We start from the raw sequence: 288358 nt of genomic DNA on the forward strand, positions 1-288358 counted from the left end.
TACGCCAAAAACTTTTCAAGTTATCGTAAAAATTCGTAAACTTTCCCCATAGAGATTTATGTTAACAGCAGCTGTTTAAGCCTCTTTTTCTCAGATGCCGGTTTCTTCGGTTTTCTCGTTTTGCGCGCATGATATCTTAAAAAGTTTCTTATATATTTCCGTAAAACTTTTCATGCATGTTTGTTTAGTTTCTTTTTATGATGTAAACCTAAATTTTAACTAAAAATGAAAGTAAATAGTTAAAAAAAAATGTTTTTTTGCCCAAAATTTTGGAAATTTTCGATCTTAACTTATAAAATTTCCAAAATATAATAAAATATTTTTAAAAAAAAAAACTAAATTTAGGTTCAGGTCATAAATATAAACCAGATAAACGTACATTAAAAGTTTTACGGAAATATATAAGAAACTTTCTGAGATATCATGCGCGCAAAACGGGAAAACCGAAGAAACCGGCACCTGAGAAAAAGAGGCTTAAACAGCTGCTGTTAATATAAATCTCGATGGGGAAAGTTTACGCATTTTTACGATAACTTGAAAAGTTTTTGGCGTACGGTAATAAATAAGGTATCAAATTGTTCAGAATTAATATATGCATAACATATATTTTTTCCAGAAAGTCGAAAATTTTGAAGGTTAAAGGTCCTTAGACCCCTTAAACTTAATTTTTAAATCTGCCGCTTGCAATTCGGTTACATATTCTGCATATTTATGCTTAATTAACCATACTTCGCATTTTTTAATTATCTGTAAGAATTCCATGTTGCGATTTATTTATTCACACATAATAATTTTATCTGAAAATTAAGTGCATCATTTCTATCATCACAAACCTAACCGTTTTTTCTTTAGGCTGAATAATTTACCCCTAACTTATTTTATTTACATATAAAAATTTCATCTGCCACTTGCATTTCAATTAAATTCTGGATATTGGTAGTTGAGCATACTTTGAATTTAATAACCGTACGAATTCTCGGATGCGATTAATTTATTTACTTCATTAAATTTTATCTTTTAAAGCATATCATTTCTATCATTTCTATCAATCCACACCTAACCTTTTTTCCCCTATCCATTTAATGATTTTACCCTAACTTCTTTACTTTCACTTAAATCATTAGGTATTATCACCTAACTTCCTTTATTTCCGATTAATGATTTTATCTGCCGCTTGCATTTCCATTATGTTCTGCATATTCATACTCAGTCAACTACACGAATTCAAGGTTATGATTTACTTATTTACTCTTAATACTTTTATCTCATAATAATTAAGTGCATCATTTCTATCAACACACGCCCAACTTTTTAGAAGAAACCTCCACAAAGATAATGAATTTCATTCAGCACCAGATCCATTGATAAACTCTCACAGATATCTGGTACGCTTCTGATTCTTCATATTGAAGTTTGTTAACCTCAATCTCCACTACTTTTCCTCACTTATCAGTATCCAGACTCCATATTTCTTATCTGCAATACTTGACCCAGGATAACTGTATCTGTAGTGTTCGGTGATCTTTTCTTGCGATATAAAAAAAGCAGAAATATTTTTGATTATTTTTATCTTTTCAAGTCATTAAAATGTAGCAGTTATTTTATTTGCATAAGTACCTCATATTGCTGATAAAAAGTAGCTGAAACATTTTAACTTTGTTTTGGTGCTGAGATTATTTGGCCGAGTGCATAAGATTAGTTTTTGAGAGAGAAAAGTAAATACATTTTATTTATAAAGAAAGTAATAGAAGTTTAATGAAAATATGTTTATTTAGATTATTCTCTCATAATTCACATCACTGTTCAAAATCATTGTAAACACTACGTAAGTTTAATTTTTATGACGTGGTTTTTTTCATAAAGGTAAAACATATTAGAAAAAAAATAATAACCTTTATAATCATATTCATTGAGGAAAATTTAATTTTATTATTTAAATTAATAAAAGCCCTTAACAATAAATGCCTTTTCCCATTTTGAATCACTGTTAAAAAAAACATTTGCGCTATGAATTCATTTCTTTTTGATTCAGTCATAATTATATCCGACCTACGTCGATGTTTAAATTTTTATTGATAACATTTTTTTCTACTTCTTGAAGCTAAAAATTGACAACATTTTCAGAATTTACGAAAGTTTTGCAATTTTTTGTTCGTGTTGTCGTTAATATTTAAAATTTTTGAATTGTTAAAAAAATACATTTAAAATAGCTAAATTAAAAATTTTTGAAAAAAAAAAAATAGAACCGACTTCAAAAGTGCTCTAAAAAGTGAAAAATAATTTTATTCTTTAAACACCATCGATAATACTTTTAAACATAACTTTTGAAGTTGGCGCAAAAACAAAAAGTAAAATCCAGTGTAATATAATTCGTTCATATTTTTTTCAGAAAATCAAAAAATTAGGAACGAAACATTTATATCGTTACTCAATTATGCTGTCATCAATGCATAATGAAAGTGATAGTGAAGAAACTGGGCCTGGTTAATTTTTTATGGTTGTAGTTGAGTTATGGCTGTAAGTGATTTTATCTATCGTTTTTGCGCCAACTTCAAAAATTATGTTTAAAAGTATTATCGATGGTGTTTAAAGAATAAAATTATTTTTCACTTTTTAGAGCACTTTTGAAGTCGGTTCTATTTTTTTTTTTTTTTTCAAAATTTTTTTATTTCATTCTTTTTAGTGTAAATGTATTTCAGAAATAGTAAGAAGTTACCATCACGAAACTTCACCTTATTTTTTTTCATAAAAATGCTGCATACAAAAAAAAAACAATAAACACGCCTTAAACTTTAAAGGAGTGGCACTAAAAACTTATCTTTGCTCCTATCTGGAATTCATTTGCGTGTTAATTTAATTATATCCATTTAAATGTTACGTTTTCTCAAACTAATTTGCATTTCACAGCATACAAGATGCTTGTAATGCGATCCTGTATCTCCTTACTTAGCCCCCATCATTTGTTATTGGCATAGATGATAACGATAAAAATACTACTATAGTTGAGGCAAACGTAACCTGGTAGCATTGTGAAGGCTAAGCAGATCCTAATCACTTCCACGTTAATTTTACCCCCACTATTGAGCAATGACACTGAAGAAAGTTAATGTTTGCGTCAGAGAAGCCTTCACTCAAAATTATCATTACAATTACTATTAATATCACTGTTGTATGGCACTAAACTTTTGTAACAATGGGTTTTATATTTAATCATTTAATAGGGAAAATGAGTGAAATTTACTGTTTTTTGCTTATAATTTTTTTAAAGAACAAATATGGTCAAACGAAGTAATGGGACCCAAGTTGAGCCATCCCCTATCCATTAAAAAAGAATCATTAAAATCGGTTCACTAGGTAGGTTGCTGTGAGTGGCCAAAAAAAACATACATACGGTATAAACTGATAACCGCCTCCTTTTTGAAGTCGGTTAAAAAGAAATCCTCATTAAGAACTTTTTCCAGCTTAGTTTGTTTGAAAAATGAGTCTTTATATTTGCCTTAAATTTCCCCGTAGGTGCTAATGTCAAGTTTTCTTGAACTGTTCAATATTGAACGAAAAATTGTTCGAATCGAAAAGTGAAATGAGGTGCCTCGCCAAGATCTTTCGAACAAGAAAATAGTTTTTTTGAATGGGACTATTCACTCAATTTTTTTTTTTTGGGGGGGGGGGGAGGGGGGGGGCATACAGACAGACATTTTCCCCGTGTCAAAACCATAATACTACTTTTTTAATTCCTTTTTCTTTTCATCTATTTATTTATTTATTTATTTATTTTTTATTTATTTATTTTTTCTTTTGTCCCACCTAATTTAATTAGAACAATTGCTTCACAACAAAACAAATTGTGAAATTCTTAAACTTCAGCGGGCAAAATTATCTCTTCAAGTTTTCAAGTTTTTAAACCAATAAACCTTGAAGAAATTACTTGAATAAATTGCCAAAGAAAACAAACAACTTTTATATAAAAATAATTTTTCTTTGAAAATACTAATTAACTGTTTACATCATAAATTTAAAAATAAATACTTTTGAGGTTTAACAAGATAGTTTGAAACATTCAATAATTAGTATCGCCTCCGTATTTTCGAACTATAAACTCTACTTCGTCTAAAATTACGTCTGTTGTATGTCTAGACAGAGCAAATTTACTGACGCCTAGTTGGTTTGTGAATGAATAGCAAATGAAAGACAATATATGCATAATGTAGTTAATGAAACGACACGGATGTGAACGAAAAGTGCAGCAAAGTCATCAATGGCAGAACTGGGTATGTTTGTTTACCTGGTGCCTTTTAGAATAATTTAGGCTCTCAAGATTGGGGCACGCCCCATAAGTATGGTAACTTATGAAGTTTCTGGCAGTAAAATGTTTTGTTCAAAAAGTTTCTCATACATGCATAAAAAAAAATTTTTAATGAAGAAAAAAAGTCAATAAAAATGGTATCGATCATTGCTTTAGTACTCGATTTTGAGAAACAAAAGTGCATTTTAATTATATTTTGTCTTAATTGTACCGTATTTTATTGATAGTAGGGGAGTTTGGGGCGAAGTGAAATGGAGAAATATTTACTCAGCTTTTAGCGCTACCTATCTGGTAATATTTTAGCTATATTTGGATTAGTTGTGCTGTATTTTATTAAAAGTAGGGGAATGTGGGGCAAAGTGAAATGATGAAATATTTACTCTGCTTTTAGTGCCACCTATCTGGTAATATTTTAACTGTATTTGGATTAGTTGTGCTGTATTTTATTGAAAGTAGGGGAATGTGGGGCAAAGTGAAATAGGGAAATAGTTACTCTGTTTTTAGCGTCACCCATTTGATAATATTTTAAACATATAGGAACACATGTAGTTTATTCCAGTCAGGAAAAAATTACCTTAGAAGATCAAAGTAATTCATAATACAAGTCATATTCAAAAATAGATGCTCATATTGTAATATTTTCAATTCAAAAATATTTTCTGTTATTATCAAATGTTAAAGTTCTTTCATTAACATTTTAAACATTAATTGAGATTTTTTAATATCCAGTTCAGTATTTAATTAGTTGATATTAAGATTTTTCTCTATTTTAAGTAATTTACACAATTAATCAAGTGCACTTTTGTTTGAAAAAGTGAAATAGTTCATTACGCTAACTCATTCAATCATTTACTAAAAGACTCGCGCATTCATTTATTAATTAATTTATTTACCATCCCTTCACTTAATGATTCACTTATTTATTCATTCACTCACTTATTTTCTCTTATTCATTCACATTTTTATTCCCTCATTTCTTTTTTCTCATACATTAATTAATATATTTATTTGTTTATTAGTTGATTGTTTCATTACCTTTTTTTCATTTATTCATTTATCCGTTTATTTACTCATTCATTTGCTCAAAAATATTTTTGGACACTCGAATAAAAAGTATTTGATTACAAAAATATTTTATTTTTAACTGTGCCTCGTATAATATAAAAGTGAACATTCTCCACCATTTTTTGAATGCACAAATTCACGGCCAAAAATAAAAAAAATAATGTTTCACTGCCACTTTTGTTACAATTTACATTGCTCATTCTTTATGTACTGTAATTTTCAAAGCAAATTTTCTATTTTACTTTGAAAAAGCTAAGTCACCTTAACTATTTCACCTTGCCCCACATCACCTTTCTGGATCATGCAGAATAGTTTAGGGCAAAAGCAAAGAACATAGGGTGCTTTTTGTTTCCATCGAATACAACTAAGGTGGATGCGCCAAAAAAAGGCCATTGTGGAACAATAAGCCCACCCACCTTTTTTGACGTAGGATAGTAAAAAATCGCTAGAACGTGATTTTATCGTCATCAAAAAGTCTGACGATAAATCAACGGGCAAAAATTATCACGCAAGAGTCGTGTTAAAATTTCTTGTTCTTATTTCACAGAAAAATTTGTTTCTTCACGGTTAATACAGTTAAAAAGTATATAAAATTGTTCTTGAAGCCTAATTTATGTAGCTGTCGAATTCAGAAATGAAAATGACTATGTGTACCATCATTATTTCTTGTAATTTGATAACCTTAGAACAGTAGATTGTAGCTCAATAAGGTCATGATTGGCCTTATTAGAACTCCAGTGTCCTTATTAAGATGCTGAAGGATCGGGTGGAGGACATGATCCTGTGCAGCATGCGCTGCACATATGTACAATGACCTCCTTAGTTTATTTCAAGTGTAAATTGTTGCAACTTTTAAAATATATATTTTGCTTTCTTGCTAATTATTTTTTTAGTGTTAGTTTCGAAAAGAAATAAAATAGTGGGCCATTTGACAGACACTCGGAGATTTTGTTCTGCACGTTAAAGCTCTATATTTTCTTGTAGTTCAAAAATGATAACTTTAAAAATGTAATAAACTTTTTTCGTGTGTGTGTGTGTCTAAGAAATCACGCACACATATGAGGAAGCGAGAAGCAAAGGAATGTAAGTGGACACTTTCAAGTTTTGAGTAAAACGCGTTTGAAGATAATATCCTAGGTAGATTTTCATTGAATTTTTTTTCTAAATCATGCTATACAGCAGCACCTACCGGGGCTGATACTGCAGTGGGCAAGTAAAGGGCAGTAACTGCAAAATTTTTCATTTTTCATTTTATTTTTTGCAGTTTTGTCATCTATTGTACGTTATCTTTAATGTACAAGCTCGCTTATTTGGTTTCCGCTGAAAAAAAAAGGCACGAAAAAAAACGTCTTATTCCAACGTTTTCCTATATAGTTAGCATTGAATCCACCACACATTTCTTCAAATATCTCTAAAACTCATTTCTGCAGATACTGCCGTTTACCTGCACACAGCAGAATAGTAATATCTCTTGTCCCAAGACAGGGGAGAGGTTTCCCTACAGTTTGTACTGGTGATCTCCAAATTTTTAATTTTGCCACTTACATCCCTCTGCTTCTCACTGCCTCATATGTAGTCAAAAAAAAGAAAAAGAAAAAATTTTTTAAATGCAATTCGTGCTGCCACGTGCCGGACACAATGTCTGCTTGTCCGTGGAATGGTCCAGAGATTCATTTAATTATATACCCTTTTTTTAACTTTTATGTAGCATATTCATACTTCATTCAAAATGAATTCGCAACACGCTTTTCCTGCAAGACGATAAAGATAACGCTTCTCAGATTACAAGATAAGAGGGGGAGTTGGGTGGGGCGAATGTCTCAAGACATTTCTTCGGAAAGATGAAATTTAAGAAAGGTCGAACATGTAAATTCTCACAAAATATATTTGAAGCTGTATTTCTCGTATTCCTTTGCGGTGCCACCAGAGTTACATTTGGGTTAGAAGAACCTTTTGGCTTGAAAGAATTTGATACAGGAATATGATAGAAAGCAAATATTCTCCGTATTCCATAAACGTTTCAAGCTCTCAAATAAAAAGTTATATTTTAAAGAAGTTTAATACCTTTTTTTAATGTCTGGTTCACCAAGAAAAAAAACAAAGAAAAAAAAGAAAGAAAGGAAGAGGAGGGAAAAAAATGGTGCAGTTCCATTGTATACTTGTATTTTTTTTAATTCTATTTATATAAATTTTACTACTGCATAAATTGCACGAAATATTTCGAAATACATCTACAAATGTTATTACTCCGAGTTTTTATTTTTTAATCTCTTTCATTTCTGTAAGTACGTTGTGGCAACAGCTAAAATTTGCTTACGATCCTCCCATAGACTAATAATAAGAGTGGACCGAGCTATGGCAACCCTTTTGCTGCTCATAAACCAAATCATGTGACTGGTGGATATCCTAGCAACAGCGGGCGTTGATCGTAGCAGACGATCAACGCGAGCGAGAAATAAAATAAATAGAATTGATGGAACACGGAAGAATGATCTTTTATGGAGTCCGATTTGTAAATGTGTTATTCTAAGTTGTAAATATTTTGTTAATATAGCGAGTTTTTTGTTTCGATAGTATTGTGCATTTTCTTTATTCAATTTCAATAACTCGCTAAGCAATTAAAGATGCAAGCGACCAAAAACAATCGACAAACGGTAAGATTTTTACCTACAATATCAATTTAAGATACCGATTAGTACATTTTTGCGTTAACGCAAAACGTTACGCCATTGCGTTTACGCCAACGCTGACGTAGCAGTTCCGAATGAAGTAAAAGTTACTGAAAACTGAGATCAAAAACTAATTACTAATGTCAAAATAATGCATAACTAAAAGAAAAACAGTTCACTCATCTCTGCACCTGGAAAAAAAATTATAATAAAAACACATTACGTCTTAAAATACATGTCGAGTGCCAAACTATAGATAATCCTGCCATCTAGCAACCATGCTGCCAAGTTTTCGCCAAGCCTTCCACCAGTCACATGATGTATCCATGAACCAATTTTGTCATCAGCAAGTCCGGGAAAGCTCTGTCTACTCTTATTATTAGTCTATGGATCCTCCCATTCTAATTGAAACGTGTGTATCGCGTTTTTATTCATTGTAGTGAAGTGTGAAATTTATCTCGCGTCTTGTGTATTTTGAGCAAATTTTTATGAATTTCAACAAACAGCTCATTAAAATAAAGTCGATTTTTTCAAATCATAAACAAAGTTTTTGAACTATGTTTTAATGAAACTTTTACTTTCATTAATTTTTATTCATCAATTATTCTTATCGCTTCAACTGCAATGGGTTTTTTTGCATATAGAAGTTAAAAACTATGAAATTTCATTTTGTGCTTTTAGCCCCCGACACACAAAGGAAGGGGGTTATAAGTTTCACGTGTGTTTGTGTGTGTGTGTGTATTTGTTTGTGGCACTCAAGTGTCTAAACGGATGGACCGATTTTGAAAAAAAAAATTTTGTTCGAAAGGAGAGTTTATCGAGAGTGTTCTTAGTTAGCACTAAATACATGCAGCAGAGAGATTGGGAATAAAAACTGGAATGATGTATTTAGCATAACTAGATTAAAATGAGCAATCAACGTGCATGGGCAAAGTAAAACGGTTCATTTCAGTAACTTTATTTAGTCATTCATTAAATCACTTTCTACGTATTAGTTATTAAATAATTCATTTACATTCCTTCATGTACTTATTCACTTATTTTCTTACGCACTCACTATTTTATTCACTCATTTATTTATCTTATAATACTAACTACTCAATTTATTTATGTCTTTATTGTCTGATCATTTATTCATACTTGCGAGATTTTGTTTTTTTTTATTCATTCAATGAAAAATAGTTTACAAATCAAATAAAAATTCTTCCATTGGAAAGCTGTTTATTATTCATTTTGCCCCATACTCAGGACAAAGTGAATTTTTTCCAATTTTTTACTTGAAGGTACAAATTTACTGCTAATTTTTTTTTAATGTCTCATTGCAAGCTTTATTACAAAACACATTTATCTTCCTTTACGTACTGTAAATTTCAAAAAAAAGTTACAATTTGTTTATTTTGAAATAGGTAACTTACCCTAACTATTTCACTTTGCCCTACATTCCCCTGAATTTCTTCTTTACAATTCCAAAAGGAAAACATCTGGAAAGCGCTGTGCTTGTCCACTTGTTGGGTTGTTCAATCACAGAGTCAGTACACTTTTTCTTTTCATTTCAACGCCCCAAAGCACGTGACGCAAAACCGTAGAAGCTCTATCCCATTTTTTCAAAAAATCACTTAACATTCATCAATTAAAAAGTTTTTACTGTCATGCGTCGAATGCTAGTTTTTAACGATGCTTTGAATTTTTTAAAATGAAATTGAGCTTAAGTTTTACTGACTGGTCAGTGTGCCGTATAAAGAATGCACTAATAGTCAAATTAGAGCAAATAAACACTTCAAGGCGGCGTATAGGCTTTCATCAATCGAAAACTCTCAGAAGAAAATAGAAGTAGGGTAAAGTCATTGAGAAGAGATAAAATGGAGGGAGTGAAAAAATTTCATTCGAAAAGCAAAGATCTCAAGTCACGTGATTTATTTTAAAGCAAAGCATCGAAAGAAATAAGGTTTTTTTCGCTAGTTTCACGCAAAACGTGTCAACCATTCTCCGCTGTTGAGTCACGAGACTTGGGGTTTTTGTCTCAGCTTTTGCTAAGCAAATGATTGGATTTGTTCCTTCCATTTTATTAGCTCATGCTCTAAGTGTAAAATATTGAAGTAACATCATAGCACTGAAAGGACATGGTATTTATAATGAAAATATGGGGTGAGATTTAGCCAATGAGAACACGTGAAATGCAGGATGTCCTGATGGGAGGCCACTGTGACATTCCAAATTTCTTTATTCGGCAATTTTCTCTGGCGATTCAGCAAAATTATCATCATTCGACCAGATTCGGAGTTCCATTAATCAAAATGAGGATTTTTGCCCTCCCAAACATTTAAGTTTGAGCGTTCGGGGCGCTCCTGGTTAAAAGGTACAAAAACGATTTATAAGGAGTGATAGAACAAAGAGAGAGAAAGAAAAGAATAAAAGAAAGATTAAGGATGAAAAGCGAGAGGAGAGAGTGGAGGAAGCGATACCGATAAACAAGATTTAAAACATTTTTCAGACAAAAAGAAATAGATTACTATAAAAATAATTTATTAAAGAATGAAAAATTTTCTAAGTCTTCAAAAATCAAGGTTACAAATTGGAAGACTTGATTTAATAATGCTAAGTCTAGCAGAAAAATTATCAGGTGCAGTTTATTCTCCTTACTAAAACAGAAAATAGAATAAATATATAAGATCAAAGTTTGAGCTCCATTTTAATTTCCCGCTGATAATCTCCAAGGGCAACACGAAAAAGATTGCAGGGTTCAGAAGCGATCGCTTAAAAGAAAAAATCTTCAAAAAATTACACCACGCGAAACTTCCCCTATTTCTGACAGCAATTTATCACCCAAGAATCAACAATGGACTCAAATGAAAATGCTCCAAATCGCAGCGTTTCGGAGCTTTGATGAATGAAAAGAGAAAAAGATTCGGCAGGGAGATGGAATCCTCTCTGTAAAAAGCGCACTATTTACCGGCCGGCGGAGGTATACACCGAACTTTCCTCCAATGAAAGTTTTCTTTGACGGCTAGTTCCGATTATTGAGGGTCAGTAGAAGAGCGGTGCGGATGGAAAAGTTTTTTAAGTGAGCCGCGGATCAGGTCACGTGTGCGGATAGTTGGGGACTTTTGATCCCCTGATAAGGGGGAGATTGGAACATGATTTGGAGATGGATTATTGTCTTTTGTTTGTTGCAGTGGTTTTACCTGGAATGTTCCGAAGCTGCCGTAAGTAGCATTTTTCTTTTGAATCTCAGTTTTTTTTCTTCCCCCCTCCCGGTCATTCTAAGAATTCTGTAACAAAATATTAATATTTTCTAAATTATTTTCTTCAGTTATTAGTGTTCAAAAATATCACAGTTTTCAAAAAAAAAAAAAAACATTTGCCCAAATAAAATTTGAAAAAATAACTAATATATTTTTTTGATAGAAATTTATTGTTTTTTTTTTTTTTTTTTAAATCCAGTTATGTTTTTTTTTTACATAATAATTTAGAGTGAACCCATGAGTGATAAATTAATTTATAAAAAGTTTTTTCTTTAATATAGAAATAGTTTTGCACCATAAATGATGGTGAGGTTTAGAAAGAACCAGAAAATATTGGCAAGAAAACGATATTTTGTACAAATAACAACAATGTTTAGTGAGCTGCCGGTGGCAAAAGGCATCACCTAATAACTCTAATCTTATGCACTTTTAAAGCGGTAGAAAAGCTCTACCTTTTAGGACTTAGCTGTTCCGGCCCCTTGAACGAAATGTTATGTAAAGAGTCATTCCCCCTCTCCCTTTCGAAATTAAAATTTTGTTCGAGCTGTCTTCGAAGCCAAAATATATTACAGCAAAATCTAATTACAATAATAACCAATGCAAAATTTAATTAATAATGAAAGAAATGTTCAGTCCCGCTTTAAGTACAATCAAATTTATTGGTTTCCGGTACAACGAAATTCTCCTACATAGAACAGAACTTTCTGTCCCTAGAAGTTCGTTGTAATGAGATTTTTCTATATCTGATTGCGCCTAAATTTTACTTTCTAGCGATATGAGTACACACCTTTTCCGCATCCAGCTGATCCAGCTCTTTTGAACTTTGTGTTTTTCCCTCCACCCTAATAAGTATATCAGTTGTACCTTGGTTCCAGAGAACCGTTCCAGTAATGTTTTTCTGGGAAAATATTTTCTTTTCGCATAAGTAATGTTTTAATTTAACTTTTTCATGAATTTTGATTTTTCGTACAAAAATTCTTTGTGCTTTTTTTTCCTATGTATCACTTGTCTGCGATTTTCATTGAATTTTCTAACAAAAAGACATAGAATCTTCTATACTTATTTGCAAGGAGTGTCGAATTTCGGGAGAAGAAATCCTGGGCCCTTGCCCCGAGTGCCTGGATACAGGACTGCCGAGAGCCAGAGCGGGCCGCTTGTTAGTTTGGACACCGGGGCTCCCTCCACCAGAAAACTTATCAAACTTATACCACAACGGTTCTGATCTGGGCCCCCTCAAAGGACAGGCCCCTAATTGCCGACTAGTTTGATATAGCCTCTCGTCGGCCTTGGCAGGATATGCCACTGATTGTACGCAATGTTAAAACAAATCCGAGCCCCTGAATCGGAACTGAGCTTATAGTCGCCAAGCTGGGCGAAGAGGCGAAATCAAAACTTTTCTCCTGGATAAGATAGTTTATAACAGTTCTGACGTGTCTATGAGCTAAGATACCAAGACTGTCAACGTGGCTTAAAAGTCGGCAGTTCTCTGTGTCAATTTCTGAAATAGGCGATAATTTTTAAAAAATGTTCAAAAACATTCTTAAAATAAGGGAGGTGAGCCAAAAGTATTCATAGGAAAAAGCCTTGAAGATTTTTCATATTTTTCTGCCCAAGTGTGTAAGACTGACACAATTTCAAAATTATAACCTAGTTGATAGCACAAGAGCTACGGAAAAGTTACATACAGTGATGTGACTTCGATCACAACTGTCACAGTCAAAGTAACTGAATTGTGAGAAGTGGACCATTTCTCTTCTCTCACCTTAATACTAAGTTGACTTTGAAAATTAGTAGTCAATTAGTAGCATGATTGAAAAATTGTTGGTCACAGAAGAACGAATTGTTAAATGTAAAAATTTCACTGTCTCCCCCGAAGAGCACAGGGAGCAATCAGGTATGTCAGTTATGCCTATACGATGGAGATGACTCAGTAGTTAGCTAAGTCCATTAATTATTGTAAAGTTAGCAGAAGAAACTTGTCATGAAAATCTAGTCATAGAAGTGGAAAACAGGGGTTTCCCAATGAAATCATGGGAAGTCACTGTGACCTCCCCAAAATTTCCTTATTCGGCAAATTTGGAGAAAAAATTGCAGCATTTATATTATTTTTTAAATTTTTTAATGATGCCTGATGTTTTATCTCATTCGATGTCATGATTGTATGATATGTGTGCAGATTCTTAGTTTATCATCCGGTAAAATTTGAATTTTACTCGGAAAATTAAGAATTTCTCCCCTCTCAAAAATTTTAGTCCAGGGCACCTCTGGTGGAGAAGGTTGGACCACACGTTCCCAAAGCATCCGAAGCCCATGAATTCCTTTTTTTAAATTATTTGACCCCTTAACAATGATGGGGGAAAATTTTGTCGCAAGGAAGAACAAGAGAGGGGGAGGGGGACTGTGTAAGTTTGCATCCTTGTTTCGCCAATTGATCATCCCTCTTGTTACCAGGTATACGCAATGACCTGAAATCCACTGGAAGTTAATCTAGAATCGTTACTGAAGAAATTCTCAATTTTTGATGTAGGATCTTCAACTTTCATATTAATTTGATTGTTTCCTTTTCACTTTACTAGTTACAAATCATTCTTTTAAAGTTTGAAACGATACATTTAAAATGATTTGGAGCAAGACAATCGAGAGAGAAAGAGGGAGAGAGATAGACCTGGCATTAGAAAATCAATGTTAACATACGGAAAAGTGGGCTCTTTTAGTTCCAGATGAACTTCTTGTATTCAGTTTTAAGTCTAGATGTCACTCCTATATTACTATGGGCAAAAAAATCATCTTAATGTTTGCAAACTTAGACTCTGACATATAAAGTCTTTTAAAAAAATTCTCACACAAATGCTATTAATATCAAGAGATTTTGAAAAAGTTTAACTGGATAAAGTAGTTCTAAAAATAGAATAAAAAATGGATTCTTAAGAAAAACATTTCCTTAAAGACTGCGCTAAGAACTTATTTACCCTATAAAATATACGAAGCGTACAACTCGGAAAAATATACAATTTGGAGTTTGTTTTAAAAATTGTATTAAGGAAGTTGTGAAATAGACGTAAAAATGGGTATCAATTCAAGAAAAGGACTTTTAACTTGACAAAATGTTATACGAATAAGCCGCGACTTTCTTCCATTGTGAAACTCAAACAAAAGCAAAAACAAAGGGGAAATTAACTGATTTTATACCAAGTCCAATACAATCAATAAAATCTATTCATTTTACCAATGCGACGCTAAATTCTATCTTAAAATATATTTAAAGAAGTAAATGCTTTTCCATTTGCGTGCATAATTAAAATTAGTATCCATTTTTTTCCGTAACTCTTATCATTTTTTGACTTTTGTTGTACACTTCAAAGGGTTGAATACGGCATAATCTCTTGTCAATTAATGCGTCCTCAACAAAATACATGATCAATCAAAAGTATTATCAAAAAACGTTTCAGTACAGTCAAGTGTCCATACTTGGAACAATTTTGAACTTTTACCTTTAGTAACATATTAATCATATGTTTTCCATTCGAACGAAGTATTCTATTTTTAGGATATGCTTTAGCACTTCTCCTCAGAACAAGGTATAAGAATGTGTAGATATGTCCCTTGAAAAATAAAACAAAAAAAAGTTAATTTTCCCAAGTTAACGATCCCTCTCCCTAACTTGGGACACTTAACATTTCGATATTTCTTTCGTGTATTCACCAATATATAATAGTTTGGAACAACAACTAATCATTTAAAGAAGTTTATTTTACAACCCAATAAATAAAAACATATCATTAGATAGAAATAATATAATCTTGTGAACTTTCAATGTTTTTAGAATGTACACTTGCCCCTGAAAACATTGAATGTCTCCCCAGCCTTCTTAATTCTTTTAAGTGTAATATTTCTGCTTTCCCCTTTATATTTGGAAGCATAAAAGCAATTGGTGAACCCAAACAATTATTTACATATTTTTAGCTCTCCATGATAATTGTTTTACATCTTTTCACATAGATTTTCATTCCATCATAATACGTGAAATTCACGACAAAAAAAAATAGCCTCATCTATACTTTGAGACTCATTTCTATTAGTAGAACTAATATATGTAATATTTTGGAAAAATGTCTTTTGCTGATCAATAGATTCAAATTTTTTAACAATAACAACTGTTCTGTTTTGGTACGGTATGACACATTTATTGTCATCAGAATAGCCCTCAATTTATAAAATTTTGTCTCTATACGTTTTTGTTATTACAATTATGCACTTTTTTTCCTCAATAATCCTTATAGACACTTTTTATGACTTACCATCCTAACTTGGAGCAGTGTCCCAAATTTGGAGCACATTTGCAATTTCTCAAATTTATGAATAAATACGTTCAACTGAATTTCTTGGAATCAACTTGGAAATGAATTCGTCTATATAAGGCTCAGGTAAATAGCCGAGGTGAATTGCAAAACAAATTCAAACTATAATGCTGCTCAGTTAGCGTAGGTAATCAAAATTATTTCCATACTTAAAAATCGCTTATGTTTTCGAAATTTTCAAAATAATAAAAATAACCCATAAAGCAGATATATCAAAGGTCAACTCACATAGCATCATAAGATAACTATTCATTTATTCTGTAACATCATTTTTTTTCTGGCAAAATACTAACAGGTGTACCAGTCCTCGAAACTAAATTTGGAAAAATATCCCATGTTAGGATACTGTCCCAAGTATGAACACTTGACTGTACCAAATTCAAAAAAAAGACCACCCAGTGGGAATAGATAATAATGCTTGATCATTAAATTTGAAATGCTACTAATGCATCTTGCAATACGTTATTCATTATTGAGAATAAACTATTTAAGTTAATTTAATAATGTATTTTACTGAGCATAGACTTATTGGTTGTATTATGCTGAAAACAAAATACAGTCAAAACTTTTAGATAAAATGCTAATTTATTTATTTGGTGAAAGTATCTGCATTTGAGTAAAACACCCATTAAGAAATATCACATAAAAGTATTTCATGCGCATGCACAACTTTTTATAGTATTTTAATTTTCATGTAAATTCATGTTATTTTAAAAATGTATAAAACAACAAAAACATTGTAAAACTTATGCTATACTTTTCTGATAGATCTTGTTTCAGAAATAACAACATTTTTATTTTAAAAACTAAGCTGTTTTTATTAAACACTTTTGTTATACTTGGTTTGATTGTCACGAAAAAATCTGAAGCCTGCTTTTGCTTATATCTCAGCAACTAGACCACTTAGAGACTTCGGGATTTCATTAAACGATTTACTTAATCTTAAGGTACTTAACACTAAAAAATTCAATTCTAAAATAAAATTATTATTTCGGTTAGGATGGAAAACAGCAAATTTCATGTAATTTCCCCTTAAATGTTTGACTATAAAACCCATTGTTGCAAATTTTGTTGCCTTACAACAGCAATATATTAATAATATTCATAGTAAAAATTTTGAATCAAGTCTTCTCTGGAGCAAGCAGGAAATTTATCCACTATAATTGCTTTCTTAGGATTTTTATCCTCGTCTATGCCAATAATCGAAAACGGGGCTAAGTAAAGACATATATTAGGATCTTTATCACGAGTAACTTGTATGTAATAAAATATGAATTAGTTTCGCAAACTTTTAATATTTAAATGGTTCTAATTAATTTAGCACACAAACAAATCCCAGAGGGAAACAAGAATTAATTTTTAGTGCCAAATGCTTAAAGTTGCACGCATGTAGTTTTTATTCCCTTTAGTATGAAGCATTTAAATGAAAAAAAGAGGCGGAATTTCATGATGGTAACGTTATTCTATTTCTGATATACATTAACACTAAAAAGAATAAAATAACAGAATTTCTTTTTAAATACTACGCACTTTTCATAATGCACTCAAAAGAACAAAAGAACCCTTTTGGGTCAGGAAGGACATTATTTTAGTCTTCCTGTAGTTTTCAATTATTCCAAGAAAATGACACCACAAACGAGGAAAAGTGCGGCTCAAGTCATTTCAAACTTAATTTTACCAAAAAAAATTTCATGTTTCCACACTCAAATTTATGACATAAAGTTAAACGATGATAAGAAAATTCTTAACCTGACTTGAGTCTCACTTTTCCTCGTTTGTGGAGTCATTTTCTTGAAATGGTTGAAAACTACAGAAATACTTAAATAATGTGCTTGGACCCAGAAAAGTTATTTTGTCCTTTTGAGTGCATTATGAAAAGTAAGTAGTATTTTTTAAAAAAAATCTGTTATTATACTCAAATGAAAATTAAAGTGTTTTTAATATTTGGAAGGTTTTTCACTTTCACATTTTTGGTCATTATCTTCTACATCTATTAAAATTAAATTTAAGTACTGCGCAAAAGTAGAAATGTAAAGAAATATAAAACTAAAATTAAGGCAGTGATAAGAAAGGTGATGAAAATGAACTCATCTAAATTTTGAGTAAAACGCGTGCAAGCTTCAAACACTAGGCAGGCTTTCACTATTTTATTTTCTACTAGTGACACCCGCACGGCTTCGCCCGTAATAGAAAAATTAAAGCTATTTTGGTTCGCTTGTATATTTACAAATAATGTATGGTGAATGTTCTCGCCAATTGGCTTGTACCGACGTTACAGTTCCACGTTATGATAATTTCGTAATTTATGATATTTTTTTTTCTTAAAATTGGAATAGAAAAAGAACCACATCGAATTTTTGAAAAATCGCTTCGAGGTGCACACCCCCATGCTACATACTAACTTTGTGCCAAATTTCATGAAAATCGGCCGAGCGGTTTAGGCGATATGCGCGTCACAGACATCCTACAGACATCCTACAGATATCCTACAGACATCCTACAGACATCCAGACATCCAGACATCCTCCGGACAGAGAGACTTTCAGCTTTATTATTAGTAAAGACTAGTGGTACCCGCACGGCTTCGCCCGTAATAGCAAATTAAAAGGTCTTTTGGTTCGCCTGTATATTTACAAATGATGTGTAGTGAATTTTCTCGCCAATTGGCTTGTGCCCACGTTAAGGTTCCACGTTATGATAATTTCGTATCTCGCCAATTGGCTTGTGCCCATGTTACGGTTCCACGTTATGATAATTTCGTAATTTATTCGTCCATCTTATGTTATTTTTTTCTTAAAATTGGAATAGAAAAAGAACAAAATCGAATTTTCGAAAAATCGCTTCGAGGTGCACACCCCCATGCTACATACTAACTTTGTGCCAAATTTCATGAAAATCGACCGAACGGTCTAGGCGCTATGCGCGTCACAGACATCCTACAGACATCCTACAGATATCCTACAGACATCCAGACATCCTCCGGACAGAGAGACTTTCAGCTTTATTATTAGTAAAGAAGACTAGCACACAGTTCCCATACGGCCTTGCCCGTGGTAGAAAATTAAAAAGTAATTTGGTTCGCTTGCAAGGTAACTACTGTTTTATGCGTTCTCTAATATTATTTTTCCAGATCTCAACATGTATTTGGCAACATTGAAAATTCGTCACTTACGAACTGTTGCTAAGTCTCTATTTCGTCACAAACTATTTTTTGCGAGAAAAATTCAAAAGAAAGCAAAATCATGATTGCATATAATCATGTACGCTTGATATTGAGTTTAAAGCATTATTTTCGGCTTCAAATTTTTCGAGAAATTTCTAAACTGTCGTCCAATGCTCTCCACTCACGACGTCACTCCCGTCTCATTACTTCCACGATTTTACTACCAATGAAAGTAGAAATTTTACCTCTGGCTAAAATTAGTAAGGTAGATCGGGGCACGTTTACGCGGATTTTTCAATGAATTTTCTACTTTTTTATGCAAGGCATGAAGACAGCACTATATGATTGTAAGCTCTGAAATATGAATGTGTAACTTAATTAAAAATTAAATGATAATTTTCAAATCTAAATAGCTGGAAAATACTAAAAATGTTTGAGACAGTTTGGAGCGAAAAAAGTGTCAGGGGCACATTTAAGTAAGACTCAGTAAGAGCGGTCATAAAGGTCAAAAAAATTTAATAACATTTCAGTTCATACAAATACAATTCTCAAAAAAGGATAAAATTCTGCTAATTTTTATATACTTGTTTTTTTTTCTAACTAAGTATAATTTGTTCATAATAAGCTTCAAAACGTTCCACACAAAATTTACTCAACTTGGTAAAAAACAAATTATTCTTTTTGCAAGCTGGACTGAAGCTCAACTAAAGCTCAAAATCTTTTGAAAATATTTGCTAGGGAGTAGCAGCAATCTGTTATGACTGTTGGCTCTCCAGTTATAATTCGTTTTGAAAAAAAGGCACTGCGTAAACATGCCCCATGCGTAAACATGCACCGGTGTACCTATAACTTTTAGGTTTGGGAATATCAAAAAAAAATTATTTTTTTCGAATTTATATTCATTAGAACAATTCGATCATAAGAAAATATAATGTTTGAAATTAGTACATTCAATTAATAATAAATCATGCCCCAAACCGTAAACTATATAAACTTTAAACGAAGGATAAAGTGAACATTTGTTCCTGGAATTAAATTAAAAATGATTTTAATATTTGAAGAAAAAAGTATTAACATTATAAATTAGAAACAGCAGTAATAAAACGATACCACAGAATTAAAGAACGTCTTAATTTAGGAATATTTCAACTATATTTTATTAAATGTATAAAAGTAAGATAATAGAAAAGAAAAAAGGAACAAATTCTGTTGCTTACAGAGATAAGTGGAAGTCTTGCAAAAGTTTTAATCATTTTTTAGCTTAAAAAGCAAAATGGTAAATTTTTCCGGAATTTAACATTTTATAAAAAAACATTGCTAATGCGTTTGTTAGGCATGCTTTATTTTAATGCTGTACATAAAGAAACCATCAAAACTGAAAAAATAAAAAAAGATGACTTTTATTCTGCAGCGAAAATACTTCATTTTTTTTCAAATTTATTAATACAGAAGGGCTTGTATCACAGTGGAATAAAGTACTTTTTTAACTTTAAGCGAAAATGAATTTCATTCATCTTTGATTTTTAATTTTATTCTTGAGCTCAATCTTTTAAAATCACTTGACTTGCTTGAAGTAAACCTCGAACTCCGGATTTCTCGTAGCGCTCCTATTGCTCGTAGAAACTTCAGACAAACTTCATTTTATTCAAAAAATTTCAAGCTTTCGAATGATTTAAAATTTAAAAATGCGATGAAGTATTATTCCCCTGTAATATCGAATTTATTTGAAAAATGAGCTCAAAACTGAATTAGAAAAAGAACAAAATCGAACTTTCGAAAAAACGCATCGAGGTGCTCCCCCCCCCGCCCCCTAATTATTTATTTAGATGTAGTGTATTTATTTTGAAGTATAATTAACGCATGTTTTTAAGAATGAAAATCAGGTTGGAAAAGCACACATTATGGGATAGAGCACAATATTGAGCAAAATACCGTAAAAACTTATTTTCGCAACATCTTAATTTTCGCGATCCCATCATAATCGAAGAGACATAAGCCTCGCGAAATATTGTGACAATATAAACATAATCAACTTTCGGTTATATTCATATAAAAATCGTGAAATCACTTATACCTTTATTTTGGCTAAATTACGGCCCTGACTAAAACTGAGTTTCAAGACTTCAATTTCTAAAATTTTCGAGGGAGAACGAATGACCTCTCTGTCCCATTGCTTACGGTACCAAAGACAGTTTAAAATTTCGTTTTCTGTCTTGTAGCACTGGGTATATAACTTTTTTTGTCAAAGCACTAAATTGCGTATCAAAAATTTTTCAGTGTTAACCTTGCCTGACGTTTTTTAAGTTCATTCCTCATTCTTTCTCTGTGTTTCAAATTAAATCATTCTGTAAAGGGCTCCGCCAGAATTCTCTAATCGGGACCCGCATTTGTTAAGGATGGCTCTGCTTTTATAGTACGCAATATGAGGCAAAGCAAATTTATTTTTCTTCAAAAAAGAGAATGAAGAAGGTAAGGTTAAGATGAAAGCGATACTGTATAGGTTCAGTAGCTCAAGGTCATCTTCAAATGATCAGGTGATTTGGTGTCAAAAATGCCTCAAACAGAGTCATATAGACTCGTTGGTGAACGAAAAATTAATTATTCTTTTAAAGCGCATAGAGTTGCTTTATGAAATGCAAATACGTGTTTTTAACGTTATTTTGTGATACCTCACAATATGAGGCGTCCCGTGTAAACAAATCTTTTCCAGATCTTTTTCAAAATTAAAGTTCAGAGCTCAAATTCTTATTTCAAGCTTTTAAACTGATACTAGCAGCGTCACCCGGCTTTGCATGGTCCACCCCGAAAATAAAAGTTATGTCAAGTGACGCGTGTTCTACAATCAGGCTTGAACAAAAAGAAAAAATAATAATCAGTAAAATTTTGCGACAGATTGCGGAAAAATAACCAAAAAGGAAACGTTTTAAATCACGCAACTACAGGAAAAGCCTCAAAACAAAACGCATAATTTTATTTGTTCATATTCGAGAAAAAAAATGGCAACAGATCTTTTTCTCAATAATTTTCTTCACGCTACAAATTTTAATAAAAGCATTGTTACGGAAAGTTGAGACGAAGCACTGAATAATAATTTGAATGGAGGAAAGCCTTCAAAAAATAGGGATTTTATGTCGAAATCTAAGTATCCTAATTAATCTCGTTTTTAATTGATATCTCCGCTAATTATTACCGGGGGATTATGTTAAATAGCCAAAGATAAAAGTGGAAAAATTACGAATCTATCGATACCTGGTTCGATAATCAGTTCACTGGCGTTCGGGAGCAGTAACTTGGACATATATATACATACATACATACATTGATACCTACGCTTAGTTTTTAATTATATAAGATGCTCCTGACCTCAGAGGCTCGATTTATTTTTCGCTTAAATCTTTTTATTTTTTCAAGCATTTCAGTTACAGGTGACGAAAACAAAAGATACGACATACGAGTATTATTATTGTTAACGAAATGTAAGAGTAAAAAATTAGTGCTTTTAAAGCAGCGTTTCTAAACCTTTTTTGACTCGAGCACCTGTAAAAACTTTTTAAAACAATTCGCAGACCAGAAATGTTTCTTTTCTTTTCTTTTCCCCAAGAACCGTTACATGAATATTGCAATGTTTAGATAACTAATTATTGCAAAAAATATGCATAAATAAAAAGCACAGCTGAAAAATCATAGAAAATTAAGAAAATGTATCTCAAAATTCGCGTAAAAGGATGTCGCGTAAGATATTATCATCATTATGTTTTTTTTCAAACGCCCCCCCCCACACACACTTTTTTTTTTTTTTTTAGCGTAGACCGCTAAATCTCTGAGGACCGGTCAAATTTTTCTGCGAACTGGTGCCGATCTGTCGGACCACCGATTGAAAATCGCTGTTCTGAAGGTTCTATTGAGGTTAGATTTAAACGTTTAATTTTTCTTGCTAAGCATTTATGTAATACGTAGTGAAAGAAGGGGCCTCGATTTTTCTTGTCCTGGGACCCCTTGCAATCGTAATCGGGTCTTTTTGCTTTAATGTAAAATGTTTTAGTGCATGACATCTTCACGATTGTCCATGTCAGTCTTCTTTGTAATTAAATATCCCTACATTTCTCATTTCTTTTTGATAGGATAGTTTCTCCGAAGTACTTGTGTTACTTATGTTTGAGATAAGGACTAAGGACAAAGCTTTTGTTTCGTTCACTACTTCGCTCTTTAATGTAATTTTATTACATTAAATTTAAATTAATTTTAGATTTGTTTTTCTCTTTCGCCCATGTTGTGGCAATCGACATTTTCCTTTTTGAAAAAATTAGTTAATCGATTATTAGGCAGCATAGTTCTTTTCCTATGAATTTATTTTTAATTCCCATGAAAATGTTTGCTATTAAATCTCTACTAACTGTTTGTCACAAACCTGGTTAAGATTTTATACATTACTCTTTACAAAATAAATAAAACATTATCTCAGTCAATGAAGCCAAAAACGACTTAGTCTGCTTCAGGAATCTCCGATTTTAAAATACGCGGTGCTCGACACTTGCTCATATAGTACATCAGCTCAAAAGGATTAATATTCAATATTTTACTTGAAGTTGGTTAGATTCAAATTCTAGAAAATCCTCAGCGATAATGAGATAATGCCGCGGACACTCTTTTTCCTTTTCCTGAATTCTTAGTCGGGTATAGATAAGGTTTATGATGTCACTAACTTTAAAACAATTTTTTTTCGTACTTTTGTTTCTTTAAATCACATTAAAACGACTCTTATAAAATAAAGTTTAATGTTTCGATAATTTTGGGGAGGGAATTTTTTTGATTAAGGTATTTTATTTTATTTTTTTAGTTTGAGTGTATCCTAAAATGAAGTTATTAAGCGTTTTCAAAAGCTCTTTAACTGCAGTAGAAAATGTAGAATCTTGTATTTATTTGCAAAATGTCTCTTTGTACCTTGATATGTTACCACAGTTCTTCCTTTGATATTTTACCATATACCGATATGTTTTATCAGCTCCTGTTATATTTTATAAACACATTCATAATGTTTACAGCAATTAATAAAATATTTGTTTACGAAAAAAGAAATGACGACAAAAAGTAACAGTATTTTCTGTAAACAATGGACAATAATTCAATGCGAGTGCAATTATTACTAATGACATCATTGCTTTCATGCAACTTTAATTACTTCGAATTTATGAAATTTAATCCATAAAAACAACCTGATACAAGTGATAAAAAATAACTTTCTTAAGAGAAAAAAAAATCTTGCGTTAAACATCTAAGACGCTTTTGAGTCTAGTAGCTACTGTTGCCGTCCACATAGAAGTAAAACATAAATCAACAGAGATCACGGATTCATTGAACTGAACTTTCTAACCATTTATTAAAAACATCTGGCTTCCTTCAAAATGTTAAAAAAAGCTATTTGGCTCTCCGAACAACTTTTACCTTTAGTTGCAACAAAAGAGCTCGTTGTTCTTTGGAGTAAGTCAGCTGTTTTTTTTTCTGTTTTTTTCCTCTCTTAGAAAACTACAAAACATTGTTTGAGCTGCATAGAAAGCTTTGATCTAAAACTTGATAGACACCTGTGAAATTTCCTCCTTAAAAGTAAAATGCAAATAGCAAGAGCTGTATAAGTTCGAACAACATGATTTCGTTTGAAAACAAAAAAATGACAGTGTCTCAGTACTTTCTAATATACCACTTTCAAACCGCACTATAGTGTTGAAGATAAACTCTAGCTTAGTGCAGCGGGTAATAAACGTTTACTATTCTGCAGTAACTAAATACCACAAGAATTAAATGAATATTTATTTTTCCAAACGTAACAGTATTCTGCCCAAAATTCTTTTTTTTTTTTTTTTTTGCTATTGCAATGTTTGTTCAAAAGGTGCTTAAGAGCACATTTCGTCTGACTCAGGGGCGTGCGCAGTGAGGGGGAGGTACACTTGTTGGGCCATGCCTGATCCTGAAGGGGGCCCGAGATTTTTGAAATGAATGGTGAAAAACATGTAGGTGCGTAGGGGTAAACAACATGGTGGAGGGTCCGTAAAAGTCATTTGTGATGGACCCCAAAATTTCTGTGCACGTCCCTGGTCTGACTTACATACGAAAAATTGCATTTGTAAGAAATAGTTTGAATGCACCAGCTGCTGCAGAAAATAATGGCACACTTTAAATTATTAAATTTTAATACAGAGTGGGAAAATAGATTTTAAATATATTAGCATTGGTGTAAAAGGGGAAACAATAAATTTGCAGGCTGTGGAGCATTAAAAATGACAGAGAGGGCCTACTGCTAGAATTATTAGTATGCATTTTTCGGTAACTGATTTTTATGTTGCTTTCTATATTACGAAAAACTCTCATTCTAGACATTGTCTTTTCAGAACTTTTGTTTAACGTTTAGAATCACTTTTTAACTCATGCTTTTGCATTAATGAAATGAACCAGAGCTTAGCTAATCGCGAAATTATTGCTAAAAATGAAAAAGAAAGTCAAAAATGAATTAAATTATTAACTAAATATATAAATGAAAAATCCACCCTTAACCGTTTAGTGAATAATCCAGTTTGAACGAAACTTGATTTTACTTATTTGTTTGTTTATTTTACATATTTTTATTTATTTAACTATTTTGACTCGAGTGATATTTTTATTTATTTAACTATTTTGACTCGAGTGTTTGTCTGCATTACTCCCATGTTTCATTTCTTGATTTGAATAATATTTTGTTCAAGTTGGAACGGTTCAAGGATTAACATTTGTAGAGTCTATTAAGTAAATTCTAATCCAACAAGCAGATTTGCTTTGAATGAACTTTTGAAAAAAAGAAAGGTGTGGAGGAGGGGAGCGGGGTACATGCACAAAAGCAGAATTTTTATTCTGTTATTTAAATGTATTTCTTGAATAACTAGAATTTCTTTAATGTTTTAGCACCCTCGACGCTATTTTAAGTTTTTTTTCCTTTAAAAGAACCCTGTAATTATTATTTTATTTTATTGTACTCTTTTTTTTTTCATCAAAAAATATAGAAATTTTCTGTAGCTCCGAACATAGTTTTAGATTTGTTTTAAAAGAAATAGCAAAAAAAATTGATAAAAACTAAAATTAATTTTATGTAGACTTAACATTGACCAGGGTAAGGCATTTATTGATAGATTTTGTTCCGTAAGTTCATGACATTTTAAGTTTTATAGAAAAGAAGTAGTTGCAAACGGCTATAATTTTTACATAAATGATTACAAGACTTAAACTTAATTTTCAATCTAAATTTTTATTATTATTTCTTGGCAACAATTCAAAAATGAAATAATTTCTTTACAAAATAAAGTAGTGTGGTTTCAATACTATCAGCACAAACTAAAGTTCATCAATATACGGTAATGTACAAATTCATTTGTACATTCCCGTTCATTTGTACATTACCGGTAATGTACAAATTCATTTGTACATTGTTTTCAGATTACTAATACTATGTTCATTTACTGGGATTGATACTTTTATTTTGTAAGAATTTCATTGCAAAATTCAGTTCCATGATAAGTTTTTCCTACGTCATACGCTTACATATATGGAGAAAAGAGTAGCGTTTAAATTTAAATTTTTCTGCTAAAACATTTAAAACTTACTGAAACTTTTTTTTCCATCTGTTTGAGAGAATGAATTTGTCTGTCTGCGGATGTCTGTAGCGGACATGCGTCCAGGAGACCCCATAGCACCTACAATCTTGAAATTTTGTACAAAATTACTTTGAGCCCCGGGAGTGTGCACCTGGGGTTTTATTTTTTTAAATTCGAATTAGATTTTTGTAATTAATTTTTTTATGCTCAAATTTCGCGTAAATTGCTTATTATTGCCTATTAAAGGGGTGAAAAAATTACTTGCACTCATTAATATTATATACCGTTGGAAAGGGTAGATTTTTTTCCGCATTCTACACAATTTATTTCAATGCTCTAACTTAAATACGGCGGGAGTTATTTGCGTTTTTAGCTCGAACTTTTTTAGGCTTTGCTAAAATTTAGACACTACTTCCTTCATTAAATCTATCAGTAAAAAGCGAAGGAATCGCCCCACAGTTTTCTTTTTGACATCACTGGAAAGAGCAGCTTTTTTTACTCCAGATCTAACTCGACCTATGGTCGAAAAAATAAGCTATCTCCAAAGGAAAAAAAGTTACAAGCCATTAAAAATCAAGTTCCAATAATCTCATCTTCATTAAAATTGTTGATGTTTTATTTGGCGTTTCCATAGTTACGTCTTTTCGATTCGCATATTTCTTCTTTCTTATTCACAAATTTTAAGGGTATCGATTTTAACGGAAAATCTTATGCTCAACTCAATTCAAGCCCCGAGCTAAAGAGCAAAATATATAACTACAGACCACGAATATGAAAGCGACTTTTCAAACGTACAAAACTGCAGTTTTCCAATGCTCAGGAGCCCCTTAGCCCTTACGGCTCTGCAAGTTGGCACAAGTTATTTTGAAACCCGGGGAAGGGGTGCTTTTTGATCTAACTCATAATGGGTGTTTAATCTGTTTCTTTCTAATTGACGATTTAAATCTGCGAATCAAATAAGATTGCGAAGCAACCTTCGGGGGTTGGTGAGCGATAGCGAGCAGAGGGCAGAGCCCCTAGTGAAGTAAAAAGAAATAACTCCTTCCATCTAACATAATTTCGGTAATGGTAGATTCGTCAGTTTGGGGTGGGGGATTCGAAACTACGGAATCCGAATGAAATTCGCTAATTTGTCAAGAGTTTTAATAACATCACACTAGGAAATGCGAAAAAACTGTATGCTTTCAGTGAGATGTGCCCTGGTCAAACTAAGAACAACACTGCATGAGAATTTTTCTAGAAATAACACTGAAGAAATTTAACAAGATTGCTGATGACTTTCCTCTGAGAAGACATTCGTTTATCCTTTGCGACCAGGATCTTGGGACAGTAAAACGAATGTTCAATAGATATGACAGATTATAACCATGTGAAATCCAATTGCTTATAAGTGAAATCCTGAAATTTCATCAAGATTCATCGTGCTGTAACTGCTTAAACAGATGCCCTTCATTCTTTAAGAGGACTTATCTCCCAAATTGCGATTTTAGAAAAAAATTCTACTGGGTGACAAATGTTTTCAATTATCAACATTAATGATGTGTAAATATTCGAAAGAACATCAAAGGAATGGTTTCAGGCTAGCTATTTTATTGACGGTTTTCAAAAGTATATTGCAAAGTAACGCTTGTCGGCTGAACTACCTTTGCCAATATTGAGTATAAAGGGAAAATTTTCATATTGTTGGAAGAAATAACAAATATCAAGATGATTATTAAGTGCAATTTTGAACATTGTCATACTAATATGTACATCGAACTTGGTACACAAAACTAGACAAGAGAAGGATAGAAAAAAAAAGATTTCCATGAAGGATGTATTTGATGAATGAATATGAATATAGTTTTATACACATGTAAAACCTTGCTTTTAATCTCAATTTGTTACTTTTCTTTTTTTACGCCAGACTTTATTATTTCACTAAAACAAGACGAGAGAAAAAGGAAAATACGCAATTTATTTTCTTAAGATAATGAATTTATGAATACGGACTTCACTAATTATTTTTATTACTTTAAAATATTATTTTTTATTTTCATAAATCAGTTTGAAACAAATCTGTCTCTCTTGATTTACATTTTCATCACTGTAAGCTAGTCTTTCAGATATTTGTTGCAGAAAGGACATAAGTTCAAATTATAAAAAAAAAAAATTTAATTAATTTCAGTGACGAAACGAAACGTAATTTAAGGCGAGGTAATGATCCTACTTGTGACTAGATTAGTCAAAAAAAATTTCGTAGAATTTAGTTCATTTCTGAATGAAATAATCACTTGTTATTGATTCCTGAAAAGTTGCATTAGTTAGACTTATGCCCTTTCTGAAATAATCGATTCAATTATCCTTGAAACTTTCTCAAAAGTTGGGAAATCTCCCCTGATAAAGGAAGTCAAGTCTCGGGGCCTTCAAGAAAATTAGGTAGATTTAATGTAATTGACTAGAACCTACTTGATTTACCAAGAAATCATTTAAGCAACCATGACCAAAGCTAAGAGAGAACTGCAAGCAAGAATTATCCAGAGACTATCATCTATCCAGAGACTAATCGCTCTCATTTGGATCTTAGTCAATCTGGACGGGCACATACTCAAACTAAAGCCGATTCACTCAATAAATACGCTCTGTCGATCTAAACTGGTAGCTAAAACTAGTTTTCACAAGAGTCTGCATTCGTGCTACAGTCAAGCCCGCTTATTAGAATATCGTTTTAAAGAATATCCCGCTTAATGTAATACAATTTCAATGCACCAAACCTATGTAATGTGTTATTTAGATCCCGGTTATTGGAATATCCCGCTTATTAGAATATTTTTTCGTGGCAAAATGGCTATTCCATTAAGCGGGTTCGACTGTATTTGCAGAAATTCAGGAAACTTTTTTGCAAAAATACTTGATTTTACGGGGAAATGGATGAAAACTGTGAAATCGCGAAACGTTAATTGGGAATACCCAGTAACGTTTCGGAATTTTTTTACAGTGTAATGTTTTTCTTTTTGTATTAAACAGATACCTTTTTTTCCAAAAAAATTTTTTTTAATGTTCAAAAAGGTATATTTGAAACAATTTGGTGTTCCTAAGTCAATTGCAAGCACCTGATGCTAAAAAATCAGTGCTTGCATTGGGGAAAATAGTCTCACTTACGTCGGAAGAATTTCTCCCTATAATTGCCTTGCTGCGTTTAATCCCTGTCTCTGTGTGGTGTTTTTTTTTTTTTTTTTTTTTTTTTTTTTTTTTTTTTTTTTTTGTGCCTTGTCTTGTGTTTTTGTTGGTCAACTTTTAATTCTACAATAACGGTGCAAAATTTACTATATTTCTTGGTAACTATCGAAAAAACGTAAATTTTTTACTTTTGTGCTTTGAGTATCCTCACAATAAATGAGCTCAATCCTAGCTTTAAATTTCCCATTTACTGTATTTCGTTCTGAAAATTGGTGCTTCACTTTCGTTAATTTTTCATTTATTTCTTTTTGGAATATTTTTCAAACTATTAAAATACCACAAAGTAAGTTAAAAAAATTAATAAATATTCGTGTACGAACCATTTCCCATTTGTACAGACAACAACTCTGAATCATACACTGATCGACATCTAAAAATTATGTTGAAACAGTCTAAATTTAACCATGAATTAAAAGGACCAGAATAGTTTATTCGCCTTCCCCCCTCCCCCTCCCCCGATCAATTTAAAGTTAATCTTGAAAAAGAAAAGTTCAGAAGTGATTCCGTGAAATAAACTGAGAATAAACGGAGAATAAAAGTATCATCTATTGAGAGTTAAGTTAATCAGATATGAAAAGGAAAAACGGTAGGTTATCATTATCGATCAAAAAGTGAATGAAAATGAACCCGTGTGAAAGTTTTATCCTTTTATCAGCAATAAATAAATTTGTTAACGTACTTGAACTTATTCTGTCTTTGACGAAGGATTTGTTGAGAGTGAAAGCCTTCTGCAAGTTCTATAGGTCATTCCATATTAAATCAATAAATGAGAAGTGCCGCACTATTTTTGATTTTAGTGAAATTTGGAAGGTTGTACCGATCTTTTGTACAACGAAACTGTTTTATTTATTTACTAGCGGTACCCGCACGGCTTTGCCTGTAGTAGAAAATTAAAGAGTCATTTGGTTCGCCTGTATATTAACAAATAATGAATGATGAATTTCTCGTCAATTTGCTATGTTAATTCGCTCGCCCATGTTACGGTTCCTAGTTATGATAATTTGGTAATTTATTCGTACACGTTATGATAACTTGCTCGGTAAAATGTTCTTAATATTGGAATAGAAAAAGAACAAAATCGAATTTTCGAAAAATCGTTTCGAGTTGCACACCCCCATGCTACAAACTAATTCTGTACCAAATTTCGTCAAAATCGGCAGAACGGCTTAGGCGTTATGCGCGTCACAGAGAGACATCCGGACAGATATCCAGACACACTTTGAGCTTTATTATTAGAAAAGATTACATATTATTATTTTTATTATTTTGAAATTTTTTTATTCCTGATATCTGGTATATTTTTTGGCTCCGCGGATGAGTAAAATTTGTCATCGAATCCTTTGTCTAAAAGTTCCGGCATATTTATTTAAATGAATAGGAATATCAAACACGGCTCATTGTAAAGCTGAAAAAAATGAACTTTCATTTGTTCATTAAAAAAATAAACGATTTAAGTTAAGCCTAACTAGAAATTTTCCGGAATCAAATCGTGGTTCAAAAAGTGCCGTCTTCGCCATTTCGAACATGAAAAAGTCGATGAGAGACTTACTGTAGAGAGCTAATAACTGTTTTCCCCATCGAACTTAGTTATGCATACTAAAAGCACAGAAAAAATAAATAAATATGCTGATTGTTGTTGTCTTTAATTATGCAAAAATGCATAAACATAGGAAAAACTGAAAGAAGAGCTTTTTCATGTCCTGTGGTTACTTGAAAAAAAATTGAAAATGCTAGAGTAAGAAGCTGTTACATTGTCCTTTAAAACGAAACAAAAAATGTTTTGCTACACTTTAAGCGTAGAAGACATATAAGCATAAAAAGTAAAACAAAAATAACCTTTGCACAATCCTTAAAGGAACTAAAGTATACTGAATAATTACCTAATAAAGTTCCAGTTGATCAAACTTCATTGATATATATATATATATATATATATATATATATATATATATATATATATATATATATATATATATATATATATATATATATATATATATATATTTTATTTATTTATTTATTTATTTATTTATCTATTTACAAAACATAATTTTTCACCAAAAACAAATGTTTTTTTGACTTTGGACCCCAAATCGTCGCTGCTTCAAGGCTGAAAACAATCTGTGTTTGATCTTATTACTAATTTAAATAAATTGACTGGATCTTTTAGAAAAAGGGTTAAAAATGATACATATTTTACTCATCGATCCGCGGAGCAAAAAATGGAAAATGAAAGCCATGTCTCAGGAATGACTTCAAAATAAATAAATAAATAAAACCGTTTAGGAGTACAGAATATTGATACATATTATCTACTTAATTTCATCAAAACCAAAATTGGCACGTCACGAACATTTCTGAAAATTTGCCGATTTTTTATGAATATATCAAAGACCTGTAACACATTTTTCAAGATAAGAGCAATAATTATTAGTTTTCCTGTTATTTCAAAAACTATGAGAAGTTCAGAAAGGTATTAAAAACTGAAGCGAATGATAAACTATTAGCATACTTACATCATACCTACATCGTTAGGAGAACATGATTAGACTACATCAAGAGCCACATTCATCAAAAAAAAAAAAAAAAGAAGAAGAAGATATAATTTTGCAACCCTATCTCCAAATTTTCCGAATGGTCACGCAAAATTTCCCGAATAAGAAAGTTTTTGAAAAGTCACAGACCTTCCGTGATTTTTCATCGAGGAGGCACCCCTGTAAGCAATATGTTGTTTCAAACTCAGAAACGGTTTATGATTGATTAACAACTATAACGTAATTAAAGTAAGACAAAACAACGTTAGATGGGAAATTTTATGTTATGTTAGATGGTCTGGCTATGGGAAACCCACTTAGCCCCATTCTCAGTGATATTTACATGCATTATTTTGAGGTTAAGTTGTTCCAAAAACTGCAGTTTCAATTTTATGTTCGGTATGTTGATGATTGTTTTGTTCTAATGAACCAGAATCAGTTTGAGAGTGATGAGGTTTTATCTATTTGAAACTCCAATGATCCTCATATTCAGTTTTCTTGTGGGAAAGAACAGAATAATTGCATTTCATTTCTTGATGTACTTGTTTCTCGTACTGAAATTGGTTTTGAAACTACTGTTTATCGCAAACCTTTTGCTGTTTCTTTACCTCTTCATAGACTATCGTCTCATCCTCCAAATCAAAAATATTCTGCTTTCAATTCTTTTGTTTATCGCGCAATTAATATTTGTTCTTCGTCGGAACTTCTCAAAGTGGAACTTAATTATCTTAAAGCTGTGGCAATTGATAGAGACTATCCGCCAACTTTGATTGATTCCATTTATAAAAAACTTTCAAATAAATCCCAAACTAATGTTCTTAACCAAACCTTCATCAGAAAGAATTTGGTTGTTTTGCCATTCTTTCCATCTGTAAGCTATCAGGTTGCTAAGATTCTAAAACGTTTCCAATTCCAGGTGGTGTTCTCTCCTATTAATAAACTTTCATTCTCTTCTCTTAAAGATCCTATTCACCCTCTTAATTGTTGTGGAATTTATAGAATTAATTGTAGTTGTAAACTTGCCTATATTGGACAGACTCGGCGTGCTTTAAAAATTCGCTTGAAAGAGCATCAAAATTATGTGAAAAAACAACAATTAAATAAGTCTAGTATTGCTCAACACTGTTGGGATTCGAATCACTCTTTTGATTTTAATTCTTATCAGATTATCCAAAAATGCCCCAATTCATCAGATCTTGACTTTTGGGAATCCTTTCATATTTTGAGGAACAGTTCTAACTTAGTTAACGATCTTAGTGCAGTTCCATATTTTTCTAACATTTGGCTCCCATATCTTTAATACTGTCCTTTCCCCATTCCCACCCCCCCTTTTTCCCCATTCATTTTTATTGATCTTCCTTTGTTTATTTTTACCTTTTTGTCTTGATTGACACTCCCGCCCCCCCCCCCCCCCCCCAATTTTCTTCTATTTATCTTTATTTTTCCTTTTTTCGAATATATTTTGTTTCTGTTTATTTTATTTCATGGTTTTCCATTCAGCTTTTCCTTTCTTGCGGTTCACGGTTACTGACAATTTCTTTTCTTTTTGTTTAAGCATCGGCTTAATCTTTGTCCAATTGAAATCTTTCTTTCTGGGTTCGCACCTAAGAGAAAGCTCTTAGCCTTTGCTTGCATTCCTATTGGTTCCTGATCGGTCTATAACTTTGTCATTGGTGTTTGGCTAATCCGCTGTTTTTATCTTTTAAGCTGCATGCTTATCTGCTCTTGGCTTTTGTCGGATGTCTTTTCATCCATAAGCTCATTATTTTTTGCATTGAAAAAGGCGTTCCCTGTAACGCCGAAACACGTGTCTGCTGTAATTTACAAATTTGTGCTTCTTCTAACGCTGTTTTGTCTTACTTTACTGTTCTGCACAAAGGTATTTATTTATCTTATAACGTAATTGTTTTTTTTTTTTTTCGCTTATAAAACTATTTATTACAATGCAACTAAGAAACTTGTCCGATCCAAACTGACACCAGGAGAGAGCAAGTGAACTTTTTTTTTTTTAATGACAAGAAAACAGCAAATTGAAAATAACTGAAAACCGTTTTTACATTTCGACAAATTATAGATGCGAATGTCAAAGAAGGAAATGGAAAAGGTCTTTAAAAAAAAAAAGAACAATAGCTCACAAATTAGGGTTCTGTGGTCTTCATTTGCTCCATGCTGTGCTAAATCGCACGTTCAGTTTTTAATTTTCTCATTTTTGCACAAACTTGCGTGTTTTTGCTCGTTTAATCGTGAAAGAAATAAAGCAAAAAACATTAATTTCGTTATTCCTATTTTAAAATGTTTATCATTTGTTTTCTATATTGTCAATTATTTATCTTAACTCTCTGTTGCTCAAAAATAGGTAGGGAAATCTTCTTTCACAGAAATGCACCATCAAAAGCGTAATTGTGTTAAAAATAGTCACTGCTAAATGAGTTTGAGATAAAGATGTTTTTAAACTGTAAAATAACTTGGAAAGAGGAACGGCCTTTTAATGACGAAAACGAAAGCTAACAATGCTTCCTATTGTGTCTTCACTTTGACACCGCTGACTTTGATGCCTTGGAAGATCAATCATGTTACAGATTTTTAGTTAAGTTACTTTATGTTCGTATTGTTATTCTCATACTTCATTTTTGAATTCGAAAAACTTTTGCTCAATTTTGAGCAGTTCAAAAAAAAAAAAAAATAATAATAATAATAATAATAATAATAATCTTATGTTTTTAGCTACGTTATAGCGCGTAATTAATTAGAAGGTTGTTAGTCATTGATTGCAGATTTTCTTTCTATTCGCAACTCCAATTAACTATAGGGAACGCTGCAGCCACTTTCTAATGGCGGATGAAAAAGGTAAAACAAACAAATGCCGTAACTTATACCTTGTTTTGAAGCTTAGTGAATGACAGTAATTTTTTATCGTGTTTGTAGGAAGATTTCTTTTCTTTTCTTCTAAAATCATATTACACCACAAACTGTCTGAAGCCTGTAATTTACCCCAAAAAAACACGTGGAATGGAATTTTTTAAGTTTTTCTATAGTATTGTTAATCACCGCAAGGTAGCGTATTCGAGCTCTGGAATTGCGAATATTCAGAGGCTTAAGTTTACATTTCAGGCCCAAGCGATAGTTAATCAATTCTGTTTTGCAGAAAAAGTGTCTGAAAATATTATTTGTCAATTAAAAGTTAGGAATTAAAATTCTTTAATTACTCAATATTTTTTAATGAAACTAGATTGTGGTTTGGTATTACAGACTAATACAGATTTTCTTTGGATATACGATTGGCTCAGATTAAGATCCAAGAGATAATCCCATTTTGCATAAAAGGGGAAATGTTTCAGAATTTTATGTACGCGGTCCCTGTTAGGTTCATTCCTATATTTTTCTTCAGTTATGTGGCAACACTGGTGGTAAACAAAAATTTTGCGTTATGAAGGAACTCGGCAAAAAATGAGCGTTGCCCCATATGGTGCTCAGTCCATACGTTAAAGAAACCTTTGCAAACTGTGGTTGACAAACTTCCTGTGAGGGAACAAAGGCGACGTTGTGCGAGACAAGTTTAATTTACGGGCGTGAACTTGTCTAAGAACGTGCCTTTTTCAGAAATGAGATTCATTTCTTTGAGGAGTGGGGAGGGGGGAGAGAAAGAGAGAAAACTATTTCTTAAATTTTCATATTATAGCTCGCTCAGGGGCTGCTCAAAAATGACATTGCTGTTTTTTTTTTTTCAACATCTTTGATCTTTCCCACCCCATTGTCACAAAGTGTCACACTTCACCTTACAGCCTCCCCCTTTTGTCACAACTCACGCCATTTTTCATTAACATATTCCTGTAAAAAAATCCGTGATGTCACAACTTTAGTTACCCCTTCCTCCACCATAGGGGCTGTCTGCAAATGATGTCCCACTTTGACTGAAGAGGGAGGATTCGGGAAATTTTGGCAGTTTGGGATACGGGGGTAGGGTGTAACAAGAAATGTGACAATACGCATTGTTTATGAGAAAATGCTTATGAAAAACAATGTGATATGTTACAATACGAGGGGAGGGGATAAGGTGAAGGGTGACGCTTTTGTGAAAAAGGGGGCAGGGAGAGTTAAAATTGTTTTTAAAAAGTGATATCTTTCATGGCCATTTCTTACTTATAAACACACAACTTCATGAAACCTTGTTCCCCCTCAAAGTGTAACATTGTTAGTAAACAGTAGGGTGGGCCGAAAAAAATCGAATTTTCATAGCATTTGGGAAAATTTGTGATTCCCTAACACTAATTACTGTGAAAAATTTCATGACTCTAAGTTAATGTCTTCTACTCTGGCAAGAGATTTGAACTTTTGAAATTTTTCGAAAAACATCAAATAAAGAGAAAATTTACGAAACATTTTAAAATCCGCTGAACTTTAAGTCATAGCACAGTCATTTTTTAACTCTCTAAGACAAACTAATATGTAAAATCTTAAGCCTGTGAGTAAGTTTTTTTCTGCTCTGGTAAGAGGCCTGAGTTTAGAGAATTTTCTATAAAATTCCTTAAATACAAGTGACACATTGCAAAGTAGCTACATACCTAATACGCTGCAATACTTCAAATTTTTAATCAAATCAACGGCATAAGACCACCCCTTGAACCAGGTTCTTCCTTTAAAGGGATAGGGTGAAGGGGGTCAGTGGCCCCCTTACTTTAAAAATCTAACGTTTTTACATATAGGTGGGCGTGGTTTTGTAGTTTTTGATAAAATGTCATTGAGTTCACGCCCTCCCCCCCCCTGAAAAAATTCGAAATAACGGGCCTGTCTTGAACTGAAATAGGCTTTATTTCGTTGTTTATAAGGGGATAATGATAAGGAAGTCACGTGGTTTAAGTATTTGTTAGAAGTTGTCTGCTGTATCTGATGCATATTTCAAAATATTTTCAATTCTTTCGATTAAAAGCTGGAATCATTCGCCAGTTGGGGCAAACGCTTCGCAGCCCTCTTCAATGGGCTATTTTCCTTTTACATCTTAACGAACTCTCATTGCGGCATCTCCTCCAGTTTGTTGATGGTTCAATGTAAGTCAGGCTCCAAATCTTACTCCAGTAAAATTAGAAAAAGGCTGTGCGACTCTGAAAAGTGTCCCACAGTTGCAAATAGACCCGACTATATTGAGTGAAGACCAACAATATTTATTACTAATATTACATGCCGCAGAATAAGGCGTATGCTCTCCTTATCTTACTAACTGCGACCTGGATGCGCTAAATATGTGTCGATGTCTGAAAACAGATAATAGTATATTGAGATTGTACACTTCAACTATAAAACAACCGAGTTTCAAATCTTGGTCAAGTTATCAAAGTATATACTCCATCCACCTTAGTTTAGAATAAAAACTAACCATTCTATTAGAGACGGAGCTAAGCATACATGGGAATTATTTTTGCACCAAAATACTTGCCAAAAAGGTGTCAATGTAATTGATTCCGCCAATTGCTCGAGGTACATTTTGTAGTTATAATAACGTATAGTTTACAAGTTTTATAAGTAATTTTATAAATTTTCCTCAATGAATAGAAATCTATATCCTGAATGCAGATATAATTTTTTGCATATTTCCCAGAGTTTTTGTAATCGTATAAAAACATTGATTTTTAATCGAACTTGTTCTTACATGCAATTAGATTATGTAATTAAAGACCTTTAAACTCTACCCACTTCAACAGCCACAAGGTGAAAAAACATTTTTTTTTTTTTTTTTTTTTTGACGGACCTGGTTCAAAGGGTGGACTGATGCCAGAACAGAAAAAATAAACTCACAGGCTAGAAATTTTACGCAGTAATTCGTGTTAGGAAGTTAAAAAATTGCCGCACTAAGTCTTAAAGTTCAGCGAAATTTAAAATATTTTTAAAATTTTCTCTTTGTTTGAAGTTTTTCTAAAAGTCTCAAAAATTCAAGTCTCTTGCCAGAGCAGAAGACAATAACTCAGATTCACGAAATTTTGCACAGTATTCAGTGTTAGGGAGTCACAAGTTTTCTGCTCTAAAGCTAAGTGCTCTGCAGGAATTCAATTTTTTCGGCCCGCCCTAGTGAACAGCCTCTAATACCCATTTCCTGATGATTTGTCTTGTTTTTATATGAGAAGAAAATGTTTCATGTAGTCTGTGATAGCAATAGCGAGGAATAGCTGCTATTTTGCAATAGCTGCAGTATTTTGTTAATATTGAAGATTTGCATATACGCATTAAGCTAACCATGAACTTGCAAAGTACAGGGTGATCCAAAAGTCAGGACCAACTTTAAAAATCAATAATTCGAAAACGAATGAAGATAAAAAGATACGGTTTGGACTGAACGAATCGAAAAGAAGTCGGGTTTTGTGTGGCAACGAAACAAAAATAGTTCTATTTTTGACTTACAGTTGGTTCTATAGCTTTTTATTTCTTCTTAATTCTTATAATACAGTTTAAGTAAACGGTATTTCTCAACTATGGACAGCGTTTCGATGCGTATTAGATTCGACTGCTATTACCTGCTGTCGTTGCTCCTTTTTATATCATTTGTTGCTTTGCATGATTCTAGATCAGAAATCTTACAGCACCATCTGTTGGTCGCCAACAGAACTATTTTTGTTTCGCTGCCAGACAAAACACGGTAACTTTTCCATCCGTTTCATGCAAACCGCAGCTTTTTATCTTTATTCGTTTGAGAATTATTAATTTTTAAAGCTGGTCCTGACTTTTGGATCACCCGGTAGGTATGTCTCAATATCTTAATGTCTGCTGAAATCAATTCAAAATGTTGAAGTTAAAATTTGAAATAAATATAAAAAGAATAAAATGTATATGTTTGTGTGTGTTGCGTCATTGCTCTTATGCACACAAGCATTATGTTGTTGAGAGCGACAAAATATCAGCCACCGGGTTTTTTTTTTTTTTTTTTCCTCCAGAAGTTCATCGACTCCACGTAATTTAGTAAACAGTAACCCTCCTTTCGTTGCCGTTAAATCCATTATCAAAAACTACTCAACTTGTGTATTTGAATATTTCATGCATACATCCTTTATACAATTCTAAAATTTCCGACGAATCTTTACTAAAATTGGGATGTTGATTTTGTTTTACCCACAAATGGATGCAAGAGTGTTGCCAAATGTTAAATTATAAATTTTGTAAACAATTTTTCTGTATGGTCTGGTTATGTCTTTCGAGTTTCAAATTATTTTCCGTGTTATTAAAGTCATTGGAGATGACTTAAAATGAGAATTAGATGATAAGGTGATTGGCTGGCTTATAAATTATGTAAGTGAAAGGTTAATCGAAGTGCTAAAAATTTTTAGAGCATTAGCAAAAACAAAACAAAAAAATTGCTGCTCTCCCTACTATTTTGACCCACGGAACGCTAAATAGGTGCAAATATTTCTCACACTGTTTAAGAGTCAATCGAATTTTATTTTTAATTTTTATTATTCAAAGAATTTTTTAGCAAAAACTTTCTTAGATTTTAAAAAAACAATTACGCAAGTTAATCGCAAACGTTATGCTACAATAAGCTTAAAACAATATTTAAATCTTTAATAAATAGTTAATAAATATTCATAGAGGAAAGTGGGCCCATGTGAACATGGTATGTTTTACTTGGATAACTAAAAGCAAAGGGAATCTTGAAAAATTCTCAAGTAATGGCAGTACCACTCATACTTCTTGGCAAGGACATGCACAAGGGGGAGAAGAAACAGCAGTTGGCCCGGGTCCGAGCCTGAATGGGACCCAAAAATTTTAAAATATGGGGTGAAATACATGTATGGACGTGGTGATAAACAATATGCGGTCCCCCTCCCATAGAAGTCATTTGTTACGGGCCCCAAAATTTTTGTGCACGCCCCTGCCTTTTGGCCAAATTTTTAGAGCAATGTGCCAGTTTATCTGTTTGTGGTGACAATTTCTATGTTTAAGCAAGTGTTGTATGTAATTTTAACACAGACTTCTTCACATGGAAAAATATATTAAATTCACTAAAATGCTAAACTTAATTATTGCAAACTATTATATAAACATTCAAATAAATTTATATGACAATGTTCTTTTTTTTTATATATAAATTCAGAATTCTTTATTTTTGCAAGTTAGTTCTCAGATGGATATTCAAATGTTTATAACGATTATTTTTCTACAATCAGTTTGTAAATGTATTATTAATTATTATTCCTATAAAAAAATATTTATTTATTTATTTATTTATTTTGTTGTTGTTGTTGTAATATAACATTTTAGTCAAACTACTAATCCATCTAGTTTATATCTATAGCTTGAGAGTACAGCCATCTAATTTAAACACAATACAATGATCTAATAGGTGCTCCTGTCTAGCATTTGTCTGGGAATTAATTAAGAGCTTTTTGTTCGGCAGCTTGTTTAGTCTAGCTTTAAAAATAGATTGACTTCAGTTACTTTGTTAGTTTGAAATTCATCGACTTCCGTAGAAATTACTTGCACGTTTCGGGTTAAATAAAAATCGTATAATCTCCCTTTCGTGGGGAATTTTTTGACATTAAAATTATATGATCATTTAAAAAAAAATAATGAGTAAAATAATATCTATTGTTCTGTTAATGAATGATTCTATTTGCAATTTGTTAAGTTTTTTAATATTAGAATAAGGAAAATAATTTTAGAAAGATCCATTAAAAAATAACGTTTGCAAACAAAAATAATACCAGCTTTTGTTTACTTTCTATAAAGTTATTCTATAGAGGCGTTGTCCGTGGCAAAAAATGTAATGACCATTTTATTCGCCACTCTTTATACAGGGTCAGTTCGATCGAATCTGCCATACGAAAGGGGGTGATAGAAGAGCCCAAGCGGAGTATAGAACCCGCCATTATCGTGTCCAATCCTTAACCGTAACCAATTTGTGGTAGATATAAAAAAATGAGTAAAAAAAAAAAAATTCTGAGAAAACTACCGATTTCTGAGATTCCTGTAAGACCTACATACAAAATAAGTACATATTTAAAAAGAGCAGATTAAATCCTACAAAATGACACCTTCATCAATATAGTCGCATTTTACAGCGAGCTACAAGCTTTGAAACGTTGGACACACTCAGTATTGAAATAGTGCCCAAGTTTTCAATCGACATTTTCAAAAAAAACCGTTTGAGCTACAATCAGTAAAATCTACCAAAAACTGACCCATTTCACTAGCTTTTAGAAGATACAACAACAAATTATATTGGGCTTTAAGTTCAGCAGAGATTTAGGCTTTTGTTTGAAACAGTGTAAAAATCTGCTTTCGTTGAAAAAGGAAAACCAGCGAAGAGACGAACACATATTTTTCTGTTTTAAATTTTCACGTAAGCATGTTGATTTCCTTGTTTAAGAAAATGATATTTTTGTATCGAAATAATAATTTTTACATTTTATTAAGTGAGAAAACACAAGAAATAACATTAAACAGAAATAAAAAAGCATTACTTTCCAATGCTTTCAACAAAAAAAATCATTAATAAAAAAGTTACACTAACGTCAATGAGTACGCTTTATTAATCTTCAAAATTTACAATAGATGCTGAAATTGGTTGCCGCCATACCTGATGCATGCTTTCGCCTTTTTGCGAATTGAAACAACCGTAGTTCCAAGTTAAATTTCATTTTTTAGTTTCACTACTGCTCCATCAAACCGGCTACGCAATTTCTGCAAACTGGTTATTTCTGTTTTGTATACTTCTTATTAGAATCCCCAAAAGAAGTCCACTGGTGTCGGGTCTGGTGATATAGGTGGCTAAGGAATTGGGCCCGTAAGACCAATACATTAGAGATACTATTCAGTTAGAAAATTTTGAAAGGCATTTTAAAATTTAGTAGAGTTACCACCGTATTGAAAAATGATTTCCGCTCTCTCTGAATCAGGAATAGCGTCTAGTAAACCAGGCAAATGATGTTCCATGACCTCTAAATATGTGCTTCCCTGCATTAAAACACCTTAAAACACATGCAGACTCATCAAATGATCTCTGATTAAGATCAGCCAAACATTTAAACTAAATCGAGTTTGGAACTTGGGGTTAAAAATGGATTTTGTTCAGCAGATTGATGCCAGCTATGGAAAATTATCATGCCCCTTCGAGTGAATAACAAACCATATGTTCGCAGTATTGGTCTTTGGTATCACTGTTCTGCCAATGTTGAAAAGTATGTACTGGACCGAGTAGTGGAAAACCCAAGTGTGAGTTTACGCACGATTGCTAGAGAAGGTGGACTTTCACAACGTAAAGTGATGGAAACATTGAACCAAAACAAGTATCACCCTTATCATTTTACACTAGTACAACAATTGCGCAATGACACTGAAGAACACCATTCTCTAAGAAAGATATGTGGACATATGAGTCGTTGTTCACTAGAAGGGGCATCATAAATTTGCATAACTGGTATCATTATGCTGAACATAATCCTTTTTTAACCCGAAACTCATCGTTCCAAACTCGATTCAGCATAAATGTTTGGCTTGGCGTAATAGGAGATCATTTGATTGGTCCGTATGTGTTTCGAGGTAACCTAACAAAAAACACATATTTCGAGTTTACTGAATATCATTTGCCTGGCTTACTTGATACTATTCCTGTTCCATAGAGAGAGAAAATCATTTTCCAACATGATGGAACCCCAGCACATTCCTTAAATGCTGTTCGGGAATTTCTAACTGAACAATATCCCCAATAGATTGGTCGTACGGGCCCCATTTCTTGGCCACCTAGATCCCCAGACCTGACGTCAGTGGACTTCTTTGTTTGAGGATTCGTAAAACAAGAAGTTTACAAAACAAAAGTAGCCAGTTTGCATAGGAATTGAGCAACCGGCTTGATGAAGCAGTAGTGAAACTAAGAAATGAAATGTCTCTAAAAGCAACGGTTGTTTCCGTTCACGAAAGGGCAAGAGTGTGTATCATGTGTAACAGCGACCAATTTTAGCAGCTTTTGTAGATTTTGAAGATTGATTAAATGTGCTCATTAATGTTAGGGTAACATTTTTAATATTGTTTTTTCCATTGTGAAAAGCACGGGAGAGTAATTTCTACTTATTGTTATCTTTTGCTGTGTTTTTTCACTTAATAAAATGCTAAAATTATTATTTTCATATAAAACTATCATTTTTTTAAACAAAGGAAGCAGCAAGCTTTCGTGAAATAAAAAAATTTAAAACACAAAAGTGCGTCTCTTCTCTGGTTTTCCTTTTTCAACGAATGCAGATTTTTACACTGTTTGAAACAAAAGCCGGAATTTCGGCTGAACTTGAAGCCCAAAATGATTTGTTGTTATATCATATGAAAGCTAGTAAAATGGGTCAGGGTTTGGTAGATTTGACCGATTGTAACTCATACGGTTGTTTTTGAAAATGTCGCTTGAAAACTTTGACGCCATTTCAATTATGAGTGTGTCCAACGTTTCAAAGCTTGTAGCTCGCTGTAAAATGCTACATGCTACTATCTTGATGGGAAAGGGATCATTTTGTAGGATTTAATCTGCTCTTTCCAAATATGTGCTTATTTTCCGTGTAGATCTCAGAAATCGGTCGTTTTCTCAGGATTTTGTTTTTTACTCATTTTTCTTATGTCAACCATAACTCGGTTACGGTTAAAGATTGGACACGATAATGGGTGGTTCCATACTCCGCTTGGGCTCTTCTATCACCCCCTTTCGTATGGCAGATTCAATCGAACTCACCCTGTATATATATTTATATACAACGAACTTTTGTTATACGTGTAGCAGGCTTTGAGTAGTCGATGGTTGCGTAATCCAAATCGACCGTACTCGATTACATTTTGGTGCAATCGCAATCTAAAATCTGAAAATACCAATAATCGTAGCCGTTATAATTTTATGCAATAAAAATCGTAATCAGCGTATTTGTAATCGTAGTTTTATCCTGTAATCATATTTACAAAACCAACAAAAGTTGGTTGTGTAATCAAAATCGAATGTGAAAGGGCAGAAGATGAATGGACATTCATACAGACTTCAGGATTGACTCTGCGTCTACACCTAGTTCCTGAATAATTCCTTTCAAAAATATTGCTAGGACAACATAGAAGTTTTGAAAGACAACACATTTCCTTCGAGCTGTTGCAGACAAAATAAGCAACTTTAAATTTGATGTTGACTAGAACCTGGAACTGTCTGCTTGCATAACGGTTGTTTGCTTCCCTGCTACAGTGCTATTATTGGCTTCCATTACGAAGATCAAAGGTCATTTGAAAGCATGCATTGTAATCAGGTTTAAGGACTTAACCCCAAGAATTTTTCAGTTTTCAGAAAAATAAATGCAAAACTTTTCACTTGGATAAATGAAACTGACGTTATAAGATCTTACTGGAGTTTGTGTTGTAAGAGAATGTTCAGGAAATGAATACCTAAAGGTGAAGATATTTTTTTTTTTTACTTTTAGTTTGAATTGCTTCCAAAAAAACGCGATTACATGAGTTATTAATAACCTCCTCTTAATTTATCAACATTTTGTGAATTCTCAAGTTTTTATTCAGTGAATTATATTTATTGCAAAACTATAAGTTACAATAAATATAATTTACTAAAGAAAACTTCGATTAAGTCCTATAATACTGCTTATTCCGATATTGTAGGACTTAATCGATAAGTTTCACTGCAACTCACTCCAAGCCTCATGTACAATGTATGTGTTTGGGCCTGTATATGGAATCTGCGGACAAAATATTTGTCCCATATATGCACTTTAAAAACACAAATAAATGCAAGTGTGCATCACAGGTGTATCACTAGTATGTTGCAACGATGTCATAACTCAAAATTAGAGATTTCCTAGTTAATACTAAAGGATAATTGCAGAAATCAATGCGGTCACTGACACTGCATTAAATCAAAAATCCTTACATTGAATTCTGACGCTGTTACTTCAAAGAGAGATTGATATACAGTCAAATCCTGCTACAACGCGATCCGATTTACGCGAAATGGCTATAATGCGAGTTTTTCGTGAATAATATTTTTTTTTTTAATTGTTGACGCAAATTGCTCGCCTGCAATATGATTTTATTTGGAAAGGAGTCGCGAGACCTTAGAATGAGTTTCCTTGAAACTAAATATTGGCTTCGTTAATGGACTTCCATCCCTTTAGCATCACTGAAAACTAAAGTTAACGCACTGTACAAATCTAAACAACGTTTTGCTTTAAATTACTGTACTCTTACATATAATCACTCCGATTCTTTACTTTTTTTTTCATTCTACATATATGAACGTTGATAAGATAGAATGGCTCCCAAGCGTTATTAAGGCATTTAAAATACCTTATACAAGGGAGTGTCTCGAAAAGCTTGTGCAAGCAATCAACAGTTTAAAAAACCAACCTGAAAGAGCATTGAAAGCAATACGCAATTGTCTCTGCACTGCAAAATATCGACACATCATTAGAAGCCATAAAAACACACATTGCAAATTGAAAGAAACGTTGATCGGATATCGTGCATGATTGTGAAGGGTTTGCTCCTGAAGAGTATTCACTGTGAAGCAGTTCAAAAGGCAGTAGCGTTGGCGAAGCACCTCAGTGGAGAAGGTGTCTCCGATATGAAGGAAGTGGACATAAGCGAGCTCATCGACTCCCATGACCAAACTCCGTCAGATACTGCCCTAGTAGAATTTTTTAAAACTGTAAGTGAGGAATAAAACGAAGATGAGGAGTTTGAAAGAGAGCAGCCAGAATTGGATTTTTAAATTTTTAACAAAATGAGATGTACGTAAGAGAAATGCAAAAAATGTCAGAGACGCAAGATTATTTACCTTCGCTAATCACCTTGCGTCTGCTAGAACTCCTTACGGCAGTTTATTTGTTTTAGAGAAGAAAAAACTAAGGCAACCAAAGATAACATCCTTTCAAATAAAGTTAACTGATCCACCGAAAAAAACCCGTAATGATACTAAAAATGCCGAAGATGAACCACCACTCTTTCTTCTTCTTCCTCTTCTTCTGACGAGTTTCTTGACGTGCATGTGCTGTCAGAGTACTGATAACAGTATGATCACATTGCATGAACTATCACCTTCTTCATTTTTAAAAACTATTATAATACTGTAATGTACATAACAAGTACCGTACTGTTTTTTTTTTTTCATGTCTCTCTCTGCTATTGATCATTGACTTCGTGCTTCATAACCATAATTTATGTTAAATAATAACTCTTTTTCTAAAATACAGTAAAAAGGCAGTTCTTTATAACAGATACAGTAATGTATGGTTAAGAAATGGTTTGAAACAAAACAGGGGGTATTTACAAATGTCTAACATAAGTGGGTATGCTTATAAAAAAAAATTCTGAACATACGTTGTTCCACAACGAGAAATTTAGACTTACGCGAGGGGTCTTGAAACGCATCCCTGGCGTAAGTCGGGAATCCGTAAAAGGAAATTTTTAATGAATTCTGTAATGGTAATCAAAATCGTAATCGGCGTATCATAATCAAGATGAATTACATATTTTATTACATTAATTGTTACTGTAACTGTAATTACTTTTTGACTTTGGATTATAATCATAATCGTAATCGATTACATTTACTCGTAATTGACTCCAAGCCTGACGTATAGTAATATTAATTTTAAGCATTTACATAATTTCAGCAAAAATTGAAGATTTTCCACATACAATGGTGGGTATGCATAGCAAAAAGTGACGGAAATGTGATTTGAAAGAAAAAATTAAACATCGTCAATGTTTAGTGTTGCAAAGAAAGTTAATGCAAAAATCAAATTGGAGCAGATTTTATGTGAAGGAATAAAATATTCTTAGGAAAACATTACCGAATTGGCGAACACTTACGCACAGTAAAGAAAGAAACACGTATTAAGGAATTAAAAATGTAAAATTTGCATAAAAATTTCAATATATAGTTGTTCCTTTTTCCATTACTACTCAATATTTCAATTTCTCTTATTTTTTGTTTATTTATTTTCTTAATTTGTTTTTATCTATTTTGTACTTATTCCTGTAACTTTTATTTTTTAATGACTTTAATTAGCTGTCAAACATTCAAAACACCTGCATAAACACGTGATACATTCATTTGCAACTTTAACTTAAAAAAGATACTTTAAGCTAGCATAAAGGTCGTTCTTTTTCTGTCCTGAACTTCGGATCAAAGGTCAAATTGAAGTGGTTCAAGTAATTCTATCCCATTCCTAACAAAAGTTAGTGGCCGTTATTGAATGGCGTAGCTTTAGTTTCTCGTCATTGAAGATCTCTGTAACTTTCTTCCGCCACTTTTTTTCCCCGTCATGGTTTAGAGAGAAGGTGGATCGACTAAGTGATGGAAAGTGCTTCAGACAAAGCAGAAAACTACAGTGCAGACGAAACCGGAGTTGTTTTACATTATGTCACATTGGATAACAGCGCAATTACCCAAGGCGCGTTGGAGTAAAAGAATCGCAGAAGCATTTGACGCGACAGCATTTCCCACGCGGAGTTTTATTTCGAATGGATTTCTTTAAAGAAACTTGTTTCATCTTCAAATATATTCAAAAAGAAGATTTTTTGATAATGGCGAATATGCGCGTAGAGGAGACCCAGTACTGTTGGTACACTTTTTACATTTTAATTTTTCTAAACTTTGTTACTAATATTTTGCGTACCTAAGTACAAGTTCATGTAAAACTTACGAATTTTCTTCTCGAATAATGATTTCAAAACCTTTGTTGACGCATTCAACTTACCCAACATGGGTCAATTTGATACACGAATAAATAAACTGTTGTGCTAAATAATAAGCAACGAAATGAAGTTTTCAAAGGCTGTTTTCAAAAGAGAATACTCATAAGACGTTTAGCGCATTAATCCAAGTTAGATGATTATCGTAAATCTAATTTTTACAGCTAATACAAGAATAAGTATGAGTATCTTTCCCTAATTAGGCGTATTCTATTATTTCCAGAGGAGTTCCCTTCTTTTAAGGTTTTTTTGGGGGGAGGGGTTATTTTTAAGCATTTCCAGTGAAAGGAAAACGCTTTAAAATTTGGAGGTTAAATTATTACAAGTATCAACTTAGCCCGAGCGAGAATGTCAACTTAACCCAAACAACGCCATTATGTTAACTCAAAAACGGTGAAAAAGCAGCTGCGAATATAAGCAACTTCTCTTAGGTAAAATTATGCCTCCTAGTCAAGGAACACAGAAGTAACTTCTGTGTGTGTAAGTACACTGTGCGATTGTAACAACTTAACCCTGTATCAATTGAATCCGGTCTCTCCTATATACACAATTTCATTTGCATTTTTGGAACCCTTCTGCCGCCAATGTCATTGCGAAATTTCCGTCATTGTAAGTCCGCCGCTCTAACTATGTGATATATATAAAGACAAAAGTGATTTGGATTTATTTAAAAATATTTTATTAAGATAAAATTTTCGAGTTTATAGATCGTTAAAACGGGTTTCAGAATTCGCTCTAATAATTTCCTTCTTCAATCAAATTCAATTTCAGTCGTACAGGAAATGCAGTAACATTTCGTGATTCATTTTAAAGTAATTTTCGGTAATATTTGTTGATTTTACTTTACCAAATGTACATTGAACTCACACATAATTAAGCTGATGGAGATATTTTTTAACTCCTTTTACACAGTAAGGAAAGTACTTTTATCGTACAAAATATTTCACTCGCCGGCTAAAATTTCCATTTTACTCATTCCAGAATAAAAGTTAATTGGTTTTTTTCGGCTCATTCGCACGTGCATTTCTACCTAAGAACGTACGGACACCCTAAATATATATTTCAAAAGTTTTAAGAGGTTTAAGATTCAATTTATTGTCATTTATAGCCCTTCGCAACAGCTACTGGGAGTCCAACAACCCGTACATTCATTTTAACTGAAAAATATGTTCCTCATATGATTTACAAACCGAAAACGAAATTCCATTTTTATGACCCATGAAACAGAACGAGTTCTTTATATAGAATGCATGGTATGGTGTATGTCTATCTTCGAAACTTCTGTGTTTATGTTTCGCTTCTTTGCAGTCCAGACGTTCCGGCCCACATGCTTCCTTTTTGCCTCGGCCCTCCTCATCTTGGGACTTATTTTACTTATTCCAGCCATATTGATAATGTTGATGACGTAAATGATTTTGACAAGTACTCATTTAGGCTGTATTTTCTGCTGTAAATATCTTTGGATGAGATGAATCATTGGTTGCGGATATCAGATCCGGAATATTTCAACATTTATGTTATATTTAGATTTGATTCATCAAGATATGGTTGTCGAAGTGTTCTTAGTAGAAAATGGATTGGCTGAATTAGTGGTTTAAGTCAAGGATTCTGAATCTTTTCCGGGTCTTGGCATCTTGGCACACACATACTCACACATATGTATGTCAGGTGAGACAAAAAAACATAATGAGCGTTTAAAATATCAATCAGAATTTATACCAACCTAAAAAAAAAACATTTATTCTAAAAGCAATTATATAATCTCGGGAATTTCTTGAATTTTGGACATAAAAATTAAGAGTGATTACATTGTGATGGCTCTTATTCTGTTTCCTTCCAAGAGAATACAGTAAAGGTCTCTAGAACTCTTTACCGTTGGTGAAAAATTGGTAAATGTAGCCAAACTTGGCGACATACGGTGACTTCAACGATGTGTGTCGCATCTAAATGAATCAAATTTTGATGATTGTTGACACTATTCCTCTAATTAAATGTTTTTTTACCCTTTAATATTATCAAGGTACACTATTTTCACTGTATTCTTATTTAAAAAGCAATATTTGCTTAATTTTTGTTTGTTTGTTTTTTTTTTTTTTTTGTTTTTTGTTTTTTTTTTTTGTTTAAGTATACACTAACTTTTAAACTGTCTTAACTTTGCTCTCCCCTTCCCCCCTTGAGATAAAATGGAGGCATCAAATTATGCTCTTTTAACTGAGATTAACTTGTGTTTAATCTGTATGGGTTCAATGTTTACGAGTTGTATAAAAAGTTTCATTAACATAAATTTAATAATACAATTTTAGGATCTTTTCCTTAAAAAGAAGCTTGATTTTATCTCTACTTTCCTCCACTCGTGTGCATACACGTATACACGCTTATATGCTCGTGTATACAAGTACATATTCTTGAGTAGACACGTCCATACATGAATCTAATGTATACATTAACATTCTCGTGTACAGGTGTATATTCGTGCATACATGCATATACTCGTGTATATTCCAGCAACAACTGTTAATAACCATAAGATGTGAGTATTTCGGCAATTAATAGTTGTTTTACAACCTTCTTTATCTATGACCGCTTAATCCCATGCTTGACCCCCAAAAATGTTGATTAATTTCTCAAATGAAAGTCCAAATCACGCCAAAAGATAAATTACGAGTATGCTCATATAGGTGTGGTGTATCTAATGGAAAGGGACATTCGGACATTCAAAAATTCCTATACTGCAGTATCGTCAACTTCGCCGAATTGCCAGACAAAGTTTGCTGAATAAAGACATTTTTGGAAGGTTGCAGCAACCTCCCGTCGGGGAGCTCCTGCGTACAATACATGGTGCAGGAGATATAAGTAAATTGAAATTGTATTGAGCTTTTTGAATAATCTTGTATTTGAGAAATATCCTAATCAAATTTTAGATTTCAAATTTCACCGAGAAATATCGACATCCACTATACACTAATAGTAAATGTTGAATATATTCGAGATTTGCACTCCTCCTTCATCACAGCGTATCTATGCTTGTCGCAATGCACCGATGATAGTCAGAATGACCAGAAGTATTCTGTATTTTACCGATGTATTGTTATGTGCTGTCATTCACCGATGAAAGTCGACATTCTTCAACTTCGGTCTTTCACGGTAATCTATCGATAACAAGCAAGAAATATTTTGTAGTTCGATCGAATGTCTGTTAAGTTTTTGTGTGTAGGTCTACTAACTTTTAACTATATTGAAATAATTGGTTCCAGAATTAATTTCACCATGCCTTTGTGTTTCAGGCTTGTAAAGGGTGTGTAGTTCAACCATGCATCTGTGTAGGAGAAAAAGGACCTCCAGTAAGTAGCATTTCATTTGTTTAAAATCCTATTTTTCAAATTTCTCCTTGTGTAATGTTTATTTATTGAAACTTTAGTGAAAAGTGGAAAATTTTTCTTTTTGAAAAGAGAGAAAACAGTTTTGCAGAATCGTTTTCAATTAGTTATTAAAATGGAACTAACATTGAAATTTTACTTTAGACGCATCAAGTCGAATTCAAACGAAAGTTGAGTTATCTTTATGACGTGCATGTTTCAGAATATAATTTCATGGTTTTCTTTTTTTCCCATATTGTAAAAATGACGTAATGTAATATGTGAGTGGAATCAACTTTTCAATACTTTTCTTTAAATATTCTTCAAATTCGACAGTCAGCACAAATTCTGCATACTGTCCATGATAATATAACTGTAACAAAAGGTTCTCGTAATTGTACTATTGAGGTGGATATGTACAGTTTCAGTATAATAAGAGTTTCGTAACAACATCAATAAGAACCAATAAAATAGATTTTACTTTCTTAAGAAACTCAATTGCAAGCTTCAACAACTGCACAACTGCAATAAATTGCTTTTTTGGTATGCACTTGCAAGACATATCATTCACAGATAGTTGCAAGGAATGTATTCAAAAATATTTTTTACCACAAATGTTATTTATGACACAATTCATATCCTCTTCAAATCATGCGTGATAAAAAAAATAATAAATCTACATATTTTTCAGTTATAGAAGAATATTAAAAATACATTTTAGACACAAAAATATCTTATCTTAAGTTAAATTAGAAACACATTCTTCTGGTAACATTTTTACGAAAATTACAGCTAAAAAATGCACATTTTACGTATTATCAATCAAAAATAAAACAAAATAACCATGGACTTCCTTCTTTGCAGCGATAGAACTCATTTTTAGTTTTAATTCAGATATCCGCATTATTGAATAACACCTCTGCTTCTTACTGAAAAAATCCCCTTTTATCAACTCAGGTTTTCTACCGTAAAAATTGCTTGTCATGCTTTATTTATTTTTTATTAAAACAAAATGAAGCAAAATAAATCTTCATGCTTTTATCAATAATTATGTAAATATTTTGAAAGGTTAAATGATTTATGGGCCAGACACAATTTATTGAAGATGAAAAAGCATATAGGGGAGAGCGGGACACAGTGGGACAGTTTTCTTTTGATTTGTTGTAATTTCTTTGATTCTAGTTTTAAATAAATTTTTATTGAAGATCATGATTGAAGAACTTTTTAACTATCACTGTGATTTTCTTTCATGATTTATCCTCACTCGTTTCTATTTGAAAAAAAAACTTAGAAAGACTGTCAAAGTGTCCCACTTTGCCCCATGTGGGGACACAGTGGGACAAGGTTTGAGGTACAGTGGGACATCAAAAAATGCACAATTAGAATCCGCTATTTTCTGACAATATTTATTATTACTAAATTCAGATTGAAATGACATACAAAGATTGAAATGACAATACACAGAAAAAATTAAAGCAGTTTTTAAGCTACGGGATCTTTAAAAAAAAGTTAAAGCTGTAATTATAAACCGCATTTGAAATTTGAAATAGTTTTTCAAAATAATGTTTGCGGCAATGAAAATACCGAAAGAACATGAAACAAAATATTAAAGGAAAATAAAATTGGAAGGGTAGTATAATTCTTTATATAATTATATTCTTTTTTACAGTTTTTAAATTTTCTTATGGCTCAATTAAAAATAACAATTTTATTACTTGTTCGAACACAAAAAATGAATAAAGATTACAATTTATGTGGAACACTTAACAATATCAATAAAATAGTACCAGCAAAATATAGGCTGTTTAGAATCATTTTTTAAAAGAATGTTTAAATGTCATTAAAGCTATTTTTAGTATGATACCTCACTAAAACTAATGACCACAATTTATTTAATGTCAAATCTAGATGTTAAAAAATGCATTTTCTTTAAACATTTTTATTTTACAGTGAATCATGTTGATGAGGAAGCAGTGGAATGCTGTCCCACTGTACCCCATTGATATATCTCATTGTACCCCCAAAGCAGTATTTTTAAGACAAGACTCAAAAACTGAACAAATTTTATTTCTAGAAGAAAAATATATGACGCAATATAATTTAGAAACTTGTAGCTTTAAGTTAATTCATTGATATTCAACATTGAACGAAAATTTGCAACTGAAATTAAAAAATTAAAACTTACCTGAGCTACACGGCACTGATAGTAGAAATAAAGATGGCTGCAACTTCTTTCAAAAATGAATGTCGAAGTGGCCAGTTTCCACAATGTTGTGATACAAGTTAACTAAATTGTATATTTTTTCCAGATTTGTAAGAATTTGCATTGTAGGAAAATATCATTTTTCCCACTATGCTTCGTGTTCCACTGTATCCCGATCTCTCCAATGCATACAGATTAGGCTCAGTGAATAACAGAAAAGGAAATTTCTGTAAAAGTTTTGAGGGGCATTAAGATCCAGACCCGACCACACAGGAAAGAAAAAATGCACTTGATTACTTACCGGTGTGGACAAATTAAGTACACCAAATTTTATCAAAATGAAAGAAAAACCGAATTTTTTTGGGGGGGGGGATTTAAAATGGATTGACCCATGTGCTAAATTTTATACAAATGCAAAGGAGAGAGAGTTATAGAGATTTCGATAAGCTAGGAAATTTTTTTAGAAGGTGCAGATATTTCAGAAAATTTATTTTAAAAAACGTTGATGCAGGTGCAGATATGTAAAAAAAAATAGGATAATTGCAGCCTTGTAGCACTTATACTGCTATTTAGCTCGCAGACTTCGTTTATGTGACTAAACTGTTAAGCGCAGTTGTGTTAAATTTTTGATCTTTTTGCTTTCAGGATAGTTTTAACTGTTAAATGCCAACAATATTTATTCATTCGGTAATTTAATGTAATATTTGAAGCAAAAGAATATTAGCATTTTTATCTAACATTATAGTAAACAACTAACCTAATATTATAAATCTAAATTTTATATTACTCACACTTTTAATTTACAGAATAGCTTTATTTTTCTTTACTTATTTTTCATCTCTTAATACAGGGTCCTATAGGAATCACGGGTCTGCAAGGTCCACCAGGAACACCTGGACTTATGGGACCAGAAGGCCGGCCTGGAGTCAAAGGACTAAGAGGAGACCTAGGTTATCCTGGAGCTGACGGACCTAGAGGACTACGAGTGAGATTAACATATTAGAATTCCAGGGCTTTTTTCCAAAAATATTTTAGTTTCCATTTGCATGTTATTGTCCTCCTATTTGGTGTTAATTAGTACTATCTTCATTACAAAATTTCATTCCAGTCGTAATTGATATCATGTTGACAGTTAGTTGACTCACATTTTACAGCAAGTGACGTTTTTCCATCGCCCAAGCCTCAGGCTTGAAAGTTTGAGGAAAAGGCACTCACCCCGAAGGCACCATTCATCAGTCTAATTTACAGAAAATTCCAACTTTCCTTAATATCTCGCACCCCGACAGGGAAAGTGACGCAAATCAAAATTTGAAGAAAACGTACTAGCTACTGATTTAAAATCTAAATTTTATGATTTTTCTTGCCACAAAACTCGGACTGAGTTAGATTACATACCTGGTGCGTAGTGGCGTAAAAACGATGTTACCAATACTGAAACATCATAAAATTTTCGTAATTTAGAAGAAAACTTTTCAAACTTTAAGCCTACATTATTAATTTATATACGAAAAACTAAACAGTAAACATCACATCATAATATTTTTCGCGCATTGTAATACTTAAGAGAAAATCACTAAACTGTGCTACTTACGTAAAAACTTTATTAACCCCTTCAGTCAGAATTATGAAATACTTAGCAAAAATGTTTTTAGTTAGTTGTCAGTGTACTATGGTCAAGAGTATCTTATAGGCAAAATTTCAAGTTTTTAGGTGAAAAATAAAAGCGTTATGATGCGTTCAATATTCCGGACATACATTTTTGAAATAAATATTTCAGATGTAAAGAGTCTACTACAAAACAAAATTAAGCAATTTGATCAATTATTAAATGATTAGCAGCTGTTTAAAGATTATGTCCAATATTCCGGACACCGCAGCTCTGAAGGGGTGAGTTGTAATAAAATCTTAATAAATTAATTGTCACAATAGAAATATTATTGTTACTTTTATTATTGTTTTAATTTCAAATCAATATGATGAATTAAAAAGGATTTTGGTTACGTACTATGAACGTACTATACGATGCTCAACCTGCGACACATGGGCTGTACGCGACCCGCTATTTTCTTTCGATCTGGTCAAAAAAAGTTAACATTAGCTTGGAATTGCCCATAATATAAATAACATCATCATTTAAAAAAATAGGTTATAATCATAACTTAAAATAAGCTTTTATTATAATTAGAATTAGAATTATTATTTTAATACATAATATAAAATATTTAAATCAGAAAGAGTTCAACATCAGTTAAGGTGATGCAAAATGTTCAAGAAAATTAGTTGAAAAATATTTTTTTTAAAAATTAGAATTCTTCTTTCTTTTTCTAGGGACAAGATGGGATGCCTGGGTTTGAAGGTGCACCTGGTCTTCCGGTACGTTTCCAACTAATTTTAAAACCTTATATTCTTTGTAGATACTAAAGCTCAATCTAGTCTCATTTTTTAAAATTATTTATTAAATATGTATTGCATAAAGGCATGACTAAAAGAAAACATAGAAAGTGGTAAATATCATACTGATGCTTCCACAAGATTCCGAAATTTTCTTAACGGTAAAAATAGATTCTTACGTTCTTTGCAGAAGTTCAATCTTCAGTGACAGTGTAGACGTTCTCGATAGACTTTTTCCTGTATACCTTATTTGTTGTTAATTCTTAAATTATTTCCAAAGCGAAACTACTTACATGTTTTTATATACCTTATCTACTTTTTTCCGACAATGTTGATATTATTTTTGATCATTTTACACATTTTTTACACATCATATAGAGATTTTCGGAAGATAAATTTCATCCAAGCTTTACATAGACAATGGAGATATTATCTTTAGACTTTATGCTTATTTTCTTTGCATTAGTCATTGATCCCACTATAGACATACTTAATACAAAATTTCATCATACAGTAATTTTACTGTATGATGACTATTGACTACCTACTGTATGATGTATACCTATTTGTTATAGGTATAGTAGTTATAAGTACTCACATTAGGTATATTCGTAACAAATAACATCTATATACATAAATGGCTACTTCTGTATGTAAGTATGTCCGGGGTAAACTTCAAAACTACTGAACCGATTTTAACCATTTTTTCACCAAAGACAGCTACATTATCAGGAAGCAACATAGGCTATAATTTACTTCAAAAAAAAAAAAACTTATTTTAAACAAGTTATGATGGAAAACAGTAAATTTCATGTAACTTCCACATTAAATTATTTAATATAAAACCCATTGTTACAAAAATTCGTTGCCTTAAAATAGCAATATTAATAGTAATCATAATGAAAATTTTGAATCAAAGCTTCTCCTGAGCAAAGATGAATTTAAAGTCATTTATATATTTGGAAACTCTACTTAAATTAGTTTTTCATTAGGTCATCATATTTAATTAGATAGATCATAAAATATTGTGTTGCTTAATAAGTTTTAAAAATACATGTATTTTGTGTCAATTAAGCATTGTGTTCATTTAAGTTTTAACTAAAGCTATATAAATCAATTACAGGGTGCTCCAGGAGGAGATGGACCCATAGGAGAACCTGGTTACCCAGGATGCAATGGAACTGATGTAAGCAATTTGAATGCAATTGTTATTTGTGATGTCCCTATTTTAAATCTAATGCATAAAGTAAAATTTATCAATAATCCATAGTATACTTAAAATACTTAAAATACACCACCAGCTCAATTATTCCATCCGAGGACTGCAGTTTCGTGCTTTTTAGCACTAATCAGCCCGGAATAGGAATCACATGAGCCAGTGGCGAAAAACCTCTTAAGGGAGCCAAGAGAGCCAAACAACTTAGGGCGGTAACTTAGTACAAAATCCATAGTATAATTTTATTTTATTTATTTACTCGCTGTATTGCCCAGCTTTGCTCGGTCTACCTCGAAAACAAAAGTTGTGTCAAGTGACGCGTGTTCAACAATCAGGCTTCAATTAAAGAAAAAAAAAATACTGTAAAATTTTCCGTCAAAATAATCGTTCTTAAACAAAGAAAACGGCAAATCAGAAATTCCCAAGTAAATTAAACTTAACCCTCCATAAATGCAACTAAAATCCTTGATTATTTTCTGCTGGCAGAACAAAAAAAAAAAAAATAAATAAATAAATAAATCGCCAAGTAATAAATAAAAGTGAAATTTTTTTCCTCAAAACAAAAAAAAAAAATTATTTAGTAACAGTCGAGAAAAAAAAGTGACAATCTTCTGAATGGTTTTATTCACGCTATTTTAAAATGAGATCGCGCAAACAATAATTTTCCGACCTGAAACTCCGTTCCATTAGACTTAAAAATGCCTTTAATTTTTTCCCGGTGATTTTAGAGCCTTATTTTTTATTTTTTTTATTTGAAGGAATTAAATCAATTTCAGGGGTATTTTTTGCGGACTTTTGAATGGCGCTAAATTTGAACTGATCGGATATTTATTTCGTGTAGAAAGAGCCATTTAATGCCATTTTCGGGCCCTAAAATTAAATTCGAACCGTTAGGGGTTTTTTTTCGGCGTTCGAAAAAACCCCTACGTTCCTTCTTGGGTGCCCAAGTACCTCCCTGCCAAATTTGGTCGAGATCCGACATAAACTGTGGGTTTGTATGGAGAACATACCCACATGTAAATATATATATATATTCTTTGTTTTATTTATACAGATTCAATTTAATTTTATTTTATTTTATTTCATGGTTTAAAGACGTTAATTCAAAAAATACAGCCAAAACGAGAAAGTTACTCAAAATATTCCGTTTTATACTCAAAGTTTTCGTTTTTCTTTTTTTTGTGATTATAAAAAAAAACTTTGAAGATTTTTCCCCCCATTAAATTAATTACTTAACTGCAGGTTATTTGCTGAAAAGAATCAGTAACAGTTCTGATTGAGAGTTTTTTCTTTTCTTTTCTTTTTTTTTTATTACAGTGAAACCTGTGTAAGTTGACCACTTGCGGTGCACTACTTTAGTGGTCAACTTAAGCAGGTGGTCAACTTATAAAGGTTGAATTATATGATATAGATCGAATTCTGTGCCTGAAAATAGCGGTCAACTTAGACAGGTGGTCAACTTACAAGGGTGGTCAACTTTACAGGTTGCTGTTAGTTCGTTTCATTCGTTCCAGTATACTTACTTATTTAGTTATTTATTTCAATTCTTACTTCCTAATTTATTTACTCGAGATCGGTTACAAAAAAATTTCAAGAAAATTCGACTATAATAAACGAAATTTACCATTTTAAGGAACATGTTTCCTTTGTCGATGAGGAAAGTTATGTTAAACAAGAGAGAATATCTAATTTTTTGTTCGCAACTACTATAGGCCAACTTAACTATGTTTTGAAAAAAATTAGAAAATTTGATGAACACTAGCTGCGATGAGGTAATGAATCATAGTACATCTTCTTTAAAATGATCTGTATAGGGCACTATTTCTACACAACTTACACTAAAAATAGAGAAGCATAAAAGTATAAACCACATCATGACTCAAAAAATTGTTAAAAAGTGTGCAGGTTAGATTTTTATCTTTTAGAGCTTCAACGTTTTCTCTTTTGAAAAAAAATCTACCCTCAAAACCATTTTCCTTCAATAAAGATTTTTTTTAATGTTGGCAATCACATTTTTTACGCTCCCAAACACCAAATATTTTTCCGCAATCTTACCTGCTCATCACCTTTTCTCAGAAACTAAAAATCGTCCTTGCTTTCTATTTGTGATTTACTTTTAGGAATTAAAGCTTGCTCTTTGACTACTTGACTAAACTTGCACGCATTTTGAGACATTTTACTTCACAATCGTTTTATCCATTACTTAAATTACTATCCATTTTTAGAAAATAGGTTTACTTCAAAATCTTTGTCGATAACAAATTTGCTATAGGTTAGAAACTTAATTCATTCCGTATCCTATGTTTAATGCATTTTGTCTTTAGCTTTCACTGCAAATTCCCAGTACACATTGAAAACACATTTGGAGCACTTAAATTCAAAAAAAGTATTCTAGGTGCCTGAATGTGCACTAAAATGTGTTCCGAATGTGCTCAATTAAAAAGAAAGTGCAGTGTAATGTGCTCCAAACCTGTACGGAATGTATCAGGATTGTTGTTAAATTTAGAGTTAGAAACACATTTGAGAACAGATTAGGGGAACAGTTGAGAACAGACAAGGAACACAACTGTACCTCAGAGCCAGACTGACGTAAGTCACATAATCGTTACTTTACAGGAGAGAGGGAAAATGATTGTCTGGCGCACGAGAAAGATGGGACGCGCGCTCTTTTAACACTGGTAAATAATTACAAAGGATTTTTTTTCATAATTACGTTCACATGGATAGATGCGGAATAAGGTACTACATACACCAATAAACAAAACTTCTGTTTACACTAATAAGCAGAAAATCGCAATTTTTGGACTTACGTCTGTCTGGGTCTCAGGTACAGATATTTGGGCACGCATGTGAAATCATTGCTTTCTTTCGGAAAGTATAATTTCGGCAGCTTTCTTTAACTACCAGTCAATATAATCTTGCAATATGATAATACCAGAAATTTTGTCACAAATGCCGTCAAAAAGGTCTTCCCTAGTCGAAGACTGTCTACCGCCAAACCTGGACTGATAATTGCCCAGAGATATATATTTCTGTAAAGTTATCCTCCAGAACTACTGGTATGATCAAAGGAGTGCTCCATAAGTGCTGTAGAAAGTGTCAAAAAAAGTGAGCTACAAAGTGTTCTAAAAGAAGGAACAGGTGTCAGTGTTCAAAAAATGCTTTAAAAAGCGTTAAAAAGTACTGAATCAAATAAGTGTTCTCAGAAGTGTTTTGAAAACTGTTTCAAAATGTTTGCTTCAAAGCGCTATAAAAAAGAGGACAACCGTCCGGGTTTAAAACGTGTTCAAAAAGGGGCTGTTGTTGCCAAAACCTATTTATTCATTTCGTTTTCTTTTCCTTCAAGTTATAAACGTCATGAGAAAAAATGTTTGCATTTGAAACAGATGGTAGATAATTCTCTGAACTTTTGTATTGACAAACATTAAGATCTAGAAAAAAAATTATTCGTAGCAATAAGCACATTAAAGCTTTCCTTCCCATGTTTGCCAGAAAACATTTCCAATCTGTTCTTGCGATCAAACTAAATTCTATGACTTATTGATCTCAATTTCCCTTTTTGCTTTCAACCGGGCCTCTGGAAAGCAATAATGCTTCTTTTAAGATTTAGTGACATGAATAACGTTTTAGGAAAAAAGTAAATAGATAAATCCGAGCCGAAACGATTTTTTTTCAAACAGATATTCAAGGATCCTTTTCATAAGAATTATATACAATTGCTATATCAGAAACAAATTAACTAAATGTTAGAATATCAGCTGAAATATTTTCTTCTTAAACTAATAGTTTTTGTCTAAGTATTTTTCCCGCAAAAGTATTGGATTTCTTGAGAAAAAAAATGGACTTTTTTTAAATAAACTATTATCTGTCAATAAGCAAAAAAAGTACTATTACTGGTTTTATTCTAACTCATTAAGGGATTCCGTTCTTTTGCCAACTATCGGTTTGCTAAAAAGTAAAATTATATACATTTTTATAACCTAAGAGCGGATTTAAATAATCACACCTTAGTGTTTTACGCATCTCAGAAATAATTGTTAAATGATGCAGTAAAAAGTATTATTGGTTTTCTTCTTTTTACTCACTAATAGATCCCATTCTTTTGTTCCACTTCTTTCTCCACCTTTTATTTTGTACAAAAATAAAATTATTTGCATTTTTATAACCAGAAAAATCGATTTAAATAATCACACATTAATATTTCATGTAACTCAGAAATAAATGTTAAATGATGCAGTAAAAAGGAATTTTTTGCTTTTTAACAGTGTTCTTTTCTTCCAAAAAATTATTTTTAACTATCGTTTTTAAAAACAGGTGTTACATTTCATTTTTTACTTAGGGTAGACCAGGACCTCCAGGAATACCAGGTAGACAAGGACTTCCTGGTCGCGACGGCATTCCAGGACGAATTGGAGAAAAGGTGACATTTTAGAGTTTTCTGTTTGATATTAAAATATAAAAAATTTTACTATTTGCAACAATTACAGTAATAGGAAAAAATACTTGCTTTAATAACATTATTAAATAATTATTCACTTATATTTCTATTTTAATAAAATTAAGAAAATAATTTAACGATTCTATATTTATTTTATATGAAACATGTAATATAAGCAAGAATTTAATTTTTAGTATTAATCAATTTCATTGAAATCGGCAGTTGAAATTTCTAAGAAATGCAATTCTTAAATTTATTAAAAACAGGTTGTTTCCTGCTTTAAAAAAAATAGGGAATGTGCAGATATACTTCATTCAGAAATTTGTTAAGAACTGACTATCGCGAAAAGGCTATGAATATTCTGAATAATAAATGACAAAAAAATTATCTCTTTCCAATAATTATACCAAGCTGAGTGCGCCAATAAGGCCATTTTGATCAACAAGCACCCCCTCCCCTTTATGTAGGATAGCAAAAATCCGCTAGATCGTGATTTTATCGTCATTAGCAAGTCTAAATGATGGTAAGGCGCTATCACCAAGCAGTTTGTTATTACAAGGCATCAGTGAAGCAAAAGTCAAAACGGAAGAGTGTTTTCGAAACTAGCTGATCTTATTTTCCAGTAAGTTTTGTTTCTTCATTAGTTCACTGTATAAAACAGGAGGATTAAAACCTTCGTTGTGTACTTAATCAAGTAAAATTCTGATTTACGTAAATGTAAAGAGGTTCGGCTATATAATTTTCAAATACTAAAGAACTAGATCTTCAAAACTTCTTAATTTTCGGATTTTTAGCAGACTAATCAATTACGAACGCAAAGCAACTGATTAGTCTATTACTATGCAAAGGGGTTGTTTCTTTCAGTCAAAAGTAGTACTTTTTGTCACTGAAATTGATGGAATAAGCAAAAAAAAAAAAACATGGACCCAGAAAATACTTTCATTTTCCCAACAGTTATTTTAAATAAGGCGTCGTCTTGATGACGTCACAAATGATGCATTTTGGCGCATCTTTCTACCACGGTTCCACGTTATGGTAATCAAGATGCGAATTAAAATTGTACTCTACGCTTGCTATCAACCATATCGTTGCCAATACACGTGAGTAAAGATGCGAATTAAAAATTTTGCTCTGTGAATGGCAACACAAAATGGCATTTCATCATTTGTGATGTCATCAGACAGAAGCATAAACACTGAAAGCGCACCGATTAAAGTAATTTTTTAAAAATATTAAACTTAAACAAATTATTTAAAAAATAGTCAGATCCTATGCTTTTAAGCATGCTCTTTCAACAAAAAAAAATACTTTTAAAATTTTGGAAACGATCCCATTGCTAGCAATCGGATACTATAGTTGTACATCTGAGAAAGAGTTTTTCTTTGTTAAAATTATAAACATTAACATTCAGATTGGGGCCCGGGAGTATAGGGGAATAGGCGCTTGGAATTATAGTATGGGACCCTAAATATCAGGAATGCTCGGGACCGCGATCTCTCCGGATTTTAGATTCTGACTCAAAAGATAGTGAAAACTCCTGTCGTGCGGCATTTGTCACGTTTTTCCTAGTTTCGCTAATGTTGCGATAAATTTATTTTATTTTTTATCTATCTGAATGAATGTCTACTTCATAATGCTAAAACAAAAGTGGGAGATATTTTGCAGCGGCGTATAGTCCGCGGACGTTGCTTTTTATTATTATGCAATGTACCGATCGATACAATAAATAAGTCATATTTTTACTAAGAGCAATTTCGTACTTTTTGTTATAGGTTTTGTATTGAATACTTATAAAAAAAAAAAGAAAGAAGTACTTTTAACTAAAAGTGTACGTTAAAAGATTGCTGCACAATTACAGCAAAACGCTTATTTACGCATAACACATGGCAGCGAGAAAACGTTTAAAAAAAATAAAGTCTGAACTGAAAGTACTGTTTTTTCAACAATGGGGTCGTTTCCAAAATTTTAAAAGTATTTTTTTCTGAAGGAGCATGCTTAAAAATATAGGATCTGATTATTTTTTGATAAATTTGTTTACATTTAATATTTTAAAAAAATTACTTAAATCGGAGTGCTTTCATTGTTTACGGCTTCTGCCGATGACATCACAAATCATGAAATGCCATTCAGTGTTGCATTCACAGTGCAAAATATTTAATTCGCATCTTTACTCACGTGTATTGGCAACGATATGGTTGATAGCAAGCGTAGAGCGCAATATTTAATTCGCTGCTTGATTATCATAACGTGGAAACGTAGTAGAAAAATGCAGCAAAATGCATCATTTGTGACGTCATCAAGACCACGGCTTGTTTGAAAAATCGGACATTTTAAAAAATTAAAAAAAAAAATCTGTTGGGAAAATGAAAGTATTTTCTGGGTCCATGTTATTATTATTTTATTTATTTATTTATTTATTTATTTATTTATTTTTTGCTCATTCTATCCATTTTAATGACTAAAAGTAGTACTTTTGACTGAAGGAAACCACCCCATTGTCGAATGTTAACGATTTTGGACTTTCAAAACTGAAAAAAAAAGTGAACAAAAAAAATCCGATTTGTTTTTGTTTTTTTTTTAATATTTAAGGGAAAACGTTCCGATTTTCAGGTCTTCCTGATTTTGAGATGAAATTGGGGTCTCATGCTGTACTTTCTTAGAGCCAAGTGCGCCCCGAAATTCAATTTTTGGAAGGGCGGAAATTCTCAAATTGCTGAAATTAACTCCTAATTTCACCGAATGATGATAATTTGCCGGATAGAACTCCAAGTTTTGCCAAATAATGACAATTTTACCGAATCGTCCGACAAAATTTTCAGAATGAGAAAATTCTTAGAAGGTTGGAGTGCCCTACCGTGACCTCCCATCGGGGTACCCCTCCTTAGAGTCTTAGGAAGTGATGCAACGAAATAAATGCATTGAACGAAATAGAATGGCCACATGACAGTTATAGAGACTGACTACTTTTCAGTTAGTCTGATGTTTAGATTACTTTCCTTTTCTTTGCTAAAAAAGGCATTTATTTTATGATTTTTTTGAAAACCTTGCAATATTTTATCTAATTCTATGCCACAATAATTTCTTCTCAAAATTCAGTCCATAAAAAAAAAGAAAGAAAGAATGTCGGATAAGGCTCGCAAAAAGTGTTGTCATTCAAGTTCTTCTAAAGCTGAAGAATAATTCATTCCATTTCTACGTGCTCGATCATCGTTGCTCAACAAATTAAGTAACACGTACGCGACACATACATTATGTTATTCTTCCAAACTGTTACTTGATTTATTTTCGGAGACAAAAAGTGAATATTGACCACCGTTAGATTTTCAAAATTTTACTATTCATGAGCCTTGTGATTAAGAAAAACCAAGGTTTTCACACAAAAAAAGTGAACAGTAAAAAGGTTTTCTTTTCTTTTTTTTTTTTTTTTTGCACACGTATCAAGAAAGGCTGCTATAGACAATGAATTCGCGTGCGTTGGAATGTGATTTGAATTACTTGAAAGGAATATAACGCTACTTTTTCGCGAGTAACATATCTCAGAGCTAACGCGAACACCTCGCCACCCAACGCAAAAGTTGTGCACGAATACCCACTTCGTATTTTCCATTTATTTTTTTCATTCTAAATTCTCTCACAGTGATAGTTAATTATAATAGCAGGGCTGTTACTGGTGACTAAAAAAAACTAAAACTACTATTTTGAAGATAAGACGGCTATGGCGACTATTTTAGCCCAAATATGGACAAAAACGACTATTTTGCAATCATTTTTTTAAAACGGCGACTATTTTAGTGAAGAAACGAGAAATGTATACAAAAACTCTTTTTTTTTTCTTTTTATTCCCCTTTGGAGAGAAAATTGCTGAAAAAAATTAATTTTCCTCCTACTTTCCAGGGAAAAAATCGGGAAAGTTTTGCCGCGGTTTTTTTTTTTTTTTGAAATAAGCGTCTAAAAAAAGAAAAACTGAAATGCAATAAACATATCCACGATTACAGAAATATACAATGTTCATACTTTTATACGAAAAGTTGCGTTTTTGCAATCGTGATTTTCGTAAAGGGATAGTTTTTGAAGAAAAAGGTTTTTTTCCCCTAAGGGTTGCTTAGGGTAAGTCACCACTGTAATCGATTTTATGGACAGTACTATTTAGGAAGATTTAATTTAAGGGTAAGCAACCAAGTAAAACACAAAATATGCTTTGTACTACATACTATATACTATTTACGCCGTTTTTTTTTTTTTTTTGTTTATAACTTGAAATTTTATTGACGGCTAAGCTGCCAAAAAGGCAATTACTAACAAACAGAATATTATAGCAAATATTCAAAATATTCAACGAATTTAAAAAAAAGTCAAAATAATCAAATGATAAAAGTAGTATTATGAACGAAAGTTTAAGATTATCAAGTAAATAAGTACCATTAGTAAGTGTTCAAGATTTTCAAATAATGAAAAATATGAATGTATTTTATTATCAAATAATCAAATACTAGATTTCAAGAGAATCAAATACGAAAATTTTCTTTAAGAAACTTAAACTAATGGAAATATCATAAAATAAATCGTCGCTTCATAGCAACAGTAGGATATCTTACTGTTATTTGATGTCTTACTGTTGCTCTGAGGTGACGAAGCAGTCTAAACTAATTACTTATTTGAGTGCTTGTTTTTTAAGGGGGATCCAGGAGAAGGAGGCGTGAACTCTCTAGGAATTAGAGGAGATCCAGGAGAACCAGGGCGACCAGGATATCCGGTAAAACGTGCAAATTGAATTTTTTACCACTCATAAAAAATATCTAACATAGTATACATTTTCAATGCTTTTTTTAGGGTCCACCAGGCTATCGTGGAGTACCAGGAGAACGTGGAATGACGGGAGAACCAGGACTTCCGGTATGCTTTTTTTGTCCAGAAAAATACTGAGTGGCTTCATTAGAATTTGAAGGCCATTAGCAAATTATCTTATTTTATTGTGAAATAATTTTCCTTTTGCCCTGTACAAATAATAATGCTCAAATTGTAATTTAACCAAAATTACTTTTGTTTTATGCATTTGGAGTCATTCCATTTTGCTGTAGACAGCAATGAAAGTTTAAAATTAATGGATAATTTTTCTATCAATAATTCTTCCATGTTGTAAGTAACAAGTAATTGTCTCCTTATAGTTTCTCTTCGCACTGTAAAATGTTGAGTTTAAAGTCCATTATCAATCAGAAAATGCTTCTTTACAACTAAGCTACTTTTTCAAGCTTGCTTTGAGCAAGTCAGAAGCTATCAGCTTGATGTAATGGCATGAGAAGCACTTATTGATCACAATCTGATTTAGATGTCAAAAACTGTTTATAGGCTTTTGCAAGAACCAGCTTTTTTGAAAAATATCATGGCTTTATTTTTGCTGATTTGGTTTATCTACAGATTTATTATTGAATCTTTTGTTTTCAGGGTTACAGAGGCATACCAGGCGATGTCGGCCCCAAAGGTCCTGAAGGAGTTGGAATCCGTGGTCCACGAGGGCAAAAAGTATGTTTATCCCAAATAGCCTAAATGTGTTAACTATACAATCAGTATAATTTTTCAACAAAACTGATTCAATCATGTCTTCACTAGGGAGAAACAGGAAATATTGGGGAAAGGGGGAAACCAGGCGACGACGCTTCCGTGCAGCCACCACCGGAAGATGTAACTCCAGGACCACCAGGGCCACCTGGAAATCCAGTAAGTTAACCATCACGGCTTGTTTTTGCTGCTGAATTTTGCTTAATGTTGATCATGGACTAAACTGAAATCTTCTCTCACTCCTACGCAATCCAACTGACCGACTTTGAGAGCCCATCTAAAACTTCTAAAAGAAGTGTTAACAGCAATAAAATTATCAGCCTTTCAGAGAAAAGCCAACACATTTTATATTATTTTATTTACATTTATTTTTGGGGTGACAGATGTACAGGAAAGCATTGGTACAGGAGAGTTTATTAAGTGTATTAATGGATAGTTGCAATATGCATATTAAAATAGATAAATAAATAGGTTGTTATTTTTTCATTTCTTCGTGGGCTTACATTGAAATGAATCCTTGAGAAATTTGATTTCCCTTAACCATCTGAGTCCTAAACCGTTTCCTTATACAGGTACGACAGCAGAATGTATAGTTATGCAAAAATGTGTAAGAACATAAACTTGGTCTATGAGGAAAATATTAATTATGTAAACAGATAATATTAGTAGTGTTATGGTTTATTATATTACATTTAGTGTGAATGAGTATCATCTTAATTTTTGTATTTCTTATCTACCGCCTTCTCGGTACCTCCTCGTCATTTCTTTTGAGATGCCTCATTATTAAATTTAATACTATATTTAAAGAAAAAAAAGAAGTATTCAAAAATAAGAAAGAGATGTTACATAGAAAATGAATATTAAGTGACATTTTATTTTGAAGAATAATAAACAATTTCCTAAAAAGTAAAATTTACCACCTCTAAATTTTCGCAGACCTAGGTATTTACATACTCTGTCTTATTTGAAATTCAGAGTAGCTAGCAATCTATGAAAATTGCTTACGTAAAAGTATTTTGTAAACATTTGCTTTAATCTATTGAATGTTTCGACTGTTTCTTTTCTTTTAATTTGCAGCTATGTTCAGGAAAACTTTACTTTTTTGTATCATTTAATGTAGCTATTTTATTTTTAGGGTGATAGAGGTGAGGAAGGGCCACGCGGTGAAGATGGAAGAGACGGACTGGAAGTAAGTTGAAATAAAATATAGTACTCCAGCTTTTTTTTCTTCTGAAAATTACATCTATTGTATGTGGAATTGCAACTCCCCTCCCCCGTAAGAGGGGCTATGTATTAATTCCTCTCCATTTGCAGACCTTGTGCATTCCTTAAGCGCTGGCATCCATTCTTTTATGTATCACCACTTCGGTGGACGCCATGTCCACAAGAATTTTTACGTTAGAAGGAGGCACCTGGGCTCTCTTCGATACAAAAATACACTAGGAATTTTATTTTGCCTGGAGTATTCAAAGCCTAACGAATACTCAGGGAAAATTTTCACATGTCGCAAATCATACGGCTTGAGCAAGACTATTTTCTGAATGTCGAAAATCCACCGACCGAAGTCATTACCGTACTATTACGCCTCCCAAAGGACTGTCGTTATCATTTAACGTTTCCAAGTATTGTTTCGTTAATCTGTTTAAAATGTGCTCTTTCAAACTTTTATGCAGGTAAACCTGGAGCTCGTTAATTTTTTTCAGTCGTAACAAAACATAGAGATTTAAAAAATATATATTTTTTGTTTGAAATACATTGAAAATGACTCAATAAAATCTAATGCACTGAGAAAAAATCACAGAAAACAAATGACAAACTTTGTTTTAAAATGAGTTAGAGTGATTTGCAGGGGCATAACCCTTTGTTGCATTTAGTAGTCAAATCCACATTAAGTTTTGTGTTTTTTCTTCTAGGGTCCTAAAGGAGAAAAAGGACCTGACGGTGATAAAGGCGAAAGAGGTGACCCAGGACCAAGAGTAAGTTCTAAATTTATTCCTACTTATTAGTTTAAATACTAGTAAGTCTAAAGTTATTCCAACTTATTAGTTTAAATGCTAGTAAGTTCTAAAGTTGTTCCTACTTATTAATTTAAATGCTAATAAGTTCTAAAGTCGTTCCTACTTATAAGTTTAAATGCTAGTAAGTTCTAAAATTATTCCTACTTATTAGTTTAAATGCCAGTAAGTTCTAAAGTTATTCTTACTTGTTAATTTAAATGCTAGTAAATTCTGAAGTTATTCCTACTTATTGGTTTAAATGCTATTTGTTGAATTCAAAAAATAAAGTGCTAGCTTAAAGTATCTGCTTTAAACAAAAATGTTTCAAGTTAACAGATTCGCGGATAAACATTGAATACTTCAGAAAAAATCAACTGAAGTAACTTATACCTTTATTTGACTACGTTATAAACTGTGCACGATTAAAATTGATTAGTCTGACCAGTATTTGAAGACCTAAGCACAAATTCATTTTCAGAAGCTCATAATATGGTTCAAAAGTAGCATTTAGCAATCTTATTTTTAGAAGTTCATAATATCGTTGAAAGGTGTAGCTTTTGGCAGTTTTATTTTCAGTAGCTCAAAATATTATCGTTAAAAAACTTAGCATTTGGCAATTTCAGTTTTAGAAGTTCGTAATACAGATGAAAAGTGTAGCCTTTCTCAAGTTCATTTTCAAAAGTTTATAATATCATTGAAAATTGTAGCATTCGGTAATTTTAATTTCAGAATATGGTTATTAAGAATATGGTTGAAAGAGTTAGAGTTATGGTTGAAAGAGGTAGAAGTTAAGAAGAATATGGTTGAAAAGTGTAGCATTTGGCAATTTCATTTTCGGAAGCTCATAATATCGTTAAATTAAGAAAGGTTACTGACTTTTATCGGGAAACTTTCCTGTTTTTAGCCAGCTATGTTACTGGCAGAATTCAAGTAAACTAAGCTGCCCATTATTTTCCAGGAACGTCCCTGCTTCCCCCCCCCCCTCTCTCTCTTACAGTGTGTGCTCTGTTAAAGTTTGAAACAATGAAAATCCCTTCACGCTAAGTTTTACTGTTGTTTCACTTTTTTCCTGTTATTTCTAGTCTTGACATGTTTTACGTAGGGCAAAAGAGGCAAAACTGGATTGCATGGCGATGCAGGAGAAAAGGGGCAGAAGGGAAATCCAGGACTGACGGGTGTAGATGGAAGACCAGGACTTAAAGTATGTATATTTGCACTATTATTTTAAGAATATAAAAAGTGTTTTTTAGTTTACCAACTTCTGGGTCATGTTTCTAATATTAACAAGATAAAGAACAAATTTTATGAACAATGTATTATGGAACAATATATGGATGCCTCACTTGTCAAATCGATTAACTCAATAAAATAAAAAGTAGAGAAAAGTTATGAAGAAGATGGTGTTATCTATAGGCGTGAATAGGACCTCGTGTTAAATTTTCTGCCATCACATGGTCAGAAATGTACTGAACCAAAACTTTAATGTAAATTCACATGCTAAGCATTGATTAAGCACTATTAAAGCAGAAATGTTGTTTTTTTTTTTAAAGAGTGGAGTTAATCGATTTGGCAACTGAGGCATCCATATCATGATCATTAATAATAAATTAATAATGATCATGGTATATGAACTATGTAATCATGATCCTTATTTATCTTATTTTATTCATCTTTTTTTTACTGTATGAATATTACTTTTTCAGTCGACAATTAATGCACGTTTTAGCTCAGCACAAAATTCATAATTTATTACATTGCTTCACATTTGTCTGCATAAAATTTGCGGTCTGCTTACAAGTTGAGGTACTAGAACAATATAACATGAAATATTTTTATTACGAATATTAAACAATTTAACGAGAAATATACTTTTTAAAAATATGTTATGAGGCATTTCATTAAATTTTTCTTCCATAAATTATTTTTATTTTAACTTTTCTAAACATACTTCAATAATTGCACTTAATTTGTTATCATAGTTATATTTTGTTAAAACTTTGACAGTTTTACAACGACGCACAACCAAATGTAATACACATTATGAATGATCTCTCTCTCTCTTCCTCTCTCCCTCCCTCCCCCTCTCTCTCCCCCTCTCACTCTCTCTCTCTAAAATGATCACATATTTTATGCCATTTAAATAAAACGTACTTGCTACTCTCCGAAATAACTCTTTAGTAAAGCATGGAAAATAAAAAAAATGTGAAGAAATAACTACTTGTCCAAAATTACACAATTAAGGAGAATTTACTTGACTTGAAATAACCAACGATATAAAAAGTAAACTCCGATATCTAAAAGAAGGACAGAAAAACTTCGCACATGAATACCGAATATTTTCAAATTTAACAATGTGTTATCCCATCGTCGACGAACGTTAAAATATTGCACTGAAAATTTTATTTTCAAACTGAAAGCTAGTAATACTTTTTCTAAACCGACAGTACTAAACAAATTCAAAACTTTGAATAGAAAAAAATTAAAAACAAACTGGATTTGCTATTAAAATTTACTTTTTATTTTACTATTGTTGTTGAGGTAAATTATTCATAATGTTTCAAATTCAAGACAAAAATGAATTTCCTATACAGTATTTATTTTGAATAATTTTGAACTCATGTGTTCTAGGGCCCGCCCGGGGACAGAGGCTTAACCGGACCATCTGGCCCACAAGGAATAGAAGTAAGTAAAATGATAAAAATTTTGTATTGAGTTTAACTTTTTTTTCCAGTTGTTTAAAAGACAAGGGGATTTCATTTCACTGCTTAAATCATTTGACTGCATTCACTGAAAGTCGCAAAATAAAAATATCACCCTGATATAAATCTGCGTCATTATTATTTTAGCTCGACCACGGAGAGATGCAAAATGAAGTGTAATGTTTCCGCTTCCAGTTCGTACGCCATCTCTCCGTAGTCAAGCTATAACGTTTCATGAATTAGTTTACAAAATATTTAGCATGTTTTAGAAATGACCCTTCAACTTTGAAATTGCATAATTGTGAAACAGTACGAGCTATAACGGAAAAGTGAAACGATCTGTAATTAATTATACACTGCTTTTCTGAAGTTCTGAGTATGTGGAGTCTCTAGTCTTCTGCTGTATCTGAAGTAGTAGTATAAGGATATCAGAAGGAGTTGTAATCTTATATTAAAAAACTGAGCGTATGTACCTATGTAACTATATCCAAGTTTCTTTTCCCGAACGACAGTGAACTGACCATCGAATCAGGTATCGATGGATTTGTAATCTTCCCGTCTTTATGTTTGGCTATTTAACATAATCCTCCGATAATAATTAGCGGAGATATCAATTAAAAACTATTCATTTTGACACTTAGATTTCGACTTGAAATCCCTATTTTTCGAAGGCTTTCTTCCACTCAAATTATTATTCAGTGCTTCATCTCAACTTTCCGCAACAATGCTTTTATTAAAATTTATAGAAAATCATTGAGACGAAAGATGTGTTGCCATTTTTTGTCTCGAATATGAGCAAATAAAATTCTAGGTTTTGTTTTAAAGTCTTCTACTGTAATCGGGGAATTTAAAATGTTTACTTTTTGGCTATTTTTCCGCAGTCTGTGTCAAAATTTTACTGATTTTTTTTTTCGTTCAAGCATGAGTGTTGAACACGCGTCCCTTGACATAACTTTTATTTTCGAATTGGACCGTGCAAAGTCGAGCGACGCAGCTAGTAGTGTGTGAAAATGAGACAAACTGTGACTTCTGAGTTATTCCGAAATTAGAACGAAAATTATATCAATAGTATAATTAGCAATCATTTTAATTTAGTTCATCTTATTATACCCCACGACATACCTCCCTACGTTGGGGGTAAAAAGGCACAGGGAAACATAGACTCTCTAAAACATTTCAGGACATTAAGGCACCGGAATTGTTCCGAAATTGGAGCAAAAATCATTCAGACCTCAACGAAATCATTAAAGAAATTGTCTTGAGAATGCATTCCTCATCGCATACTTCAATACCATAAGTTTTAGCACAGAGGCGCTCGGTTAGTAACAAGTATTTATAAAATGACGTTTTATTTCTTTAGGGTCTTCCAGGTGAAATAATAGAGTATGGAAAACCTATCCCAGGTCCTGCTGGACCTCAGGGTCTATCAGGAGACAGAGGGCTTCCTGGAATTCCCGGTAAGTTTTCCTACAATTTTTATGAACTTGAACACATGAAGGGCAACGGGGAAGAATGATCATAGTCAACCATGCTCAAATTTCCCTCATTACGTTTTTGAGCTTGAAATCTCGAATCGTTTCCAAGTTGGCCTCATTCTTCCCTGTTAAAACTCACTCACTATGATAATTCTTGCCTGAATAGTATTTCTCTTGAATACTGTCTGTAATAATCTACGTGTTCCCATAGGTTAACCGGAGTTTTTTAGAAAAATGGACTTTGATCGTTCTTCCCCGTAGCCCTTCAAATGGTACAATCCTGATGGTGGATCCTGAAAAAAGCGCGCAGCTTTTAAAATATCCGGCATTTCTATTTTAATAACGATACACGCTTTTCATCTGCTGAAGTAGTTTGTAACTAGAAAACGTCGAATAGCGCATGATAATCATCTGTTTACTACACCCGTTTATGCGATAAAGCGGTTCTTGGATCTTCTAGCAAACGTAATGTGATTTGTCGGCTTATATTTTCTGACTTTATATCGTTCTAACTATTTGAAATGTTAAACTTGAGCAAAGATAGAAAAAGTAGCTAGTTATATTAGTAGTAAAAAATGTTTAAATAGCATAACAGAGAATTAAAGGAGAAAAGTCAAATCCTCAAAAGTTTCCCCAAAATTATTGCTTGTGATAGTAGCTTTAAAAATAATGTGTCTAAAATATTTCTTGCTGTTTTCTTTCAACAGGGAAACAAGGTATACCAGGGGCCGTTGGTTTTAGAGGACCGTCTGGTTTACCAGGAAAATCCGGAATACCAGGAGAACCAGGAGGATTAGGTGAAAGCTTTAAAGGGGAGCCAGGAGAAGATGGTAAGTTCTATTCGAGAAGCTTTTAAAACTATGCACCGAATGTATTAGACTGTCCCAAAAGTTCGTAAACACTTGCTAAAAATTTAATGTTAAGCATTTTTGAAACATTATGGAAGTTTTTGTTAGTACTTCGCAAGTAAAATTCTATTTTTTGCAACTGTTTACGTACTTTTTACATACCCTCAGTATTAAAAATCAATGCTTTAAAAAATTGCAATGCGTATGCAATTTACAGATATCGAAATTATATTGATATACAGTAGTACCCCCTTTAAAGGACACCTCTAATTTTTATGGTCCCAGTCCCTTTGAATAGGACCTCAGTGTATTTACCTCTGATTATAGGACAGTCACAGAGAAAAAGTGTAGCATTTATGCATAAATGCATAAATAAATAAATAAGCGCACATGAATTCAATATTAATTGAAATAAAGGTTATTTTCTTGCCGAAAAATTAACTGGTAAAACTATGATTTGACATTAACATCCAATATATGCAGCAAATATGTGTTTTAAAGTTCTTGCTGAAACTTACATTCATTCTTCTCCCTCTCACCAATTGATTCATATGGGCTCAGCTTCGACGGATGGTACACCGCCCATGACTAACTTTTTACAGAAAACTTGAATTGCGATCAAACTGTTATTTACTTCACATTGTATTGTAAATTACAGGGTGTCCTAAAAAAGACTGACTGTTTTCAAAAATTTATAACAGAACAGTTAATGATAAAAAAAATTAAAAAAAAATTCTTGCAGAAAATGCATGCGGTGGGTGGTGAATTTTTTCCCTCACAGTTCCAAATTTTATTTCAAAAATGTTTCAACAGATGGCGCGGCACATAGTAAGCCTGTAAATCGAAAAGGAAAAATTGAAATTCACTGATTTTTCCTCTGATTCCGATATGTGATTACAGGCGACGATTGCTATTTTGAAAATATTGTTTTGTACTTTTGTCCATTAAAAACATTTTTCGAAAAATTGAAATGTATTTTTTTAACGGGCTTACGATCTGCAGCGCCATCTATTGGAAAAATGACGACTAAAAGTTGGAACTCGGGGGGGGGGGGACAATTTACAGCTCATCACAGGAATTTTCTGCAAGAATTATTTTTTTTACATTAACCGTCTTCCTTTTATAAATTTTTGAAAGCAGTCAGTCCTTTTCAGGACACCCTGTATGCGACATGAAGCAAATCCATGAAATAAATTACTTCAAAATTATTTTTAGTAACTTCGATTCTACTAAATTTTTTGATTAAATTTTAATTTTTAAAGAATACATATATATATATATATATATATATATATATATATATATATATATATATATATATATATATATATATATATATATATATATATATATATATATATATATATATATATATATATATATATATATATATATATATATATATATTCTCAGTTTTGAATAAATCTGAATTTTATTTATCACCTATAAAACATTTTCAGTATTAAATCTTAAATGTTAATAGAGTTTATGTTTATTATAATATTAAACTAATTACTCATCGTTTATAATATTGCTGCGTTGCCCTGCTTTGCCCGGTCTATTTTGAAAACAAAAATTCTGTCAAGTGACGTATATTCAACAATCAGGCATAAGTAAAAGAAAAAAAAATCATCATGCAAAATTTCCCCTCCAAACAATGACGACAGATATTAAAATACTTTTAAGAAATTAAAATAAAATGAGAAAGATGGATTTAAAAAGCGTAACCATGGAAACACAAAACAAAACAAGTTTCAGAATTGAAAATGAGAAAGATGGAAATGATGGATTCAAAAAGCGTTACCGTGGAAACGCAAAATAAAATGGTTAAAACTTGAATAGAAAACAGATTTTTGAACTTCACTTAATTTGCTTGTAACTTTTTTTCTAATGGAGATAGAGGGTTAAACTTCCGACCATAGGTCGTGTTAGATCTGGAGTAAAAAAGGTAGCTCTTTTCAATGGTGTCAAATAGAAAACTGTAGGACAATTCCTTCACTTTTTATTGATAAATTTAATGGAGAAAGTAGTGCCTAAATTTCAGCTAAGCCTAAACAAATTCGAGCTAAAAACGTAAATAACTCCAGCCGCAATTAAGTTAGAGCGTTGGAAGAAATTGCGTAGAACGCGGAAAATTCTTCCCTTTCCAACGATATGTAATATTAATATACGCAAGTAATTTTTCACTCTCATATTTGATAATTTATGTGAAAATTGGACGTAAATTGGAATAAAAAAAGAACTATTCATTGAATTTTATTCGAACTGGTCTGCAAACCTTTTCAGGACTTAAAGGAACAAACTGTGAAAATTTCAGCGCAATCGACCGGGTAGTTCTCGAGTTTTGCGAGTTCAAACACACAGACGCTTTTTGGGAACTTCATATTATACTATGTAGAGATACTATTACATGCATCAATTAATACCTCCGAACAAGGGACACCTCCATTTAAGGGACAAAATGTTCAGTCCCCTTAGTGTCCCTTATTGAGAAGTTCTACTGTATTACTGAGAACCACAATAGTAAGATATTTTAAGACTAAAATGTTTGATTCTTTATCGAAATTTCTTACTCTCGAAGTTGAACTTTATGCAGTTGTATACAGCAAATAAAAGATGTATAGTGAGAAAAATTTTTGAATACTAATTGTTTTTGACAAAGTTATTTTATTATAATTGGCTTTAACAAAACTTCTAAGATAAATTGAAGCAATTCTTAAATTTCGTCTATCAGCCAAGCTTAAGAAGGAATTCCAAGTAAATGCAATACCATACATGGGCGCCCATTTGCAAAACTGTAAGGGGGGCTCAGATATTTTAACCATGGTTTAGCATGATATTTTCCGCATGAAAACCAATTTCAGGTCAGATTAGAGTCATTAAAATTTGACATTTTTAATAACTTATTCATTAATGGCTGGAGAAGAAATATTTTTACATTTTTGTAAAGAAAAAAGTACTAAAAGCAAGGAAGTTCTAATTTGTAAGGGGGGCTCGAGCCCCCCTTGCCCCCCTGTATGGGCGCCCTTGGTACCATAACAATTTAAAATGGAAACTTATTCTGAAATAACTATAAGATACGCACAGCCTTAGCAAAAAGGGACTGGATGTCAAATGGTTGGTCACTAGGGGCAACCAATTCTACTGCACCCATTAATGATCCATGCATTTCTATCACTTCTGTTCTTTGCTCAAGCCCAACAGTAAATTTTTGGAACACTAAATAATTCTATATTTTAGAATGCTAGTAAATTTGAAAACGTTGTTTATTATTATAGTAACAAAATTAAAAAAAAAAAACATGTGGGTATCATTTTGTCACTATAACAGTCAGAAGTATTTTTTGAAAATAATTATTCCATTTGTTTTCTGCTCAAAACAAATTTTTTGCTGTCATGCTTAGTTACTGCTACAACTTATACTGTTATCTGTAGTACTAGAAAATCGCCCGTCAAGGTATGACGGGTGAAAATCGCTTCTACATTTGAAAGAAGCAATTGCCTGTTTGGTGATATTTTGATAGTTGAAATTTTAACTCTAACTCCAGTGGATTAACCCTAAACTCCAGTAGATAGCGTTCAATGTTGACCACTTATTCGTTTCTTCATTCTCCTAAAATGACAGTCTTACCAGTAAAACAGTTTAAGTTACCGGATCCAGTTCAATCTTGTTAAAATAATGCATTTCCCTGTCAAACATTCCCAAAAAATATTATCAAATTATCATACCGTGTCGCTAGTTTCATTGTTGATGACATCAGGAGCGTTACTTGATCAGTGATTACATAAATCAGGACTTACTTATTTTAGAATCATTAATCATTTCGGTAACGTGTCAGTTTTTCTTTTTATAATAAGTAAATAATATATAAGAGAAAACCTAACCTCGCAGCGTCGTAAGGCTATTATTAGGTTTTGCGTAATCTTCACAATGCTGTTAGGTTTGTTTTGTCCCAGCTATAAAATATTTTTATATTGCGTATACATAATGTGCATATTTTTTATATACGAACAAAAAAAAAGTGCAAATGCTTCCAAACTCAACAACATATTAGTTAAGGTTAGTTAAGCTTATTGGGTTTATTTTGCTCCAGCTATAAAATAGTTTTATAAAGTGTATACATAATGTGTATAATTTTTATTTACGAACAAAAAAAAAGGCGCATGAAAATGCACCCAAACTCAACAAAGTGTTAGTTAATTCCACTAGAAAGGAGTCGGTTTAGAGCCCAACACGTAATCCTGGTGTAATTTTCTGAAATATTTTTTAGGTATAACTGGACGTCCTGGTAGGCCTGGATCTCCCGGATTTCCTGGATTGCAAGGAATACCTGGTGCTAAAGGAGAAGATGGACTTGTCGTTGTAGGACCACCAGGGCAGTCTGGAAGGCCTGGAAGTGATGGCAACCCCGGATTGCCTGGGTCTAGAGGAGATCCTGGAAGAGTTGGTGCGAAAATTTTTTGTTTTTATTCCTGTACTGCTTTACAAATTTTTTGTAAACTCGTGAATTCTGGGGGAACAAAAGGAAGGAGTACAATCATGTGAGGAAGCAATTATTAGTGCAATATTGACAAAAGTTGAACATAAAATTACGTTTTGATGTGTGATATCAATATCTGATGTTTACAAATTATCGAGTCAAACACTTGCTAAAGTTGAACAAATACCTTTGTGCTTTAAAAGTAAAATAAGAAGTAACAACGTTAAATTACACAAACTTGCAGAATATCTGAGCTTCTGGAGGAAAAGACATCCGATTTTTATTCATGAGCTCACAAGTTTATTATATGATAACAATTGCAAAGTTTATCTTCTACAGACGGGGAACGCTCATATGTGTTATTGCTACCGGTGGAAAAATTGAAGATTTTACCAAGTTTGAATTCTCTAATCGTCACAACATTTTACTTGTGTCAATACTGTCAACGGAAAAATAAATTAAATAATCTTTCTATCAAGTAATATTTGACAGCGAAATTTTAAATGTGTCAAACTCAGACTTTTATCTAACCTAACTTAATAGCACAATGACTAATGTAGAATAGCCTTTCTCAACCTCTTTTAATCCACGAACCGGAAAAAAAATTTGAAAAGAATTTTACAGACCGGTGATTTTTTTTTTTTTTTTAAATTTTCGAGTCTCGGATCTTTTAAAACAAAATGAAGAAAAATTGGGCCAGTGAGAGTCACGAACGTGAGAAGTCTGCATTAATGAAACTTATGGCGATTCAGGAAACGTTTTTGCAAAAATACGTGTTTTTTACAGGAAACTAATGTAAGCCCGTGAACGCCCAGATCTTCGCCTGAAACAAAACAGTGACGTTTCGGAATTTTTTTGCAGTGTATGATTACCACTGTTCAGCTAATTTTATCATGCCACACGATAAATAACCAAAAAAAAATTAGTTTTTTTATTTGATGTAATTACTTTTCAGTACGCGCATTGACGAATAAGTCTCATTGTAGGAGACAAGGGTATAGCTGGATATGGTCGCAGAATCAAGGGACCACCTGGGCCACCAGGAATACCAGGCGCAACTGGGCTGCCTGGAGATGTCGGATTACCTGGAAGAGAGGGTGCTATAGGGCCCAAAGGATTCCGAGGAGACGATTGTGGTTACTGCTCTCCAGGACTTCCAGGTCCTAGAGGTGACAGAGGCGACGAGGGCAGAAGAGGTAAACTTTTCTTTCAAGTAAAGTAAGTAAAAACAATTTTCAGCGTTATTTTTGAAGGGTGCTTTCAAAATACTCACATTAGTTCGGCTACTCATAATAGCTCAGTGAACCTTATGCAACCCGTAGACCGAATACTTTGTATCGCTGTTCTGTTGGATAAAAAGTAGAGCTGCCAACTACTACGGAAAAATCGTAGTTTCTACGAACTACAGCCTTGAATTACGAAATCGAGTCCAAAACTTACGATTTTTTTTTTCATTCCTCCCCCCCCCCCTCCCCCCAAAAAAAAGCATTTGCATTTCAGATAATATCCATATTAAAATAATTTACCAAAACATTGCTTTTGTGCTTAGTAATGTTCCAATTTTTTGTATCAGAATAAACAAATTCAATTGAAAATATAGTTTGCTTTTAGTAGTCTGTAATATGAAAAAATAATCTCTAAATAGTCGCCCAGATGCAGAAAAGAGTTTCCAGATTTGGTCAAATTCTTTTTAAAGAAACACTATCTGGTATGATTTCTCGATGTTTTTACTGTTAATTAAAAACATAAGACAGACAGATAAAAAGAAACAGAAATGCAGCCTTCGTAATATTTCCAATCGCGTGAAAATTAGCTCTCATTTTCAAAAAATTTTCCCTTACAAAAGGCTAACAAAAATTTAAAAACAAAATTTTACTGACATTCATTTAGAATGCAAATAATATTTAATAAAAAATAGTAGCAGCGGAAACAAACTTTTTAGAGAAATCACGACCGAAAAAATAAAACTTTTTGTTCAAAAATATGAAAATCACAAATTTCTGATCGTGAATATGTTTAGAAAATGCTTATTTTGAAAAAATAATAGCTTTTTCTTTTCTTTTTTCTCCTGGAAAGTAGGAGGTGAATTTGTCAACGAATTTTCAACTTTTTTGCTCTAAGGGAAAAAGAGAAGAGAGTTTTTATGTATTTTTAGTCGCTTTTTCACTAAAGAAGTCACCTCTTTTTGTAACTGATTGTAAAATAGTGGCTTTTGGCTAAAATAGTCACCATACTCACCTTAGCTTTAAAATAGTAGCTTTAGTCGCCAGTGGGAGACCTGTATTGCAAATTTAAACTTAAATTATTCATTGCGTCTGTACATTTGTTATTAAATATTCCGATTCCCCTCCCTCTCTCCCGGCAGGTGTGTAAAACTATGCTACTAATTTAGTTTTTTGAAAGTTGGCAGCTCTGGATAAAAGTAAGAATAATTAATTTTGTGGGATTGCAGTTCTTTTTTTTTTTTTTTTCGTTTTTAAATGATATAAAATATACTGTAGACGTAGTACAAAGACCTGCAGATTCTCTTGTATGGGAATCAACATTTATTACGGTGATAATACCACCTATAATTGAATAAATAAAATAAAGAAAAGAAAGAAAGCATTGTGTAACTAGTTTTGCATTGAAAATGTAAGTGATTGGTACCTTGGCAAAGAAAGGAACGAAACTAATTTTGAAATAAGCAGTAATTTTTAACCCATTTTAACTGAAATATTTGCCTTTTAAATCATAGAAAAATCCTAAATCAATTAAAAATACATGAAAAATTGATTATGCAAGGTTTATATATGTCTAACAGACAAATAAGTAAAACTTACACAATGTAAAATCTCTAATTAGATCGGCCTGAAAGTTGTATGCCAATGCTAATTGATAAAATGATACATGAAGACTTCAACTTATAAAGGACCAATTCTTCTACATTACAGCAGTTGAAAAATTTACTATGACATTCAGTAAAGCAAATTTCGAAAAAGCGATTTTTTTTTTTTTTTTAATATTCGTACTTTTTGTTTTGCTATAAGAAGAGAAAATAAATCCGGGCAATGATGAACTTGACAGCATTTTCTAATCTCTACAGGTATCAGAAAACTTTTTTCTTTTATTTTCTAAAGGTCAAACTGGACCAGATGGTTACCAAGGTTACCGTGGCTCACCTGGTAAGGCTGGGCCTCCAGGACTACCTGGTCTTCCTGGCTACAAAGGCGCTCCAGTAAGTGGAATACCTTAATTTTATTCCTTTACTAAGTTTCGGGTTTTCCAGAATCAGTATTACTTGCGCAGTAATTTTAATTTCTGAGGAATTTCCGAAAATAAGTGTTAATGTAGTTGAGGCAATGAGAAGCCTAGGGATGTAACGTTATGAGTAAAAAGCATGCTAAATTCAAACAGCAGACAAACTTTCAATGAAATGTTTTTCAAAGTAGGTTTCTGGTAGGTGCTGTTATTTACAGCACGTACCAGATTGAGTTATTGTTGTTTTGTTGTGTCGTGTGCCCGCTAGGTATGCAATTTCGGTTGCACTGCTTTCCCTTCCCAACTGCACCGTAATTTGGTGTGAAGTCCGACTCCCACAGTACACATGCCATAAGGGCTCGTTTATAGGGTAGACATCCATTCAAGGCATAACAACACATTCACACCAAGAAAGGACAAGGACAGGAGCGAGAAAGTACATCAATGCCCGATCCGGGCTTCGAACCCAGAACCTCGCAGACTATTTGAGTTCTGTTGTAGCTGTTTCATTTACCATATAATGATCCTAGGTCAGTGCTTCATTTTATTCATAATATGAAAGTGTGCAATCGTATTATTAAGACGAAATGATTTTTTGATTACTTGCTTTTAAGAAGGAAAAAAAAGTTTTTTGAACATTTTTTAAAAACATTTTTTAGGGTCTGAGAGGTGTGGATGGAGTCGATGGTTTGCCAGGACAACCTGGCGACGCTGGAGATTTAATTTTCCCGGATGGCAGAAAGGGAGTCAGAGGTCTTCCAGGCGATGCGGGCTATCCAGGAGTTCCAGGACTTGAAGGATTACCCGGTGCTCCAGGAGAGGACGGATTTCCAGGATTTCCAGGACGTAAAGGAGAACAGGTTAGTATTTGAAGTATGTTTTAAAAACATTATTAGTAGTTTTACTGAATCACTAAATTTATTTTTCTGCTTCCTTTTGAATAAATTCTTAAACTTCTTAGATCACGGTAACTGAGTTCGAAGTTGTTTATTTATTTTTGAAACTAAGGAAATAAAACACGAAGCATTTTTTACCTTTACCAGTCAACAGATTTTAAAATGCAAGTAAATCTCTGCTGGATTGTGAGGAATAAACTGTCTGCATCAGTTAATCTGCTAGTGTAGGAGCTCTAGAACTAAAATATTCGAGTGAAGATATCTTCATAATTTCGCTACGTTCTTTTTTAATTTGGAATGGTAATTACTTCTTATACCTACAAACTAAAATAAAAGTCTATAAAATATAGTAAATGCCGTAGCATATAAAAATTAGTTAATTCGTTTGAAAAAAAAGCATTTAAAAAAACATTAGGGAGGGGAGGGGAGAGGAATCCTTTCAACAGGAATAAAATGTACGATTTTATAAGAAGTTAATTTATGCGGTGGCTTACAATAAATACTTAAAGAATGTACGGCTTTAGTGTCTTCATTCAATGTGTTGCCTTCTTGAATAGATTACAGTAATCACGAATTGTACGCATGAAACCAATTCTATAGTTATTCAAAATTATATACCTGAAAACAACTGCATGAGCTGACTTGAAAAAGAAAACAAAAACTATGCGGATTCAATTCCAACAATCTGCACCAATATATTGTGATGTTCAAAATTTTTTCGATTTAAAAAAAAAATTATCAAACAAAATGTATCCCTTAATAATCAATGAACACAAAAAGTAAATTCATCTTCGATGCTTAAAAACAGTTAAGTTTTCAAATTATTGTAAATATGATGTTTGGAAGAAGCTTTTAAGCTGTCAATGCATTTGCAAATACATACCCATAAAGTACTGGGGGAGAATATACGAATATTTAAGGTAAATATAATACGATTATTGTTATATTCATCCGTTGAATCTGCTTAAAAAGAATATATATTCAATAAAATATTGAGCGTTCTCAATCCTTTTGGTGGCATTCAGGCTTGTCGTCAAGGGGGTTAAAAACATTTTTTGAATGCTTTACAACTAATATTCTAACTTAAATTTACTTCAAACAGAAATAATTATTTTTCTGATTTGTTGAGATATTCTTCTTTACTTACATATAGGGAGACGTGGGTGACCCAGGATATCCAGGACTCAACGGACCACCAGGACCTATCGGACCTCCTGGATTAAAAGGGATTCCAGGAGATACTTCGTACTCTTTTATAGGAAGGAAAGGAGAAAAGGGATTTGCTGGAAGACCTGGAACACCAGGACGTAAAGGATCTAGAGGTTTGAATAGTGCGGTGTTAAATACTGAAAGATCTTAATTTTTTGACTTAACCATAGACGTTTATTGCATCAAAGCTTCAAAATAAGTGGATTGCGCAGTAATAATTCTTTCATAGATACTCCACGTAATGTCATTGATGCGTAAAAAATTGGGAAAATTTCGTACTGCTTTTTTCAAAAGTTTTTTATAGTGTAGATGATGCATTCTAATCACCTGTCATACATTTTTATAGAACACCGAAATTAGATTAAATTTATTTATTAGTGAAAACAAGACCGTACTATGATTTGTTTTTCTTATTAACAGGTGTTCCCGGTGATGCGTTTAACTTAGGCAACTACACTCAAGCAAAAGGATACATTGGCCCACCTGGAGAAAGAGGAGATGATGGAATCCCTGGTTTGAGAGGAGCTCCAGGTAAAAATTTCATTTTTTTTCATAATATACTTATTCTTTGGTACAATTTTTCTGCTGTTCTCTCTTCTTTTTGGAAAGTAAATTAGTTTATCAAACGGACAATCAATTCTTGCTTCTGATCTTCTGAAACATACTGTCGAGATTTAGCTCATGTAAAAAATGATGACCAAGGCTTAATTTCTAACGAAAATGGGGGAGCTTTAGCCTTTACAATATATTTTAATGCTTATATAGCCTGAATTCTGTATAATATGTAAAAGCTTACATAAAACCGAAAAGAAGACAATCCCATAAGCTCTTATTCTGATGATGATGGAACTGAGTTATTCAAATTCGTTTCATTTGGAGCCATATACTATACTTAAACCACTAAATGCATACTTTTTACAAGTAAAGAAGCTCTAAACCCTTCTCATTAATACAACTCATGGCTCTGCTCTTCATTCATCCAAAGTCATCTCACTTACTTGAATACCTATTGTTCCTCTTCACTTTGTAAGAGACAATTGCATACATGTATTTTGGACTCTAACTTTTGTTGGTTAGCTTAAATGGACCCGTGTAAGGCATTAGAGGAGGACTTAACTCATCCCTTTTGTACATTGAAATCAAAAGCTTTTATTCAAATTACACAATTTTCTACATGGGAAAACATTTTGCCAAAATGTTAATTTTGAGCTGATTTGCGAATTTATCAAAGAAAGTTGAACAGCTGTAGTTTAAAACTTTTAAACGTTATGTTAACAATTTTCTAGAAAAGAGCCACGAATTCCCTTGATTTCTGCAGTATTTTTTATTATGTGCTTCGCCTTCAGCTCAGTTACAGTCCTTTCAGAATAGCTGATCCTAAAATACCTCCTCTAGATATTTCAGCTTTGCAAGAATTGTAGGCAAAAGAGCTGTGCGGCAATTACTTGCTATTTTGCCTTAGCTACGGCCGTATTTGCTTTAGGAGCGATCTTGATAAATCGGGAATGTATCAAAGTCTTATTATAAACATATCTGTTTCATCTAAAGTTTCCTGATTTATTTCAGAAACATGAATAGCTTTTATTGGAGGCGTTTCTGAATTTCTTAGAAAGCCTCCAGGTAAATTTCAAGAAGGTTACTTACTTTTAGCCGGAAACTTACCTTTTGGTGTTCAGATATGTTACTTGAGAGACTAGGCCCATTAGCTGCCCATTATTTTCCGGGAACGTTTCGGAATTTTTTCAGTCTATGCTTCCTGTTCACAGGGCGACAAGAGGCCATGTCAGTCTAGTTGAAATAGAGATGAAAACAATCGGAAAATAACTGGAAAATTTCCGAAAAAAACGGAAAAAAAACGTTTTTTCCGAAGGAGTAAATTTCCACTTCGGAAAAATTGAACAAAAAAATGAATGTTTTCAACTTTTCAGGGTTTTAATTGAAATTTTCAGTAAAAAGTGATTAGAAATTCCTCACGTTTAAATTCAGATTCCTCCCCCCTCCCGTTTTATGTTAAAATACTGTCTAACATTAATGCAAGTTGTTGTATGACAGTATAATTTGCATATAGATCAAAAAATGTTCAAAAATACTTTTTGAAAAAAAGCTTAAACCAATAACCTTAGAGAAGAATTTCTTTTCCTTCTTCATAAAACAAACCAGCATAACTTTAATCATAAAATTATGTTTCTGCTGACTGTGCGAACCAAATGTACAGGGTGCGGCAAAAAAAAAAAAAAAAAACCCGGTCAAGCAATTTTCCATGAAACTTTATTAAAAATAAATAAATTAACAAAACACTAAAAATAATAACATGAGAAGACCTTTAGCGATCAATAAATTTAATTGGTTTCAAACTGGCACCCTTTTGCAGTAATACAGAGATGCAACTGCTTGTTGAAATTTTCATTCAAGGGCTCTCCGCAAGTCCTTTAATCAATCCTATTCCCTATAAAGCAATTGGTTTAGAGAGTTAAATTTTATGTGTATTTAGGATAGACCTTTGACTCCAAAATAGGCTATACAGTGTAATAAATGGGATTGAAGTCGAGTGAGTAGAGCGTCCACTGTAAAGATATCACGTCAAAAACAATGCGTCTTGCACCACTCTTGTCTTTTTGGCCATATGAATCGGTGTGGAGTTAAAGGAAAATGTCCAGTCTCTACAATGCTGAAGGGCTCTTAGGCCCACAGAAGAACAATAACTTCTAAAATGTCTTTCTGGTTCACTTTTTGATTCATTTTACGATCCTCATTCACAAAAAATTAGAGATTTTTTTGTGTCGCTTGTGCTGATTCCATCTCAGACTAAGCCTGACTTCGGATTTTGGCGATATCTAACACTTTCTAAAGTGCTTGGAGTGTCTACAGACCAAATCCTATGGTTCTGGGGGATGTGAGCCGGTTGAACGGTAAATCAGTGAAAGGTATCTCTTCCTGCGTGGACTTAACGGCCCGTCTCAAACGCTTCTAGCATCTTTAGAGTCATACAGATGCCTGAACTTTTTGGAACTCGTAAAACTTCTGTTTGAGCTGTTTTTTCAATTAGTCCCACTTATCGGTCACAAATTTCCATCCTATGAACGACTTCTCTCGTGGAAACCCAAGGATTTCATTGAAGTCGCTTTTGAATGACCTGACGATTAACTGAAATGTTCACTGTTCGTTTTTGTACACATTCCCGACTATCATTTCCAAGCCACTTGAAACAACATGCCGTTTCAAATACTATTTTTCGAGGGACAACAAGCAAACGAAATGTCGTTCTACTTGGTTAAACAACTTAAAATAGCAGGTATTTTGCTTAAAATTGTAAGAAAACCGAAAAACAATACATAAACTAGGTAATATATTGTAAATTATTTTCTAATAAAGTGATAGACAAAAATAAATTAAGCACTCATTAAAATGAAATTACCTTTCTTCCATTCGAGGATACAGTTTTTGTCCGATATTTTTTTTTTTTTTTTTTTTTTTTTTTTGCCACACCCTGTATACTGCCGTGCTAAGCAAAAAGGGAAATTTGCAGTTGTGCTCAAACTGAGATATTGTATTTTAAAGTGGCTCTGCCATATATTTGATTCAGATGTCTTTTTTTTTTTTTAAGAATTTTTCAAAACAATAGTTCTTGATCAAATGACCCTAAAACATCTTATTTATTTTGTAAAATACCGAAACAGAGAACAACTTGGTTATAATGACTCAAATTTGTTCAAAAGTGCTTTTATGACTACTTTGATTACTGTGCTTAGCACGGCCGTCTGAATAAATTGAAACTAGTTTTGGTTCAGCTTAAGAAACACCAATTTAGTTTTGATTTGGTCTGAGACTGGATTGGAAAAAAACTCAATAGCTTTCATTTTCAGACAGTAAAGTAACATTGTATTATTTTTCTTTCAAAAAAAAAATCAATCATGTTCGAAAGTCGAAAATTTCAATTAATACTTCAAGTTTCAAAGGCAATCTAAAATAGAAAATGTAATTGTTACGATTAGACGCACATTACCCAATATTATTGGTTGAATGACGACTTGACTTATTTCTGGTGTTTGATCATGAAAGCTCTCAGTTATAAAACAAAAAGATTTTTTTTTTTTGTTCTAATTAATCTTACCTTTATGAGTCATTTCTGTCAAGCAGATGTGTGGATAGCATATATTTCTTAATTCTTAACCCTGTATATGTTCCAAGAAACACAGAGCTTTTAAGAAACCCTAATTTTATTCATAAAAAAGTCAAATTTTTCATCTTTTCCAATTTTTCCTGAAAAAAACCGGTAAAAAATCGGTTTTTTTCACCATTTTAAAATTTCCGGAAATTTTGCATCTCTAAGTTGAAAACTAGGGACCTGGTCCTTGAGGGGACCCGGTTAAAATCGGAGTACTATAAATGTTTCTAAGTTTTGTGCGTTGAGGATGACTGTGTGATTAACCTGAAGAAGGACCTACCGTGACTCTCGGCGGCCCTGCCTGTCCATACACATTTCAACATTATGCTTGAAGCTGAAGCTAGGTCACTTCTCCACTATTTTTGAGATAAAACATAAGGCATGCACTGAGATCAAAATTAATTCATTAGGAAGTCAGTCACTTTTTTATTAATGTAATCTAAATATTATTCCTACATCTGAATCCATATAAAAAAAGAAGCATTTTCAGGCCTCATATATTTCTTTGCATAGCGCTCTTCAGTCTATGATTTTAAAAAAATATTAACAAAATAAAAATAAGATTTAAAAAAAATGTCTTTATGCTCGCTGAAAATCTTTTTTTTTTTTTTTTTTTTTTTTGAATAATATAAAACTTTTGCACATTAAATAATTCTCTGCACCAAAAATTGCCCGCCATAGTGTTACCCCAGGCTATGATACTAGAAAAAAAAATCATTACGATTGATTTTTTTTGAGCAATCACAATTGCTTATTGTTCTCATTTGACCGTTTTTGGTGTCCGTGCCTTTTTCAACTTGGACCAGAAGCCTTTGCAGCACCACCGCCCACCGTCCTCTGCTGGCGGCGCGGTGCGGCTGCTCCGGTTTTGAGCTATCCGATCTCCTGGTCGGAGGCGTCCATGTCCTACACACACGCACGTTCACATACATACACACACACGACTTCACACACATACACTCACACACGCCTACGTGCATACACACAGGTCTACGCACACACACAACTATGTACACGTAACCGCCCAGGAGGAGAGGCAGGCTTGGGGGGACAGGAGCCGTTTCTAGAAACAATAACTCCAATGAGTAGGGTCCTGTCTCAGTTCGTGATTGCAAAAAACATAATTTGGATTCAAAATTTCAGAATTCAAATTAAATTTTTTTTTAAACTAATGTAAGATAATTTTTGTTATAACGGCATTTCCTCCCTCCGAAACGTTTAGGACGTAATATAACTTCGTGCTAGCAAACACACTGAATCTGTTTGTTTGACTTTAATGAGTTTTTTTTTTTTTTTTTTTTCAAATATTCACCAAAAAAAGCATTTCCTTGAGAATCATTGGCATGTATATACTATAAGGTTTATCCAAATGAAACTCGGTCAGTGCGTCTAACTTCGCATTAGACGTTATGTGTCACGTAACTGCATGTATGGAGGCACCATCTATCATAGAAAGAACGTTTGGTGTTGCACAGCAACGGTGTGGCTTACACCGAAGAGAAGGGGGCCACACAAGTTATAGTCCACACGAAACGTATCTATGTTTTTGACCACAACGGCCCACTGCTTGTCGAGTTCCTGGAACGAGGAATCACCATGACTACCCAGTGTTATCAAATCATTTTGCAGAACCTTAGACGAACCATTAAGTCGAAACTGCCAGGCATGTTGTTCAAATGTGCCCACGCAGGGCCAATGTGGTGAAGACGACATTGCAGCAGTTTCGGGGAGAAACGCTAGAACATCCACAGTACAGTCCAGACCTTTCACCGAGTGATTTTCATGAGTCAGATGTTTTTGGATCTCTGAAATTATCTATTCGCGGACATCGATTCACAACGGATGACGAAATGTGCGACTGGATCCAGGCCTGGATCCGACTGCAGCCTACTAGCTTCTTCAAAGATGGAATTGACCAACTAATATCGCAAAGGGATAAATGTGCCAATAGTTTTGGCAACTATTTTTAGGTTAATAAAATCGTAAATGTTATTTTACACTAGTGACCGGGTTTTATTTGAATGCCCCTTATAAATTAATCATTTCGATAATGACTTTTTTAACATAAAAGTAATTTTATGACGTAAAAAAGACCATGGTTTTACACCAAAATAATTTTTTATTAAAATAATTCAATCGCTTTAAGGATTTCCTGGGCGCAATGGTGAACCGGGTTATCCAGGTCCGGATGGAGTGAAGGGAGAACCTGGACATCCAGGTCCTACTGTTCGAGGAGAGACAGGATTGAAAGGCTATTTTGGAATACGCGGTGACCCAGGGTACAATGGACTTCCAGGACCAAAGGGATCACGAGGATTTGATGGTCTTCCAGGATTGCCCGGAAACAAAGTAAGAACTTACTGAAAGATGGAAATGAAATTCCGAAAAGCCATTCTAAGCTAGGTTGGTTGTGCAGATTTCTTTCTTTAATCGCTTCAGTCACGTTAACATGCACTATTTTTGAATGCTCGTGAAATATTTTTTCCCAAGTTGAAAAATTTAATCCCCAAAAATTTAAAAATAGTGGAACCCCGATTTAACGTTGTCCGTTTCATACGTTGTCTCGCTTCCGACGTCATATTCTGCTGATCCCTGAAAAAAGGCTCTTTACTGATATTGTTTAAATATTCCGTATTTTACGTTACCTTTTTTTCAAAAAGTCCGTTTAATACGCTTTTTTATAAACAGATCAAAATAATTTAACGTACTAGTCTTAACTTATTAGAGGCCATCCATTAATTACGTAAGGGTCCCAAGGGGAGAGAACGGTTGGAAAAATCTTTACATACACTTACTTGAGAGGGGGGGGGGATCAAACCCATTTTTATGTAATATTTTCCAAGTCGATATTTAACATTGGAAATCGCGCGGTTAAGCGGTTTGGCAAGGATCATATTTCATTTGCGTCTGGAAGGTAAAAAACGTTTTAGGATGAGCTGTTTTTTATTTGTTTTACAAAGAATGAATAGTGTAAAATATATTGAAAGAATCGCACTATGTATGGCATGTTTTATACAAAAATCATATACAAAAAAGAAGAAAAACATTCAGTCTAGATTCCAACTTTTTAGTAAATATTTCTGTACACAAAAATATTTAACGTAATAACGATTCCAGTGATGTCAGTTTCGTTATTTTATTATTTTGTAAAACGAAATGGAATCTTACGTAAGAATAGAGGGGAGTGGTTAGAAAAATCTAATGTACCCTTACATGGGGGAGGGGTGGGGGTCAAAATGGCCAAAATCATCCTTAAGTAATTAATGAATGGCCCTTAAATGGCTTAGACTGGTTTTTAGTGTGACTGGTCGAACCGAGTTTAAAAGGTAACCTTTGCAATAAAGAGGTAGATCTCGCACAACGTAGACAGATTGTGTGGAAGCAGATGTTAAGATATTAAAAAATTAATCGTTAGTGGACTGCAGCGTCGGATCGAGTCCGTTACAAGAGACTTTTGAAGACATCCTTGGTCTGCTGCAGGCTGTAGAGCAGTTTAAAAAGAAGATATTCTTAGATATTATATGATGCTTTGTGATGTGAAATTCATAACCATCAAGCGATATCTGAAACTCAAAGACGTTTTCCAATGTCAAGTAATTTTGAATGAAGTTCAAAATTGTTTTCAGACAATTAAAAATATTTGCTGAGAATGTCAAATGTCTTGTAATATTCCAAAATAGTTCTTAAAACTTGACGTCTAGTAAAGCCGTTACGAAATTTGCATTTTAAGTAATCAGAAAAGAGGAAAACAATCTAAATTCTTGGAATTCTGGAAGTTATGAATTTTAATGTAAAACCTCTTGATTTTAGGGTGAACCTGGAGACGTTGGATTGGATGGCTTTGGCGGACCTCCTGGATTTCCAGGACTGCCAGGTGCTAAGGGCGAAAGAGGAAGTTTTGGGTTTGCAGGAAGAAAAGGAGTTGAAGGGGAAATAGGTTCACCTGGAGGTCAAGGCATAAAAGGTATTGTTCACATAAAAATTTCTGTTTGCAGAGTTATATCATTTTGCTCATGCCAGTCCAGTAAATCTTTGGAAATCAAATCTGTTGGACCAAATTTTCTGATATTGAATCTTCTTTGACCAAACTTTTCTTTCAATCTTGTCTGTAACGAAAACTATTTCGATTACAAAAGTCATTATGTGCCATTACAGAAAATTTGCGAATAAAACACGCTGCTTGTTTTTGTCATCCTGACTTTAGGTTTGCCCGGTCTTCCTGGAGAATATGGTTTTCCTGGGCTTAAAGGAGAGCCGGGAGATGCTGGTCCAGGAACAATAGGATCTAAAGGATTTCGAGGACCATCTGGACTTCCAGGTAACGAGTTAAAATATTTTCAAAAGTGTAAAAAGTATTTAATTTTAGAAGAGAATTTTAATTTTTAGACGATATTTCAGGATTTCCCAACTCCGATGGGATTAAAAAGTTTTGCAGTTGGGGCAAAAGAAGATTTTTTTTTTTTGTCTAATAAATGCGGGCAAGTTGTTAAACTGCTTTCAAGTATTGAAGCCCACATCGCCGTGTTTGATAAGACTACAAAATTAAGAAAGGATCATTGAAATTAAGCATAATTAGAGTGCTGTACGTGTGCCCCATTACCCTACCTTTTGCCTTAAAGCCTTATACAAGGTATGGAAATCAAAGAATTATAGTTTAAACATGAGCGTAGGCACATGTCTCATCAAGTTGTGTCCTAAAAATTTGAGCGTGAATTTGAGTATGAAAAAGGAATTACGTTTGGCTATACCTGACTGCCGTGTAAGTTTAATTACACGTCAAAAATTCTGGATTTTTGGTGAAGATTGCCGTCAATGAACCACATAATACTTTTCATAATACTTTTTCATTTTGAATGTTCGTATGTCACTGCTGTGACGATTCATGATGAAACTTTAACTATGGGAAATTGTATACTTGAAAATACACTCTTTCAAGTCAATGTTGAAATTTAGCTGTTCAGTAATATTCAAAGCATGAAAAAAACAAAACAAAAAGTAACTGTCAATCATTAGTAAACGAACAGTAGAAATCTTATTTCGACGTTTAACAATATGATGTATTGATTCAAGCTCCTTGACGATTCTGCATTGAACTGTTTTGAGACAAAAGAAAACACTAAAACTGATTTCGTGCCTGAGAAAACTCTGGTGGGGAAAAATATTCTCGCGGTCTAATCATGCAACCGGTCCATTGACGCAACCTTCCCCTATATTAGCTGATGACAGTTTTGAATATGATTAATAAACATATTTTTCGGTCACCAATTTGTTCTCATTGAATATATTTTATTTATTTTTACTTGTTATTTCCTTCAATAATGTTTTTGTTTGCATTACAAAATTGATCTCTGTAAATTTTTTAATGTTGTATACGTTAAATAATGCTAATGTTTATCCTGCCTCACATTATTCACGGGTCGCGGTGACCTGATCGGTAAGGCGTCGAGCTCTTAATTGGAAGGTCCGGGTTCAATGCCAGCCTGTCGAAGATCCTCCGTGTTCACTGATGACGACTGAGGCACATTAAATATGTCGGGGTTGTAAAATCTTTCATGTGAGTCAATACCACTGAGGATGTTGAACCTGGAATTGTTCGACTTCTGGTTTGGTTCTAAATTACCAAACTGTTGGTCGATAGTGTTTCCGTCTATCGTTTGCTGCCTTAGCCAAAGCACACTTCCAGCCAAATGGTGCTCGGTAAAACGAAAGCTGTCCCTCACTGCCTTAAATCGAGTAGCAATTGCTACTCAGGCTCGGATATCCGAGTGGCATTAGAAACAACAACATGATTCACGTTTTCTCAACAAGTGCTTGGTCCGATTGTGAGTCTCCCCCCCCCCCTTTAAACTCTTACCAAATTAGGTACGGCAGTAAATTGGTGGGGTTTAAATTAATTAATGATTACAATGCGTGAAGGCTTTTCGCATCACAAATTGCAACCTGACGGGAAATGATGCCTCTGTGGATCTACATGTGTGGAAGAGATTTGCATCAATCTTTCGATACATAAGAAAAAAAATATTTTTTGTGTTTAGGTTTGCCAGGAGAGAAAGGAAATCAAGGAGTTGATGGTTTTCCCGGGATTCCTGGAGGTAAAGGTCAGAGGGGAGATGATGGCTTACCAGGACTTCGTGGGGAAACAGGTGCACCCGGCCTTCCAGGGTCACAAGGAAGACCTGGTAAAGATGGACAGTATGGACTACCAGGTAAGAAAGACATGAATTTATTTTGTGTACGTGACTTTTAAATATTTTGTAGCTCAAATATAACTTAAAATAATTTCTGAAGCAGGGTCATTCCATAGTGACTAACGTAACATTCGCAGCTGATTTTCAAAATCTTTCTACTTACACCGGGAGTAAAAATGAATGTATTTTGGTTTAATATGCAGATTTAAAATGTACAAGGTGACTATTTTTCATTTCCACCAAGAATTTGAAGCAAAATAAGCGCTGGCAGTTGTTTTTTCACCAAAAAAGGCATTGTGACTAACGTAACATTTTTGCAACCCTGAGAAACAATGCTTATGTTACGAGGCAAATTTTTCTGAAACTTACGCAGGCATTTAAAATTGGCCGATATGTTTGTAAGAGGTAAACAATCTATTTTTAAAAATGTATTACAGATTTGTTACAGATGAATCTTTTTTGGCCCTTAATGGTACTTTTACGAAAAACTGCGTGTGACTAACGTAACGTGACTAACGTAACCATCGAATAACAAACAATGAATGCATATAAAAAACTTTTGCTCTCAATTTGCTCTACTCACCTTTTTTCTTTTTTAATAATTCTTTAAATTGGAAGTATCTTTATAAAGACCTTTAAAAAAGTATTTTTTTTAAGTAAACAGAAGGTCTATACAATGTAATTTTACTGATATTTTTCACCCTTTATATTTTTAATCAATATAGAATGCATGTAATTCAAAATTGTCCATGAAAATGTACATTAAATTAAATAAGTTTAAATATTAGCAGTTATTTTAAAAATATTACGTTAGTCACATGCAAACTGTTACGTTAGTCACAGTTCAAATGTTACATTAGTCACACTAATTATTTATATTTACTGATACTGAAATAAATATTTTGCACTTTTTAAGAAGATATGATACAGATGTAAGAAAATAAAAAGTGCTGTTTGGTTCAATCATCTGGTTTAGTTTTTAAGCAGAAAATAGTACATTTTCGTGACTAACGTAACGTAAATATTTTCAGTGAAATAACCAAACTAATTAAAGTACTTATCTTATAATGTATGCAAAAATAACAGTCAATTTTATTATGTCAACATCTAATCATTTAGAATAAACATAGTTCTTTTAAAAATTTGCAAAAAAATTTACATTACAGAAGAAAACGTAGACGCATGTTTTTTGCACATGCTAAGCCTTTTCTACAACCTCGCACGTTTAAAGTCAGATGAAAAATACCGAATGAAATTTTTGTAAACTGTTACTGGATTTATGTACTAGAAAGTATGCTGAATGAAATGATAGGTCACAATTAAGGCTTTGGGGAAAAAAAATTCTGAGGTTGAGGTTGACATTTCTATGGAATGACCCAGCATCTTTATCCAGAAGTTTGTTGGAAACAGGTGGACGGATATATAATATGTTAAGGTTTTAAATACGAATGCAGTGGAGCAGCCACGGCAGGGGTTTTGGGGTTACAACCCCTCCCAGAACTCAAACACATTCATTTCCCCCCTTACAAATCAAGGGAAAAAGAGCACAGTATTTGAATTTTTCCAAGCAGCATAGGTTACAACAAAATATCTTATCGCTTTTAATGATCGGGAAACAACCACAAATTACTTTCCAATTCTTAAATATAAAAGTAATATTTCATGATTTGCACCCCATGAGTACAAGAGGGCTAAACTGTTCTCAATAAAGCGCGACAGGGTATCATGGCGCCTCAGCACTTCCAACACCACAGCATAAATCTTTTTTAGGGAAATCTGGAGAGAGGAAGCCTACCACATCGGATTTTCTGAGGATCTTTCCCAATTCTCATCGTAAGATCGAAACCATTATTAGCTGGCATTTGACATTCATAAACACATTGATGCATTTGAAGAGAAGGTTTTAAATCATCTCGTGAAAATAAACACTAAAAATGAATATAAGGTTAAATTAAAACTAATAATAAATGTAGTGTGCTTTTTCCCACTTTCATCGTTTCATGGTAATATAAATACGGATTATAAATTGTTTTTAAGCAAGCACTTTAATACTTTAAATGAAAAATTTTTAGTTCATAGAAACTCTTTGATTGAGTACATTGAATAATTTATCATTATAAATAAATTGGAAAGAAAGCAACAATTTTCGATTTCGAAAACCCCTCTCAGAAAATTTTTCTGGCTGTGCCGCTGTAAGATTGACCCGTAGAGTGTCAAAAAAAAGTGAAATATTTAATATACTTTCTCGTGGTGAAGATAATTTGTAAAATTTAAGTTTATGAGAAACGTTTAAATGGGTAAAAATGGGGTTTTTTCAGTAAGTCATATTTAAAATACGTTTTAAAATATTTTATACTGTTAATGAAAATTGAATATGCTTTGTGCTCATTAACTGTGGAAGATAAAATTTAGTTGATCACTCAAAGGCTCCGCCGACTGTGAAAGCACAAACCTTCTTATAAGTTTTCCTCATAAAGTCAAGATTAATTCAAAGGAAAATATCTAACTTCCTGTTTTAATTATTAAAAAAAGGTTTTGTTTTATCATCGTCATCATCGTAATTGGCTCGACAGTCCGTTGTCGGCCTTGGTCTTCTTTAGGAGATCCCCGCTAGGCTGTCCTCGTCCTCCCGTTTTGTTTCATATTTAAACAAAATCAGGAAACAACATATTCAATTTTGCATTCAAACAATTCTTACTCAAAGTTCGTAATTTTTTTATATATATTTGTTTCATCATCCGTGAAATTCAAAAGGAAATGCTTGTGTGCAATGGAACACTAACAAAACGAAAACTAAACTAATTACTAAACTAAATTTACTACTATTTGACTAAATTTCTCCATAAAAAGAGCGTCAACTTTAGTAAAATGTTTTATCAAATGCATTTAATTGAGATGTGATATACAACGTTTTTTTTTTTTTTTTTTTTTGAATAGGACCTAAGGGCGAAATCGGTGACGAAGGATTTCCTGGACTCAGTGGACTACCGGGATTACCAGGAAAACGAGGACTTCCAGGTTTGAAAGGTAAAGTTTCTCTTCTACTTCCTTCTTTTTACACCTTCTGTTCAGGGTTTTTTTTTTTTTTTTTTTTTTGGTAGAAATATTTTTTTGATTTTTTTTGTTAGCAAATAGCTAACGAAGAATGGATCAACCTTCTGCGTTAAATGCATGCAAAAGTAATTTGATTTTTGAGAGTCGAGTAAAATACGGACATTCAACAAAATTTAGAGTTTATTGCTACAGACATATAACTCGTAAGCATTTGAACTACAAATTGCATCCTTGAATTGAAAATAGAAACAAAAACAAATGCTTATAAACTTTTGTTGACGGCATTCATGTCACTACTAATTGAAGAAGAAATGAAATTTGTGTGACTCCAGTCACACAAATTTCATTTCTTTTGATTTGTAATACTTCCTTTTTGGCCCGGGGGCCCAGAAAACCACATTCAGAGAGAACATCAAGAACAAAATATTCGCTAACATTTTTGAATTTGCAATAAAAATGAGCAAAGTGTGTTTAAGTATTCTCCACTCGTTTTATTCATTTGCTATTGCTATTAGACATAAACACTCTTAAGGCGACACATAAACACTCTTAAGTCGAAACATAAACACTCTTAAGGCGAAAAGCCGACAAATAATCTGTCAATTGCCTTATACATTCTGTAGAATTAAAATCCATTGCGTTTGTTGGCTTTATCTAACGTTTACGCTCACAAGCTTTGAAAAATCTCTTTTATAACATCGTATTTTTATTCAAGATAAATATATTTTAGAGCAGAATATAGCTCTAAAATATATTTATCTGGAATAAATATTCATTATTTTACAAAAGGGAATGCCTAAGAATAAAATAGTTCCATTCACAACTATTTATACAAAAACTTAATTTATTAAAAATATCGTGCAAGATTTCATATTTTAAACGAAAAGGAAAATTGTATTTTCGAAGCTATTATACTAAGCTCTTTGTAAGATTTATGTAAAATGTGAATTAATGTTGAGGTAATTCATTTCACATTGCCATCAGGACTTGCTGGAGACGTTGGGAATCGAGGCTTACCCGGATTACCTGGACTTTCCGGATTTCCTGGTGAAAGAGGAGATCCTGGATATTCTGGTCTTCCAGGAGAAAAGGGAGAATCCGCAATCAGTGGTGAAAAAGGAGATCAAGGAGAACCAGGATTACCAGGTAAGTAAAACTGCATATCATTTTAAAATAACCTCAATGCGTTTGCAAAGGCTTCTAACATCAGAAGGCAACATTAATACATGTTTACTCACGTTTTATCATAAAATATACAGTATGCATTTCGAATCGTAAAAATATACATTTTCAGGAAGGAAAAACATAATGTTTCGCCAAATATAAGCCATCTCTCCTTGCTGGATGCTTTCAATAAAACGATGAAATATTGTGCTAACACAATTATTAATTTTTTTTAGAACAAGATTAAAGAGACCGCGATGCTTGAGCGTTATAACGGAGTGCTCGTAAAGAGGAGATCGTAAAAATAAATCATTAAAATTCCTGCATATTCGCTTTTTTTTATTTTAAATTTGATTACAGTACCAAGGAATTGGTTAAGTTGCTTTGAACTGTCTATTTTTTTTAATTTGTGTGCTATTTCTTTTCGAAGAATACTCATTGTTCAAAAAATATCTTTTTTGCACCCCTAACTTCGAAAAAGGTTTGAATCTTTTCTACACATCAAAAGACATTTACTATGATGAGGGGGATTCTGTTTAAAGTCAGTATTTGTCATTTAGCATCATTTTCCTTGGTTTTTTTTTTTTTTTTTTTTTTTTTTTCCAACTTAACGTGTAATATCCTGGGAAATTATAACATTGACGACAACAAGTATATAATTTTCAAGTGTTTCTTTAATCCACAAGTTTAAAAACAAGGACCGACATCCCTTGTTCTAAGCATGTATGTCTTATCAATCCCGTTCGGTGTACTTCGAAATGTTAAAGAATTTTTCGAAAAAAGGATAAGATGCGCTGCAAGTCGACAGACATTTTATGAATCACAAATACTATGTTTCTCTTCTGCGGGGTTTGCTCGCTAGACGCGAATTGTGTTTCCATAGACTAAAATATGCCTCGACCAAATATTTCTGATTTCCTCGTTTAATCAGGGTTTGTTATAAGAGTGTTCGACTGCTCTAACTATTTACAGATAACAAATAGTGATGACAAATGAATTTTCTGCAACTGTTTCAGATATCAGAAATGTTAGAAGCTCAAAGTACTCAATATAAAACTTCAAAATCTACACTGAGAAAAATAAACTTCCTATGATAAGCCTGCCGCAAAATGTGAATTCTTAGATGAATAATGAAACTATACTAGAAAATTGTTGAAATAGATGCTTAGTTATATACAGTATCAATTATAGTTATACAGAAGAATTTTCCCCTATTACCCAAGGGTTTCCTAAGATCTGAGGAAGAATTTATTACATCAACTTTAACATTGTACAGTAAGAACGTCAGAGATATTGTTGATATCATAGGGTTTTATTTCATTTAATTATTGAATGTTTGAAAATGTAGCACTTGATTTGTTAAAAATATGATACTAGTTTTCAAATCTAAAGATAAGTAATTCAAAATTTATGCTTTCAATGTTAAGTTTTCTTCAATCAAGGTGAAATTTCTTTCGGTAGAGCTTCAAAAACATAGTTCAATCTAAAAGTTTTTAAACTTTGAAAATTGTCGTTACTGTTCTGTTTGGCTAACTATCGCCACTAATTTATCATGAGTATCATTTTATAGGATTTACAAAAGGGCTTAGTAATACAAATTAAAATTAAAACTGCAAAACATAAAAAAAATCTCAGAATATGTACTATTGAAATTTTAGAGGAAATTATGCTTAAAACATGAGCAAAAACACTTCTAAACGTTCCAAGTTTAGAGAAATTGCTTCAGGGTACATCCTGCAAGTTTTAAATACTTTTTATATAAAATTAAGTGGTCGAATAAACGGAACTTACCCATTATTTGTACGGATTGAGAGACATACAGTCTGTCCTTCACGTGAAACACTCTTGCCTAAACATCTGTGCCAGTCAGTCGCTATGGCAATGAGTTGCATCTTAGTTTTCCAAGAATGTTTAAAAGAATGGAACTTGAAGCGCGCCATTTTTTCACGCTTTTTATCAACTTAGCTTCCACCCCCCCCCCCCCTCTCCCCCCCCCCCCCCGATCAAGACATATTTTTTTTTCTATCATATTTCATTTTCAAATTAACATTTTTGAAGATCAAAAGCAAAATATTGCTGCCTAAATGACCTGCTAGCCACTGTAGAGAATGAACGAGATCCATTTCCATAGCAATTAACATTGATCAGACATTGTGGCGGGAGCTTTTTCTCGTGAACGACAGACAGTGCATGGTATTTTTCCACAAAAGAAGAGAAAATTATTTTTCAAAGATTAATGTTATCGGTAATGATTTTTGTGCTATTGTTTCTTTAACCTTTTGGCACTTATCCAACATTTATAATCGTAAAGAAACTAAAAATCACTGATCACATTTTTTTTATTTCGAGTCTAAACCGAAACGATTGAAAATTGTTTTGAAAAAACTAGTAACTTAACGCTAAACAAGATTTTTTTCATTTACAGGCCCTAAAGGTTTTTCCGGATTGGCTGGTCAACCAGGCGTAGCTGGTCCTAAAGGACAACCAGGTAAACCAGGATTTGTATTCCCAGGTCCACCTGCGCCACCAGGACCTAAAGGAGCACAAGGATATCCTGGTCCTCGAGGTCCACCTGGAGCGAAAGGCAGCTCTGGAACTCCAGGACGACCTGGTAAGGTATTTTCTGTCGTATGTCAGACACATGACGATTATTGTCATCATAGATATTATTAGACCGGATTAAAAGGTTTTGTTATTAATGTGCTTCTTTTACAAAGATTTTATTGAAGTAGGTTAAGCATTACTCTCATTGATGTATTCCTAAATATAAAAAAAGGCAATCTACAAAGTTACTCCATCCCAGAAACATATTGATATCAAAAACGACGAGAGAAAATAAGAATAACTTACCTTGAGGAATATATATTCTATACTGCGTTCACGGGAAAAGATAGACTAGACGTAAGTAAAGAAAAACGCCATTTAGTGGCGTCAATCACGTGTTTGAAGTAGACAGATACAAATCAGCACCCATCAGGTGATGAATATTAGTTTACTTTTATATTGCATAGAAAACCCCGAAAAAGTGGCGAACCTTCTGGCAATTCTTTCGGTCTATCGTTTCGCTGATCAGAGTATAGTAAATTATTATAGTCTATCATATTAGTATTAACGTTGTTGTTATGACATGTAAAATCTATCATTTAATATTTTTCAAATAATGTCTTTGCACTAAAAGCAGCGATTGTACATATTGCAAAGAGTCATCTTAGATTCTAAAAAATACTCATGTACTCGTTTAGACATAATGGACCATCTTCTTATACATGTTATTAATGAGGGACACTGGTCGCCTTTGACTCGCCTTTTTTTGGAGGGGGGGAGACGGGAAATAGAATTTTTATGAGGTATTATATTGCGCTCCGTTTACCGATTTTTCAAAATTTCAAAATTATCATTAATGATTATTTTCTAGGTTTCCAGGGACTGAAAGGTGATTCTGGACTTCCCGGACCTCCTGGTGTCGCAGGTCCTAAAGGACTGCCGGGCGTTCCAGGTCCAAAAGGAGAACCTGGTGCAACAGGATTTATTGGATTCAAAGGACTTAAAGTATAGTTATTATTCAAATTTGCATGTGTTCAGTGTACATTTATTGATAACTGAAACGATTGCTTATACGATTGATGAATATCACAAGATGAGCTAGTTGTACGTTCATCACCAAAGATAATCCAGAAAAGCGGTTTCCTATCGAAGAAGGGCCAACTTCCTTTGTGAGGATAAAGGAAACGTTTTATGAGGTTATATACAGACCTAAGCATAGTCAAGCTCGCTTATAGCGAGCGCAAAGGGGCCGCGATATTTGTTCGTTATAACCGAATGCTCGTAAAAAGCGAGTTTGTGAAAAAAATCCTAAGAATTAATCAGAGTTGCTTCTTTTGCTTCTTCTTTTTTAATCTTTATATGTTTTTCTTCAAATTGCAATCAACCTTAATTATGTACACAAAATGTTGATTTTGATGGGATTACTGTATTTTGCCAAAATTTCAATCAAGTCAGCTGTTGTTCCGGGTTTCTTAGTCGGAAGGCGTTGGAAAGTCACTTTACAACTCCCGCCAAATCGAGAAGGTCTTGTTACCATTCGGGGGAGAAGTAAAGTAGTTGTCTTCTTTTTAATCACTGCACAATAGCAAATAGGTTGGTTACTTTGCTTTGAACAGTCTGAATGTCTCTTTCTTATGCCATTGTTTTTGAGGAATGCGCATGTACACACAAAATTTTTTTAAAATATTTCTATACTCCACAAATTGGAAAAAGTGCTGTCATCGCTTGTTCTCGGGATTTATGATTTATCACTAAACTTGGGTGAGTTTGGACTGCTAAAGAACATTTACCAAAAAAGATTAAGCTGAGCTGAAAATCAACAGAAGTTTTACGAATCACAAAAACATTGCTCGCTTTATGCGGAGATTGCTCGTTAAATGCGAGTTATTCTCCCATAGACTTCCTCGCTAAAATCGGGTTCTCGCTAAATCAAGGCTCGTTATAAGCAAGTTCGACTGTTTAAAATAATTGCATCCAAAAATGTTCTTTGCCAACACGTTTTCACAAGTTGAGATGCAATTATATCATTCCATTACATTAATACTTCCAAAATCACATTGATTAATGGTTATCTTCGTTTTAAAATAAAATTTTAAATACATTTGGGTCATTCCATACAGATTCAACGGATATGTTCGCTCGACCATTTTTAATTTTTTTGAAACTCATATCCCAAAAAGATGCATATGAATGATGTTTAAAACCACTTTTATTTTTTCTCTAACCTTAACCCTTGATTTTTTAGGGGTCATCAAAAGTGATTTTTGCAGTAAAAAATGGGACTTTTAGACCTTTGCACTTTGGCCAAAATCTATTTGAATTACATTTATGGCAGTTAATTTTACGTTTTGATGTTAAAGTGCATAAGATGATAGTCTCATATGCTGAGTTACGTGGCTGTAACTTAATAATTAAAATAATGGCAACAGGTTAAAGTTCAAGGTCAAATGTAAAATTTTTGCTCATTTCAAAGGGTCATAACTCGCTTAGGGGACGGAAACGGAAAATGAAATATGGCAAAAACTAATCACTGGAGTCACACTAATGAGAAAATATACTTGTAATTGTGTGTTTGTTTACCCTTTATAAATTACAGCCCCTCAAAGATCAGAAAATTGAGAAAAATGACATATTTAGATCCCTGTAAACCAAAAGGGGATGGAATTATAAATGAAATTTCTTGGCCAATTGAATATTCCATTCAAGTACTATACATTTTATATATATTTTTTTGTGTATTTGGTTTGTAAAAAAGATACAGGTCTTTGAAATTGAGCAATTTTGCTAGTTAATTTACGCACTAAAACAGAAATAAAAAGTGTGAAAACTTCATTGCACTTTCTTAAATGTCCTATATAATATATTATACTGAAAAAACATATTTTAAGTATAAAAAAAAACTATTTTAATTTGATAACTTAGAAATATTTGGACATAAATGACATGATTGACATCTTAAGTAGTTAATTTATAGACTATCTACACACACAAATTTTGAATACATACAAACATACGCTCTGTACATTAACTTATGTAACTTGCCTAAACACGTGCAAAAGCTTTATCTACATAGTTGAAAGGAAAAAAAAATGTGAGTTTTTCATTTCTTGCTTCAGTGTAGTTTTAAGAAAATGAACTCACACAGTAGTACTATAGTTCTGGTGTTGACACAGCATGTGGCGTACTGAAATACTTTACTCAAATACACAACAAAAATAGAAAGAACTTTCTTAGTTTATGTAATCACGAAACGGATGTCAACTTGAGAGCTGAATGGCATTTCTATGCAATATCACACGGTAGTGGACATTGTAACAGAATCAGAAGAACCGTAAAAAGAATTGATACTACTAAGACTAGCTTGCAAAGAACTACTAGAAGTCACATTTTAATTCCTACAGAAATGTATACCTTCTGCATTTTTGCTACTAACCATTGCATGTATCCTTGTGAGCATTTAGTATATTAAACTAGCTGAAAAAATGCTGCAAGAAAGGTTTGACTCTGCAAATAAAATTCCCAATACAACATTTAATCACTACTTTATGCCACCGTATTTAAATATTATCACTGTAAAATTATTGTCCCCTAGCAATAGGTATGAAGAATAGTGTGTTACTAAAAAGACTATTAAAGGAAAATGCCCATTATTGTCAAAAAAGTTTTTACATAGCTTGTGTTGATCACTAAATTTAGAACCCCTGTCATTGTCTTGCTCCTAGTACATTTTCGAAGTATCAAATTATGAATGTGCCATGGTAAAGCATTTTAAAACGCCATATACTTGAGTCACCATTACAACTATAGGACTACTAAGTGAGTTCATTTTTTCAATACTACACTCAAACAAGTTTGCATATGTTTAAGGCAATTTAGATATGTTAATGTACAGAGCATATAATTGTGTGTAATGAAAATTTGTGTGTGTAGATAGTCTATAAATTAACTACTTAAGCTGTCAATCAAGTATGAATTACTCATTCATGTCCAAATATTTCTAAGTTATCAAATTAAAATAGTTTTTTTTATACTTAAAATATGGTTTTTCAGTATAATATATTATATAGGCCATTTAAGAAAGTGCAATGAAGCTTTCACACTTTTTATTTCTGTTTTAGTGCGTAAATTAACTATCGAAATTGCTCAATTTCAAAGACCTGTGTCTTTTTTACAAACCAAATACACAAAACAATATATATATAATGTATAGTACTTGAATGGAATATTCAATTGGCCACGAAATTTCATTTTTAATTCCATCCCCATTTGGTTTACAGGGGTCTAAAAATGTCATTTTTCTCAATTTTCTGATCTTTGAGGGGCTGTAATTTGTAAAGGGTAAACAAACACACAATTACAGCTGTATTTTCTCATTAGTGTGACTCAAGTGATTAGTTTTTGCCATATTTCATTTTGTGTTTTCGTCCCCTAAGCGAGTTATGACCCTTTGAAATGAGCAAAAATTTTACATTTGACCTTGAACTTTAACCTGTTGCCATTATTTTAATTATTAAGTTACAGCCACGTAACTCAGCATATGAGACTATCATCTTATGCACTTTATCATCAAAACGTAAAATTAACTGCCATAAATGTAATTCAAATAGATTTTTGCCAAAATGCAAAGGTCTAAAAGTCCCATTTTTGACTGCAAAAATCACTTTTGATGACCCCTAAAAAATCAAGGGTTAAGGTTAGAGAAAAAATAAAAGTGGTTTTAAACATCATTCATATGCATCATTTTGGGAAATGAGTTTCAAAAAAATTAAAAATGGTAGAGCGAACTCATCCGTTGAATCTGTATGGAATGACCCATTTATTATTATTGTTATTATTATTATTAGCAATTGTTGCAAATTTATACAGAAGAAACTTAATAGCATTATAAGAAACAATCAGTCAAACTCTAAAATGAGTGCTTTTTTGAGATCCGATTCCAAATATGCAGCGTGAAACCGAGTGATCTATATAGTAATTTAACCTGAAATGAGATGAACTTGGGAAAATGTAGTCTTTAAACGATTTTTTGATTTCTTGTGTTTTATTATTGAACTGTAAAGTACGAAAGCGCTGGTAAAAAGTTTTCAAAAAGTAAACTTTGATGATACTTAATAAGAACTTCCTGCCCTACAGAAATTGCAAATCCAGAGCACAGGAACCGAGTGGACGAAAATCGTTTCAACGCCATTTGTGGTTTTTCAATACGCTGAACAACTGAGCAAGGAAAAAATGGATGTTGTTATTCAAAATTCTAAAATCCTCTTACTGTAGTCGTTACAGTAAGCTCTCCGTTTTTTAAAAATCTCCAGTTTTTCCAGTGCCAACCTTCAAGGAACCACGTCTGACATCTTTGCTCGTTTGTTGAGCGAATAGGCCGTTAGAGCATCATTTATCGAGGATGGGGGTTTTGGGAGGGAGTGGGCGGAGAAGGCACCTTGTAAATCCCCAAATCATCTGCAGGAAATGATACTATTTCCCACTATCCGAAATCAGTTTTGTCAGTTTATATCTGAATACCCCAAGCTGATTCTGCTTCAAGTCATAGGACCAAACTAGTCGGTAATACGTGAAATACACCGCCAGCTCAGTCATTTCCAGCCGAGGACTGCTGTTTCGTGCTTACTAGCACTCATCAGCTCGGCATAGGAAAGTGACTGAGCTGGAGATGGAAAACCTCTTAAGGAAGCCGAGAGTGCGAAACAAACTGGTAGCTAATATAGAATTAGCCCTGGCTAATGGGCGGTAATTTACTGAATAGTCGGTAATACTATAAAATACTTTCCCAAACATTGAACTTCCATTTAATATACGTTTGCTTACATTCGCTTCCTTAAAATCCATACAGGTTAAAACATGACAAAGTTATTTTAGATGTCAGTGTTTCACTTAGTTTAGAGACAGACATGAAACACAACAACGTCGGAATAAAATTTGCATGGTCGTCAAACAAAAGAATTTTCCAAATCGTTCCACGCGTCTCCGAGTAATCGGGGGACATACTGTTTGACCACAGATTGTATGGAATTGGCAAACATCCAGTTAAGGCGACTCCATCTGAATAAGAGGAAAAATAAAATTTTGATGCGCGTGTTCCTCTCATTTGAATAAGACTCTGCTTAATTTAGAGGCTAACATACATCTGTAAAATCTGTGACATCCCTGAAAACTAATAGATGCTTCCATTTCCGCATGTAAACCGGATGTTTGCCTTTCCATGCAATCCGTGGTTAGACAGTACCGTAAACGCGGGCCACTTTAGCCCGCAATTTGGAGCTTTTTTCACCTTTTCTCACAATAATTTTGTAACTACTCATATTTCCAAGCAGTGGAAACCTTTTTCACACATCTAGAGTTTTCCTAGTTTATTTTTTTGAATATTGATCACTTTGCTTTAAAGTATTATTGCCTTTTTAATTATTTTTTATTTTTGCCAATACTACCCTTATAGTAGGGGAGATAGCGACCGAAATTTTACGACAATATATATAAGGCCAGAATTTTTTTAAATATTAGATTAGTTTACTTAAAAGAAGAAAACGCGAGTCTACCAAAAAGTTATCGTTGCAATAATTAATAAAAAATTTTGCAATATGTTGCAAAAACTTGTGAAATTGTCTTATATATATAAGGCTGAAACTCGGTAATATTATTGATTACGTATAAACATAACGAAAAATATATGTCTACCGCTTCCGAAGCGTTGCCGTGCCGTGTCTACCACCCACGCAAGGTGCGAAAAAATCAGTCAATTTTGACTTAAATATATAAGCCTAAAATTTTATTTAATAATTGTTTATAATGTATCTTAATATATAAAAATCAATGTCCTGAGATAATATATATACATATATATATACATATATATATATATCAACGCACAGCCGAAACCGCTGAAGCTTCAGACTTGAAATTTGGCAGGCATGTCCGCATGATTACGAAAGTAACCACTAAGAAAGGATTTTTCGAAATCTGAATTAGTTCGGGAGAAATTAATTAAAACCTCTTAATTTCTGAGAAATTAAAACCTGTCATTGAATTCAAATCCCTTATTTTCGAAGGCTTTCCTCCATTCAAATCATTATTCAGTACTTCATCTCAACTTTTGGTCGATAGCGAACTATAAATTTGATATTGTTTTTGTTTCTCACGTGGTTCTTCGAGGCTTTTCTCAAGTCAAATCATAATGTTTCTGTCTATTGCTTTCATTTCTTCAAAACTAGAAACGAAGTTTTTAAGAACATCATCACAGGCGAACTATCCTTTTGAATTTAGAAGAGTACAGTTTCCTGTTAAAGTTTGCTTTGCAATAACCATTAATAAATCACAAGGACAGACATTAAAAGTAGCAGGGACCAATTTAAGAGAAGAATTTTTTAACATGGCCAATGTTATGTAGCTTTCTCCAAAGTCAGTTCATCAAGCAGCTTAATAATTTTAGCACCAGAAAAAAAAACTAAAAATGTTGTATACAAAGAAGTTCTTGCTTAAACATAGGTATATCAATAAAATGTGGATGGCCTGTGTTTGCAAAGATAATCAATACTTTAAAAGGATCGTTAATAACAGTCAAAGATCGGTTAAGGACAAAGGCATATATGTAAGGAGTTCAGGGGCCACGGGATCCTCCCCAAATTAGAAAAAGTTATAGGTAATAAGTAATTATTATAGGGGATTTTCAAAACTAGGTGCACCAAGCACTGTTAACCCCTGCTAATTCCATTACCCGAGCAATGCCGGGTACGGGAATGCTAGTAAAATATAAAAACAAAAGTCTACCAGTTGTGTTATGTTGCAAAGACATGATAGACGCCACGGAATGCCGACCTCGTACCTCTATGTGGCGTTTATCTGGCCGCTAGCGCTCGCTCAAAAAGTTTGCTTGTCGTCGCGAAATTTATATAAATAAAGCTGATTTATTTTTTAATAAATAGTTTAAATCCTGTTTTCATTAAAATTTTTAGTCCACCGTGACTAAGAGGTTGCTTAGTCTTTGGTAGACGTTGCTTAAATTATAAAGTAGTTGGAAAATATGAATGATTTAAGCATATTAAAAAAATAATTTTAACATTTAAGCAAAATTAAAAAATATTTCATTAAAATTGAAATTTTGTACAAAATTATAGTGAAATTTATTTTTCATTAATAATTTCTTGACCTTTTAAATTATGCCTCTTTTATTTATTTATTTTTTATGATCAAGTACTTATGAAATAAAATTTTTTGCATCGATCTTACATAACAATAAATAATTAAAAATAATCAAATAAACAGTACTTTACATATTAATTAATCTTTACTAATAATAAAGCTGAAGGTCTCTCTGTCTGGATATCCGGAGGATGTCTGTAGGATGTCTGGATCTCTGTGGCGCGTATAGTGCCTAGACCGTTCGGCTGATTTTCATGAAATTTGGCTCCAATTTTAAGAACAAAATTATCATAAGATGGACGAGTAAATTACAAAATTATCATAACGTGGAACCGTAACATGGGCACAAGTAAATTGGCGAGATACGAAATTATCATAACGTGGAACTGTAACATGGGTACAAGCCAATTGGCGAGAAAATTCACCATACATTCCTTGTAAATATACAGGCGAACCAAAAGACCTTTTAATTTTTCTATTACGGGCAAAGCCGTGCGGTTACCACTAGTAACCTATAAAACTGTAGCAAGGAACATAATTTTATTTAAACGAATTATTCATCAGGTGCATCGCCTCTCACGTCTGACTCGCCCAAATAATTTTCGTTTTCGCTTTCGTTGCTGAATTTATATTCAAAATGTCTTATGCTCAACTTAGCATCATTGTCAGTTCAATAATCATCATCACTGTGAATGTCGGTACTATTATTAGCTGTCTCGGTAAAATCATCAATATCTGTAATAGAAAACCATTGATAAAAAAAAAAGAAAGAATTTTATTAAAAGCCAAATCTGGTTGGAAAAAAAATGATTACCTGAGGCATAAGTCTGTGCTTCGAATGTAACATCTTTTATTGCTTGCGGTAATTGTTTTCAGTAAACCATTTAAAAACTTTTCAGTTGTCCTCAATTTTCCACCCACATTCAGGAGGTGATAAGCTTGTCAGATTTTTTAAATGAGAATTAGTCCAAATTTGCGAAATGCAAGCTGTTCTGAGGAAATGTTCACGAAGTTCAGACTAACATAGGGTTAAGGATGACGGATCAAAACTCTTCACGTTTTCGAGAATTACTTTATCTTTTTTCAAAATTTTTATAAACCTTTAAAAACGTAATGGCTCTTGCATCATTAATTTTTTTCATTTTATTTTGTCTGTACATTCGGCACACAAACTCTTCCGAAATTTCGAGTTGTATTCGAATTTGCGACATGCATTTTAAATTGTGCGATGGCTGATAATTACTCAAATTTGTTAACGCTCCTGTGTATTCTTCCGACTTTGTAAATAGAGCGTAAAGCCGGACTTTTCCTTTTCGGAAAAAAGCCGGATTTTGATCGCAACCAGTCATTGCGTGTAAAGCAACCAAGGCGGAACAAACGTTTTCTCCTAAATTCTTGTAAAGTTCAGAGACATTGATACATCTTAATGATTTTCCAACGCCAACTTTCATCCAGACCTTTATTTAAGAATTCAAAAACTTCATTATAACTAATACATCAGTATCTGAACATCGTAGGTGGACGTCATATGGAGGCTGCAGCTCTTCAAAAATTACAAAGATGGTAAATCATTTTTGTGTCGGATTCTTCGCGGTCTGGGGCACGATTGAATATGATCTACTATTTTTACAACTTTTCTGTTGATGGTTTCAAATCTATAACACTGTTTGTAGTTAATATGCACAAATTTATCTTCAAAATAAATCGCTTTGTTATCTCGTTCCCAGTTTTTTAGTAAAATTTTAGTATTCCTGTAGTTTTTAATTCTTTGAAGAAAAAGATTTCACAAATGAAGAAAAGTGCGCTCAAGTCATTTTAAAGCAGCCTTTCCCATTAAGGAAAAAAAATGCGTGTTTCAACACTCAAATTTATGATTGAAAGCTAGATAATGGTAAAACATTCTCTACATGACTAGAACCGCACTTTTCTTCATTTGTGGTGTCATTTTCTTGGAAATTTTTGAAAACTACAGGAATTCTTAAATTGTCCTTTCTGACCCAGAAAAGTTATTTTGTCCTTTTGAGTGCATTATGAAAAGTGCTTATTATTTTTTTTAAAATCTGTTATTTTCCAGTAAATGCAGTAAGACAGATTTCTTAGTTCTGCAGATGGCTATTATCTGTTGACCCAATTTAACATATGCTAAAGAAATATAAACATCAGCAGCAATGCTATCGCCGCGAAGCACTGGATCAAGTTTGCTCCAAAATGGCGGATGCGTCGGCTCCTCCACTATAGGGGCCTTACTCAGGCCCAGGCCCCAGACCCAAGGTTATTATAGGCGTGTCCTTCCCCTCTCCCCTCTTCTTTCTTCGCAGTAGATGAATAAACAGCTTTACTTCCCCATTTACGAAATGTATTTGAAAAGGTGGTGATTCAAAATATTTTTTAAAGTTAAAATATATATATATATATATATATAAAATGTAACAAAAGTATGAATATCAATTTAAATATGATTGAAAATTGTAATCATAAAAAAATAATAATAATTAAAAAAATTCCATTTATAAAGAATGAAAAGATAAAATAATCTTACTTTTTCAACTAGGTACCTTATATTTTAAGCAACGTCTACCAAAGACTATGCAACCTCTTAGTCACGGTAGACTAAAAATTTTAGTGAAAATAGGAAATAAACTATTTATTAAAAAAAAAATCAGCTTTATTTATTTAAATTTCGGGACAATAAGCAAACTTTTTTGAGCGAGTGCTAGCAGCCAGATAAACGCCACATAGAGGTACGAGGTCGGCATTCCGTGGCGTCTATCATGTCTTTGCAACATAACACAACTGGTAGACTTTTGTTTTTATATTTTATACATTATAAACAATTATTTAAAAAAAATTTTAGGCTTATATATTTAAGTCAAAATTGACTGATTTTTTCGCACCTTGCGTGGGTGGTAGACACGGCACGGCAACGCTTCGGACGCGGTAGACATATATTTTTCGTTATGTTTATACGTAATCAATAATATTACCGAGTTTTAGCCTTATATATATAAGACAATTTCACAAGTTTTTGCAACATATTGCAAAATTTTTTTATTAATTATTGCAATGATAACTTTTTGGTAGACTCGCGTTTTCTTCTTTTAAATAAACTAATCTAAGATTTAAAAAAATTCTGACTTTATATAAATAATGTATTAAAAACTGTCGCTATCCCCCCTACTATTACGTTTGGGTTACTTTGGCCCAAAGTAGTTTTCCCTATTTAAAACCATTGTTGAACTAACTTGAGCCAAGGAAAGACATGTGTTCATAGGTAAAATTATTTATTTGAAAAAAATATACATTTTACGAGAAGTTTGAGTCACACATGTTTGAATTAAGGAAAATTAAATAAATTTAAAAGTGTGTGTGCTTACCTTGTTACTGTTTCAGAAATTACCGATGGAGAACAGTCATCTTTTCATCAGTTTTTAAGGTTGAGTAATTTTATTAAGATTTCACCATTCTTAAAACAAAGGGTCCTAAATTTTGGGTCACTTCTAAAACTTTTTGGTGAGTTTCATGTTCTCAACTCTTTTTCTTTTCTCACATGAACAGCTATACCTGGAAACCTGAACTCATTCCATTCTAAAATGACAAAATTTCGTAAACTTTCCAACAAATTTAACAAAATTTGTAGGAAGTAGATGCAATTGGGTCAATGTTTTTTTAACCTCCTGAAAATTTTTGTTTCTCTTCATCTTCCCAGCCACGTAAATGAGCACTGAAGATTTGAGTCCGTAATGGATCTCTTAATCCGTTGCTGAGAACTCATGGTTTTTTCTTGTGTTTTTCGGTTTAGAGTTATACTTTTAGCTTTTCTTTTCTTTTCCAAATCTCTCTGACGGATATTTACAAAAGTTTTTATGCTGGACCAATGTAGGTCGTAATTTTTAGGTTAGAAGCTATGTTGTTACTGTGCAACTTTTAAATAAAAACCCTAACAGAAATGAGAAGTACAGCTATGCTGCTACATAAAGTATTGAATAGTGTTCATAAATAGGTACTTAACAAACTCTTAGCTGATATAGAGCTGCTTCTACATGTAAAAGCCTGAGAAGTTATAAAGACACGTATTAGCACAATTAACACAAAACCAGTAGTGTTGCTCCTTGTGGAGAGCTATCAAACTGCTTGGTATACATTACCGAGTCCTTGAGACTGCTCTCTAACGGATTCTGTCAAAATATGTTTAAAAGTTGCTTCCTGAAAGTTTACAGAGCACGTTGTGTCTTTTTCTCAATTTGGACCAAAGAAGGACCCTAGGACGAAAGTAGCTCGCGTTTACGGTACATAAAAAGATTCCGATGAGCTCTAAACCTGCTACTTTATTGAAGTCGGTTAAAAATAGAACAACTTCTATATGGCAACCCACGTTAATCCTAAGGTTCACACAAAAAATCATTTGATTCGTATAAGGTTTGCTAATATAGAGTAACTAGTGGCACCCGCACGGCTTCGCCCGTAATAGAAAAGTTAAAGGTCTTTTGGTTCGCTTGTATATTTACAAATAATGTATGGTGAATTTTCTCGCTAATTGGCTTGTACCGACGTTACAGTTCTACGTTATGATAATTTCGTATCTCGCCAATTGGCTTGTGCCCATTTACGGTTCCACGTTATGATAATTTCGTAATTTATGATAGTTTTTTTTTTCTTAAAATTGGAATAAAAAAGAACCACATCGAATTTTCGAAAAATCGCTTCGAGGTGCACACCCCCATGCTACATACTACCTTTGTGCCGAATTTCATGAAAATCAGCCGAACGGTTTAGGCGCTATACGCGTCACAGAGATCCTACAGATATCCTACAGACATCCTCCAGACATCCTCCGGACAGAGAGACTTTCTGCTTTATTATTAGTAAAGAAGATTTTCTCGCCAATTGGCTTGTACCGACGTTACGGTTCCACGCTATGATAATTTCGTATCTCGCCAATTGGCTTGTGCCCATGTTACGGTTCCACGTTATGATGATTTCGTAATTTATGATAGTTTTTTTCTTAAAATTGGAATAAAAAAAGAACCACATCGAATTTTCGAAAAATCGCTTCGAGGTGCACACCCCCATGCTACATACTACCTTTGTGCCGAATTTCATGAAAATCGGCCGAACGGTTTAGGCGCTATACGCGTCACAGAGATCCTACAGATATCCTACAGACATCCTCCAGACATCCTCCGGACAGAGAGACTTTCTGCTTTATTATTAGTAAAGAAGATTTTCTCGCCAATTGGCTTGTACCGACGTTACGGTTCCACGCTATGATAATTTCGTACCTCGCCAATTGGCTTGTGCCCATGTTACGGTTCCACGTTATGATGATTTCGTAATTTATGATAGTTTTTTTCTTAAAATTGGAATAAAAAAAGAACCACATCGAATTTTCGAAAAATCGCTTCGAGGTGCACACCCCCATGCTACATACTAACTTTGTGCCAAATTTCATGAAAATCGGCCGAACGGTTTAGGCGCTATGCGCGTCACAGACATCCTACAGACATCCTACAGACATCCTCCAGACATCCTCCGGACAGAGAGACTTTCTGCTTTATCTTCTTTACTAATAATAAAGCAGAAAGTCTCTCTGTCCGGAGGATGTCTGTAGGATGTCTGTAGGATATCTGTAGGATGTCTGTGACGCGCATAGCGCCTAAACCGTTCGGCCGATTTTCATGAAATTTGGCACAAAGTTAGTATGTAGCATGGAGATGTGCACCTCGAAGCGATTTTTCGAAAATTCGATGTGGTTTTTTTTATTCAAATTTTCTTTACTAATAATAAAGCAGAAAGTCTCTCTGTCCGGAGGATGTCTGTAGGATGTCTGTAGGATATCTGTAGGATGTCTGTGACGCGCATAGCGCCTAAACCGTTCGGCCGATTTTCATGAAATTTGGCACAAAGTTAGTATGTAGCATGGGGATGTGCACCTCGAAGCGATTTTTCAAAAATTCGATGTGGTTTTTTTTTATTCAAATTTTAAGAAAAAAAAACTATCATAAATTACGAAATTATCATAACGTGGAATCGTACCATGGGCGCAAGCCAATGGGTGAGATACAAAATTATCATAACGTGGAACTGTAACGTCGGTACAAGCCAATTGTCGAGAAAATTCACCATACATTATTTGTAAATATATACAAGCGAACCAAAAGACCTTTAATTTTTCTATTACGGGGCGAAGCCGTGCGGGTGCCACTAGTTACTAATAATAAAGCAGTAAGTCTCTCTGTCCGGAGGATGTCTGGAGGATGTCTGGAGGATGTCTGTAGGATGTCCGTAGGATGTCTGTGACGCGCATAGCGCTTAAACCGTTCGGCCGATTTTCATGAAATTTGGCACAAAGTTAGTATGTAGCATGGGGGTGTGCACCTCGAAGCGATTTTTCGAAAATTCGATGTGGTTCTTTTTTTATTCCAATTTTAAGAAAAAAAGTATCATAAATTACGAAATTATCGTAACGTGGAACCGTAACATGGGCACAAGCCAATTGGCGAGATACGAAATGATCATAACGTGGAACCGTAATGTCGGTACAAGCCAACTGGCGAGAAAATTCACTATACATCTTTACTATTACTAATAATAAAGCAGTAAGTCTCTCTGTCCGGAGGATGTCTGGAGGATGTCTGGAGGATGTCTGTAGGATGTCCGTAGGATGTCTGTGACGCGCATAGCGCTTAAACCGTTCGGCCGATTTTCATGAAATTTGGCACAAAGTTAGTATGTAGCATGGGGGTGTGCACCTCGAAGCGATTTTTCGAAAATTCGATGTGGTTCTTTTTTTATTCCAATTTTAAGAAAAAAAGTATCATAAATTACGAAATTATCGTAACGTGGAACCGTAACATGGGCACAAGCCAATTGGCGAGATACGAAATGATCATAACGTGGAACCGTAATGTCGGTACAAGCCAACTGGCGAGAAAATTCACTATACATTATTTGTAAATATACAGGCGAACCAAAAGACCTTTTGATTTTTCTATTGCGGGCGAAGCCGTGCGGGTATCACTAGTTATTAGTAAAGAAGATACTCGTACTTTGGAAGTTGTAACTTGCAAATGCAATGGATTGATACTCCGATGCAGCAAAAATCGAATAAAAATTCATGTTGCAAAATAAATATTAGTACATATTTATTTACTTTATTTATATTTTTCATAACAATGTTTAGGGCGAAAGAGGTCCAGAAGGTTTTGTCGGGTTGCCGGGTCCAAAAGGGGACATAGGATTTGCTGGTCTTACAGGAATTGCCGGATTGCCTGGCTTAAAAGGAACAAGAGGACTGCCAGGAGTGAAAGGTAAGTTTCAAAAATCGTAAAACACTGTAAACGAGTGAATTTTGGGCGCAAACTTTATGTTATTACTTCTGCTGGTACTCGAACCCACAAACAGTTTTTCTGAAATTATGAAATAAAATATCTCTCATTGATTCAAACACTATAAAAAAATTTCCGAAACGTCACTAATTGTTTTCATGGAACGTTTCGGGATTTCACAGGTTTTCGTCAATTTCCTGTGGATTTGTCAAAACGTTTTCTGAATTGCTAAAAGATGAACGAAGGCAGACATCTCTCAAATGGATAAATATTTTTAGCTTCCAGTTTATAGATTAATTGAACGTACTTTTTAAATGTTTCGACTGCATGACGTTTACGATCCGTCTAGATCAACAGAATAGGTCTCTGGATTCCACAGCTTTGCAAGAATTCCAGTTGCAAGCTAGATGCTTAGTACTAACTTGCAATTCCGTTTTATCATTAGCAATGGCTGCGATAATGCTTTTGGAGCTTTATTGGTAAATCAGGAAAGTGCAAAGCTATAATTTAAAACCTACATAATTTTCTTTGAAAGTTCCAAAGACATGACTGGTTTGAAACAGGGAGATTACTGATTTCTTCAGAAAGATTCCAGGATGAATTCAGGGAGATTACTGAATTTTAGAGGAAAACGTTCCTGGTTTTTTCAAGATATGTTACTGGCACAAATTGAGCATATTAGTTGCCCATTATTTTCCAGGAACGTTTCTGAATTGTTTTTGTAGTGAAGAACTGGAATCGCACAGTGAAAATAAATAAAAGTAGAACTTTGGTCACCATGGTTAAACATGATGGCTTCAGAAAAGTTTGTTGCATCTGTGTAGAATAATAGACGTTAAGAAAATTGGATCTAAAGTTACAAACCTTCTTTGGTAAAGGTTTCAGCTCAATTATTTCATTGTCGAAAATGTTGACCAAATTAATACCATGTTACTTCATTTACACCCGGTGTGCCAACGAGAAGGAGTCATGACTCAGACTAGGACACTGAATATTTAAAGGATGTTTTGAGGAGTCTTTAGCCTTTTTTTGGGGGGGGGGGAGCAATCCCATTTTGGGAAGGTTTTAATGCATAACTTTTAAGATGCTTTTTACGACAGAATAACTCCTCAGTATAAAAAGTATTTTTCTGTTAGATATTATAAATTTTAATATAGTTGATTTCATAATTACATCAAGTTTATGTATTATTTCTACACGGAACCCTAATTGCGTACATCTACTGCCACGCCACGGATCCATTTATAAAAGTGCGTCAGATTTACCATAGCCAATGTGCGTCACGTACAAGTTTCTTTCCAGTAGCAAGTAAAATGACCATTTTTTGTAAGATTCCAGGCTGTTGTGCCTTGGTCTGAGTGCTGTTACCCCCCAAACGTTTCGATCACATCTGCGGCGGTCATCTCCAGTGTTAAAGTGGTCGAAGCTTCGACAACAGCACTCATGGTAACAACACTCAGACCACAGCACAACAGCCTGGAATCTCACAACATTATGGACACCGGCCGAGAAAGCCTTCATTCTTACAAAATGAGCATTTGTTTAACTTTCAAAAAATTAAAAATTAATCAATATTATTTTGGTTGTTACATTGTTGCTGAATAACTGATCTTTAACAAACTTTATTAAATTTCTTTTTATGCTATAGGTCTCCCTTCCTTGGAAGTAAATAGAGGTATCCCTGGGGAGCCGGGTTTTTCGGGACTTCCCGGATTTCCTGGGCCCAAAGGAGACCGCGGCTTTAACGGTTTACCAGGACTGAAAGGCGAAAGAGGCGAACAAGGTTTCCCAGGAAGGATCGGACAGCCAGGATTATCTGGAATTAAAGGTATACGTCACATGCTTGAAGTTAACATTCCACAAAACACCTTTTCAAGTCCAAGTGTCGTGAATTAACTGTAGTACAACCCAAATTCAAAATAATAGAATATTTCTCACTTTTTGGAAGAAAAATTATTCTAACCAAATAGATGCGCAAATTAGGTATTTAAATGAACGTGCCACCATTCTTAGACCTTAAAGTGCGCATTTCATTCCAAATATACCAAATTAAAAATAATCTTCGACAGAATAATCCAAAAGTTTATTGTGATGAAGGTTTACATTGAGTCAACAAATTAGAATATTCGGGGAAAAAACAGTTTCAAAAAAAAAAACCAATATCAATACTAAAATGCGTCATTTTTTGTTAGATTCAATGCTTTAATCCTTTCCCACACAGATTCTATCACTTAATTTACATTCATTGCTTCTGACAGTTTCCATACCATGCGGCAACGAGCTCAATTTTGTTGGCGGGCACAAGTTTTGAACCGTTTACTTTAGGTTTGACAGTACCACGAATTCTTGATCATTTTAAAATAGGTGGAGTTCGTTGACCGGTTTAATACCGAAATTCCTCTTTCTGTTTAAAATCTATGAGTTGATTTAGAGACATGACACCGAGTAGAATCTTGCTGAAAAATAAAATGTGTCACTAAATGTATCACTGCTGTGCTTCAGATGAAGTATCATGCAGTATTACTGATAAACAGCGGAAGTCAAGTATTGTTTTATTTTAAGATGTATATTTTTCCCAATTCCAGCAGCCCTCATGCACCCACAAACCAAAAAAGATGTCTTAAATTGGAGAGAACGTCTTACACAAAATTTCTCATACGCTTTTCTTTTTAAACGTCAAACCCGAACACCTTTTTTTGTTCACACACATTTCAAAAAAGATTCATCACTGACTATAAAACTTTTCCAACCTTGTTGCCCCTGTATGAGCTTCTCTTAGCTCCAGGAGTATAGTGCACGTTTCTGCTTCATGTTTATCTTTGATCTTACTTCGTAGATCCGCAATTGCAACTGCAGTTTATGCAACCATCGAAGTCTAGTTGGCGTGGACATGATAACTATATATTCTTCCCAACACTTATGGACGTAAGAAGCATTATTCAATGATTATTTTGAACTATTCACTGTTATTTGTGTTCATCTTTGCCAGTTGTTACAATTTTTCTACCTCATTTACTTCGGTTACTTTTTAGTTGGTCAGTCCTGCTATATTCCTTTAAAATCTTACATACCGTAGATTGTAATTTCATTTGAATTGAGTTGGATAGTTTTTTTCTAATTTTAAGAAAATATACATTATGTAACTTCGTTTTTTTCCTATTCATCACCTTGACGAACCATTTTGAGCAATAAAAGGCTTTTAAAAGAGCGTAAAATTATCCGGGCGCAAAGCTCCATACTTGAGAAAAACTATCGGTTAACAGGTATGCAAATAATTTCGCTACTTTTTAAAATTCACATTGAATGAATAGATTATTGTGTTTTGACACATATAAAAAATCTATCTATTTTTCCAATGGATTAATGATCCATAAGTCGTTAAAATAATGTATCAGAAGTTGTTTAAATTGATTTACCCATTCATGAATAACGAGTTCTACTCTTTTTAGTTTGCATGCGTTAATTTTTCCCGACTCAGGGACAAGTTTTGTTCAAACAGTTCTGATATTCTATTATTTTGAACTTGGGTAGGATTAACTTCCCAATTTTCTACTTTTTCCATCGTTTTCCAATCTGTTTTCATGCGCGAACCAGCAAAAATTTGAAAAAAAAAAATCGCGGACCACATGGTGATATTTTTCTCCCCCCCCCCCCCCCTTTTTATACAAAAAAGAAAAAAAATCTAACTAGGTGTAAGGGAACTGCTACAAAAGTTGATCGTAAGATTTTACTCCTGCAGTGAAACCCGGATTTTACGTTTCTCATCAGACTGGGTTAAAAAAACGTTAAATACGGAAATACATTGAAAGAAAAAGTCAAATAGAAAAAACTCAAGGTGAGGTCATTCCATACAGATTCAACGGATGAGTGCGCTCGACCATTTTTAATTTTTTTGAAACTCATATTCCAAAATGATGCATATGAATGATGTTTAAAACCACTTTTATTTTTTCTCTAACCTTAATACTTGATTTTTTTAGGGGTCATCAAAAGTGATTTTCGCAGTCAAAAATGGGACTTTTAGACCTTTGCATTTTGGCCAAAATCTATTTGAATTACATTTATGGCAGTTACTTTTACGCTTTGATGTTAAAGTGCATAAGATGATAGTCTCACATGCTGAGTTACGTGACTGTAACTTAATAATTAAAATAATGGCAACAGGTTAAAGTTCAAGGTCAAATGTAAAATTTTTACTCCTTTCAAAGGGTCATAACTCGCTTAGAGGACGGAAACACAAAATGAAATATGGCAAAAACTAATCACTGAAGTCACTCTAATGAGAAAATATAGCTGTAATTGTGTGTTTGTTTACCCTTTACAAATTACAGCCCCTCAAATATCAGAAAATTGAGAAAAATGACATATTTAGATCCCTGTAAACCAAAAGGGGATGGAATTAAAAATGAAATTTCTTGGTCAATTGAATATTCCATTCAAGTACTATACATGTTATATATATTGTTTTGTGTATTTGGTTTGTAAAAAAGATACAGGCCTTTGAAATTGAGCAATTTTGCTAGTTAATTTACGCGCTAAAACAGAAATAAAAAGTGCGAAAACTTCATCGCACTTTCTCAAATGGCCTATATAATATATTATACCTAAAAAACATGTTTTAAGTATTAAAAAAAACTATTTTAATTTGATAACTTAGAAATATTTGGACATGAATGAGTAGTTCATACTTGATTGACAGCTTAAGTAGTTAATTTATAGACTATCTACACACACAAATTTTCAATAAACACAAACATATGCTCTGTACATTAACATATCTAAATTGCCTTAAACATATGCAAAAAAATTATATATACAAAATTTAAATTTTAAAAAGTGCGATTTTATTTCTTGTTTGAGTGTAGTTTTGAAAAAATGAACTCACCTAGTAGTCCTATAGTTGTAATGGCGTTTTAAAATGCTTTACCAAGGCACATTCATAATTTGATACTTCGAAAATGTACTAGGAGCAAGACAATGACAGGGGTTCTAAATTACACAAGCTATGTAATAACTTTTTTGACAATAATGGGCATTTTCCTTTAATAGTCTTTCTAGTAACACACTATTCTTCATACCTATTGCTAGGGGACAATAATTTTACAGTGATAATATTTAAATACGGTGGCATAAAGCAGTGATTAAATGTTGTATTGGGAATTTTATTTGCAGAGTCAAACCTTTCTTGCAGCATTTTTTCAGCTAGTTTAATATACTGAATGCTCACAAGGATACATGCAATGGTTAGTAGCAAAAATGCAGAAGGTATACATTTCTGTAGGAATTAAAATGTGACTTCTAGTAGTTCTTTGCAAGCTAGTCTTAGTAGTATCAATTCTTTTTACGGTTCTTCTGATTCTTTTACAATGTCCACTACCGTGTGATATTGCATAGAAATGCCATTCAGCTCTCAAGTTGACATCCGTTTCGTGATTACATAAACTAAGAAAGTTCTTTCTATTTTTGTTGTGTATTTGAGTAAAGTATTTCAGTACGCCACATGCTGTGTCACCACCAGAACTATAGTACTACTGTGTGAGTTCATTTTCTTAAAACTACACTGAAGCAAGAAATGAAAAACGCACCATTTCTTTCCCTTTCAACTATGTAGATAATGCTTTTGCACGTGTTTAGGCAAGTTACATAAGTTAATGCACAGAGCATATGTTTGTATGCATTGAAAATTTGTGTGTGTAGATAGTCTATAAATTAACTACTTAAGCTGTCAATCATGTATGAATTACTCATTTATGTAAAAATATTTCTAAGTTATCAAATTAAAATAATTATTTTTATACTTACAATATGTTTTTTCAGTATAATATATTACATAGAGCACAATATACGTAATTTAAGAAGGTGCAATGAAGTTTTCACACTTTTTATTTCTGTCTTAGTGCGTGGATTAACTAGCAAAATTGCTCAATTTCAAAGACCTGTATCATTTTTACAAACCAAATACACAAAACAATATATATATCATGTATAGTACTTGAATGGAATATTCAATTGGCCAAGAAGTTTTATTTTTAATTTCATCCCCTTTTGGTTTACAGGGGTCTAAAAATGTCATTTTTCTCAATTTTCTGATCTTTGAGGGTCTGTAATTTATAAAGGGTAAACAAACACACAATTACAGCTATATTTTCTCATTAGTGTGACTCCAGTGATTAGTTTTTGCCATATTTCATTTTGTGTTTCCGTCCCCTAAGCGAGTTATGACCCTTTGAAATGAGTAAAAATTTTACATTTGACCTTGAACTTTAACCTGTTGCCATCATTTTAATTATTAAGTTACAGCCACGTAACTCAGCATGTGAGACTATCATCTTATGCACTTTAACATCAAAGTGTAAAATTAACTGCCATAAATGTAATTCAAATAGATTTTGGCCAAAATGCAAAGGTCTAAAAGTCCCATTTTTGACAGCGAAAATCACTTTTGATGACCCCTAAAAAGTCAAGTGTTAAGGTTAGAGAAAAAATAAAAGTGGTTTTAAACATCATTCATATGCATCTTTTTGGGATATGAGTTTCAAAAAAATTTAAAATGGTCGAGCGCACTCATCCGTTGAATCTGTATGGAATGACCCGGTGGTAAAGAGGACTCTTTCAAAAAGTATTACAATCAATATTTTACGACAACAACATAATTGTAGATATCATTTTTGATTATTTTAATGCATTTAGTTGTGGATCCGGGCGTCTAAGTTGAAAACAGTCCGTAATAGTGGATTGCTTTTTAGTTATTGAGTTCAAAGTGAATGCAGCACCTTTTTCAGGATTGAAATACTTTGCAAATGTTTATTCCTAGCCTTTATGAGAAAGAAAATAGACTTTCACTGTTTGTAAGCTCTTCAATGCAATATTGAAAGAAGCAGTCCTTCTTGTTCATCTTCATTAGCCGACGAAAAGTTCAGTGGCATTTATGCTTTCATAGATCAACTTTCAACAACATTACCTTTAAAGAAGCACAAATTAAACAAATTGCTTATTTCAGAACATTTCTTTTCTTTTTTACTTCTCAGGGAAAACGTAAAATGCAGGAAATTCATAAATAACAAACTTGCAATCCGAGTTAAATTAGCATTATTAGTATACGGGAAGAATGGGACCTGATGAAAAAAAACGTAGTTTTAGGGGACGTAAAATCGGGGTTTCGCTGTATTTACTTTCAACAATGATATTGTAACTAGAATAAATAAACATTTTAGAAAATCACAGAAAGTAATTAAAAAATCATCACGAAATTAAAGTAAAATTTCTGGTGCAAAATTTTATTTTTGTTTAGTTTTGAGCAAAAAAAAATTTTAACACAAACACACAAATCTGCGACAGCCGGTCAAATTTTTCCACGAACCGGTGCCGGTTGTTTCAGAGAAAAGAGATTTTTTGTCCTCATTGAAATTATTTAAGCAACATACTGATAAATTTCGAAATAAGTAGCAACTACAAGACGAATTGACCAAAAACTACAAAAACTCTAATAAATAAATAAATAAAACTAATATTTTAACTCAATTGGTCATGAAAAGATTGATGAATAAAACTTCCTAAAATATCAAAGTAATGCTGAGCTATTGAATGTTTTATTAAATTTGTTCAACAATAACTTTTATTTAGTCTCAAGACTCGGTTCGACTGCTCATCGTCAAGTTCGCAGATGAACAAAAGAAATCGCTGTAGTACGATATTACACTTCCGCAACGTCAATGGAAATACAATACGCGTTATGGCAAGAGCATATAGTCCCTGTATTACAGTTGAACTCCAATTATATGAATCAATTGAGATCGAACCCCATTCAGATAATCAAACATTCGGATAATTGGATTTTAATTAATTAATCTTTTTTAACTAATGTTTCAATGAAAATGAGAGAACAAAAGCTATTTTTAAAGAAAAAGAGCTTTTAATTAATCAAATGAAAAGGCGACACTTTTACGTGTTGATCGTACTTACAAGTGCAGTACATTAGTACAGTACGTACGCACCGTCCTTTAAGCAAAAGTCATTGCTTGTTGATTAGCTTGGGCAATTAGTAAACTGTTTAAGTAGCATCACAGAAGGAATATCACGTAGACAGAATCATTATTTTGTGAATTGTGGTACGTTTCCGACTTTCCTAATTTGTTTTTTACGATATTTTGAAAACGATTTGGATAATCAGAGATTCGGATAGTAGGAATTCGGATAATTGGAGTTCCACTCTGTACATAATTATTGCAAATAATTAATTATTCAAATTTTCGAAATTGTTGTGAAAGCTAACTTAGCTAACCAGAAGTTATATTTAGTGTTTCCATACACAACAAATGTAGGGCCATGTTAGACAAATGCAATATTTTTAGCAAGATGTGTGTGTGTGTGCCTGTGTGTGAAAGATGGTTAGAGAGTATGTGTGTATGGTACGGTATGCTATTTTAATTTTTTTTTTAAGCTTAAAACCGGTTTATTTGCAGGTTTACCTGGTAGACCCGGTTCTCCGGGGCTTGAAGGCCTTCCTGGTGGTTCAGGTAAGACACCTTTTTTACATTTCCTCTTTAGGTATATGTTGGCTCTTTTTTCTCATCAATGTGCATCTTGTTTTCCCCATTGATTTGAATATTTATTTTTCTCCAAAAAAAACAAAAAACCTTAACATTGATGATACTTGCTGTTGTACTGTTCAAGTATCGATTAGAAGCAAGGTACAAAGAAAGCGTTTACATGCGGAAACAGACACGCCCATTTTTTCCACTTAACTTTCATTCGTCATCATGTTGAAAAAACAATATTGCATGCACATTAGATTTTACAGGTTCATTGCACAGTAATGTAATCAATTACCATTTTTGAGAAAATTCAGATGGATGAAGTTAATAATTTTTTTTTTCTTTTTTTTTTTTTTTTTTTGAAAAAGATGTTTGCGTTAATAAAAACTTTTAAAAGATGGCTGTGAGAAGATCAGGGGAAAAAAATAATGATTTTCAGTTTAAAACAGTGCAGTTGCCCTTCATGAAATTGCTTCTAGTTTTCTTATTAATTTAAAGACTAAAAGACATTTTGTAGCTTTTGAAAGCAGAATATTGAAGCTATTTAAATATCTCAAAAAATTTTTTTTCCTTTTACTTAATTATTTATTTTTCTTCCTTTATTTATTTATTTTTTAATTTATATATATATATATATATTTTTAATTAGGGTAATTGCCACTTTACGAGTAAAGGTTAAAGAAAATTTGTAACAAGTTAATCAGTGAATGAAACAAACAAAATGCTTTTACTTAGGTCCAAAGGGTGAAACTGGCGACGAGGGATTTCCAGGACTGTCCGGAAGATCAGGACCACCCGGAAAGAAAGGAGAACCAGGAATACCCGGAAATGATGGATATCCCGGAAGAAAAGGAGAACGAGGTAGTTCATTCCCTGGAAGAGCGGGAGAAAAAGGATTTCGAGGACCCCCAGGACCACCAGGTGAACAAAAGAAGGCTCCTTATAATTTATTATTAAAAGCACGTTACTCCGTTTTCTGCTTCATTTCCTCGATCTCATCAGGAAACCATACGATAGTGTAATAATGAAAAGCTAAATAAACAATTAGCAATCGAAAAAGCATAGTAAAAAATGTTTTGGGTGCATAAATCATTTGAACTCACGTCTGGTTACCGAAATATAATGTCTTAAGGTCTGCCAAAATTTTAAGAAAAGTCGCTAAACTTAGCGAGTTTTGGTCAGTAATGGAAAACATCTTATAATCCGACCGCGAACAAATGACTTGTGTCAATCATTTGAGAAAACGGGTCCATTCCTTAAAATAGGTAGCGAAAGAAGAAAGGACGCCTGCCATATTTTGGATTTTAACAACATTTTGGCGATATGAAAAAAAAAACTCCTAGTATATTTTCTTTATCTAATTATTTAGACCTGAAAGATTTAAGTTGCGGCAATAACTGCGTTGAGTTTGTGAAAAAGTAAAAATGACAAGCCTTGCATTCTTTATTGCAACCCTACTCGAGCCAATTTCCAATTGAAATTAATTATCGGGGGCGTTGCTATCTCTGACCAATGGCTGCTGAAAGAAATAAAGCCAAGACCCATCCACTTATGTAGGACATGAGTTGTCCAATGAGACAACTGCCTTGACCGCGCAAATTAAAAATGTTTTACCTTTTTGGCTATTTTCTTGAATTCCAAGGTGACGTATTCAATTCCAATGACGCACTTGCAAATTCCGTTGCAACTTTTCTCGCCACATCGCCCCGTCACGAAAATGGACAATTCTGAAACGAGGCAGAGCAAAAGTTCAACTTTTCGTGCTCGAACCATATAGCTTTAGTCTTTAAATTCGGCTCTTTTCTTAAAATTTCGGCAGACTTTAAGACCTTAAATCCCGTTAACGAGGACACAAGGGCAAACAATTTTTGCGTCAGAAGATGTCTCAATATGCTCTTTCAACAGCAAACTAGTTTAATTTTTTTCATTATTGCACAATTTACTCGTATGTGGTTCTCAAATCAGATTCTGAAATCTACTGACCTAGGCATAGTTTCAAAGTGGTTGTCACCGTTGTGACAACCATTTTAAGATGTTTATGAGACGTTTAAACACTGCATGTGCAACCGGATGCTTCACATACAATGCAAAATGATTTGTATCTGATCTTCATATAATAGTGGAGAAAAAATGCACAGAAAACTAATAGAGGGATATAACAAGTGTCATAAACAGGTCAACAAAAGAATTCTTTAAAAATAGGTCTATTGTCTTGTTTTATGCTCTTACATAACTTTCAGAGACACAAATATTTCAACAAAATTTTAAAATTTTCACGTTTGCTAATACTTTTTCAGATTTATTTGTAGCAGTTTTTGTATCTTTCAGTCATTCAAATAATATGACAACCACAAACTTTTTTTTAATATGCATTAAAAAAATATATAGTACTTTTTGTTTCTTTAGTTTTATTTTTATTATTTTTGTGTAATTTTATCCGCTACATTTTTGTGAGTAAATGTAGACATTTATATATATATATATATATATATATATATATATATATATATATATATATATATATATATATATATATATATATATATATATATATATATATATATATATATATATATATATATATATATATCGAATGTGAAATTCTGCTCATTTCTTTTGCACTGAGCTTTCCTTTATAACAAAAATTTTTAACATTTATTTTATCATATACAGGGTGTATCAGTACAGCGTTTACAAACTTTCAGGGCAGATAGAGTACACCTAGATTTGGGAAACCACATAGCAATGCATTGTCGGAAACGATTTCCTAGCGCGGTAGTGACGACACAAATCACCGAAAAGACAAGACAGGAATAAGAGAAGAAAACATGTTTAAAGAAAAAAGAACATGAAGGAGCCAACGATCATCATCAAAGTAGGTGTTCGAAATTACGACCTCGGTCCGTGATGTCCCTCACATCTCCGACGTATGCAAGTTTGAACGTCAAAGCGAGCGCGGCAATAAAAACCGTGTGTGAGAATGCACCGTCATCTGGTGCTTCGGTTTACGTAACGACATCTATCGTGTACACCAGACAAAAACTTACCAGCATTTTTGCTCTATTAAAAATAATAAACATGTTTTCTCCTCCTATATTTAACCAATTAAAAAACACTGCGGACAGTGCCTTTGGCGCTCTTTAGTGTTGAATTTATTATTAACTCATGTTGAACTATAGTCAAGATTGTCTTATTAATGTTTTGTTATGACGTTTGTTAATTCATGTTTTATAATTTGTAAGTTTTTTAACTTTACTTTATTTAATTTTGCTTACTGTTATGTACGTGTATTTTGTTTTGTTAATGAATCTTATCTTATCTTATCTTATCTTATTCATGTCTTGTCTTTCTTGTGATTTGTGTTGTCACTATTGCATCAGGAAAGCGTTTCCGACCATGCATTGCTATGCGATTTCCCATCTTCTAGGTGTATTCTACCTGCCCTGAAAGTCTGTAAACGTTGTACTGATACACCTTGTATAAAATATTCGAAACATAAAGTTAGAAAACGGAATCTTTTGGAATTCCTACGAAACCAGTGGAAACAGAGAAGAAATTTCTTGAAGAGGGTTAAATTTGGAATTAATTAGGATGCTTATCGTAAGGAATTCATTAAAAGAAGCGATTAAAACCTTAGCGAAGACCTGTGTACCCAGGGTCGCAGCTTTCATTTCACAAAATGTTCTATGTTCTGAATATAGAAAAAAGTAAAAATTGAACTTATTTCATGAATTTCACCGTCACTCCCTCTTAGAATCACACATTTAACTGCCTCTCACAGAAGAATAATTTTTCATGTCAAATTGTATTTTTGATAGATTTCTGTCGAAAGATTGCTTACATCCAAGTCAATGCACAAACAAAAAAAACTCTGGTTTATCTTGAAAAAATAACTATTACTTATGATTTATAACCTATTAATACTGCCTATCTATCAGGCATTGGAGGATTAGAAGGTGCAAAAGGATTTCAAGGAGAAGTTGGGTTCCCTGGATTGACTGGACTTCCTGGAGACAGAGGGTTGCCTGGTGTAGCAACTCCAGGACCAATTGGAGAAGAAGGGCCACCTGTAAGTATGATGAATAATCAAAAAAGGCTTTTGTCCCGTTTTCTTTTGTTGCAGTAGAAGTACTGAATTCTAAATAGAGAGATCTCTGAGAAAACATCGTAGTAAAAAAATCTTCGACAAAGTTAACTAAAAACTTCAAGGCGTGTGCAGGGGTTTTTCCAGTTATGCTCTCCACTAAAAAATAATCGTTTTATGATGGAACTATCCCTTTTATATGCTATCTCTCAAAAATGTAATGAAAGATAAGTGCATGCTCTCAAAAGTTTAATGCGAGGTTCTGCTGTACGAAAAGCGATTAGAAATGACATCACCTACGAGGATCCCCTGTGCTTGTCATGCTGTGACTTAACAGATGAGAGTCCTTCGGGAAAATTTGAAATGACAGAGAGTAAACCAGTTAAAGCTTGACCACACAAGGAGATGGCGGATGACCTTTAAGCGGAAACACCATTCGTATCATTTTCAATAGGTAGAATCAGCCATAAAACTCCGAGTAGTAGGAAGCGAGTTCTAGCAAATCCTATCTATATCAAAATAATAACTAAAAACCTATTACAAATGATACAAATTATGTTTCCGCTTCAAGGTCATCCGCCATCTCTCCGTGATCAAACTTTATCAATTATCCGGGACTGTTGTCGTCGTCGTGTGACAAGTGCAAGAGGTATGGGGGAAAATGTCAGATGGGGTGAAAAGCATCTTGGCGACATCATAGGCTTTCTTATTATAAAGGGTGTTTTTGCCCTTGCAGAATTGGAGTGGAAGAGGGTCGAACCAGGGTCTGTAGCACCACATATTTTTTAATGAGGCCCTCAAGAGTTTCTAAACGACTTCAAATTAGTCCAATTAAGTACTGTCAATAAACAAAAATGCTTTGCAACGTTTCCACTAACGACTAAAGAACTAGACAATAAAAAAATGAAACATTTCCGTTTTAGGAAAGAAGTGTCAACAAGTACTCAGGTTTGATTTTGTTTTTCTGTTTTCTAATCCAGGGTGTTGATGGAGCGCCGGGTGTACCAGGAGAGAAAGGTGACAGCGGATATCCAGGACGACCTGGATTCCCTGGGGCAAAAGGAGAAATCGGAAACAGGGGCTTTCCGGGACTTCCAGGTCCTATTGGACCTAAAGGGTTCGACGGTAAGCAACCATTACTCGGCAAATCATAACCAGATCATTACTAACCGCCTGATTCACCAGTCATTATCAACTTGACGCAACGCTATAGACAGCTAAAACGTCGGTAAAAATCTTCTTCAACTAATGATAAGGCTTCGATCTGCGTTTCAGGTGTCTGACCAATACACAACTGTTGTGAATCAGGATCGAAAGGCAAAAGTGCAGTGACACAGGCCCAAAAGACGTCATTATTTGCGATTCATTTTGAAAAATCACACGAAAAGGAAATCTCTCCAATTAAAATACAGCTTTATTGGAAAACTGACTGTATTTCTAGTTACATACTTAGTTTCACATGCATGAAACTTGAATGTCAAGAGAAGGAATACAACTGGATAGCGTGGTCTAACCACAATGTTCCAGACTTATTATACTATCACCAATTAATGCCATCTTGCGTTATTGTTAGAGTCATACTAACTACATGGATGCCCATTTACACTGACCAAAAAGCTGCTCACTTCAGGTACTTTAAAATCGCGTTAAGAAAATTCCCTAAATATAGGAAAATAGTGGATCTTTGCGGGTAGAATGTTGAACCTACTCTTCACCAGGGGCAAAGCGGCATAGTTCAGAGGAGATATTGGTCAGCTGCAAGTTGTAATATGTCAACATCCAAAATCGCTACTAGTCTAGTCATTGTATTTTATTTGTAAACGCTCCCTTCGGGGGAAAATTTTAATTAGTGCAATGTGCATGACAGGTTCATCTACTTTCCTTTTAATTTTAATAATGTACAGACGAACCGACTTTTCAAATTTAATACTTCACAGTGATCTCCTTCTTGCGAAAGATATTTCAACAATCGGTAGCCTTTATAATCTCGCAAACCTTTTTGTAAGAGTGAAATAATATGTTTTCTTCCTTAGGTTTAACGGGACTTCCCGGTGATTCATTTGGACCTCTTGAAGTAGTAAAACTTCCTGGATTTCCAGGAGATCCAGGCTTTCCCGGATTCGCAGGACTTCCTGGACTACCTGGGCCTGTAGGTGAACCAGGAATACCAGGTTTTCCTGGACCAAAAGGCGATCCCGGATATCCGGGATTAAACGGTTTTTCTGGACCTCAAGGTTTCAAGGGTGCTCTCGGAGATAAGGGCCTGAATGGTAACCTCTTACGCATTATTTTTTAATCTTTTTCTTTTTCAAACTAAGATATGTCTTGGTTTCGGTATTGATGCTTATAGAATTTTTCAAGTACAAACATAAAAATATAAAAGATAACTAGCCACCAAGGCGGCTAGAGATTAGCTGCCCACGGTGCCGGCCTCGGCTTCTCCACCTCCGGTGGGTTGGTGTACAGTTACACTCCTGTTTGTGAAAATTGACATACCATGAAGGAAGCATCATAGTTGAATGAAATTTAATATACAGTTGAGTGGTAATGGTACAAATAAATGATTACATTTTCAAACCAAACAAACTACAAAAAGAGATAGAAATTAGTATTTTGTGTGGCCATCACGCGCCGCAATGAGCTGCTGAACGACTCGGCATGGAGTGAAACAAAATTTGAATATCTGCCTGCGGAAGAGTATTCTATATTGTTTGTATGCGCAACAAAGTTCGTCTGTCGAAGCAACAGGACGAGGATCACGAACGAGACGCCGCCAACGAAATCCCACACATGTTCAATCGGTGATATATCCGAGGAATATGCAGGCCAAGGAAGAAGCTGTACCTGCTGCGAATCAAGGTAGAATTTGACAGTCCTGGCGACATGTGGACGGGCATTATCCTGCTGAAATACAGCCCTTGGCAATCCTTTCAGGAAAGGAATAGCTTGGAGCTGTAAACTTCGTTTATGTATCGGGTACTGTTCAAATTGCCCACAATTCGTAGCAATTGTGATCGTGCATGATATGCTATGGCTCCCCAGACCATAACTCCGGGTGTTCGTTCACTGTGACGTTCGATAATGCACTCCGGAATGTGCGGTTCACCGGCATAGCGCCTGACACGAATTCGGCCATCATGGTGCCACAAATTGAAGCGGGATTCGTCAGAAAAGACGACCTGCTGCCAATCAGCACGCCAGCTCCTATGCACATTGGCCAATTGTAGGCGCAGGGTGCGATGGTTTTGCGTGAGTGGAATCCTATATAAAGGAATCCTTGCTCGCAGCCCACACTGCAGCAGACGTCTCCGAATTGATGAAGCACACAATGAAACACCTGTAGCTGTTGACCACTGTGCTGCCAATTGTCTAGAAGAAGCTGTGCGGTCCGTCAGCGCCATACGCATCAGGTGTCTGTCATCGTGAGCTGACGTCACATTTCGGGGTCCACTCCCGTATTTCCGAGCTGTCCGACCCTCGTCCATCCACTGCTTCCAAACACGCATGGTTGTACTGCTGTTAGGCTGCACACGAGCGTCTACTGCACGATAAGACAATCCAGCTTCACGAAGGCCGATAATTCTGCCTTGTTCAAACTCTGAAATTTGCTCAAACTTCGCTTTCTTTCGTTGAAGAGGCATAATATTCAGTTAACGTTAACTCTAGCATGTAACCACCGATAATCATACACGCCTCGCTACAGCCGTCTATTCATATTCGGTTCGATCCGTCGTTCAGAAGGCGCTCATACGCATGCGCTACCGGTCTGCTATTCTAATCATTTGCATATCATGCCCTACTTTACATTTCCTGCAATTTTCAGCTCACTCGCGTAAGTCTTTCGTAGTGTTGCAATTTTCACAAACAGGAGTGTATGTTCTTCCGAAATACTAAAGTACAGTGCATTCAGCGCTGTACCTTCTTTGGCTTCGCTCAGCGAAAGAAATTCAATTGGCGTTTTCGATACGTTAATTACATTCCTTCGAAGGAAAAGACGATAAAAATGATCGCATTAAAAAACACATCGCTTAACACACTGTTTATTAATTAATGTACCGGCTTGCACTGGTACATTAATTAATAAACAGTGTGTTATTCTTCTGTGCTCGCAGCTCTAGAATCATTCGATTCCGTTCCGCGCACCTTGTAACTAAACCATTAGCTCAAACTATTCAAAAACTTCCATTTTATACAGAAAAAAGAGAGGAATTATGAACACAGGATCAACGTAGCCTTGAGAGAAAAAAATCTTCGGACTGCTAGTCACTTTCGTTTGGCCACTTGCCAGAATGATGGGGAACCAAGAGGAAAAAAAGTTACGTTTTTAATTAATATCTCCGCTAATTAAAGTCGCACAACTATGCCACATAGCTAAACATATAACCAAGAAAATCGAATCTATCGATACCTGGTTCGAAGCTCAGTTTTCTGTCGTTCACCAGGAGTTAGCGATGACATAGATACATACATACAAATATACTCTGTTTGTAATATATAAGATGATTTCGTTTTAAACAATGGCATAGCAGAAAATATCTCACGGAGGTTTTGAATTTAAGAATTATATGATCAGGTACTTGCAAGAAAAATCATGTTCTAGTTTAACTTAAATGTTCATCTAAGAAATTGATTTTATAATGATACATTTTTTTAAATAATACCTAGAATAGTATAAATATAACTTGTAATCTTTCAAAAATTCTCTAAACTCGTAGGGCTAACTATGAAAGTTTGAGCCACAACCAGTAACATCTACCTACAGCACCATTATCCTCTTCATCCCACCAAGCAATGCATATTATTTTTCGCTCATAGGAAATTCCTGAAAAATTGATGGGACATGTCAAATACGTAAATTCTTACGATGAAAAATGTAAAATTGTCATGTCAAAATTGATGGGACATGTCAAATACGTAAATTCTTACGATGAAAAATGTAAAATTGTCAAATTTATTGCCATTTTAACAGAAAGATTACCATAGACTTTATTCCGTAATTTAATCTCAAACTGCAGAAAAGCAACAAGGCCAAAACTTTCAAAATCATTCTTTAGAAAGAAAGATTATTTACGCCCAAGTGTATGATTACATCCAAATGAAAGCTCGTCTGGTCAATTTTACAGTAATGCAGCAACGTTTTTTCTACACTCCTGAAAAATTGTCTTTAATTATTTCTGTGAAATGGGCATTTCAGGAGATGTTTCTGTTCTACGGGACTTCCGAACATCTTTCTTTTAGCGATAATATATTTGAGCAAACTAAAAAAAAAAAAAAAAAATCATGAATACTTATGAGCTGCCGATTATATTTTTAAATAACGGCAAAGGCAGCTTTTAATCTTTTAGTGATCATAAGCTCTGATGTGGAAAGTTCGCGGTGTTTTAAACAAATAAAAATTACATTATATTTTTTAACGATATTTGTTGCAGATACTATGATTTTTATGTCCACATAGGCACAGGAAAAAAAATATAATTTACCAATTACAGTAAACTCCCGATTATCCGCGGAATAGGGTGACATGGTAACAGCGGATTAGCGAAAACCGCGGATAATCCGAATAATAGTTTAAAAAAAAAACAATACTACTGTATGGCATAGCTAAAAAATATGAATAACACTCACACACACCTTTAAATTGATGCTAAAAACATTGCTACATTCCATTTACTAACACTGGATGTAAAAAATATACATATGTAAACGCTAAAAACGAACAATAACACAATCATAAGTTTAAAAAACGTTTAATGACCGTTGAAAAAATAGTGAAAAGACCCGCGGATAATCCGAGCCGCGGATAAACCGACCGCCGATAATCGGGAGTTTACTGTATTTGTATTCGATAATTTGTAAAATAAACTTGGAATTAGGGGACCTATGTGTCTCATGCTGGTATTTGAAGGGTTAAAGTGAAAGATTAAACCGACCTGCAGAAAATAAATGGTTTTGAAAAATGCCACATTTTTCTTTAAAAAGCACCTAAAACATCGGATCTTATAGTGCAGCATTTTTTGCTTCTTTTTTTTAATGGCAAAAAATTTAATATGGAACAAAATTGTGCATTCTCAAGTTTAAATTACTTCAAATAAACTGTTAGTATTGCATTGAATTGGAAATTATTTTAAACATAATCAATAACAGAAAGGTCTCTCCACACTCAAAACCAATGATAATTATTGCTTTCAATACGGCGCCCCCAATCCTTCCGAACCAACATCAATTTAAATCCAACATAATATTAAGAAGTATTATGTAGTTGTGTATTCTAGGAACAGTAAAACTGAATTTGCTATGCTAAATAATAATTATTAATGATATTATAAGCTTTTCAATAACATTGACAAAACTGAGAACAGTGGTAGAATTTCAAAGTCAAACAATATAATTGAATCAATAAAATGATCAAATATTATTCACTTTAATCTATGCAGGTTTTGCCGGCTTTCCTGGACTCAAAGGCTCTCCCGGATCCCCCGGAGAACCTGGATATCCAGGATCCCCTGCTCCATCGAGAGGATTTTTCTACACTCGACATAGTCAAACTGAAGATATACCCCGATGCCCTGGTGGTACTGCCCTTATGTGGAGTGGATATTCCTTGCTCTATATCCAAGGAAACGAAAGAGCTCATGGGCAGGATTTGGGTACTTTTTCTTTTCTTTTTTTAAATAAGCCAAGGAATTTCGCTTATCATGTGACATTTTGTTGAATGAAGGTTATAAAATGTTGCAAGAAAAAGTTTTTTAAAAAAAAGCATATTTTCTAAAATGTGGCGAGAAAAAGCATTGGTCGGAAAATAATGCCATCGATCATTTTTATCATGTCTAGAAGTCACACTTATTTAACATTTCTTGATTTCAGAAATTTTTGCTTACTTTCAGTAAAAGCAAACTATTTCTATCCAGATATTCCGAAAGACAGGGCCTAGTTACTGAACAGACCAGCTAGGACCCACGATTTTTAGGGGCTTCTAAATAACTAAAATTGTTTAAGTTCTAGTCTTTTAATTGAGAAAAAGAAAGAAAATTAAGATTTTCTTCTTATTTGGAATTTGTTTGATATTCCTTCAGCTTACTTAAGGTGTGAGAATTTTTTCTCCCCAACAAATATGTTGAATGAGTGGTTGAGCACCACAGCAACATTGAAATTAGCCCTGCTGGTTCCATATGAATATTTGTTTGAGTGTTTACGTATTATCACGTCGACCAAGAACAAAAACTGTCATCAAATGAATACTGAGATAAATAATCTCGCCTAATGTCTACCTTCGAAGGTTTTCCAAAATCAGTAGAGCAAGTTAGGCGACTCCATCATTGGAAGTTAATCGCTCATTTTGCAGCTGTTTTCTTTTGGAAAACGGTAGAGGGATAATACTTAAGTATAATACCTTTGTCTGTTATGTCTCATTAAATTGGGCTTCAAAAAAGTTTTTTGGCCTGTGGTCCCCCAATTGGTTAGAAGTCGTTTTATGCAGTAGGTATATAAAGTAGTTTTAAATTCATAAGAACATGTTTCAGACATACAGTTGGTTTATGGTTCTTGATCGTCAAAAAATCAAAAGTCAGTGAATAAGGAATCAGCAATAAATGCCCAATTGTTACAATTGTCAAAATACAACAAAAGTAATCATACAGTCGCTTCATCTTATGACGATCGTGTGAAAACTGATCATTGTCATAACGAAACAATTCGTCATAAAGAAACATTGCATTTAATGATCGTGTTGAGTGTAATTGGACAATACGATAACTTTATCGAAAAATACGAAGTTTTCGAGTGTGTTCCAATGAGCATTTGTAGCTGTGTATTGTGTGTAATTAATGCGTAACACACGTTGAGCACAGCGATCGTTTAACAACCCCTTTGATACAATACAGTTAGATAAAATCGAGTAAATGTATAACTACGGCATAGTATATAATTTCATAAATTTCACTCTTAAGAACTCTTTTCCACTCAAATTTAATGGAACGATAGGAATCGTTAGATCAAAAAATAATTGTGAATTTAATTATCTCTTCTTCAAAGCCTATTATATAGTTTATCCTTCATTTTTTCCTTGTTTAATTTTACAAATTGGATTGATGCCAGAGGCGGATCCAAAGGGGGCGATCGTCCTCCCCCCCCCAAAAAAAATTGTAAATTCGAGAAATTTCCGGGAACAGGTCACCAACCTCTCTTTCCCCCCTCTCCCCCCCCCCAACGCTTTACAAAAAAATCACCTACAACTGTATTTTTATTACTTTAATTCCAAAATTTTTTCAGCGGAGAGTCCCTCAACCCCTCTTTCCAATGTCACTGAAGATCGCCAAAATTTTGAATTTTTAGAGCTTCAATTTCAAAAATATCGGCGGAATCGGGTAACTTTTTTGAAAATGTCGTTAATGAGGTCCTTCGATTACGTTTTTAGAACTTCAATTCTGAAAAAAAATTCCGGGGGAGAGCCCCAAATCCCGAGCTCTTCCCCTAACATCAATGAAGATCCAATGACATTACGTTTTTGAAGCTTCAATATCGAAAAGTTGAAGGATAGCTCCTGACCCCGTCTTTTCCCTTAACGCTACCAAAGATGGCCAACCATCACATTTCAAGGCTCCAATTTCGACCATTTTCCGATAGAAAGTTCCAAACCCCGTCCCTTCCCCCCTACGCCATAAAAGATGGCTTACGACTGCGTTTTCAGGACATCAATTTCGAAAAAATTTCGGAGAGGAGCCCCCATGTCCTTCTTTCCTCATCTTTCAACATCATTCAAAGATTGTCTAAAGCGTTTTTGGATCTCCTACATCGAAAAGTTTCAGGAGAAAAGTTCTGAACCTCATGTCTTTTGCTAAGTCATCAAAAGTGGCCTACAATTGCGTTTTTAGGACTTAAATTCCGAATTTTTTTCCGGAGGAAAACCCCCTGGTTTTTTGCATCACTAAAGATGTCTAAAATTGCGAACTGGAAGCAAACAACTGTGGGAGAATTATTGAATCTCATCCTTTCCGTTCAAGAAACCAAAGATAGCAAACAATTGTTTTTTCGAAAACATACCCCTAATTTCTAGAATTTTCCGGAATGGGACCTCCAAGCCTCCCTTTTTCTTATTAAACACCAAATAGTCTAAATCTTCTTCGAATGGGAATCAGATCTGGGATTTTGGGAGGTCCCTTTATTTTGTTGTCCAATAGAGAAAGATTATTAAATTAATATCTTAATAATGCAACATTTCTTTTACAAGGAAAAAAGTACAATTGTGAACCTAAATGGCTCTGAAAATTGTTCACGAGTCCTCAAACGAATCAAAAGTTGAAGGGTTTAATTTGGATAATGGATCCAGAACATTAGAAGAAATTCTTCTTTTTTTTTTTTTTTTTCAATTTTTTTATTTTTGTGTGTGTGTGGTACTTGAAACACTTATAACTTTCTTTCAAACTATTTGAATAATTTTCATTTTTTGAAAAAAAAAATAACATCAAGCTTTGTTTCTTAAACTTTTACTAAATTTTATTTTAATTCGTCAGCCCCCCCCCCCATAATGCATTACGGAATCGCCCCTCCCAACAGGAGCGTCTGGATCCGCCACTGATTGATGCATTACACATTCTTTTCTAATTTGCAACAGGAAGCCCAGGAAGTTGCCTGAGAAAGTTCAGCACTATGCCATTCATGTTCTGCAATCTGAACAATGTGTGCCATTTGGCATCTCGCAGTGATTTCAGCTACTGGCTCAGCACACCAGCGCAAATGCCAATGGATATGGCACCCATCACGGGTCGCAACATTAAGAGGTTTGTCAGCAGGTGTTCCGTATGTGAATCTTCTACACAGGTAAACATGAGGAATTAATTACGAGAATGTAATTATATGTTTTTTCATTGATGATGTTGAGCTTTTTTTTTCCCTTTTGCAGGTGATAGCTGTGCATAGTCAAAGTACAGAAATACCAGAATGTCCAGGAGGATGGGACGACTTATGGTCTGGATATAGCTTCTTTATGGTAACTTTTTTAGACTGCTAGTCAGAATTTGTCTTATGTAGCTGAAACACATTGAGATGTTTTTGTTTACTATTTCTGGCATTTTAATTGCAAAACCTACAAGACATAGTAAAAACTGCCACATTTCTTCAAATTTTATGTGCCGACTCCTTGAACTAAAATCATTATTCCATTTTTAGAACACAGATGCAGGCGCAGAAGGCAGTGGCCAGCCTCTTTCTTCACCTGGTTCTTGTCTGGAAGACTTTAGACCAAACCCCTTCATAGAATGTCAAGGTTTAGGTCGATGTAATTATTACACCACCGCATACAGCTTCTGGTTGGCAGTGATTCATCACGAAAAACAGTTCCTCATTCCAGAGCCTCAGACGCTAAAAGCTGGAGACTTGAAATCAAAGGTTTCGAGATGCAAAGTCTGCAGACGTATTCCTCCATATGGCTCTTAGAACTCCACAGAGCTTATAGGAAGGAACAAAGTGACATGGAAGCGTGCAATCCCAAAGAACATGTGATTTTTTAAATGCCAATGTTGACAGCTTATCATGAGGATTAGCAACCATTTTCAGAGGTTACAAGCCAGTAACGTCAAAGACAAGGCCTGCGCTATGATTACATGTGCAGATTTACCCAGCGCTATGATGATGGAACAAGCTCAAGTTCTGAAGCGGTTTTGAAAACATTTCAGATACAATTAGATTACAAGAACACTGCATGCAAATGACTCATTTTGACCTTTAAAGCGCTACAGGTCGAACTATGTGTTTTGTAGCAAAAAAAAAAAATATTTTGGATATTCCTCCAGTAATGCTAATGACAAGCTACAAGCCCCTCCGTAAGCCTTGTGCTATAGGTAATAGAAACCTTTGTTCTGAATTGGTTTTGAAATCACTTCAGATAAAATAGATGACTAGGGCACTGCATGTGAATGACTCACTATGACCTTTAAAGCACTATAGGTCAAACTATTCCTTTTTACAGCAAAAAATGTACATTTTGATACTTTTCTAGTAAAAACTAAAACAAGGTACCAGCCCGTCCAAAAGCCCTGTGCTAGTGGTAATAGAATACCTCGTTCTGAATCGATTTCAAAAACAGTTCAGATACAATAGATACGTAGAACATTACATGCGAAAAACTCATTATAATCTTCAAAGCACTTGCAGTTCAAACTATTCATTTTGGGCAGGAAATTCTTTTTATAATTTTCGTATACAATCACCATTATCTTCGTTAATGAACTTTACCCTCTCAAAAAAACATAAAGTTATGGAGATTATGATTCTTCATATAAAAGTTAAGAGACAGTTTATGTAATCAGTAATTTTATGAATTTTAAAGTGAGAATGAGTCCTGTTTTCTCACTTTTCACATTTCTATTACAATTGTAGATTGCAAAATATGCTTTTAAACAATTAACATTCTAAAGCATTTTCATCATTCCTTTTTAATTCTTTTATTTAATGACATTTCTCATAAAATTTTGATCTGCGGGACCGGCAAGAGCTTTTTTTTTTAATTTGCAGACCTGTGAAGGTTTTTTTTTTTTTTCATCTTCTTTTCTTTCTTCCTTCTTTTTTTTTTTTTTAGCAAAAAAAAAAAAAAAAAACCCTTGCATTTGGAAACCGTTAAGAGATTGATTTTGTTTAGGAATCGGTGAACGACTAAGGGTTTTTCTTTTTTACAAACTATAAAAAAATAATTAATCAAATAAGAAATTTATCAATAAAACTTTGGTGTTAAAGAACTGGTTACAAAAAATATTTCAATGTTAAAAATAAGAAAAGTAATAATTATAAAAAAGTAATAAACACTGCTGAAAAAACTTAGAAAAGTACGAAAATTGATCCCAAAACTCACGCAAAAGATATCGTCTAGGATATTATTTTTTTAATGATGTTTTCTTATCTTTGAGTAAAGAACAATTATTAAAAGTGAATAGCAAAAATCTGTGAGGACCAGTGGTTGAGAATTGCTGATCTAACTCATAACGGTTCATTTCTAATATATTTAAGACATTTTAAACAAGTTTTATGTATACCATGTTCTTTAGTTATTGCCATTTTCAATATTAGTTCATGTTGATCCTTTTTATATCATAAGTTTTTTTCATTTAATTTAATTCTTCTGGTTGCTTTATTAAAAAAAAAAACCTCATAAAACTTTCAGTTAAACTCCTTTATAGTATTAGAATCGTGTTTCAACAATCTGAGTATTAAAAAATAAAACCAGATCTCAGTACAGTCGGACCTCGATATAAGGTCACTCCACAAGACTTCACAAAACTGACCTTATAAGTGGGGTGACCTTATAACCGATTCATATATATATTTATTGATAAATAAGGATGTATTTACAAGGATGTATACACTAATTCTTTTCAAAACTTAATAAGTCCAAAAACATCAGTTAATTAAATTATAATAGAATCGATTTGAACCAATTGAAATTTTTGGAATTAATAAGAAATTTTGAAATGCTTTTTTAAAACTTCCATTTAGAATAAAACTGCATTCAAATGTGCCCAAGCAAAGAACTGATGTGCAACTTACCTTACTCAAAATTACATTAATACAGTACTGACGCGTTTTTTCTTTAGTTTAAGCACAACGGTTTCTAAGTATCTTCTGAAAATTTTCTTCGGCTTCTAATGACTAGTAAAAAATTGCGATATGTACGTACTGAGTGACCAGGTTACTGCTTCATATTTTAGTATCACCGTCGTAACTCACTTTCTACTGTTAATTTACTACGTTAAAAGGGAAAATAACTTTTCACTTTTTAAGGATCGTATATCGCAGAAAATTCTTGGAAGTGAATCTATTAGGCAATGAAATCATTTAAAGAAATCAGACAAAAGTGACCTTATAAGCGATTAATGTATTATGACCTGACCATATATCCGATAACACATACAGTAAAACCTGTAAAGTTGACTACCCTTGTAAGTTTATCACCTGTCTAAGTTGACTGCTTTTATCAGGCACGGAATTAGCCATTATCATATAAATCAACCTCTGTAAGTTGACCACCTGTTTAAGTTGACCACTAAAGTATTGCACCGCAAGTGGTCAACTTACACAGGTTTCACTGTAACATAGAATTCCTATTCAGCGAGTCGGGACTTTAGAAAAGTGACCTTATATGCAGGGTGACCTTCTAAGCATGTGACCATATATCAAGGTCTGACTGTATTTGGAAAAATGTGAAAGTTAATAAAGCAATATATTTCTTCATCATTCTCCATTTAAATGTATTTTCTGCACACTGAATTGCGGCAATCTGAGCTCAAAGTAGCAACACGAATAAAGATAATGGATAAATACAAGTTGTTTTCTTTAAAATGTATTAAATCAAGAAATGCATAGAAAATCGTTGTAAAATTTAAACTATTCAAGCTGCTGTCTGTTTTATTGAAGTACACTAAAATAATTACTCACATTAAATTTTTAATGATTGAATAAATGTTGAACCGAGGAAACTTGGGTATGGAGAAGAGCATGAATAGTTAATCAGTCAATAAAAACTTTGAGACTTACATATTTAATTGAACAGCCGCCCAAGAGTCACTTTTATATTTAATAGTTTTCATACTGAAATGTGAAACTGAAATATGAACATAAAATAAAACTAATTTTTAAGCAAGTGTTAAAGTATACAATAACATGTGTGGCAAAATTTTATCAAATTACCTTTTATTACATTTACAAATCCTGATAACAATCAGGAGTGTCCACCCTCAAAAGCGATGGCACATCCCAATAAAATCTATAGAGTATTCATACATAATTCGCCCCAACTAAGATTTAAAAAAAAACACATCAAAATCAACCCCAATAAAAATTTCAATGCTGAAAACTGCCCCATGATTCCCCCCCCCCCCTTGTATGCACCCGTTTAAAAAATGTGAAACAGATTCTTTGGAGAATTTTTCTGTAAGTAAGCTTATCTACAATGTTGCACTTAAACTATCTCATGAAATGTTTCAATGTATTTGTTTAAACTAATTTTGCATCACTGCCAAAGAGTAGTCTGAAGAGAAAAAAAACTGCCATGTTTTGTCAATAAAAAATAATTTATTTGATCTTTGTTTCAATTTTACCAATGTTCTGACTATTTAAAAAAGTTTTCTTCTGCTAGGCTATGCTTCCTTACAGACAGGGAAATAATCATATAGAAATTTAAACATGTTATTTTACACTATGATACTTCTCAAACTGAATTGTACAAAATTTCGTGAAGTGAGCTCATAGATGGCATTTTGAATCAAAGTGAAAACTTTATAATTAGAATACACACAGAAAAAAAAGTTTCGTAATTTTAAATGGGCCTTGATTCTGAAATTTTCTGTATTTCTCAAAAATGCAAGAAAAAAAAACAATTTACTTTAAAATTATTTATTTTCATAAATCAATAAATACAAAATTATTTGCAACAATACACTATTTTTACATAATTTCACTTCTCACTTTTTAAACAAGAAGTTAACAGTTAGATTTGTAATACTGACCGTCTTGAACAAGCATAAAAAAGATGCCATATTTTGTACATATTATTAAATTTTAAATAAATTTCATGAGAAAACTGCCAAGAGTTTGAAATAAAAATTTAGATAAAAGATTTCCCTCTGTTGATAAAATATAAATAAATAAGTAAACAAAATCTTAAAGAATTTAATTTGTATATGGAATCACATACAGCCATATAACAAAGATAAATTGCACAATAACTAAACGTTAAATGTTTTCAGTATTGATCATTACATGGAACCATTAAATTATTTTGTCTATAATTCACTCAGTTCAATGGCAAGAACATGTTTTAATTGTGTTTATCGAAGAGTATAAAAAGTTATTTAAAAATAATAAATAAAAATTGTTTTCCTCTTTGGCAACAATATTTTTTAATCAAAATATTATGTTCAAGTATGATATCTTTCTTGTTTTCTTCAGACATCATGATTTTAAAGCACTAGGTGACAGCATAATGCTTAACTAGAAAAACAAGAAGCATAAAATTAGGTTTATAAAAAGCTATAAAAGTTAAAAACAAAAGCTTTCTTTTTACATTAGGTGTTTTCAATAAGTTTACTGTCATGAGTAGAAGACCAAATTAAATTTTTGGCTGAACTTTACAAATTATGCTCTATATCAGCAAAAGACTAGTTTCAAAAGTACGGCATGTAATAGATACAATGCCAGTTTAATGTTAATAATAAAATTTGCTTTGAAAAGTTTAATTTTATTAGTAAAATCACATCAAGTAGGAGTAAAATTAACAAACAAGAAGCCCTATAATTAGCACACACAGAAAATAACTCAAAAACAGAATAAATAAATAAAGCAATTTTTTTTTAACTTGAAATATTCAGCTGCACTTACTTGTTCTAAAGAAGGGCATGCAATGATGACTTGTTCCTCCTCGGTATAATTTACTCGTATCAGCTGCAAGAGTTGTTCGAAACAACCTTGAATTTGTGTCTAAAAATAAATGAACAATTAAAACAAAAGAAAATGCTAATCCATTTAAAAAGCAAATTAAAATATGATAAATTACATTCTCATTTTTTGTACTGCAAAAATCACAAGGTGTCTGAAACGTCTTTGACACGGTTAAAAAATTCCCAGAAAAACAAGAAATTGTCGAATGAATATGATGTTTGCACAAGAATACTTCACAGGTTCATGAATTTTTTATGAGAGTGAAGAAAAAAGAAAGAACTTCCAAATTTTGCTAAAAGGTGGCACTGTACAGTCACGGTAAGAAAACCATATGTAATGTGAGGTGCTTAATCATTTTATTAAAAAGAAAGTAACATTTAAAACCATAGAACACATAAACTTCCTACGCAGGAAGAAAATATTTTGAGATTGTTCAGCTTCTGGTTTTGGAATAAATTATTGTTAAAAAACATGCACAAAAATCAGAGGAGAGGGGTTCATAAGTGTAATATTCAGGCACAACTAGGGGACTGGAGCTCTCCCTTAAAAACTTTCTTGAAACTGATAGTCTATCTTCATTCTCATGTGGATCACCCCCAAAATCTACACTTGATAATGGATAGTTGTAATCTTCATTCAAAAATTCAAAAAGCTGCTATAGTAAAAGTTTTACATGTTTAACTCATTTCCTTTTCCTATTTTAGAACCTGGCACACACACATGCAAACAAAAGAGAGAGAGAGAGAAAAGGTTCTAAACACTAGTTTACCTCACTGTATGTAAAATTTATTGATAAAGAAGTAAAGTTGCACAATAAATATTTTCCCGATGTAAAATACAAATTACAAATATGACAGGTGAGGATTGATTTATGCAAATTAATAGACACTGCATATGAAATATAAAGACCCCAGAAATCTAGATTTTTCTCTGCAGCGTATCACCACAGCATTTGAAGCTATCAATCTGCTTAAACATTTGGAATTGAGAAGGAAGGGGGGGGGGGGAATGCATTCAAGGTCCCTTTTCAAATTTTGAAAAAAAATATCCGCCTTTTCTCCCTGGTTTATTCTTGATATTACATAAGTGCTGCAGAGTAAATTTGGTTATTAATCAGCAAATTTTCAAAATTTAACGTTATGAAATGTATTTAAAGTTTGAAGAACATGGCTGACAAGTCAACATGTTTCCAAATGCAGGTCTGTAGTACAATTATTAACGACTCTTGTGTAAGAAGCACAGAAACTAATGTATCAATAAGTAAATCAGCCTTCATCCAAAACATTTTGATTGAGTACAAAGGTCAGGTTTTCAGCATATTTTTCCTGGGGTTTGTGTAAAAATTTGGTTTATCCAAGAGAATTCCTAAATATTTGAGGAAAATTTCAAATTTGCAGAGAATTCCAGAATTTTGAGACTTATGAACGCTGAATAATATACAACACACAATGTAATGTATTCATACATAAAAATAATTTACAGTATTCAACTACAAACCTTAACTGGGCGTAATAAAATGTATTCAGTGTCTGGATTAGCTAAATATAGTGACATGCTTCGATGTAATGGTGGTAACTTCGTTTTTAAAGAGCGAATATTATCAGCAATGAGTTGTGAGAGTTTCTCGGCTGCTGCAAATGGCTGCTGACTTAGATTTATTTCTCGAGCATCAGATGATTGCATTTCCATCACTGTTTTTGCCTAAAAATACAAAATATATAAATAAATAATTTATATAAAAATTAATTTTAAAAATATGGTTATATTACAATAATTTAATGTCAAAAATGTGGTATTTGAAACTTTTCTAGCAGTAATGTAATTTTTAAAGTAAAATTTTTGCAGAAGTATTTAATTACTTTTTTTTACAATCAACAAACGTGAAAATACTATTTTTAAAAAAAATTATCAAGAATAAAAAATCTTTATTAACTCAGCGGTGCACAACCTCTTTTAATCAGACGGATGCACCGCATGTTAAGATGAATCTTGCAGGCCAGAACACTTAAAATATAAATGCATCTAAATTTGTTCTAGCTGACATGAAAAACATAGAAAAAGAAAGAAAATTACAAACCAAGAATAGTTGTTATTATTACTACATATTTTATTAATATGAAGTTTTCATTGCTTTGGTGAAACCAATTTCTAACATTTGGCTTCAAATATGCAACGATCTTTCTTGATATCCATTGGAAATGGCCGGTTGTTTTAGAAGGTTCCAGAACTTAATTTTTGATTCAAAACAATGAACATAGCAATGGGCCACATAGATAAGCTTTGTGAGCCCAATACAACCTGCAAATATAAAGGTTGGGGATGATTGCATTAACTCATGAAAAGGGTGGAGTGAGGGGCAGATTTAGGGGTTAAAAATCCCTTAAAACTTTTGGTTTTAAGCCACACTAAAAATGTATTTTGTTACATAAACTATACATGTAAGCTGGGCTGAGGAGTTAGAAAGAAATATGACCGGCTCCAGCAATTTTAGAACCTTCAACTCCTACTCAGTTAACACAAAATCAGTCCGACTCTGCAAGCACTGGCAGAGTTGCGGACTTTGAGGCAAAATGGCATACTCCGAATCTTGGAGTTTTAAACCTTTGACTCCTGACTCCAACTCCTTTACCGAGCTCAGTCCGACTCTGACTCTGTATGTAAGTACCATATACCCAACCTCAGGAAAAAACTCTCGCTTGTTGAAACCAAATAACTCTGGCAAAAAATTCCAACTGTGCTAGTGAGTTATAAATATAAAAACTAATTTCATAAAAAAAAATTTAAAAATAGGGGAAGAAGGGTATTATAATGTTGTGGTCTTTTTTTTTTTTTTTTTTTTTAATTTATTCATTCAAGGAAGTTACTGAATGTGAGCTGCCCGTTTCTTATCAGATCAAAAACTTACTTTACTCAAAAAGTCTTGTAAAGAGCCTATGAGATGAGCCACTGTGTGCGAAATGAAATCTTCACATACAACTTTTAATTGCTTATCAACTGCTTTCTTGGAATCTATCAACTGTTCAATCACATGAGGAGTACCCTAAGTAATAAAAATATATATGATTCAAGTAAAGCATCAACAATTGATAAATATATAAACAATTCAATAATCAAGTTATTGAAGCTTTCATGCTTTATAACATGCATTATAATTTAAAATCTAGCGATAGCTCATCTTTTTTTCTCATATATTAACTCAAAATTATTAATATTTCAAAAGTACAAGTATGTACATTCCAGTACACAATTTTTTTGTTTAATGAAATACTTTTATAATAAAATGCATATGCAGACACATCAAATTATTTAAAACAAACCAGCTCATAAATCACACAAATGCAAAGCAACAACTTTCTCCCACTTTTCAAATCTTACAGCATTTAAATGATATTGAATAATTGAAGAGAAATTAAGAAAAACTAATAGAGCTACGAAACATTATGCAGATAAAACAAAACAGTTAAAACAAAACAGTTAAACAAAATTGCAAAATATTTAACAGTTTGCAACAAAACAGTTAAATAATTAATATTAAATATTAAGCATCTAGTTATAAATGCAATTTCCTGAACATTTGATCACAAAAATAACTTTTAAACACATAATTTAAATGAAAATGGAGATATGATGGGTAATATTTTATAAAAATTCAGTATAAAATAGTAGTTAACCTGTAGTAAAAATTCCAAAATGGCATTGCTTGAATTCAGTGAAAGCAAATGTGTTCTGTTTTGAAGCAAACCATAAGCAGCAACTGGAAATGAAAACAAACTAGTTGTTTACATAATGGTAAGCAATAAAATAAATACTTCAACAACAATTTCACTTTTTACAAAACTGGAAGTAATGCTGAATGCATTCAAATGTTACTTTTTTTTTTTTTTTTTTTTTTGTCATTTAAAACTAGAACTTAGTTTTTGTTCCTTTTCAACTTTAAATTTATACAAAAAAAAAAAAAAAATCTTGGATTTCTAGGTTTTATTTCTTTTAGAAATTGCATATCAATTTTGGAACAGCAGTTATTCAAAAATCTTATTGTTATTAAGAGTTTTTTATTTATTTATTTTTTTTTTCCCCGAAAAACAGCCAGAATGTTAAAGTTAATTTTGTCACCAAGGGCGGTGAAAAAGCTTTTAAAAAAATTGCCTTTTTTGTAGTTTCACTATGTATTAACCCTTCAAGCAGCCGTGACGTAAAATTCCTTCACCCAGCGATGTATCGAAGAGCGGCCGTGTCGAAAAATTTCGCCATGAATATTCTTCCATAGAATTTTACGCCGCAGCCGTTCTCGAAGAAGAATATTCAAGGCCAAAATTTTCGACACGGCCGCTCTTCAATACATCGCTGGGTGAAGGAATTTTACGTCACGGCCACTTGAAGGGTTAAGGAAGCACCCATACACACACGAAAAAAACACCCTAAAGAAATATTATTTATGATGCTGTGATTTAGCAATTAAAAAAAATGTTTTCTTTTCTGATTTTAATGCAACAACACAACTGTGATTCAGAATCTTGCAATGAGTTTAGATTATTTGTTCAGAAATTTTGATCGGAATTCACCCAAGGAAAAAGAAGTCATGCAAAAATGACACTTTCTGGGCTGTGGGGGAATAGAACACAAGACCTTTGAGCTATTTGATGTTACATGACGTTCTAACAACTAAGTAAATGGGCCTCATCTTGGGTTGCTATTCATTTATGCAATGCATGATAAAACAAAAAAATCATTTGACATAAATGCCATTATTTTTGTAAAAATATTTTTTAAGTTAAATTGTGATTTAGCATGCTAAAATCAATGTTTTCTGACATTAATTCTGCAACATAACCGTGGTCCAGAATCTTGAGAAGAGTTCACATTACACATTCATGAAAATTTGGGTCAAAATTCTGAGGGGAAATTAACTCATTCAAATGGCTTTTAATATGGATTATGGGGGATCAAACGTTTGACCCTCTTGATTCACAAGATGATCTAAACAACTGAGCTATTAAGGCCTACCTTGTAGAGATACTATACAAATATACATTAAACACTATACATTGTACTATACATTAAACAAATGCTTAGTTTGAAATATTTTTTTTTTTTCAAAAAAAAAAACCTTCTTAATAAATTGTAAATTTTTTGCAGAAAGCGGTGAAAAAAATTAAAATGGTATGTTACTTTTGAATTTTGATAAATTATTAAGTAAGATTAAAGAACTTATAAATTAATATTAATAGGTTGAATATTAACCATTGACTGTATTAGTATTTTCAGACTACATAGTAATTTAAATTAAAAAAAAGGAAAACATTTGTAAAACTAACAATGAATTTATATCCTGATTATGTTTACTGAAAATTATTAGTCAAACTGTGTTAAAACAAACTTAAAGGGACCTGTAACTGTCTTAACGGTAGATCCTCTTATCAAAAAAACAACAAATTGCGTCATTTATAAATACAGTAAGGTGGTGATCGGAAATATTGTTTGTCATAGTAGTAATTTGTTTTAAGCAGGTTCTAACAGGTTAACAAAGATACATAATAAAACAATATTTTTCACTTCAAACACTATACCTTTTATTTTGCTGAAATCTAGAGTTGTTTCTTTGATGGCAAAATCAATTTGAAAAGGAGCAATTTGTTCTCTCAGAATCAACAGATGTTTGATTTCAAAAAGCTGTCCATCCAACAACGTCTACAGAAATGTAAAGATAAAAGACGAATTTTGGTCAAAGAGAAAACATGTACATGTTGTGTATTAATTTAACCACAAAAAATACCTTATTTTTACTTATGGTAGAACTTGCTGCAGCCAATGATTGAATACACATTGTGAGAACTTCTTGAGACAGTCCTTGGAAAATTGTTTTCTGTAAAATAAAATTTAATTTCAGATATAAATACTAATGCAAATTTTATTCCAAAAGAAAAATGGAGCAAAAAAGGTAACAGCTCCATTAAAAAATTCAAAGATTTATCAAATTTTTCAATATGAATATACAAAGTAGGGATGCACAGATTTATCAGCAATAATCGGTAATCAGCCTTTTGCCGATTATTTAAAAACGGCTAAATTTAGCCGAATAATCAGGGATAAAATATTTTTAAAATAATTTTTGATTACTTGCAAAATACTGACAGACTGCATCGTCCAGGTTGTGGACTTATCAGTCCAGAATAGGGAATAACCAAGCCGAAGGCAGTTGACATCTCACTGAAGCTGAGAGAGCCAACAAACTCGTGGATAAAGTAAATTTATCAGCGAGAATCTGCAGACCTGGTGTGGTTCAACTCGAAAATTGAAGGCAAAGTTTGGATATTAAGCAGAAAGTAACTGCCCCTAAGCAACCGGGCTGTCAGTATTTTGCAAGTAGTTCTCTCTCTGGGGGGGGGGGGGCCAATAACTTACTGCTTAATACTTTTTAATTAATTTTAAATCTTTGAGTAGTTGAACAAGAAACTAATAGGAGTAAATTTATTAACCAATAAATGAATTTAATTTTTGGAAACATAAGTATATAACGTATAGCATGAAAGTAAGACAAATCAAACAAAATTTGCATAAAATTGATTGAAATATTGGAATTAATCCTCACCTGACGTTCATATCACACTATTATGAGAACAAAATCAAAATAAATGCGCACAATGAATTAGTAAGTCACTCTGGAGATAAGGAAATTTTAAAAAAAAACTCACATCTAAACAACGATATAATTTTGAGAGGCAAACTAATGTTCTTCGTACAGTTGGATACCACATCCCATGCAAATCTGCAGGAGAATCTTCAAAGAAAATTATTTTACATTACATTGATGCTGAAACAATTGATTACTAAAAAGAAAACTTTTTAAAAAATCTTACAAGTTATTGCTTTCTTTGGAGGTTCATATGGTTCAAGATCTTTAGTCGTGCTAGACGCATCACTGTCTCTTTCAGGAATCACTGCATTGTTTCCTGAAGATGTTATCACAGCATTGCTTGAGGAACTGATAGAGGTTAACGATGCTCGTGAGCTAGCTCGACTCAATCCGCCAGCAGAAAGGCTTTCAGCTATACTCTAAAAATAAATTTAAGTTATACAGGGTATATCAAAAAGAATCATCTGATTTGGCATGTCTATATTTCGAACAGTAATAAACATATGCAATTACAAATTTTTTTGGATGAAAGGAAAACTGAAAAAGTTTACATGTGTCCTTCCATTTTCAAAGGTGTTCCATATGTCCACCTTTAGATATACGGCATATGTCTAAACGGTATTGAAACTCGTCCCACACTGCAGCGAGCATGTCCTGAGTTACGGATTCCACTGCTGTTGTTATGCGCTTCCTTAGATCATCCATTGTTGTTGGTAGAGGAGGCACATATACAGAGTCCTTGATAAATCCCCACAAGAAAAAACCACGTAAAACTTGAGAGTTTCCTCTTTCCAACAGTACGTTGTTGGCGCCTTTAGCTCGAAAAACAGAATAGTTATGATTTTTTGAAATCGGATGATTCTTTTTGGTACACCCTGTATTATTAAACCATGCTAGTTAAATTGTTTGTAACAAATACAGTGAAACCTGTGTAAGCTGATCACTTGCGGTGCACTACTTTAGTGGTCAACTTACAAAGGTTGATTTATATGCTAAGGGCTAATTCTGTGCCGGAAAAAAGTGGTCAACTCAGACAGGTGGTCAACTTACAAAGGTTGATTTATATGATAAGGGCTAATTCTGTGCCGGAAAAAAGCCATCAACTCAGACAGGTGGTCAAACTTCACAGGTTTTACTGTATAACGATGAAAATGCTATGAGTTGCTTAAAAAACATAATTATATATTTAATTTGCCTAAGTAATTTACATATGAGGCAGTGACAAGCAAAGAGATGTACATGCCAAAATAAAAAATTTGGAGAAAATCAGTACAAATGGTAAGAGAGCCTCTTCTCTAATTTAGGATAAGAGATGGTACTAGTAACTCTGGTAAATGCTGCTATACAGCATGATTTAAAAAAAATCAATGAAAGCCTACAAAGGATCTGAACTTTAAACATGTTTCACTCAAAACTTTAAAAAGTTCACATATATCCTTTTGCTCCTCACTGTGACATTCATAAATTGAAATAATACCATTTATAACATGATGCAAACGGCAATTTTTCTTTTCTTTTTCATTGTATACTGAAAATTTAGACATAAGTATTCTAAATAACAACAAACCTGCATGGACATTAGCAATGAAATAAAGAAATAATTATTGAGTTAAATAATTATCAATGAGAATTAAATATATCTGTGTTAAAACTATACAATTGAAGAAGGCAGCGTTAAAATGTACAATAATGACTCTCTACATGATTGAAAAAAGTTAACACATTTCAAAATTGTATAAATGCTAACTGAAACTACTTCACGTGAAAGTTAAAGTCTTTTGCTAATTACATAGTTGCACATGGACTCTCAATAGAGCAGTCATTTAAGTATTTAAAATTTTATCTATGGATTTAAAATATAATTCAACATATACTGTTATATGACCACTTTTACATACAACAGAACCCTGAGCAAAGTTGGTTTTACTTACATATTAAATAATGGTGACAAAACATGCACTACCTACAAAACACATCTTCATATATATATAATAGCCAATGATCGAGTAACACTCCTGACGTCATCAACAATGAAACTCGCGCGATGGCATGATTTTTTGACAATACGTTTTGGTAATGTTTGACATGCAGGGAAAGGCTTTATTGTAACAAGGCTGAATTGGATCAAGCAACGTAACTGATTTGCTGGTAAGACTGTCATTTCAGGGGAATGAAGAAACAAAAAAAGTGGCCAACAGTGAACGCTATCTACTAGAGTTTAGGATTAATTCACTGGAGTTAGGTTTAAAATTTTAAATGTCAAAATATCACCAAACAGGCAGTGGCTTCGTTCAAATGTAGAAGCAATTTTCACTCGTCATTTCTTGCCGGGCGATTTTCAAGTGGATAAAGTAATTATGGAAACAGAATTTTTTAACTTATTTGGATGGGAAAAAAACAAAGATCAACGAACCAATTACCTCCATCATCTCTAACTTATCAGGATAGGCAAGGTCGCCAGGACCAGGATTATAGTTCAAAATGTCTGTTTTCATGTAAATATGTGTACGATACACCAAACGCTCTTGAACATCCTCCAGCATTTGACGAACTACAGCTTTTACAGCTTCCAATTCATTTGCTAAAAGAATTCAAGTACAATACTTACACTTATAACACATATTTGTCATGAGCTTCAAATTAAGTGTCAAAAATTTTTAAATAAACTGTGAATATTACCTCCATATTGCATGTGCTCTTCAAGCATTTCAACCTATAATTAGAGTAAATTAAATATTAATTCACGCATAAATTATGTAAATATACATGATTTTAAATTCATTAAAGAATAACAGCTATTATCCGCTGACTTTGATTATCTGAACCTCTTTAAACCATAACTCTTGGCCAACCAAAATTCAATTTTAAGCAAGCAATTTTTTTGCAATTTTTTTTTTTTTTTTTTTTTGGACATTTTTTCAACCGTATTTTTTAAGCAAAAACTTTTTTTTAACAAAATTCTTCTTAAAAGCATTTTCTCCATTTTCAGCCTGATCTGCACCTAATAAATTTAGTCAAATCAATGTTTGGTAAAACTCCTGGTTGTCATGGCTTTGATTTTATAGGATTAACTAACTGTTTAAATTGTGATTCTGATGATTATGGGTTTCATATTTTGATCAATGAAAAAGTCATTGATGATGTTATAGGAATATTTAGCAATGGTGAAAGTGAATAAAGCAATGACAAAAGAGGCGAGGAGGGGAATTAGAAGCTCTAAAAGTTTTGAGTAGATTGAAAAATACTTGGCATGGCCCAAGCAGCAAAACGACCACAACACTGCTGAACTAATATTGTTAATATCGTTCAAGAAACTCTGCATCAGAGTTGCGACACGAAAACAATCAAACTTGCAACAAACTACACTTGACTCCAATTGAATCGCAAAATTTCTACACGTATTATTTCTAATGATCTAGGAAACAGATATTGAGGTACAGATTACAATGAAGACAGATTAAGAGCTAAATCTAATCACTCCATTAACAACTGCTGGTAGCGAGACAAGAATAAGTATTCTAGAGCTGCAGCTTATTCTTTTTACGATCTTCTTTCAACTAAGTTTTTATCATTTTAATTAAAAACAAAACAATTAAAAGTGAAATCATGGACAAAATGCCATTAAAAGTGAAGTCTCTGCTTAACTCCGACATTAAATGCAAGATGACTGAACAATGTTTTCAACCAGGTTTTGTTAGAACCAGCAATTTCTGATGTTAAGACTGATGTATCATTATTAACAAGTCTGACAGAACTTTATTTTTTCTTTCTGTTCTTTTTTTTCTATTTATATATTTCATTTATTGTCATTATTTGAGTGCAATCCTGTTCTACCCACAGACAAATGTTCTACTTTTATGCAAGGCCAATTTTCGTGTATTAAGAATTTCAGCCATCATTCTTCTATTACAAAACTATAAGTTCACTTTCATTTATAACTAAACATTTCTTCTTCTTTATTTTTAATCTTTAACTTTTGTACAATAGTAAATGTATATCACATGATGAAAATTATTTGAAGACATAAAAAAGCTGCATAAGCATGCTTGTTAATTAAAAGAGAGAGAGAAAAAAATTTTCCTTAATGTTCTTATTAACATGATATGTCAATAGTAAAGACAAGATATGAAGCTAAAATGGAGTTAGTATCAAAATATGCATAACTTCAATAAATTTAGTCTCATAAAAGAACTGAGAAACTCCTTAAACATTTTTACTTAAATATGTTCCATTATTTATGGTGTCAGCACAGCATTGATTAATAAATTTGTTAGAAAAATAAAATCTCTTTGTGCAAAAACATTATTTTTTGCATTAATTTTTAAAACAAATTTATAAATATTTAAAAAGAAAACTTACTTTGAGAATTCCACAAAGTTCAGCTAAAGTCTCTAAATGGTTTATGTGAATAATAATAGGCCTTAGAACATCATATAGCCGCATGCACAAACCTTCTAAAAAATCTCTACAATTAAAAAACTACAGTTTAGAATTTTAAAAGAAAAATTTAAGCAATCGATTTTTTTAAATACATGATGTTTATACAAAAATATTATTCTTATAATAAATACGCTTTCGATCACAGCACAATAAAAAAGTCTATAGCATACATTTTTATTTATATGTATAAAATAAATAAATAATTTTAGACTTACTCTAAATGCTTCGAGTTTTGTGAAAAAAACTGTTGAAAAAGTTGATTTTCATCTTCACAAACATGAAGAAGAAAAGCACAGCCACTCCGAACAAGAGAGCAGTGATCTTTCTTATGCTTTTCGGCCAAATCAGTAATGGCTGCAGAAACACTTGGTCCCAGAAGAATTTCTCTTTGGTTAAAGTAACATTGATGACAATCTGACACAAGAACTTCATAACTTTAAATTAAAACAAAAAAAGAGAATAATTAATACATATTAGAAAGGAATTTAAAAAACAATATTAACGAAGTCAAATAGGTATAGTGTCAAAACAATACAGCTTGAAAATAACCAAATATCAGAGGTAAGTCAAAAAATGCTTCAAGAGGAGGGCGATTGATATTTAGTTCTTACTCCTTGGAACATATCCTGAATCCTAGTAAAAGTTGTGAACCCCATATCTTCCCTAACAGAAAACAAGATGGCCTGCAACTTTTGGAACTTTAATTTGGAAACTTTTTCAGGGAAGAAACCTGAACTTCTTTTCTTTTAACATCATTGAAGATCATGTATAATTATGTTTGAAACAGTTCAATATCAAAAATCTGCCAGAGGATAGCTCCTTTACTTAAGAATAGAAATAATTGTTTTGATATTTGTTAGAAGTCTAAATTCAATTTACCTCCACCTAATTAAAGTACAATTACATGACTGAAGTCAGATTCAACTGTTTACAAATCTGTGAATGTAATTAAAAAGAAAAAAACTACATCATTGCTAAGTCTTGCATATTTCCACCAAAGTTCAATTATTAAAAACTTATTACTATGTAACTGAAAACTAAAAAGATATTCTAACCAAAAATTGTATTTATTGTGTAACTATCAATAAATCAGTGATTGAATAGCATTGATATTCATGGCCCCTAAAAGATTCCCCAGGATGAATCAACACCGAATTATATTGTGTCATACTCCTGAAGTGGACATTGACCACTTTGATGATCCATGCAGTAAAAATTTTGTCCATTGAGAAACTTTTTGTCTAAATAATCAATTATGCTTTACAAAAGAACTTCAGAAAACATGAAAAAGCAACAATTCTCAACTAAATCAGACTTTTCAGACTGATTGTGGCAGAGTAAAATAATTGTGTAAGCTCTGCACACACAATTATTTTTTTCAAATATTTATTTTACTTCATCTCAATTGCACCAAATGAAATAGCGTTCTTTTCTTTTGAAGAGTAGTGGGATCTGTGGGTGAGAAATTGTCTATATTGCAAGAAGTAACATTTTATCTCTTTAAAAAATATTGCATAAACAAATTAAATTGTTTAAAATGGGAATTTTTATTTTAAATAATTTAAATTGTACACCCTTATTACATCAATAGTAAAAGTACATGTTACTTATCAAAACACAAACATGAAAGCACAATGGCTCATTCATCCAGATAAATAATGGTACTTTTCTGTTTAAGGTATGTATAGTACAACCACAGAAGACATGAAATCCGGCAAGCGTCCAAGTTGAGACGATTCCATCCGAATTAATCTAGCAGGGGAGAAGGGAAAAAAACTATGGGAGTTTGATGAACGTGCTTTACAAGGTCACTAGGGTCTTTTTTATTTACTGCATTCTCTAGGTTGAAAATTAGGGGAAACAAACATAATTTCTAAGGAAACAACAAAAAGAAAATAAAATATTTTCATTTTATTGAGAAATGTAAAACTAAAATGGTAAACTTAAAATAGTGTCGAAAAAATGTATCAATTTATTTATTTTTAGAGTGAGAATATAGATCGAATCTAGTTTAGATTTTAAAAAATATTGCCGTGAACAAATAGTCATTTTTGCAAAACTGCATCTAAATAATTAAGAGGCAAAAGAGCACATCTCTAACGAACAAAGTACCACATCTATACACTAATACTGCCGAGGGCAGATAAACGACAGTATCTGCGGAAAATAGTTTTTGAGATATTTGAAGAAATGTGTGTTGGATTCATTACTAACAATAGGGATATGTTGGAATTAGACGTTTTTTTTTTTCACGCCTTTTGTTCAGCGGAAGCCAAATAAGCAAGTTTGTACAACAAAGCTAAGGTACAATTAATGAGAAAAATGCAAAAAAAGGAAAGATGAAAAATTCGCAGTTACTGCCCTTTACCTGCCCATGTCAGAATCGATGTATCCATTTCTGCCTATAAATCTTTCCCTTTCCATATTGTTATATATGCACAATAAAATAACGTTGCTTATAAAAACTAAATGTTTATTAATGCTACTACTAATTTTGTTACAAGTCCAATTTCAAAATATCAATTAATGGAATGCAGCATTGTTGCCAATCGCCATAACAAAAAGTTCTGTTGCCAAAACATGCTAATATATTGCACACATCATCAGTGGTCAGACTGTACATCACTTAGCTTGGCGACTTGTTTACTATCTACTTTGGTGACAATTGAACATTGCTTAAAGTGATTGGCAACATCTATAAGAATATAGCCACCCTAGGCTTCGAAATTGAATTTGGTGAATATAGCCAACTACAAAATGTTTAGTTTGAAACTGCAAAAAATAAATTAAGATCTCCAAAAATAAAAAGTATGCCAAGTGAGATAGATACCTTTAACAGAAAAGTACCTTAACAGTAAAATAAAGGACAATTTAAAACATTTTCTTTTCATCACTTAGAGTGAAACTTACTCAGGATTTTTCTCCACTCTTTCTTCAATCTGTTTCATCAGTGCATGAATTCGAGGTGCATGAGAGCGAAACTTGCCATAATACAAGGTAAAAGCATTTTCAGAGGGAGACAGAGTGTCTCGTCGTGGAAGAACGTGTTGAGTGGCTTGCTGTAGGGTTGATATGACATATGATCGTATCATGCCTAACGCTTGGCTCTGCAGGTGCCGAAATCTCGATAAATAAACAGGAGATTCCTTATAATTTATCTGAAAGTTGCACAGAAATTTTTTTTAAAAACAACTGAAGAGAAATATTATAATAACATGAAAACTACTACAAATCTTTGAGTTTAAATTTCTCCTTCATTAAGTTACATTTGTAACACTTGAATCTCTTTCTCTCTTAATTCATTTTTTTTTAGATAATTTATAAGATTTTGAAATAAGAATCATTAATTCAGTTTTTAAAAAAATATCCTGGACATTTCTAGATTTTTTAATTGAACAACAGAGATTGAATCAACTCTACAGAAAAACATGAGCATTTAACCTGTAACTTTGATCACATCTAAAGTATGTTTGAGCTTGCTCACTTTCCAGTACAAAATCAATCAGGCACGGTTGATTTTTAAATTTGCGGCTTTTTTATGCATTTTTTAAGAACAGAAAAATATTGTTTGTTAATGAGATAAAATTTGCACACTTTGCCAATCTGTGCTAAAAGAAGCAATTAATCGATTAGAACAAGCAATTTAACTTTGAACCTGTAACAATATTTCATAGTTTGTAGGTTCCATGAATTAATTATATGAAGATTGCATGCTCTAATATTTAACAAACCCAATGCTCTGATTTCCTTTAGTTCTTCCCAAAGGTATTGCCAAAATTTAAGTTTACATACTGGGCCCATCATTTGAAACTTGCAAAAGATTTGTCACATTAAATTCTGTCAAGTCTTCACAAATTAGTAGCAGTCAAATGTAAAAAATGTAAAAGGAAAACTCCATCTGGCTTTTTCAGGTGCAGGGTTTAAGACTTACACAACAAAATAAAACATTTTTGTACCTTAGGTTTTGTGCCTTAGGTTATTTTTCTATCTAGGAGCATGGCTTTAGAAATATAATTATCATCTTTAGCATTTATTTGCTATAAGTTAAGTAAAACATTACCAACTCTTACATGCCCACAAAATTTTTTAGAACCGTAACTCGCCATTGATAAATTTGATTCCTCTAAATAAAGATGAAATGATGGTTCAATCTTCGAGTTGAACCGAACCATTGCTTCGGTCACTCGTCTGGTCTGCTAATTCTATATTAGCTACCAGTTTGTTTCGCACTCTTGGCTTCCTTAAGGTGTTTTCCATCTCCAGCTCAGTCACTTTCCTATGCCGGGCTGATGAGTGCTAATAAGCACGAAACTGCAGTCCTCGGCTGAAAATGATTAAGCTGGCGTTGTACTTCATGTATGAAATGATGGTTTTAAGGTGCAAATAATTCTAAACGATTATATTTAATAAAAATCATCATGCATCTGAAAATATAAAATGAAGTTCAAAAATATCTTCCAGCACCCAAAAAATGCTTTCCCGCCTTCAAATCTTCAAGGGTAACTTGTATAAAACTGAAATAAATCATGTGATATTTGAAATTAGTTAAGAATTGTAGTTTGAGTTGATTAGAAGAATGAAAATGAGTACCATCTCTTGACAGTGATACATTGTCTGTCAACATCAATTCAGATTGGATTTTTCTTTTCAATTGAAGCAAACAAGCTAACCAGAATTCAGGCCTGTCATTACAAAATTTTCCAAAGGAGTGAGGTGGAGGCAAGGGTACATTCTTAATACATATTATAGGGAAAAAACAACAAAAAAACATAGAAAAATGTACTTTTACATGATGTTTCTAAAACCCAGGAAATTGCCCCCCCCCCCCCTCTTACCAACCCTGACTGATCTTTAAATGATAGTACTGCTGGAATTTTAAGGGTAAATAAGAGTATAATAATAGTTCACACTTAACATTTTTAGATACATCATACATGAAATCACATCAGTAAAAAGGTGAATGTAATCAGTAAAAGTATGAATCAAGAAATACTTACATTTGCTTCAACATAAGCAATGCATTCGTCTAAACGAGATAGCAGAGGCATAAAGGTTTCACTGACTACTGATAATGTTGGGGAGGAAATTTTCTGGAAAGAAAATGCATAACAAAATAATCAATAAATTTAAATTAGATTTAAATTTTTGGAGTATCAAGACAAATCATAGACAAAACAAAAGGTTCACATGCATTTGAAACAATAGCAAATTTATTAAATAACTAAAAATTTTTGAAATCACTCATTTATTCTGAAACTAACGCAGCAATCGATTTAAACACAGTAGGTTAATGAATACATTTATTTGATGAGTCTTGCATTATTTTTTAAATTATTAGTACATAAAAGTTTTAGATAATCATAAGATATGTTCAATGATTACTTTCTCATTTTTTACCCTATTTACCAAGGAATTAGAGGAACCCTTTCATTTATAAATAATTAGGATGTAAAACTTAGTAGAATTTTAAAACATAAATTTTCAAAAAAAAGTTCATTTGAAAATTTTTGAAATTTAAGGCTTTTAAGAAACAGACACAAAAATTCCATAAGAATTATCATGCTTTTAAAAAATAAATAATAATAATTGCCATTAATTAAGAATATCATTATAAAATTACATGAACATTATAAAAGTAATGTTAAAATAATACAGAAAATCTTACCTGAGATAAAGTTTCTAACTCGTTGAAATAACTAAGTTTCTGAGAGATTGTTTCAGCAGAACTAACAAGTTTGGTCTGAAAGCATAAAAAGAGGAAAAGTAGATACATAATTCAAGATCTCAGACAAATGAGAAAAAAGTTTAAAATTACTGCTTATTCAATGAAAATGTATTGATATTTGGTATTCTGCCTATTCAGCCAAACAATCAAACATTTATTTTGGACTAAAAATAAAGTATTTGGCCAAAAGTTTCCGTCAAATACTAAACAAAATCATTAACATTTCCAATAACAATATCATATACCTTTTAAATAACACCATAATGTAATTTACGCATCCATATTTACATCCTGATTAGGGAAATTTAAATATTTAAATGTCCAATAAATGAAAAAAAATCCTGTTAAGGCAAAATGCAGTAACACTATGAACACAAGTAGTTTTTTCTTACCTGTTGCATTAAGAGATCTTCACAGGCTTCATGTAAAGAGTTAGTCTTATCTGATACAAATGTGTACTTTTCTTTCAATGTTTCCAGAGATTTTAAAGCACAATTAAGGTCATCAAAAATCAATGAATATTGCTCACAATGTTTGCTCAACTCATCCATATATGCTCTGTAATACAGAGGGAAAAAATTAAATGCAATAATAGTTCTTAAAGAAGTTCAACAAATAATGTTTCAGTACATCTAAGATTATATGATAAAAAAGTAAGGAAAAGTTTGCCCAAGATGAGAAAAATAGTCTATTTTATCATATTAAAGGAAAAACTACAGAAAAACTGACACTAAAGAGAAGTTGCAATAATGTGTGCCTGTTTTGTCACAACTAAATCAATCAATCAATCAAAGAAGAAAACCAGACATTAAATAAATCAATTGTAATGGAAGAGAATCTGTTTTATCATACACATAGCTAAACAAAGCAGGCTACAAGAGTACAGAATTAAGTTTGTGGATAATCCGCAAAGTAAGTAACAAATGATACTACTGTTTGCAGTAGATTTAAAAAGATCAAAAACACTGGCATACAATTAAACTATAGCTAAAATGATAAAAGTACAAAAAATTTATGTAAAAGCTAAAAAACGATCTCTCATTATTGCAAATGTATTACACACTTAGGCGAGTAACTTGTGCAAACAGATTTACTATTACAGATCAAACTAGGTAACATCAAAAATGCATAGAGGAGGGGGCTTTTTTTTTTTTTGGAACAAGACTGGTGCGGTCACTCGATGACGCGTGTTAGTCATGTAGATCTAAAAATCAGTAAGTATCGCAGATTGAAAGCAGTTAGTAGTGTAGATTGAAATATCAGGTTTCAAGTAGTCAGTTGTTTGAAAGTGTGATAATATTTGGAGGGAAGGAGAAGAAAGAAATAGAAATGTCTAGAAATAGATTTTGCACTTGCTAAGTTAAAATGTTTGCATTTATCTGTATTCAATTAATCATGGCGATTTTTTTTTCTTTTGAACGTGAGAAAGTTTGGATAATGCGCCCGCAGACAAGCCGCTCGCAGATAATTGAGAGTTTAACGCCGGCTCTACACTCTCCAACGAGAGCACAAGACAAGACAAGGGGTAGAGTGTGGATGGGGAACTCGGCGCCTCTTGGTGTCTCTCGCGAATGTCTCGCGTTGCCTCCAGTAAATGTCGGTAAATTGTTCCCGAGTCAAAGGAGCGCGAGAGGCTACTGCAGCGCCATCTGTAAGCCGCGCGGAATTTGCTTTGTTTTGGTTTTCTGAAAGCAAATCGCAGTTCACCATATCTAATAATTAGGTTTGGAACAACTCTTTGGAGTTGAAATTTTTGGAAATTTTTCAAACAGAGCCTATAATTTGGAACGCAAAGCACACAGATCATAAAAATAAGCAAAAGGTTTGATGCATGGAATCGTATTTCTTCTGGCTGCTTCTTATGTAAAATGACCCCTTGTTTCCAAATACGACCACCTTTCCCCCATCTCGGCCCCCTTTTAGATTTCCCCCACCCCTTCTTTAAATCAGAGCCATTTTTTTAAAACTTGGAGTGGGAAAAGAGCATTGCAATAACCGTAAACATTACCCTGAATGACTAGAGATGTGCAAAGCTCAAAATTTTGTGCATATGTAGCAACAAATAAAACTTGCCCCCCCCCCCCCCCCAAATTCAAAAATGGGGGATTTTCTACAAAAATCGGTACGTGTAGGAGGAAAACGGAGATCATATTTGGATTCAGGGGGTCAATTAGCAGAAGAATCAGGCGGAATAGCCTCAGAATCATTTGAAAGTTTTTTTTGCTGCGCAGTGTGTTTGGGGGGGGGAGTGCCCCCCATGTTTTCCTTTTTGCCACATATGCACAAGATTTTGAGCTTTGCACATCTCTTACGGTTAATGTTTACAGTTAATATAATGCTCTTTTCCCCTTCCAAATTAAAAAAAAAAAAGACTCTGAATCAGAGGAAGGGTATGGGAAGTTCTAAAAAGGGGGGCGAGATGGGGGGAAAGTGGTCGTATTTGGAAACAAGGGGTCATTTTACCTTAGAATCAGCCAGAAGAATGTCTTTTCGAATGAAAACCTGCGATTCAACTCGTATGCAACGTGGGACATGCACAAGACACTTTTTTTTTTTTAATTTCTTTTACATCGCGAAAATTTTTTTGGATATAGGAGTCATTCATGGAAGAGAGTCTTATACTCTCATTCTGCACTTAAATTTTTTTTCAAACATCTTTTTTAAAAAAGCAGAATAAAAAGATCGTTTTTCAATATTTTTCTAATATTTGGGGGGGGGTATACACCCCAAGTCCCCCTTTTTGCGATCGGTGTCCATAATCTTGAACTTTGAACTTCTCTTGCCCATCAAAACTATTATTAGCTGTTAATATAAAGCTCCTTTCACCTCCAAAAGAAAAAAAAAATACTTGCTCTAAAACTAAGGAAATTTTTTAAAAACTTGGGGGGGGGGGGGGGACTTTAATAAAATTGCGACGTATAGGAGGAAAACGGAGGTCATATTCGGATTCAGGGGGTCATTTTACATAAGAATCAGCCAACAAAATGTCAGAAGCATTTCGAAGGGTTTTTTTTTTTTTTTTTGCCGCACAGTGTAATTTAATGCTATGAAAATCATGAGTACAGGTCTTTATATTTTATTTTTATAACTAAATTGTATAATATTGTGGCCATTTTTGGTTATAATCTTAATTTTTAAATTCACATTTGTTGTCATAAAACAGTTTCATAAAAATAGCGGATAAACATATTTGTCAACCACCATCTCTTCTTCCTCGACTTCTTTTTTTGCCTTCTTGGTGTTGTAAATGTGTAGGTAGTTGTATGTAAAAAGAATACAGGCACATCGCAAAATCTGCATCTACTTCGTGGTCCATTTTGTAAACAAACAAGCGGATTGACAGTTGAAACGCGCGCGAATGCTCGTGACATCACCGGCTTCTGCTCGCGCAAACACCTCGCCCGAGAGTGTGAACGGCTCTCTCGTTCAACGCTTCCCTCGCCATGACGTCACAAATCTCTCGACAAAAAAAACCTCTCGTGCTTTTCAGGGAGAGTGTGGAGCCGGCATAATAATGTTGTGAGATTCCAGGCTGTTGTGCCATGGTCTGAGTGATGTTTCCCTGAACGTTTTGACCACATCTGCTGCAGTTATCTTCAGTGTTTACGTGGTTGAAGCTTCCAGAAAAGTTCTACTTCCTAGCAACTGATGCAGATTTCAAAGTGTTGTCGCTACTTATATGGGAAGAGCTCTCCTTCGTTTTGGGCTAGGATTGGCTGATGAATGCTCGCCCTTGTTTCTGATTAGCTTCGACCATGTAAGCACTGAAGATGACCGCTGCAGATGCGGTTGAAACAATTGGGGAAACAATACTCAGACAACAGCACAACAGTCCAGAATTTCACAACATTATTGACACTGGCCGTGAAAGTTCTTAAATTGAGAGTTTACTATCAAATTCTCTGAATTTTATGTTTCTTTAGATGATTTTTGCACTTCCTGTATTTTTCCTGTACCATGACAACCCAGATCAAGTACTTAACGGGTTAAATGCAATTTTAAGATTTATTTTAATGTGTCATTCAAGAAGAGGAAAAAAAGGTCAAAATAGGAGTAGGCTACAGAAAACAACTGATACAAAGACTTCAGTCAATAATTATCAAAATATATATATATTACTTATAGATAATATCTTCATCATCAACCAGCTGTTCCTCCACGGAAGTAAACCAAGACAGAAACTAAAATAAAAAGAAAGAAAAAAACTCTCAATAAATATTAATACAAAATGTGAAGACAAAGAAATATTAATCTTGTTTAAATGCCAGAATGTACATCAATAATGGGGACACCTACTGAAATAAATAGGGGCTAAAGGAGCACATCTGAACATGGGGTGGCATCGTAATACTTGAATTTTACACCAATTTAAATTAGAAAATATTTATCAATTTTAGGAACTGAGCATTTCAGTTTAAAATTGGAAATTTATCTATGTAAAATAAAATTATTTAAGACAAATTATTCCAAAAGCAAAAACAAGTTAATATAGTAAATGGCTAGGTTTATGTTTACCTGCAATTATGCATAAGTTGATCATTTCTTTCCTATTATCTGTACCTCACAGCCAGACTGAGGTAAGGTCAAAAATTTGCAATTTTAGGTTTATTAGTGCATTGTATGTAAAAGCCTATTTCATGTGAACGTAATTCTTTTAAAAAGAAATCCTTTTCAATTTTTTACCAGGGTTAAAAGAACACGTATTCCATCCTTTGCATGCGCCAGTAAAACCTCTCTCCTGTAAAATTATCATAATGTGACTTACACCCTTCTGGCTCTGAGGTAGTTATATGATTTGATAATTGATAATGATAATATGTTATGTAACAAATAACGAATAATCTTGTATTTACTTCACAAGCAAATAGAAAGCAAAGTTGCTTAAAATATTATTACAAATTGTAATTTATTCTAGTGATTTTCTGCTATCTTAGTCTCTTTAGCAACTGATAAATATTTTTATGATCATTAAAATTGAAGAATGAAATTTGAACATTGCCATTTTTATTTTTTGTTTTAGTGCAAAGGATTATTAAACTTTGATTGAATGATTAATTTTAATTAGGTTGTTTTAAAACTATACTAAGAATTTCATATAGTATAAAACTTTTGAAATTAAATTCTGAGTTTCATCCTTTTTTATAAGCTTCTGCAAAAAATTATCAGTTAACATTAAGTAGCAGTAAATTGCTTTTATATATTTTATTGCTACAAGTACTTAACTTAGTTTCTTTCTTTTTTCTTTTTTTTCTGGTTGCTGTGCTGATTTACTTCACATCATGGTGAAAGATAAATTTGATTACGAACAACCAAAAAAGGCTAAAAATAATTTACCAGTGTTAAGCGATTTCGGGTCTTTTTTTTTTTTTTTGCATGTGCCACACAAAGGCATTTCCTATCTCCTGTAAAGTAGCAATTATGTGACTTACATTAGACCGACTCTGAGGCACAAATTTATAACATTGACTTGTAAAATTAATATTTGATTAGCTTGTGAGGATTTTTACAACAAGATTAAAAACAAAAAGACTTTCTAAAAAAAGTCCTAGATAATGCAAAGAGCATGTAAATATTGCTAAAATTTTTATTTCTTATTCAAAGTTTTGCTTCTTACTAAAGTAACTTTAAAATATTAACTTGTAGGAAAATTTGTTTTAAATGTATCTGCTTGTTTCATGTAAAACTTATTACCCTTGGTTTTGGCTCATAATTAGTAACCATTTATTCATATAGAATTGAGAATGAGTTACCTTCTAAAAACCAACCAAGGGTGCGTACCCTTTTGAATACTCCATATGCTGGTGGGAAGGGAAGGGGGGAATAAAGTGTCCTGGTTGAATATTTCATAAATATGGCAAGCCTAAGAGTACCAAATACCAATTGAATATTCGGTGCATCTCTAGTTGACCGTATATGTACAAATGCTGCCCCAATAATGTCGACATAGTAACTCTATTGTTGGATGGCAGTTATGGTGGTTTTCTCGACTTCACTTTTTGAGGCAAACGCGGTAGGCCTGTGGTATCGTGGGGCAGCAATTTAACAAGCATTTTGCTATGTTCTACATTTTTAAATAATGCAGGGAATGTTGCATTTCTTTTTATCAGCAAAACTCACTGAGCAACAATGCTTTATGATGTTAAAATATTTCTTACCTGCTGTGCATTTTCAATTTTTGTATATTTCACATCAGCATTGGATGAAAAATTCAGCAAATCAGCAGCTTCTTCAACAGATGATTCTTGTTGATAAAATAAAACATCATCGTCTACAGGCAACTATACAAACAAGAAGTATCATAAAAACATTGAAAAAACAGCTACAGTGCAAAAAATTTTCATCAATATACTTTCCCATCTCAACAAGTGTGAAACTTTTCCGTAGCGTTACAGAAGCATTCTTAGGTGAATACATTTTTTTTACTGATTAGAGCTATACTGCTGTGGGCAGGTAAAGGGCAGTAAGTGCTAAGTTTTGAAGTTTTGGCATTTATTGTACATAATGCTTTATTAAACAAGCCTGATTATTTGGTTTCTGCTGAAAAAAAAGCACCAAAAAAATGTTGGATTCCAACATTTCCCTTTGTGAGTATGGAATCAGAAATACGTTTCTTCAAATGTCTCAAAACTCATTTCTGCAGATACTGCAGTTTACCTGCCCACGGTAGTTATATACTGCTTCTATCAAACATGAAACATACAATAGTTGAAGCAAGTTTAGAGCTAATGGTTATACAAGTTATGTGCAAACAGCTAATCCAGTTTTCTTGATCTGTATCAGAATTCAGCTATGAATATTATTGATGAAAGGGTAGAATTATCATAATGTGGAACATTTGGCATGTGTTAAAAATGTTCCCCCAAATTAATTAAATCAAAGTGCTTAGGTTGTTGTTTAAAAAACATTGTTCTAAAAAAACAGAGATTGATTAAACTAAATGACAGATGAATGACTTATAGTGCAAATTGAAGTATCCAATAAATTAAAATAATTAATCTTCACGGTATACTTTGAACATTAGCAGAGTTTTGTGATAAAAACAGAATTCAACCAATTCCACATGGACTGAAGCATGAAAGAGACGTGAGTTCTGCATATAATAAATGAATTAGATAAGGGTTAACTTGACCCAGTTGAGATCATGACTGGATCTACCTGTGGTGACTGGATCTACCTGTATTTCAGCCTTGTTTCATTTCGCATATCCGCTTTTGCAAATAATTTTAACAAAAAGGCCAGATTTATCGCCAATTCAGCTGGTCTCACGCTATGATAACTCCCATGAAAATAGATCATTGAGTTTTAATATCCAATATTATCTACAAGATAGCAAAAACTTTTGCAGTTTTAGTTTTGCTTCATTAAAAAATTAAAACCAGGATCGCTAGAGGGTTGAAATTTCTTCAAAGCAAGTCAAGCTCAGCAAAAAGCATCTTTTCCTCTTTTCGATACCTTTTATTCATCAATAATAATAACAATAACACGTTTATTAAAGCATACCAAAAGTGCTTTAGTTATTTTTATTTTAAGAAGAAAAGAAAACCTTCTGACAGACGACATTAATGGAATACGGATACCATGAAATTATAAGAAAATTTTAAAAGACACTTCCATATTTTTGTAAGCTAAAAATTCTTACTTCGGAAGGGAAAGGTCGCTCGTACGAGCTGTCTTGAAGAGCGGATATACTTTTCAACTGAAGATCTGAAAGCGGCGCCAGAGAATCAGATTCAGAATCCCAAGCCAGCAGCTTTTCTGCAATTAAATTTTCTTTATCCATCATTCATACTTTCAACTGAAATTTTCAAATTTCTACCCTTGGATGATTCATTTTATCAAACATTTTACAAGTCGAATTCAGCAAGCATGATTGTAAACAAAATTTGTAAACGCAATCCAAAACAAATACAGAGCGAGTTGAGTAAATAGCCTCCTACTTCACAACGAATCATGAGTCACAACTAACTGAAGTGCTATTTCAATGAAAAAGGGATTTTTTTTTATACTGAAAGAAGTAAATGAGATAGCATTCAACAACACAAGCCATTTTCAAAACAATTGGTTAATCTGAGTTCCCATCAGATAAAAACCAGCCATTTTGAAACTTTCTGGATGTCAGTTAAGTTGTTTACTGTTCAGTTACTAAGCACATAATGTCCCTTGATGAAGAAATATTATTTCCGGGCGTATTGGACGTGGTCGAAATGGAAAAGAAAATCCAGATGTTTCCTCAAGCTCTGCAGCTGACATCCTCAGTGGTTGAGTTCGATGCGACTGATGAGCTGCTCCGGTCGCTCTGGTACCCAAGTAGCATTTTATCTTGGCTCAATATTGGCGTGAGATTGTTCACGTTGGCAATGTCTTGGCCAATATTGGCACGATTTTTGCAATGTTAAGCCAATATTGGCTTCCCATTGCATTAACAATACTGTACTTAGATTGGCAGATAATCTTGTGCCAATATTGGCATCTCATTGCATTAGCAATATTGTACTTAGATTGACATACAATCTTGTCCCAATATTGGCTTAACAATGCGCAACCATTATTGTATTTAGACTGTGAGACAATATTGGCAAAAAATTGGTCAAACTCTGGAAAGCCAATATTGGGCGGAAGATGGCTCTTTGATGTTCAACCGATTTTGAAACAAATCTGAAAAATGATTCATTTTCCTAAGTGAGCAATTAAACACTGAGCCTGATTACCTGAAGCTCCACAAACTGTTTTAGAATGCTAAAACAAATTTTGAACGTAGAGAGAGTCCTCAAAAAATGGAGCTATTTGAGTTCACTTTAAACGCATTTGTATTTTTTTAAAAACCGGCGAAAAAGAAACTTCAACTTTGTCTGCACATTTTGTGTTTTGTTGCTCTTCCTCGCCGCTGCACATGGTAAATGCTTTTGTCCGAATATCGGAGATACTTTCCTTAAAATTTTATTGTTGCCTTCATTTCTTAAATGATATTTTATCATTCTCATCAGTGAATTTTTTTAACTATGTCTAATCCACTCTAAAATTTCAAAAAGCGAAAGAGAAAAGCGTTATTGGAGCAACTCAATGAGAAAGCTTTCCTTTGCAGTGATGAACTTTGTCTTCCAAAATAAAAGTAATGAAATAAGGCAAAAATTTTTTGAAGAAATATTAAATGCTGAATAAAATTCTGGGTAGATATCTAACATTGAAGAAATTGCTGAAACGATGTGAAACTGAAAATTTTGGATCGACATTGTGTTTTCAAAACTCGAAATCATAATCGAACAGTGACATTCTAAATTGCGTTGAACATTGAGAATTCTGAACTAACATTTGAAACTGGAGTAAATTCTGGATCGATATTTGACTTTGAAAACACTGGATCAATATATGATGAAGATTCCAGGAGTTTTATTTTCATGATTCTACATTGTGGATGTGGCAGGAACTCTAAAAAAAAAACTGGGAAAAAGTGAGAATGTATCATGAGAAAAACTTTCCGTGAAAATTCAAATTTCTACTGGAAAACTGCATTCCTTTTCACAATGCTCTATAACACCTAATTTTATTGAAAATAATCAAGTAAACTTTTAGAAATCTGAAAGAAGGTTTTACGGACTAGTTTTATGCTACCAAGTTCATTTCTCTACACGAGCTTGCGTTTTGATGATCATAAGACTTTTGACTCATTACAGAATGAGAATTAAGTTCCATGGTCTATTTTCAGCTGAGCATGTACGATTAAATGGCAGTAAAGGTAGTGTAAACTATTTAGCGTCAACCATTGTTACGGAAATAATTGAAGTTCTATCTGATAAAGTACAAGAAATGTATCCAAATTCGAATAAAACCAAGATGCTTTGATTAACTATGATTTTACACCAGTGTTGAATTTTTTGTGCCAAACCCTTATTTTTGACGTGACATGTGAAGAATATCTTGAATGTATGTTCAACACCATGACGTTTTTCATATTTCAAGTTAGAACTTTTTTCTAGAAATTTCGTAGATTTTTAATTGTTTCTACATGCATAAGTATTGAGCAAAAAAAAAAAAAAAATGACTCTGTTTATCTAGAAAATCTGAACTTTTATTGATAAATGTTGTGCAAATTCTAGGTCCAACACCATGGAATTGTCCATTTGCTTTACAAATAATTCTATTTATACCGTTGCCTGTATCAAACTGTTCTACTGAATGTTCCTTTTCAACCTTAAAACAAATTATAAATTGTTCCACATCATCTCTTTTGCACAAAAAAAATTAAGTGTTCATACTCTTTCGTCTATTAAAAGTGATATCAAATAGATTAAAATTTAATAATGTTGAAGAATTTGGAAATTTAAAGGTGAGGGGAAAAACATGTAAAGTAAGCCGTAAGTTCTTTTGCACTATGTTTGGAATATTTATTTGTTTATAAATAAAAATAAATGTTTTTATTTTTTATAAAAACTAAGACAACACAGAGCTAAAAAGTGATGTCAAAAGTTAAGCCAAAATGCAAAGGGTTTAATAATCATTTTCAACTTTTTAAATTTTCCTTTCATTATGGTAAGTGGAAGTATTTTTTTATGTGTTTTAGTTTTCAAACATATGTACTAGACAGCTAACTGCTTGTCCATTATTTCATTGCAATAAGTGCAACCTACATTTGCATCAATAATAAATGATTTTCAGATTATTCTTTGTTCATTGTCACCTACATTACATCCATTTTAAAAAAGAAAAACTTAACAACTTTATTTGCAGTACACTCAAACCTGTTTCTGTGGGATCCTTTTTCTTTGTGGTACATGAAAATTTCAATCAAATTGTGACTCAATTGACTAACTTGTCTATAAAACAAGTGCTCGGTAGTATTTTTAAGTGATGAATCGTTCTCTGATGTATATTTTAAAAGCGGATTTAAATGGTTGGCGAGATTCAAAGTAGTTGCAAAAGCAGAGCTGTCTTCAGGCTCCCATCTAACTGGTTAAGCCACAAAAAGTGGTAGGTACGGGGAACTCTGAAGTGAAAAGTGTCTTGAATTTGTTTAAAGAAGAAATTCCTACAGTTGTTTCGTAAGTTTTGGGTTATTTTCAAGTGAGACTGTGTTGCGAAAGCATTTTTTTGTAGCTAATAGTGAAGTTTTGAGTGAATTTTTTTATGCAGTCCCTATCTACCACACAAAACTAGGTTTGAGTGTAGTTTGTTTCCACATTTATTATAATGAATGCCAATTTTGTGAAATAGATCTTATTATTTTTCTTTGACAATAATTGTTAGTTCATTATTGAATACTTTTTGTTTATGTGAAAATATTAGACATGTGCTGGAGTATTTGATAAAGAAATTTTAAAGATCTACTTACTTTATTTACATAAACATGGTCAAACATTTTACTGAAGGAGTTAATTCTTGCAAAATTAAGTTGCTATTTCTGAACTATCCGGGTCAAAGAAAAAGGTACTTAAAAATGATATTCATATTTAATTTTTTTTAAATAGGAATAAAAATTCCTACCATTAATTGTTCAATATTACAAAATAACTTTACTAATCAGTTATTTCAAATTTAAAAGTTTATTATTAATTTGAATGACAATGAAAACGATCAAGCAATGATTTTGAGCAACTTTTGCACTGTACTTCAATTACATTTACTTTCTGTGCAACCGTAGAATTGCAATGAAACCAAATGTGTACAAATTTTCTATTTGTTCGTCGAGGGAGAATTAACTCTAATCTGAATTCTGCTCAGGAACTTTTGTAACTAATATTTAGCAATGTTAGTAAGTTTTGAGCAGAATTCGGAAATATCCGATATTTTCAATTAGCACAAATTAAAGTCTTTAAAATAGTAAATGCTTCCTCAAATCACTCTTTATTTTCTTATGTTATTATTACAATATGTAGAATTAAAATTAAGTTTTCTTTTTATTATATTTCATTTTACATTTTCATCAATTTTTATGGAGTTAGCATTGACTGTTTCATTTTTCTTCTGTTAGCTACTTTTACAGTTATATGAGTCAAAAATAAAATATACATTAATTGGTGCACAGTCATAAGAAATTCTCTTTTTTTCTGACCAACATTTAATAACTAGGCACTTTTAGTATGTATTAAATTGATGATGTTGTGAGATTTTGGGCTGTTCTGCTGTGGTCTGAGTGTTGTTACCACAAACGTTTCAACTGCATCTGCGGCAGTCATCTTCAGTGTTTACGTGGTCGAAGCTTCCAGGAAAGCGACTTTTAATTCCTTCTTCCCTTTCGTTGAAATTGTTGGAATCCTAACAATTTCAGTCCTGGTTAAACTGTAACAGCTAGCTACACTGCTGGCCACACGAAATGCAACACCAAGAAGGATAGTAGTCAGAGTGAAATGAAATTTTATACACGTGATGGCAACCTTACTATCAGAAAGTGATTACAAAATGAGAACAAATTGATCATTTATTACTGGAAAAATCCCAAATGAATGGAGGTTTAAGTCTCCTGTCGAGCTACCTATTGCGTGAATGTACGAGGTAATACAGTCAAACATTGAAGCATATCAGTCTTGTAGGATATCCTACTACACAGGTACTAGAAATGTGCACCTAATTCCATCAAGCTCATAGCCTACGCAATTTACCATCTCAAGTGATCCCAGATATGCTCAATTTGTGACAAAGCAGGGTGACGCACTGGACATAGAAAGTGGAAAAGGAAGTCCCCTCACACCCTTGCTGTGTGTGATCAAGCAGTGTCTTCCTGGGAGCCCCACCATGAGTGCCAACACATGTGACTGAATAATGATATTAATGCAGTTTGGTGTCATGGGGACCGCAGGGTGACCTGTCGTAGTGCTGTGGATCAATATTAGAAGTGACTATGTTTTGTACATGATTGCAACCCATAAAGGCATCCCAGCTGTGGGTGGGGTATGCCGCTGAAAAGCCAAAGCATTATTTGGTAGTTCACAACGTGTTCTCCATAACCTTAAAAAATTGTTATTTTTGCGAAATTCGATCTGGATTCATCGCTATGAGAGCAATCAGGAACCATTCGGTTGCTAGCAAATCGATTTGAACTCGAACCTACTCCAAGTGTATGCGACCCTAATAAAGCCTGCTTTTTAGGAGCACACCACATCGACAGCTGTAGTGATGCGAAGGGGTGCTATATTGTGTGTGGGACAGGATCACCTCTAACATTGACTTGCTGCACTATCACAACCTAATGGTATATTTTTGTCATGTGTTGAGACTCGTGTTCAATAAGGCAATGCACCGTCACACACGGGAGGGGGGGGGGGGGTTCCTCTCCCACATTATCACCTTTTCTGACCTGCGTGATGTCATGATTTGTCACAAATTGAGCATATCTGGAATGACTTGGCGGTAAATTGAACAATCTATGAGTTTGATTGAATTAGTAGTGATTTACATTAACTGATAGGAATTGACGTATTACATCATATGAGACTAGTATACCTCAATGTTCGACTGTATAGTGTTGTACATTCAAGCTAGAGTTGATTCAACAGGGTACTTAAACCTCCATTCATTTGGGATTTTTCAGTGATAAATGTTCATTTTATTTTTATTTTGTAATCAATGTTGCCATCAGGTGTAAAATTTTGTATCATTCTGACTGCACCTTCTTGATGTCGCATTTTGTGTAGACAGCAGTGTATATAGCAATAACAATAATGGAAGCCACTATTTAACCAATATTGGCTTAAAATCGGCATGCAATAATGGCTCAAGAGTGTGATTGCAATGTTGGCCAATATTGTCAAAATGTATCCCCTCCGTGCTTCAGCCAATATTGTGAGCCACTATTTAGCCAACGTAACGCCAATATTGGCCTTAGATCGGCATGCAATAATGGCTCAAGATTGCAAAAGCAATATTGGCCGATATTGTCAAAATGTATCCCCTCCGTGCTTCAGCCAATATTGTGAGCCACTATTTAGCCAACGTAACGCCAATATTGGCATTAGATCGGCATGCAATAATGGCTCAAGATTGCAATAGCAATATTGGCCGATATTGTTAAAATGTATCCCCTACGAGCTTCAGCCAATATTGGGTGTAAATCGTACGCCAACATTCAGCCAACCAAGTACAATATTGCGCCAAGATTCAATGCTACTTGGGTATCTGTAAGCAAACTGCGCGAGGGTGCCAGTTCCTGATCGTAGGCGTTACAACAAATAGAAAATAGAATTTAAGCAATGAACTCATATATATTAGAACACAATAACGCTCAGCGTCCCCACCGAAGAGAAACTTGAATTCGACAGAAATTTGCATAACCAAGATGTATATTTTTAAAAAACTCTCATATGAGCCCCCCCCCCCTTTCCCGGGTTCCAATCTAACTTTTGTACTAAATGGCTCCTGTGGGTGCTAAAGTCCTCAGCATTGCTAGATGGCAGTTGTATACATTTGAAAAGTCGCTTTAAAATTCCTGTTCTCGCGTAACATTTTGCTCTTTAACTCCGGGCTTTGAACTGAATTGAGCCTAAGGAGGTTCTTTAAATTATAGAAACATAGCTGCTGTTCTAATTACTCCTAAGTTACTCAATCTGATGCAGAAAAACGAGCTATTTCAAATGACATAGGACGTAGATCAAGTGACGAGAAAAAACGTTCTAGAGCTCAACCCCCGTTTCAGCTATTGACACCAGAATTGAATCGGTACCTGTGCACGCATATTAGTGGCAAACATATGGACCAAGTTTCGTTTGATTCCGTCTGTTACTTCCTGGGGAATATTAGGCACGCATATAACTCAAGAAATGTTCCATTGCTCCACCTCCCTTGGAGGCATTCGCGCCGAAAATCCAATGAGCACAAGTTTACATAGGAGCACATATATGTGAATCAAATTCCATTCGATTTCATGCGGTAGTTTTTGCTGTAGAGCGACCACAAAAAATCGTCACACACATAACGCACACAGACAGACATTTTCCAAAAATGGTCGAAATGGACTCAGCACACCTAAAAACGTTCGAATCCGTCAAAATCGAATCCGTTCGTTTTTCACAGCTTAGAAAATCAGTCTACCCAAGGAAAGCCATTTCGTCCAAATGAACACTGCCTTTCCTGGTAGAAATAAGAAAAGATTTCCTGGGGTGTGGGGGTCAGCAAATAACAAGTGATCCTGATTCGAAAAATTTTTTTATGATGCATTTCATAGGTTTAAGCAACTGAAATTTTTAAATCGTAAAACTATTAGCAATTCTACAATCAGAGGCGTAGCATGACCAAACATTCGGGGGAGAGGGCACCAGGGCCATCGCGAAAAGGTTGCTACCCCCCCCCCCCCCGTATTTCAGAAATGCGGCCAACAATTTCATTTTAGTGATGAAAAAAAAGCAGAAAGGAAACCTTTGCGATCTTAAGCACGTTGAACAGAAATACAAATACAAATACAAATACAAATGTGACGACCAGCAACAGGCACTGGGCCCAGCTAGGCTGATCCTAGTCAATTAATTAGTCCCCAATGAAGATCAATGGCCCTCTTAAAGCTATCCACTCCCTTGCTCATTACCGCCTCTTCCGGTAAGCTATTCCAAGTGCCCACGACCCTGCTAAAGTAGTAGTTTTTCCTGATTTCCAAGTTAGCCTGAGATTTAAATAGCTTAAAACAATGACCCCTTGTCCTGCTTTCCCCGCAAAAATTTAATCCATTTACATCTTTCATTTTGATAAATTTAAATAACTGAATCATGTCCCCTCTGACTCTCCTTTGCTCCAGGCTATACATGTTAAGCCTATTAAGTCTGGTATCATAATCTAAATCTGAGAGTCCCCTTACTAATTTAGTTACCCTTCTTTGAACCCTTTCCAATACAAAAATATCTTTCTTCAGATAAGGCGACCAAAACTGAACAGCACACTCCAAATGAGGTCTTACTAAACTCCTATATAAAGGCAGAAGAACTTTCTTAGATTTGTTTGAAATAGAGCTATTGATGAACCCAAGCATTTTGTTGGCTTTGTTACTAGCAATACTGCACTGTTGACTAAACTTGAAGTCCTGATTTATAAAGACACCCAGATCCATAACATTTTCTGCCTGATTTATGACTGAACCCTGTAAACGATATCTCATACGCTTATCTCCATGACCTAAGTGTAGCACTTGACATTTCCCTACATTAACTGCCATACCCCATTTATCTGCCCACTTAGTAATATGATCTAAATCCTCTTGCAGCTGTTTTACTTGTTCTTCATTTTCGACAATCCCCATAGCTTTTACATCGTCAGCAAAACAATTCATGCTTCCAGAAATATTTTCATTGATGTCATTCATAAATATAATAAACAAAAGAGGCCCTAAAACTGATCCCTGAGGAACCCCACTTAAAACATCACTCCAATTAGAATGATTTCCTCTCACAACTACTCTTTGCTTCCTACCAGTAAGCCAATTTCTAACCCAAAGTAAAGTTTTTCCTCCTATTCCAATGTCAGCTAACTTGCTGAGAAGAGCAATATGCGGTACCTTGTCAAAAGCTTTTTGAAAATCAATATAAACAACATCCACACATTTTTTGTTATCTAAAGCTGAGGTAACCTTGTCGTAGAAATGCAATAAATTAGTAGTACAGGATTTACCTTTCCTGAAACCATACTGCAAACTAGTCAACAGACTATTAGTCTCTAAGAACATCATGATCTTAATTTTGATCAAAGTTTCGAAAATCTTACAAATCACCGAAGTCAAACTTACAGGTCTATAATTCCCAGCAATACCTTTAGACCCCTTCTTGAAGAGTGGCGTTATGTTAGCCAGCTTCCAGTCCTCTGGCACCGTCCCCGAGTTATAAGAAGCATTGAAAATATTCAAAATAACATCCACTAATTCCTCTGCACATTCAACTAAAATTTTTGGATAAATATTATCTGGTCCCGGAGCTTTAGTTGCTTTAATCTTTTTCAAATGAAATAAAACCTCCTCCCTGGAAAACACAAAATCCTCAAGCTGTATAATAGCTTGTGTCTTGTTAGTGTCAACTGTTGAGATACAGTTATCGTTAAACACACTGGAAAAAAAGTTATTTAGAACATTTGCAATATCCCTATCGTTATGGATTAAATTTCCATGCTCATCAACCAAAGGCCCAATTTGACTGTTTCGAGCTTTCCCAGAATTAGCGTAAGCAAAAAACCTCTTAGGGTTCCCATCAATGTCATCTGCCAGCCTTTGCTCCAATTCCCTTTTCTGAATCCGTACCAAATACTTAAAATTTCGCCTTGCCTTACCATACTGGAGCCTCTCCGCACTCTGACCAGTTTCTTTAAACTTACGAAAAGTGGCTTGCTTATAATTAAGAGCTTCTTTAGTCTCCCTGGAGAACCACATGGGCCAAATTTTGGTACTAACACCTTTTCTCCTAAATGGAACATAGTCCCCAACGGTTTTAGCAAGTTTATCCTTAAATTCCGTCCACTGCTGATCTACGTCGTTATTTTCCAACCCTGACGAAAAACCTCTTTCAAGCTCTGCCTAAGTGCAACAAAATTGGTATTTCTGAAATTGGGCACAAACCTAAAATTATCATCTTTGCACACTTCAAATTTAACCCGGAACCTAATGCTGTTATGATCACTATCTCCAATATGCTCCCCTACACTCAACCCCTGAACAAAACTACCTATGTCACAAAAAACTAGATCCAAAATGGCCTCCTCTCGAGTTCCCTGAGTTACAACTTGATCTAAGAAACAGTCACCAATTACTTTTAAAAATTCCTCTTCTTTGCCATTACCAGGATAAAAATTATTCCAATCAATACCCGGAAAATTGAAATCCCCCATTATGATAACGGATCCCTTACTAGACATGTCACTAATAATACGGTACATCTGTTCATCTTGTCCCTGGTTTGAATTAGGTGGCCTATAAATGTTTCCAAAGCGTAGCTTTATGCCCTTACTGCTCATCAACTCCAGCCAAACCATATCAATATCAGTAGGCTTATCATTTATGACCAATTCATTGCAAATAAAATTGTCTCTAACATAAAATAAAACCCCACCACCTCTTTTACCTACTCTATCCTGTCTGAATAAATTATACCCAGCAATATGTAATAACTCTGCATCAGATTCGGTAGCCCATGTCTCTGTAATTCCGATAACATCCAACTTCTCATCCATAACTATGCTTTTCAATTCATCCATCTTGTTCCTAATACTGCGAGCATTGGTATAGAAAACTTTAAGCATGCCTAAGTTGCTTTTATTTAACACCCTGAAATTTCCTAAATTACAATTGTTAACATTACTACTCTTGTTTGTCACTTTATTTCCATTTCTAGCAATACCCAAAAACATTTCATTCTCTCGATACCTGGTGCTTGAACCATGCCCCCCATTCCAACTTAGTTTTTTGACTCCGAAGCCCTTAAAATTAATCCACTAACCATTTTGACCCCTGTAGAGCTCAGATGCAGGCCATCCCTAGCAATCCAATCCCGTTTACAGTGACTCCATACATCAATGAACCTGATACTGCGCTTTTCGCAAATTGACTTCAGTAGCAAGTTCATACACCTCGCACGTTGATTTAGCCAGCTCCTATGCACTCCATACCTGGGAAGCAAACCAACCACTTGGACATTCGTCGAAAAGCTGGTTGCTTTATCCAACAGGGATTCCCATTCCCTAGAAAACTCCTCATTTTTACTATGGCCTACATCATTTGTTCCCACCCACAAAGTAACCATGTCCTCCTTATTCAATACTCCCTTCTTTTCAGCAACCATATTAATGTCTTTTACCCGAGCCCCTGGTAAACAACACCTAGCCACCTTACGCTTTACTCTCCCAACTGTGTTACCCACCTCCCTTACCATAGAGTCCCCCAAAATTACACCCTTAGTTTCCCAATCTAACTCCTCATTTGAAACTTCCCCCTGAATAACAAGTAATAATAATAAGTAATAATAACAAGTTGAAATAATAAGTAAACAAATAGAATAAAGGTGTCAAAAAGGGTTCTTTTCGGCGAAATTTTGAAAGCAATTGCAATCTTTGAATAGCATTTAGGAACATACAAGGTTCTGCATTATGATTTACTTAACAATGAGGGACGCTGAAACAAGATAAGGGTCAGTCAAATAAAGAAGAATAGGTAAATGACCAAAACTTCGTAAGGGTTGCACGCATTTTTAAATTTCTATCTTTTTCTTTCTTTTGCTTTTTTTTTTTTTTTTTTTGTTTTTGTAAAAATACGATCATGAAAATCGGGGTAAAATAGAGAAAAATCTATGTGCCAACAAAATACGTTTTAAGTAGAGAAAAAGTTGAAACAGAATAAGACGAGATTTAAAAAATGTCATGGCTAGTCACACCACTAGTACTAAGTGTTCAGATATAAAAGGCGAAATTAAACAAAACTTTCAAGCGATATTCAGAAGACATTACATAAAAAAAAATAATAATAATAAAATGTAAAAAACTAAGATAAGTCTTAGTAGCATATAAGTTCAAAATGCTGAATTTTTTTTTTTTTTTTTTTTTTTTGACAGGGGTCGCAAACACTTATATTTCAAACAAATAAAAATATAAAGGATGGAAATTGAAAATTTCACTACACAGAAAAACCACAGCACTGAAATAATTTTGGAAAAGAAAAACTAGTGGAGGGTTTTTCAGAACATTTTTATCAATAATTTAATCAAATAAAAACGATAGTGACCTTGCCAAAGGAAATAGGCGAGGCAAAGAGATCCCAAACTGTATCCCTTTACTTTACGCCTTCAAACTTTGCCTATAGCAGAGCGATTTTTAAATCTTTGATTTTAAAAAAGTCTCCGAATCCCATCTCTTCTCTTATCGCCATTAAAGATGGCTTACAATTACTTAAGGACTTCGATTTCAAAAAACTTCTAGGATTGCGCCCCAGTCCAAACCCTCGAAAAACAGCCTGCCCCAATGTTAAAGATCGTCTAAAATTCCGTTTTTAGGACTTGGGGAAAATTTTGAAGGTCCGCCGAACCTTTCTTTTCTCTAATATAACCAAAGACTCTAAAATTTCGCATTTAGTGCTTAAATTCTGATAATATTTCCGGGAAGAATCCCCAAACACCCTGATAACATCATTGAACATTTTACATATTATTTCTCTAGCCCGTTTTTTTTTTTTTTTTTTGTCGTTACACGAGATTTAATTTATTCCTTTATCAAATTTCGTGATTTACCCTATCATTTTGAAGCTTATCGTATCTGCTAATGACGAAAAATCTTTCCACGGTCTAAAAATTACTTTTTTAATTCTGTCAAAAAACTGTTTTTTTTCCCACTCATTACTTCAATGATAATAGCAGCCGACAGCGAAGACACATTGGCTTGGTTGAATAAAACAGCGTGCTAATGAGGGAAAGGGTGTGGGTTCAAATCTGGGCCGAGAAATACCGTTTTCATGAGGTTTTTTCTACAGCAGAATGTTTATCCAAGTTTCCGTCAATATGCAAAATTATACTTATAGCAGAATTCTAAGCTGCATATCTATTGTTGTTCAAATCAGGAACCAAATCATTGATTTTAACAGGGGGCATTACATTTTAAATTTGAAAAAGCGTAATTTGAATTTATTTTGCTGCTTCACTACGCATTGCTTTGGTCTTTATTATAGCATCTCGAGGTTGCATTGAAATAAGAAAATTCTTCCTTTGATCGCGAATGCTTCGCGCGAGTCAACTAGTCCTTCCCCCCTCTCCTCAATGTAATTTAAAATAGTCTTAAATTTCGCTTAAGGCAATTTAATTTCGAATAATTACTGGGGTAAAGCTCCCCACACCGAACGTCATTAACAGTTGAATGAAATTGTTTTTGGAGCTCCAATTTCGAAAAATTTCCGGTCCTCATAACAATATAAAGATGGCCCGCAATTGCATTTTTTCAATTGTTCATTTTCGAAAAATTTCCGGGAGGATGCTCCCGGATTTCTCCTTTGCTTAACATCTCCGAACATCCTATAAAACTGCGTTTTTAGAACAACAATTTTGAAACAATTTCGAGAAAGAACCACAAAACCCCCAACCTCTTTAACGTTTAAGCGACTTTTATTATGCACTATTTCGAAGTAAAATTATTTGAAATTTTACACTTTCAATTTCAGATCTGGTATGTTGATGATATTTTTGTTCTTTTGGACTCTTCTTTCCGTGACCATGTAGCGGCGTAGCGTAGGTTTCTGCCGCCCGGGGCAGGCACCAAATTTGCCGCCCCTCTTACATTGTCGTGCTGTATGCCCCCTCTTACACACACACAACAAAAAACGACATGCTTAATATTTTACAGAACGCTAACAAGATTTCATTATATGAAACAATTTTTAAATTTTGATATAATCTTACTTCAACAGGAAATAATGCTGATCGAAAAATTCCAATAAATACTTTTCAAAAACTATTGCATTATGAGAAATAAGATATGAGTTTTCTCTAGATAAAAACATTTAAAACATGATCTAAAACTATGTATACTGGTTGTATTTCTTAAACCTTTTATTGAAAAGAAGAAAAAATCTGATTATAAATAACCTGATCGATATTTTGTTTATACTTGTTTATACTTGAAAAGTTTTTTTCTTCTTAACCTAAAATTTTAATTTTCTACTTTTCATCAATGGAAATTCTTTAACCAACACTATCAATATGGATTGTATCAGTCGTTTCTGTAAAACGTTGTATAAAATGACTCACTGAATCCAAATACGCAGTCCCGGATCTGCGTATCCGCAGATCGGGGGCGGGGGGGGAGCACGGCCTTAAGGGACCCGACGGCCCAAGAAACTGAAAAAAAAAAAAAAAGAGAGAAAAACTAGCACTAAGACTTATTAGCGTTGCAAATATACACTGCTGGCCTCTAGAGAGAGGCCCTGCAGATTTAGTTGCAGGGGTCCAAATTTTATAGATCCTTACCTGCAAATATGACCACTATTTCCCCCTATTATCCACCCCGGTTTGGAGTTCTGAAGATCAACCTCCTCCCCCTCCCAATTGTTTCTAAGTCAATATTTTTATTTGTAGTGAGAGGGAGCATTATATTAATTGTTAACATTCTTCTGGGTGATTAGAGAAAAGAAATGTTTAAAAAGATGAGCATTTGCAGCAAGGAGGGACCCTCAGAGTGGAACTCCCCCACCACTAAAATATTTAAAAAATCATCAAAAGGAACTTTTTTTTTCCGCAGTTTGTTTTCGATTGTACTTTTTGATGTACAATCATTTACTTTTCGATGTAAAAGCTAAGTATCGGCTTCACTTCTATAAGCCCCATGTCCTAAAAGAAGTTCAGGTTTTGAGAAAAAAAAAATAATAGTAAAAATAAATATAAATAAATAACTAAAATAAAATAAATATAAATTAAAAAAAATAATAAATCTTGAAGCACCGTATGTTGCATGTAAGTCGCATCACAGATCTTTGATTCACAAACCTTCTATTCCCGGATTATGTATATTTGTTGAAGTTACGGTCACACTGAAGATTACAAATGAAATTAAGTGTGCCTGTAATTTAGCAATTATATCTTCTTCATACAAATAAAACACAAAATCCAAACGTATATGTACGGTGTAAACTCAGAAACTACTGGACTGATTTCGTTAAAATTTTCAGTTTATCTAGGTTAGTGCTGGGAAGGTTTATGAACATTTTCGAAAATATTTCGATGAATAGTTCCTTTTTCCTTCGAACTTTACGTTTTGAAGCCAAAAATGAATCTTTCTACCTGGGCCAAACTAGGCCCCCTAAAAGGGTGCCAACCTTGATTCTCAAAGGGTGAAAAAAAAGGCACAAAGGCGCACAAGTTCAAAGAGCCAAATCTATATATATAAAAATCTCGTGTCACGATGTTTGTTCGGGGTAAACTCCAAAACTACTCAACCGATTTTTCTCAAATTTCATATCTACGTGTCATTTGGTCCAACTTAAAAGATAGGATAGTTTTTATAATTTTTTATTGCAAATTTCATATTAATTATGCAATAATAGTGTGAATTGATTGTTTAGTTTTAAAAATTCTTAATAGATGGCGGTGTAAGATCGATATAACTCTAACATCGTATGACTTACTGCTAAAAACACCATGATAAAAAAAAAATCAGAAATGTTATTTAGAATTTCCATATAACGTTTCGGGATATTACAGGTTATTATTCACTTCCTGAGAAAAACAACTATATTTTTCAAAACGTTTCCTTGAATTGCTACAAATTGCAGATTTCACACCGTTGTGAAAAATATTTTTCTCCACCAGTATCAGGATTAACTAAACGTATTTAATAGATGTATCGGTTTCGGAGCGATTTCGGTTCGTCAAGACTGACTCAACACCCAATGAGTGCGAAAACAGATCTGGATCACGAAGCTTTGCAAGAGTTGCAAAGGAGTTACATTCGAGCTACTTGCTTGAGAGTCTGTCTTCGCACTGGCAATGCGTGCATTAATGCTTTGAGAGCTTTCTTAGAAAAGCTGGAAGGTTCCAGGCTATTATATTAAACCTGCGTTAGGCTTCTCTGAAGGTGCCAGAATCATAACTGCCTTTAACCAAGAAGACTACTGAATTCTTCAAAAATTACTCCAGGTTAATTTCAGGAAGGTTATTGAATTTAAGCGGAAAACAGTTATTTTCTTTTTCTTTTTTCTTTTTTTTTTTTTGTTGTTGCCCAAGAGATTTTTAATATCATTAATTCTTGCAAAGATACGTTCGCAACAGAAAATTGCAGTGACAATTGCATAGTCAGGCATTGCTGCTCCTTTTTTTAGATGGTAGACGAACAGCACACTCAGCTTTAAAGTTGCCAAGATAGATATTCATAACAAACAAAACGCAATGTGTAACATTAAAGAAAAAAAAAAACGTGGTATGGCTGTAGTGTTGCAAGAGAGTGAAATTATAATTTGGGATAAGTGTACTATGGCTCATGAGTAAAAGCATTCATTCGAAGCACATCCTTGGATTGTGCAAGATTTGAACGGCAACGATAAACTTTTAGGCGAAATCATCTGAATACTGTCTGGGGACTTCCGGCAGACATTACCAGTTATTCCGATGAAATCAACGCATGTTTAAAAGAATCGTTTTTATAGCGTAATGTCGAGATAATGCGATTGGCCATGAACATGCGAGTATAAACGCAAAATAATCAAATCGCACAAGTGTTTTCTAAGCAACTGCTGAGTATTGGAAACGGTGAAATTGAACTGTATCAAAATAAACCGTACAACAAATAGCAAGACAATTTCTACACTGCCGTTGAGACGAAAAGTGAACGTATTGAGAGTCTATTCCCAGATAAATTTAATTTTTTTAAAATCATAATTGCCACTGTAATCGCACTGGTTTTGTAGCAGTGTTGTTTTCGGTAAACATTCCCGAACTGACAGGAATATTTGTGGATCGTCAATTGTTGACTGTCAAATACATATCCTGATGCATGTCGCAAATTGTATTTATTGGTCGCACAAAGTCATTGGGAGTTGACACTTTCTAATGCAGGTTTGACATAAGGAGAAACAGTATTCGTCAACTGTTTAAAACAATTTTGACGACATACTATCCAACACAATCATTATTTTTTAAGGAGAAACTATATAACTTTCACGTTTGAAGACGTATTTCATAAAGTTTAACAAACGCACAAATGTCCAAATCCAGATTTTACACCAGAGATGAATATGAAGCTTTAGCTTTAACTGAAGGTTTTTGCGTTTCAATTTCAAATTTGCTACTTAGTTATTATGATATGCCGTCACTTGATAGTTGGGCCACCGACTTAGTTAACACTGATTTGCAACGTATAACAACAGAGCAGTGACGCTGTCTTAGCTACAATTATGGCGGATAATGAGCCATTACTGACGGCTGGGAAAAAAAAGCTCCCCATTGATGCTGAACAAGCCTATACAGTTGTCGAGGAAAACAAAGCAGTAAACATTCCAACTGAATTTTTAAATTCCCTGGATACACAAGGAATGCGACTACACGATTTCCGGTTGAAAATTGGCTGAACAATTTATGCTTTTTCGATAGCCAGGGATATTACTGCACTCTTCAAGTGGATTCCAGGACAATTTCAGGAAGGAGAATGAATTTCAGTAATTAATTGACTTAACTACCTTTGTCGTGGCCCGTCTAGACCTGACGTAACTCCGAATGGGAGCAAGTGAGTCTCTGGATTTCGTAACTTTCCAAGATTAACGAGCAAGTAGAATTTTTTGTGCATGCTTGAAAGTCTTTCTTAGCAGTGGCTGCGGTTGCGATAATGCTTTTGGTACTTTCTTGGTAAGTCAAAAAATGTGCCAAGATATTACTTTTAATCTTACTTCGGTTCTCTCTAAAGCTTTCAGAGAAATGATTGTTTCGCATCGGAAAGGTTTCGGAATTCTTCAGAAAGACTTCAGGATAATTTTAGGAAGGTTTCTGAGTTTAAGTGGGATACGTTCCTACTTTTTTGCAAGATATGTTACGGCAGATATTGGGCCTGTTCGCTATCCATTATTTTTCAGGACGTTTCTTAATTGTTTTTACAGTGTTGAATAAAATCAAAAATATTATGGAAGTCACGCAAACAAAGAACGCAACATTCATCAATCTCGGGCATAATTAAAAATTACAGCCAAGACATTTGGACCAAAACTCCATCCAAAACAAAACTGTGCATCCAAAACAAAGTGAATGTTGTTTTTGCATTTGTTTTCGTTAAACATTCCCGAAAAGACGGGAATATTTGCGGACCGTTACTAATCGAGGATTTAATACATATCACGATGCATTTCGTGAACTGTAATTATTGGTAGCAGATAATCATTGGGAGTTGCATTTTCTAATGCAGTATTCGTCAACTGATTAAGATAATTTTGATGACATAATATCCAACACAATCATCATTTCTGTGGGGAAACTATATAAATTTTATGCTTGAAGATGTATTCCATAGAGTTAAACAAACACACCGATGTACAAATCTAGATTTTACACCAAATATATATATAATGAAGCTTTAGTGTTGATTTAAGATTTATGCATTCCAATTTCAATTTTGTTGTTTAGTCATTATGGTATGATATTTCCTGATCGATTGGTCACCGACTTAGTTAACACTGATTTACAATAAGAAAAAACAGTGCAATGACGTTGTCTTAGCTACAATTATTGTAAATAAGGAACCATTACTTACAGCTGCAAAAAATCAAAATTATATTGTGCTGAACATTGATCCTGAACAAGGCTGTATAGTTGTCGATGAAAACAAAGCCGTTAACATTCCAATTGAATTTTTAAATTCTCTGGATATACAAGGAATGCCACTTGACGATTTCCGGTTGAAAATTGGTTCACCAATTATTCTTTTTGACAGTTTAAACCCACCCAGATTATGCAACGGTACACGTTTTTTCATCAAAATTTAAAAGATTTTGACGGAAAGGTTTAAAGGAGAACTTTTGTGTTGCCACGCAATCCATTAATAGCGTCATAATTTTCAAACACATTTGGATGGCTTCAATTCCGATTTGTTTTGATTTTGAAAAGACCATAAATAGATCTTAAAACCAAACAATGTCTACTTTCGGTTTCACCGTAAAAAATTTCGAAACGCTACTGGTTAATTTCGTGGAACGTTTCGTGATTTCAGAGGTTTTCACCTATTTCCCCGCAAAATCAAGTATCTTCGCAAAAATGTTTTCTGAATTGCTAAAAGATGCACGAATGTAGAATTTTCACTGCTGTGAAAAATATTTTTTGCTACCAGTTTAAAGATTGACTGACGGTGTTTATTAAGTGTATCGGCTTCAATTGGATCACGGCCCGCCCAGGTTGCTAAAACTCCGAGTGGGAGCAAAAGAAAAAAAAATAGTCGCTGGATAGCTGCGGTTTTGCGACGCAGGAATTGCAGGCAAGGAAATGCTTGGTCTTTGCTTGCGATTTTCGCGTAGTTTCGGCGAGGATTGCTCGAAGGCTTCTCGAGCTTTCTTGAGAAATTATGAAGCCTCTAATCAAATACATAAAGCCTGTTTCATATAGCTAGAATGTTCACAACTGGCTTTATCAGGGGAGATTTCGCAATGTTTCAGAAAAATTACTGACTTTTATCGGAAAACGTTCCTGGTTTTTGTAAGATATGTTACTGGTTGAAATTGGGCACATTAGCTGCCTATTATTTTCCAGGAACGTTTCTGAATCGTTTTTACAGTGTTGGACTTGAAACACACATGTTTCTCTAATGGGCAACTATCTATCGCGTACTCAGAAGGGAGAAAGTTATCATACCTATTCGAGTTAGCAATAGACAAGTTAAGCAAGAATATCGTGCACAAATAAGTGCTTAGATAATATTCAGTTTTCAAATAATAGAAACAATAGATCGAAGTCAATGTTATCTACTTCATTTATAAAATTTAATGTTTATATGTTTTTAATTAAGTTAATGTATTTTGTAAAGAAGTTATTGATTACAAACTATAGAGAAATCTGAGATGAATAAAGTGTAGTGTACATTCAAAAGTTTATGTTGGTTTACGCTTAATTTCTACGTTCCGATATTTAACAATCAGTTTCGATATTTACTACCACTTTCAAGTTATTCTGCTTTTATTTTTGGCCGAAGTCGCACTTGCGAAATTTACTTACTAACTGTAAGTATAGTGCTTTTAGCATTGAAAATTTAGTTAGAATTTACTAATATCAATAAGTACTTAATTCAGTCTAACACGCCCATTATCAATCTCATATATTTTAAAATTTGCTAGACTATTTTAAGCTTTACTAAAAATATTAATTAGATTCTATCAAAATATAGAGCAAAAGAATATTTTAATCCATCTACTTCGCCACAGCAACGCGTGGCTGGGTCAGCTAGTAAAAATATAAAAAAGTCTCACAGGTTTGAGGAACCAAAAAGAAACATGCGCAAAGGTTCGAGGGGAGGGCACAAAGAAAGGAAAACAAAGGCGCACACGTTTGAGGGCACAAATAGAATATTTTTAAAAAAAATTTCCACGGCGCAACAAAAAAAGAGAGAGAGAGAGAGAGAGAGAGAGAGAGAAACCCCCGAAGACGTACAGGTTGAAGGGCGCAAAAAGAAACAGGCGCACAGGTTCGAGGAGAGGGCGCCAAAAAAAAAAAAAAAAAAAAAAAAAGAAAAAGAAAAAGAAAAAAAAAACGAAGGCGCACACGTTTAATGGCACAAATAAGATAAAATTAAAAAAAAAAAAAAAGTTCCCATAAGGTTTTTTTGTCCCGTCAAGGGAAACACGTGGAGGCGCAATCACGCTAGTTAAGGCAGCAAAAATTTCTTGAGACAAGATAGAACTGAAGAGTTAAAAAAAAAAATACATTTTGATGTATTGAGTGGGGCCATGGTTAGTGATACATCTCTAGAAAAGCGCAGTCTTAACTAAAAAAAAAAAAAAAGCCTTTTCGATGTTAATGTAGGGTTACAGAATTTGCCGCCCCTAACAAAGTGCCGCCTGGGGCGAGTGCACCCTTTGCCCCCCCCCCCCTACGCTACGCCACTGCGTCTTTTGTCGGTTTTAAACTGTATAAATCGATTCACATATTCAAAATTCCCCTTTAAAATGTAATCTAACAATCATCTTTCTTTCTTGGATGATTCCTCCACTAGTTCAGACAATACATTTATCACTACTGTTTTCGGTAAACCCTATGCGGTCACTCTTCCCCCACATAAATTATCTGTTCATCCCCTAAACAACAATTAGCTGCTTTCAGTCAGAACTTTTATTTTTTAGGCATTAACAATTTATTCTAATTCCAATTTACTTTCTTCGGAATTGAATTATTTGTAAAGTGTTGTATTGGATCGAGGGTTTACAATTGATATCATAGACACCATATACAGGAAACTTATCAATTCAATTAATAAAATTCAAGCACTGGTTCCGAGGAATTATTCTAATTCGGTTGTTTTACCCTTTTTTCCAAAAATCAGTCTTCAAATCGCAAAAATCTTTAAAAAGTTTAATTTTTCTGTTGCCTTTTCCCCTGTCAATAAACTTAAGTTTTCGCAACTAAAACGCCCGGTTCAGGAACTTGACAGATGGGGCATTTATAGTATTTCTTGTCAGTGTCAAATGACATACATAGGACAGACCCAAAGTTCTCTTAAATTCCGTATTATGGAACATGAAAATTATGCCGAGAAACGATTTAAAACGCTCCTCTATTGCGCAACACTGTCGGTCTTACAGTCATATTTTCGATTTTTCTGCCAAAATTATTCATGGGTGTTCTTTGATTTACGAGTTAGATTTTTGAAAACTTATTACATCTGGAAAAATTCTGCTTCACTAGTTAATGATTAGTCTAGTATGCCCCATTTCCTTTGTGTGTGGAAATCTCATCTTTAAAAACATTTTTTCCTCCGACGTTTTTCTTCACTATAGGTATCCTTGCTGTTCTGGTGACATAATAGTTTCTGGTTCCTTCTCTATTTACTTTGCTTCCTTTGATTTGTCGTCTGGTTTGCATTGGTGAACCATTCATTCTTCTTTTTATGCACTGATGAAGGGGCTTGCATTTGATAGCCCCAAAATGGCTGTTTGCCAAGTTTTTAAACTCTTTTTCAAATACTTTTATTTGTAATCTATACACGTGCCATTTTACTTGTTCCCACAGTACAAAGTTTTCGACTGTTTTTTTACAATGTACCTATAGGCTTTCAATAAATTTCACAGATGTAATTATTTTGTTTTTTGTTTGGAAATATTCTGTCAGGATTTAAAAGACAGTAAATATCTTGTAAATTGATGTGTTTGTAAAAAAAAAAAAAAAAAAAAAAAAAAATCATACTGAAAATTTACATACTTTGTCGAGTAAAACCTCCTTACCCCTTTTTAGCCTACTTTCCCAGTAAAAGTCAGAAAAAGAAGAAAAAAGCATGAAAGAAGGTTTAATGCATCTTAAAAATATAGCGAAAAACAAAAAAAAAAAGTCAAAAATAAACAAAATAATTAAATAAATATCGAAAAATTAGAAATTGGAAAGTAGGGTATTGAGATAGGGAAAAATGTCTGTCGGTCTGTCTGTCTGTCCCCCCCTAATAACTTTCGAATGAATAGTCCGATTCGAACAAACTTTTTTTTTGTTCGAAAGATCTCGGCGAGGACACCCCATTCCCATATTTCACTTTTTGATTTGAAGTATTTTTTGTTCAATTTTGAACAGTTCAAAAAAACTTAACATTAGCGCCTACGGGGAAATTCAAGGCAATTGCGAACTGTGAGGCGAATTTGCTTCAAACAAACTTTGTAGGAAAAAGCTTTTGATGAAAAACTTGTATATAAAATATCTTTTTGATTTGAACAATTTTCCGTTCAATTTTGAACAGTTCAAATCCTTTAACATTAGCGCTTACGGGGAAACTGAAAGTCAATGTAGATTCCGTACTTGAAGGCGGATTTACTTCAAATAAACTTTGTTGGAAATAGCTCTTGACGACCTACTCCCGACTCCGACTCCGATAATTTTGGCGCACCTGACTCCGACTCCTGTGCCCGAAAATTACTCGGACTCCGATTTCCCGACTTTGAATCTGACTTCGTAGCTTTGGCAAAAATTTATACACGAAGGACAAATGACTGACTCCGATTCTTAGATATTCGACTGCGACTTCTTTACCCCAAAATGAGATTGACTCCGACTCCGCAGTTATGGTTTTGACTGTGAAATAATTATTGTTGATCTGACTTGTTTTTATTTTTACGCTAAAGTTTTAATTCAAGTTTCGGCGAATAAACTCGAAGTCATTTATGTTTCTACAAAAAGATATGCGCAAACGATTTTTTTTTTTTGACAATGAAAATTATTTCTTTAAGTTGACATTTTATTGTTTTTATTTATTTTGCTAAGTGCATTAATTCATTTGAAAAACTGTTTTTGGCAACCGGGAAAAAGAAGCGATTTTTTTTTTTTTTTGATATGATGTATTTATTTTAATGAGCTTATTAATTTTAATTATATTTTTTCGTTTTGAAAGCTGTTAAAGATTTTTTTAATGGAAAAAAGTGTATTAGCTGCTTTGTTTAAAAGTTGCTGCTATTTTATTTGTTCAGTTTTTTTTTTTTTTTTTTTTTTTTTTTATGCATCTAATTTTTTAGATGAGTGAGGAATGTTTTACTCCTAGAAATCAGCTTAAAGTATTTTAAAAATATGTTTGAAAACATTTGCGATTGTAGCTATTTTTGAGAATGTTGATCAGGTACTAGAAAGTAGTATGGGTATACGGGAAAGTAGGCTCGTCTAGTTCTAGACAGAACTTCTTGTTCAGATATGCTTGATTTAAATTGAAATAAAGGGGGGGGGCTGACCCATTTACCCCTTGTTATGGGTTAAGTGGGACACCCATCTATTTTTTTTTTTGAATACAATCGTTAACAATATTTAAAGCATTATTTTAAAAAATAATGATAAACTTTAGTTCATTATAATAATGTCCAAGATAAAATAAGACTAAAAAAATTTTTTGTTTCAAAATTTTTGTATAAGTTTTCAAAAACGATCTGTTCTCAAAAGGGGTCAAACTTAACCCAACCAACCCTAAAGTATATATATCAATAATAGAAGGCTGTTTCTTAACTGTCCAATTGCGTTTGAATTTTTATTCTACTATGGCCGTAACTTACGGCCATTTGAAAAAAGACTTTTTTTTTCACACATTTTGAGTCTTTTACATGCTGCCTTTTTGAACAGTTTTCCAAAATAGAAATCTAAGAATTGACAGGATTACTTTCCTTCTCGTGTGTGTTCTTCATGCAAAATTTTATTAAAATCAGATATGATGATGTCAAAACTCATCAGGGGTGCCCATCCCCCAAAAGCTCAATGGCGCAAATTCCCCCCAAAAATTTACTCGCTTTTGAATCGGGATAAATATAACAGTTTTTAGAGTGTAATTTCCAATCAAATTCATGGAGGGGGGGGGGGGGCGTAGCGCTAGCACATGGCATTTGAAGTGAAATATTGTTGGATTGTTGATCTGCCTTGCCTACAGAAAATTTTACAACGTGCACCTTGAGTAAACAAGTTTTGGGTACCTCTGAATTTTGCTACACTTTTTTTTTCCCAAACGTATGAACAATTACAGGAAGAGTGGATTCAACTTTCTGGCTTGGGATGGAGTCATTACTAGATGTATACAATATGAATCTTATTATTATGAAATTATTGTCACTTGTATAGGGTGTTCTGGGGTTTCTAATCCGGAAACTTTTCGAAATTGTAGTTTTAAAACCAGTTTTACACGATCTCTGATGATGTTTGGGGGATAAATGATTTGGTGTGCCCATCCCGGTAATTTTTCAATATTGAAACTTTAAAAGCGCAATTGTAGATAGTTTAATAGATAGTTTAACGTTGTGTGAAAGAGGGCTTTCCTTTATTTTCAAAATTGTAGTTCTAAAAACGTAGTTTTAGACTGTTTGTGGTAATGCTAGGGAAAGAAGAGATCCTAGGACTTGCCCTAAGAAAATTTTCAAAATTAAAGTCCTAAAAACGCTATCTATGGTTGGGGGAAAAGCACTTTTCTGAAATTGAAGCTCTAAAATCGCAGTTGTAGCCAACCTTTGTGACGTTACGAAAACGAGTTTTCGGAAGCTCTCCCGGAATTTTCTTGAAATTGAAGCCCTAAAAGCCAAATTCAACACGATTTTTTAATAATGTTGGCAAAAGTAGGGGGGGGGGGAGGGGCGCTTCACTTAAATTGTTGAACTTGTAGCTTTTGATAGATCTGGATAATGTTCGTGGAAGGTGAATTTCGGTACCATTCCCCCGGCAATTATTTGAAATTGATATTCCAAAATGCAGTTCTAGGCTTTTCTTTGATCGTGTTAAGGAAAGAGGGGGGAATCAGGGGCTCTCTCCTATAAATTTTTCAAAATAGCAGTTCGACGAACGCAGTTTTAGATGATTCTTGATAAAGAGGGTGTTATTCTGGCGCTACAGTGGGGGGCAAAGTGAGATGAAAAATTTTTCACAAGCTTTTAAGATCGGTAATGAAGAAAATGTATTAAATGTCAATTGGAGGGATAAAAAAAATATGTTATTCGCAATCTTCAAAACTAGTTCTTAACTATTGTCGAGGTGCTAATGAATCAATGGAAGACTAGAGCATACTGGTCAGAATTATTACAAACAATAAAACATTTTTGAACTCTCTCGCTCTTATCATTTTTACACACGCATTCATCATGCAGAATTATGCTACTTCCAGAAAATTTATAAAAAATTTAAAAGAAATCAAATCGTCTGATCCAGCTTTGAAACGGACACCAACTTCAACTTTATGCCGTCCGTGATGTTCCCTTCATTGAAAAAGAGACACGGTCATTAGATTTTGGAAAGAGTACCAGAAGATTTGGCATCTGTTTTAGCAGGGATAGTCATATTACTAGACGTTAGTACTAGCACATAGGCGGATTTAGGACTACGTTCCTGGGGGGGAAGGATTTTTTTTTAAGCAACATTTTTATTGCCCCCCCCCCCACTCCCATGTTTTTGTCTTTTTCCTGTGATGCATAAGTCCATGCTTTACTTTTTTGTGTGTCGTTTTCATTAATGTGTGTTTTCATGCTGTCCTTTTTGAGTTGACCTTAAGAAAGGGAGCCGGTATCAAGAGAGTGATGCAGGGCTCCCTTTTAAGTGGGAAATAGAATATCTCCAATTTTAGGGGGCCGGGGGTTTCTCCTTCGCAGGAAATTTTGTAAAATGGATATAAAATTCTGCATTTTGAAGCCTTATAGAGGTTAATTGGATAGACATAGAAATTGATAACTAGATTATACAGTTGTACAGTATAGTTCAAACTTTGTAAGAAACAGTCATTTTAAGTTTGAAAAAAAAAATAAACTATAGATTTCTCATTACAAGAACCTTTTTTTAATTATAAGTAGAGTGCAGAAAACGAAAAGGAATAGAGGTAGTGTATCATTTTTTTTTTTCCTGGCTAAAAAGATTAACAATATGCAGTAGAAGTAATTGGAGCCCATTTTGCTTAGGATTTTCAAAGTCTTATCTAATTATTTTCAAGGACTCTAGAATAAATAAAATTATTTAACGCACTTCATTTGTACTTTCCAGTCTCTGATATTTTAGTACTTGATTGTAAATTTTTACAGTCCAGTTCGAACTTTGAGAAATGGCTATTTTAAATTTAAAAGAGAAAAGTAACCATAGATTTCTCATGACAGCAACTTTTCTTCAGTTGCAAGTGGGGCAGAAAAAGAAAAGAAATAGAAGTAGTGTATTGTGTATTTTTTTCCGTGCTAAACAGATAGACAATATGCAGAAGAAGTAAGATAAAAGCAATCAATACGAAAGAATTTCCAAATTACTGCATTCAGGATTGAATAACTAGCAAGATATGAAACATATGAGTCACAAAAATTTATTTCAAATAATGTTACAAATGTGAGAACCATGATTTTTACATTTTTAATACAGGATGTGGCAAAGAGCTGAATTTGACATATTTTGGCATTCCTCCCCCTCTACCATTTGTTAGACATTTTAAAATTTAAGGTTTGTAGTCACACGTTTTGAAATAATCGAAGTTTTAAAGCACTTAAAAATGAAATTAGTTTTTTCAAGCAATTTCTATTTTTTAAGGAACGAATCATGATTTTTTTTGGGAGTTTGGGACCCACTTCAAAAAAGGGACCCTAAGCAATAGCTTATTTATCTTATAGGCAAATTCGGCCCTGTTTGTAATTCACTCTTACCTGCAAATTTTTGCTTGATTTTTTGTAATTTTTACGAAAATTCGTCAGTTTTTATGGTTAAAGGATTTTTACGATTTTACCAATCTTTGTTACGTTTTTATAGACTTTTATAAAATTTCAGTAAAATTTTCTAAAACTTTTGATGACTCAATTATTTAGATTTCAATAATGGCAAAGGACTGACTCACTTAGACTTAGATGATTATGACTAACCTTACTTTTTAAACAGTATTTATAAAGTAAGTAAAATTGTACTCTCCCTCCAAGTAAAAAGATTCAGTTAAATTTATTCAGTTTGCGATAGTATTTATTCTCTCTCTCTTAAAAAAGAGAGAGAGAAGGAAAAAAACCATGCTTTTTAGAATTTCTTAAAGGGCCAATTAATCTACTAAGAACATAAATATTATGCACAAATATACTTGAAATGTGGACACAAATCATAACGAGTAGATCATTCTGTTAGCGAGAATGGGGACGGGGGGAGTTTTCCCCCCTTTGCTTTAGGTTTTAATTTGTCAAAATAATCGTCAATTATTATAAGTGTTGCAGCTTAATGTAAAGCTCGTTTAGCCTATATTTTCATTCATATACTTGCCCAAAAGGTTTTCAGTCCAAAATAGTGAATTTAGACACGTTTTTAGCACCCCAGTGACAGCTGTTTTATTTGTATTCAATGTTCGTTTTTTTTTCCTTTTCTTTTTTCCCATCAGAAAAGGACATTCGCTTTTCTCTTCATTTTCATTAAACTATTCAAAAGAGAAAAAGTGATGATTTTTTTGTTTTAAGATTTTGGAAGATATGTTGTTACTATATAAAATCTTCCCAAAACTGGGGGGCATTTCCCCCTATGCCCCCCCTTATAAATCTACCCATACCCTTCTGAAATATTCAAAAAAGAAATTTTTTTTTAATTTTTAGAAAATGTGTTGTTACTATATAAAGTCCTCCCAAAACTGGGGGGGGCATTGCCCCCTCTGCCCCCCATAAATCCGCCCATGTACTAGCAATATAAATTTAATCGTAAGGATAATATTCAATCAGAATTAGGGGGTGTCGGAGGGCTACCTTCTTGCATTATTTCGAAATTGAAGACATAAAAACGCAGTTTTAGACTATATTTTAAGTTTGGGAGGAAGGGGGAGAGGAGGCCCAGGATAGCCTCTCCCGATAATTTTTCCAAATTTAAGTTCTCAAACCAATTGTACGTTATATTTAATTATATTCAGAAGAGGGGGTTCGGGGCTCACCCCTGGGAATTTTCAAGACTGTTATTTGAAAAACACAGTTTTAGACGACCTATGGTGATATTAAGGGAGGAAGAGACACGGGGTCATCGTTCTATAATTTTTCAAAATACTTCAAGCACGCATTCCCAATTGTGAATAATTTGTGATTGTGACAAGTAAAGGTTGGTCTGGGGACTCTCCCCCGGGAAAAATCTGAAAATTGTAGTTTGAAAAATGCAGTGTTAGATGATCTATGGTGATATTAAGGGGGAAAAGAGATGCGCCCCCCCCATAATTTTTTTTAAAATTTGAAGTCTTAAAAAACGCGATTGTAGAATTGTTTTGTTAAAATTTAGTGCACCGCCAGTTTCTTGAAATTAAAGCTCCGAAAACGTAATTTAAGGCAACCTTCGATGAAAAGGGGAAGGGAGAGTTATGAAGGGGATCGAAGCCAGAAATGTTTCGTAATTGAAGCACTAAAAGCGAGATTTAAGACATTTTTCGATGATGTTGGCGAGAGAGAGAGAGGCATTTTCTCGAAAAAAATTTCGATCCGCAGAAACCGCAGTTTTAGATTTTTGTTAACGTTAAAGGGTGGAGAGATTCGGAGTCCTCTGCTGGCAAATTTTCAAAATTGAAATTCAATTAAAGTAATCGTAGACGATTTATTAATACTGCTAGAGGGGTAGAAGGTTTTGGAGATCTCTCCCCTGAAAAGTTTTCTAAATTGAAGCCTTAACAATGTTTTTTTTGAGGATCTCCGGTAATATTTGAAAGACGACAATTTCGGAACAACTCAGGGAGTTTTTTTTTTTTATTAAAGCCCAAAAGACGAAATTTATTCGACCTTGAATGAGGATGAATGATTGAGAGGGCATTTCTCGGAGGTTACGTTGGGAGTACTCTCACGGCTTTTCGAAATTGTAGTTCTTAATACTTAGGTGTAGGCCGCATCTTTAATGACATTAGGGTAAGGAATGGGGTTTGAGAACGTTTTCCCGGGATTTTTTCAAAACCTAAGTTTTAAAAACTCACTTCCAGGCCAGCTTTGGGGACGCAAAAAAAAAAAAAAGAAAAAAAGAAAAAAAAAAGGGTTTGGAATTCCCACTTTTCCTTTCAACTTGGCTACGTCCCTCCTATCTTCATTGCAAATTTCAATAATTGATAAACATATTGTGGTAATATTTTTTTAAAATTTTCCTTTGCCAAACACGATTATTCGCTTGGATTTTCCATAGTGAAGTTTTCAATTTCCCGCCTAATATTTTTGTTTTTTGCAATACAAGCGTTTGCGGCCTTAGGAAAAGGACTTTTAACATTTTGAATGGATGTACTAATTTTCTGCGATACCTTAGGTCTCTATTCCACTTCATTTTATTTTAAATATTCCAGCTGCATCTCTTGATCAAACTTTGATTTACTTACGATTTTTACATTCAAACATTTAGGACTTTTGGTGCAAGTATTCATTATAATACTTTGAATCTCTCTTTGCATTTAACTGTTTTTTTTTTCTCTCTCTCTTTATCTCTCTATTTCAAATTTATTTCGGCGACCAATACATTTTTCTCCACTTAGCAATGATTTTCAAGACAACATTTTCATCAAAAAAAAAAAAAAAGTATATACATATGGGAATGTTTCGGCGACCTCTATCGAATGGGCTGTCCTATTTATGTATTTTTATTTTAAATTTTTCTTTTTTAACTGCAGAACCATGAAGCATGGTTTTGTATAACCAGGGCCGCCGAGAGACAAGGCGTGCAACATGTCAGTTTGGTCGCTTGTCCTCCCTCCCATTATTCAAATTTTACTCTATGCGCAATATACTTTAATTCAAGCCGATCCCATAGTTTCCGACTTGGCACACATACGCACTCTGCGGCCTAGTGAAGAGTGCACTGTACTGAATACTTTTTTTGTGTTAGTAAAAATGTTTGAAGTGTACATTTCCCCAGCCTTTACTTAGATACTCTTGATAAAAGAGAATCATGGATGTTCCTAAATTGTATTTTAAGATTAAAATTTTCTATTCAAATTTGACAGAAAAAATACTTTTTGTCACTATTATTTCACTCGTTCATTTATAACTACTATTTTAAAATTTTAAAACAACGAAGAGTTTTCCTTTTCCTTCGTTAATTGCATCGCTAAAATGAAATTGACAGCCGCACTTAAGAAAAACAGGGAGAGGGGGGGGGGGGCTTGCTACGACGACGGCCCTGAAATGTACGCGGAAAAAGTATTATTAATGCATCTATTTCTTGTTGAATGAGTTTAAATATTCTTTTTTTCCAAAATTCAAAAATTTCATGTTCTAATAAAAAAACCTTCTGAAAAAAAAAATCCCTCCCCAAAAATTGTGATGGCGCAATTTGCGCCATAATACCCCTCTGTGGGCACCCCTGAAACTCACCTCTTCTGCTTGATAACATGGAATTTCTTATCAACGGAAAATATGTTGACATGCTTGTTTTTTTCTTCCTTAGTGCCTTGCCATTGTGGTGCCTGCCTAATTCTTGGTACAGTATAAGAATAGTGTTGGGGCAATATACTATTATTTTTTTAAATTCTAGTGGGGGGGGGGGAGGAGATATTCAAGATCAATGTCATGGTGAATGACCTTGTAGTCTAAATATATCTAGTCCTTCGCTTTTCAATGGTATTTACATTTTTACACTACTATGAATACAAAATAAGTTAGTCATTTGAAAGAACGCAATTTTAATTTTTTTCCCGCACATTTTTTTTATTTATTTTTTTTACAGGCTTATACTTTGGACAATTTTCAAATAGAAATCTAAAAATTAGCGGGATTACTTTTCTTGTCAAAGGTGTCATGCCAAATTTTATGAAAATCGGACGTGGGGAGGTCAAGAAAGTGGTTGATCGGACATGGAATTGCTCTTTAGCCAGATTTGTACTGGATAATTCAAATAACTATTGAAGGCAGAGGCGTAGTGCCGGGGGGGGGGGATACGTGTCCCCTAACTTGCTGGACACTTAACCTTTTGTCCCAGAACTATAATTTTTTCGTTAAGATTGGACTCAACGGTTACCACCTATCGCGAGACGGTCGGTAATACGGAAAAAATTGTTGTCAAAAATAAAAGTATTTTGTTCTAAGCAAGACCTAGTTAGCTCACACAATTCATCAATTTCACAACAAGAAAAGATAAGTTGGAAATCTTATCTTTAAAAAAGAATTTTCGTCTGCGACATTTTTCCTCAGTATAGGTATCCTTGCTGTTCTGGTGACGTAATAGATTCTGGTTCCTTGTCTATTTACTTTGCTTTCTTTCATTTTTCGTTTGGTTTTCATTGATGAACCATTCATTCTTACTTTTATGCATTGATGAAGGGGCTTGCATTTTATAGCCCCAAAACAGCTGTCTGCTGAGTTTATTTTTTTTTAATGCTTTTATTCGCACTTTATACACGTTGTGTCATTTTATTTATCCTATAGGTACATATTTTACCTTTAACATATAAAGGTGTGTTCAATAAACGTAATCTAGTTCATTAAGGTCGATTTTGGTATGTTAAACAAAACTATAAGCTGAAAAAGAAATTGTAAACACTATGGCTGTGTCTGTTTAAAGTGTGCTAAGGAAGAACTATCATCATACTGGACTTCATCCTCAATAATAATTCCAACATCTGACAATAAAAACTCACCATTTCTATTCGTTCTTGCAACAGTATTTTTTTTTAGTTTGTATCATTAACTTTCAAAATTAGACTTACATAGTACTTCATGATTTACTTTGATGTAAGTTTAACAAATACATAATCACCAACTTTAAGTTTTTGCAGCTAAACTATCAATTCCTACCAGATCATCATAGTTGTTTTGTATTTCACTAATTCAAATATTTAATCAGAGTTGCTTTTGAAATTCCCATTATTATAGGGGGACCCACTTACCCTTTATAGCAAAGTTTATGGGGTAAGTGGGACCCCTACTCTTAAACTTTTATTAATAATATTTTGTGCAAAAATTCTTGTTGCTGTATGAACTTTAAGTTAAACTATACGTGAAAAATTAATTATCATTAAAAAATAATAACTAACATGGGAATATTTCTTTGAAAACTGTTGCTTAAACCCGCAAAAATTTTTTTTTCAGATTTTTTTTTTCTCACTAAGTAGTATGACCTAGGAAAAAAATCTACGAAAACCAAAAATATGCAAAACCAATCACTGTGATGAAATTTAACGTGATCAGTGCAAAAAAGTTTTCAATTTTATTCGTATTACAGTTTCAGGGGGTAATCCATTTCCCCCAACCAGCCCAACATAACTTTCTTAAGATAGATTTAGATTTCAAGGTCATTGACCATGACTTCTTACATTGAATATAATGAAATCCTGTTACAACGAACTTCAAGGGATGGCAATTTGCGTTCTCTTTAACAGAAAAATTCTTTATACAGCAGAAGACCGTTATAATGCCGACCTCTATAACGCAATTCTCTATAAAATGTACAACTTTTCAGAAGTAAACAATAGGTTTTGAAGTTTAAGAAATCCCTCTGTTTTGCTTTGCAAACATAAAAATTGTTAGTCAAATTAAATTTTGAGACAGTTTTTCATCTTTCTATCTTAATTCAAAGCTTTTAAATTGAAAATCAGTACTCATAGAAAAGAGAAAATATCAGATAGCTCTTGAAAATGCAGCTGTTATGCAAACCATGAAGCTAGCAGAAGTGCACTTTCTTTTGATTGTGAAACATATTTATTTGTGAATAACTAATTGTAATATTGGTGCTTTAATATTCATTGCAGATAGAACTCATTCTGAAGTGCTAATATATAGATATATTCTGAATATTAGTTTCAAAATTTGTGAAATCATCTGTATAATGCAAAAACCTGTGTAATGCAAAAGCTCTGGTCTCAAGGTGTGCGTTATAACGGTCTTCTACTGTAATGAAATTCAAGCAATGTAATGGAAATTAAATCGGGACTGAACATTTAGTTTGTTGAAATGGATATTTTGTTGTGTTGGCACTTGTTGTAACAGAATTTCACTGTATCTCAAAACATCCCACTTAGAATTTTTTGAAAAAAAAATTTTTTTTTTTATCGTCCCAAAACTATTACACTCTTCAAAAAATTAGACTGGCACTGCAATGGCAAGGCAGTAACAGGAATGTTTACAAATTTTCTGCTGATGACTAATTCCATGTTACATCAAGCCAAAAATGTGAGTTTTTGACTTCATTTTTGATTTTAATATAATTTTGCATGAAGGACACATATGACAAGGTAAGCAATCCTGCCAATTCTTAGATTTCTATTTTTAAAACTGTTCAAAATATGGGCCAGATAAAAACTCGCACTGTGCGGAAAAGAAGAAAAAAGTGTTTTCTCAAATGACTCTATCTCTTCATCTTATTTTAGTAGAAAAAAGCCATTGTACAGGAAAGAAATAGAGCCTTCTATTGATATGCAACGTTGTTACAACAGATTTAAGTATCAAGGTCATCCACCACAACTTTGGATCTTAAATATCTCGAAACACCCCAACCTCCTCAGAAACTTAAATATATATATATATATATATATATATATACATATATATATTTTATTGCCCCAACACTATTCTTCAATTGTATCAAAAATTAAGCTGGCACCACACCGGTTAGGCACTGCAAGAAAAGGAATGCTTACATATTTTCTGCAGATGTTTAACACAAATTTTGAACAATTTTCAAAACAGAAATCTAAAAATTGACAGACTACTTACCTTGCCCTATGTGTCTTTCATACAAAATTTTATAATAAGCAGAAAGGACGAGGTCGAAAACTCACTTTTTTTGGCTTGATATGAGATGGAATTTCTCATCTACGGAAAACATTCCTATTGTTTTTTAAATGGCAGCCTAATTTTTAGTACAGTGCAAGAATAGGGAAAGGGTAATAATATATATATATATATTTTCGAAAAATTCCAAAGGGGTTTGAGATATCCAGTCACAGTGAATGACCTTGAAACCTAAATCTGTCATAAGGAAGTCTAAATCTGTCATAAGAAAGTCTAAATCTGTCATAAGAAAGTCTAAATCTGTCATAAGAAAGTCTAAATCTGTCATAAGGAAGTCTAAATCTGTCATAAGAAAGTCTAAATCTGTCATAAGGTCTAAATCTGTCATAAGAAAGTCTAAATCTGTCATAAGAAAGTCTAAATCTGTCATAAGAAAGTAAATCTGTCATAAGAGAGTCTAAATCTGTCATAAGAAAGTCATGTAATATATCAATAGAAAGCTCTATTCCTTGAATTACAAACATTTTTAAATTTTTATTTTACTAAAAATAGGAGAGACGTCACAGTCATTTGAAAGAAAACAACTTAATTTTTTTTTGCTGAGTTTTTTTACAAGCAATATTGGACAGTTTTCAAAATAGAAGTCAAAAAATTGACAGGATTACTCACCTTGGCATATGTGTCCTTTATGCCAAATTTTACGAAAATCGGAAATGATGAGGTCAAAAACCTTTTTTTGATTCAACTGACATGGAATTGCTCTAAAGTCGTAAAGGTATACCTCTGAAGAGTTTCATTTCCGATCATGGCAAAGATTTGACAACAGATGGAAAGGTAATTTATGAAAAAAATAAATAAATAAATAAATTGTTGGTATGAGGCGATGTTAAAATATTGCCCAATAACATCTGCAGAAATTGTAAGGAAATGTTCACTTTTTAAACATATTATTGAATGACTTTAATGGCTATTTATGACCTTAAAAACAAAATGCAAAAAAATTAAGGCAAATCCTTCAATAAAATTAGAAATAACAATGTGAAATAGCAAATTGCAGATATGTCTTTTCATCCATAAGCTCATTTCTTTTGCATTGAAAAAGAAGTTCCTTGAAACGCCGAAACACTTGTCTGCAATAATTTGCAATTGGTGTGCTATTCGATGTAGTTATTTCTTATTTTACTTTTTATGCACAAAGGATTTAATTCAATCTTTTTGCATGAGAATGGCAATGTAAGTAAAACATTAGTGCATCTTAAGAGGCAAACATATGAAAACGAACATACATACTTTATTAAGTACATAAGTAACATTTGTATAGGCAATAAATAATACATTCAACAAAATAATTATTGCAGGCATAATAAATATTTTCAACCAATGGTGTGACCCAAGTGAAGAATTGAAATGAAATGCATAAATTACGTTTCCTACACCCAGCCCATAGCATGCATATTTTTTTTCTTTCTCTTCTTACATAGAAAAATAACAAGTGGCAACAGATGGGCCTGTACAATCTAGGATTGGTGCTCCAATACTGAGATCAAATATCACAGAAATATTCCAAAATTCTCTGGTGCGTAAAGGAATTCATAAGAATTAACTGCAGATCAAAAGTGTTGAACCATATCACATGAGGAAAGGTTGGTATGGAATCACTCACTACAATTATGGATTGAAAAATTTTCCTAAAGATTAATAAAGACAAATAAAAATTTAAAAAAATCATTGTGAAATAATTTAATGAAGGTAAAAATATACATTTTTCAATGTAGAGTACCATTTTTGGATTCAATAGAAACTCTTAATTTTGCACCCCCCCTCTTTTTTTTGTTTAAATGGATTTAATTTATTGTTATCTAAGAGAGCTCTCCTCTCTTCAGTAAGTACACCACAGCTTACAACTAATATCACAATTTGAACTTTATTCAAAAACCCTTACTTTTCCAAAAAACAATATTTTCTCAATCCTCACAACTTCAAAGTACAAGTCTCCAATTTCTGTGCAAATGTATCTGCTTAGAAAACTTAACAGCCAACGGAATGTGCTTGGCAATTTATTAAAGAATTCTGTCTTACTGTTATCATCACGTTGAGTATAATTTTTAAACCAATATTTAGAAGTAGTTCTAACCATTTCTTCACAAGTAACAGATGAATAACCAACAGATATATTCCGAACCGATTTGTACAGAGTTGAAATCAATAATGATTTTATATCCTCTGCTGATTCCGTGAATGATATATCATAGTCAAGAGATGAGCTGGAAAAGTCTTTACTTAAAATGGTAAAACTAGATCCATCATTGTCCTTATATGCAGCCATACTCTCCCATGTTGACAGGAAATGTTTTACTTCGCTTTTAAGAGGAAACACAGTGGGGATCTTAGGCTTTTCTTTACTTATCTCAGCAACTTTAAACAGCAATTCTTTGATGGCAAATTTTGCGGCAAGTTTATTTCCTGAAATTTTTTTAAAATTTTATTTCAATGGGATAAATGTAGTATGAAGTTTTAAAATATTTTAAAACACTTTTAAACATTCACAGAATAATAAGATAATAGAAAAAGATTGAAACCAGAAATTTAGAATTTTATACATGGGAATTTTCATTTTTAATTTATATTTTTATTGTTTGAGATTGATTTTGAAAAATATCAAAAATAAAGCAACTAACAATCACTAATGACAATATTAATTCATGTAATGGCTTAGTGAACTTATTATTCAAACAACATGTAACTGCAATGCAGGGATTTTTACTCTTGACATTATACTTTTACTTCAGGTGTTACATAATGATAAGACATAAAAGTTGCCCCTTTTTTTAACATTCAATTATTTTATCAAATTTAATTGAGTTGTACTGAATTTAGAATTATTTCTTCAATTATTAATCTTTACTTAAATGAAGAAAAGTGAAACAGAGTGTAGTTATGATTTAAAAAAAATCAAAAAAATTTAAGTCGATAATTTGTCCACCGGTGTAGTAATTGATATGAATTACTGACAAGGATACTTTCCGAAAGAAATAGAAATGAACAAACATGATGACAATTTAGTCGCAGAATGGCTTGCTAACTCTCAAAGATCAAAGCATAAGTAGTCCAGACTAGACAAATTTCAGAATTATTTTCCCCAAAGAATTTCCCAGAACACATATGTAAAAAAATTTTTATTTTGTGACAGTGAAATATTATTCTTTTAAAGACAAATTTATTTTTAATCGAAAAAGTAAGCATCCCTCTTTGTAGAAATATCTGAAATTAATACAGTGAAATCCTGTTACAACGAACTCCAAGGGGCCAAATTTTTTTTTTTTGAAGTAACGGAATTGTCTTAAACACTTTTTATTTTTACAAGAGTCTTAATTTTGCAAATCTGCACTCTAATATAATTAAATCTGCAAACATTTACCATTATTAACGATCAAAAATGCAAATAAACACAATTATTTTGAAAAAACAAAGAGAAAAATATTGAGCACTAAACTTTTATTCATTGGTCATCTTCACAAATAGTGTTATGAGAGATTTGCTTCCAGAGGACATTATAAAAAAATCTAATTTGTGAACAGCACTTACACCACAAGAAAAGTTGAAAACTTGCTGACCCCCTTTCGAATTCGCAAGGTGCTTTACGTTTAGTGTGCAGAAATTGACTGCGCTAGGCTAGACACTAGCTTTTGTTGTCACATATCAACTTATGTTTCAGCATGAACGGATTTCCACCTTGAATGGCTCTGTTCCGAAAGTACAAACGGAGTTTTCATGTAAGGACTTGTGAAAGTCATTCTTTAGTTTCCGTAAACAGCTTTAAGAAAAAATATTCTAACTGAAGTTGAGAAAAACATTTTGTTGTAACGAATTTTTGGAAAAAATGCTTTGTTGAAACAAGTTTTTTGATACTTTATCTCCATAGTTTTTAAAACGGGACTATACATTTTATTTGTTGTAACAGGATTTCACTGTATTAGGAGAATAATTTTAGGACAAGAAACGTACCATATGGCAATTAAGAAATCCTTAGAATTAAAATATCCTGTTACTTTATTTACGAACAAAAAGGAAGCATTAAAAATTCAATCACTTTAAAATGTTGTAGTAATTTAAACGAATTTAGAAACAATTAACAAAAGACAAAAAATCTCATCTTACTTTTATTAGCACTAGCATCATCATTAGGTGGCTTAAGCTCAGAGATTGGATGGTTAGATATGATTTGCTCAGCACTTAAATAATCAATTCTTCGGCTTGAAAATGAATATGTTACAATTAATGAAATGCAAGTACTAAAACATTATAATGTGTATAAATTTTAAAAATACAGTGAAACTTCTCTGGGTGACCACTAACAATCAATTTTCTCCCCCATCTTCTCAATGTTAAAAACCTCTAGAAGAGACCACTTGAACCTCTCATAGCGACTGGCAAATTGTGAAACTCAGCACCAACAAATGAAGGAATTTTCGGTTAGAGAAACTTAAAAGAGAGAGAATGAAAGAAAAGCAGTAAAACAGTTTGTACAAAAATCAGTCCTCTTATTTATGAAAGTGTAAAGAAACTAGAATAAGGGGCTACAATCTATTGTGTGGGTTTTGAATGAGTTTTTTTCGTGTCTGGTACCCAAAAACGTTACCAAAAGCAGGGCATAGTTTTTTTGCACCCTTGGGAAGATAAGGTGACACATTTACATCTCAGGCATGCGTCCGACATTGAAGTAGATTGATAATGACAATAGTTTCCCAAAAGGTTATTTCTATAAACTCATTGGTTGCTTATGAATGGAATAAGAGCTTTTCTGGGTTATTTGAGTGGCCAGAATCTATTGTTAGCTTCAGGACCGTGTCCAGGATTTCATAAAGGGAGGGTTTTTGGCTTCAATGCTTTTCATTCTTGGCTGCATTATCACGAAAAAAGAACAGTATGTCCAACAGTTCATATCAGTTAAATGGTCACAATGGGAGATAAAGCGAGGGGGGGGGGGGGCTTTGCCATCAAATTCCCACAAGATTAGGTTTTAAGTAAAATTACCAGTTCTATTATTGTATTTTATATGCAGTAGAACCTTGTTTATCTGTGCCCCGTTTGTCCGGATCTCTGTCTTATCCAGATAAAATTTGTACAGTTTATATGTAGGGGAATATGGGGCAAAATGAAATGGTGAAATATTTACTCTGCTTTTAGCTCCACCTATTTGAGATTTTTTTAACTATATAGTACCATATGTAGTCTATTTTATTCAGGAACAAAATACCATCGAAGATTAAGGCATTTGGTAATACAGGACAGTTTAAAACGAGCTGATTTGTGCATTACATGACTTCCTTTTAATCCAATTTAATGTCATTTTTTCATTATTGACAGTTTTAATATGATTCAATAGTTTACTCTCTAAATATCACCAACAGTGGCCAAATTGAAACCAAATTAAAATAAATAACTAAATAAATAAATAAAAAAATCGCCAATTTTGTCACCAAGTTGGCGAAAAAACTTGGCAACCACAATACTGGCGATATATCGTCAAGTGTCCACCAAATTATAACACCACTTGAGTTTACATCGAAATTAACAATGATTTCGCCCCCAAAAGGGGCAAAACATCCCCTTTGGAGCATCCGAATGCAACCAAAAAGGAAGGTGCACAACTAGACCCCACTAGAAGTATACGTATCAAATTTCAACTTTCTAGGTCATTCCGTTCTTGAGTTATGCGACATACATACACAAATACACACATACATACAGACGTCACGAGAAAACTTGTTGTAATTAACTCAGGGATCGTCCAAATGGATATTTCGGGTGTCTGTACGTTCCTAGGCACATACCCTATTATTGTGGTCGGGTTGAAAAAAAAAAACTCAACATTCATTTGGGGGTGAGCAAAATGGAAATTAAGGCCGATTTTTGGTGAAATTTTTTATACGAATACTTCCTTTTTTGTAAAAGGAAGTAAAAATTGATACTCATAATATTTTGTTGTAAGTCAAAAATTATTTTTGTTACTGTAAAATTATAAAGTTCTTGTTAACATTTTAAATATTGAGACCTCCTAATATGCAATGCAATATTAATTTAGTTAATATGAAGCTTATTTGTATTTAAAATAATTTGTGCAATTAGTCAAGTACATACGGGGCAAATTGGATGGGGCAAAGTGTTGTTTCATTTACTCACTCAATCATTTATTATAAATCACTTATGTTTTCATACATTAATTAATTCATTTTCATTCCTTCATTTAGTAATTCACCTATTTATTCATGCATTCAATTATTTTCTTATTTATTCATTCTTTTACTCGCTCATTGTTACTTCCTTTTCCAAACAAAGGAAGTATTGTATTCAAGAAAAAATGTTCACTCAAAATTCGGTCTTAAATTCCATTTTGCTCACCTCGAATTAATGTTGAGTTTTTTTTTTCAACCCGACCACAGGCGGATAAGTGCCTAAGAATGTATAAACACCCGAAATATCCATTTTGACATTCCCCGAGTTAAGTACAACGACTTTTCTCGTGACGTCCATATGTACGTATGTATATGTTGCATAACTCAAGAACAGTATGTCCTAGAAAGTTAAAATTTAGTATGTAGACTCCTAGTGGGGTCTAGTTGTGCACCTCACCTTTCGGTTGCATTCAGGTGTTTCTAAAGGAGTCTTTTGCCCCTTTTTGGGGGGAAATCATTGTTAATTTCGATGTGAACTCAAGTGGTGTTATAATTTGGCGGACACTTGGCGATATATCACCAGTCTTTTGGTCGCCAAGTTTTGTCGCCAATTTGGCGATTTTTTAAAAAAAATCTGGTTTTAATTTGGCCATTGTTGGTGATAGTTAGAAAGTAAACTATTGAATCGCATTAAAATTGACAATGATGGGGAAATGACAAGAAATTGGAGTAAAAGGAAGTCATGTGATGCACACCAGCTTGTTTTTCATACATTGACTTATTTGTTTAATTATTCGTTTATTGTTTCATCACCTTTTCATTTATTCATTTAACTTTTTATTTACCAATTCTTATGTTCAAAAATATGCTTTACAATCGAAAAGAAAATATTTCATTGGAAAAAATTTTATTTTGAAAAAAAAAAAAAAAGGGTTGAAGGTTCAAAGGCTTCACTTAAATTTTTTGTAAGTCGTGTTTGAAACACCTATTTTCTTATGATATTAAAGGAAGGCGGTTCAGAGGCCCTAGCCTGAATGTTTTCTGAAATTGAAATTTTAAAAACGCGATTGTAAGACCATATTTGGTAACATTAGGGCCGGCAATCTTTCGAAATTGAAGCTCCAGAAACGCTTTAGGCTATTTTCGAATGCAGTTTTAAGTGATGTTGTTTGGTATTCGGGGTCTTTCCTTGGAAATTTGCGAAATTGAAGATCTGGAAACGAAATTTGAGATGCTCCGTAATGCTTTTTTTTTTTGGGAGGGGGGGGGGGGGGGGGTTCGGAGGAGTAGCTTTTTAAGACTTTGTTATTTTCAGACGAACTAGAAAAAAGAAAAATAATGAAGAAAAAAGAAAGAAAAATAGGACGGAGGGCGACGAGTTGCTGACCAATTAGCTGTAATTATTGAAAATTTTTAATTCTAAGATTTCTTTTTAAAAATTTTAAAGTTTTACCCCAACATAACTATTTTTTCTTATTAAAATCACTTTGTTTTCCAAAGACGCGTTTTATTTTATTATCCTCCATAACAAAAAATATTTTTGAAAAACATTAATCTCAGCATTCTGGAGGGGAGGGGGCATGGAGTGGCGCAACCAGAGGGGTGTCATGTTAACCCCCTCCCCCTCTGGTTGCGCCACGGAGTAGGGCTTGACCGATGGCATTTTTTGGCCGAATGCCCCTATGCCGATTGTACAAAGATGGCCGATTTTTTTTTTTTTTGCCTTCGGCCATTTGGGGGAAAACAAAAAAAGTAAAAAAAAAATAATTTGAATTCTGATATTTCTAATTCAAATTATGTTTTTCGCAATCACGAGTTGCGACAGGACCCTACTCATTGGAGTTATTGTTTCTAGAAACTGCTCCTGTCCCCCCAAACCTGCCCCTTCTCCCGGGCGGTTACGTGTGTATAGTTATGTGTGTGTGTGTGTGTAGGCGCGCATGCATGTGTAGGCTTGTGCGTGCGTAGACCTGTGCATACACGTAGGCGTCTCTCTCTGTGTGTGTAGTTAATTATCGCAAATTCTCGTGATGTCTTCATGCGCGTAAATTTGCATCACTGAAAAACGCTATGAAATAGTAAGTTGAAAACTCATACGTACGTAGTATATGTCTAAAAGTTCGAGGACAAGGTGTATAAAAACTTACCCTGAATGGTTCACATTACCGAAGTACTTCTATCTACAAAAGTCACCTTGAACAACTATGCACTTTAGCCAAAGTTCGTATAGCTTTTAGAAGGACTCCTGGAAGACATTTATTGCAACCTCCTGTAAGGTCTCTTGCGTTGATGCTTTAATTTCATCGTGAGGAAGAAGGCGATTTTCATGTTGAGGATGCACGGTTCGATTGGTCAATACTCTGATATGACAAACAGATAACATAACGTTTCGTCGGACTTAGCTCCGTGTGACTTTTACCTGTTCCCAGCAAAAAAACATTTGCATGGACGCCGCTTTCTTCCGTCAGGAGAAGATAAAGCTGCATCACAGAAGGTAGCAAAAAATGGCTTCCAGGAGTGTTTCCAAAAGTTATATAAACACTGGCAGAAACAGTACATAGTCCCTCAAGGTGACCTTTTGAAGGTGGATGTGTTTCGGTAATGTAGACTATTCTTGGGTAAGGTTTTATACAGCTTGTCCCCCAAACTTTTGAATCGTACAACGTACAATCTATAACCAATTGATTTGTTTTTTTTTAATTGAACATATAACTAAGATTTCAGTAATATTGTAATAATGTATGGATTAGGTTCACTAAACATAGTTAGAAAACATTAAATTATTCTTTTTAATCATTCAAAAAAAAAAAAAAAAAAGAATAAAACTATGAAACTGTCAACAAATTACTTAAAGTGGAAAGATTGCACGTAGACATTTTTTAGTCATCAAATTAAACAAAAAAGGTAACAGATAAATTACAATATTAAATCATTATAGGAATATTTTTATACTTGTTTAAAATTTATGAACAGTAAAGTTTGCATTTTTCATAAAAGCTATAACAGTGACATAAATTTTGCGGAAAAAAGAAATAGCCATGAAAAGAGCGAAGTTCTTAAAACGTAGCTACAATAAATAAACTCAATATTTACACCAAGTTAATAACGGAATACATATGCTACTTGATCTGATGTTTGCACACGTAATATTGAACAATTTGATTGTTTAATCTTTCATGAAGCACTACAAACAAGTTCAAATTAAATTTTTCAATTTAACAATCAGGGTTCGTGTTTACGCGCTATAGCGGGTTTTTTACGCAAATTCGCGGGAAAGGGACGCAACTTCCGCGAAAAAATCGTGTCCCAGGGACCCAGAAAACCCAAAAGATAAGAACCAGAAAAAAAAAGGGGGAAAATGCTAAAGATCTATTTAGTAAATGCTTTTAAGCTTCAAAATGACCAGGAGAATCAACAGAAAGGGACTAAAATGACCCTATCTGTTTATCAGCTATTCAAACACACCCCAATTGTGGACCAGTCAATGGAATTTTAGTGATAAGACTGGAGCTTACAGTGACCTCCTGGGCAGAGCTCAGGGAGCAAGTTCATAAATAGCCCATTGTACTGTATTCTAAGAATAAGCTCTCCCTCAACTTTTATCTTGAGGAAATTCCTAAAAACAGAAATGAAGACTAAAAATAAGAGAGGTTTTCAATGCTATCTTCAGGATTAATACAAGACAATTGTACAGTAAAAATATTGCAATTTGGCATTCATGTAACCAGAATTGCTTTTGAAAATCATTATTTTGCATCCCCAAAAAAAAGAGGGGAGAAAAAAAATGGCGAGCATTTTCCAGATCGCACTAAACACAAAGAGTTCTGAACTTTACATTTTTCTTGTTAAATTGCTTATGAATACTTGAATTTTATACAAAAGCACTTTAACCTTGTTCTTTTCCTAATAATTCATCTCTTTCTGATGGGTTATTTTTATTTGGACTTGCAAAAGTCGGGTATTAATCGATCGCACCATTTTCAAAATGGCGCGATTTTAAAAATAGAACAAAAACCAAAACAGATATTTTGAATGAGTCAAAATCAAGTCAAATATACTGATTTAAGATTGCAGATGAGCAATTTTCACACTCATATGAGAAAATGTTTCTTTTTTTGCGATCGCGATTTTTGCGTTGGGTTCATTCGCTTTCGATTTATTATTATTATGTAATTGCCAATGATAATTTGGGGGGGGGGGGGGAGGGGGCTGTTCGCTTTTTTTACTAAGAAAAATTTCCCGGAAAACAAAGGTTAAGGGAGTGCTTTTTGCTTGATCCATCAGAGGCACTTGTTTTATATTTTATGGTAAAACCCATTTTTTAAGTAAATTTTGAGTTAATCTCATTTTAACTGACCAAATAGTTTCTCACATAACTAAGTCTTGCAAGTGTATTATTTGAAAATAATTTTACAATGATAAAATCACAAAAAATTAGGTCAAAAATAACCAATTTTTTTTATTTCACGCCTCCCCCCCCCCCAAGTATAAATATTTTTATATTATTCATTTACACACTAAGATTTTCTGTTTAAAAATTGAAGGGACTCATTTTTTCCACCAAAGGACCCAAATCTATTTCATTAATGGGTCCCTGGGACCCAGGTTACGGATAGTCGAGCGCGAACACTGACAATAATTTTCTGAAATTTAAAAAATTGCATAATAGAAAATCCTTTAAACTTTTCAATAACATATTATTAAAAATATGATGAAAACGAAAATAACTTATTCATTGATTTTATATAAATACATAAAAATAGTTACTTACGACAGAAAAAAATCGATCGCTATTGATGATGCAAAAAAGATGGCGCATTACGAAATATAGGTGAAACAAGTATAAGAAAAGCGCAAAATGACATTTCTTGACCAAAATAAATAATCGCTAAAGATTTAAGAAATGCTTGAAACAACGAGGGTGGGTTAGGGGGTCACCCTCTGATTTTGGAGTAACTCACAACATTAAAATTCGGTCCCAACTTCGGCCTCATTTTTTCAGTACAGAACCGCTACCCACCAATGCCTCGGAAAAGTTTCTGAATCTACTTCAGCACTTCCGAAGAAAAAATTCAAAAGTCCCTTTGATTTCCGAATTATGTCACCATTCAAAACGTCTTTAATCAATTTCTCACATTAATGCTCGAAATTCTTCCTAAACAATAGAAAAAGCTTGAAAAAAAAACTTTAATTTTATGAATGGTGTTAGTTTTAACAACTCAGAAGTACAACTAGAGTTTAGTTTCAGAAATTGAGGGAGTGGGAGGAGGGGCACGTAAGTGTTCTCGGAAATACAAAAAATAGTCGTAAAAAATAGAGTTGAGCAGAAAAACCCTTTTAATACTTGCACCCAAGTTTGTTTTGATGTGCAGTGGCAAATTTAAAATATAGCAAATGTTGTAATTGCGCGAGAGGCCCCATAACCATAGGGGAACCGTAGGAATTACAAAAATGCCTATGATAAATATTTTATAACTTCTGTGATAGAGAAATAGGGTCCCAGAGTGTATTTCGACGGGCCTCAAACTTGTAGCTCCGCCGAAGCGATACAGAAAAAACTGCAATACTGTGATTCATATTACAAATAATCGAAAAATTAAAAATTACCGTCGGTTCAGCGGGAATCTAACAAAATGAAACAAAACCGGTTTCGCCATCTCATATTTATTTCCATGGTCTCCAATTTGGCAATATATCACCAAATGATCATCAGTCTGAGACGCTATATTAGTTTTCCACTGAAATAAGTAATTAATAGCCTCAAAAAATGAGTAAATAGGCTTTTCAGAACACCCGATCGAAAACAAAAAGGGAAGTGCACAACTGGAACGTACGCACACCCCACAAGTGAAAATTTAGCCTTCTACAGCTTACCATTTTTGAGTTATGACTTATGAGAGACACATACGTACATCCAGCCGCAAGAAATGACGCAATAATTAACTTGTTTGGTACCTGAATGCAGTATTAAAAACTCTTTCAGGGGTGACTAAAATAGAAATTCATACTGAAATTTAAGTAAAAAATTTTATATGAAAACAATAACTCCCTTTACTTTGTATTAAAAAGTAAAACAACAGAGGTCTTTTTTTTTCAAAAACATCGGCCAATTCCATCCGCTTTTCGATGTTTTTTAAGGCCGATGTTTCCTGCAAGTTAGCATCGGCCGCCGATGCCGATGGCTAAATTGTTGAACCATCGGCGCCAGGCCGATGCATCGGTCAAGTCCTACCACGGAGCAGGAGGGTACAGTTTCTATTTCTAAATTGAAGGATAATATTGTAGAAAATATTCCACCTTAAAATCTGAAACTGAAACTTGCCAGTAAAACAAAAAATTCTAAATTACGGAATTGATAAAAAGGCATTCAATCTAATATCTGAAACAAACACAGTGTCCAAAGCTTTTTCTTTAACTTAAAGCACAAATGGTTGAAAAAAAGGGGGGTGGGGGAATCGAGTAATTATGGTCAAGTCGTTACTTTTCAGAATTAAAATATTAACCTTAATTATTGTCTACAATATATGTGTATTATGCACAAGTAAATGATATGCAAATGTGCTTACGGTATTTTTTTGTGCATGATCACATTGAAAATATACAGTACAGTGAAATTACCACGAAAAATAGTTAAAAATCACAAAAAGACATATTGCACGAATTATAATAGACCACATTCATTGTAAGAACCAAAATGGGGAATAGCAAATTTCTTGCACTTTGTATGCTCAACCGTGTGAAATTATAGACATACCAAAATAGCATTCTCAGCTCCAAATATGAAGAAAAATGCAAAAGTATGCATTAATTAGCATCATGTGTCTTCATTGTAAACAATTGCGCTTTTGAATAACATGTTTAGATGCTACAAGGCAATAATTTTTCTTTTTAGATAGGCAGCGAGGAGGATTGCTTGTTTTAATGGGCATTATAATTTCACCGCAAGTATTAGATGTAATGAAAAATTCAATTTTATTTTTTTGGTTGGTGGAGCTTGCCGCCTTATAGACTCTGGCGCCATCGTGCGCCGCACGACCTTGCACATAGGGATGACGCACAGTGGTTCAAAACGGCAAAAAAGCGGAAAAAATTCAATAACTTTGAATATTCTCAAAAAATGCTTTAGAAAATTGTTAAAATTGTTGCATGGTAATAATCTTCATGCTTGCTGATCGTATTTACTGCGAAACCCCGATTTTATGTCCCTCGAATCTACGTTTTCCCCACATTTTACGTTTTTTTGTCATCAGGTTCCAGTTTTTCCGTACACTAATATTAATTTAATCCGGAAGGAAAGTTTGTTATTTATGAATTTCCCGCATTTTACGTTTTCCCTTGGCAGTTAAAAAAAAGAGCAAAAATGTTTTAAAATTAAGAAAAGTGTTTCCCTCTGTGCATTTTTAAACATAATCCACTACATTGAAAGTGAATGAAAACAGTCCATGAAAACAGAAACGCTTCTGCTCCATCCGTAGCTGACCTTATGGACTTTTCGGCCGCCAATGAAGATGAACAAGAAGAGGAAACACAACTCGTCTCTTCTTTCAATACTGCATTTAAGAGGTTAATAATAGTGAAAGACTATTTTCTTTATCATAAAGACCAGGAAAAAACTTTGCAAAGTGTTCCAATCCTGGAAGATGCTGTATTTACTTTGGATTCAATGACTCGTTATTACTGATTATTTTCAACCTAAACGCCTGAATTCGTTACTTAATGTGTTAGAATGATCTAAACTGGTATGTACAATAATGTTCTTTTCGTAAAATATCGAAATTTTACATTTTATAAGCGTCATCGTAGCAACCTTTATTACTATTTTTGTTTTCTTATCTGATTTTTGCTTTTTATGCATATCTCGTATTTTATGTTTTCCCATATTTTATGTTTTTGGATTTGAATTGACAATTTCCCATATTTTATGTATTTTATGTTTGATTCAGGCCTCTGAGAAACGTGAAATCGGGTTTCTCTGTAGTTCAAATTCATTTCTGTTTTTAGTGGAAAATATAAATTAAATCAGTCGTATGCCAGACGCAAGGTTTATTTATTGCAATTGATACCCTCGAACAATATTTTCTGGCAATGTTGACAAACTGAGAACAGCTTTATACTAGAATGATTTCAAAAAGGAAATCAGAAATTTCAAACATTTAACGATTTTCTAATTTCATTGTTTTATGACCAGAATGGTTATTTAACTTTTATATAGAATTCTGTATGAGTTTTAAAAATTTCTTTCTCATATGTATCTCTTCAAAGCCAAACCGGTCCGAAAATTGTATTTTCAGGTTACTACTGCATTGCATGTAGAATAATGTCCCGTATTAAGCCATAACAACGTAAATCTGTCTTTAAAAAATCCTCTATATTTATTGATGAATGTTTCAAAAGCCCAAACTTTTTGGAAACAGTAAACAAACGATTTTAGGCTCTCCTGCAAAGTAGTGAAACTGTGACAACGTAAGTCTGGAGCATGTCAAATTTGATGACCAATTTCTTTGATAAAAAAGCAGTTTACCCCCGTCATACCGTTACGAGTTATTTTTTAACTTACTATATTGGTATTCGTCAATAGCGAAGATCAAACAAAAACATCTGCCACGACTGCAGTCGCAGGTGGTCGCAGCTAAAATGTTGTTTATTTACAGGAGGGATTAAACTATTGATATATGTAAATTTTAGCAGACCGGAGACTGCCGATAAAAGTATATTCCTCAATATTTTTCATTATATTTTAAAGAAAATAATGTTTTTTTATTTCAAGTAGTTTTCAATTTTTATGAATTTTTAATTTTTAACTACAATGTAATATGCATCCTATAAGTGTGAAAAATCAATCAGAAATGACTTTTATTAAATTTTGGTCCTCCTTATTGAACGAATGAATTAAAACTGAAGTATAAGGCGTACGTCCGAAAAACGTAAAAACATAAATGTTCAACCATCTCGGCTTATTTTTGTAAAAACGAATTTTTTTTTTCCAAAAACTCTTATGGAGTAAGTTACTACAACTCAAGGGCTAAGTAATTACGGCATGAAATATTTTTTATCTTAAAATTTAAAAATGGCTATTTTTTCCGCCCTTGAATCACTGTGCGGCGCGGCCCTGACTGGCTTTAATGCAAATTAGTTCAGATAAATGAGCTTCCAGCTCTTTTCAACATATTCTACTTTGGGAGACAATTAGAATCAGTTCCTTCGACTGGACCATCAACGTGAGATTCTACTCAGTTGAACAGTTTATATCCAAGGTTTGAATTTAAATCCGCTAATCAAGCGGATAATTTAATCTGCTATTTTTATCTTTTAAGCTGTTTGCTTATCTAGCTCTGGGCTTTTGTCGGATGCCTTTTCATCCATAAGCTCTTTACTTTTTGCATTGAAAAAGGAGTTCCCTAAAACGCTGAAACACGTGTATGCAGTAATCAGCAAATTTGCGCATTTTTGACGTTGTTTATGTTTACTTTACTGTTCAGCACAAAGGTATTTATTTACTAGTCTTAGAGTAAATTGGTTTGTTTTTTTATGATTGTTTCCTTTTGGCAACAACTGCTTTTCTTTCTACTTTCTTCTATAACTAATATATAGAATAAAATATTGGATTCGTAAAAGTTTTTGAATTTTGAATTTTGATGAATTTGCACATTTAGAGATGTGCCGAATCCATTTTGATCATTTTTTTGGGGAAAATGTCTGTCTCTGTGTGACCATTTTTTGTGTTGCTACTCTAGAACTAGAACTATTGCATGAAATTGAACAAAATTTGGTACACATGTGCCCTCATGTGAATTTGTGCCCATTAGTTTTTTTGCACCAGTTCCTCCAAGTGGGAATGTTTAAGTTCAACTTCTAACATTTAAAAATGAAAAAGCCTTTACTTACAATCGAGGAAAGGAAATTCTTTCTGGGATAAATAAATATTCTTTCACAGCACAATGTTGATACCACTCATTCCAAACAAAATATTTATTGCCTATAACAGACAAAACAATATCTTAAAATTCAGAAGGTTAAAAATGTTGAGAGAATTTTTTAATTAGAAGCACATAATTTTTAAATATAAGTAAATGCTCAATCTACAGTGGCCATAAGTGCCAAACACACTAGAAAAACTGTCTCGGGTACCCTATTGAAACCTTCAAAAGAGGCATTGAACTTGCTAGAAATATTCATTTATGGGAATTTAAATGAACATAAATTAAAAGGGCAATAGGGATCATCATAAAAGAGCAAAATGTTTTTGTTATTTGAGCAACAATAGATAAAATAACTAACTAAAATATTTTAATTTATGTTTCTTGAAACTAAAAAATATATCTATGAAATTAATAATAATGATTAATAAAAAATTAATAATAAAATAAATGACTGAATTCGCAACTCCAATAAACTATAAGGGGCGCTGCAGCCACTGTCTAATGGTGGATGAAAAAAGGTAAAACAAACGAATGCCGTAAATTCTAACTTGCTTTGACGCTTAGTGAATGACAGAAATTTTTCATAAGTGTGGGAAGCTTTCATTTCTATTCTTCTGAAATTACATTGCAACATTAACTGCCTGAAGCCTGTAATTTACGCCAAAGAAAACACGTGGAATGGAATGTTTTACCTTTTTCTGTTGTATTGTTAATCACCTCAAGGTAGTGTATTTAAGCTCTGGAGTTGGGAATTAAAACAAATAAATAAGTGAATGAAATAAATACATTTCTCAAACTAATATTTTTAAAGAAATTAAATACACCTAAATAAAATAATTAACATTAAAAAAAAAAGTAATCAAGCAAAAACTTTTTGTTGTTTTCAAATGAGCAACAGTTAAGAATCTAATAACCTAATTCATAAAAGGACAAGATAAGGAATTATGAATAGAACTGGCAACATTGAAAGATGAAATTTAGGGACACTTATGCATAAAATTAGGGAAACTTCGCATGAATAAATTTGCTGACTAATGTTTAAGCGTAAAAAAGATTTTCATATGCAAGTTCTTAAAAGGGTTGTAGGAGACCCAAAATTTAGAAAACTCATTTTAATTTCTTCAAGCTTAAAAAGACCTTTCAGGTTTGAGGAAAAAATGTTTCAAATGTTTTTTTTTTCTCCTATTGGAGAAAATGAACATTCCTTGGAGCAAGTTTAAATTTAGGAAGTTCATAGAAAAATTGGGAATTTTTTACCAGATTTTTCGGCGAAAAAATTATTAGAAAGAAGAAAATTAAATAAACATGCTTCAAAAATGATCAGATACATACAAATTTTATACTCTTGCATAAAAAGGTTTTTTTAATTTTATTTTTTAAATATTAGCAAATGTTTTATTGTAAGGATTTTTTTCAGAAATTTTAATTATTAAAATAAAATCCCCTTTTTTGGGGGAGGGGGGGATTTCTGTTGTTTTGATAAAAGTTCAAGAGATATTTACTTCACTAGGGGATTAAAATTCGGAAGTCTCCCAAATGAATAGGGAGAGTTAGCAGCTATAAATACGTGATATATCAAAAGGACATGCAATATAATATGTTTTCCAAGTGGTTTTATTGAAATGCTTAAAGATTAAGAATAATAATAGCATAGATGACAGATATGTTTGACATTTTGTCCGGAAAAATAACTAACTTTAAACAAGAAGTTCTGTCTAGAACTAGACGAGCCTACTTTCCCGTATACCCATACTACTTTCTAGTACCTGATCAATGTTCTCAAAATAGCTAAAATCGCAAATTGTTTCAAACATATTTTTCCAATATTTTAAGCTACTTTCTAGGAATAAAATATTCCTCACTCATCTAAAAAAATTAGATGCGTAAAAAAAAGAAAAACAAAACAAAAAAAAAAAAAAAAACAAAACGAACAAATAAAATAGCAGCAACTTTTAAACAAAGCAGCTAATACACTTTTTTCCATTAAAAAAAAAATTCTTCAACAGCTTTCAAAACGAAAAAAAAATAATAAAAATTAATAAGCTCATTAAAATAAATACATCCTATCAAAAAAAAAAAAAAAAAATCGTTTCTTTTTCCCTGTTGCCAAAAATAATTTTTTAAATGAATTAATGCACTTATCAAGATAAATAAAAACAATAAAATGTCAACGTAAAGAAATACTTTTTATTGTCAAAAAAAAAAAAAAAAAATCGTCTGCGCGTATCTTTATGTAGAAACATAAATGACTTCGAGTTTATTCACCGAAAACTGAATACCTAAATAAGAACTTTAGCGTTAAAATAAAAACAAATCACATCAACAATAATTATTTCACAGTTAAAACCATAGCGTCGGAGTCGGAGTCAATCTAATTTTGGGATGAAGGAGTCGGAGTCGAATATCCGAGAATCGGAGTCGGTCATTTGTCCGTGTATAAATTTTTGCCAAAGCTAGGAAGTCATAGTCGAAGTCGGGGAGTCGGAGTCCGATTAACTGTCGGGCACAGGAGTTCGGATTCGGATTTAGGTGCCCCTAAATTCTCGGAGTCAGAGTCTGGAGTTCGGCGTCAAGAGCTATTTCCAACAAAATTTGTTTGAAGTAAATCCGCCTTCAAGTGCGGAATCTACATTGACTTTCAGTTTCCCCGTAGGCGCTAATGTTAAGGGATTTGAACTGTTCAAAATTGAACAGAAAATTGTTCAAATCAAAAAGATATTTTATATACAAGTTTTTCATCAAAAGCTTTTTCCTACAAAGTTTGTTTGAAGCAAATTCGCCTCACAGTTCGGAATTGCCTTGAATTTCCCCGTAGGAGCTAATGTTAAGTTTTTTTGAACTGTTCAAAATTGAACAAAAAATAGTTCAAACCAAAAAGCGAAATATGGGAATGAGGTGTCCTTGCCGAGATCTTTCGAACAAAAAAAAGTTTGTTCCAATCGGACTATTCATTCAAAAGTTATTAGGGGGGGACAGACAGACAGACCGACAGACAGACAGACAGACAGACAGACAGACCGACAGACATTTTTCCCCATCTCAATACCCTACTTTCCAATTTTTAATTTTTCGATATTTATTTAATTATTTTATTTATTTTTGAATTTTTTTTTGTTTTTCGGGATATTTTTAAGATGCATTAAGCCTTCTTTCATGCTTTTTTCTTCTTTTTCTGACTTTTACTGGGAAAGTAGGCTAAAAAGCGTGAAAATCAGCATCTACTTCATTTATGCTAAAAACATAACATCGTTGCCCACTTGGAAAAGTCACACGGTGTAAAAAATGTATGCTGATTCGACAATAAATAAGTAAATCAAATCTTATAAATGCTAACAACATTTAACATACCTGCATATGCAGTTTAAAAAAAAATCCCTTTTTTCAAGTTTCACTGCCATATTTGTTGATTTATTATCATAACTAATTTTCAACAATTACCAAAAAAAAAAAAAAAACATTGTTTTTGCCATTGCACAAAAAAATATTTTTTGAGCAAAACATCTTTTGAGCTATTATTATAAATTGGCTATATTTCATAGTTAAAATAACTCATTTTTGTCAAACTTTGAGAAAGGCTTTTGGAATTAATCCTTGCGTTTAAGTAACCCATGAATTTTCCAGAATTGCCTAATTTTATCCAGATGCAAACTTGTTTAAGCAAATGCACACCAGAAGTTGTACTATTCAAATTAAAAATGATGGGGAAGAATGTAAAAATGTTTATAAAAAATAATTAATGGCACAAGAAAAAATTGTTTTGTTTCATTTACTTACCTTGGTTTAATGCATTGATTTTCATCATGACATTACTATGTTCCCTGAAAAAAAAAGTTCAATATTCAAATCAACATACAGTTAAACCTATGTAAGTTGACCACTTGCGGTGCAATACTTCAGTGGTCAATTTAAACAGGTGGTCAACTTACAAAGGTTGATTTATATGTTAAGGGTTAATTCCGTACTATTCATTGGTAATGATTGTTTTTGCTCGAGTTGTTTTGATACTGCTTCCTTTTTCATGACGGCAAGCTTTGGTAAAAAAAAAATCGAAAATATATACAGTGGCTCCCAAAAGTGTTCGTACACTTTGAAATTTTTTAGTAAAACCAAAATAACTCAAAACTGAATTCAAATATAAAGTCCAATATTTTTTCACATCATTCCTATGTCATTCTAAATATAACCCATTGGTTTTTTTTCAAAATATTGACGGATCTTCTTTTTGAAATAGATCAGAAAACGAAGAGACAGAGAAATAACATGCCACAAAAGTCATCGTACACTCAAATGTTTTCGAATAAATTCATGATTAAAATTATCATATGCCGTTTTATTAATATTTATGCAATGTGTAGAACCTTATAAGTCATTTGACTTTAATTTTTTGTTTATTTATTCCTTAATATATTGCTTATTACTGTAAAATGGCTGATATTCGTAAAAAACCGCAAACGCCATTCAAAATTTGAATTTTTTTCCCACAGTAGTGGTAAATTGGTTTGAAATGACTCTAAATTAGTTAATTTATTTGTTTGTATAGTAAAGTGCTTGATAAAATGCTTTAAAGAAAGGAATCGGACCGAAAACAAGGTAAGAAAAGGTCAACCGGCAAAGTTGACAAAACGTGATCGTAGATTTAAAGTTATCATTTAAATAACTTTAAATTATCAAAATACACAAAATTTATCAAAAATACACATTTGAGTACTGTAAAAGTTACTGCAGAGTTAAATGAAACATTTTACTATTAATTTTTACCTAAAATTGTTCGCCAAGTTTTTTGATTAGCTGGATTAAATGGGGCCTTTTCCCGCAGAAATTTTCTTGGTCGTGCGAAAAACAGAAAGCTTACGCTTTTCGTCCCAAAATCAGCGATAAATAAGCTAAAAACAGTTTAGAATCATGTCTTACTTACAGATAAAAATTAATTTAACATTTTTGGTTAAATTGTTGTATAACTGTAAGTAGAAGAAAAAATTAGGAACTTAATCTGAAGAACTTAGTTGGATCAGTTAATCGGGACGGTGAAGGTGTTTTAGTGTGAGGGTGCATATCAGCATCAGGACTTGGTAGTTTGTAATTTTTTGATGAAATAATGAATCATGCTGTTCCTTTAAAAATTTTAAAAACCAATTTTGAACTCTAAGCCAAAAATTTGGTTATTGGAAACAACTTTGTTTTTATCAAAATAACGATAAAAAGCACATGGTTTTCAACGTTTGCATCTAGTGCCTCGAAAATTGTCCTAAAGTTTAGAAAATACCCCCTCAATCTCCAGATTTTAACTTAATGTAACGTATTTAGAGATATCTGGAGGCTAGATTACGAAAATAGGGCTTTAAAACGAAAATAGAGCTAGAAATAGTAATACTCGAAGTGTGGTAGAACAGTTACTCAGAAATTACGCTAAAAAAAGAAAGAAAAAGAATGAAATCTATTCCCAGACGTTTAGAAGGTGTTATGAATACTGTATGATATTCTACTAATTAGTAACTTAATCAAAAGTTAGATTATTCAATAATATATAGACATTTTATAAAGTGTACGAAGACTTTTGTGAGATAAAATTTCCGGCACCTTTCGGTTTTTGATTTTTAAAAAATTAAGTTTTAATATTTTTTAAAAACTTTTCATGCAATTTTGTTAAACATTGATCATAGATCTTATAATTAAATACCTATCCCGAAATATTAATTCTAACCAATGATTTGGGGTCTATTTCGTTGAAAGTCGTAGGTGTACGAAGACTTTTGGGAGCCACTGTAGCTTTAAAAAGTAATTCCTGAATCTTTTGGGTCTAAGTAGTGGTAAAAACAAAACAAAAATTTAAGTCACAAAACATACAGAAAACCTTAAATAAATAATTGCTAGAGCACAGGAGTTCATAAAACTAAAAGAGTGAAATAAAAGAGACAGCTGCTTTGAGATTGAGCTTGTCAGGGAGAAAATCTCAAAGTATTAAGTACCAGATCAACAAAGCATCAGTGGACAATTAGGCAAATGCACTAAAAAATGCAAAAAATAATAAAGAAGTAGCTAAAGAAATTGAACTTTGAAAATTAAAAGTAAGTATTAAATGCATCTAATGTCTAAAGCATTTTTTTTTTTTTGGAAAAGCAAATGATAAGAAGTGCAAATCATGTAGACATTGTGCAGTAGTTATTACAAAAACATAGCTTCATGTGTTAGACGTTCACTATAATGAACCTTTTTGTCCAAACAAAATTGGTTACTATAACGAGAGGTCACCACAAGGTAAATGTACTAGATATTGCATGTTGTTTAGTCCTGTTTAAAAATACTGGTAAAACTTTTACAAGTAATACTTCATTTTAAAAAAGAATCATGAAATAAATAAAATAATAAATGATTCAAAAAAAAAATTGCTTAAATTTTTACAATTGAATACTATATTACGTTTAGACTAGGGATGTGTCGTTCATGAACGAACGGCTCAAAAAGAATGAATCCTTAAAATGAACGGATCCATTCGTTCACCTAAAAAGTGAACTGCTGTTCTTTTGAATGGTGAGCAGTTTGGAACATTGTATTAATGCACTTGTGAAAAAAATTGCTTAAAAAAAATTACATTCATCATCACATTTTTAACTCAAGGAATCTCAAATTTCCTTTTTCTCAGTGCAATACAATATATTCATTCAAACCTTTTTACTTCTTACTTTATTCATCTTTTTTTTTAATCGTTGCAGTTCATTTGCGATATTCCATTGTAATGTTTTGAGTAACTTGTTTGGGCAACTAACAAAAGGTTTAGACATTCCACTTCCTGTCCCACACAACTGCTAAAATCTTTCTCAGGCTTTCTGTCGCCAAAATTGTTTCTAAAAATACCTTTTAACACTTTTCTGGCAAACCTTTTGTCTTACATAACATCCCTATCAACTATGATCTATATTGATTTGACTCTATTTTTTACTGATTATTACTGTCTAATTTTTTTTCCTCATTTAAAAAAAGTGTTTTTTTTTCTGTTCTCATCGATACTCTGGAACAATTTTTAACCCCCCTAATACTTTTACCCAACTGAGCATGCGCGGCGCAAAGGAGGGTAATGTGTTTATGAGTCTATGCATGTTTGTTCCTATGTGGCATTGTAGAGGCTAAGCACCCCGGCCAATTTTGATGATTGTTACGTCAATCGATTTGTCTTAACTTTGGGATTGTCACTAAACACATGACAGTAATCAAAATTCACCATATCAACAACCAGCCGCCACATTGTCAGTTTGCAAGCTATTTTGCTGCCTGAATTTTTTGTTTATCAGTCTACTAATTTGATTTTGATCTTTAATAGGTTAATTGTTTTTGTCGTGAGTCGGGGGACTGAGTTTGGCGTCGTGTACTTTTTTGACGGGCTTTTTCAGTTTTGCGAGAAAGATTTGACTGACAACGTTTCTGAGCTTGCATCATCATGAGTTATACAGGTTGTTTATGTAGCTGTGGTTGACTTAAGTTCGGGCATTTTTGCTCAAGGTCAAGCATATGTAGCTTTAAGCTGAGTAGGTCCCTAGAGTGACTAATAATCAGTAGTTTAGATCACTGCAAGATACTTAACAATCCTCATGATATGAACTCTCTCAATGAAATGACAATATTACAAAATTTACCGTGTTATGACCATAATAACTAAGTCAATGAAAATTAACTTAAAGTGTAAAATTAAAAATAATTAAATAAAAAACCCCAAATGCATAAAAACCAAAAACACTAAAATGAAAAGCCTAGTAACTACTACTGAATAATTACACCATTGGAATAGTTTTATAATTGATACACACATAAGACAAATCATAAATTCAAAAGCAGGATCAACAGTCAAGGCCCATTCAAATTTTACGGGATCCTCGATTGGTCAAAAAGAAATGGGCCTCGACTGTTGATTCTTCTATTCTGCTTTTAAATTTATGATTTGTCTTATGTGTGTATTGATTATAAAACTTTTCCAATGGTGTAGTTATTCAGTAGTACTTAATAACATTCTTAACTACTGAGCTTATATCTTTTTCTTTTTAGTTTTTTTGGTTTGTATGCAGTTGGATTTTTTGTTTTTATTTAATAATTCTTTTTTCAGGTGAGTTTCTTTTAAAATTAAGTTATTCGGTACTCCAGCTGAGCTACCAATATATTTCTTGTTACTTTTTTCGTTATACATGGTCTATTGGTAATACTATAATGAAACACAGAAACAATGCTGTAGTTGGTAAAATTTAATAGCTTAATATTCTGACATGCTGAAATGGAACCTGTGATTCTTTGAATGGAAAACATATCTTAACATTCGGCAATTGAGAAATAGTATCTTACAAAGTGAACTATAATTGCTTTATGCATCTAAACCTGAATAAAGTTTTCTTAATTCATTTTTTACAGGCATATTTCCTTACCTTTAGATTATCTTAATTATTTTTCTTTCAAAAAATATTACTGAACTAATGAAACATTTCAACTGTATGTGAGTATGTCGTACAGAGAGATCACCTGCAACATTTTAAAATGAACGATGACGTTTAAACGAACGAACAGAATGAATATATCAAAAGAATAAATGATCCTCTGATGGATCATTAAAAAGAATGAAATTGCTTACTTTTAGTTTAACCAAATACATTTAACGAAATGTACTCCAAAAATAATTTAATTTACAGGTTTTTTTTTTTTTTTTTTTTTCAATTTAAAATAAATTAGAGATCATGGTTGCTTCTGCCTTGGTTAAGATTTTTTCAAAAATGTAATTTCTTTTCTCATTAAGATAAAAAACTTCACACCGTCTATCATTTGCATGCAATTTTCAATAACTCTTTGAACCTTTCATAATTAAAACCCTTCTTTCAGTCAAAATATTCAATCTTTAAAAACATAAATTTTTAAACATAAGTTTGCAAATAGAAAATTATAAGAATCACAAAAAAAAAAAACCTGTGACCCTCTTCCTCCAATCAACTCTAATTTGAATTCTGAAACTTTGAATTCAAATTATGTTTTTCACAATCAAGAGTTGCGACAAGACCCTACTCATTAGAGTTATCGTTTCTAGAAATGCCTCCCCCCCAAGCATGTCCCTCCTCCTGGGTGGTTATGTGTGTATAGTTGTGTGTGTGCAGGCTTAAGTGTGTGCACGTAGGCCTGTGTATGTGTGTAAAGGCGCGCGCGTGTAGGCGAGGGTGTATGAGCATGCATGTGTAGGACATGGACGCCACCACCCAGCAAAATGTGGATTCCGGGGGACAGTGCTCAGGAACAGAGCAGCCGTGCCGGTGGGTGGTGGTGCTGCTGGTCCAAGCTGAAAAAGGAACCACAATGTCAAGGACTGTCAAATGAGAACAATAAGCAATTGTGATTGCTCAAAAAAAAAAAAAAAAATATATATATCAGGGTTCATACTCAAAATTACAAATAAAAAATAAGGAGTTTTGAAGGAGTTTTATTTCAATTTTTAAGGAGGTTGGTTTTTGTCTAAATGTCGTTATTTTTAAAATTCATACTTCGGAAAGAATGTGCAAACCTTTGTTCATCTTTTGCATTTAAGCAACACATTGCATGTATAAATATACTAAGGTAAGGTTGTTAAAGAAATTACAGTAAAACCCCTTCTAACAGACACCTCTCTTATGCTGACGATTTTTCATTTCTCTATTGCAAGGCAAACAACGTTATTAAACCCCTGTCCTGTGCACACCCCTCCATTACGGACAAAAAAAAAAAATATCCAGAGTAAGTATCTGCATTAGAGGGGTTTTACTGTTGATTTTAAAAAATCTTAAAGAAGGCCAATGTATCATTAGAACGTTACAAAGAGCAAAAATTAAAACAAATATCTCCAGTTTTTGTTTATTAAAATTCCTCCAACAGAACCTTCACAGCAACCTTTTATCAAAGAACTTTTATAAAAACATTACTAATATTAAACCTATCAAGTGTTAGGTACATAATTTTACACTATGCTATTTGATAATTAACAATCCCAAGTAAGTCAAAAGAAAAAATATAGATTATATTCTTTTTAAACTGACAAGAAACTATTAGACATCTAGCAAACAATAAAATGAGAGCAAGTGAAAAATTATTACATCATGCATATAATACGTTATGTATACAAAAGCTGCCAAACCAACATAACATATGAGAATCTAACACAATAAAACTCCAATAATAATAACTGAAATAACCTGTGAAGTTCCTAGGCTGCATTACTGGAACATTTTTGCACATCATTTTCCTTCTCTTCTATTTGTACATTTATTTCAGCAATATCAATTTTCTTCTCTTTAATGCTTCTTCTTAAATTATTGGATTTGATGAATAAATTTATATTTTTTTCTGCCTCAGCCTTTGCCGAAAGATCATCAGCTTCAATTTCATACTCGTTCACATCTTTTTCCAAACAAGCTCTTTTCTTCTGTAAGTATTCTATTTCCTCTTTTAATGAGATTCTCTTTCTTTTCAAATTGTCTGTTTCTTTCTCTATTTTTTGTTGCTCTAAGTATAGCATATATTTTGCACGTGCTGATGACACAGATACTCTCATTTCATTAGTGATTTTAACGTCAAAAATACTCCCAGCAATTCTGATCTTTTCACAAATTATTCGTTGAGAAATAAAAGAATTATCTTTTAAATTTTCCACTTCTATAGCTTTATTTACAGAGAAGCCTCTTTCAACTGATGCCTGTCCATGTGAAAATATCATAAGCATTTTGAAAATGTCCCATAGTTTGGAAAATTCTCCACACTTGAAGTACTGGTAAAAAAATGTGTCTACTGAATCAACTTTATAGTTGAAGTTTTCAAAATCAAACTTATTTTTTTTAACAATATCTTCCAAAAAGGAACTATACTCCTTTAAAATATCATCACCATCTTTCTCTAAAACTTGGTTTAATTTAGTAAGCCTTAACAAAACTTGCTTCATACATTTTTTTGATTTGGGAACATCACTTATCATAGTCTTTGGGTCAAAATTTTAAGACCAAGGATTTGTAGAATCAAAAATAAGGAGTTCATAAGGAGATTTTTGCAAAAGTCAGGAGTTTTAAGGGCCCTTATCTATTTTTCCTAAAAAGCAGGAGTTTATAAGGAGTTTTTAAGGAGCGTACGAACCCTGTATATACATATATAAAAAAAAAGTTAATTTTGGAGGCTATATTGGAATGAACAGTTCAATTTGAACATTCTAATGTAACATTACATTCATGGAAAAGCAAACAAGACTTCATGCATCGGTTTTTATAATGGAAGGGTCACACCAACAGGAGGTTGTTCTAAAAAGCATTGACTATGTCTGCAGTTCTGATTATCTGCAGGAGTTTTCAAACTTTTTTTAAAACTTATGAGTTTTAATGGTTTGCATATAGATATTACATGTATTTTTATATTCAATGTTATTCTATGCAACGTAGCAATGTTTTTGGTAATAATTTAAATGTATGTGTGAGTGTAATTAATGTTTTTTAGCTATTATATATACTAAGTATAGTTTTTTACCTATTATTATAATTTATTACGGGAGGGGGGGGTTTAATTAACCAGTTATTATACAACCTATTTCACGGATAATCAGAGTATACTGTATTTAAATTTTAAATACTTGAGACAATATATCTTGACAGGAAAAAGATGCATAGAGAATGAAAAAAAAAGTACAAAACAAGAGATTTGGATGAAAATAGGTTTTGAGTTTGTATTAATTTTCATTCACTCATTTGTTTGCTGTTTTTTTTGGTTATTAGTTCTAGCATATGCCTGGATTTAGTAGATCTAAAAAAACATTTGTCAATATCTGTTTGTGGTTTATAGTCTTGAAGTGACAGGGTTCATACTCAATTTGGATAAAAAATTTCCATGACTTTTCCAAGACTTTTTCATGACTTCATAAAAAATTTTCATCACCTTGCTACACGAAGAGAACAGGAATATTAAATGCCAAACTTGCCAATTTTCGGGAACGGGCTTTCGAAAAACTTTTATGTGAGTGCAACTACCTCATTGCAGGTTACTCATTGGAGAGCACTTACTTGTGACTGAAAAAATATCAGTGCACTGCAGAAACTAATAAATTATTCTTATTTGTCTTCACCATATCAATTCAAGTAAAGTAAAAATGCAATACACTGATGTTTAAATGTCTAACAAATATTTAATAAATAGGGCAGAATAGTAATGAATGGGACAAAAATTGAATGGGTCATTACTAAGTTACCAATAATAAATTTATTTGGTAAAAATATTGCCCTTTGGTGTCAATAGTGCATCTACTCACCAATGTAACTGAACAATATACTATATTCGTTCATTAAAGTAAAGCCACGTTTTTCAGTTTTTTCACTTTTCTAAATCAGATATTTCAGTGGCCACAAAGGGATCAGTTTTATGAGCTGTATGTTGGGCACCACTGTTTTAGAGTATTAGAATTCCCCTATTTTTATGTTCTATTACCTGACTAAAATCTTTACTTTCTAAAGCCTTCAACATATTGAGATAAACTCTGGTACATTTAATAATGAATTTTTTACAAGTAATTGAAACAAACTCGGGTGCAATTAAATTACACTTTTTGAGGGGGCGTGGCAAAATCAAGGAAGTGCAAGTCCACTACTACAGAATATAAAATATAAAAAGTGCAGAAAATAATGGTGAATTCAAAATTAGTGATGTCCTAGTAGTAAAATCACATTACAAAAACAGGCGAACAGCTGTTACAGAAGTGGATGATATTGGATTCCAGAACTCGGACTTGTTTCCGAGATTGTTTAAGTTATATGCAATATTACTAAACCACTCAATATTTCTAGTGCTCTGTTAGATAGATACTTTCTTACTATTCAAGACAATTTTTCATGACTTTAAATAAACTTCCATGACTTTTAATGAAAATATTAATTTTCCATGACTTTTCCAGGTCTGAAATTTGTTTATTTTTTTTCCATGACTTTCCAGGATTTCCATGACCCGTGCGAACCTTGAGTGAAGAAACATTCAGATAAATCATCATAAATTCATTTAATGTTGATGCTTCCAGAGATTGTTGAATGTCTGTTATAATTAAATTCATGTGACTAAAGTTTCCTTCACATGATTCTGTTGAGGTTGGAAGAACTGCAAGGATTTCAAATAAGTGGTTAAAATGAGGAAATATTTTTGGTTGACAAGTGTATTATTCTGAAGCAAATCTTCAAGTCTTGTTCTAGCACTTTAAATTCATACCATTTTTTTAACAATGTCTTCTAATTTATTCCTGCTTGGAATTCCATTGTGGGAGAAAATATGATTTTTCGGACGTGGTTGGCAAAAACTGTAATTTCTGTTTCACCAAAACCTTCTAAGTTTTCTTTAGGCCAAGAGAACTGTACTCATTCCTTCAAGATAAATGACAATTTTTTTACAATAGAGCTTATGACACTAAAATTTAGTATCTGGTCAATGCAATGGTGGAGAGATGACACTAGGTATGCTTTTTTTCACTATTGCAGCTATTTAATTCTCCCTCCCATTCATACTTGCAGCACCATCAGTTCCAAGTCGAAACATCCATTGTTCCTTCAGGTAATCAATTCCTAAATTTTTGATTTCAGCATCTATATCTGTTGAACATCACATTTTTATTTGAGGCGAACTATTACATTTAGGAGTGTAGTCATAAAAATAAAATTGGTTGTAAAATTATAGAACTGTTTTGATATAAGGGGTGGTCCACAAACAATGTCGTGCTGTGAGGAAGGAGGGGGCTTTGTGGAATTGTGACAGGGGGTGGGAAGTAGTAACAAGAAGTGAGACATTTTACACATTTTTACAACAATATGTTTATGAAAAATAGCGCCACATGTGAAAAGAGGAAGGGATGGGAAAATGAATGTGATACTTTGTAACAAAGGGGGGGGGGGGTCACAAATGTTGAGAAAATGTGTGACATCATTCATGGACAGCTCAAAATAAGATTTGATAACCTGTAAATATATACATTACCAAATAGGAAAAAAAACTCACTTTTCAAAGTTTCCATCAAGAACGAATAACATTTTCAAAGCAATTATGATGAAAGCTAATGCTCTGTTTTCATATACAGGTATTGAGAAACATTTTGATCTCATACTTGGAGGTTTTTTATACCACTCATCATGATTTTCAGAAAATTTAGCAAGCAGATTTTTCACAACAGGAATCAAATCATCTAGAAAAAAAATAAATAAATAAAAATAAATAAATAAATAAATAAACACAAGACAGTCTCAAATACCTCATCCAGATGCCTGATGTAATATACATTTACATTAAATATGATTTGTAAAAACCTAATACATATAGTAATAATATGTAAAGGGCAAAAAAAAAAAAGTAAGATGACAAATCGGGTAAGATAGTGGAAAAATTTGGTATTTCTACAATTCTCTTACAGATAAAAACATCTACCTAAGCATTTTTTGATCCTGAGTTGAATAAGCTACCTTCTCCCTATATTTCTCAACCAACTTCCAGTTGAATGAACTTTAAAAAAAAAAAAAAAAAGATTGTTAAATTAAAACTACAAGGAAGAGTGAAAAGACAAAACATTATCCTCAAAGAGAGCAGGTGAATAAGTAAATAAATAAAACAAGGAGTATTAAAAATAATTAAAGAACAGGATTAGTCGTAATCACACAAGTCGATTTTTGTGTATAAAGTATATTGATTAATCTTGTTCTAAAAATTTTTTGCTTCACCTAATCAATTGTTTGTATTTTTAAACAACATTTTTCCTTAGAGACATATTTTTCATAATTGAAACAGGGAAAGTCAGTTTCAATTTCTTTTGTTGATCATAATGATTTAAAGAAGTCATAGGTTAAAGTTTCAGGTTTTCAATGCAAATCTTACATTGAGGGGAAAAAAACTTGGAGCTTAATTTTTCATCTTATCCCATCTTCTCTTACACATAGTTGAAACACAAAAAATGTGTTAAAATTTATTTAAAGCATTTATTAAACAATTCACTACAAAAGATTTTTCCTTTATCAGTAATAAAAATCAACATGGAGAATGACAATGAACATGGGGACGGTATGAGATATTTTTAAAGAACATGCACAAACAATTTAGCTGCTTTAAACTGTATAAAAAAGTCATACAGTATAACCTCGACTTAACGATTGTCAAGGAACAGGAAAAAGTTAACGTTAAATCAAGGAAATTGTTAAATTGAGGAGCATAGACATTCAATGCAGTCAAACCCGGACCAGTGAAATATATCTTAAAATTGAGGAAACGGATAAATTGGGTATTGTTAAACTGAAGTTATACTGTAAATGTTGTTCAAAAATAAAATTAGTTTAAATAAATTTTTAAAAAAAATCAAATTAAGTTATGAATTAAATAAATCAATTCTAGACAAAGAGATGATTTTTTAAAACTTTTCAACTAATATTTCAATTGCAAAAATGTATTATCCATGTTGAAGCATACAAAAAAACTCTTTACTCCACTGGGCTTTGGAATTTTTTGCACTGAAATGACACAATGATAAATTTGGTGGTTGCTTAAAAGGTACCATGAGCACTCTAAGGGTTTTTGTTTGGTATTAATCAAAAACTGTTAAATTGACACATCAAAAAGATTCTGTAAATATTATTTAATATCAAACATATTCAATAATAACACTAATGTACCATAATCACACACACAAAAAAAAAAAAAAAAAAAAAAAAAACTGAACTAATTAACGTAATCAAATTTAATTATGTAAATTGTCAATGATTAGAAAGCAGGGTTGCCTCAATTTAAAATTGCAAACACTAGACTGGGTTCCAGTGGCAAAGTCTGAAGCTAACTTCCCTGGGCATGAAGGGGTAAAGGTTCCCTCTAGGTAAGACTGCGCTAGGCTAGACACTGCAAGTTCTACCAGTGTTAGAAATAAGATAAGAACTAAACTTTGAAATAATGAATACATCATTGTTTTACTTTCCTTTCTGACTCAAAAAAGTTTTCGCACACCACACAGTTATTTTTATTCACTTTGAAATACTGACTGAGCAACAGTTGTTTTCCTGAAAGAAGAACCTGTAACTCTGAAGAGATTTGGCTTTGAGTAGTTTTAGTATAAGTGTTAAAATATTCAGTTTCAACACAAACATTTTAAAGTTAATAAAATAATTAAAAATAATGGCTGAAAATTTTGTTGAGCTATAAGTGTTATCTCAGCAACAACGGACATATAATCTCTGAGATACCAACACTCCATACAGTTTCAGTTGTAATTTTTTCTAGTGCTCCAGTATCGACAATAAACTGGTCTTTTGTTATGATATTGACATTATAAACACTTAAAAAAAATCCACATTTCAATTACTTAAATTTGATGGTGATAGTAACAAGTAACTAAAATTAAAATTTAAAAAAGCCCGGACTAGGTCGCAAATGTGGAATCAAGAGGAAAATATGAAAATCCTTTTATAAGCCCCTTATACCATTACAAATCAATTACAAGTATTTTATTTGTTAACAAATATAAACTAGCAACAGATATGCAGTTTAAATCATTACGTTTTCTTTCCTTGTTGTCCAACAATGAATTTAGTTACCAATTGAGTGAATAAAGATTAAGCCATATTTAAAATCTGCTTTAAAAAAGCGTTATATTTTGAATTCTATGTAACATAGTAGTTCCAAACACATTCTATCAGACACACACAAAAAAAAATCTTTATTTTGGTACTAAATTTTTAAAATTTTAAATATTTTTTCACAGCAAAAATCGTGAAAAACCTTTTATAGGTCTTAAATCAATATCTTTTGATTAATGTCATCTGAAGACACAACCTAGTTAAGAACACTCTTGATCAACTCTCCTTTCGAATTAAAAAAAAAAAAAAAATGAAAATCAGTCTATCCATTTAGGCGCTAGAGTGCCACAGAAAGAAATACACAGATACGTCAAACTTATAACCACCTTCCTTTGTGTGTCGGGGGTGAAAAACAGTAAAATATAATTAAGGGTCATTCCATAGTGACTAACGTAACATTCGCAGCTGATTTTCAAAATCTTTCTACTTACACCGGGAGTAAAAATGAATGTATTTTGGTTTAATATGCAGATTTAAAATGTACAAGGTGACTATTTTTCATTTCCACCAAGAATTTGAAGCAAAATAAGCGCTGGCAGTTGTTTTTTCACCAAAAAAGGCATTGTGACTAACGTAACATTTTTGCAACCCGGAGAAACAATGCTTATGTTACGAGGCAAATTTTTCTGAAACTTACGCAGGCATTTAAAATTGGCCGATATATTTGTAAGAGGTAAACAATCTATTTTTAAAAATGTATTACAGATTTGTTACAGATGAATCTTTTTTGGCCCTTAATGGTACTTTTACGAAAAACTGCGTGTGACTAACGTAACGTGACTAACGTAACCATCGAATAACAAACAATGAATGCATATAAAAAAACTTTTTATAATTGATTTCTTGCTCTTATATTACTTTTACACTTTTTAGGAACCTTCTTTGTGTTGCATTATGGTTCTTTCTTTACTTTTTTTTCTATAATAGTGTAAGAAATTGAATGGAAGGATTCAGTTCAATTAACTCAATTTGAATGTGCGAAAAAAATAAACAAATAAAAAAAATGCTTTTACAAACTGAATAACATCATTCTTGGGCTAATTAAATCCTAAATATCTCTCTTTAAAAAAATTAACTTTATGCAAATTGACAGTTTCACCGAATTCTAGTATTCTGCCGATATACTAGTTATCGTCATAAGAAACTCCGCAGTACTTTTCAATGGCATATTATTTTTTAAGGTTTACTGATTCATCGAACGAATAGTGTTGTGCATGCTTTTGAATTAAAATGTAATATTGAAAAAAAATATTCGAACGTTTTTGCAGAATGCATTTTAATTCCAGATATCACCGCAAATGTTTGAATTTCTAAATGATCATTCTTGCATTTTCTGAAATATATGGCAGCAGCGCTTATTGTCACTGTATCATGTAACATCTTCAAATGTTTTCCAACGAGCAGCCATTACTTCATTTTAATAATAGGTGGACATGTATTTTCTAAAAAATAGAGACGTTCTTCTTTGTTAAGACTGTATTTCTATTAACTTAATTCTTAAGCTTGGATTCTTGTGTTGAATGCACATTCAGCAGAGTACTCAATTTGCTCTACTCACCTTTTTTCTTTTTTAATAATTCTTTAAATTGGAAGTATCTTTATAAAGACCTTTAAAAAAGTATTTTTTTAAGTAAACAGAAGGTCTATACAATGTAATTTTACTGGTATTTTTCACCCTTTATATTTTTAATCAATATAGAATGCATGTATATTCAAAATTGTCCATGAAAATGTACATTAAATTAAATAAGTTTAAATATTAGCAGTCATTTTAAAAATATTACGTTAGTCACATGCAAACTGTTACGTTAGTCACAGCTCAAATGTTACATTAGTCACACTAATTATTTATATCTACTGATACTGAAATAAATATTTTGCACTTTTTAAGAAGATATGATACAGATGTAAGAAAATAAAAAGTGCTGTTTGGTTCAATCATCTGGTTTAGTTTTTAAGCAGAAAATAGTACATTTTCGTGACTAACGTAACGTAAATATTTTCAGTGAAATAACCAAACTAATTAAAGTACTTATCTTATAATGTATGCAAAAATAACATCAATTTTATTGGTCAACATCTAATCATTTAGAATAAACATAGTTCTTTTAAAAATTTGCAAAAAATTTTACATTACACAAGAAAACGTAGACGCATGTTTTTTGCACATGCTAAGCCTTTTCTACAACCTCGCACGTTTAAGCCAGATGAAAAATACCGAATGAAATTTTTGTAAACTGTTACTGGATTTATGTACTAGAAAGTATGCTGAATGAAATGATAGGTCACAATTAAGGCTTTGGGGGAAAAAAAAAATTCTGAGGTTGAGGTTGACATTTCTATGGAATGACCCTTAATGCCTACTAACTACAAATGAAAAGAAGCTTAACTTACTAGAAAGATTTAAATCTTTTACATAACGACAAACAAGAGGTAACAAAGAACGATTTTTGAATGATGGTAGATCAAGAAATTGGACCAATTTTGCACACATCATTGACAATTTGCACAAATCTGGACTAGTATGCTAAAAAAAAGTAATAAAAAATATACATGAACAACAAAAAGAACTAAAATGTGCATTCAGTTTACATTTCAAAAAAGAATATGAATTGAAAGTACAAGAAAACTCATTTCAAAACCTTACGTTAAAATATGGTTATTTATTTCATAAAATATGAAGCTTCAGTTTTTGACAAGAAAAAAAAAGAGAAAAGACAAGCACATTTTCAGTGCATGTGGCGTTTCCCAAAAAGGGAAAGATCTGAACTTATGACATACCATTTCCACCTTCTTTCATTCATGTATGAAATTATTCTGACCAGTAGTTATATTCAGTAAATTACCACTCTATAGCACTCCTCTGGTCAGTGCTAATTCTATATTAGCTACCAGTGTTTTGACACTCTTGGCTTCCTTAAGAGGTTTTACACCTCCAGCTCATTTACTTCCTATGCTGGGCTGATGAGTGCTAATAAACACGAAACTGCAGCCCTTTACACAGCAATTTAAAAATAGAAGTTTAACTATATATTCACTCTGTTGTATGTATAGTATACATATACAGGGTGGTTAAAAATATAAAACAGAATCGAATGAACCTTTGTATATCATGCAAGATTTTTGTATAAAAAAAAGTAGTTCAAAATTTTGCCTCTAGGTGTCACTTTTACGAATAAAGGGCAAAGAAACAGTTCCAAAATCAAAGAAAAATTAAGCATTTAATTTATTTACCAACACAACTATGTGAAAACCTCGTTGGTCAACAATCTGGTGGGTAAAAAGAGCTTCACAATTACTGTACATTTTTTCTTTGAATGTTAACTGCGAACAAATGATTTGTTTGAATCATACATATCACTTTCATACTGAAATTATTTATTTGAGCAAAGTAGTACAGCGCCCTATTTGGAAAATTAAAATTCCTTTCTCATAAACCTAGACTATAGTATCTATATACACAGAAGTACCTCTGAATAATTGATAGCAATGTAAACAATTTTTGTTTGTGACTTTGAGGTGTACACTATTAGGGAGGCTTACTTTTTGACATTTCTATTTTCAAGTTTATAACAATTTATTTAATGAAAAATTAAAATAGCAGCTTAAATGTAATATTATCCAACTCCAAACGAAGCAGATGATGATTTTTGACATGTCTTTCATCATTTTCAACCACACATCACTTCTCAGTTGATTCTACTCCTTAAGCCTTAGAAAAAGTTGCTTTCCTCAAAAACAATATTATGTTACTTTGGAAAGAAAGAGTTAACTCCATTGCAAAAGGCTGATGAATATGTTTGAAAAAACCGTACAAATAAAACTGCCAAGTGGAGATGGATGACTGTATCTAGTTCAATAAAATGGAAGTTTATAATTTAAAATTAGAAAATATCAAAAAAAAAAAAAAAAAAAAAAAAAAAAAGCATTTTAAAATTAAGAATCAGCTTATCAGAAATAAAAGTATCATTAAAAAAAAAATGCACACCTGCTACATTGCAACTGAAGTTTCAAGCAACAAACTAAAATAAAAACTGCAAGCAGCAAAGTGGTGTTTTTAAACAATTTTTTGTGGGTTCTTGATGCCAAAACGAAAAATTCTATTTGATTTAATTCTCCACTTGACTTAATATATTGCTACATTTGTTCATTTTAAAGTAAATATTTCTCTAAGTTTTTTTTAATCATAATTTACTCATATACATGGCATATATAGAGATATCGGAAAGTAGCACCTAGCTACAAACAATGCAAAATGACTATTAGAAAGCCTTTCACTTCAATGGATTGAACAGTTAAAATTTGAGTAGGCAAAAAAATAAGTAGAAGAATTTTCAAATTAAGAATATATATGTACAACATGTATTTTTACACACATAAAGGTTTTAAAACTTATAAGGATTAAAATTAATTGAAACTTTTGCTCCAGTGCTTATTCAAAATTACTTTCCATGTCCGTGTCAGATATGTGACCTAAGTAGGATGAAAAATACTGAAATTGCATGGCTATGTGAACAAATTCAGCACTGTTAGTATATTCTACAAGACCTGACGGCTAATACACATGTTTTTGACTCTATATAGCTGACAATTGATATTGGATGCACAAAATTAACTGGTAGACATTGAATCTAACCTGCAGTGCCTTTTTTTTCTGCATACAGTATTTTGCTCTCTCAAAAATTACTAAATTCAGTGAAAAAAAAAAAAGTCTGTTTGCACTCAAAATTAGTTTTATATATATAAAAAAAAATTGCTAAATAATCATTTTATAAAAAGAAACTTTTCCAAAATCTACCAGTAAAAAAAAAAAACCTTTCCATGGAATATTTTGAACTTTGTTCAAAATCTGGTCTTGTAATGTAAAATAATTCTATTTGATTCACAAGTCTGGGAAAAAGTATCAAATCTTAGGAGAATCTTTTTTCTGAAAGAAACTGAGAGTTGGAGACTGTGATATTAGATTTCAATCCATAAAAAAAAAAAACCCATCGTTTTAATGTTACAAAAATGAATATAAACTTAGAAACCAGAAGAAAAACTATTTACCTTTGTGAAACAAATGTAGTCAAAATACTGTAACTTCATCGTTGATGGCAAACAATCTGCTGCATTAAAGTATGGAATTCTGCCTTCATTAGCAAACCTATTAGCAAAAATTATGTGTTAAAATTGAAAAACAAGAATTAAGGTAAACACACAGGTTGTGGCCAGTGCTTCAGTAGTTTCAAGGTTTATATTTGAAAAAAAAAAAAAAAAAAAAGGATTCCAAAGTTTCCCACTGGATTCAAACATGCAGGAGGTAACACTGTCTGCACGTTTGATGCACTTTTAAATCCATTTTGAAACCTGGAATCCTATTTTTTTTAATATCAACCTTGAAGTGGTCACTATTGAAGCACTAGCCACCGGGGGGTGTGTTTACCATAAATAGTATGCAACTTTAAATTTATAAAGATTTACCTGATAACATCTGACAGAGTAAACTGATCTTCAATATAAATTAGCCCTAAATAACAGAAACACAAAGTTTTTGATAGTGTCATTTGAGATACCAAGGTTTCTGGTCGACACTTGTTAATGCTTCTTCGTTTCTAGAAGAAAAAAAAAAGAGATTTACGAAAGATTACAGAGTAAATAAAAAAACTTAACACTTACAATTACTAACTATCATAAATATCAATCAAACTTGGCAGTAGAAATTATTCTTGTTTGCAGTATATAAACTTCCCACAGCTGGCATAGCAAATTCATGTAACAACATTTATCTGGTGAGGAAGTTTTTTTTTTTTATTTTTTAGATTAAATATTTAACAAGAACATTTGTTAAATAGTGCACATAATTTAGCATCAAAAAATAATTTCTTCTCTATAAGTGCAATAATTTGACAAAATTTTAAATAACTTCAAATTTAAAACTTTGAACTAAGCTTTAGATATCTTTGAGAATATAATTAGCAAGGACTAAGCCTCTTAATAAAAGTTTAAGAAATAAAACACGGATCTGACATAGGACTAAAATAATAAGCATATAAAGTAAAACTCCTTCTACTTTCACTTGACTGACACCATTTTTAATTCAAAACACTTCTCGGAAAAGAAAAAAAAGAGCATATATACTTTGCCAAACCTACTTCAGAAAAATAGTTTTCTGGAGACAGTATAAATTTCACTTAATGCTTTACAATGAATTTTTCCTTCCTAATAAGAATTATTCTAGCAGTTTTTGGAATTAATTTCTCAAAGCACTTAGAATATTTTCCTAATCTCTCAGAATTTTCATAGTTATTTAAGATCTTCCCTCAAGTTTTAGGACATCTTACTTAAATCCTAAGTATTGAGATAATTGCACTTCAGTGATCAAAATGTTCCAGGTAGTCATTAATAGCTCTACTTCACTAAGTCATAATTTTATGACTAGTTAAGACTTAACTTAATTGCATAATAATATTAGTACTTCTTTTTTTGCTTACATTGATCAACTTGCTACATAAATATAAACTGATTTAAAAAGTAGGTTTATTTTTGGTACAAAATCAAGTTTTTTTTTTGAAATGGCAAGGGCAAATTTTAAAAAATTCTGTTTGGGGCAAGCTTCAAAAAAAAAAAAAAAGTTGCGATTAATTATTGGGGGGTGCTAAATCAACGCCTATAACTGCTATGGAGCTCCAGACAGAGTTAGAACCTCTGAGTCAAAGGTGCCAGAGATGCGCCATAAACCTTGTTGAAAAAATCTTGAGCAGAAAAAAAAGCTTCTTAACTTATTATAGACCAAGAAGTGAGAGATTAAAAATACAAATTTTTTTTCTCTTGACTGTTCATGATCTTTACGGCACATATGATGTTCCCACAGCCATTCAGCAGGTCTTCTAAAGTGAGTTAAAAAGTATAGCTTTAGCTACTATACATAACAGTTACCCACCTGAAAATTGGTTTTATGTGTACACCAGTGGTGTTCCCAAAGGTATACTCCATATACACCGTATACTCTCAAACATTTTTTAGACATATAGCACATACCCTCAAGCTTCATAAATTTTCATATTATGATATACAATGTATATGATCACATGCACAAATTGTGCATAATGGATTACTAGGAGTATACCCTCAGAAAAATTGATTGGAACATCACTGGTGTACACAGATGGTTCAGCTGAAGATGCAATAAAAAACGCAGGTGCTGGAGAATATTCAAGTTATTTCAGTGTTAGGTCTGGTTTGGAAGCATTGTGACGATTTTGATGGAAAGATAGCAGTTACATCATTTACTCATAGGCGGGAGCTTTTCTTGTGAAAGACAGACAGTAAGTGCTTACTAAAAAAAAAAAATCGTGGATGATGGGGAGCTAGTGTTACCTAAATCATCTGAATTGAAATATTGTTGGAATCTTGATCTGCGTTGCCTTCAAAAATTTACAATGAGGCTTTTGAGCAAAAAAATTGGAGACCCCTGGTATACACCACTTGTAATAATTTGATTGCCTGGATCTTTTCCCGTTTTTATAACAACACTTTTAACTAAACAATAAAGAAATAGAAATTGACACAATATAATTTTATACGGTTTAACTGTTAATTAAAGTCCTTAATTGCACTACATCCTGAAGAAATGCAAAATTATCTTTTAGTGAATTTTCTGCTTAGTTAATTATGTTAAAATTATGTGCTCATAGAAAAAAATAAAATGCAGTCGGACCTACATATATCGAAGTAGCAAATTGCCGGAAAAAAATTTGATATATAGAAATTTCGATATATAGAAACGATCTTATTTTATCATAAAAATCTCCTAAAACATTAAAATTAAAGCTAATTTTCATGCACGAAACCCAATTTCTAATTTATACGAGCATCGGATTAAATGGAAGTTAACTGAAAAATTAACAGAAATTACATTTTTGGATCTTCATACGTCTTTATTCTTCGGCAGTTCAACTTGATTCGCAACATAGGGGGATTTTCGTATTGACAATGTAATCGAGAGAAAAGTAAAAAATCAATCTACTTAACTTGAATGATTTTTACTGAAGCTAAAAAGACTAGGAATGATAATCAACAGACAAAAAGGATAACTTGAAACTGATTTTACAGTGTTACTGGTTACAACTAAGATTTGAAATAAACTTGAGGGAATTTAAGAACTCCAGAACGGAACAACGACCTATCTGCACACCCCTCAAACCCAGATTACTTATGAGTTTCTTAGCAACCTTTAGTAAACATAATTTTCTCCCGTAACCTTTATTTTTCATGAGACAAACAGTCTAATGAGGGAAAGAAAATCTACGAATGTCTCGAAAAAATTTTAGTATATGGAGATTTTTTCGATATATAGAAACAATTTTTCTATGTAATGAACATTGAAATTTGCTAGGATTTCGATATATAGAAAATTTTGATACATGGAAGTTCGATATATGGAGACTCGACTGTAATATAAGGTTGGAAAAATTAAACAGAAAAATTTAATTGACATTAATTCAAAATATAAGACAACAAACAAAAAACACCAGTCATAATGCTTACTGTATTTTTTTCCCTTTATTTGAAAAATTTATTTTGGAAAGAACAGGGGTAAAATGTTCATTTCTCTTTCGGAGTAGGTTTTGGACTTATGAAATGGTTCACAATTGTTCACAATTTCCTTTATTTTTCTTCTAAAAGTAATGAAACTCTAACATGGAAATACGTTTATACCCAAGTATGTATGGTATGGAGTGCGAGTAGTTTAGTGAATAGAGCATCAGACAGGTTTAAAGCCCTACTCTACCAAATACTCAGAAATATTGTGGTTGGGAAGCATTCTGACAATTTTGATGGAGAGATAGTGGCTATATCATTTGCTATTGATAATTTAAAAAACAGTCCCGAACGCAATATTGCGTTTCTAATTGATTCACAAGCAGCTATTTTGTCTCTAACAAATACAAAGTATGATGAATATGCTCATGTCCATTCCTGTAGAATGAAACAGTTTGATCTTAAGAAAACTAGGAAAAGTTTTGCGCTCCTGTAAATCAAACTAAGTTTCAAAACAAACACATCAACTTACTTTTAAATACCGGGCATGAGAAGAATATTTAGCTTTGAAACCTCTTTCCTTTGAGGGTTCATTCAAAACAGATAATTCATTTTCAGATGCTTCAGTGTTGTAATCAGTCAAAGTATCATTAGCTATTGATGATTCATTTCTGGATACTTCTGTATTAGGAACATCGAAAGTATCTTCAGCATTGCCTTTTTCTGCCTAAAACAATACATGCTTATCAATATAACTCATACTTTACAATGACTCTTTTCACAGCATCAATGATCGTGAGCAAAATATAATTTCTTCTCAATACACAAAGGGACATTTTTGCTGTATGCTACCTTATCTCAATAGCTGATAGAAACCTTATTTTTCACAATATTTTACTGAAATCTAAATCATTTTGTTACTAAATAAATAAATAAACAAATAAATTTTTACAAATGCATTTTTTTAAACAAACAAAATAAAAACTTTCTATTAATGGGTTATTAATAGAATTTTAGATTTTTTAGGCATGAAATAACTCTTTAGCTACTCTTATACTCATATAAATCAATATAAAGCATAAAATATGAGAAAGTACGAAATATCAGACTTTAAAATGGTTTCATTCTTATTATTGTGCATTAAACTACACAATAGGGCTGGGCGATATATTGATATACCATCATATATCGATATGTATCTACTACCGCAATAACATTTAGATTTCTATCCATCCGATATATTGTTTGAAAAGAAAATAGGGGACTTAATTATGGAGAAATTAAAATACTGACTTAAAAATGCATAATCTTTCATAGAGCTCTGTGTGATGGGTGAGTGTTTGAAAATTCAAGATATTTTCTGCATTCTTCAAATAGTTATTTAATTTTTAATTGTAGTAAAAGGGAAAAATTCACAAAGCTGCCGAAGGTAAATATGGGCTTCTTTGTCAGTTAGGTCTCCGGATTCCCTCCCCCTAAAAAGTTTTAAAAACTTATACAACTACCATTCAGAGCAGGGTCCTTCCAAAGACCCCCGTTCTCTTTCTGACAAAGCTGACATGGCCTCTCGTAGGCCCATAAAAGTGAACGTGTATCGGTTAAGAAAGCATCCTAATGCAACAATTAAAAATTAACCAATTAAAGTATCAACATGATTCATAGATCAAATTAAACATAAACTATTGATATTGCGCTGAATAAAATGTTTAAATGGAAAACGAAATAATCCTAATAAGAATACTTATGTCGCACATTTATCATATAAAAGGAAGCGTAACTCAATTTTTTCAGTTCTGAACAAATATATGAGTAGTTTTAATTCCAAAATTAAGAGGAAATAACGCCCTTCCTAAAACACGGCAAAACGATCTGACGAAATCTCGCTTCACTGGCAACCCCGAATAGAAGGAAACTGAAACTTCCTAATTTTGCCAGACAAGCGGAACATACGGGTCGATGGAAATTCTGTCAAATCGTTGCTTCTGCGATGCATTTTACGTACTTCGGTAGGTTCACTGCAGCTCTTCAGCTTGGTATTTTTTGACTTCAGTTTAAGAGTCGTCATCAAATACGGAATTGAAAAAGTGAAGAAATTTTCGTATTCATTTTTCGGTTAAATTGCTTGTGAAATAATGACATTGATGAGATAATTGATTTACCCAATAATATGGATTTTGGATTGGATCTGCTGAAGAAAAATTAATTGCATTTTTAAAATAAATATTAAAATATGTGTGTAGATAGTTTTAAATTTATTATATATTTTAATTAACCAAATAATGATTTTATTAATGCAAATTCAGTTTATGTCAGATTTTTGCCAAATACGGAATAGAGGTCCTTTGATGCTCAAGAATTCACATTGGGCAGTTTTCATTCGCAATTGGACCTCCCCCCCTCCCACCATGGGTGCAAGTTTGGTGATGTGTCCAAGACGGAAAATATTTTCACCCCCCCCCCCCCAAGCATGCGTGCTTAAGGAAAAAAAAAATTATGTATAAATGCTGTAGATTTTAACTATGCCAGTTTTGGAATTATGGTTTGATTTGTATTTTAAGATTTTGACTTTTCTGGGAAAGAAGAGGTTTAGTGACTCCCTTACATCATTTTTTTTTTCAAACTGATAGTCCCAAAACCACAATATTGGGCGAATTTCAGAAATATTAGAGAAAGAGGGGGGAACGCTGTGGGCTCTCCACGAAATTGAAGCTTTAAAAACAAAATTGTACTCCATCTTTCGCAACATGTTATACGCTTTTTGAATGCATTAACGAAGGGATGAAGTTTAGGAACTCTCCTGCGGCAATATTTCGAAATTGAAGTTACAAAAACGCAATTTTAGACAATGTTGGATAATGTTTAGGGGTAAAAGCGTTTGGCGCTAACCACCATTAGTTTTTTTACGATCGTAAACATTTTCATTGCAGCAGTAAAATCGCTTGGGACATAAGATTTTCACTTTAGCAACATAAATCAGTTCTGATCGTCTACCCATGGTAGCGCCATCAAACCAGAAAAGAAGAAAAGGAGGGGGAAGGGTATAGGCAACTAATGATATAATGAACTGGCACCATTCCCCCACACAGTCTTCATTTGAAAAAGAATTCTTTTATAAGATAGCAGGTGGTGAAATTAGCAATAAAAACAGCTTCAGTGAAGCAGATATATTTTTTAAACGAGGTACTTTCCAATATTAATTAATTTTAAAAAAAAGCAATAGGGGAACTGAATCCTAACCCCAGAGAGGGCCTCCGAATCACATCCCTCTTAAGGCACTAAAATATATTTCAGCTTCCAAAAATTTTCGGAAGAGAACTCCCAAACCTCTTCCTCTGAGTTCACCACAAATATCCTAAATTTGAGTTTTTAAGACTTCAGTTTCTAAATTTTTTTCTAGGAACAGTACCTGTATACATGACTTATGACCATCTAAAAGTTTTAAAACTGTAATTTTTGAAACTTTTTGAAACAAGCTTCCTACTCCCTTCCCCCTTCAGTCCTCAGACTTACCCTTACTTATTGCAAGAGCAGCGTTTTTTCGCAAACTACTGCTGCCGTTATTTTCTTCGTTTCCCTTCGCGCTCTCCCCCCCCCTTCGCCCCATATTTCCATTATAGCGGGTGTTAGATTGAAAGACATTGGAATTTAGTGATTCCTCAAGTTTTAGAATATTTTACCAGAAACATGTCAAAAATGCAGAATCAGTTGTCCATTGGTGTTTCAAACCAGCTTGAAAATTTCCCCCGATTCTTTCCAAAATTCACATTTTGACTAAAATCTTCAAAATCCCTGATAGTTTCCGTTTTACCTGGGATGGTGAACGCCCATTACTGTGACGTAAACATTTCATCCCGTCAGCAATTACTCTCAATCGGTGATTCAGATTCAACTTTAAGACATTTTAAGAGCGCACATAATTTTCATTTATGCATATAAAGTTTGCAAAAGAAAAAAAACGCAAATGAAGAAAAAACGAAAGGATGATAAAAAATGCAAGAGAAAAGACTAAATTTTCAAGTAAAAGACGATTAATTTGAAAAATCAGGGAGAATAGCGAGCAACTTCGCGGTTTGCAGTTGGAAATAACAGAGCAACCTAAAAAAAGTCAAATCGCGCGAGTCTAAGCCACTCCTCCAAAAGCACGCAAACAAAACAAGCCCATGGTAGAAACTCGAGAGAACGTCGATGTAAATTCGTGGTTATGGAACGGTCCAGTAATATTAAACCATATTTTTCAAACACTCCATTTTTCTTTTTAAGTAAAAACTGAAGTCATCGAATTTCTTTCCGTCTCGACCTCCGTTTCGGAAATTTTGTCCAAGACGGAAATCCGTCCTAAGACGGAAGGTCTTGCACCCATGCCTCCCACCAAGGGTTTCCTTTTACGAATTCCAGTTTTCGTCGGATCTTTGCCAAATTTGGATCAGCAATTCTTTGATGCTTAGGAATTTTCATAGGGAGTTTTTTCGCCTACCGACAAGGATGGGGGGGGGGGGGGCGAAAACACCCCACGGAGGTTTTCCTTATGCAAATCCAGTTTACATCGGATTTTTGTAAAATTTTGCAGACAGGTCCTTTAATGCTCGAGAATTCACTTAGGGTAGAAATTCGTTCGCAATGGGGGCCACCATCCCTCCCACAGGGGAATTTCTTTATACAAATCCAGTTTTCGTTGGATCTTTGCCAAATTTGGCACAGCGGTTCTTTGATGGTCAGGAATTGTGCGGGGAAGGGTGCGAATACACCCCACAAAGGGTTTTCGTTATGCAAATCCAGTTTTCGACAGATTTTTTTCTAAACATGGCACAGCAGTCCTTTGAAGCTCAGGAATCCACAAAAGTTTTTTCTCATCAAAATGGGGTGTATGGGGACCACCTTGGGGGGTTTTGACAGAAAATCCAGAATGATTACGAAAAAATCCAATGATGTCTAAATTTAAATTTTGAGTCATAAAATTGTGCGTTCTAAATTGTTAAACACGTGTCCGCTAGACGAAACTTTTATTTGCGAGGGTAAACTACAAAGTCGGGTAATGCAGGTTAGTGACATATAAATCAAAAGTAGTTTCTGGTGGGCTTAGTGGGTGTATGGTGTGATAGTTTTTAAAATTTATAGCTGCATTCTTTAAAGATTTATTATTAGTACTTTACTTAAAGATACTCAAGTAAGAAGTAAAAAGTCTTAAAGCAAAAGCTATTAAATGACTAAAAATAAACTATTTAAGACGTTAATACGAAATATAGTTCAAAGTACATTCAAATTATTGAGACTGCTCAAATTGAAAGATTTAAACAAAATATTGAATTGAATATTCAAAACTTTTTCTTTGCGAAGCACTTTTGTCATGCATTGAGCTATACCATTTGCATGCGCTCCTCTCCCCCCCCCCTCCTCTTCGGGAAAGTTTTGAATTAGAGAATTATTTGTATTTATAATATTTGGAAATGTTTTTTGTTGTTTTTCGATCCTTTGCACCACCCCCCCCAAGAATGTATCGATATACCAAAAATATTGATATTTGGAGAGCAATATATCGCAGTATTAAAATTCAGATATCCCCCAGTCCTACTACACAACATACATGCAGTTGTTAGAACCCTACCACTAAACTGAGAAAATAAAGCTACTTGGCTGAAGATGAAATAAGTGGAAATGAGTGATGGTACCTCCCCTGCTTCTTACCATCATTTTCAAACGCATTTTTCCTCCTTACAATTGGTACACATTGATATGCAGGGGCGCGCCCAAGGAGAGAGACAGGACACCTGTTGGTCCGGGCCCCAAGTCTAAAGGAGGGTACTAGATTTCAAAAATAATTTAACTCCATAAACCTCTTTTTAAAAATTCTAGCGGGGTTGGGGGGTTGCCCCCTGTTTGTTGACATTCACCAATTCCTGAAGATTGCTTCTCAATCTTATTTGATCCACAAAGATTTAAATTATCTATTAGAAAGAATGACATTAAAAAATACATTACAAGGGTATGACCAAAATGAAACTCCCCCCTTCCGCTTCACAGAAGATAGAATTTAAATAAAGACCTCATAATTAGAACACAGTCCCGCTTTCACTCGAAGACAAAAAGAACTTGATAGAAATATGCATTAACGAAGAAAAAGCGCTTTGAAGAGTACCCAATTAAAGTGTTCCAAAAAAACTTGCACCAACTTGCACAGCTATAGATACTAAAAGGTTCCTGAGCATCGCAAAACCGCAATTTTTTATGTTTGAAAAGTAGCTTTCAAATTCAGGCAATTTATGTAAAATTTTAACATTAAAATTACAAAAAAAACAGGTGCAAATGCCAATTTGTATAAAATTTCAAGGCTGTAGGGTGCTATAGGATGTCCTGCATGCAGGCCCATAACAGACAGAATTTCAATTTTCTTTGACGTTAATTTTTTTTAAAAATATAAATATTACTCAAACATAACCCTAATTTTGCAAAGAGGTAAGGAAACTTAACATTATTAATATAAAATATTAGTAAGTATGAGAAATGTATGTTTAAAATTAATAAATTGATTAGAACTTATTAGGGTCTCGCACAAGTTATGACAAAAAAAAAAAAAAAACCACAGAAATGACCCACCCATTCAGCTTCAAACAGAAGAAATTTTCCATCGTAGCTAGCTGAACCGGCCAACTAGGTCATGGTCTAGTGCTTCTGATTTTTGGGGGCTAAAATAACTGAACTTAAGTTACTGTCTATTATTTAAAAAAAAAAGAAAGTTTTTGAAAATCGGGGGGGGGGGGGGGGGGGGCTGAAAACAAAAGTAAAACGAGTCCACAATTTGGAGTTTTTCAGGCAGGATAATTCATTAAGAGAGCTGTGATTTATGTTGGCTGAATGTGTTTTTTGTTTATATTTTAGTGGAATGGAAAGGATGAATTTTTGTTAGTTAAGGGTGAGAGTAAAAATTTCGGATTTTAGTTTGCTAGATTGCATATTACTCACTATGGATAAAAGAATAAAAATTTTATCTGAGGGAAAGAAGTCAAAATTGATGAACAGATTAAATACAGAAAAGGAGTTATTTTCAAACCTTAGAAGCAGTACATCTGAGTACATGGATACTAGTGCAAGAATCAATAGAAAGCAAACATTCTTTCTCTGGTTCTGAAAGAATGAGTCGATGAAGGCATTTTTTTTTTAGTCACCTGGGCAACCTGGTGCCTGGGCTTTGTCACACTCTCTAGACATACACAGTGAAGTACTGTTAAAATTAACTTCTAATGACTGCAAATTTTGTTGGTTGTAACGAGGAGTTTTGTTACAATGAAATTCAAGAACTTAAATGGAAATTAAATCGGGACTGAAAATTTTTTTTTTGTGCATTGGTATTTGCTGTAGCAAAATTTTACTGTATATAACAGTTCACAGAAGCATCCGCTTATTGAAAACCTGAAAAAGCAAATTTATGGCTGTAAAGTAACAGCTTCAATTTCCCTTAAAGTTTTACTGTGTGTTATTTAACTTTGCCATACAGTAGCTAGACTGTATATCGTCGCCTAAGAGCAACAGTAAGATATCTAATCCCAGAAATAACACTAAGATATCTTACTCTTGCTCTGAGGGCGACAATATATACATATATGTATAATTTAATAGGCATACAAGATTTATATGGGTCCATATTAGCTTTGTTCTTTACTTATACTTTATCCTTATCACCATATTAAGTTTCAAGAGGCAGTTTGGAAGAAAGACTGAACAGAATTGAAGAAGAGAAAGAATAATTATAAAGTCATAAACCATTTAAATATTTAGATGTACCTCACTAGTTTCTTTTACACTTTTCTTTCTACGATATTCTTCTTTTCGTTTGATCCTTCTCCCTCCATAGCACTTCTTTTTCAAATAAGCGAGTTTACTTCCATATAAAACTTTAATGTCTCTGGTAAAGAAATGAGATGAAGGAAAAACAATTAGGTAACACCTCAACATCTCTAAATATTGACAGGAAATGTAAAGTTGATAGAAAGATTGTACAATTAAATATTTAACTGCTATACAAATCAGGCTGCAGAGCTTTTACCTCAATCCTACTTGGAAAGTCAATTTGCTTTTAAAGCATCATGCATTTTTGCGTAAGTCTTTTTTATAAGGAAAAAAAAATATAAGGATTGAATACAACAAACTTTCCTTTATAGAAACCTAAGAGAGGAGGGAATAGAGAAAAAAATATTTTTGATGAGGAGAAATTTTTTTTTCTGGGTAGTGTATAAACTATGCAAAATTCCCTCTATTTTGCCCAAATTGTTTTGACACAGTATGAGTTGGACATGGAATTTCTCACTTATTCTTATAGATGGCCTATTTCTTTTTCCATTAAAAAAACAATATTAGAAAACATAAGAAATGAAAACAACTAAGACGAAAAAAAAAGCTAATGTAACACTATATTTGATTGCTTAAACTAAGTATCAATAATAATAACAATTCTGAGCTTTAATTCTTTTTATTTGCACTTTCATTGTGTCTTTTTTTTTTTTTTAAGAATGCATTTTTCATTTCTGAGGAAATTATTACCAACATCAACCAACCTAAATATGTATTAAAAAAAAACAAATTAATTATAAAAAAAGCCGTTTCAATAACTGGAGTTGAATAAAATGCTGTCTCCCCCCCCCCCCCCAACATAGGAAATAAGCGGTACCGCACTGCAGTTTGCGATTCAAAACGCATGAAACATGATACAATATCATTAGTTGCATTGAAAATGTTGAAAAAATAAAGTCTCCAAAAAGCGTCTATGCGTTTGAACTCGCAAAACTTGAGAACTACCCGGCCGATTTTGCTGAAATTTTCAGTTTGTTCCCTTAAATCCTGAGAAGGTTTGCAGACCAGTTGGAAAACAATTCGATGAATAGTTCTTTTTTTATTCTAATTTAAGTCAAAATTTTCACATAAATTCCCGAATATGGGTGGTGAAAAAATACTCGCAAATAGTAATATTATATATCATTGGAAAAAGAAGAATTTTCCGCCTTCTATGCAATTTGTTCCAATGCTGTAACTTGATTGCGGCGGGAGTTTTTTACGTTTTTCGCTCGAATTTTTTCAGACTTAGCTGAAATTAAAGCACTACTTTCTTCATTAAATCCATCAATAAAAAGTGAAGGAATTGTCCCACAGTTTTCTTTTTGACAGCTTTGGAAAGAGCTGCTTTTTTTACTCCAGATCTAACTCGATCTAAGGTCGCAAGTTTAACCCTCTATCTCCATTAGAAAAAAAGTTACAAGCAAATCAAATGAAGTTCAAGTATCTGTTCTCTATTCAAGTTTTTTAACCATTTTATTTTGCGTTTCCTACGATCATGCTTTCTGAATCTATTGTTTATTTCCATCTTTCTCATTTTCAATTCTTAAACTTATTTTATTTTGTGTTTCCATGGTTACGCCTTTTAACACTAGAAAGACGGAGGGGCCTGTGTGGCCCCTCGCATAGTATGTTGTTTAATAACTCAGATAATATCTAACGGAACTTAATGGAATTTTCTGACTTTTCATTATATGACTGTATTTGAATGCTTGTTTAATCATTTAATCATTCGGCTCATAGTACTGTTAATATTGATCCTTATACCTAGAAGAACGGGAGGGGCCACGGTGGCCCCTAAGCATTTTGAAAATTAAAAAATTTATTTTTTCCTTTCTCCTAATTGTTGTGGCATAAAAAAACGTCATTCATTCTAGTTTAACCTGTAACTTCCTCTTTATGCAGCCGATTGGATATCCAAATGCTATAAACAGTACCGACTGCTTACCATCCTAATGGTGGCCATTGCTCTTAGAAAAGAAAACTAATTCAACCTTTTGCCCAGTATAGAGAGAAAAACCAAAAATAATTAAGTACTAAGTTTTTATTTAGTCATGAAAGAAGGTGTATCAGGCATGTGGAATCCCTCAGGAAGAATTTTTAAAAGAATTCACTCCAAAAAGGGTAGGGACCACACTGGCCCCTTCAGTCTTTCTAGGTATACAGAAAATGTCAGTCGTTCTAGTGTTAAATCCATCTTTCTCATTTTATTTTATCATGATTAAAAGTATTTTACTATCTGTCGTCATTGTTTGACGAGAAAATTTTGCATGATGGTTTTTTTTTCTTTCATTTAATCTTGGTTATTGAAGATACTTCACTTGACACAATGGTTTTTTCAAGGTAGATCGGGCAAAGATGGGCAAAGCAGCTAGTATAATAATAAAATGAAAACTGAATATTTTTGAAATGTAAAGGACAAAACTAGATGATGAAGCAGTGTACTTAGTGGTTACAGAACTACTCTTCATTATCAGAATTTCCAAAAGCAGTACTACTCTTCTAAATGAAATTCTTATTTCCCACACTAATCCCACAGGTATTTTTACCAATTTTTGTTTCAAAACGCCTACATGATGTGCTCAAAAGATGTCTGCTAATGTCTTACAATAGTGACTGAATAGAAGTACCCGTCCATTTTTTAAATATCTTTTTTTTTGGTTGAATTGCCGATTGCTAATGCTTTGTGTGACACCAGCAAATCTATGACCCTCAATCAGAGTTCTGGAAAGTCATGGTATAATTTTCTTTTATACAAAAGAGGTCTATCCTTTGATTTTTAAGAAGAAATCTAAAACTTTAAAACAGAACATTTATAAAAAGAAAAAAAAAGGTATATATACTTTCACACATACCTTCTTGGAGGAAGAGGGCCTAATCGAGGGACTTCCTCAACAGCATTGAAATCATTTCTGAAAGCTATCTCACATTTTTGAAGATACTGTGCCCAAATATGCAATACAGCAGCCTAATAGAATAATTATATAAAACAAATTATGCCACTAAACTTGAAAATAAGTACAGTTGGCTTTCTGTTTAACGACTTTCAAGGGACCTCAAAAAATTGTCCTTAAGTAGAAATCATCCTTAAATAGAATGCTTTTAACACGATAGTGGACCATCTGGGACCGTGAAAAGCCGTCATTAAATAGAGAAAGTCCTTAAATAGAACGTAGTTAAACAGAGAGCCAAATGTATATAAGAAAGATATAGTTATAAGAGAATAATTCCCGAAAAATACCTGCAAAAACTAAATAAAAATGAACAAAGCAAATAAATTTGACAGTTGAAATAAATATATGAAATAAGAGTAAAAACAAAATAAAGATTTATTCATTAAGAAAATAATGTAAAGAGCAGCTTGATATTGTTTTCCAAATGATAATTATCTACAAAGAAGCAGTATTTAGAACTAAAAATTTCGATTCAAAGATGGGACAAGAATGCTGCTTCAATATAATAGTCTTAATAAATGAGACTTCAGAACATTTTTGTCCAAACACATCTGTTTTATTAGATTACTTTAAACAAATTGCATACATTGAACAGGCTATTTCAGAAATGCTGCTTCAAATATGCATGGGTCATCCTTTCTATGTTAAATGAAGTTCCTCATTTCTGTGTGAAGTAATGTAAAATATAGACAACTATTTAATAATTTCAAAATGTAATTGTATATAGAAAATAATTCAAACTGTAAGTATGCTATTAAATGAATAAAAAAAGTTAACCACTTTATTTTAAAGACCCTTATCATTTTTTCCCCAAGCTCTTAAAATCTAATTACTCAAACATCCTATCATTGAGTTCCAGCATACATCATTTGGTAAAACTAACTTTCAATGTTTTTCTTGCTTACATTTTGAGCAAAATGGTTATTTATGAAATATTTCACAATTACTTTTTTACATCATCTGTACTCTCATGAGAAAGTAAATTTAATATAAGCAAGCTGAGCAGCCATATGTAAGGATATAATTTTTTGGTGATGTTTCATTCATTTAACAAGAGATACAGCAACCTCTTAAAGTCACAAATATTTGAGATTAGTTCCTCCAATTGCTGATAAGTTTTTCTTTTAAAAATTTTATTTAAAAAATGATTAAAATACATTTACAAATTAATTAATAAAACAATGCATCCAATTAAAGATACCCACCCCGAGAAATAAATACCGTTGTGCTGAGAAATGACAAGGAATATCCAATGCTGTTTATTTGTGCTAAACAACATTAGATATTCCTTGTCATACGAACCCTGGCCCGAAAATATGTATTCTATGAGATTATCAGAACATTTCTGGATGTTTGGATGTTTTATTTAGCAATCCAATACGGGGTGATCATAGTTAAAGTTCTGATTCCAAAACCTTTTAATTTAAAAAGTACTGGTCAGAATGACTTGATAAATTCACCAGAACTGTTGAGGATATGGGAATTTGTTTAGCTAAGAAATAAAAAGTTCCAACGCTCAGGGTAATTTAAGAAGAAAAGCCTGTTAAAGCAATTTTTTAATCTTGCAAAATGTCATTATTTGTAAGAAGTTAATAGATTTTACGGGTTTAAGAAAACATTATAATTCAATACACAAAACTGAGGTAAGGGGAGGTGGGGCACATTGGTCCGCTTTTTTACTTATCATTTTTTATCTCATCAAAAAATTTAATGATCAGTTCAATTTTCAACAATAAGCTTTACTAAATACTTCTCAACCCTACAGATTTTTTATTGGAAGTGTTGAATTGATAAACTTTTTTTATATTAATTTTTTAAGGGAACCTCGTAAAGTGGACCGGTGGGGCACGTTGGACCGCATTAACTTAAACAACATTAGTTATAATTTTAGTGATAAATACTATTAAACTTGGTGGCTACCTTATTCTCTGTTGTGTGTAGATTGAAAAATATTAAGTTTAAAGATCAATATAACATATTAAATTGATTTTTTGATAAATCATCTTCATTTAAAAACAGCAATAAGCATTCACCATTAGTACATAATTATTTTTTAAAACTCAAAAGAAAAATCATAGAATATTGTTATAATTATTGAGATTTAAGGGAAAAAAAGTTTTAAAATTACGTGGGGTAGGTTGGTCTGCTCCAATGTGCCCCACAAAGAGTGGGTCAACCGACCACACCTTCTTGGTCTAAAAAAGTGATGTCATAATTTTTTTCCTTTTGACAAAAAATGAAACAATTGCCAATTATTATGAACTAAAGTAAGTTGCATTAAGAAAGGAGTTCAATTTTCCCCCCAATCTTGATAAAAACGATTAAAAAAAAAATTTTTTTTTTCGAGTTTTCTGAAAATTACTCAGGATTACTGAAATAACACTTTCTGGAATAAAATTTGTTCAATATAACTGTACCATGTGATTTTATTATAGGATTTGTAGGAACATAGGTGCTATTTGTTGGACATAAAATAAGAAAAAATATATTAATAGTATTAAAATAATTGAGACTGGTTCAACATGCCCCACGGTCCAACGTGCCCCACCTCTTATAGAGAAAACAGTGAATTTGGCAAGAGAAACCTAATGAGACAAACACTTTGTATAAGTTGTTCAATATGTCCCCCACATTGTTCTGATCTACTAGTTTGGAAGCATAAAATAGTTTGCTTAATATCAGAACGAAGAGCATCTGTGCTGTTGCTGGATCTCTGGGGCTTATTTCAGATGTAAAGGATTAGCTCCAAAACAATGGGCACCTTGACCGTGTATTATATCTGGGAACTTTTGTTCCTGTGTCAAATGAATTCCCCTCATGAGTATTTTGGTGAAATATCCATTCTGACCAGTTTTAAAATTAGTGTTCCTCTAAACTAGAACTTTTAATTATAATGACATATATATACACAGAAAATTTGTCACTTGAAAGAAATAATTAACTTAATATTTGTACTTTTAGGTTTTTTGAAGCACCAAGTTCAATTAAGGAAGAAACTTGTTTCCAGAGAATTATATTATAAGCTTCAGTTGTGATCCAGGGTGCATACAGTTTCTCTTTGGCTTCAGCTTCTTTTCTAGTTGATGGTGATGAAGATCTGATAAAGGATCGCCAACTATAATTACTTTCTGCCTCAGAGACTTCAATTCGAGTATCCTTTAAAAAAAAAATACATTAAGAAATTTTGAACTACTTTACAAACATGAAACCCTATAAATTTAAGCATGAAAACCAGCTGCTCGTGGCTAGACACTGCATTCAGGGGGAAGTGAAAAACCCCTACTGTCCAGCAGAAACAATCTCCAAACCCAATCAGTCAAATGATTGATGAATGATTTTATTTAGGGAGCCATGTTGAACTTGAAATCGTATTTCACGAGAAAATTTGCATCTCGTGATAGAAATTTCAATCCCATTGCATCTTGTACACATTTTAATATTTTTGACAATCGGAAGCTGTTTTGGCATAAGCTACTTTAAATTAGCTTATTTTAAATTTTATTTTAATGAATAATAAATACATTTTTTTTCGGAAGACATGCCGACATTGCACACGGGATTCGCGAAAAATTACTTCCATTGTTTGAAAGTACCTTTCAAAGTTTTGACAATTAAAAACTATATTTTTAATCCCAAAAATGAATAAATTCTGTTTACATATTTATTTATTTTAATTATTTTTAGCTTATAGTAATACCACGCATCAGAAGTGAAAATTTTTGCAAAACGCTAACTTAAAAGTTTCCACTGTATTTTTTTAAATCAGCCTTTGCAGGGTTTTTAGACATTGTTGCAAAAACATCTCAAACCTTGGCAACAAGGGATATTTTATAGCATGTTGCTGTATCAGTGATGAAAAATGCTGTGCAGTGACCAACTGGGCAGAGTTTCCGCTACAGTCGCATTTTTCGCATAATGCGAAAACACTATCTGAATGGCGAAAATAAAGCAATGCATTTTCGCTTTTTTGCTCAAATAAAAAATAAATTAATTTTTTAAAAAAAATAGAAATGTTTGATCCTAGTGAGGAAGCATGCATGGCGATAATCAACTTAATCTTTTTTAAATCTTAGCTAAGATGTTTAAACTACAATTAAGTTCAATAACTGTTAGTCTTATCCAGCATTATGACCCCCCAATAACTGCTTTATTAGGAGGAGGGGACTGCAACGTTCTAAACAACAATCGTGTTTTCTTTTTTTATTTTATGTTTAAAAAAAAATCGCTGTTGTACTTGTTTCTTCAAAGATATCACAGATGAAATGTGAATTTTATTTTCAACTTTAGATGGAACACACTGAGGCATATATAAATATATGAGAATGCATAACATTTTAGCATTTTGCTAACATTTTTTCCTCAATTTTAGCTTTTATGCTAAAGAACTTTTGAACCCAGCTTAAACCCTGCAACTGGGTCACCTCAAAATAATGCAAAATCACTGGATATAATGCTTTGCATTACTTCTAGTAATGCTGAGCTTGAGACAGTGTGGAGTTCCAGGAAAGCTATCATAGGCATGAATAGCATGTCTTTAAAACAAGACACACTTGAAGCAAGGTTGAGAATCAAACTTAATGACCAAAAAATAGCAAACAAGGATTTCAGAAAGGCTATAATAAACGTATAGTGGCAGGTATCCATTAAAGCCAGTTGCTCTAGTGTCAAATTTTGCAGAATTAAATTGTTCAAAATATACTTATTCTTATTTTTAGTTTTGATCACTGGAGTAGATGCTTTTTAATATTAATGTTACATAAAATCTAATAAATCTATGCTTTAAAAATATTCAAAAGTACCTATCAAAGAAAATAGCTTATTTTTTTGCTTTTAACAAAATATATTAATATCCCTAGTGAAATGTCCCCGCTATTAGAACTTTCAATCCTTTAATCCTATGAAGAATATAAACTAATTCTTTAAATGTATCACAGTTTTTTACACTTTGATTAATTTTTTGGCTTAAAATATGCATTACAAGTTGAAGTGCTAATTTCCTCTTCAAAAATAAATTTTATAAAGTACAATTATTTCTCCACATCCAAAATATGTAATGTGATGATGTTAAACATGTATAAAATATCACATACAAGCTGTGACTAATTACTGCAGAATCTTTTCCAAAAGTTACTAAGTAGTTTTACACCTGTCTACTGCACTAGTATATCATGTTTTATAGCTATTGAATGGATCTGTTAACTGAAATTTTAATTAGCATTGAGATTAGCAACATTATATTTCAATCCAAATCATACTCTAATTTCTTCAGTGAGAAAATGAAAATAATGACTGGTACTAATTTTTATTGGGTGGGTAGGGTAAATATTTTAAACTTAGTCTACATGTATATATAAATATATATACAGAGACACGTGGGTGGGTGTGTAAGGCTACCAAAAATTTGAAGTGGCTACCAAAGTTTTTGGCGTTAGTAGCCAGTGGCTACCAAAGAAAAATACCAGTCTACACCTCTTACATGCATATACATACAGAGGCAGAAATTTGAAAAAAAAAGTCACTAATCTAATAGATCAGCCAAAATAAAATTTTACTGTTTCATTCAAACTTTTAGTAGTTCATGCTTGTCGTCATTGCTGTCATGGTTTTGAATATTCAGAGATTGAAGGCAAAAATGTGTGAAACAAAATTAACAAAACAAATGGAGTCAATTGGAAGTTTTTAACAGACAGGTCTGAGCGTCTTGGGAGGAGAATGAAATAACAAGCATCTTTCTGAACACCAATAGGTACCGATTAAAGAATTAAGCCAACAAAATGAACAACTTGTAGCATTTAGAGACTGAAGTTCTGCACCTGTTTTGGGTTTGTCAGCTGACATGTACCAATGTTTGCGAGCCTCTTGCTAATGTGCTTTATATATTTTTAGCAACTAGCGTTAAGATATACTCATCTTCTATACGAGGGTATCTCCTTTCAGCTGATGAGCCCAAAACAAGGGTGAAATTGCAGCCTGGAAGTTACAAGCAATTTTACTAGCAGTACTTATAAAAAAGTACAGTCAGAGCTACTTTTTGTTAATTATCTCTTTATCTATGGATTCACATCCTTTTTTGAATTAAAACAGGGATTTTTAGCACAACCTCAAACAAGTATCTATAACTTTTACTGCTATTTTGTACTTTTAAAACAGATCTGGATTCCCAAAAGATCTTTCTCACATAACTTCAAGGCATCTTAAAAGTGAACGAAGCTGAAGAATTTCTTAAAAGATTCAAACACAAAGACACATTTCAGCACGCAAAATGATTTAAAATACATTTTTAAAACGAAGCGCATCATCTCACCTCAGTTTGAGTGGAACATTCAGCACAATAGTCGATACCGCCAATCGAAACAACGTTAGATGTATGACACACTTTACAAGGCATGGTCTGTTTAAGAAAAATACATTTACAAGATAAAAACTGGACAAACAAGAATGTTTTCAATTAGTATTTCTACATTCTCAAATGCAAGAATGAATACGATAAAGGCAAGAAAAAACCCAAAATAGTCTAAATTCGTTCAATATCTGTCAAAACATGTTTCGCGCAGATTTGACATGTGCGCGAATTTTGCAGAAGTTGAAATCCTGCAAATCCATTTAAAAAAACAAATATTTTCTAAGGTAGATAATTCAGTTTATTTCTTTGCTGAGATTCAATTTGAACTGTTTTTGCATTTAAATTTTGAACAATACATCGTCAAATTGTCCCGATATGGCATTTTAATAAAATTTGCCATGAATATCCCGAAAAGCCTTGGGATAGCCATGGACACTTCATTGTTTGAAGCGAAGTGAATTAACTAGTGTCTTAAAAAGCATTGAATGTTTTTAATGCTGTTTTTGTCAATTCCAGTGATTAAAGTTTGATTTATTTTTGAAAGTGTCAAGTACGTATCATTTTTTAACGTCCGCGGCAAAAATTTTGGAATAATACTAGTGTGCAAGAACAATGTTACTGTGCAATTGGTTAAAATCTTGAGAAGTTTTTCGAAAGTTAAAAGGAGCCGGAATCATAAGTCAACATTTATAAATCAGCATTTAAACTACTAAAATCCTTTACTGCTTACAATAGAATGGAAGACAGTTGTAGTTCTTTATTACTATTATTGAAGCGATATTATCTGTTGATATAATAACATGCAAATAAATATTTAGATGTATGTTATAGTTTGAAATTAATTTTAAGATTTAAACTTCTTGAAATCACGTTCCTTTATTTCCCTCCTACTGATAAATTTGAGTGTAGATTGCTATATCAATTTTATGGACAGCTTATAATCTCCTTTTCTCCACTTATTCTTAAGATGCCTCTTTTTAGTAGCTTCTAATGTAAGAAATATTTCTAAAGTAGTTGTTGAAGGAACTTTCTAACATAAGTGCTGGGTTCACATAAAAATAATATTATCAAAGGACTAAATTTCCAGAAGTAGTTTTCTATAAAAATTTTGATCGTTTTTTGCTTTACATGTCTCCTTCAATTTCATCGTAGGATACGTACACTAATTTTAACAAAGGCAATGTGCTTAGTATAGAGCAATCCCCTCATTTATTCTGAGAACAACTGATCTGGGTTCCATTGTCTGAGCTCCCTTATTGTATAACTCTATGTATATTGTTACTCAAGTTCATGGTAATAATTTTTTCCTCAGTTTAACAAATAAATATTCTAAGTTAGAAATCAAGCTTTGATGAAATTTCTAGTTTTCATGTAGAGCATTGATAGAATATTATGATTAGAAGACTAGGAAAAACTTAAAAAATGCATTTCAATTAATTTCATGATTCTGGTAGCTGTTTATGATATTTTTTTTGCAATAGTAGAACTTCTTATATTGCCAAAGAGAAACCTGGCACCTTTATATTATGCTAATGTTACATTTTGCTTTTTATTTATTTTAAAGAAAAATTCTTAAAAAGAAAGACCTTCAAAATTGGATAAGTAAAATGGTTTCCTGTGTAGTTAAGTAAATAGTATGTGTCGGGACATATTGGTCTGCGTTTCTACTTTTAATTTTTTATCTCATGTAAAAAATTAAATGAGTACTCTAATTTCCCGTCATGAGTTTCATTAAGTAATTTTTCATCATCCCTAGATTTTTTAGAAAATGTTCAATTCATTAACCTTTTTAATATTAATATTTTAACAAAAACTTTGTGAAGTGGATCAATGTGCCTTAAACTATTGGTTATATTGTATTGGTATATTGGTCACAAGTACAAAAACAATGAAGTTCACAGTAAACAGGCGTTGATTCAGGTTTTATTTTATGGGCCTTCATTTTGTGTAAAAGCAAAATATGCTTATGAACTTTCTTTATTTTTGTTAAAAAGAAATTATCGTCAATTTCCCTTTTTTACCTGGAAAAAAGTTGTATCAGGTAAAAGTTTAATTCTATGCAACATTTTTTTTCTCAGAAAAATCTTTCGCATGATATATAATAATATTCTTTCAATCACTAAAGAATATCAAATAAAAGTATTTCAAAAATGGATTCCTACAATAAAAGAATCTCCAAATCTGTGGCAATAACGATATAACAAATTTACTGGCATATAAGAAACCATTGAGACAGTTTTACAAGCAAGTCTTTTTTTTGAATTTAGAGAGATTTTTTTAAAATAAATATTTTGTTTTCAAAACAAATAAAAGAATTAAGTGCTTATTAATTAAAAAGCTAGCGGTTTTTCCAAAACAGATTCAAACTATTCAATTTTCAATAAATTTTTTAAGTATTAAAACTGAATTAACAATAAATAAATAAATTATCAGATTAAATAGCGAAACTAATCATCTTAAACCTGCATATATATCAAAAATAAATTCCATCCTTTCAAATGATTGAAATATTTGCAGGATGTAAAAAAGAGTGAAACATCAAATAAAGTTAGATCTAAAATGAGTAATTAAATTTTAGTAAAGACTACATAAAAACAATACAAAAAATTCTCAAATTTGCATAATTTGTAACTTTTTTTTGACTTAAATAAATAAATAAATAGAATAAAGAAAAAAAAATTAAATTCTGTATAGTTTTTCATATTTTGTGTCACCGTTTTTCACGCCCTTAAGAAGTTTATTAGACTATATTTATTTCCAAAAATCTTTATAAATTTAGAAAACATAAGTGAAACTTAAATGATATTGGCTTGAATTGACTCAGATGTAAAATGGATTAGAATTTCCGAGTGGGTGTGGCAAAATGACATGTGTGCAACCTTTCAGTTGCAAAAATTATGAAGTGTACAAACAGAATTATAAATGTCCTAATGTCCAAGTGATAGAATCACTTAGTAAACTAAAACCAATGAGTTTTAGAGAAGTGAATCGAATTAGATTTTGATATGCGTAAAAAATTGGGGGGCAATGCATAGAAAAGCTAAAATGCGTAAATTTTAAATCTAATTCGTAACATTTTGTTAAGTATGCATGTTTTAAAACTCAATTCCCTTGGCCAATTGTCAATTTTCATGATTTTGAACATTTTATGTTAAAAATCTTGACTTTCTATTACGGAAATCGATCTTAGCCGAAATCCATGATTTTCTACGACTTTCTAGTTTTGAGAACACCTTGTAAAATATATTTATTTTAGATGTATTTCGTCATTAAAGCAAAATAAACCAGCTGAAATATTAGCTAAATTCTGACTTACTGTAAAATGAATTTTCGAGGTTGAAAGGGGGGGGGGGTTGCTTTTATGGTGCGAATTTTAGCGAATGTGCCGCTTTTACGATGAAAAATTTTATGAAGGGGCCGCTTTTACAATGCGGAATTTTATATAGGGGCCGCAAAGCGGACCCAATCTGGGTCAGAATCAACTCTGATAAAAAGTATCAAACTGTCCTTGAACATGCAACTGCTATATACTTATAAATCTATCTACAGTGCAAGATAATGCCCTTACCTTTGAATTATAAAGTGTACAATACATATTGTTAAATGATAAATAAATTACACAATTTCAGTTTAATACTCACTGTAGAAAAGACTAAGTCTGATGTGCAAATTAAGCATTGATAAATTCCGAATATTATTTTATAAATTTGAAATGATCTTAGAAAACAAAAAGAATGCAAACCCTCTGGTTCTAAACGGTGTGCATTATAATATTCTTCTACTGGGGTATCAGTTCATAAGAGTAAGTTTGTAAGCATTACTCCTAGGAGCATATTCTCTAAATTTTGATATTACTGATGTTTTAAAATATGTGTTAATAAAGCATGTGCTTTCATTTTGAGAATATTAAATTTGAGCACATTTTTTTTTGTTTGTTTTAGTTTCTCTTGCCGTACTTTTTATATTTTCTATACTTATGGAAGTGGATGATGCTCCAAAAAATGTACTTGCTGCATCTGGCACCACAGGCAGTGTTTCAATATCCTTGCATCCTTTGGTGATAATGAATATTTCAGACCACTGGACCAGGGTTAAAGCACAAGAAGGAACGGCTCAACAAGGTAACAAAGTTTCAAAAATATGGTTAATGAGTGAGCTAAAAAATATATATTTTTTATGATATTAAATACTGCTTGCTAGTTATGACTTGGCTAACATAAGGCAGTTTTCAGCAAATTCTTTTAAGATATTGGTCATAACCTTCGATTAACCTGATTTTAGTGATAAAAAATAATTGATAAGTTTCAAACTTCTTTTCAAATATTTTTTCCCATTATTTGTTTATCAGAATAGTAGTTTCCCAATATAAGTTGCTGAATCATATTTTTCAAAGCTATGGGCCATGTGTTGATGGCATTCCAATCCACAAGCCTTTTTTTTGTTGTGTGTGTGTATGATGGAGGGGCGGGGGGTAGGAATCTCCCTCTCCCTCCAGATCTCATCCTCTTCAGAACACACAACTTCAAACCATATTGCTAATCCTAATATTTAGTTGTATTACAAGAAAGAACTCATTACCCAGGGAGAAAATTTTGGTTATGCCAGCTTTAGTGTTAAAAGTAAACTTTCACTTTTTTTACAAAAAAAAAAAAAAAAAAAGTTGGTTTGAAACCAATTTTATTTCCTTGAAATTTTTTAACATAAACAGCCAAGTATTTTGGCGAGTGCCGAGTGCTACTGTCCCGTCCCCCCACAACTCTGATGATACCTTGTTTTAAATAGTTGTTTTGGCAATGATGCATGCAAAAATGCATTTTCACAAATACATCAAAACCTCATTTCTGCTGGTACTGCGCTTTCCATCTCATGGCATTAATATTCTTCTGTTTGTGTGTGCTTTATTTGCATTGTATAGTCTTATTTAAACTCCTATCATGATTTTTTTCTTTATGACAATCTTTAAAAATTAATTATTTCTGCTTACTCTCTTTTTGGCCAAATATGCTACCTGAGCAGACTCTTTTTTAAAATTTAAAGTTTCCAAAAGATAACATTACATACGTGCCAACCCTTCCGGATTTCCCGGAAGTTTTACGGATTTTTATGTCCTTTTCCGTTTTTCCGGTTATGAGCAAAATCTTCCGGATTTTTCACGTTTTGTAGGAAAAATAATTATCTCGCCAATTTTGGCGCTAACGGTACTTTTTTGGAACGCGGCATCGCGTTTTAGGCCAAGTAGCCAAGGAAAGGTTGCCGTAAGAAAATGGCACGAGAAGCAGCGAGGCAAGATTATGACGTCACTGAGTGATACAGCGCATGACTTCATCGGGATCCAATCAAAGCAAGCGTCGCGGCGGGCAACTAGGGGCACAATTTCGGCGCCAATTATCTTCTCATTCTCTCAATTCGAGCTGTTTTTGCTTCGTTCTTTTTTTAAGATGAGTAACAAATGTTATTTCCAAACTTTTAAAGAAAGCAATAAAAGTAATATTTACTAAACGAAAGTAATTTCAATTGATATGAAATTCATAACTAATATATTGTTAAATGTAAAGAGGGTAGGTGTCCTGTTTGATTTTATTTTGCGTTAAAATCTTGTGGATAAAAAAAAAAAAATCTTCCAGATTTTTTTTCTCGGAGGTTGGCAGGTATGACATTATAAAAACAATCAGAGTAAGAGTTTTACGAATGCATATCTGAGAGACATCTCTGAGATATTAAACCATAAATGAAAGTTAAATTATCGTTATTTTGCTACACTTTTGTTTTAGACGCAAAACGGTTTGTGATCTGAAATTTAAAAAAAAATTTTTTGTTGCAGTCTCCAAAATGGTTGGGCTGACAACACATTCTAAAACTAAAAATTATTTTTTTAAAAAAACCCTTTTAAAATGTTTTTTTTTTTTAATGATGTCAATGATTTTTGTATGCATAGTTGAGAATAGGGAGAGTTTTTAAGAAGGGAGTGGAGGGGGGGGGGTGAGCTTTGTCTTAGTTTTCGGTAATTTTACACTGTCTTTGGAAAATTTACTTGAATCCACGATCACTCCTGTTTGAGCAGAACATATGCAAATGAATGTACACTTGAAAGTGCCACATATGAGCCATAATGATTTAAATAAGAGATTACTAGATTTTGCTTTTGATATTTCATTTTAGTTAAGAATTTTTCATAATTAAGTGTTAAGTAAAAAAGAAAATTTGAGCTTGTGTGCTTTGATGTATATTACTTTTTATATCTCTGTATGCAAAGAAAAATTATAACTTCAATTTTTATTTTTTATTTCAGTTATTGGAGCTCTTCTTGGGAAACAGAAGGGTCGTAACATAGAAATTATGAATTCATTTGAATTAGAATTTGACAAAATTGAAGGTGATGTAGTAATAGACAAGGATTATTATACAACTAAGGAATCACAATGTAAGTTTATTCTGTATGTAAGCAAATATTATAAAGATTTATCTTTTTGCCTTCTTTTATTTTTCACAAAACTTTTTGGGTGGACAGTATTTTATACAATTATTTTGTTGATGGAATGCAAAAATATACTTCAGTTATATGTATCACAAAGTTCAAATTCAAAATGATTGTTATGATTACTGAAGTAATAGTTGTGCTTTTTCTATCAATTGGTCAATACAGTCTTTCGTGCACATTGGAAAATCAATTAAAATAATATGCATATTAATGTAATAATTTTTCAATGTTTCTAACTATTATAATTTGTCATTTTGTTCCTGAATAATGGAATATCTAGCTTATTAGAATAATATTTGATGACAAATTGACTATTTCATTAAGCATTTATTTTATTTTTTTTGTGAGTTATAGAATCTTGAAAGAAGAGTTTGCACATAATTACAATCTGACACAAAATTTATGAGAATATGTGTAATGCTTTTAGTTATGAATGTAATGTACCCAAATTATTGTTAAATAATTGTTTTATGATGTTTCTTTTTCTCTTTATTTCTATAGTTAAGCAAGTTTTTAGTGAATTAGATTTTGTTGGTTGGTACACTACGGGTGATGCCGTGAACGAATCAGACATAAAAGTTCACAAACAAGTATAAATTTAATTTCTGGCTTTAAAATAGATTATTTTTATTACTGAAATATTTTGATAAAAATTTTATTGAAACTGTTTTATGTTTCAGATATGTGAAATAAATGAAAGTCCTGTTTTCTTAAAGCTTAATCCCTCAGGTAGACATACAGAGGTAATAAGTTGTTTCCATTTATATTGTTCAAAACATTTGTATGTTTTCTTTTCTGTTGACTTCAGTGTTATTTTATTAATTGTCATTATCTTCAAAAGTTTTTAATATTTTAAAAAAAATTTAGATTTGTAGAAATTATATGACAGTTCTCAACTTTGATCTAAATATCCTTAGATGACAACTATAAGAATCTTGTTACAAGAAACATTTTGACTTTACCAAAGCAAAAGGTGGTGTCCTTATTTTTGTTCCTGAAATGTATCAAAAATATTTTATTTATAACAAAATATTGATAATTAAAAAAAAAATTCAAAATATGTTAAATTACACATTGAACTTTTTAAGAGAGAGTTCAACAATTACATATTCTATTGAAATGATATATTTGTGGTTAAAACATTATTCCAACTCTGAGTGAAAATAACTAATTAGTAGAGAGATGGAGCATGAAGTGACACCAGCTGTTGCTGAGTTTTTAACTCTCACTTTATCACTTTCATTTACGTTATCACCAGGGGCGCCGACTTACAAAAATTATTGGGGGAGGCCAGATGTCACCGGTGATCTAGAGATATAGAATCCCCCCCCCCTTCCCAGGGTAAGGGCAAGTTCCAATGACTTTCTTCTGTAAAAGTTTTGGATCTTTGTTCCTTGAAAATGCCATTTTGCACATTTTCTGGTTTTGTGTAATTTACATAAACCAACAATATATGACATGAGGTTTTCAAAGATAAAGAATCTAAAAACACATTTCCTGGTTCAATTAGACCATTTCACTATTCTTAAAGGACATTTTTATTGTACGATTTTTTGGTGAGCCGTGCAGTGAACATATTGCTTGTGGCTGTTTATCTAAAACCAATTTTTTAAGTCCACCGAACTTCTCCTTCATGTTTGACGCACTGTCATAGCTGTCCTAATAAATTTGAAAAAGGAAAGTCTGGGCAAACAAGTACATTTTTAGTATATTAAAGAGAGTCTTTACCTGGATATATGGATTTAAATATTGACCTACAAATTCTTCAAAAATTTCACAATTCTCATTGACGCTCCTCAAGTAAAGCATTCACCACTCCCCATAAAAAAAGACACACAAATTCTTAGGGATGCATGCCCCATGAAGTCTGCTCTAGTGGTTATCACATTTTACTACTCATATTTTAGTGCAAAGTTTTAGGCTTTTCACAAGATATCTAATGGATCCGAATATTCTTGTGAATACACATGTTATCAAGATTTTTCTTTTCTCAAATTATTTTTCAAAACTAACATTCATACTTAAACAGAGTTATTAAAGGAAAAATATAACATTCATCCTTGAAAAATGACAAAAATGAATAGTTTTTTTTTTAATTTTCAGATACACTTATCAAAAATATGCTAGAATTAAAGCATTCTTGAAAGTAAAACTGTAGGGACATATGCATGAACTCCAAGCGTGTTAAATCACCAGGAAAAAACCTGTTGCAAACAGAAAACTTTTCTGTGTAATTTTAGTTTTGTCACAGAGAGTGAGAATATTTTTTGCATTAGCAACTTAAGTTTAATTTATAATTTTGTGCAGTAACAGTATTATCTCATACGTACAGCTGAAGATCTTTACACTTCTATTTTCTCTGTAAAAATCCGCACCATTGATAACATCACTCCAAATATATAAAGGATGTTTCACTAATACGTGGAATGAGCTGTAGCAATTTTTTTTTTAAATTCTTTGTTGTTGTAATAAAATGAATTTTTAATATTAAAAGGAGTATATTTTGCTTTTCAGCAATCTCATAGTAAACTTCTTGGCTAATGAATCATTAATTTCTAATAGTTTCAATCGAAAAAAAAAAAAAATCTTTTGAAAATCATTTTTTTTTAAAGTTTGGATCACTTGTGTGTCAACTCTAAAATTTTCATGTCAAGTATGCAGCAATATTTTTACCACTTCAATAAGCATGAAATGAAATGAGGAAAAATAGGGGCTCAACTGAATCAAGCATGGCTGTCAGAGGTCTATTATATCTATCCTCTAACAAAAGTCTTAAAACAGCAAAGTTCAGCAAGCACCTAATCGGAATGTCATGACTCTCGCAAGGTTCAAATATATGTCGACCAAGCTGTTCAAAACTATAGACAGACATCACTTCACAATCACATAACGTTCGAGTGAGTTTCCTCATGAAAAAAGCAACCCTTTCAGGGTTGTTTTACAAGCATTTTTCACACGTTAAAAATTGGAAATTCGCCTGAAGAATATAGTCTAACTTGTTTTTATGCCTTGTATTTTAAATAAAGGTTAGCATCATGGAAAAAGGCAGTAAGGGTGAGAAAGCAATTGGAATTAAAAAAATATTACATTTTAATGTTCTTTTTCTTGGAACTCAGCAAGTATTTTCACTCCTTGAAAAATCTTGGAACTATGTCTCTGTTAGTATATAAGTTGATTCAACATAATATTTTGTATGTATTTTCAAATTATGTTCATTGTTTTAAATTTTCATTGTTACTTTTACTAAAATTTGTGTTTTATTGATTATTTTTTTAAATCATTATTTTGTGTGCTTTTAATACATTATTTTATAGTTATATACTAAATTCAAATATTTGTTTCTAGCTTCCTGTTTCTATGTATGAATCTGTTATTGACTTAGTCCATGGGGAAGTATGTAACACTTTAATGATTTTCTATTCTTTAAAATGCTCTTGCTGAAATCATTTTTTTTTAAAAATAATATTCTTTACTATTTTACTTATAATTATTTTTAATTCTGAATAAGTATTATTAAGAGCAACCATATATTTATTACTTCATCTGAAAGTAGTTTACACATAATACAAATAAGTATTACAGCTAATATAACTTAAGTTCAATATGTACAATAGTTTGCAAAACATCAAAACTTGTTCTATGTTAGTTACTTTTATTAAAAAATGAGCAAAATTGAATTTTTATCATTATTTTTTTTCTTATTCTGTGGTATTGATCTTAATTTTTGCTTAAATATAGCTCTTAATCAAATCGAACCAAGAATGAAGGGATATGATTTACATTTTATGTGTATAGTTCATGCTTTCTAGTAAAGTTTTGTTTAAATTCAATTTTAAGAACTTGATTGAGTGTTAATTGCAGTGTAATTAATTGATTATTGGGAAAAGATATATAGTTTGACAAATTTGAAATATATTATTATTATTATTTTTTTTTTTTTTGGAAAACATGTTAGGAATATTATATTAATTTTTTTTTCACCTTTAAAAATGAACTTATTAAATGCAATTCGAAGTAACCATTAAAGTAGAAAAGCAAATTTTGTTGTTTTTTACATTTCCGTAATTTTTACAAATTCAGTCTTTCACGTAGTTTTGTTTCCATGATTCCGTAACTAAAAAGAAAAAAAAAATCCCTCCTTTAATATTGGCTGTAGTTAATTTTACTGCTCTTTACACTTTGGAATCATGCTTTTCTAAAGACTTGTCCTAGTATTCTAACCCTGATTATTTTGCAATTGATGCTTATTCACTATTGTCACTTTGGCCTTTTGAATCCTTAAAGTATGCAAAAAAATGAGACTGCTGGGTCCGTTTTATAACCTCTAATTTCATCAACTCTGATTTGTGTTTTTTTACATTAACATTTTCTTTTCCAAATCTTCAAAAACAAAAACTTCTCCAGTTGTACAGTAATCTACTTTGTATCTTGTCCAAAATTGCAAAAACAATCAATTGGCGCATATAGCCTATTAGGGCTCTTGCACCAAAAAACCCAATTAAGCCAACCAACCAAAACTGCAACAACTGGGTTTTGTGGTTCAAAACATTTATTCGTAGTGCAGTTTTCAGAGCTATCAATCTGGCAAGTTAAATATTTGAACAATTGACTCTAAAATCGTACAGTTCATTGAAAATTAGTATAATATCAACTGTAGAGAATCAGCAGCGTATTTTAGGGATGGCTCATGCGACCAGCCCCACCCCGTCCTTCCAAAAAAGGGGGGGGGATAAATTAATTTAACTATTTTGTTTATTATTTTTTAATTGTTTTAAAAGGGTATTCTAGTCTAGAAATTCAAAAAAAAGGATTTTTTTTTCTCTTCATATTTTCAAAGTTTAGACCTTTAAGAATCAGCCGCAAAGAGGATTTACAGAAGTTTGAATTATTTTCGGAGTTATAGCTAATTTTGTTAAAATACAGAAAAAGCAAGCAAACGAGATCAACAGAGTGACAAACGCTTCGAGGTACGAGATTCCGAAGCTGCCAAAAAAAAGGCAGAGCTGCTCTTATGGCTGAAAGATCTGCCAAAAATGTAGCTTTTGATGTGTAGGACGAAAAAATGTGTAAGGCAGGGATGGCTGTTCAAAAAAATATAAGTATAGCATACCATTAAACCACTTGCCCAAAATGCGACTGCAAACTTCAAACGCGTTTTTCTCGAACTACTTTTCCTAATACGGTTAACAAGATATCTCAAGTTTTAATGCACTGATTTATTTGAAATTTGGTGCAGACTTTCTTAATACATATCAATTTTGTTTCCATGTAGGGGTTTCTGTATTTTTTTTTTTACTATTTTTAAAAAATTACTAAAATTGAAAAAATGACCCTTTTTTTTAAAACAAAAAGACGCCATTTTATTTATTTATTTTTTTTCCATATGGGCTATGTCTAAACAATTCTACATTCTTGTTTAATAAGAATCAAGCTAGATTTCATGTTTCAGATCACCAGGAGGATTGGAATCTTGTCAACCAGTTGACACCCTTTTTTTCTGAGTCCCCACTTTGCTGGCCTCTACTGATTTAAATTTTTAATTTTTTCCCACACTATTATACATTTTTATACTTCTCAAGTATCAATAAAAAACTGTTAAAAATTTGATAGAAAAATGGTTATAGTTTTTTTTTTTTTTAATTTCACCCGCAAAATCGCCTCAAAATCAAGCCTCTAGACTAGAATACCCCCTAAACTCCTTGGTTTCAAATTCAGTAATGGAACGTAGTATATATCAAGATTCATCCATTAATTCTTCTTTGATGGAATTAATAGTTAACATTTAAAAAATTATATATACAACCGTACCGAGAAGAGTCATTTCAATCCAGGAAGCTATTTGCGAAATGCTAGATTTCTTTTTCAGCTTATAAAAAGTGCAAAATGAAAGAAATCACATGGTAGTTTCTTAGCAAAACCATAATATTAATGGAAAGGGCATGTAGTTTCAGAATGTTATCTCAACTGTATCATGGTTTTAAGAATGAGTCATTAATAACCTTGCCTTCATGTTATAATCATTATGACAATGTTCCTAATTAAAATAACTTATTTTATAGCATCTCGGTGAAATTATATAAGGTTTGATATTCAGTTGACTTGAAATGTTTTACCTCTACATTCAAAGTATATTAGTGCATGATATTTGTGTACTTAAAAGTAGATTAATTGGGCTTAAGGGATCCTAAAAAACATTTTAAAATAATGTTATGAAAACTTTATTATGAAACATTGTTTGCAGGGGGGGGGGGGGGTGCGCATTTCAATTTCCGAGCCCCTTCCATAAATTATTTCTGTATCCGCCTCTGCAGAAACATTTTCCTCATTTTATTTCCAAAAGAAAAAAAAAAGAACTTCAGGCCATTTTTAATAAAACACTAGTAGGTTTACATTAGCATTTGAAGTAGTTTGAGGTATCATATTATATCTCCACACGCGCGCGAGTTCTCTCCATTAGAGATATTGATACCTTGTACAAGTTAGCAGTCTGGAAAGGTTAAAAAGAAACTCAGTCATATATGAAGTTTTTTGATTTTCTAGAGCAACAAAACACTTCAATTTAATTGATTGAAGTAATAACCTTTTAACTAATTTAACTTTGAATTGTTAATTTTTCGTACACAATATTATTAGATACTTCTTTAAACTAAATGTGTGGACAGAATGTAAAATTTAGTCTTTTTCTGGGCAAACTGGGAACTGAAAATCTTTGGAAAAAGATTCTAATAAGACTTGGGAATACTATTTTGACTTCAACCTAGTACCATTGCACACACATAAATTGCAGTGAAATAGTTCATCATAGTGATGTTTTCTTTTGAGCTGCTAAAACTCAAAAACAGAATGAAAAGCTGGCAAAGATATTTTTTTAACATTTAATTAACTTTTTTTTAAATGTACTGGGTGGGGGAGGGGGGTATGAAGCATTCAAATTGGTGCATAACGAGCAATCTTCAGCACAATCATACATTGTACAATCAAAATTCGTACACTGTACAAAAAAATTGATCAAGTTGATGACTCTTAATCACTGTTGAAAAATTCTGAAATGTTTTGGGAATTTTGTTTGTGTTCTCTCAGCATTGGCCGTATTTTTAGGTAACTTTCCAATGCATTACCTATTGAGTTCTAATGAACTTCACTTGCCATGATTACACAACATAAAAACATTAATTCATCAAAGATGACTCCTGATATAAACTGAGTTGAAATGCTTCAAGTAAATAGTATTTACATAAATTACTTCAGAAATTTCTCATGTACAGTTAACTCCCGTTTATCCATGTAATTGGGTGGCACAAGTGCCGTGGATAATAAAATTCGCGGATAAGCCGCAAAAATGCTAAAATGAGGGACAAATAAGGTAGAAATTGTCCTTCCTCAAAAATTTGGCTTTATTGATGCATAATACTTTCTGCAAACGGTGAAAATAGTACAGTAAAAATGTTTAGTATTTTTGCATAACAGAACTTAACATCGAAACAGGAGTATTTACGATGAAGAAAAAGTAAGTAAATAAATCTATATAAGCAAATAAATAAATAAAACAAAACAACTAAGTTTAAATTTACAATTTTTTGAGGAGAAAAAAAACAGCCATTGGTGTTTGCTTTTTGCTTTGAAAATGCATGTTCCTGATTGTTAATTGACTTGCAGATAAACTAACCTGTGGATAATCCGCTTACGGATAATCGAGAGTTTACTGCTTAAAGAAAAAAGTTAAAGTGATTTATTTTTGGTACAGAAAGAAATTGAGAAATCCACTTAGTGTGTTTTTAAACTGTTTTAAATCATGACAATGACAACTCAGCTGTACTTCTAAAGTTTTGTTGCTTTTTTAGGCTACCATGCTTTTTGTAGAATTACTATATACACTTGCTACCGAAGAAGCCGAGAGAATCGGTCTAGATCACATGGCTAGAATGTCTTCAAATGAATCTGGTGAAAGTTCTTTAGGTAAGCTTGAATAATTGTTGTTTTTTTAATTTACTTTTTATTGACAGTGTAAATCTGACTGATAAATCATTCAATACAAAATGAAAACACTTTTCAAGCTCAGAATTAAAAATCAGAGCATGTAGGAAAGATAATTTTATCCCCTACTTGCAATTGAGATAGGAAAACCCCAACTGGTACAATAGGCCTCGATATCAAGTCCCTATGCCACTAGTCAGCCTTAAAGAAAGCACCCGTACCTTTAATAGAAAAGAAAAAAAAAATCCCTTAGCAGTACCTAAAAAAACAAGGCATCCTGTATGACGTACATTATAAATAATAAAGTAAAACAAGTATTTGCAAATGCTGTTTGACTCAACCATCCCAATACTGTGATCCAGTTGTCAAGTACACCACTCAAGTGCCAAGTTTTTTTCCAGAACCAAGCCACTTTTTCTATTCGGCATGCAAATCTCTATTCAAACAACCAGTACTGCTATTGATTCACAAACCATTTAATTGAGCATTATTTGTTTAGGATTGCAGTCGAAGAATGTAAACATTTTCCTAAGTTTACTTTGTTTTCCTTTACAATGTTGCAATGTAAACAAAAGTTTAAAATTTGCTGATATCTCTCATCCTCCCCAACCCCCCTGATACCCTCATTTTTTTTAAACATTTCCTTTACAGATAACACTGTACATTGAGTGTAACTGTGGCTTATTTTTATGTGTTCTTTTATTTTCAATGTTTAAGCTTCTGTTATATGATGATATTTTTATTAAGTTGCAGAACAGCTTCAAGCTCAGCATAGTGCCATTAAAATGCTACATAGCAGAGTCCATTTGATTCTTGATTATGTACGAGCTGTTAAAGAAGGAAAAGTTGCTCCTAATCATGAAATATTGAGAGAAGCATATAGTTTATGTCATAGGTTACCAGTAATTTCTACAGAGACATTTAAAGAAGAATACTATAATGTAAGTCATAAAAGTTTTGGAACTAGTTCAGTGTTGATTATAGAATTGAAACTTCTAAACTTTTTCATTGGTGAAGTTGAACTGCATTTTATGTTTCTGTATTACTTTCTTTATTCATAATCAGGTAAATATTTAATTTTTGTGAGGAAATTATTGGAATCAATGAATAAAGATACAGTGCTGGCCAAATTATTAGACTAAGACTTTTAAAAGCAAATTCTTTGTTGATTACATAACTATAGACACATTAACGAACAGGGAAATATTTATCTAATATTTAGTATGGGTTCTTGATGAGCATTTTAAGTCTTTTTGGCATACTTTTCACAAGGTTTACACCATTTCTTAACTTTTTAAAAAAGGAGGTAAAAAATTATTTATACTCACTATTATATATACTCACATACACATACTCAGTAATTACCTAAAACTTTAAATATAACAGAACATGCTAATAAAAAGAACTAGTGAACTGTTTAAGCTGATTGAGGTTATGTTCCTGGTAGGTAGATAAACAAAGAACATAAACAAAGCAGACAGTGCTGCCACCTACAAACATTAAATTATGCTAAAATAACGTAATAATCAGTGTACAGTATGTACTGTATTTTAACAGTAAAATAAATAGTATTTTACTACAAATAGTGTACAAAAAACAAACAAACAAACAAAAAAAACTATTTAGTCTCATAATTTGGTCAGCACTGTACAGTGTTATGTTTAGTGTTGTTTCCAGCAAGCCCCAGACAAGAAAAGGTTTATATTTGAAAGAAAAAGGGCATGTACTTTGTTAAATAATTTTTAGCATTGTACTGTGCAGGGATAGAAATTTAGAAAAATAAGACACTGCTTTAATGGACCAGTGCATGCAAAATTTCACTGGTCTGCACACTTTTAGTGATCCATTCTTGTTTTCTGGTTTAAAATGAGGAAAAATTAAAGGAATAAAGACAAAGTATGTAAAACAAAATTAGCAAGACAAATTGAACCAATTAACAGCTTTCAATAGATATCTGGGCGTCTGAAAAAGAGAAGGAAACAGGCACCTTTTTGAAATGTATGCAATAGGGTGGCAAAAACAATACATTACTATGCCGTAGAAATTTCTAAATCTGTCTTTCATTGCTAAGAAAACCTTAGCAGTGTAAATAAAGATGCCAACTTCCTACAGTTTCAAAAAATGATTCTGCTTAATATTTTAATGAAGTAAAACTAAAATAAAACTTCACTGTTCCCATGGACCACTAAAATTTATATTCTGCTAGTCCCATGGATGTTTTTGTGGTCTCGGAACGGGGGACCACTGCCAATTTCAAGCCTTGTTGTATATGCTGCATTACATTAAAGTCGTAATTCTTAACCTAATTGACTCATAACTAGATTTTTCAAACATAACGCGTTAAAATGAATTGTACCCTTTCTCCAAATAGCAAAAAATACAGAATTCTAAAATAGGAAGATGAAATGCACTAGCTCCACCAAGCCTGTAATGTATTATATAAATTCAATAGAGGACCCCAAATTTGATGCTTGGAAATTCTGCAGTTTTTGAAATTACAAAATTATTAATTTTTGTAAATCAAAATAAAAGATTTAAAAGAAAATTCTGATTAAAATTTTTTTACTAAGAGAGAGAACGTTTTTCTCTATGTCGTAATTGACCCCATTCCTTGGTCCTTGCAGCAAGTGGAAATTCAGAGAAAATATGCCAACAATTTACCACATTTTTGGAGAAACCAAGGTTTTAAAAGAAAGAAAATGAAATGTAATGAATATCTTCAAAAAATAATTGGACTAATACAGTAGACATACTAGTGTGTTAAAAGGTTTTGTTTTTCCAATATTTTTTGAAAAGAGTTGATTTCAGCTTTTTATTAGTTAATTATTGCTTTTAATCTCAATTAATATGTTAATTTTTTTTTTACTTTCAGTGTTATTAGTTAGTACAACTATTGATCCTCACTATTGTTGCTAAAGAAATTTTAAAAATATTTCATTTTAGGTAAAATACTGGAAATTAATTGTTCAATTATGTAAATCAATAGTTAGTGCGTTTAATCTCAATTAATATGTTTTTTTTTTTTTTACTTCTTTCAGTGTTATTAGTTAGTACAACTGTTGATCCTCACTATTGTAGCTAAAGATATTTTAAAAATGTTTCACTTTAGGTAAAATACTGGAAATTAATTGTTAAATTATGTAAATCAATAAATGTTTTGGATATTAGTTCTATCAGTTGTAGCAAAGTTTGAGATTGGATACAATAAGTATTTATCTATATATTTTTAACTCAGTAAATTACTTTCCGGGGAATCGATAATTATTACTATTGCTAATTCCTTTTTTTAAATATGTATGCAAATAACTGGGAAATATATGAAAGAAGTGAAATGTGTATAAAATATCAAATTCAAATTACAAGAAATTGAAATTATGAAATTTTCAGTCATTTGCTTTTGCTTTTTTTTTTTTTTGTTATATCATAAGTGTTTTTGTTTTATGTCATAGTTTTTAAAAAGTAAAATTTGACCCTTATAAACTCAAAATTCATACTTTTTGTATTGTTTGTTCGATATTTTAAAACATAAGTAAATATAATGCTCTGGAATTTGTATAACTCATATTTACTGTGAGGTTTTCTTGTAATCCTATTTTATGAAAATTCTTATGTGAATGAACTCTAATCTAAAGATATTTCTTCTTCAGCAATGTAATGATGTTGGTCTAATGACATATTTGGGTACACTTACAAAAGGTTGCAATACTATTAATCAGGTATGTATATTTATTTATTGGCAGTTTATTATCAAACTGGTAGTTTCTGTTTAAGTCTTGTTTGTTCGAATTAGTTCAGTGATTTCTAAACTTTTTAAAACCTACGCACTCCTTTGTTCATAATAAAATTAATCTTTACCCCCTGCACCCGCAACTTCAATTTTTTGAATATCCAATTTCATAAATGCTGTACTCATATTGCAATTTATATATAGTTTTTATGCACTAAAACACATTTATTTATTATTTTATTGCAATATGAAAAATGAGTATTGATAATTTTACTGCATTTAACAAGTGGTGCAAAATTGCAGAAAAATAGTTGTTGTGAAATATTAATGCAATACTAGCTGAATGCTCATAGAACTTACTTGCTAATAAGGTTGCACTCTACTGTGTACTATTAAGACTGCGGCTATTGTGCACAACTACCATTACCTGCCGAACTGCCACTGTAACAAACAGCATGGTGAAGCCAAACGGTAGAAGCAGGCGATAGCTATAGTGTGATGCGTAGAACTAATCAGTTTGCATTGTTTGTTTTTTAAGTGTTTAAATTATTTTAAGCTTTTTGATGCCATGGCATAACTATAACTGAATATAATCTGATGTAATTATTTTGCTTTAAATGGTTTGCAAGCAAATAAGTTATTCAGTATTTGCAGTTTTGCATTAGTTTTGGCTATATTTGTTAAAATGCTTTAAGAACTTTCAAGGTAAATCAGGATGGTACCAAACTATTACTGTAAACATTTGTAAATTTTCTTGGATGGGTCCTGATTTGTTCCAAAAATGTGACTGGCTTTTATTGGGAATTTTACTTTTAGCAGGAAACTTTTCTGTTTTTTTGCCAAATATATTACTGGCAGAAATTAGGGGAATTAGCTTCTCATTATTTTTCAGAAACATTTTTGAGTTTTTTTTTTTACAGTGTATGGCTAATGCTACTGTTGGCGACAACTTGGAATGGTTCCAAGTCAATGAGTCCCAAATTGGCAGAGTTACATTAAACAAGGTTGTTCAAGCTTCCTCATATTTTCCAAAAATTTCAGTCTTCAGAAATTTTTACTTGAGTCCACTATCACTTATGATGTTATGATAACTCCCTCATAAGGCATAACATAAGTGCTACATTATAAGAGTTTTTTGGCTAAAAAATATAAATATGTTTGAAAATAATAGCAATCGACGAAGTCAGTTAGTTTTGCTCAACAGAAGGTTTAATTGCTTTGGTTAAAAAACAAAGTGATTCTTGCAAGAATGAAATAAAGGCCTGTTTTGCAACCATATAGTCAAGATATTCTGCATAGATTAATGTGATTGTAGGATCAAATTTTCTCAAATCGTAATATCATTGAAGAGATATCGCTGTTTTTAGTGCAGGCGCTCAAGCCTGAATTCAATAGCGATGATATTTTGCTGACTCTTATTTTCCGACACACATTGCTATAGTTTGAAAAATATATTTGGTTGAACTTACCTTGTTTGATTTGATAAAATGTATTGTATATTTATTTAAAGGTTGTGCTGAAATAAAACTCTTTAAAAATGTCATTAAGCAAAATGTTTTAAAAATTTGATATGCTAAAATTTCATTCAAAATTTTGTCTAAACATCATTTCTGTTTCTCATTTTACAGTTTGTAAACAAGTTTAACATCTTATATGATAGGCAAGGAATGGGAAGACGGATGAAAGGATTCTTTTTCTAGAACTATTTTTTCATCATTTTTTAATTTTAATATACATAATTGTAAATCTGCTTATACAATTTTCATGTATGTAAATAAAGTTATTCTGCTTAATATGGGCTACTCTCTTTATATCTGTATTGTTTTATGATCTTGCTACTTTTTAAAATCAATTTGAATTGTATTTTGAAAACAAAAACAAGAACTTTTCCCAAACTAGTTTCAGCTATATGAAAACATGGATTTTGTGGAATTTGCTATTTCTATTAATGTGTACACACACATTTTTAAACTGCTGCAATGGATTCTTGAGCCATTTTTATTTATATTTGCAACACCTTTCTTTTCTCCCACAAAATATTATTGAACTGATGACTGATTACATAGTATTATTATGAATTTTTCTTGTAATGATTCCATATTGATAAAAGTACAAGATATTCAAAAGTCCAACGTATTCCTTTTTTTTTCCTTTTGCAGTTATTTTACTCTTTGATGTATACACTCATTAAAAGTTTGAAATGGCCTTATTATTATAGCAGTATTGTGTTTTGATTTTTTTTCAAAGCCACTACTAGGTAAAGATCAAGATCGGAATTTTTTTCTGGACACCAGTGGTAGGTTAGAAGTTGTTAAAAAAGATGATAAAACAGCAAAATTTATCGGTGGTCACTTTTTTTTTCTTGTTGCCACTTTTTTGGCCCCCTCCCCCCCCCCCCAACACACAACTTTTAAACTACCATTAAAATATAAATATTATCGATATAAGTAAATGTTAATGGAACTAATTATTGGCTTTACCTTAATTGTATTATAATAAAGAGTCAAATATGAGAATCGGAAATTTTTCGAGTTGGAGGGAAGTCAATGTTACAGGTTATCAGGAATGGTCATACTTTGGTGAGAGGAAATTAATTGCAAGCTGCCGTGAATGAGGCATGATGAAGTGAAGATCTGTTGTTGGCAGGGCCGGGTTTAGACTTAACGGGGCTCTAAGCTATTTCAGGTTTGATGCTACTTTTGTAGTTTGAAGAACGTTTCTTTCGGTGGTGTAAGAGGCAATTTTGAATTTTTTCCCCTGTACTATGTTTGTCTCTTTCCTCTGATACAAACCGCAATACTTTCACTTTGTTGATCGTGTTTTAATGTGTTTCCCCCAATGTCCTGTTACGATTGACCTCAAGAGGGGGAATGGTATCAAGAGAGGGACTCAGAACTCCCCTTTAAGTGGAGTGTAGAATATTGGGGCCTGAGGGTTTGTCCCCTGGAGGAAATTTTGAAAAATAGACATAAAATCCTGCACTTTGAAGCCGTATGAGATGTAGTTGGAACTACAAAAATATCAGGACAGAAAAAGGCAAACAAAACTTTTTTTAAAAATTATATACTCTTTCGAAAATTAAGATAACACACAGTAAAGATTGTTTTTGATTCAACAAATCAATTACAGCAGTTGACAGAGAGAAAGAGCGCGGGAAGAGAAAAGACAATGCATTGTTACTTGCTCAAATTGGCTTTCGGTACAATTAGTTTTCAATCACCCCTCCAACCCATTGACAAATACAACAATGAATTAAATATAAGATGATCAATAGTAAATGCTTTAAAATAAATGGTGTACAGTTTTAGAAAATATGTAACAAGAGGGTAACATGCTACCCATGATAATGTATGCACTTGATAAGAAATAAAATTGGAGCCCACTTTGCCTAGGATTTTCAAAGACTTATCTAGTTATTTTCAAGGATTCTAGAACAACTAAAATTATCGAACACACTTCATTTGTACTTTCCAGTCTCTGATATTTTAGTACTTCATTGTAAATTTTTATAGTCCAGTTCTAACTTTGTAAGGAAAGCTATTTTAAATTTGAAAGAAAAAAGAAACTATAGATTTCTTATGACAACAACTTTGCTTCTGTTGCAAGTGGGGCAGAAAACGGAAAGAATAGAAGTAGTGCATTTATTTCCATGCTAAACAGATTAACAATATGCAGAAGAAGTAAGCTAAAAGCAAGCAATAACTCAAGAATTTCCAAAATACTGCATTCGGAATTATATAAATAGCAAGATATAAAACATGTGAGTCAAAAAAATTTGTAATATGTTTCAGAAACGTGAGAATCATGGTTTTTACATTTTTGGTGCAGGATGTAGCCAAGAGCTGAATTTGACATATATTGGCATATCTTCTCCCAATCCCCTCCCATTTGTGGTTTATAGCCACACTTTTCCAAATTTTCTAGGTTTTCTAACACTAGAAAATGAAATTTAATTTTTTCAAGTACTTTTCTTTTTTTGGAACGAATCATGCTAATTTTCAGGAGTTTAGGGCTCCTAACAAAGCTGGGGCCCTAAGCTTTAGCTTGTATGTAAATCCATACCTGGTTGTTGGGGTGTACTTTCTGGTAGTAGGTAAACAAGACCTGAAAAATCAAACTTTTAGCTAGTAGCAGGGGTGCAACTGCTACATCAGTAAGGCAATTTAGATCAACCAATGCCAATTTTGGATTTCGTTGATTTTCCCAATTTTATCAGACTTTTGTCGAATTCAACAGAAAAGAGAAGGAATAGGTTCGGGGACCTCCTTGGATAGACCTCTATAATTTAGCTGTTTTAGAATTTAGATAAAAATGATCTGCAGTAAGAGGTAAGTTAAAAAATCAACCCTCCTTGAAAAATTTCTGGATCCATCCTTGCCTGGCATCGTGGAGCATCATAAAGAGTAGAAAACAATTGTTAAAAGGAGATTCCAAGCAGTGAATGTTGTGACCTTAGTGAATGAACAGTTGGTTTTCTTTTTAATAGGTTGGTAGAATTTTTTTTTTCTTGCGTGAGAAAATCAACAAAGACCGATTTTAAGAAATAAATAATTTGTACTAATCCTCCAAGTTTTGAGGTGTTTCAAAATGGTCCCCATCATACAAAGATGCCCCAATAGCAATGCCTTTGTCGTAGTTTTCTTACCAGTCGTCAAAGACGTGATGGAAGCCTTTTTTGGACACGACCTTCATATTCGCCTCCGAAGTTTCCACCACTGCTTCAGATGGTGCGAAACGCCACTCGCTGTGGTGTTTTTTTCAAATTTGGAAACAGAAACAAAGCACTTGGGGGGTTTTACCCCCTGCTATATGGAGGACGTGCAAGGCCCAATTAACATATCAGGGGGCTCAAGGCCAATTTTTTTTTTTTTTTTTGGACACCCTGAATTCAAACTTTACAATTTTACCCATTGGATACAAGAATGTTCTCGCATTGACTAAAAGAATGGTTGCCATTTGGGGGCTCCTAAATTGTAATGTAATTGTAGGCCACGGCCTATTCAGTAATCAGGCCGTGAGGACGTGGTATAACGAACTAACATCCACACGTACATCCTTTTCATCGGGAATGAGCAGTTTTGGATTTCAGCGTTCGGATGTTCCAAAAAGGATCTTTTTTGAGACAAATCGGTGTTAATTTTAATGAGACTTTAGTGATGTTGTAATTTGTCGCCAACATGGTGATACATCGCCAAGTTGGCAACAAATTTGGAGAAAAAAGAAAAAAAGATTTTTTTAGTTCGGTTTCAGTTTGGTTCTATTGGCGATATTTCGAGAATATTCCATTAAATCATGTTAAAATTGTCGATAATTAGATGAAGATGAATCATTGTAAAACATTTTTTCATGACAATTCACATGATTCGTGACAAACTAGAAGTGTAATTAGTTGAAGTATTTTCTTGCTCACTCTAAGGCACTGTTTTATTGTATTTTTGTTCTTTAACACATTACATGCAGTTTTATTTGCATTTGAAAGTATTATTCTCTACGTTCACCATAATTTTATGTGTGCAGGAAAATGTCTAAAATGCTATTCATTTAAAAAGTTGTATATAACGCTCGTACAAAAGTAACAAGCACCCAGTCTTTTAAATTATTAAAAAACTGACTATTTAATGGACGTAAAAGGAAAAAATGCGGGTCCACACCAGATTTTTTTTTTTTTTTTTTTTTGTACTAAAACGAAACAGCATGTACTTGAATGACTGTCACATTACTGAAAGTCACGTTACTGAAGTGATTATACTCAAACTTGCACGATTGATTCTTCATTCATGCCGTTACACGTTTTATTAGTTTTTTTTATTCACCCTTTAAAAAAAAAAAAGTCTTTATTGATCTACCTACGTAGATGTAAATGAACTGCTGGCAGTAGTAACTTCATTATAACTAAGTTTTTTAATACTTTGAAAGACTTAACCAGAAAGCAATGAAGCTAAAGAGTAACAGTAAATTAGAGAGTAGAAAGTAAAAGATAAGTGTAACATAAATACAGAGCATGATAATTTTCAATGAAATTGCGATTTTGAACGGAAGATTCACATGTTGATTGATTGAGTAGGGAATTTTGGGTCAGTTCAGGTTAGATATGTTACTGGGATGCTGCGCTACTTTTTATTGGCTACAAAAAACCCGAAGCAGTGATAGAAAAACTCTACCCTCTTCTTCCTTTTAATAATTACGTGAATCAATAAAACAAGTTTTGTTGCTATGTACCAAATGTCTAGTTTTCAGTAAAAATTGCGACTTTTGAAAATGACATTGTGCTTAAGTGGATTTTTATTGGTGAGACTACTCTATATACACTGTATAAACGATTCAGAAACGTTCCTGGAAAATAATAGGCAGCTGAATGTGCCCAATTTCAACCAGTAACATATCTTACAAAAACCAAGAACGTTTTCCGATAAAAATGAGTTACCTTCCTGAAATACTGGGAAATCTCCCCTGCTAAAGCCAGTCGCGAACCTTCTACAAAAATTAAAGAGGTTTAATGTATTCGATTAGAACCTTCTTGGTTTACAAAGAAAGCCCCAGAAGCATTAGCGCAACCATGGCCAAAGCTACGCGAGTAATTGCAAGCAAGAACCAAACATATTCCTTGCCTGCAATTCCTGCCTCGCAGACTGAAGCTATCCAGTGACTTATTTGTTCCCATTGGGAGCTTAGTCAAGCCAGACGGGCCGTAATTAAACTAAAGCCAATGCACTTAATAAACACGCTCAGTCAACCTTTAAACTGGTAGCAAAAAACATTTCTCACACCAGTGAAAAGTCTGCATTCGTGCATCTTTTAGCAATTCAGGAAACCTTTTTGCAAAAACACTTGATTTTACGGGGAAATAGGTGAAAACCTCTGAAATCCCGAAACTTTCCACGGAAATAACCAGTAACGTTTCGGAATTTTTTTACAGTGTATATAGTACGGTGATGCTACAACTCTTGCATATCAAAGACACTGTTAACTTTTATTAATTTCATCCCGGAGAGATTCTCTGTACTATTACTCCAGACAATGAAGTTCTCAAGAAAAACATTGAAAAAGAAAAAGGGGTGAAAGAAAAAGACTACTGCGCACATGAAGCATTATTCCAATTTCTCCTCGACTTCACGTAATGAACATTATCTCAAAGTAATACAAAACAGCAAGGAGTACATTTAATCATTCCATTCCCGATTGTTTTCTTGATCTTTCACATGACATTTGCTAAGGGCTGATCTATTCAAGTTGAATAGCGCAGAGCTAGAGGGAACATGTAATTTTTTATAATTTATAATGCAGTGAAATCCTGTTACAACGAATACCAATACAACGAAATATCCATTTCAACGAAATAAATTTTTTGTCCCGGTTTAATTTCCATTACAGTTCTTGAATCCCAGTACATGGAAATTACCTTTATAGCGAGCAAAATTTGCGGTGCCTTGAAGTTGGATGTAACGATGTAGCGGAATTTCTCTGTACAACTATTTGTTTCTATGTTTTCAGTAATAATTGCCGCAATTCATTTTAAAAAATAGTTTATGTATATCTGCATATATATTTATTTATAAATCATAAAAAGCCTTGCACAATGCACATACACATACACACTAGGGTGGGTCATCGTCCTATGGTAAAAAAAAAGTTTTCAATTTCTATCGGGCAGGGCAAGAAAAAGGTGCCAAATGATGTTTTAAGGTTATATATAAAATTTCATCGATTAGGAGTTCATTTTTTGCCTCCGGATTCAGTTTGAAAAAACTTTATTGAAAAAAAAAAGTCTATTTTCATTTAAAAAAAAAAAAAAAAAAGCTGAAAAAGAAAATTACAAATATATATAACAACTTAAGGTTGTCTAAGTGTTAATCATTTATTTACAAAAACGTCTCTGACAATCATTAATTTTCAAAATTAAAAATATTCATCTTATAATAGCTTGAAAGTCCTTATTATCAAGTTTAGGGGCTTCCGGTCCGGGGGCCTCCAGTTGCTTCTCTTTTTGCACAATGTATTTGAAACTTACGTAAATTTTAGCTGCCCTTCCACATGGGTGCCCATTCCCATAGGGTGACCCCCCCCCCACATGCTGGGAAGAACCCCTCCAGAGCGAGAGCCCCTCCCTCTCAAAAAATAATAAGGTCAAAAATCTGTAAAATCAACCCTTTAAAAAATTTTTAATGTCGCAGTCGGCGCCATGAGCTTCCTGGTGGACCCCCTGCTTTCAATAGCCTGTGTGTATGGCATGACAGGCATAGTAAAACAGTTATTTTTTGCCTGAAACAAGCAGGTGAATATCTTCTTCAGAGATTGATTTCAGTATTGGTGGATCAGACACATTTTTCCAGTCATTGAGATCAATGTAAGAGTCTTCATCAAACTTAATAATAAGAATGTGAAAAATTCGTCTTTTGGGAGTCTATTTTGCTGAACACTACGAGCTTCTAAAATCCACCAGGCTGTCAATTCACTGATGTGCTGTTCCAAGTCTGTCAGCATTGTAATAAATTAATTTTTAGGACTGTTTCTTTGGGTTGCGGAATCTATTTTGCACTTCAACTCAGTGGATAAATATCTAGTTGCTGTGATTTTGAACAACTGCTGAGCCAATCTGCATATAAAGGGTAACTTTTGATAGCAAATCAGATTATAGCATAAACGTTGACGACTTATATTGCAAGAATTATTAAATTTTCAGAAGGAGATTCCACTGAAACACACAAGAGTAGAATTCGATTAGCACGAGTTAGCCATAAAACGTGAGACATTTTGCTAGGCTTTGGCCTTTGGCTCTTGCCAGGGCAGATTTTCGTGCTATTTGCGCTTCCGAC

The 288358-nt window shown here is 32.7% G+C and overlaps 4 protein-coding genes across 5 annotated transcripts; 2 read left to right on the forward strand and 2 right to left on the reverse strand.

Moving 5' to 3' along the window:
• Positions 1-11081: 11081 nt before the first annotated feature.
• Positions 11082-139874, forward strand: LOC129229654 (collagen alpha-5(IV) chain-like). Its single transcript, XM_054864012.1, has 41 exons — positions 11082-11240; positions 51162-51218; positions 54287-54421; positions 55765-55809; positions 56951-57013; positions 61383-61463; positions 66157-66234; positions 66312-66374; positions 66924-67001; positions 67089-67196; positions 68173-68226; positions 68951-69013; positions 70137-70235; positions 71663-71716; positions 73094-73190; positions 73916-74038; positions 78327-78503; positions 79523-79732; positions 81656-81753; positions 82436-82636; positions 83826-83994; positions 84302-84412; positions 90193-90395; positions 91857-92010; positions 92251-92364; positions 94082-94252; positions 97172-97261; positions 98273-98434; positions 100878-101063; positions 101868-102001; positions 116325-116451; positions 118118-118297; positions 124932-124985; positions 125739-125924; positions 128942-129072; positions 130068-130212; positions 131121-131357; positions 135522-135734; positions 138698-138903; positions 138986-139072; positions 139252-139874. Exons 1-41 carry the CDS (start codon positions 11172-11174, stop codon positions 139516-139518), a joined length of 5280 nt encoding a protein of 1759 aa, XP_054719987.1. The 5' UTR covers positions 11082-11171; the 3' UTR covers positions 139519-139874.
• A 3254-nt stretch (positions 139875-143128) lies between these two features.
• LOC129229656 (conserved oligomeric Golgi complex subunit 3-like) lies at positions 143129-169217 on the reverse strand. The gene is made up of 20 exons (XM_054864013.1): positions 168949-169217; positions 167465-167587; positions 165429-165490; positions 161702-161867; positions 161250-161324; positions 160582-160674; positions 158495-158742; positions 155800-156018; positions 155504-155609; positions 153824-153857; positions 153565-153725; positions 151368-151563; positions 151203-151288; positions 150284-150373; positions 150078-150198; positions 148182-148264; positions 147416-147550; positions 146008-146211; positions 144451-144549; positions 143129-144063 (listed from the first exon to the last, which is right to left on the reverse strand). Exons 1-20 carry the CDS (start codon positions 169090-169092, stop codon positions 144025-144027), a joined length of 2484 nt encoding a protein of 827 aa, XP_054719988.1. The 5' UTR covers positions 169093-169217; the 3' UTR covers positions 143129-144024.
• A 35632-nt stretch (positions 169218-204849) lies between these two features.
• LOC129230326 (uncharacterized) lies at positions 204850-259553 on the reverse strand. Its single transcript, XM_054864724.1, has 10 exons — positions 259488-259553; positions 244781-244975; positions 241189-241319; positions 240775-240871; positions 238120-238252; positions 233117-233300; positions 222890-222933; positions 219081-219171; positions 207178-207272; positions 204850-205482 (listed from the first exon to the last, which is right to left on the reverse strand). Exons 1-10 carry the CDS (start codon positions 259551-259553, stop codon positions 204944-204946), a joined length of 1575 nt encoding a protein of 524 aa, XP_054720699.1. The 3' UTR covers positions 204850-204943.
• Positions 259554-261829: 2276 nt separating this feature from the next.
• LOC129229657 (COP9 signalosome complex subunit 6-like) lies at positions 261830-281338 on the forward strand. 2 transcript variants are annotated; one of them, XM_054864014.1, is made up of 10 exons: positions 261830-261916; positions 265308-265487; positions 267656-267787; positions 268346-268434; positions 268525-268587; positions 271190-271237; positions 275686-275800; positions 276566-276759; positions 279466-279534; positions 281174-281338. In XM_054864014.1, the coding sequence occupies exons 2-10, from the start codon at positions 265343-265345 to the stop codon at positions 281243-281245; spliced, it is 927 nt and encodes a 308-aa protein (XP_054719989.1). In that variant the 5' UTR covers positions 261830-261916; positions 265308-265342; the 3' UTR covers positions 281246-281338. The 2 variants fall into 2 exon arrangements, with proteins under 2 accessions (XP_054719989.1, XP_054719990.1); XM_054864015.1 differs by having other exon boundaries at positions 276572-276759.
• The last annotated feature ends 7020 nt before the right edge of the window (positions 281339-288358 follow it).

The sequence above is a fragment of the Uloborus diversus genome, chromosome 9 (assembly GCF_026930045.1).
Source record: "Uloborus diversus isolate 005 chromosome 9, Udiv.v.3.1, whole genome shotgun sequence".
NCBI lineage: Eukaryota > Metazoa > Arthropoda > Arachnida > Araneae > Uloboridae > Uloborus > Uloborus diversus.

Bases quoted from the DNA above. Each gene is read 5' to 3' on its own strand.
- LOC129229656 (XM_054864013.1), bottom strand. From the start codon at position 169,092: ATGATGGATAAAGAAAATTTAATTGCAGAAAAGCTGCTGGCTTGGGAT. The intron at 155,610-155,799 runs GTAAGTCTAAAA...TTTTAATTGTAG, and splicing joins CAAAACTCGAAGCATTTAGA to AGATTTTTTAGAAGGTTTGT. The intron at 147,551-148,181 runs GTTAACTACTAT...TTTATTACTTAG, and splicing joins TTTTGGAATTTTTACTACAG to GGTACTCCTCATGTGATTGA.
- LOC129229657 (XM_054864014.1), top strand. From the start codon at position 265,343: ATGGAAGTGGATGATGCTCCAAAAAATGTACTTGCTGCATCTGGCACC. The intron at 275,801-276,565 runs GTAAGCTTGAAT...ATTTTTATTAAG, and splicing joins ATCTGGTGAAAGTTCTTTAG to TTGCAGAACAGCTTCAAGCT. The intron at 276,760-279,465 runs GTAAGTCATAAA...TTTCTTCTTCAG, and splicing joins TTAAAGAAGAATACTATAAT to CAATGTAATGATGTTGGTCT.
- LOC129230326 (XM_054864724.1), bottom strand. From the start codon at position 259,553: ATGCTATTCATGCCTATGATAGCTTTCCTGGAACTCCACACTGTCTCA. The intron at 219,172-222,889 runs GTAAGTAAATGA...TGTCTGTTATAG, and splicing joins AATCAATGCATTAAACCAAG to GCAATAAATATTTTGTTTGG. The intron at 205,483-207,177 runs GTAAGATGAGAT...AAAAAATTTCAG, and splicing joins TGATGCTAGTGCTAATAAAA to GAAATAAACTTGCCGCAAAA.
- LOC129229654 (XM_054864012.1), top strand. From the start codon at position 11,172: ATGATTTGGAGATGGATTATTGTCTTTTGTTTGTTGCAGTGGTTTTAC. The intron at 11,241-51,161 runs GTAAGTAGCATT...TTTGTGTTTCAG, and splicing joins TGGAATGTTCCGAAGCTGCC to GCTTGTAAAGGGTGTGTAGT. The intron at 74,039-78,326 runs GTAAGTTCTATT...AATATTTTTTAG, and splicing joins AGGGGAGCCAGGAGAAGATG to GTATAACTGGACGTCCTGGT.